This window comes from Phalacrocorax carbo, chromosome 25 (assembly GCF_963921805.1).
Source record: "Phalacrocorax carbo chromosome 25, bPhaCar2.1, whole genome shotgun sequence".
NCBI classification, from domain to species: domain Eukaryota; kingdom Metazoa; phylum Chordata; class Aves; order Suliformes; family Phalacrocoracidae; genus Phalacrocorax; species Phalacrocorax carbo.
The window spans coordinates 1970378-2245080 of record NC_087537.1 but is presented as its reverse complement, the minus strand read 5'-3'; the positions used below and the strand labels follow the sequence as shown (position 1 = coordinate 2245080).

Genomic DNA, 274703 nt, shown 5'->3' with positions numbered 1-274703 from the left:
TACCCGTCACTTACGCCGAGCGTGGCTGGTGACAGACGGCCAGAGCCACAGACGGGAGCTGAGAAACCAGAAACCGGTGAGAAACAGGCGAGGGATGCGGGAGCCAAGGGCGGTCAATAAAGCTGCCTGGAGCCAAGGGATGCTACAGGGCACGCAGCTGTCCCAGGGGCTTTATAAGGCTCTGAATAAGGGGCTGAGGCTCCGCCAGCCTCCATCACCCAGCACAGTGGGGAGCTGGGGTTTCGCACGCCACCCGATGAAACAGCCAGTTGAATGCGACAACCCATTCCCCAGCAGCAGTCTCAAACCTTCCTGCCAACACCACAATCCCCGGCTCGGGGGGCTGCACCCCGCTCCTCACCCAGCCTTCCCAAAAGCCGGTTGCCCGAGGGGAGGTGAGCAGCCACGGGGTTTGCTCTGCCCGCAGCCTCGCACTTGTTAAACCTCTCACTGGCAACCAAGGACACTCACGTCTGCATCAAACTGCTCAGCTCCCAGTCTAATTCTGGCACATCAGACAGTAATTATAGGTACATCACCGGCGCTGACAAGTCTGGAGCGCGTCAGCCCGGCACCTGTCAGCGCGGCGCTGCAAACGCCCCGTGGGGAGCCCAGAGGGGCTGCGTCCTCTCCCACTGCTCCTGGCTCTGTTCTGGGGATCACTCTGTGCTGCCCGGCCCCCAGACACCCCCCGTTACACCGGGGCTCATCCTGCTGCCACCAGCCCCGTCCCTCCTCCAGGCACGGTTCAGAAAGGGGGCTCCATCACCCCTGCGTTTCCACAGCCCCAGACCGTGCTCAGGAGGCTGCTCCGTCATCTGGGGCTTGACACCAGGACTTCACTGGCACTGGGTAAAGGACAGGCATCTGCTACCTGCCCCCAGCATCTAGGAAACGGGTGTCCACGGTCCACACGCTGGTCCTGGCGGTGCCGCCCAGCCACGGGTGCAACGAGCCAGGCCTTTGCCTGGGGTAAATCACCTTGGCTCTGCTTATCGCAGCAGATCAGCCCTGACTTGCATCAGGGAAAGGTACTGGTGCACTTATTTCCATTGCGTTTTTTTTAGTAAAGAATGCAGGAAACCAGAGGTGGGAACGTCCCCAGCTGCCGGCAGGCCAGAGCCGTGGCCGTGCAGCAAGGAAGGGCGAGAGACGATAAGGCTCCAGCCCAGGAGCAGCCTGTGGTTGGGAAGCTCAGACAGCACCAGCGAGGAGGAGGAGGGGGAGGCAGGCTGGCTGTTTGCTGATATTAAAAGCGGGGGGTGGGGGGGGAAGATGCATGTGGGGGGGGAAAAGCAATAATTTTAATTAAAAGGCGAATGACTGCACTGAAAATTGACTTGGAGCACAGAGATATTAAAAAGCCATTGACTCTGTGAATTATTCCTCCCTGGGTTGCTTGACAGAGAAAAGTATTTTAGACACCATGGGCTGGTTTAGGATCCTGACTTGGGGAGCCCTGGCAAGGGGAGAGGTGAGTGGGAACTGCCGAGCAGCAGATGGGGACAGCCCCTTCCCCTGTCCCAGGGGGACACGGTGGCAGCTGGGAGCCCCTGCCCTCTGGTCTGTACGAGCCAGCATCGTCCCTGCCCATAGCTGCTGCCCCTTCACCTGGGAAAGCACCAAGGCGAGCATCCCCACCGTCGGGGCTGCACAGACCTTCCCGTCTCAGCCCCACCACAGACAATCCGTCGCTTCTCCCCGCTCCATCACAGGGCTCAGCTCCAGCCAACGAGTCCCTGTTGCAGCCTGTTTGTTTGCAGTGAGACTCAGGAAGCAAAAGCCAAGCCTCCACAGCGCCGAGACACCGCAAAACCCTCCCTGGCTCCCTCCAGGTTTACCCAGAGCCACGTTGCTGCCGGAACAAGAGATGGAATAAAAGAGCGGTGCTGATTTCCATCGCCGAGCTGCGGGTCTGTCAGCCTAAACAGGTGCTAGCAACCTTTCAGAAGGGGTCAAAACCACCTTTTTTCCACAGTAGACAAGCTCATTAACTGGCATCATTACATGGCTGTGGGATGACCTTATAACTGTCTATATGTTCACATCCGCAAGGATGCGGCTTCTGAGAGCGGGGGCTCTTTAATCTTGTTCAGACAAAGGCGGAACAAGATCTGATAGCTGGAAGCTGAAGCGTCAGAAAGGCAGACAAGAGAAGGCAAATGTGCTGAACGGGGCTGGGGAGAGCCTGTGCCGAGCGGGGTGGCTTCTCCGTCATTTCCCACCTTTGAACCAAGGCACCCTTCTGAAAGGTAAACGCCCGCTCGGCCAGGCGTTACGGTCTTGATGCAGGAGTCACTGCCCAGGCTTTGTGGCCTCTGTCACACGGCTGGCGTCAAACTGGGTGATCAGAAAGGCCTTTTCTGGTCTTGAAAAGACCCCACAGACCCAACAAATCCCACAAATCCTACCCATTACCTTCACGCCGGCCCCTCAGCCTTCCTTGTTGCGCTGGTTTTAGCACCTCCAGGCTCTGCCTGACCCATTCAACCACTTGAATCCCAACAAAGCATCGTTACACTACTTCCCCCCCCCAGTATGCTGAGGTTCAGCATAAGCAGGACCTGCAGCCCTCCCAGGTAGGTGACCACAAACACCAGTCATGGAACTACCAGGGCTGGCTGGGCCCCCGGTCTGGGGAGCCCGCTCCCAGCTCCTGCAAAGAACGACCGAAGTCGTCACCACGAGCGCAGCCTCCAAGCCTTCCTTCCCGCACGGCCTCAAGGAAGCAGCCGTGCAATCTGTTCTCCAGCTGAGGGGCAAGCGTGCACGCTGTTTGGAGCCAGAAACTTAATTGCATGTGTAATTCTGGGACAACAAACGAGCTAGAACAGTGTTCGGTGCCCGGGGCAGATCCCCATATGGATGCATGGCCCGGCCGTGGGCTGCTGTCTTCATCCTGCTTCCCCACTCCCATTTCGGGATAATGTGTTCATTACAACTCAACAAGGCGTTTGCAGGAAATGCAATTAAATTACAGAGCGCTGTTCCAGCACCTTGGTTTTAAACCCAAAGGCTCTCGTGTCGGGAGCCCTGGCACACCCCACGTATTACAAGCTTGATTTCCTCCACCTCCAGGCTGCCCTCCCCGGCACAGCCCTGCCTGTGCTGGGACTCCAGCTGCCTAACAGCCAGCCATGCACAGCCCTTAAGACAGACAGACATGCCTGTGCAGCTCCCCTTGCCTTCAAGCTGGCACTGACGTAGAAAAGCCACCCACCCCAGGGCAGGAGGCCACTAAAATCTCCGATAAATAAGCCTAAAGCAGAAGGAAAAGGGGATGGTGCAGGCTGGTGCCCCCCCAGGGATGTCACACAGCGCCTGCAGCTCTCAGCCCTGGGGAATAGCTACGGGGTGGGCTCTTGGAAAGCTTAGATGTTGTGGTTTTTCTGAAGGCAGTTGGCTTCCTGATCACCTGGACTGGGAATGACCAGTGCTGCTGCTACACTTGGGATTATTTTAGCGGGGAGCTGCTGCCCTGATTATCAGGGCTCTGGTGCGCTTCTCAGCCGCCCCAAAAAGAAATGGCGCAATCTTTGCTGAGACGCGGGAACCGTCTCTGGCAACAGGAACACCCAGCCCATTAAAGGCCAACAGATGCCACAGAAATAAAATCTATTATGACAGACCCAGCAGGGGTTGCTACTGAACAGATTCCACCGCATTTCCCCTCTTACAGCTTTTCTAAACCAGCCGCACTTCCACAGCCAGCTCCCAGATCAGGCACCTGCCTCCCCACCTAACTCAGAGAGCCAGCATCTTCCCATCCTCCTTTGAAAGCTTTCCCCTCCCATTCCCAACAAGGAAAACCCCAAACCTTGCAAGCCTTGGTAGATAGAGCTGGTCCCTCCAGGAGCAACAGTAATGCTTCCAGCTGCAAACGCCATCCCCAACTTCAGAAAAACCCCTCCCTTCCCTGAAAAAAGGGTGGGAGCTGACACCTTAATCAACACAAACCAGAATCCAGGCAGCACCCTCCTATAAACACCCGGGAAAATGAGCTACAGGTGCTGCCCTGACCCACCTCGGCCCCCGCACCTGGGACAGGGTCGGGGAAGAAGCGAACATCAAACATGAAACAAGCAGGGTTGGGAGGAGCACACTGCTGGCCCCCGGCCCCGGTACTGACCTGGAGACTTTAAACAAAGGGAACAGAGTCCTGGCTTCTTCCCTCCTGCAATTCGATCGAGCCCTGGTTAGGGACAGGAAAGGAGGAGATTCATGAATGAACGCGATCCAGGTGGGAAAGTTTGCCGGGGGATGGAGGGGAATAAACAAATAAATCAGAGCAAGCAAACACATAATAAATCTGAAACAAAAGGGCAGCAGCAGAAAGCATCTGAGAATGAAACACGGCGTGGGGAGTGATGGGGAGCCAGGCTGTGCCCCGCCACGGGGGCACGAGAGCGGCAGCCCCCTTCTACCCCACGCCCATAGTGCCGGACACGGTCCCCCCTGCGCACGGGGGCTTTGCTCCCACGAGTAGGGAGGCAAACACACACGCACGGGCAGCAAACGCACCCCAAAACACCCCCCTCTGCAGCTGCTGCGGGCTCTCGCCAAGGGGGCCCTGCCCAGCTCAGCCTCCCAGCCCAAGCACTGGACGCTTGTTGGGAAGAAGAGTTATGGGCAGGGAAGAGCAAGGGAGACTCAGAGTAGATGGGCTTATTGTGGTTTTTTTTCTGGCAAATACTCAGGTGGGTCTTTCTATTGTAAGTGAGGCTGTACAGCGTCGTTGTGCCCCGATTTACGGAGCAGCAAAGCCTCTCCTGGGGAGCTGCCAGCTCCCCACCTGGGCGACGTTGGCTCCAAAATCCCAGCACCCAAAAGCACCTTCCCAGCTGTGGGGCTCCAACCTGCTTGCGGGTACAGGCTGGCGTCACGCCGATGCGCTGCCTGTTATCCACGATGCTGATAACTGAGATGGGTGAGCGTGGGGAGGGGAAAGGCGCTGTACAGGTCTCCCCCTCCCTCTGCCCCACAGGTCCGGACCCCCCGAGCATCCTGCCCGCAGGCGGCTGAGCCCAGGCAGTGCCTGGCTGCTAGCAAAACAGCCCAGAGCTGCTTTGAGCCTTTGTTTTTAGGGACATGGGGTGGTTTTCCCCTCCCCGCTGGAAGCCCGTGTGCCTGGAAGAGCGGGGTGACAAGGGCAGGGGCAGGCAGGGGACAGCCGAGCTGGCAGGACCTCGGCGCCCACAAGGACCTCTTTCTTTGCCAGGGAGCAGGCGAAGCTGCACCCAGCGCCGGGAGGCAGCACAGCTCATCCATCACGCCCACACCCGCGGGACATCTGTCCCCTCGCCCCAAGCCCGGCTCTGCTCCACATGTCAGTCCTTCCATCGTTGCCCTCTGGGTTCAGCCACGGGGCGAGACCAGGCGGCTCGGGGGTGGGGGGGGCTCTGTGGGGCCCCCTTTGCCCAGCAAAGAGGAGGACGAGGAGGGTAGCAGCATGATAAATGCCATTTCTAACCCCTCAATGGCTGCAACCCAAATAAATGGCACTGAAGGACTCGGCAACGCTGCGAACGCCGCTGAAGCTCTGCCGTGCCGTGCTCGGGGTGATCCCAGGGCAGCCGGGGGCTCAGCCAAGCCCCCTTGGCCCTGGTTCTGCAGTGGGTTTTCACGCTCAGACCCAAGCGGGGGGATTTCAGTTGCGATGTGCGGCTCCCCTCTGCCGCCGGGACTGGCTGGGACCGCACGCATCCCTGTGGATCAGGGTGTGGATTCAAAGGCTCACAGTTTGGGAATGGATTTCACGCCCAGAGTGAGTAAATAATCTTAAAGGCATAATGGGAGAGAAACAAGAAGCAGGAAATAAAAGTGGAAAATCCTTCCTAAATGTGCTTTATTCATTTGTTTTGATAATTGCAGTTCAGGTTTAATTATTTATGCCACGTTTTGTAATATGCCGGGAAACACTCCAGAGCAAATTTGCTGCTCTTGGTGGCTGCGGTAGCCGGCAGCCCTCAGCAAGGGCAGGGTGCTCGGCCACGGGTGCCCGGAGGGACCCAGGACCCCAGCCAGCCCTGCCAGCCCACCCGGGCACGGGCAGCGGCGCCCAGAGGCAGGAGACGACCTGCCTGACCTGGCACAAGGGGCGATGCTCCCACTTCCGAAGGTAGATCTTACCTGCAAGAGCATCCTTCCTCTCCCTGGCTTGCAGTGAGACCTGAGTGACAAAACACAGCTTTCCTAGTGGAAATTAGAAAAAGGAGGGGGACAAACATGGCTCCTCTTACACGACACTTTCCATGGAGAAAGGCTGAGCTCTCCAACCTCCTCCTCAGGATTTTCGTGGTGCTGGGGGGAGGAAAAGGCTGGGGGTGTTTGCAGTGGGCAGTGGTGCCCCTGCTGCTGAGCCTCCCAAGCCGAGACCCCGGCAGCAGGTCCTGGCTCCTGGTTTCGGTGTCCGCTTCACCCTACGTGACCTTGGGCCAAGGACTTGCCCTACAAGCACCTTCACTTCCCCACATGTGGAAGGGAGATAATGGACTTGCTTTTACAAAGAGATGGGAATGACAGCTGAAAAGACCTAATTATTATCTGGGGAGCACCACAACCTCCCTGGAGTTATTTTGGCTGAAATACCAAGCCATGGGGTGGCCAAGTGATTCACTCAATGTCCTGCCACATCCTGGGATCGGAGACCCCAGCGGTGCCCAGATCGAAGTCATCCTGCCCCAAGCCTCCTGCACGTGCTGGTTCCCCAAGGCTCAGCAGGAGCAGGGACCTTTATTTGCTTTGGCACCCTCGTGGGAGCCTCGAGGCAGCAGCACGGGTCCCTCTCCAAGAGCTCTAGGGGCCACCCAGCCCTGAGGGAGCTCGCCCGTGGAGAAGATGCTCCTTCACACTGCTGAGCCGGGGCAGCTCACATGGGGTCATCAAAAACGGAGGCACAGACGGAGCTGGGAGCCACGGCGGAGCAGCCCGGCCAAGCCCCGGCTGTGCCAAGGCCCGGGGCAGGCGCAGCGGGGCAGGAGAGGGGCATTGCTTTTGACAGGAGAGGAAGAGGAGGAGGGCAGGGAGAGGGGTGGGGAAGGCGCCATCGCAGTGTCCTTGAGCGTCCTTTAGAGGCTTTGCTTTTCACGCAGTGCAGCGGATGAGGAAGGACTGAAAATCCCAAATTGCTCTCCTCTTTGATTCCCACCACCACAGAGAGAGTTGAAAGAAGCAGCGAAGGCGAGAGCAAGGAGGAGGCGTGTGGGAAGGGAGGAGGGAGAAACAGAGGGGTATGGGGGAAAGGAGATGCTGCCGGTCCCCTTTGCCCTGCCAAGCCCTGGAAATCAGGTCCCCCTCAAGAGGACAAGGGTCCCCAGGAGCCTCCCGAGTTCACCCGGGGCTTGGCAGCTCCGTGTGGCACAGAGGCGAGGCAAGGGCAGAGGACATCCCGAACAGCCGTGCACTGATGCCTTTTTCCCAAAGCACGCCCACACCTCGGCACCACCAAAAAATCCCAAGGGGACACCGTGCCTGAGCTGGCTGCCCACCCCCGAGCGCTCCCAGAAGCGGCTGGAGGGGGAAGGAAAGGCGGCCGGCCAACCCACATGCTCTCAGCCGCGTGCGGCGAGCACAGCCTTCGGCCTCGCCATCATCCCCTGCGGCCCAGCGGGCAGAGGGCAATGCCACGGGCTGGCATGGGGAAGTGAGCTGGCAGGGCTGGAAACACGCAACCACTCCGTGTTTGGTCTGGGCAATGTGTTTTTAATGAGCCATATAATGTTTTTCGAATTATGCTGGAATCATTAATCCTCCTGAAATGAGACAGATTCTGCAGCCCGCAGGCAGCGCCGGGGCTGCCTGTTGCACAGCCGAGCAGGCAGGCGCTGCCTCTGCTCCACCGCTTTCTGCTGGCGGTGGGGCCGCTCAGATGCGACCCCCCCAGAGCCCTGTCCCCCACTTTTACAAGGGACCCGGCGCGGGGGTGGCCGGACCCCCACACCGCAGGCGCTCGGCTGCAGCACGCACGCACGATGGAGTCGGTCAGAGGAGGACCGCGGCTCCCTGCAGCTCTCGCTGCATCTCCTCTCCACTTCACGCTCCTCAGTGATACCCGCTGATCCGAGCTGGATCCGTCCAGCACCAGGCTTGTGCTTCTCCTCACCCCCCCATGAGCCCACCACCCCTCGCAGACACGGGCTGCCGGCCCCCGGTGCTCCCGCGACTGCCAGGCGCTCAGCATCCCTCCCTACTGCAGATGTTCCGCAAGGCACAAAAATGATCTGGGAAGCAAAAAATGATCTGGGAAACAAAAATGATCAGAAACAGCCCCGCAGCACCTGGGAGGAGGTCGTGTCATCCAAACCTCTCTCTCGAAAGCGCCACGGTCTCCCGTGGCCAGGAGCTGCCAGGGTCCAGCGCTGCCCCTCCAGCCCTCCCGGGAGGCAGAGTGCCTCGGGAGGGTCTCATTCACGTGATGGGGAAAGAGGAGCAAGGTGGGCTCTTCGGGCCTCCTCCCAGGGTTCATCTAGCACCAACAAATGGGATGTGGAAGCCAGAAAAAGGCATGTGCCGGCCAAAGCGGGGCAGGAGATGGCCGCAGCGGGCTCAGCCGGCAGCTGCCCCCGTGGAGGTGGACATCCGTGCCTCCAGCCCTCCCTGCGCTTTCCCAGAGATCCAACTCTAGTTGCGGGAGGGAGATGCTGTATTTTTCCATGCACGAAGATCCAAAGTGACACTTTTTCCCTTCTCTTTTCGGAGAGCGAGAGAGCTGCTTCATTAACATAAAACCACTGAGCCAAATAAAAACCCTGAGTGCCGTGACAGCATCCCTCCAAATAACACGGGAGAGGAGAGTTTATTCAGCTCCAGCTCTGCCCTTGCCAAGCGCCATAGCAGCCGCAGAAGGAAAGTCAACTGACAGGTGGTTGTTTCACACCCTATTACTGTGCCATTCAGCTCGGCCGAGCCGCCTCCGAGCCGCTGACAGATGGATGGGATTTCAAGCCCCGGCTCGAGCCGGCAGCGAGCAAGGGGATGCTCGGGAAGAGCAGCGGGCCTTGAGCCCCTTGGCGAGGCTGGGAGAAGGGTTGCCAAGCCCAGATGTTGGGCAGCTGGAGCAGGAACCTTGTTTCCAGGCACCCAAAAATACCAGGTCCCCCAAAATATTGAGATGCTGGTGCACACAGGATCACTAAGGAGCTTCCAGGCAGAGCGGGAGGTGGGCAAGGCAGTGCTACAGTCAGTGCAGGCTGACTACAGGCTTGCAGGATGTGTATGCTTTATGCACACCAATTCTGCAGGAATTTAGCTTCTGAAACATGCCGGCACTTTAGAAACGTGCATAGCCTGTGGTGCCACGCCTGGTATCCAGCTGGAGACCTGTATCAGAGCAAGAGATGGATCCCAGGGCACCCTGGCTGCCCCAGGCACCCGGTGCCGCAGCCCCCAGGCCGGGTCCCTGCACAGCCCTGTCTCCCCTGCACATCATTGGATTCACCTCTCTGTTTTCATCCCTTTCCCCTTCCTCCTGCCCTGCCTGCACCACAGGGCTTGTAAGGGACTGGGAGATCCTACACTAGGCAATGCATCCCCCCAAAATGCCATCCCAGTGCCCCCTCCCTCCTGCCCTCTCCCACAGCAAGCTGCCAGCTCCGTCCCAGCTCAGCCGGCAGCAGGATCCGAGCCTCTGTCGTTCTGCACTTGGTCCCATTTCAGCTCAAAATATCCCATTAAAAAGAAACCACAAAAACAAGACCAGATGCCACAATCACTTTTCAAAACTGTCTCTCTGGGAGTCAAGCTACTGGGCTGAGAGTTACAGCATCCCTTCCCCACCTTGGGTATCTCTGCCTCACATGGGTAATTAAGCCAATTAATAAGAGCCACTGACCATAAAATTTTGATGCCCGTAATCCCAGGGTGCTCACGAGGAAAACACCAGGCACTTTGGGCAAGGGGAGATAGGTGGAAACGCTGGCAGGTCAGGTGCCGAACGCTGTTTCCCATCGTCGCGGCTGCAGGGGAGGGGGGTGACCCACGGTGCTCCGTGGGGCTGCAGCCCCAGAGCGAGAGCTGCAGCTCAGGCAACGGCAGGAGGGTGCCCAGGCTGGCTGCAGGACAGGAGCTGTAAATCTGGGGAGCTCCTGAAACATGGAGGCTTTTAACAGGCTGTAATTGCAATATATAAACTTGAGGTGGAGGGGGTCTGACAACGCCAGCCGAAGCGGCCGTTCACAGGCTTGGCTGGAGCAGAGAAGCACCCGCGGGCGAGGAGGAGCCGTGCCTGGGGACCCCTCGCCTCCACCCACAGCCATGGCCCATCCTTTTTCGACTGTCCCTTTCCAAGGTCTGAGCCCTGAGACAGTGTGGGGTGACCCGAGCAAGGGGCTGTGGGGGTGGGACTGGAAGAGAAGCTGCTCCTTGACTCTCCTCTCCCAGTTCTGCTGCAACACTGGTTCCCAGTTTGGGGGTGGAATGCAGATGCTATTTTTCCCAGCGTGAATCTATTAGCTGTGCTAGAAGCCCAAATGCATCATCTTCTTTCACCCTCCTCCCTTTGCAATCAGAACATTTCAGCATAGGGAGAAAAAAAAAAAAAAACAAACAAACCATAAGTGTTTGTCGTCCCCCCCTTCCTCTTCCTCCCACCCCCACCCAGCCCTCTCCATCAGTCCTTCTGTTGGAGATGAATTTAAAAAAAAAAAAAATTAAAAAAATCTTCATTTACATTTATTCTGAAAGTGGAAACCGTGCAGGGGGAGGGAAAAAATAAAAACAGCTGACAGCAAAGTTTTATTATCCCCATTGGGTGGTGAGGAGCAAATCAGTAATTTTTTAACAAGCATTTAAGCTCCTTTGCCGAGTGCCTCTTTGAGCCTTGGTGCACCTGCAGCCTGGCACAGCCAGGAGGGGGGTTAATGAGGACCTTTGATGGAAAGCAAGCACAGCTGATGGGTGACAGCCCGCGCTCCCCCATCTCGAGCTGAAGATCCTCGCAGTGATGAGCTGGGACGTCCCCAGATCCACATGCATTGCTGCGGCTGCTGGCGATGGAGCCCGCCTGGTGGGTAAGACCCACTCGCATCGACCCATCGCGGGCTCCAGACCTCCCCAGATGACGTTGGCAGGATTGCTCGCTGCTTTTTTGAATCCAATAATTCTGCAAAGCTTGGCCAAGCAGCCTCTACACTCCGCCCCAGGGACCTCAGACCAGGCATCCCACCTAGAGCTGTTTTAATAATAATAATAGTAGTCACAAAACTTGACCGCAGCTGCTGGGAAAGAGCCAACTGAGCAAAGCGCTGGCGATGGAAGAACTTCACAGCCACAGAGCTGGCACAGAAGGGAGTCTCTGTCCTTCCCGTACCTCCCCACCAACTCCCACCCAGCCCCACACCAGCGCTGCCCCTTCCCGAGTGCAGCCCCCCGGGACTGTGGGCGCCGGCCCCCATCACGCCGCTTTGCTGGAGGTCCAGGACCTCCAGGCCAAGAGCTGCAGGGCTGGAGCGAGTGGCAATTTGCGCTTCACAAATTGCAAGAGGTACCAAGCTGGGGATGCTACCCCAGCGCTGGGGGCAGAGCAAAATGCTGGAGAAGCGACTCCCCCCCGAAGCAGGGACTGCAGCACAGCACCCTTCCTCCTCCCCGTTTGCACACTGCAGCTTCCCAGTGCCCAGTTCAAACCCCAACCCGCCGCACCCTCGAGCCTCTCCGAAAGAACCCTCCAGCCTGCAGCATCCCTCTGTTTCCTCCCCAACATGTTTGGAAATAAAATATTCAGAGCAGGAGCCTCAATGGACTCGTCCACGCACACACAGCACCCTGGGGGCACCCGCACCCGCTCGCCTCCTCTTCTGACCCCGAGACGGAGCACAGCCAGCCCAGCCCGGCCCCCTCCCCAGGCACCGAGCCCCGGCTGCGCAGGGATGCTCCCCACAGCCCCAGGCCACGCTCCACGCCGTGGGACATCACTCACACGTGTCCGTGCGTGCCAGGTGTGTCCCTGGGGCGCCGAGGCAGCCACCATGTGCCCCGGCTGGGATCGATGCATGGCAACGAGGAGAATCAATTTCTATAATTAAACCCTGCGCTGCTGGGCTGTACGCCTCCCGCCCTGCACCCCCCCCACAGACGCAGCAGTGGGGTCTTTCAGCCCCACGGCAGTGGCCCGTGGGCACCGCTGCTCCCGGCCGGTGCCGAGGCAGCACCCACATGGGTCCCTGCAGCAGCAAAGGGCACCCAGGGCCTCCCTGCTCCCACGGCAAGGCTTCAGCACGGAGAATTTCCTAGTGGAAAAGAAAGCAGAAGCAGGCACGGGTGGGTGTTTCCCACCAGGCTGGGCCTTCTCTGTGAGGCTGATGCTGTGAGCACCAGGGAAGGAGGGAGAGGGGAGGAGGACAATGTGGGGGGGGACAGACGTGCTCTCCCCACTGGGGTGGAGGTGCCCTGCCAGGATGGAGCAGGTTCATGCCCCGGGCTCACACCCACCCCAACGCAGCAGAGAGGTACCTTTATCCCCCTTTCCCTAAAGGGAAAAAACACGTTTGGGGGGAGCTATGTGGCTTTCCTGTGTGGGGAACCCGGACTGAGCCCGGCACCAAGGCTAACGGCCCCACCAGCGCTAACCCCACCACCTCCCAGTCCAGTGCAATAGCCGTGACGGTTCTCAGCATCGCCCCCCTGGCCAGAGCCACCCAGGCTGCCCCCCACCCTCTCCCATTCCAGCCCACCTCCCCAGGAGGGGGACGAGCATCTCCCAGACCACAAGCAGGACATTCCAGAAAAAAAGAACCGGGCGAGCATCCCTCCCTGCCCAACCTGCTGCGGGGGGAGGGACGGCTCCTGACAAAGACTAAAGCTCCCTTTGCACAAAGACACCAGCCTTTTGGCAGCCCTGCCAGGGCTTGTGGCTCCTCACTTGTTCCCCCCCCGACCCTACAAGCTCCCCCGGGGATGGATCACAGCCCTGGGGGAACAGGGCTCCTGTCAGAGGGAGCACAGAGCCATTTCCACAGGCGTGTGAACACTGGCAGCTTCAGGGGCAGTCTGGTGGGAAATAATTAGCACGTTGGAAATGTATTCCTCATTAAAATGAGGGAAGAGCCACCGCTGGGGCTGGAACAACCGTGTGGCTTCAGGCAGCTTCTCTGGGGCACTGTCATGACCCCAGGCTGGGTTTGCCAGGCGGGAGGGATCCTGCACAGCAGCCCCCGCACCAGCAGCAGTGTGAAAGCCATGGAGCAACCAGAAGGACCAAAAAGCATCTGCACCCCCAGGATCTGGGTGCTGGCAAACCTTGAGCAAGTTTGGGGTCCCTGGGACTGACCCAGCTATAGGGAAGGGCTGAATCCCCTGCCTGATGTCAAGGTAGGGGCCGCCCACACCCTGCACAGACCGGCTGAGCAGACGGACCCCTTCCATCTCCATCCCTAAGCACGAGCTGGCTGGACGTGACCCCCCCTCCCACGCCCTGAGGTGCCTGCGAAGGGGCGCAGCTCCCGAGGGCCCCACGGCTGGTGCCGGGCACGTTCCCAGGGCCAAGCACAGCCAAAGCCAACTTCCCCGGGAGTTGGGTGCCAGCACCCATGCAGCAGCGGCTGGGCGCGGAGGCCAAAGCATCGCCACTCCCCAGCCTGTCTCACCACAACCAGGGCGAAAATGGAGAGAACAAAGAGGGGAGAGGCTGCGGGGCGAAGGCTGGGCACTCCCTGCGGCACGAGCGGACAAAGGGACCCCCACCCACGAGCAGCACAGCCCTGAAACATGTCCCTGTCACCCACCGGGGCTGGCACAGGGCAGGGCAGCGCTGGCGGCCACAGCACACCACGCACACGCGCGCACACCCCCACGCACACCCACCCACCCCTGCTCCTGCGTGCACAGGCGGCACGGGGAGCAGACCCCGCCGTGGCTCTCCTGTACCCCCCCAAATAGATGGGGAGCAGCCGGCCGTGGCACAGGGCAGGGGGAGGGCAGGCAGCCTTTGGAGTTATTTTAAGTTTCCCTCCCCGCCACCTCCCCCCACGCCCAAGCCCAGCCCGGGATGCGCCAGATTTTTTTCCTCCTCCTGCAACGATGCTGAAAATATCTCACAAGGGGTGACCTGCAGCCCCGCGGCTCGTCCTGCCCTTTGTGTCTCAGCAGTGGCTGGGGGGGGGGAGGAAAAAGGGGAGAGAGCAGGTAGGAGAGCAGCCCTCAACCTCCCTCCTCCTCACCCATCTGTCTCCCCAAGCTCACAGAGAAAGAAAATCCAGAGCCCGACAGCATCCAGCCTGGCTTGGTCAGCAAAACATCATGTTTAATGCACAACGCTGCAACAACGAAGCTGAAACAGCCATAGGCACAATAACGGATTTCTTCGAGCATCCCCGATGAGCCCCCGCCCCCAAACACCCCATCGCTCCAGCTCCCCGCGCTGGTGTTTCTAGGACAGCGGCTCTCCAGCTACTTTATCCCTTCGGAGCAAGGCAGCCCCGACAACAAACAACCCCGAGAAGCAGCATCACCGCCAGCGCCGGCTCAGCATCCCCCAGCCCCTCGGTCCCCTGTGCCGGGGGAGGGGGGCACCGCATCCCCGGTGCAAGCAGCCGAGCCCTGCGCACACCCCTCCGGAGCACCACAACCCCACGCACACCCTTCCCGGGTGTCAGCTCACACCCAGCAAACTCCAGCGCCGGGAGCAGCAATTTTTCCCCCACCCCCGGGCATCAGCACCACTGCCTTGGCGACGTGGAGGGAGGAGGAAAAAAAACCACACAAATAAAAAAAATACCTGCTACTTAAGAATGGATGCACATAGTGAGAGTGACATGCCTTGAGAGGGTGTATTCCCCATTTCTGCTCTGCTCGCTCGCTTTCTTTTCTTTCCTTTCTCTCCGCGAGGGGCTCAGGCCCAGCCAACCATGGGAGACGGAGGCAGGAGTGCGAGCGTGCGGGCGCGCGGGTGCGAGCGCGCGCCGGGGTGTGTGCGCGTGGGAGCGCGCAGCTCGGCGATGTACAAAGGAACAAATGGGAAAAACACATTAGCTCATGATAGATTAATGTGCGGGAAGACGGCTCCCCCTCTCCGCTCCCTCTTAAAGGCCCCTACGTTTTATTCGGTGATAGGTGGCTAGCCCAAATGCCAGGAGTAATCGGGGTGGCGTGCGGTTACCACCGTGTGCCATCACCCGCTGACAGCAGGAGAGGCAGCCGGACCCGTGGGGGGATGCACGGGAGAGGCAGCCCCGGACGATGTGCAGGAGGATTGCTCAAAAGACATTATACACCTCGAAAGCAGGCGGCAAAATAACATTTGCACATCTCTTGGGAGAGGGGCGGGGTGGGTGGCGTCCTGCCACGGTCCTGCACGGGCAGCCGTATCGCTTCTGCTGTAAAGGTGAAGCAAAAAGGGCGGTGGGCATGCTGCCAGCAGAGCCGTGACCGTACCTGGCCCTGTGGCACTGGCAGCTCCCAGCCAACGCAGCGACACGGCCTGTCCATCATTCGGCGACCTCCAAATTCCCTACACGAGCAACGAGCACAGACCCTCTGTAGCAGAGCGCCGACGGCATCGGGGCACCCGCGCCGAGGCTCGGTCCCCACCGTGGTGGGGACCCACCCGTGGTCCAGGGGGAGAGCAGCCCCCACAGCGTGCGGGTACACGGAGGTGTCCCGCTGGCACCCCCTTGCCAAGAGAAACAAACCTAAGGCCCACCAGGGAGAAAGGCGAGAGAGAGGGCAGGAAAAAATAAATAAGCAGCCGCTGTGTTTTGCGCAACTTGCCGGGACCATCAAGGAGGGCTTGCAGGGTTTCTCCCCTGCCCTCCGCACCATGCTGTTCCCACCCCCATGGGATGGGGGCTGCGGAGCCGACCAGCACCTCCCCAGTGAGGGGAAGGGGAGGTGGAGGAGACGCCAGCTAATGCCGACCCCCCGCAGCCCCCGCGCTCCCTGCAGCGCTGCATTAGCAGGAGAGCCGCTGCCCAGCGGCACGGGGGAGCGCAGCAACGCCGGCTCCATTAGAGAACATCCGTGGGGCGAAAGCCTTTCCCAGCACCAGCAAAGTGCATCTTGATGGGGCTGACACGCTCCTGATGGCAGGACGCCCCAGTATACGCAGCTGGGGGGGGAACCGGGGCATCCCAGGGCTGGCACGGGCTGTGCACGGGGACGGGGCCCACTGCAACGTGCCGCCTGTCCCTGCTCGGTTGTGAACCCCAGCGGCTTCATCCCACACTCCCAGGCAGCCCCATCGTCTCACAGTGCACCCCATCACCGCATCGTGCTGCGGCGGGAGAGGGGAAGAAGGGGAGCGCTGCCTGCTGGGGGTGCGGGACAGGGGCAGAGAAAAGATGAATGAAAAAAGGGAATGGAAAGAGTTGCTGTTAGACCTGGGGCACTTCAGAGATGTAATAAGAGGTGAAGTGTTTATAACACGGAGTGAAATCCTCTGGTCTGTGTCTCACTGTAGGAAGATTAGAGGAGCTAAAGTTCCCCCGGGCATTAAAAGTCTCTTGCTTAATACCAAATCCTAATCTGCTGCTCCCTGAGAGATGCCACTGGGAAAGTCTGAACCATCCCATGCCGGAGGGGAGCGCAGCTGCACGGAGCCATCCCACACCCAGGCATCTCCCAAACCAAGTGAAATAACCCGCGTGGGACAGATCCTGCCCTCCCCACAGGCTCCGGATTTTCCCACGACAGACCCCACGCTCCCACGCAGGGGGAGATTTCCTTTGTACGGAGCATCAGGTGGGAAATTCAAGGAGAGAGGTGTAAAATTGCTCCCTCCCAGCTGTGGGAGCCACCCAGGCCACCAAGGTGCAGATTAGAGACATTTAGGGGTATCTGGGGTGGACATAAAACTGAGCAGCCAGGACAGGCCAAGACAACGTGACACAAACCCAGCGATGCTGTGACAGCTTACCCGTGCCACCGACGAAGCCCCACGCGTCCGGCACCAGCAAACCCGGCCCTGGCACCAGGGATGGGGCTGCACCGTGGGGTGATGCTGGCTGACAGCTCCCTGACTTCGCAGCTTGCGGAGAGGCAGGGGTTTTGATCACGGCAGATCCAAGTGAGGCGGTGAAACGTCTCTAAACGAGCTGAAATGCGTCTAATCGGCACATCTATTTTCTAACAAGTTACATATTCCCTTCAGAGCTCCAGTCATTTCAAAAACACATTAAGGAGAAATATTTGAAAGCTAAAATGTATTAAACAAGCACTTCATCCTCATCAGCAGAGAGGTTATAGACCTTTACTGGTCTCCTTCCAATAACCTTGCATGCAAGACACCACGAGGCAATCTCCTGTTTTCAAAAACCCATTAAAAACACGGGCACCGGAGGCCGGTCCCGGGGACCAGGCTGGGTTGACACCCCCCACCCCGAGCGCCTTTACAGGGGCAGGACAGGGCGGTCGTGGCCCCCGGGGGCTCCCTAAGAGCAGCCAACACCACGGGCAGGGGGCATAAGCCAACCCCCTCCCAAAATCACGGGAGCGACCTGAAAACATCCAGGGTTTCTTGGAAGAAAGCCGACAAGAGCACAAGGCTATTTATTTCTGTTTTCTGAGGCTTTGCAAAAGGGGAAGGGAGAGGGAAGGTCCTGCAGCCACAAGAGAGAGGGAATTCATTTGAAAAGGACCGCAGATATCATGTACAACCACACGACGCCGGGAGCTGGCTCTTCGGCAAAAGAGCCAACATCTCAGATCCACGCGCGCGCTGTGGGAATGGGATCCCACAGGGGCCGGCTCTTCCCCAAACACCAACCCCACTGCAGAGACCTGCAGCCTTTTTCCTTTCCAATAAAAGAGGGAAAAAGGAAGAAAAGAGGCTCCCAAACCTTCTCCCTCAGCTTGGCTGAAGCCTCGCAGCAACACAGTCGCCATTTCACCCTCGCGCTCCCAAGCCCCCCCAGCCCTGCAGAAGGGGCTCGAGATCCCTTTGCCGCTGGGCTGGACGGGAGGAACATGAAAGCTGAGCCTTGGCTCTCAATTATTTATCAGACATTTCTTTTTTTGTCTGACTTGTCCTAAAAAGTCCTTTGAAGCACCTGCCACAGGATATTTGGGTGCTCCTTGCCTATAATTAGCCCTCCCCATGTACGAAGCCATCCTCATCCTCTCTCCTCTCTCCACGCTGGCCAGGGCAGCTCACACCTCCAGCAGCTGGGAAGGGTTTTGGGGAGCAGGAGCTCCTGCCACCTTGCCCCTGCAAAGGGCCACAGATGCCACCCACAGATGGGTGGGGGTCGGCACCACAGCCTCCCCCTCACCCAGGCCAGCCCAGACCACCCCTGAGGATCTGGTTCCCAAAAGTTTAATAGCATGATGCTAATACAGGATGCTCTTATTAGCCCTACAACATCCCTCCTCTTGGTCTCAGCAAGCTCCCCCAGCAATGAGCTCCCAGCCTATGCAGCCATCAAAAAGGGTTTTTCCTCTTACTGGTCTGACTCTGCCACCCACTCCACTGGGGAGTCACATCCCCCATTAACAGGGTGCTTCACAGCAGGCAAAGCCAACCCAACCAACAGGTTGCCTCCCAACATAGACTCAGCAACAAAAGAGAAAATAAGCCTGAGCTTGGCTGCGCCCCATCCTTAAAAGCCACCGGCTCCACCCAAGGGGAGGAACAGAGTGCCTGGAAGAGGCTGTAAATGGGAGCATTGATACAGGCATCACCCAGGCACCCTGTGCCCTTGCCAGCCTCGGGGGGATTGCTCTGAGGTTGTCCCCGCATCAACGGCGGCTCTCGCTGCTCTGGGTGCAGCAGCTCAGTCCAAAAAAACCACAGCTGTAAGCAGGGACACGTCCCGGCTCCGTGCACACGCCTTCGGTGGGTGTAAGACCATCCACCCCTTGTGCAATCCCTGCTGACCCATCCCAAAAGCAGGAGAGGGGCTGAAATAAGCTTGAGACGTCTCAGGCTCAGCCCTGCCCTCCTGCACCGTCCCTCTCCGCTCGCCGCCTCGCACTGGGAGACTGAAGCGAAGCCCGAGCATCTGAAGCACCAGAGTCTGCCTTGCTCATATTTTTAATATAGCTTCACACGGAGCCATCCCACATACATCTGTCCCCCTCAGCACAGGCTCACAGTCACCCGCGTGCCCAGCCCCTCGCCCACGCTGGCCGCACCGCCACACGTTTCCATTTATAACGCACCCAGTCACGCACAAGCCCTCGCATCTTCATCCCGCAGGCTTGGGGATGTGCCTTTTTCATTCACCCCCTACAGACGCACTCCATCTTCTTCCAAAATCCACCTGGAAAGCTTAAGAAAGCCTTTACGTTCCCTTTAAGCACCATTTGTGTTGCCACCATCCAGCCCCTTTCCTCCTAAAAAAACCACTCTCCGCAGGATCCTTCCAGCAACACCCAGATTTCCCACGCCTGAGCGTCCCCGTTATGGGCAAAGCATAGCAGGACCACACCTATAATACTACAGCCTCTAAATAAGGACCACATTACTCCTCTTCAAAATGTAAAGCCAGGAAAACAGGCACAGAGCAGGGGAAGGGGCTTCGCCAGGTCCCACCGATGCTGGAGCCAGCCCAGGGTGCCTGCTCTGCCCCAGCTGCCTCAGCCCAGGGAAATCTCCCTCTGGGAGTTCAGGGAAAAGGCTGGAGCACTCTAGAAATGAGTTGGACAAGCAAGAAAAGGTACCTACAAGAGGGAAAATATTACAGAACCTGAATAAATTCCCCAGCCTGCCCCACGTAGGGATAAAACTGGGAGGAGCTGCCCGCCCAATTTCACAGTGACTGGCAAGGGCTTAATAACAGTTAAATAATACATGTATTGGCAGATGTTTATAAGCAAAGCCACCACCAGCAAATAGATTTTATTGCCTCAGAAAGGGGCCCTTTGCTGTTTCCATGTCCCTTCCCATCTGGAGCACATGAGGAAGCTGACAGTCCCTCTCGGAGCCTGTCCGCACCTGATTTCCACTGGGAACCAGTCTGCAAAGCTCACTCGCGCTCAGCAAGCTCTGAAGACCCAGCGATCCTCATCCCCCAGCCCTCCTGCAGCAAATCCAGGCATGGGGGGGGGGGGCAACTACCCCATGCTCCACGGAGACGGGTGCTGGGAGGAGGTGACCACCTTGAAGGGGAAGGGTTTGAAATGGTAGAAATTCAAATCCCAGAAGAGAAGAGGTGCCTTGGTGAGGGAGTTCAGACTCTCAGCTTGTTTCTTAGGAAAGGGAAAATAATTCAGCCCTAATGGGGAAACGCAAATCCTGAGGTCTGAGCCAGACCCTCACCCATCCACGGTCACGCTGGGGTTGAGGCTCACCTGCAGCAGCACGTGGGTGTCATTACACAGCTATACCTATCGCTGCACATCTGGATTGTGTCTGAATCCACAGGGACTGACCCAGGTATAGCGACCGCTGTGTATAAACACCCAGCCTTGCCACGCTATTGAAGTCAGCCGGGGGCTGGAGCGAAGCCGCTGGGAGCCGGACCCGGGTCGCGGAGGGGATGCCGCGTCCCGCGTGGCGCGAGGCTCCTGGGGTGACGTGCTCCGGCAGCAGCTCCCTGTTGCTGCCGTTATCCGCTGCTTTCCTCTGGGCATCGGGAAGAGGAAAAAGTCTCCATGGCAACCGAGGACAGATGTGACCACGACTAGTAATGGTGCTCCACAGCCGGGAGGTTTTGGGGCTGAACGAGGCACCCATGTACCAGACACGCTGCAAACTGCCTGCGAGGAGACCTGCCTCCTGTCACCTGTGCGAGGAGTGACCTATAATTGCCCAAATTTTACAGCAGGAACCTGGGCAAGGTCACAGAGGGGAACTGGGGCTGAACCCCCACTCCTAACCCCCAGCCCAGTCTCTGTGGCCCCGCCGGGGTGCTGGGGCTGCCCTCTCCCCCATGGGTTTGACAGGCAGGCTGCGAGGAGGAGGGTGGGATGTGCTGTGAATTACGCCGATTTTTTGCAGGTTGCGGCCAGCTTCCTGGGCTAGCGTTAAAGAGGAGGTGCTATCTTTCATCAGCCGGTAGCCAGGTTTCTCTCCGCAAGTGCTGTGTGGGCAAAGAATTGTTGATGCATAATGTATGGACATCTGAGCAGGAGGGGGATGGAGGGAAGAGGATGAACAAGAAAAGGAGAGGAGCGGAAAAAGAGGTTGAGAGTCAGGTCTCCTCCCTCTTCACCCCAGATTTGGCATTTTTCTCTGCTATGTGTGCATCCTTTGCTGCCTAAAGCCTCGCAAAACTCCCTGCCCTCCTGGGCACTGCTCCACGGGACCTTGGGCCATGCTGAGGGCGGCCCCCAGAGTCTGGCCATTAAATGGGGACAGAGCCCCTGCAGCGCTGCTTCTTGGGGGCTGAGCAGTTGTCAGCTGGTGGCACAGCAGCCCGTGGCCACCGGACAGATCGATATACAGGACAGACCACTCTGCATCCTCCCAAGAGCCGTCCGAGCCTCCCCCTTTCCCACAGAGCCATCCCAGCAGCCACCCTACAGGGGAAGAAAAGCCAGATGCTTTACAAGGTTTGATTTCTTCCTGCAGCTTTAAGAGGATTTTCTCATTAGAAGGAGCAGCTTTGCTGATTGTGAAGATGACCGATATTTCCACTAACCAGGCAAGGAATCCTGCACTGACCCCCATCTGCCATGGCTTGGGGGAAGACAGGCTCAGGGCTCACCACGCTCGGCTGGCTCGATCTGCCTTTATTGCTCAGGGTACCACCAGCCCTGCCTCTTGCAGAGCCCCTGGCAGATGCAGCACAGGAAGCAATAGCAGGGTCTTCCATTGAACAGAGAGAGAAAAACCCCCAAGGCCCCCTGTACCAAGTTGGCCACAGCCTTAAGACGATGTTGGAGATGCAGCAGCAGCCAAGAGGCCAGTGCAGGTGGGAAAACCTGCCCGGGTGATGGTGCAGGACTTCCCCGTGCCTGGGACCTGCTGGCAGAGCCACGCACAAGCCTTGTCCCAGCAAGGACGCGTTAGTACGGACGATGGAAACTACTTTACTTCACCAGTATCTTACTAGTCACCAGAGTTTAGTGAAGGTTGTAGGAAACAGGAGCCATCAGGGAAGCCCGTAGAAGGCTCCCTCCTGCTGTTGGGGTTTCTCCAAAGCCTCAGGGCAGCTCAGGAGAAAGCCAAGGTGTTTGCTGGGAAGTTCAGGAGTGGGACAAGAGAGACAAGTTATCACGGGCTGATCACAGGCAGCCACTGACAGTTAAAAGGGAAAAAGACATGCCAGGGCAAGCAGGGAAAGGTGGTAGAAAGCCATGAGAGCAAAAAAGCAGCAACGGATTTATCTGGGCTTTTTTGGGGGCTGGGAGGAGGAAAGGCAGCAGAGAGGAGCAAAGAGAAGAGCAACACAGCAAAACCACCAGGCCTGAAGAGCCACCTCCCTCCGCAGCAGCACCCAGCATGGGAATGCTTGGGGCAAAATGGTGTTTGTCAAGGCCAAGGGCAGCCCTGCACTGCTGGAGACAGAGGCAGAGTTGATCCCAGCGACAGGCTTTAGAGGGGACTGGGAAGAGTGGAGTTCGGGCAATATTCTGTGCCAGAAAAAAGGGAGGGGGGGGCTGTTAAGATTAAGACACTGTGGAAGGGGAGCACAAGGAGAGAGCTGAGTCACGGCTAACACCTCGCTCACGGGTAAATGCCACAGCCTGAGCAGAGCAGCGCAGTCGGCAGCATCCAGAGAAGAAAGGAAAAAGCGTAGGGTAAAGGACTCAGAGGCAGGGATTAAGTATTATTTACCATGGTTGTGCTTGAGCTGATGGCTAGACAGCCGCCAGGAGACAGCACAGAGGCAATCCTGAGTCATTAGCAGAGATGTAGTGAGTGCTCGCAGACCCTGGCTGCTCCTCCCGGTGCCCCAAAGTGAAAGCATGCGGTGGAGAAAGAATGGCATCAGAGGCGGCAATGACTTGGATTTCTCCAGGTCCTTGCCCTCCTGAAGCAGAATTTTCTCTGCTTCAGGCAAGAGGGTCCTTGGGCTGCCCATAACATCCACAGCACCAGCTCGTTTGTGAGGAGGGGCTGCCCTGGGTGGGAGGATGCGGGCAGAGCCTGTGAATCACGTGCTGCGCAGGGTGGCCACGCCAGGAAAGCTCAGAAGGTGGAAATGTCTAAAAAGAGTGAGTTCAGAGCCTATTTCTGTAGCAGAAGGTACCAGAAATCTGGGTCAGAAGGGATAGGAGACACGTCAGTGGCTTGCTAGATGAGAAAGACAGGTTTCTCCAGACTTGGAGGATGAGCTCTCCAATGCCAGCGGCTCAACCGTGCCCAGCTGCAGAGCTCAGCGTCCCATGGGTGTCCCCAGCTGGGGGTCAGGGACCCCACGGCGTTTCCAGCAACACCCCGCAACAGCAAAGCGCGAACGGAAGAGTTAAGGAGGTTACAGGGATCTGCCTTTTGCATATGGGTTAACAGAGACAGGTCGATTCTGCCCAAAGCCACACGGCCGGTCAATACCAAAGCATGCCTGAAGCCCGTTTTTCGCCGGCGCGGTGCTGCGCTCGCCCCGGGAGGGCGAGGCCACGGGCAGCAGTTCGGGATGACACGCTCCACGGCAATCAATAAGCAACAGGAGCATCGCATGAGGTTTTCTTCTTGCTTCCTACTGACTCAACGATCTGGACTTGGCAATTCAAATATGGTTGATTATCTCTCCTGCCATACAAAAAGAAGGTTTTTTTGGCAACGATTTCTAGAAAACTTGGGTTCGTCCCAGTACAAATGAGGAAAACTTTTGAAAAGTCAAAAAAATACACAGGATGGGAAAAATCTTTTCCTGAAAAGCTGAAGCCAGATGACTGCATCTCTCCTCTTCCCTACGAAGGCAGCAGCATCTTCCTGTGCTCGTGGTACATTCTCCATCTGATTTAGACAGTAAAATACCCTCCTTCCCAACTTCCTTGCCCTGGTCTCCTTCAGCTGGAGAGAAACTCCCTTGAATTTGTAAGAGGACAGCAAGGCAGGCAAAGCCACCTGGGTGGTGAAACCATTTCTAACAGGAATTTCAAGGAGCTGGTGAGCCTTGAGGGCTCCGATAGACTTTTCCCTCCCTTGTTCTCCTGAAATGCAGCAGCAGCTGCCAGCAGACTGTACCTTTAAATCAGAGACAAGCTGATCCCCAGGATAGCAGCTGGAAAGGGCATATCCATAGCTCTGACAGGGATAAGAGCCTCTGCAGTCCCTGGGAATTAGCAAACACAGGCTGACAGAGCGCAGCCTGGAGCCTGCCTAGCTGCAGGTATTGAAGAGGCTGCGAAGATGACGTTCAGCCCCAGGAGCTGGAGGGGAAGCAGAAGAGAAGTCAAACACATGATGCAGAGGGAGCTGCAGAGGACAGGCGAGCTCAGCTCACTCAGCTCCAGGACCGACGTGACACGGCTCGGGCTTGGCTTGGACCACGACCAGGAAGGCGCAGCCTGCGCGGCGGGAAGGGCCCGCTCCTCCCTCCTCCGGAGCTCAGCACCTCGCGCTGGGGAGCATCAGCTGCGAAGGAACAGAGCCAGAAAAGTAAACCAAAACACACCCCAAAAAAACCCGTGTGGGTACACCATAGCAGGGCAGGAGCACAGGTACTCACATGCTCCTGCCCCTGCCCGCTCCTCACGTGCATCTAAGCCCCAAAGGGCTTCCTGGTACGATGCTATTTAGGATAAAAACGCCAATCACATTTCCCTTCAATGTGATCTTATCAGGGTTGGGCTTGCCAGCCAGAGCTAATTAAATCCTGGATGCAGTCGCTGCTTAAATGAAAGTTTGTTTCCTGCAATAGCAAAGCCAAGGATGGAGGCAGCCTGCGCTTTCTTGTATCTAGCAAGAACATCTGCCACAGCCAGCTCACGTTGGTCCTACCTGCTCCACGGCTGCACGCACAGGTCCAGAGAGAGGCCCCCCTTCCCCGAGCCTGCCCAGGCTTCACGTCCCCAGTGTTTGCAAGAGGCAGATAACGTACGCGAGGGGCTGCAGGCAGGAGCCAGCTGCAATTCCCAGGGTGGGAGGTCCTGCCTTTCCTTAGCGTTGAGCCCTGCCCGGGGTTACAAGGTGCATGATGCTACCAGTGGGCACCAGGTCCGCTGCAAGAGCTCAGGGGAGCCCCAGAGCTTCGCACAGCACGTTTTGCGGTTATACTGATGGAGCACAAGGCATCGCAGAAACAACCTGGCTTCCGAAAGCAACGTCCGTCTCAAGGGATTACGGTCCAGCCGCAGCACAAAGTTACCTCGAAGACAGCAGAGGCTGTGCTTGCGTAGCCAGGCGCTCAGGTCAGAGCTGCAAAAGAAACTTTACTTTGACTTCCAGTCCACAGGGGCGGGCAGAAGGCAGCCAGAAAAGGCAGCTCTGACCCCTTATCCTACCCCTGGCCAGGAGGCAAAGCCGCCGGTCAGACACCTTCCAGCAGCTGAGGGACAAAGGAAAACAAGAAAGATAAAGAGGAGATGGGGAACCAGCAAAGCGGCGGGTGTTTCTGGCACGCTGGTCCCCTGCGAAGGCTCGCGGCTCTGCCCAGGAGCCCACGGTGGCTGGGCAGCACGGGGGTATCCCCCAGCTGTGCTCCCAGGCAGCGCCTGGCCTAGTTTCCATGACCCATAAGCAATGGGAGGAAATCGCCCAGACTGCTGTAATGAGTGCTTTATTAGGAGATCTTTACTGCAGGACAGGAATATTAAAGTGTCATTTGAAATCCAGGGATGCTCTGGCGCAGCAATACGCTTTCTCACTTCTGGTTTCCTCCAGCTAATCCCACCTGCTTCTGATGTGGCTTCTGCTTTAAGGAGACTTCAAAAGGCATCAGAGCTTTAAAATGTTGGGGAAACCTCCCTAATCTACCTTCCACATCGCTAAGTCCTCATAGTCCTAAGAAGCCCTCACAGGCATTAACCCAACAGCCAGACTCTATCCCCTTGGTATGGGGAAGAGCATGATACTTTAAAGCTAAGCAGAGAGGATGATCATACAGTTAAAGCACTGACAGAAAACCTGATAGCTGGGGATCTAGTCCCATCTGCCATATGCTTCCTCCAGGACTCTTCATCTCTATTTTTGGGCAATCCATACTTGCCTGCCTCTAAGGGAAGGTGGGTGGCGGGGAGGCTATCACAAGCTGTTGTGCTTTGAGGGACTTTTTTAGCATTCTTATGAGAGCTGGGTACCAATTTGCAGAGTAAATTGGACAGCCTTGTCACTCTAAGCCATGTCCATTCAGTACAGTCTGTGAGCTCTGGCAGCCACAGCCTGGTCTGCTTGGGAGCAGCAGAAGGGGCTGGGGACAAGGGCTGAGGAGCATCCCTGACACATCCAGGGCTGGACACCAAAGGGTTCTGCAGGGCAGAGCAGTGTGTGCGATGCACAGGGCAGGGAGGGGAGAAACCAGGACCTGCCAGACCCTCACAGCTGGGCAGGTTTTGTCTAGCTCCATTCATGTCGGCCTCCAACACCAGGACCTGGCAAGTTGTCCCTAAAAAGCCCAGAGCAAGAAGGAGATGAAAGAAAATAATGTGCTTCTATGCTCTCACCCCTAATTCAACCTGTCTAGAAACCAGCTCTCCAATAAGCCCGTTCAATACCACTTGAGTCCAGAAGATGCAGCAAATAAATCCTACTGTTGGGATGGAAGAGCCCAGCCACGCGAGCGCAGGGGATGCGCGCCGGGCACGGAGGAGGTCGCGTGGAAAGCCTGTCTCACCGTAGGAGGTTTTACACCTGCGCTCGTGGGGGGGTTTTTTTTGGGGGGGGCAACCACCTCACCCACACGGGCACTGCAGCCAGCAACCTGGGCGGCTGGTTGCTTCTCCCTCATCCATCATCCCGCAGGGCCGAAGGCTGTCATTAGCCAAGGAGAAAGGAAGGAGCAAGAGACATCATTGCTCTCACGCATAGGTGCCTTCCCTTTTGCAAACATTGCCAATCAGAGAAGAAAGTGGGATGAAAACAGCTCCCGAGGGAGAGCGGGCAGCTGGAGATGGCAGGAGAGGAGGGAGGAGGCAGGGGGAGGAATCCCGAGATGCCTCGCTACCGAGTTCACGCAGAGTGGAATTGCTGGTAATTTTGTAACAGAAAAACAATTTATGTGAATCTTTGCGGGGGGGAAAAAGGGGAGAAAAAAGGCCTGTCAGCAGGACTGGCGGCAGGAGGGGAGAAGCGATGCCCAGGCACCGGGCACTGAGCGAGGGGCCCCACGACGCTGCCCACGGGCAGGAGAGGAGGTTGGGGCTGGGGGCCAAGCCCGCCCCAGCCCACCACGCCTTTCAGCCCCACAAGCCATCTCCCTGTCCATCAGGCCCTGCAAGGTGAGCAGCCGGGTGCAAAGCAGCTCCACGCCGCTGCCGAAGGTGCTAATAGCTGCCGCAAGTAACTCCAGATCCAGAGGCAATCGCAGACCTCGTTACGGCCAAGGAGCCTGCCAAGTACTTTTTCAGGCTCAGTGGAAGGAAAAATTAAACCCATTCGCTGCATAGAGCGGCTACACACGACAGAAGTTACTGCCTAAACCTTTAGCTGACAAAGCCTGGGTATTTCCCCCAAAGCCAAAGCAGCCATGGGCGCGCTCGCAGAGCCGGGGGCAAGGCTGGATCAACGCCGCCCTCCCAGCCCGGCCAGGATTGCGCTGAGTGGTGTTAAGTCACACAGCCAAGGTCTGCAATAAGTAGAGAAGGTGGTGTTTATTGAGCCCAGAACCCGCCAGAATGACAGATTTAGGGTATTCTGCACAGAAACCAGACCTGTTTGATGGTTGCTCCTGTTGCCCTGGAGACACAACGGGCCTCAGCGTTATTTATGCTTTTTCAATGACCAAGACAGCACCAGGATGATATGGCTCATTGATTTCCCTAATGAAAATCTTGGTGAACCATAATGTCGGACCACAAAATAGTGGTGGATCACATGACCCAAAGAAGAGTCAGTATGAACTGCTGTTACACTCGGATGGATCGAACCCAGGATCTTCCCCACCTGCACGTGGAGCCAGGGAAATAACTGCAACCCACACGAATGAGCTGGCATTCGTCTCCGCTGGTGCCAGGACTGCTGGCATCTGCTAAGCCGCAGCGCTTTCCCGAGTGATTTTTTTTCCCGTTAATGGGCCAAACTGCAGAACCACCAGGAGTTCTCATCCCTCCACCTGATGCTTTGATAAAATGCCTGAAGTACAGGGTATAAAGATCCCAAATCCTGGTAAACCAAGCTCATCACCACAGGGGTGCAGGGAGAAGCGGTGGGGATGCCAACCTCTTAAACATCAATAATTACTATGCCTGAAAAATACACACTTTATACATATATTTAAGAAACCTGGAAGAAGAGAGGGGTGGATGTGGAAAAACTCCAATTTTCCTCTCCCAAATTATCAGCAAACTGCCTCTTGCAAAGCTGACAGTCAGAAACAAAACAGTCATTACACTACAAACCGGTGACAGGAGGGAAGGGATCTGTCAGGCGGGTTTGCGATCAGATAGCGAACATGCGAGTCAGAGCTGCAGCCTAACGAAGAGCAGACCAAGGGGTCAGCATTGGGGAGGAGGGCACCGGGAGCTGGGTGTCTCCGGGGAAGCCACAGGCAGCCGACAGATGCTATGGGACAGTAAAAGCAGGCAGAAAGGAACACAGAAGATGGGGGGAAGTGGGAAAATGGGGTGGGGGAGTTGCTGGGAATGGAGAAATCCTGGGTAAAGCAGGTGAGGAACAAGGCAGCCTTTTTTTCCTCAGGTTTTTCTGAGGCTGAGTGTGCAGCCAGGACAGCAGGTGGAACACGCCTGGCTGGGCAGGACCCCCTGCTTTTTTGGGAGAGGGGCAGCAGCCACAGCAGGCCAGGGCTGCAGAGCAGGGACACAGCCCAGGACCCTGCCAGGTTTGGCAGCAGGGGAGGTATTTGTCCCCGTGAGACACGTCCATCCCTGGCCATCATCAGATGTGCCACGGGGCTCAGTCCCAGGCGATGGGAGGGATTAGGGCGGCAGCAACCAGGCTGGCAAACCCTGCTCTCCGCACTGCGTCATCCTCTGCCGGGAGCCACTACAGAACACCAGCGCGGCACATCCACGCGAGGACACCACGGGTCCTTCAGCACACGGGACCAGCCCCTTTACCAGCAACTCCCGCACCTGGTTACAGGCAGATGTGGCACATCTGTTTGCAGCAGAGAGCCGCCCTCCCTTCAGCAGCTCTACAGTTTCCATAGCTATTGCACGAAGGCACCACCACCTCCCCAAACCTTCCAGGCATCCCTGTGGGAAGCCTGCACAGGTCACAGTGACAGTCACAGCTTCCAGAAAAACAAACAAACAAACAAAAAAAACCCATCCAAACTCTGCTTGCAAGCAGCCCCTCCATGGCTTGGAGCAGATGCTGTTGCAGCTTCACCTGTTGCAGCTGCCTGAGCAAACCCCAGCCCGCAGCGCTGGCACCCATCAAAGGTGGGCAGGCTGATGGCACCGGCGTCTGTTCAGTCCGAATGAGAGGAGACTGAGGGAGACATGATGAAAGTCCTCACAGACATAAAGGGCAGCGGCAGAGGACAGGAATAATCTGTTCTTTGTGTCTGCTGCGGAAAGGACAAGAAATAATGGGCTTAAACTGCAGCAAGGGAGATTTTGACTAGATGGCAAGAAAAACTTTCTAATAATAAGGAGTATTAGAGCCCTGCGACAGACAGCCCAGGGAGGCAGTGGGATCTCCATCACTGGAGGCTTTTAAGAACACGGCAGACAAATATCTGTCAGAAATTATACACGAAGAGTTGATCCTGCCTTGGGGCATGAGATAAATTAAATTACCTTTTAAGGTCCCCTCCAGCTCTCCCTTTCTGTGATTTCTTGTTAGATCTGTCACCAAAGGCTGTATGCCTTTAAGGAGAAAGCATCTCCCTAAGAAAACAAGCACATCTATCGTCAGAAAAGCGCTGTCATTAGCAAAGCTAAGAAGGCCGGTGCACAGAGCCGGGCAGAGGTGAAGGTCCACCGACCCAGGCGCACAGATGCGGGATTGATTGGCTCAAGGAGCCACCGGTCGCCCCGTGTCATGGGGCACCGACTCCCTGCAAAGGTGCCTGGGAGGAGAAACCCTCGACAAAGGCAGGATCCTCAGCGCAGAGGCAAAGGAGCCCTCCTCGGGGAAAGGACCATTAGACTGGCAAAGTATTTCAGGCACGGGGAAAAACTAGTATAAGGCAAGATATTTTTGTTTGCGTGATCACTCTTCAGCACATTTTGGGAGCGTTTGGTTCCCACTGGCTTGAGGAACGCCCCTGCCGAGCTCTGCCCCAGCACGCCAGGAGCATCTAGAGCTACAGATGAGCTCTGCCTATCCCAGGAAACGTACCCAACATGTGGGAAGAGGCTGCCTGGAAACTAGCAGGACTGATTTGCAGCTTTGAGCATCAAATCATGCCAACAGTGACAGGATTTCCCTTCCTTTTCAAAGACGAGCTCTTTCTTCGTGTCAGCTGTTTAGCATAAACTGAACAAGTGAGCCAGACCAGTCTCCTACCTCCTGTAACCTTTATTCCCCACTGAGCTGCTTGTCAGCTCCTTGCTGATCAGGTGCATAACTCTCTCTGGGAGCGTTATCTCATGCAGGGCTGAGGGAAGGGCTCCCTGACCCTCCCCGGGGGGCACGCTCCTCACCCCAGGGCGGCACGGGATGTATCTGCACAGGGTCCAGGTTGGCTGTTTGTTTGGCCATTTCGGAGTGGTTTATGGCCAGGCTGCAGACAGCGGGGCTGCAGCCAGCCCCTCTCGCCTGGCCTGCGGGGGGGGGACCGTGCTGATGGGCTCAGCGCCTTGCCGATGCCGTCATACAATAAATCTGCAGCGTTCTCTGGAGACAGCTATCCAGACACGGGAGAGGTTGGGCACAGCTTCCTGGGAGACCTGCTAACGTGTCTGGAGCCTGATGAGACACCCAGGGAGCCTGGAAGGGAAGGGGGACAGTGACTTCCCTGCAGCCCAGCAGCAGGTCCCTGGCAGAGCTGGCAAGAGACCACTAACTCAGGCACCTCTCTTGACCCAGGCTGGCACAGTGACCTCCTCCTGGGTCTGAGATGGGAGACAAAAAACAGCGCTTAAAAGTAACCTCCACTCTGGCCATGGAAACTCCTGTGTGTCCCTGCCCTAACAAAAGTGGCTGTGTTTTTCCCAAGCACCTCCAGCCTTTATAAGAAGGGGCTGGTGCCTCAGACCAGGCAGGATTCCAGAGCCAGTCCAAGAAATGAACCTACCCAGCACCTTTATGAGTCTCACCAGTTTCTGCCTATTCCAGAAACCTGAAAGACTGGGGATACGTGTATCCTTACACACAGGCATTACTGCAGGGAGCAGCATGTGCACACCAAACTGAAGCATGCAAGCGCACTTGAGTGCTTCCACCAAGCAGCATGTGGACCCTTTGGCACCCACACATGCTCCCAGGTTGTGGGGCTGCTGCTGCTTTGGTCCCGCTGTCTCTGGAGGGTGATGCTGTGAATGAGAATCAAGTGCAGGCAGGGCCATGGGAAGAGGCAGGTACCCAGTCGCCATAGAAACTGGCTGAAGAAGGATGGAGAAGAGGAAGATGGGGTGCAGATCCCTACCACGCTGCTTCCCCAAGCACCATCGGCTTCCCTTGGCTGCGATCCGACAGCCCCCACCAGCTGTGCTGGTTTTGAATCCCACAGCTTGCTGGAACCAGCTCTCCCTGCCCAGGGATGGGGACAAGGCACAAGGGGCATTGAGGGCTTTGCTGCTCCCCGGTGAGTTATTCAGGCCTTGGGGTTCCATCTCTGTAGCAAAGAAAAATGGCCTTCCCCTGCCAGGTTGCTCTGAATACAAATTAATTGATAGTTGCTCGAGATGGATATATGGCAGGGGGTGGCAGCATTGCCCCGGGTGAGCTCTGCCCGACTTCGGGCCGTAAGCGGCATCAGAGGAGTACCCAACTCACAGCCCCAACCTTTTCCTCCCCAGTTATAACTTGAGGTACAGCCAGGACCCAAAACATCCAGCCCAGGCTGGGGTCCGGGGCAGTTCAGTGAGCCTGGGGAAAGGGAACGCAACGAGCGCAGCCCCCGCTCATCCAGAAAGCTCAGTGCATTTCACAAACCCGCACGAGCAAAGCCAGCAGCAGGGTGATGGCCTCATCACTATTTCAAAGGAGGGAAGGGGGTGAGGGATGGGAAGCTCCTGGGGCAGGGGGCATACAGTACTCGACTCCCAGCCTGTTCCCCGCCCCCCCTCAGCTGCCCAGTCTCGGGTATTGCAGCCCTACATATGCAATCAAATCACCGTGACCTACAAATTAGCTTCTAGACCCCCTTTATGCTAAATGGTGTAGGAATACAACAGATTCTGGCAAGACTTCAAATTAAGACTGCCAATTAATGCTCCTCTTGGGGCTAATTAAATATCACTTTCCATAGCACTTTTCCCCTCCCTTAAATACTTTGCCAACTACTTCCAGACCCAGCGCAACGCAACTGCCTGGGGCTGATAGCAGCAGCTGCAGCACGGGGTGGGGGGACCCTCCCTGGCGCCCAGGTGGGCACCTCTGCATCCGTGCACCCTCTCAAGTTCCAACACGGGCTCAAGTGGTTTGATTTTGGAGTGATCAGTGGGTAAATTGGCCTTGCAGAGATTTCAATCAATGGTTCCCTGAAGTCAAGAGCTTGCAGTTCTTTCTACTTGGACTGAAATAACTGAAATGCCTTTAAGGATGTGAATTATACGAGCAGAGAGATGACAGGGAGTGAGGGGTGGCACGTTCTCACCTGTCCAGATCAGCAGCTGACAACAGGTCCCTGTGCTACAGGCTGCTGTGACAAGGCAGCAACGCCTGCAGCTTTAACCCTGCCATGAGCCACACGACCAACACCAGCTTTATCCTCTCCCCAGAGCCTCTCTGACCCAGTTTTGGGGTCCCTGGAAAGCCAAGGGTACACACACCATGCAGCAGGAGGAGACCCTGGGGGACTCACTCCACAGCAGCATCAGCAATTCCTCCCGTGAGGGAGGACAAGACTTGGGAAATCAGAGAAAAACGAAGCTCAGTGAGAACATGGCTGCCCAAAGAGCCTTCCTCCTCGCTCCCAGTGAGAGGCCAAGTGCCGCTGGCAACGCCCAAAACCAGGGAGTTACCGCACCAGAGGAGCGAGCTGCCGGGAGCAGCAGGCTCGCAGGAGGGTCGATAGCCCCAAGTTCCTCAAAACATTTTGCACGTAACAAAATGGAAGCTGACAGAGGAAAGGCTGCGTCTCCGATGGTGCCCAGCCAGCTGAAAAATACTGAAAGTTGGGTTTGCCAAAGATACTAGTATTGCACGTGTCTGCAGACAGCCGAGGGCCGTCACCGGTCCGGTCCCGGCGTTACACCTACGGGCGCTCAGAGCCATCCAGCCTCACGCAAAGCCCGGGAGCTCCAGTGAAGCAGCAGCATCCCCAGCTAAACGCGCTCAACACCCACCTGAGTCTGCAGAAAGCCTGAAACCATCGCTCCACGCAGAGAGAGGTTTGAGGGCTTGGTGTTTTTTAAAGCACATTTTGATTTCAAAAGCTAATGTGCAGAGTTGCTACAAGGAGGCAGAGCCAGAAGTGGGTTGTGGGGGTGCTTCCCTGAACTGCTGCATCATTCCCCAGAGTCCGCTCTGGAAACCAAGCAGCTCCCATGACCTCCAGGCAGGCAGGAGACGGGCACTGGCAGAGGGCAGCGTGTGCAGAAAGCCTCCCTGCCTGCAGCCCTGCAGGCAAATAGAGGGCACAGTCCCCTGAGCTGGCAGCCAGGGCTGCTGCCCAGTGCTAAGTCATGGAAATAAATTTCAAAAGGGTAGAATGGGGGGGGAAGCTAACCAAAAACAACAAAAACAAAAAACCACACAGGAAAAAAAGAAGAAAGAATGAGAGATGAGAAAACATCTCGGCTGGTACAGCCGGCCCCGGAGCCCCAGGAGAGCATCAGCTACTGGGCTTCTCCTCACGTTTCCATAGCAACACAATTTGGTGCTCTTTAGAAAAGCTCACTCCCCCCTCTCCCCCTAGTTAATTTTATTTCGTGTTTTGAAATAAAAGTGGTTGATATGGCTTTTGTCTCAGGAGCCTCATGGCAGGGGGAGAAAAGGGAGGAAATCAGCAGATCTGGCGGGGGTGCAGAGGAGGCAGGGGCACCTGGACCCTCCCCGCTCCCAAAACAGCCATCCTGGAAGAGCAGCTTTGCTGGGTTCATCAAGTGCTCCTGAGCTAAGGCACATTGGGGTGCCTCCCGTGAGCTTCAGGGTGGTCTCCTCCCCTAGAGGCTGGAGATGGGTGCCAGCCCCATCACTCGCTCCCTCACCTTGGGAAACACCCCAGGACCCCAGTTCCCCTCCTGTGAGCCGGATGCCACCGCCCTCCCGTCACCCACCCCGTCCCCCCGCACAGGGCAGGCCCAGCTCTGGCTATGCGGATGCAGCGCTCACCCCCACGCACGCAGATACGAGCTCCCACCCCCAAGGACCCAGCACAACACACCGAGACCAGCCACAATATATTCTGTGCAATGAAAGAACCACGGTGGCTGCAACCCCGAGCCCTCCTGCTCCAAAAATCCTCCCTTTCCCAGGCACACCACGAGGACGGGAGCAGGGCTGGGAGACCCAGAGCCAGCACAGCCAGGTGGTAACAGCCCAGACCACCCCCTTCACCTTTAAAAGAGTATTTCCTACACCAGAAACGTGCGTCGGAGCTGCCCTTCCCCAACACTCGCCCGCAGGACCGGGACCTGCCGAGGCACCGAGCTGTCGCGGGGAAGCACACTGAGCCCGAGGCTGCCGCGCAGCTCCTCGCGAGCATTCGGGCTAATGAACACGAACGCATCTGTTAGTTGCTAACAGTAGGGCTGTTTGGGAATGTTTTGATTAAATATTTTTCATCAAAAATCCCAACTGGTTGAGATTGAATTCGTCTGCCTGAAATAATTGGTGGGGATAAGTTTTCCAGTTAAAGGAAAAGGACTTGGGAGAAATGTGTTGGAATTTTACTTCCTTTAAACTCTAATACATTCTATTTCACTTAATTTACAGGGAAAGAATGTTAAGAGCGATCAAGTCAATGTTTTGAAGTGGTAGGAAGAAAAATGCTTCAGTAACCAGATAGCTCTGTGGATTTTCCACTAGCTTAAAAAAAAACAAAACCAAAAACAACAAACCTTTCATCCCAATAGAGAATGGGAAAACACTTTGAAATCTCAGTCCTCATAGCAAAAAAGCTGCCCACCTCCAGAGAGCACCCCAGTAATGACCATCCAGGGCAGGTCCCAGCTGGACCCCAGCCTCGAGGCTGACCTCCGCCACGGAGCAGGGACCGGCGGCGGCAGGGGAGGCAGCAGCTTCCCAGCCTTCCACCCAGCTCCGGGATGGGGAATGGGGCAGGAGAGAGACCTTTCCTCTGCAGCAGCCCTGACCTCCTGCTCTGCCACCGCCACCCTTGCTGCCAGGGGGGGCAGAGCCACCCCCACCCCAGGGACCAAAAAAAGCCCCTGATCGCCTCATCTCCAGCTCCATGACCCCACGCATTGCCTATGTTGGGAGAACAGAGGATCATCGAATCATTATGGTTGGAAAAGACCTCAAGGATCATCAAGTCCAACCATCAGCCCAACACTGCCATGTCTCCTAAATCATGCCCTGAGGTGCCACATCTACATGTTTTTTGAAACCTCCCCCAGGGACGGTGACTCCCCCACCTCCCTAGGCAGCCTGTGCCAGGGCCTGACCCCTCTGGCAGGGAAGAAATTGTTCCTAACATCCAACCTAAACCTCCCCTGGCCCAGATTGGGGCCGTTTCCCTCGTCCTGTCACTGGTGACTTGGGAGCAGAGACCGACCCCCCCCTCACTCCAGCCCCTCTCAGGCAGCTGCAGAGAGCGAGAAGGGCTCCCCTCAGCCCCCCCTTCTCCAGGCTAAACCCCCCCAGCCCCCCCAGCACACTTGTGCTCCAGACCCTGCCCCAGCTCCATCACCCCTCTCTGGACACACTAAGGATCCTGCCCAGCCCCGCTCCCTTCAGCACTGCAACACCAACGCCTCCCAGCCAAAGCACAAGGGAGAAAATAAGGGGGGGACACCCCATTTCTGGGCAAACACCCCCCCTACCTGCGCGGGCCGCCCCCGGGAGCGGCAGCACCAGCCGCACAGCCCTGCCCGCACTTCCCGGGCAGATATTGCCACCGTGTGGGCAGGGCTCGCAAGCACCAGCTGCAGCAGCTTAGGGGAAATAAAACTCTTAATTAGGTTTATTCCGTGCTTTAAAAAAAAAAAAATAAATCCCCCCCGCCCCGGGCTGAGGCCCCGGGAGGTCGTTGCGGCGGAGGCTCTGCTGAGCGCAGCGCTGGTGCTGCAAGGGCATCGTCACCCCGTGGGTTGTCACCCCACGGGTTCGTGGCTGCTCCTAAGGCAGCCGTGGAGGGTGAGAGAGGAAACAAGTCCATTACCAGGTGGTTTGATTGCACTGCGTGGGGTGCTCGGCCCCCCTGGTTCGTGGGTGGGGAGGGCAGCGGCCAGGCTGAAAGCACCTGAGAGGAAACGGGACAAAGCGGAAAATAAAGAGGTGCTCAAGGTCACGCAGGAGGGGTAGCTCTGCCTGCTGCCTCCCCCTTCCAAGAGACCCCGCAGTGACCCATCTCACCTCTGCTTGCTGGAGCTGGTGTTTCTCCTACACCCACGGGGACCCCACAAGTACCTGTGCCCCGGAGTGGGGTCAGACCCAACACGGAATGCTTTTGCATACAATAAAAGACCGGCTGGCCTGCTGAAAGCACCCTGTGAGTCTGGGTGCTCGTAGCGTGCTGGTAGGCAGCACCCACAGAGCGGGACGCATGTCTTTGGGCCAGAAACCCAGCAAAGTGAGGAGCAAAAGTCAGCCTGGGCATCAGGTTGCTCAGGCTCCTTCATCCCTGAGATTGGGGGGGGGGGGTGTGGATCCATCCAGAAAAGAGAGGTGCTCGGGGACCCCTCTTCCCTCTCCCAAGGAAATGTTGCCAGCCAAGAAACACAGAAAACTGGGAGGCTGTCGGATAGTGGTTGTACGACACGGGCTGCCCCGGAGAATGGCGGCCGTGGTCCCGCCTGGCCTTAAAATCTATGGGAAATTATAAAGAGAGGTCAAATAAAAAGCTGCTGCTACATGAGCAGATGGATTAAGCAGAGTTGGGGGAGATATAGATCTCTCTCTATACATATAAACCTGTGTGTACGTGTGTGTGTGTTCAGATATAGAGTCCCTGCTAAAGCCCCCAAATTGCACGTGGGACTGGGAAGGGACTTCATGCTCCAACTTCATCCGCCTCCATGCCAGAAAACACTCAGGGGATATGACTGCAGGTCTGGGGCTTTGGGGGATAGGGAAATAGTAATAATAGCTTATTTATTTGTTTTTATAGCTTTTTCATTTAATAGCTTGCTTCTTTTATTTTTAAACACAGCACTGAAATGTGCTTGGGGTGGGAGGTGGGCAGCGGCCATCCTCTGAGGAAAGGCAAATGCAAAGGAGGAAAAGGCACGGAGGAAGATGGGGAGGGAAGGGGGAGCATAGGGAAGGGAAGGGGGAGCATGGGGACCACTGGGATAAGGTGTAGAAGCAGTTTGGGGCTCCCTCCGTCAGGGCAGAGGTTGCACCTGAAGGAAACAGCCACGAAACTTGTCCCTGCCAGTGATGGGGGGAACTGGATGCGTCCAAAAGCTGCTGAGAGGGTGCTACAAAAAACCAGTGTTGGGGCACCTGCATCTTCAGGCCCAGCTGCACAGCCTTGGAGAAGAGCTGCACCACCCTCTCAAAAGAAAAGGAAGTCTTGTGCATCCAAAGTGTTTTATGAGCATCGTTTTTATATTGATTTAATTATTTCAACAATAAATTTTCCACCAAAAGAGCTGGAGCGATGCAAATACCAGGGTGGACATGCACAGGCAGAAACCGCAGCGCTGGAGTTGATTCCACCTCCCCGCAGCTGAAAGCCTCTCGGTCAGAGAAACCTCGCGGTGGCCTCCCGGTCCCGGGGGGTTTCGCCCCTGCGCTGTAGCTCCCGCTCGCACACAGGGCTGCGGCGAAGGGAAATTGGGAGCGCGAGCAGCCCCCCGGGCTGTGACCACGGCAGGCATTGGGGTTTGCTCCCCTGCGCTGCTGGGCTGAGCTGGTGGGCGTCCCCACCAACGCCTGCGCGGGACCCAGACCCAGCACCCCTCGCACGAGCTCCTCCAGCCCCTCCGTCACCCCGAGCAGCGGCTTTGCCTTCAGCTAACCGGGCTGCTTTGCTCCGGTACGGCCCCTTTTGCCGGCAGAGCAGCGGCGACAGCAAACTCCAGCAGAGAAGAGGGGCGAAACAATTCTCCAACCACCTCCAGCACCTCGTGGGTGTCCGAGTTTGCAACCAAAAGCAGTAAAAAGGTGCTACAAGGCAGGGATCTGCTGCAGACTTCCCCTGGCTCACAGCCCAGCCCGGCAAAGCGCTGCAGGGCTGCTGCAAACTGGCACGAGGGACCGGTACGAGACGTCGGTGCATAAATGCAAAAGAGCCTGTGTGGGTCCAGAAGCCCAGCCTTGCAAGGACAACTCCACGCTAATGCTTTCGCAATAAATTCGACGGCAGCTTCTTTCTAGCAGGCTTTTGGTAGGCGTTTGACCCAACTCCAGTCAATCTAACATCGTTACACTGCAGTTAATGTCAGTTTGAAAGTGCTTTTATAGCTGAAACACTGCTGTACTTAATGTAAACACCGAGGTTATGAGGATTCTTGCATTGACACGGGAAGGTTGTACTGATTAGCTTAAATCACTGTCATGTGGTATTAGTTAAAAGGATGTAAAAAGCAGCGTCTGAGGCCTTGTCTGCGCTGCAAAGTGGGGCTCGTGGGTGAGGAAGGAAGCGACGGGGCTCCTGCCACCGCTGCGCCCTCAGGGGCCGGGGGTAGGTGCACATACAGTGATAAACGGGGGTGTTTTTGCAGAGGGGACAGGAACGGGTTTGTTATGACGCTGATAAAGAGCACATAGAGAGCAACGCTGCCAACACACCCACGCTGGCACCCCAGGAGCTCCGGCACAGCGACGATGACCCCCCCCCACGCCAGGGAGGTCTCGCAGGTGACACCGGCAAGCCCCGCAGAGCATCCCAGGCCGGATCCTCATCCCGCAGCCCACAGGTCTCCCCGGCCACCCCGCAGCAGGGGACGGGGACGTGGCATCTGTCCAGGCGTGCCCAAGGTCACCGAGGAAAGGCATCGCAAAGCAGAAACACGAGCACGGTGCCTCGGGAGCGCAGCCGCCCCCACACACACCCCGCGGGACCCGTGGCCCATCCCTGCCCCCAGCGAGCGTTTTACATCGAAGGAAAAATCCTCCAGCACAACCAGGGTCTTCGGGCGCCTCGGCTGGGCTTTGGCAGGCAACGGACGATAGGAAACAGGGCCTCGGTGAAGTTTTCCAGTTCATCTGGATGGAGACAGGATCAGACCCGCTGCAGGAACGATCTCCTGTAGGAGACCAGGTCATCAGAGCAATGTGCAAGGGCTGCAACGGGAGGTCGCTGCTCTTTGCTGGCAGGTCCGTGCCTCGCCGGGCACCCTCCGAGGGCGGCGGAGCAGGGTGGGAGCGCTGGAAACCCCCTCCCTGCAGAAAATAAACAAGCAAAATGCATCCCCACCCTCACCGCAAACATCGTCTCACCCCTTCCGCCTGCCGACCCCCAGCACGTCCCCCCCACCTCCCCTCCCGGCCGGGGCATCACCCCAACCCCCACCTTCGCCTTGTCCACTGGGAAAACGCAGCAACATCCTTCCACTGCTGGGGTTGGGGTGGGTTTTGTTTTGGTTTGGGGTTTATTTTTTTTTGAGAACATTTATAAAGATCTCATTGTTGAAAGGAAAAATGGGATCTCCTTTCCTTTTACCTTCCAGGGCAGCCCTAACCCCTCTCCCCTCGTACAAAAACACACAGGAAAGGGGTTTCTTTTCTGCTTGATTAGATTCAAAGGGATCTTTGTCTGGGGGTAGGTAGAGAAAAGCCCTCCCCCACCTCCCTTTTGACCCTCAAGACTCTGTCTGGTTTTGTTTTAAACCAAGAGAGACAGAGCTACACCCTTGGGATGTTATAAATATATATACCGGGAGGATGGGGGGGGTGGCGTCATTCGATTTTCCTGGATGGCAGCTCCAATCCAGCCGACCCCTCATTTCTCCCCCGATTCCTGGAGCACAAGCCAGGCTTTGCCTCCAGATGCACGGGGGTTTCCCAGAAGCAGCCCCCCCCCCAACAGCCTCTTCTCCAGTTGCCATGTTATTTAATTATTCCAAAAGGCTCCTCAAGAAGAAGAAAAGCCATCAGCAGGGTCGGATCAGCACCGGGGGGTCTGTGACCCCCTTGCTCTGGGGGGGGCACTGGGAGGGTCCTGCTGCCTCCTGCCCCAGGGGATCTGCTTCCCCCACGGCCCCGGTACCCCTCACGTGTCCCAAAAGAGATCACAGGTCTCTGCGACAGCACATTATATATATTTATATGCACACGCGGATATACGGGCTCTGGGCGAGTAGCTGAGCACATGCGTGCATACGGATGTGAACACCCATGAAACACAGACAAATGCAGCTGCACAAAATACTACCTAGAAAAAGTTTATAAGGCAGAAAACACACCACAGACTCACCAATACCTTTTTTCCTATGTAGATTTTTCTCACATTTCAAAAATCTAAAAAAAATCTTGTTTGAAAACCACATACCTCTCCTTATCTTTACTGGCAATTAATTTCAAGGAGGGGTGTTCAATTTTGACACGGACTCTAAACATGTTAATATTTGAAGAGGGGAAGAAAAGTATGACATTAATTATTCAGGAATTAGTAGGCATGCTGACAGCACAGCCCAAATGATTTTCTGTCACAAACTGCTATTAATGGATATTTTTTTTTCCTCTTCCACAGAAGTCTTTTACAAAGACTCGGTACCGATGTTTTTCTTGAAAGAATAAGTGCTAAAATGATCGTTGTAATTGTAAGAGCAGTAAGGATAAATAATGAAAATAATGGGAACCAGAACGCACAACAGACGCGAATCTCCCCTGTAATCGCGTGATTAAAAACCTAACGTACCGTACATCGTGGCGGTGCACTGAAACCACCCCTTTGGGGGCCCAACCTGCACCCCGGGTCCTGCGCCCCAAGGACCCGCACCCCAACCTGCACCCCGGGTCCTGCGCCCCAAGGACCCGCACCCCAACCTCCACCCTGGGTCCTGCGCCCCAAGGACCCGCACCCCAACCTGCACCCCAGGGTCCTGCACCCCAGGGACCTGCATCCCGACCTGCACCCTGGGTCCTGCACCCCAGGGAGCCACACCCCAGCCTGCACCCCAGCCTGCACCCCAGGGACCCACACCCCGACCTGCGCCCCAGGGTCCTGCACCCCAGGGACCTGCATCCCGACCTGCACCCCAGGGACCCGCATCCCAACCTGCGCCCCAAGGACCCGCACCCCAACCTGCACCCCGGATCCTGCACCCCAGGGACCCGCATCCTGACCTGCACGCCAGGTGCTCACACCCCAGCCATGCACCCCGACCTACAGCCCAGGGTCCTGCACCCCAGGGACCACATCCTGACCTGCACCCCACATGCTCGCACCCCAGCCATGACCCTGGGGTCACATCCAGCCGTGCACCCCCACCGTGACCCCCATCCCAGGCAGAACCGGCAGGGAGGACACTGCTGGCCAGCCCATTACCAACTGAAAGGGGCTTCTTCCCCACCCCCCCGGGCGGCACAGCTGGATGGGCCACAGCTGGGGGGAGCGCACAGCTGGGGGGAGCACAGCTGGTCCCGCCCCGGGTTCACAGAGTTCAGGCTGCCGAGATTTTAGGGCGAGATAGGGAAAACTGACACCCGGGGAGCCCCCCCCGGCCGGGCCCACAGCCGGCCCTGCAGCCCCCGCCACCTCCTCGGGGAGCCCCTCGGAGGGGGGTTCCGGTGGGGGGGGGGCCGCCAGGTGACACCCTCATTCCAGCCAGCCCAGGGCCGCATCCTGCCCGGCCTTGCTCCCCCGAGGATGCCGCTCGGCAGCCAGCGCTCCCCGGTCGCCTCGTCCTCCCCCAGCTCCCTCGGTGCTGTTTCCTCTTCTCAGTCCTAAAAAAAATAAAAGGGAAATAAGGAAATGGGGGTGTCGCGGCATCACCCTGCCCCCTCACCCCACAGCTCTGCCGGGCCCCCTCCCCACGCAGGACACCTGATGGGTGCTCAGCAGCCACCCTCAAGCGACACCCGGTGTCCCTGGGTCAATGTGGGTGTGCAAAAAGCTTCCATGGATTGAATATTTCCCTTGGGGCACCTTTCAGGGCTGGGAATCCCACCTGGATAAATGCAGGGAAAAAATGGGAATTAGGAAAAAAAAATACAAATATGCAAATGAAGAATGGGAGTTATCTGCAGGGGGGAGGGGGGGAAGGGAGATCCCGATTCTGCAGGACACCTCTGATCCCGCAGGCACCCAGAGGGACACCGTGAGGGCTAGGAGCGGCCCCACCACGCACCAGGGTCCCCAAAACCCCCCCGCTCCCCCCAGGCCCTCCCTGCCCCCTCGGAGGTTCTTCACTTCCACGTGTATTTAGGTATTTCTGCAGGTGGGGTGTATGTGAGCACTGGCCCCACAGGGAGAACGGCGGCAGAGGGGACAAATCCCCAGCACCCACAACTCAGAACAACCCTGTCTCCCAGAAATCCACCCTGGCTCGGGGTTTTCCAGCCTGGAAGCAGCTGGTGAAGGGCTGGGGCGGGGAGATGGCAGCACCGCCGGGTCCTGCCGGCCTCCCCACGCTCCCCCCTGACTTCCAGGGGATGAGCTGGTCCCACACACACTTGGTCCAAGTTTCCTGCTCCCAAAATCCAACCTCAGCAGCTCTGGATTCACCTTTCTCCCTTGTTACCGCTGTTCCTGCCCGTGCAGCGCTGGGAAAAGTAACTCCAGCATCTACGAGGTGCTAAGAATACATAAAATCAGAGCTAAGGATACAAAATTATAAATTTAACAGCAGCATTTTTGTTATTTCCTCCCCCCCCCAAAACCAAAGTCATCTCAGATGAGAAGTTAAAGAACAGTTTGAAAATAATCCTCAATTTAGACCTTTACTGCGAGTCAAGGAGGGCTTTTCCCCCTCTTAGAGACCACAGAGAGCCACCCACGGGCCTCGATGCTCCGGACCCAGCGCTCCGCTCAGGGACGACTGATTTCAGAGCCCCTCCGATGGGTCCCTCGCCTTTCGAGGACGTCCCGCTCACATGCAGGGTCCCAAGTTTCCTACGCAACGTCTTCAGTTATTTTTGGGGGGGTGGGGGGTTTAACCACTGTAACGAATGGTTAATTACAAGCAGTCGCCCGGGTGGTTGCTGGTATTTCCAGCTGATTAAAGGGCTGGATGAGCCCAGTGTGTAAAACTGTAGGGAAAAAATGGAATTTAAGGTAAATGCCCCGAGCGTGCAGGGCCCCCACGTGCAGAGGGGCCGGATCCTCCCGGGGAGAGGGGCTGGATCTGGGCACGCCATGGAGCAATTGGGGTGAAACGGGTAAGACGGGTCGGAGGGCCAGCACTGCCCTGACCCACACACACACACAGCTCCTGGGACCCCCAAACCCCTCCTGGGGGAGCAGCCCCTGAATGGGGGAGACCCCCGGGGGTCACCCCAGTGCTTTGTGGACCTCCTGGGTCTGTGCCATTCGCTGGGCAAGGGGCCGCGAGCTGTGCCAAAACCAGGATTTCATGGCATTTTTGTGGCCCTGCTGGCCCGGGAAGGGGAGCGGGGGCTGCCCCGGCCCCAGAACCTCCTTTTTCTGACAAAGGAGAGGCAAAATCCTCCCCCCCGGTTTTGGGGAGGGGGTGGAAAGATGAGCACAGTTTCCCATATGGCCTCATTTAGGGTAATTTCTTTCAATTGCTAAAAGCATAAACTCCACCTATTGAGCCCGTAGATTTATATGGAACAGCTGAAGGATCCTCCAAAGCGCTTTGTGGGCTGGCCGGGAGTGCTGGGCTCCCACCTTCCAGAAAGGTTGGTGGGGAATTTCAGGAGTTTTTTGTGGCTTGGCTTTGTTTTTTGTTTTTTTTGTTTTAAAAAAAGCAAGCAAACTAATTTTTTTCCCTTTTTTTTCCTTTTTTTTTAAAAAAAAGGGAGATATTGATAACATGGGAGTTAGAAAGAGCCTCATAACTCACAATAAACCCTTGTCCATTCTCTTCTATTGACTACATGTAAACATGGTAAATGAAAGGCCTTTAGTGACACTTAATCCCTCACCCCCCTTCCCCGCTTCGCCCCCCCCCGCCCCCAGCCCAGCCTGCCCTGGGAGGGGGTTACGCTGCTTTTTTCCTCACAGCTTGCTGTTTTACCGAGCCCCTCCTCTGCTATCTAATTTATCATTAACACCCTGACACTAAACTAAATAAATGCAGCGGCTTCCCTCGGCTCCCCCCACACCTTTCTCCGGGGCTCCAAATCCCAAAACTCCCCCCGCCTTTAGGCATGAACCAGCCGCAAATCTATGGGTTGGGGGGGGCTCGGAGCACCCCCGGCAGGTCCCGTGCTGGTCCCTGCAGATAATTAACGTCATTATTAAATTACCTTCTTTAAAAGATAATAATAATAATAGCAGGGTCATTTGGCTGCGATTAGAGCCGGGGCGGTCTCGCCGGGGTCGCGGCTCGGGCTGCTCCCAGGGCTTTGCCTCTCGAAATTTTAAATGTTTTTAAATGGGAGTCATTTTTGACTTGGATTCCTTTCCTCCCTGCCAGAAAGGAAGAGGGGGGAGGAAAAAAAAAAAAAGAATAAAAAGCTGCAAGTACGTTTCAAGCGCCGCATTCCTCCTTTGCGGATCGATATTCTCGTGTAATTTGGATTTCGGTGGTTTTTTGAAGGGCGGAGGGGGTTTTTACCTGGCCTCCCGCAGAAGCAAGGTCGTCGGATGATTTTGTGGTGATCGAATAATACCCAGTTATTAATCACGACTAATGAGGTCCTGACGGAGGGGGGTGCGTTTCGTTTCTCTTTCCATTTTTCTCGGTTTGGAGAGATAATCTTTCTGGCTGTGAAAGAGCCGGGGAAATGCTCCCCAGGTCAGGATTCCAACCTTCCCAACTCGTATCCGAAATAACAGATTTTAGGCCCATTTCAACACACCTCACAGATAAAAACCGCTTCTAGTCTGTGGGTCGCTCCTTCTGGTCTACGTTGGGTTTTGTGTTTGGACCTGGTTCTACCGATGCTGCTCCAACGGGATCTTCCAGGCTTTGGCCGTGTTTTGCTTTGGCAGAGATTTAAAAATATATCTGAAGTGCTCCTTCCATAAGGGGCACCAACTCCTGCGGCCCTCAAAATAGAAACACATGTTTGGGCAACAGTCTCTGGCCTACAAATTAGAGGGAAGGAGCTATTGATTTCTGATTAAATGTGGAGGAAAAAGGTTTCATTTGGGCAAAAATTTGCCCACAGAAACACTCGGCCCCCCCCCCCCGCCCCAAAGCAGGCGAGCACACGCGTGCACACGCAGCCGCGCGCTCGCACACGCCACGGGCGCACGCGTGGGGCGCGGCGGGTTGTAGCCGCGCGGAGCCGAAGGAGGCGGCCGCCAACACGCGGGGACGCGGGAGGGTGCCAGGCCCGCGGGTGGGTGCGAGCGGGGGCGCGTGCTTTCCCAGCCGCGTGAATAAACCCGCGCGGCCAGATGTGCGCGGCCGCAGCTGGGCATAAACCAGCTCCTCCGTGGGTGCGCGCGCACGGGGCCTGGGTGTACAAACGCATGAAACCCCACCGCCACCACCAAAGCGAGCACCCACACCTCCCACCCGCGTGGGTGCACAGCAGCCAGCCCACCCCCACCCACCCCCCCCAGCACGCACCCGGAAAAAAGGGCCGAATATCAGCCGGTTCTGTTAAAAAAAAAAAACAAGGTATTTATTTCTCAGCCTAGATTCCATATTGCACGCAGGAATTAACACTTTCATCGTCATATACTTACAACAACTTCAAATAAATAAAGATACAGTAAATCTAAACAGAAAATCCCAATACATGGCTGGAAAAGGCTCTTTCCTCCCCTGGGTGGTTATTTTTAAACGCGTGTTTTAGGCCGGGGCGTGGGGGAGAGGCAGCATCGGCCGCTGGATGTGCCCGGCCGGGGGAAATAACTCCCCTCCCCATCCACAGCACCCCCCAAAAATAAATTATCCCTGGGCAGAAGCATCCCTGGATCCGGGGGGGTCCAGCAGAGAAACACCCATGAAATGACCGACATTTTTAAACCCACGGGATGGGAATTTTGAATCCAGCAACGCAAAGAGAGAGCAAAGGTCCCTGAAACCCCCAGCCCCAAAATAAACCCTTACAAACCGTGATTACAAAGCACCACACCGTATCCAAGCTGAGATTTTTTTTTTTTCCTGAGTCTGAAGCAGGCTGCATTTTTAAAAGCAGCACCCTTTCATAAAAGTTTTCTTTCTTTATTTTTATTTTACAAGATACTTTCGGTTTTCTCCTACCTAAACAAATATTTTTATGGAAGAAAAAAAAAAACCAAACAAAAAAAAAATCCCAAAACAAAACAGTTTTTGCTTCTTTTGCACCCGTTTGGAAATAAAGCAACGTCACTCCCGTCATTATAAAGGTGCCTTTCTATCCTTTACGCTGTCCTGGCGATGCGAGTTGATCTTTTTGCTCAAAACCAGAACTAGTTTGTATCCCTCGAACCGCTCCCTCCTCCCGGCTCATTGTGTCCCGCAGAGGTATTGCTCCTTCCGACCAACTACTGCTTGGGTTTGCTCATTTTTTAAGTCCAAAACAGGCTATTTCAGATATCAGTTTGGGGTTCCCTGGCTTTTTTATTTTTAATTTTTATTTCTTTTCAATTTACTTTCCATGCATCGCCACCCCCCTCCAACCTTTTACTGGGGAAGGAAGTTCATAGTCTCTATTTTTTGGGTCGCTTAATTTCCTTGAAACATGTTTAAAAACAAATGGGGGGAAGATTATTATCATTATTATTATTTTTTGCTGTGAACGGGGTGGTTCAGCTGCTTGAGGAGCCGTCCAAGGTGTGTTTGCGTGGGAAGTTTTGAGGTATTTTATATTGTATTCACAGCCCTGCTCCGAGCCCCGCGCATTATATACAGATACCTACACCTACGCACGCCCATACGCCCGTGTGCGAGCAGGGGAATATATAGGGGCGTATAACGCCTGCGTGTGCGCGCACACACCGCCTCTCCACAGCCGTGTTTTCCACACACCCACACGGACAAACGCGTATATACACACAGCGATAACCAGCCGTGGAGCCGCACACGCGGAGGCGCCCGCCTGCCCACCCACCCCACGCACGCACTTCCCGAGGTGATTATATCCCTTAGAAAATATTCCTGAGTTATTTGGCTGTTCCTGCCCGCGGCAGACGGAGCTGCGGAGTCTGGGGTTTGCTGCTTTTTTTCTTTCTTTCTTTCTTTTATTTTTTTTTTTTTAATATATATATATATTTTTAGCATTCATTCCCAGCGCGGATCTCGGGTGGGGGTTTTTCTGCCCGGTCTCCGTGGGCGCTTTGTGCGGCCCGGGCTCTCTCCCATCCCACCAACCCGCCCGCAGTTTATTTTAAATTTAATATTTTTTTTTTCCTAGAAAATACACTGTTGTGTTGGTTTGGTTGTTTTTTTTTTTAACCCGATCCGGATTTGGGAAAGTCGCGGGCAGAGAGAGAACGATCGTGCTCCGCGTTCGGCAATTCCACGGCAAACGGGCACGTTTCCCGACCCCACGCGTGTTCCCTTCCCTCCCCCCCGGCTGTGCCCTGGGGGTGCCCCCCGTGAGGGGGGGGGGAGGCTGAGGGGAGCAGGGGGGGCCAAAAAACCCCACCCCACCCCGTTTGCGTGACTCCCGGAGCCAGCGGTGCGAGGCGAACTCCCCCAAATCGGCTTTTCTCTCTCCAACCCACTCGCGGGGTTTGGGGGGGGGGGGGGTTGGTAACCACGGATATAAAACCTGAATATTTCGGAGACCGAAGAAACCCCCCCCCCTTTTTTTTTGCTCGGCGTGGGAGGAACGGGAGGTGGGGTGAAGTAAACAAAAAAACCCCAAACCGCAGTAAACCAAAAAACCCGCTAAAAACCCAAGTAAAACAAACATTGCTTTTAGCAACAATTCGCCACCTCCAAGAAAAACAGGGCTTAACAGAGACAAAATACGCTTGACCTTAGAAATGTCTCTTTTTTTTACCCACTGATGGAATTAAACAAAAATAAAACCCAAAACGGGCCGTGCCAGATCTGAATATTTTCTTCTGCGTTCCGCGATGATTCTCCTTTCCCTCCCCTTTCCCTCCCCTTTCCCCGGGGAGCAAAGGACACTGCGAAGGGATTTTATTTTTTGGCGGGAGGGGGAACCCCAATTTTTGGCGAACTGTGGAGGAAAAATAGAACCCCTGAGCGGGCCCTGCGTGATCCCCGGCCGTGGGCTGCAAAGGTTTTCTGTTGCAAAGAAGGGGGAGAAAAAGAAACACCCACACACACCCCAGGAAAAAAAATCCAACCCACATCAGCTTTGATTTGCCCAACGTTTCCAAACCAGGGCGGACTTCAGAGAGCCCGTCGGGCTTTGATGCCAAAGCGGGGTGGAAATCACATCAGAAATAGTCAAAAGAGCCAGTTACAAAGCCACTGGTTTGCAAGAAAAGTTAAACTGGGATATGATTTCCTCTGCAGAGGAGAGAGACATTCCCTCCGCATTCTTCCCCGCATTCCACTCCGGAGCTCGGGAGAGATCAAATTGTCCATCTGTACCCTATTGCTAATGCTCCTGGATCCGATTTCTGGTGCCCGTAAAGCTTTTACAGGCCTGCTACCTTTGGGCTATCGGAGTTAGGGTTATTAGCCAGCAAACAACTCACTTTTTTCTCCTTTTTTTTTTTTTTTTCTTTTAATATACATGCAGCAGTTTCAAATAACTTCCTCTCAAAGCCTCCTGTTTTCTTTTAGCGAACAGAATTTCCTGGTCTTTTTAAAGTTGGGGGTTTCTTCCTGTCTCTTAAGTAGACAGAAAACATTACATCGCTATTAATATAGTTATTTGGAATAGCTGCTCCCAATTTCGCCGGGCTCGACTCGCCCCGAAAAGGAGTGTTTATGCTGCATGACATCATTGTTTCTCTCTGCGTGTGATTATTAGGAGTTTAATCCAATGCATTTATGGAGGAAAAGGGAGAAATTAGATCTATTTTTTTTTTCCTTTATTTTTTTGTTCTTTTCCTCGGGTTTTTGGTGCGGGGCGGGGGCCGGGGCGAGCCCCCTCCCTCCCTGCGGGTGCGCGGTTCATCCCAAATCCCTTCGCTGGGAAGAACCCCCGGCGTTTCCCCGCGGGGCGGGTGGGGGAAGGCGGCCGCCTAGGCTTGAGCGCCTCTTTTAGCTTAAACTCATCGCGAAACCAACGTCGGACCCTGGCACATACACGGGCAGACACACACCCTCCCTTCCACGGCCAGACCGGTGACCCCCACCTCTCCGTGTCCCCCCTCCCCTCGCAGGCGCTCACACACTCACTCGCACACCCTCCCCCCCCTCCCCGAAACGCTCCCGCACCCCCGGGACCCCGCACGGCTCCTCCGGGCATCCCCCCTCCCTCCCCTCCCCGGGGACCCCCGGCCCGGGCGGTGCCGGGGCTCGGCGGGACGGAGGGACCCGCTGCCCCCTGTGTGTGCCCCCCCCACCGGCCCCACCGCCCCCCAGGACCCCCCTCCCGCCCCCCCTGCAGCTCTCATCTGTTGCGTGTAAACCTTTCCTCCGGGCCGTCCGCTGTCCTTAGAGATCCTCCAAGCTATAGCCCCGGAATTTGAGGCTGGGGGGCACGGGGATGGCGTTGCCCCCCAGGTGCCAGCTCCACAGCGGGTGAGTTTTGGAGAGGGCCCAGGAGTTTTTGACCCCCAGGGAAGAGGCAGGACACAGGTCCCCATCTTCCCCCACGACCAGGGAGGGAATACAGGGGAAGTTGCCCATGAGGCTGAAGGAATTCCGAGGCGGGGTTGGCCCGGCGCTGCCGAGGCGTTTGCAATGAGTGTTTCCCTTCTTGGCATTCCTCCTTTGAGTCTTTTGTGGCCTCCCTTTAGAGGAGCTCTGTTGCCTTTCTGCCTCAGCGCCTCTGGCAAGGCGTCTGCGCTTGGCATTCCTTTCCGAGCCATTGCCTTTCAAAGCTTTGTTTGACAAGGTGCTGGGGCTCTCTGCTCTTTTGGAGCCGGGGGATTTGAGCTCCGCAGCTTTACAGGGCTCCGTCCTCCCTCCGTGCCGCAAACTTTTCCCGTCCAGGTTGAACCCTTTGGCGTAACACCACAGCTTGGATTGCCGGATCAGCCGGTCAAAGTGCTCCCGCCGGGGCTCCCCCGCTTCCCCGGGGGGGGCCGGCCCGAGGCTCCCCCCCAGCTCCTGCGCCGGGGGCTGCGGGGCCGGGCCCGGCTCTTGGGAAGGCGCTCGCCCGCCTAAAGCTCCGCTTTGCCTCTCCGCCTGGTCACTGGGGCCTAACGAGGCTCTATTGTTCGAGGCATCTTTGTGCAAATCCTTCCCTTTGGCGCAGGGCTCCGCGTCCCCAAAGCCTCCCTCCTTTTGTTGCGGAACCCCCCCAGGGGTGCTGCTCGGGGAGGGAGGGGGGGAGGAGGAGGAGGAGAAGGAGGAGGAGGAGGAAGGGGAGGCCTCCTGCTTTGCGTACAGCTCCGGCAGCGGCTGGGCCCCCGAGCCCGGGGCTGGAGCCGGGCTCAAACTTTCCAAAGTTGATGCTCGCAAAGTCCTAGCCCAGAGCTGCTGCGAGAGGAAGAGGAGGTCGGGGTCGGGGCGCAGGGCTTTGCCCACGCTCGGGGGGGGCTCGGCGGGGCGCTCCTCGCCGAGGGGCTCCCGGGGGGGCTGCGGCTGGAAGCGGGGCAGAGCCGCCTGCCTGTACCGGGTGCTCTGCACCGAGTCCCCGCTGCACAGCGAGCTGCTCTCCGACTCCGAGGAGCTGCCTTCCTCGCTGCTGCACGAGGTGTCCCCTTCCTCCTCCTCCTCTTCCTCCTCTTCCTCCTCCTCCGACGAGTCGCTGGAGGTGGCGGGGCTGGACCCGCCGAAGTCCAGGCTGGAATCCGAGTCGCTGGAGTAGCCGGCGGAGGTGCCCTGTCGCTTGGAGCCGGGGAAGACGGAGGAGCGGCCTTTCCTGGGGGCCGCGGGCCCCTTCTCGGCCGGGAAGAGCCCCTTGGCGCAGCAGGGACCCCGCTTGCGCCGGCCCGGGGGGGCGAGCGCAGCCGCCTGCGCGGCGGGATGCGCGGCCGCCGGGTGCAGCAAGGCCAGGTCGCGGGGGTACCCGGCCAGCACCCCGGCGAAAAACCCTCCCCGAGCAGCCAGCCCGCAAGCCCTCCGACCCCGGGGGGGTTTCTGGAAGGCGGGGAAGGCCCTGTGGAAGGGCTGCGGCAGCAGCGCGGCCGGCGCCGAGCGCGGCTTGGGGAAGGCGGGGGGCAGCTTGGGGCGGCCGGGGGCGGCGGGGGCGCAGCAGCCGCCGGCTCTGCAGGGCGGCACCAGCTGGGGCCGGGGGCAGGGGAAGAGCTCCCCCGGGCCCGGCAGCAGCAGCTGCTCCCTCCTCTTGCTCTTCCTTTTCCTCTTCCTCCTGCGGGGGCTGAGGCTCTTGCAGGAGGTGCAGAGAGCCTCCAGGTCCGCCTTGGAGATGAGGGAGCATTTCACCGCGCGGGTGGGCACCGAGTTGATGGCTTTGAGGGTCCGGAGCTCTTTGAGATCGCAGCGTCGGCTCTTGATCTTTAAGGTTTCCATCTTCTTGCTGATGGTGGTCCTGGGGATATCCTTAAACAGGTCGCTGAGGACCTGGGCCAAAGCAAACATCTGGGTGCCATTGATCTGTAAGTATCCCAAGTTTATCCCTTCGATTTCTTGATAGCCGGCATGAAAATCCCCCGGCCTGGCTTCCCCATTGTAATCCATGGTGGCTGGAACAATTCCGAAGGTCCCTTCGCAGGTCAGGAACATTTTGCAAGGAGCATTTACTTTGTCTCTTTCAAAGGGGGCATTGAAAATAAGGACATATTTGTTTCCACTCCCTGATCACACACATCCCTACCCCTCCGGAGAGGGGGGGAAGGGGGAGGGGAGGAAAAAAAAGGGAAAAAAAAAAAAAAGCCAAAGCAGTCGATCTCCCTTTCAAACGCTCCAGTCAATGGTTTGCAACATCTTCCAAACACCCGGTTCCTCCGCCTGTACCGGGGCTTGACTCCTCGTCTTCCCCCTCCCCAGCAAAAAAAAAAAAAACAGAAAGAAAAATAAAGAAGTCAAACATCTCGCATCCTCCGGGCTCCCCCCGGCCAGCTCCCACCCCGCGGCCGCGCACCCCACCTTCCACTTCAAAAATAATCTCTTTTTTTCTTTTTTTTTTTTTTTGGGGGGGGGGGGGATCAACAAGCACAGCTCCCCCCCCCTTTTGCTGTGCAAAGCCACTGAGATGCTTAAGCAAACAAAGCTACCGACAAGGGGAGGGGGGCGGAAAAATGGGAGCGGAGGGGGGGGTCCGGGCGGCGGGGGGAGCCCCGGGGCTCCGTGCGGCTCCCACCTTCCCCGGGCTCCGCACTCGCGGCCCCGCCGCCGCGGACGGTATATTCTAGGGAACACCCCACCGAGCCCTCCCCGCCACCCGCCAGCTGATTGGGCACTCCGGCCTTGTGATGTCATAAAAACCCCAACATTTCACACGCACACCCCCGCGCAAAACCTCATAAACCCCTGGGCGGGCCGCGCAGCACCGCGCAGCTCCGCGCAGCTCCGCTCCCGGGCGTGCCCGCGCCTCCGCCGCCCCCAGACCCGGGCGCACACAATAGCGGCAGCTTCGGGGGGTGGTTGGGGGTTTGGGTTGTTTTTTTTTTCCCTTAAAAAGAAAAATTAAAAATTCCAAATTACGCTGTGTTTTCGGGGTGATGGCAGCGCGGGCGCCTCCGCTTTGTTTCCGCGGTTTAGGGGTTTGTTTGTTGTTTTTTTTTTTCCACGTTTTAAAAGAGGTCGCTGCGCCTTCCCAAATCGCCCGGATTCCTCTGGGATGGGTGTGTGTACGTATATATCTAATAAAGCGTGAAAGATACGACTCTAAGCGAGTTGTTCGGAACGATTGACTCCGCAACAATTCATCCTTCAACCCGGAGCGGAATGCTGCTTAATTGCCAGTTACTGTATTTATTATCTGGAATGAGCTGGAGCGCGGGAGCAACAATAACATCGGCATATATGTGCAAATAAAAGCAATGCAAAGATATTTTATATTCCTTTTTTTACTCACACACGTTCTTTATTCACTTCGTATCTTTTTCTTCCAAACTCTTTCTTAAAAAAAAAAGAAGAAAAAAAAAAAAAAGAAAAATTCTTTCGCGTGCCTTTGCGCTGCTTAACTTTATTTCAAACTTTGAAGTCCCAGGATTTCTTCGGCATTTGGTAGCTCGCTCCTGCCTTACGAACCAGGCGGTGTTTTCCCAAAAGCAGGGCTGCAGATTTCTCTTTCCAAGGGGGGGGGGGGGGGGGGGGGGAGGGGGGGGAGGGAAATAATAAAAAAAAAAAATAGAAAAGCAAGCCCCAGCCCCTCACCCAGCCCCGAGCTCCATTGTCCCGTCCCCTCTAATTCTTTATAAACCTGAAGCTACTTGAGCGAAGTGAGTGGAGCCGCGGAGGCTGGACCGAGGGATTTTAACTCTCTGCTCAGGAGGCTAATTTTGGGGAAACAGTTACCTCGGAAACCTTTCTGGGGGAAGGGAGGCTGCGGCTCCGCAGCGCAGGCTGCTCCCTTTCAAGCTTCGTCTGTCTCCCACATGAAAAGTTGCTTTTACTCTTCCTCTGCCTTTTCTTTTTTCTTCTTTTTTTTTTTTTTGTGTGTGGTTCGAATGGCAAAATCTGAGTAATTTGATAATAATAATTTGTTAAACTCTATGTACAATCAACCACAAACGATCCCGATTTAGAAACAATCCCGGAGGAGGAGGAGGAGGAGGAGGAGGAGGAGGAGGAGGAGGAGGAAGCGCATTCCTGAGTATGTGTGTAAAAAAAAAATTTAAAATAACTCCAACATTGCCTTTAATTCGGGAGCTGAGATCACCTGATTTGCTTTTACCTTCTCGCCGGCTGATGAGAGGGGAGCCTCCCGATGCCCACCTCGGGAGGAATCGCTGCCAGGGTGTTCCCCCCGCCCCCCCCCAGCACCCATGGGCGCCACCACCACCACCACCACCTCAAACGCTGGGCCTTGCTGCGGCGAGAAAATACCCCTTTTTTCCAGATCTGGCCGTATGAAACCACCACATTTCGCCCTGGTTTTCCACAGGCAAGAGTTTCCTGTGAGTAAAGGTCTGCCGGCCAACACAAACACCAAATTCCTCTTTGTTTGGGCAGAGGGGAGGGGGAAGAGTTTGCATCGCGATGGACGGAGAGCGGCCGGTTCGGGGATCCTGCAGCTTGTTGCAGCGGCTGCCGGCGGGGCTCGGCTGCGAGGGACCACAAAAAGTCCTGTTTGCAGCCAGCCTGGAGTTTCCCTTCGCAAATATAAGGGAGATCCTGGGTATTTTTCTTTCCACATAAAGCCAGAGCCATTTTACCTATAGGCTGAGCTTTGCTCCGTGCCAGACGGGAGGAGGGGAGCGTGGGGTGGAGGGAAGGAGCTGGCAGGGACTATCCCTGTCCGATGGGGCTGAGGGGGGGGTGGTGGTAAAGAAAAATATAAGTTCCAGCAACGCAATAAACTGTTCCCGATTGTTTGTGGGGCTTTAGAGAGGACCCGGAGCCCCCCGATCGCCGGCCGGGAGGAAACAGGGCTCCGAAGCCGCGCAAAGGCGAATGTATGGAAACGTCATTTCCCAGTAAATCTCTGTCAATAGGAACAAAAATAGGCAATATTTTGGCTGTGGATAAAGTTCAATATGTGTGTGCGTGCGTCGACGCCTCTATCCCGACGCAGACAGCTCGACGTGGGACATACAGACGCTTTGCAACCCCCTATATACATGTATTTTTATATCTAGTGATAGCTATACGTATATAGCCCTACAGCGGTGGGCAGGGTGCTCGCCGCCGGGGCGGCAGTTCCTAAGCAAACGGGGTTTAGCAGCACCGTAAGTGCCCGGTGTTTCTGCTCTAGGCGCCCTCGCTGCCCCCGCCGTGGGTGCCCCACGGCACGCGTGGTGCTGGGCATGGCGTCCCCCGGCCATACGGCACCTTCGCCCCTCAACGTATACACGGGTGGGACGAAACGAGGGGTATTTTACACTTTTTTATTGCGAGGGGGGCTGCGGGGCCTGGTGTGGGAATGGCCACGGGAATGGGCTGCTCCGTGGGTCCCAGGCGAGGGCTGGGGATGAGGGGGGGCTGTGCTGGGGGTCGGGGGGGCTGCACCGACCCCCAGAGGTGCTGCTTCGGGAAATGGGTGCAGCCGGGAGACCTGGCGGCGCGCGCGTTCGCGTGGGATTTGCGTGGTCCGATATTCGTGTATTATTTACTTATTTGTGTGTATATTGGCATAGCTGCACCTCAGCCCAGCTCCTGCTCCCCAGGGCGGTGGGGGGTTCCAATCCCCCCTCCCCCCCACGGGTGCACAGCACAATAACCCGCGGATCCCCGCGGTCATCTCCCCCCCCGTGAAGCATCCCCGGGAGATTTCTCCCCCCTACCCGTCAGGGCTGGTTCTTTCTGCAGGAAGCAATAAAAGTTATCAGGTTATGGGGGTATCCCCATTTCCAGGGGGTCCAGGGGGGGCAGGACCCCCACCCCCACCCCTCTCCCCACGCTGGGGCAGCGGAGGAGGGGGGTGAGATCAAAGGGGGGGGGGGGGCTCCTCGGGTTTGCTTACTCCGGTAAAACGATCCCCACGCACCTCCCCGAGTGGGGTCGGGTTTAGAGAAGGTGCGTTTCTGCCTGATGCGGAAGTGCCCCGGCACACGGCGGGGGCCACTGGGGGGGGAGGAGGAGGAGGAGGAGGAGGAGGAGGAGGAGGAGGAGGAGGAAGATCCACGTGCGTCTGCTCCGGGCAGAGCGCCGGCCAGGGGTCGGCTCCGCACCTGCCTCCCTCCCGGAGGAGGAGGATGGATCCCCGGGATCGATCCGCAATCTCGGGCAGGGACAGAGCAGGAACCGCTGCCAACCCACCCCCACCCCCACCCCCTGGCCACGCAGCAGCGTGGATCCCCCCCTCCGGCTGTGGCTTCCCACGTTGGTTTCTCTGTGCCTTATTTTCTATTTGACCTGGTGCAAGGGCATTAAAGTGTGGGGGAGGAAAATAAAAAGAAAAATAAACCCTGAACACCCCCAAAAGCTTTGGTTTGCGCCGTTTGGGAAGAAGCTTTAGGGCTTGGGGCTCCTCTGCGCAGGTCATGCACGGTGTGTGCAAGGATGGGGTGAGGGGGAGCTGGTTTTGCTCTGACAGCTCAAAATCTCACTTGTGGCTCTCCCAAGTTCAACATTCTTCGTGGAGAGCATGTGACAGGGGGGATCCGGGCGAAAAAGCAGGTGGCAGCAGGAAAAGAGGAGAGATGCTGCGGGTGGGAGCCGGGGTGAGGGCAGGGAGTGAGCAGGGAGGAATTCGCAGAGCAGCTGGTGCCTCGGCAGGATGCATCAGGTTTACCAGGAAAAAAAAAGTGATTAGAAATTAATATTGGCCCAACTGAATGATTTCAGTTGCAAGGTTTCGGTTTATTGTCTTTCTTTCCTGGGTTGGAACAAATCCCAGCTCATCAGGCAACAAAACCAATGCCGAGATTGCTCCACACCGAGGGTCAGCAAGGGACAGCCTGGCCGTGCCCCACACAGGGCAGATACCCCTCGGTAGATGCTCCCACAGCTGGTCCCACCTAGAAACCTACGTGGAGAGGCTGTGATTTCCCGCTTTCCCACTGCTTGCTGGGGCAGGGCAGGCCTAGCGCTCCCACTGGGAGACTCGGGCCCTCGGGGAGGGGGGTGGAAAAGCCCTTTGGCTCTGATACGAGGGGTGTTTTCAAGGAAAATATTGAAATTCCGATTATTTTTTTAAATTTCAAACAGTTTGTGAAAGACCTGCAGCAGCCCACGGCGCCTGGGGGAGCTGAGCGCAGCCCAGCGCCAGGCCCTGCTTAAAACCCCCAATATTTTGATCAGAGGCAGTTACTCCTGACAGGTACTTAAGCTGTCCGGGATGAAAATATTTCTACAAATCCCTTGGTGCTGTGGCTTTTTAAACATCTCTGCTACATCTTACAGGCTACAGGAGCTGGAGAAGCAGACCCAAACCCCACCGACCTGGCCCGCAGGACAGACAGACGGACAGGCCAGAGCCAGCCTAGAGGAAAAAAATGCCTCCTTCATTTTGGGGTGGTGGGTGGCTTCGGGAGGGCTCTCCCTGCTCCATGACCCACCTTTATGCTGCCAGCAGCCAGGGACTGGTAAAATGCTCTTATATGCTCTCAGGGACAGGGATATTCCCTCTCAATCACATGGGATGGGCTTAATTTTCAGGATTTCTCACTTATTTTTCAGGATTCCTTGCTTATTTTTCATAATTTCCCTTGCTTTTCAGGATTTCCCTCTCATTTTTCAGGATTTCCCTCTTATTTTTCAGGATTTCCCTCTTATTTTTCAGGATTTCCCACTTATTTTTTCAGGATTTCTCACTTATTTTTTCAGGATTTCTCACTTATTTTTTCAGGATTTCCCTCTTTTTTTTCAGGATTTCTCTCCTTTCTTCTCCACGAGCATTTTGTGAACAATATTCAGCAAAACCACCAAAAGACGCCTCTCCATTCTCAACCTAAACTTTGAGCACATTGCATCACTGATCAGAAATACCTTAATAAATCCTACTCCTCCTAAAATAATACTTGAATGTGTCTATTTATTGATTTTCATATTTATAAGAGGCTTCTGGAAAAGCAGGGGCTGAGGAGAACAGCGGAGCTGCGCGGGGCCGGTGTCCCTGCGCACCGGGTTGGGATAATTCGTGTTATTAGTAGATGTTTGGTTCTTTGGGGATTTTTTTTTCTTTAGGTCCTACCCCTGTGCAAACAACAGCAGTATTTAGTGACAATTGATAAAGATGCAAATCCCGTTCCCCTCTCTTTTGTTTCAAAATACAAAGACAGAAAAGTGGGGTTAGTTGGAAAATAGGCTCGGCTTGCCGGGCTGCAGGCTGGGGCCATCCCTGCTGCTGCTGTTGTTCCCTTTTCCTCCTCATAAAATTACACGGGTTTTGGGGGGGGGGAAAGGCGCAAAAAAAAAAAACCCCAAACCAAAATAAAACCAACCAACCAAAAAATCAAAACCGTGCAATCTGATGGAAACCGCAGGGTTTGAGCTACGGGAGCGGCCTAGGAAGAGCGAGCGATTGCATCAGACCAAATGGTGCCGCTCAGACCACGTTTAAAAGGTTTTGAGCCTTGCTCAGAGTAGAACCGAGAGGTTTAAGGCAAAGCTGGGGCAGGTCCCGGGGAGCTGATGCTGAAGGGAGGGAGAAACGAGTGGTTCTTTTTTAATCAGCTGAGTTGTGTTTGCTCCGAGAGCTCCTTCGCCTGGTTTTACTGGGGTGGGAGGAGGGTCCCAGTTCAGGGAATTAAAAACGCGCCCATCCTTCCACTGACTCCGAACAGCCCAGGGTCGCTCGCCCAAACTTTCTGCCTTATTTCTAGCTTTCTTAATAAACAGCCTTTCACCATCCTCTAACAAAGAAACCACATTTTCTAGAGAGCAGCTGAAGGGAATTATACAGTAATAAACACTGCCGATTGGGGAAAAAAAATGTTTGTTTGTTTTCCTAAGCAAATGCAGCTAAATACTTCCAAGAGGGTTTTTCTCCTGGAGAAATCCTCGCAAAGAGGCTGGGAGGAGGGTCCTGGTGAACCCAGCAACTTGGAGGGGTGCGAAGGGAGGCTGGAAAGGGAGAACCTCCATTTTCCTGCTGTCTCTTTTCCCCCCGATTATTTAAAAGAATATTTCTGTGGCGACTGAGAGAAGCCTGTGTCTCTAAAACAAACAACAGGCAAATAAAAAAAAAAACCAAAACAACAGACTTCTAAGAAATGGGAAAACCGAGTTTGTAGATGGAAGATTTTGTGCCTCAATCTTAAAGCCAGCAGAGAATCTGCATTATTCTTCTGTCGCCTTTTGATGTTTCCCATATTACATCGTGATTTGGTTGTTTTCCCTCTTACTCCTTTCATATGGGAACAACTACTAATAAAAAAAAGATTTGCAGATTAGTAAATGATAAGCCCAGAACATTTTCTCTTTAACAAATTTCATCAGAAGAAATCTTAATTTGTGGGTTTGGGTTTTTTTTTTTCCCCCTTTAAATCTAGCCCAGCTAAACCAGGGAAAGTCTCTGATTATGTCTAACCCATTGATTTCCTACTAACGTAGGATTTTGTTCATTAGTTCAGTTTAGAATTAAAAGGATGATGGAAGATATTTTTGCTGCTAAGATCAGCTTAAACCAAAATGCTTCCTGCTCATCCAGTAAGCGCTGGTATCAGTAAAAATTAAAGGCGATGCAAAAAAGCCACAATCTTTCGATCTTTTTATAAGGCAGAGAACGGTCTTGGATGTTGCCTCTTCCCTCGAAGAACATTTTATATTCTTTGGGAAACATTTATCAATTCTTATTTAAATTGCACTCATACCTACAACACTTATTCCTTAACTTTTAAGTGTTATATTTAAAGCAATTATGATTTAAAACTCCTCGGCGACAAATAACCTCGGAGTGGTTTTAAGCTCTGTAAAGCTTCACGTTGTCAAACTTTAAAAGGGAAAAACTTTTCCTTCTTTTTTTTTTTTACCTTTTACAAAGTATTTCTCCTGCCTGTTATTGATTGACAAGTTTATTATTATTATGAATGGATTCTCCCATTTCCCAGTCCTCTTCAAGGCCTGATGTGGATTGAGAGCCTGACCAGTTGCTTATTGACCCATGATGGCTATACAATGACCCTGCTGCCCCCAGCCTGACCCTGGGACCCCCGAAGGACCCAGCCCAACAGAACAGGGCTCAGATATGCAAAGTTGGAGCTTTATGGGGTTTGGGGAGGGGGAGATTGCAAAGTGGGCGAGGGTTTCATTAACAAAAATGTGTTTATTGTAAATAAAAAAGGCGAAGGGGCTGTTTAAAGGAATGCGTCCTAAAGGATCGCCGCTACCTTCTGGATGGGGAAGGCTGGAAGCCTTGGAGCCCTTTTTTATACCAACACACGCCTAATTGGTGACAATAAAAGGAGAAAGGCTGATGCTGGCTCTGCTGCCTTTCCCGGTGATACTCAGTAAGCAATGCTCGGTTTGCAGAAGGTACTGAGTTTGCTCAGGCCACCAGCAGCAGCGTCCTGGAGGGGGGAATCCAGGGAAACCCCCGTGGAAAGGCCCACTCAGGCTGCAGCTGCCTCCCCGTCCCTCCCCAGGAGCATCCCTGCGTGCGGGTGGCCGCCGGAATGGGAAGCCGAACCCTCAGTTTGAGCTGAGCTCTGGTGCTCGCGCAGCGAGGGCGAGCAAGGCCTTTAGAAACGCGATCGGTGGGATGAATGAAATACAAAAGGTTAGAGTGGGATTCAGCATTAATATGCACCTTTTTTACCCACTAAGTGAGGAAATGAAGGGGAAAGACATCCCCTCCTACCCCTGAAACACAGCCCTGCTGCTTCGTCACTGTACAGGGCTTGCGGGTGAGCTAATAATTATTTATGGGAGGTGAGAGGCCGTATGTGGCCCAGAAAGCATATGTTTTGTGAAACAGCATTTCGCTCCATTTCAGAGAGTAAGGGGATCTTGCTCCCCACCCTCACTCCCTCATTTAATGGAGATACAGTTGTTTAAATAATTTCCCTCTTCCCCAAAACAAATGCAGGAGAATGAAAGCTCATTTTTTATCCTAATTGATGGATCGCCGAGGACAAGCCTTTGAAGAAAACGGCTGTCAGCAGTGGGAGATACCCGAGCATCTGGGTTAGATAGGTATAAAGCAAAGAGCAACCTGCATTCTTTGCGAGGCTGGATGCTCTCAGATTATAAACTACGGCGATCGCTTTTGATTTCACCATAAAAAAAACAACAGCAGCAGCAGCAGCAGCAGTGAGTTGTTCCGACACTCTCAAAACATCTGGACTGTAAAGTTTGCCGGTTTCTGGCAACAGCAACAACAATAATAATAATAATAAAAAATATCTCGCCCTTCGGGCAGATCCCCCAGGTTTCGCCAGGGTTTGGGCTCGACCCGGCCGAGCTGTTTGTCCTTCTGCACGACAGATGATGTCCGTTTCTGTGCACATCCCGAGCACCTCCGTGGCGGTGGATGCAGGGGCTATAACGCACCAGAGCTCTGCGGGTCTGGAGAGAAAAATAAAAACCTCTTGCACTTTCTAATCGCGGTGCCCGGGCACCTAAAGGCGAGAAACAGCAGGACCGGGGGATTCGCTCGGTGTTTGAATAGCCTGAGATGTGATTTAAGTCGTGGCTTGTCGGGGTGATTCGCACGAAACCTGGGGTACAGGAGTACAGAGCCACCTCAAACCCTCAGGGGGCACAAGGAGCCCTGCGCCGAAGTGGCTGCGTGTCCTTGCACGCCCTGCGTGGCACCGGCAGCTCTGTGCACACGCGGACACACGGACACACGGACAGAGGTCCCCATGCACAGCACGACCCGGGCAGGAGCTGCTCTACCTGCTCTTGTGCTAGGTTAAACCCGGGAATCAGGGATGAAAAAAAAAAATGTTATTGAAGGGTTGAGAACTGTTCCCGAGCGCTTTCAGCTCAAAAGCCCGTGTGCAGGGGAGGAGGTTCCATCTGTCCGTCTGAATTTAATTTTATAATTGTTTTTTTTTTAACACCGCGGTATCTCCCAGCCGCCAAACGCCGAGACCGAAGGGGAGAGGACGGCACCGAGCTGGGAAACGGTAACACAGAAAATATGTTCGTTTCACTCCAAAATGGATATTTCGGCTTCAGCTCCACTTTCTAGGAATCGCCTGGCAGGGACGCCCCGCTCCGTGGGGAAGGGACGGGAGAGCTTGTGGCTGTCCGTCCGTCCGTCCGTCCCAAAGGCAGCCGCCTTTGCCTCGGGGGCGGCGGGGGTGGGGGGCGGGGGGTGTCTCCCGTCCCCAAATTGAGGTGAGACAAAGAGGTGCCTTTGGGGAGCGGCTGCGGGGCGGCTCGCGGGTTGTCATCTAAACAGCGACGTCCCCGAGGGAGCAGACACGGGCGTGGGGGGACACGGGCACCGGGACGGGGGGAGATACGGGCACCGGGACGGGGGGGAGGCACACGGGCACCGGGACGGGGGGAGATACGGGCACCGGGACGGGGGAGACACCGGGCACCGGGACGGGGGGGAGGCACACGGGCACCGGGACGGGGGGAGATACGGGCACCGGGACGGGGGAGACACCGGGCACCGGGACGGGGGGAGATACGGGCACCGGGACGGGGGGAGATACGGGCACCGGGACGGGGGGGAGGCACACGGGCACCGGGACGGGGGGAGATACGGGCACCGGGACGGGGGGGAGGCACACGGGCACCGGGACGGGGGGAGATACGGGCACCGGGACGGGGGGGAGGCACACGGGCACCGGGACGGGGGTCACACCATGCACCGTCTTCGCCCCGGCGGTGCCCGTCGGGGAGAGCGGCGATCGCTACCGAGCGACGCGGGGTGAGCGGGGCAGCGGCGGGGCCGGTGGGTACCGCGGCGGGGGCTGAGAGCGGGATGGGGGGGGGGGGCAAAGCCGGGGGGGGGGGGCTTCATCCTGGGGTGCCCGGCAGCCGGGAGCTGCTGCTGTAGCCGGGGCGCCCCCGGACCCCGCTCTGCCGCGGCTACTCGCCTCCTGCCGCTGAACTGTCCCTTTGGTGCTTGTCAGAAGGACCTACAAAATTCCCCCCACCCCCCCGGTTGCTCTGAATACCCCGTGCAGGAGGGTGCTGGCCGCGGGGCTCCGGGTGCCCCCTCCGCTGCCGTCTCCCACCCCTCGGGGAGCCCCTTCCCACGCCCGCACCTCTCGGCACCGGCTCCCGAGCTCAGCCTCGCCGGCAATTTTCCCCTTTGCCTCCGGCGATGCACTTATAAATAAAATAAAATAAAAATAAATAGAATAAAACAGAGGGGCCTCTGGGCTGCCCCTTCCCCGGGGCGGCCTGTGCCCCCGGCTGCCCGCGGGGCCGTGTTTGCTTTGGGGTGGGACGTTGCGGGGTGGGACGTTGCGGTGCCGCCGGTTTGTTTCCACGCCGCTGCCGGGCTCCGGGAACCGCGTACCCCGGGGGATGCGGCCGTGCCCCCAGCAGAGCCCGGGCATCCTCTTGCACCCCGTTTTTTCCCGGGGGGATCCGGGCTGGAGGGACGCATGCTGCGGGGAGCCTCAGCCCCGAGCGTCTTCCTGAGGAAGAGCAAGGTCCCAGCGCGGTTCTTCTCTGCTAAACCCGCACATTCCCGGGAGAAGCTCCGGCTCCCGGGATGGAGAGAGACCGGGATGGAGCAGGACCAGGATCGGACACACCGCGGACCCGAGCAGAGCGTGGATGGAGGGAGGGATGGAGGGAGGTAGGCGTGGGTGGGTTGGCGGGAGAAATGGTCGAGGAATAGTTCAGCCTCTCGCGGTCATTCCCATTTCTGAAAGGTTTCACACCTCCGGAAAAGCCGACACATGCCCTAGAGCGGGGCCCAGCCGTGAGCCCCCACCCCCTGGCCCCCTCCCGTCCCGGCCCCGTCCTTGCCCGCTGCCCCGGGGGCGCGGCCGGAGGGTGCGGGCTGGGGGGGCTGGGGCTCGCCGGGCCCCGGGCTCATCCCCCCGGGGCAGCCGGGGTATGGGGGGGTGTATTTTGGGGGGAGGGGGTGCTCGGCCCGGCGGGGAAAGGCGAGATGCTGGCGCCCCCCGGAGGTCTCCCACCGCCAGCCCGGCCGCAGGGCACGCCTTTGGGGGAAAAAAGGGCATTTTTCGGCTTTGCCCAGCAGAGGTCCCCGGCTGCCTTCGCACGAGCAGCCGACTGCCCGCACCCCCCCCGGCAGCGCCCTCATTCCCCCCACGACCCCCGGGGCACCCGCTCAGCCTCCCCACCCCGGCCCCGAGCATCACGTCCCGCCGGCCCCAGGCTCTTGGGACTCCGTGGGGCTGGTACAGACCACCCCTCTCCCCCAGCCCCGGGAGGGCTGCTTCTCCTCCACGGGCTTCAGCGGCAAATCTCCCCCTTTGCCCGGCAGAAATAAAAGCTCCTCGCACGGGAGAGAGCAGGAGCGGAGGGAAAATCCCGTCCCCCGGCACACTTCGAGCAGGGCTGTGTTACCCTCTCCTGCACGCCCGGGCACCCAGCAGGCAGCCTGCCTTCCCACAGATCGCTGGGAGATGATTTGCCTCAAGTGGGCAGCAAAATTCAGGGCATGGACCTGGAAATACACCCGCGGGGTTGGGTTGATGCTGTTAAAAGCAATGCAGGGGAAAACGCGCCCGCCTCAGCACCACGATTCCCCTGCAGAAAAGGGCCTGTAGGGAAAAGCACCACTAAAACCTGCCACGTCAGAGCTGACACTTAGAAAAATCACGTTAGCCCAGCTCTTTCTGCCTCCCAAAATGACACAGTTCTGTAAAACGAGTCTCACTTTCAATTTCAGGTCTTCTCACTATTTTTGTAATCCCGCTGTCAGTGAGCCAAAACAGAGCGAAAGAAAGAAGAACAGAGCAGGTTTGCCTATATTAGGAAATTACTCTAAATATACCACTGTGTTTGTGCAAACCTCTCATGTAGACCCGCTACTACTTCGTACTGCGCCTATGACAGATTATTTTAATTTAGCGGTTAACCGGATGGAATTATAATAATGTGAGTCTTAACTAAAGCTGGACTTAGTGCACCCAAATAGGTTTTGCACCTGTGGAATTCCTCAGCACAGCACCGCCCATCCACAGACTCGCTCCAAAGCGCCTGGGGATGGCCTTGCCCTCCAAGAGCTTTATGCGCCGGTTTTTGATACTTTTAGAAATTATTCCCGTTCCCAGGTCTCTCAAGAGCAAAAATATCTGAGCATCGAGACAGATAGATGTGAATCACAGCTAAACTGATTTATTCCAAATATTACTCATGAATTAGGCTGATGCTTTTTTTGGTCCCTCGGCTCTCTCTCTATTTTGGGGGTAATTCTCAAGGACGTCAGAATTTGGCCATCTTTTATTTTCCAGGGGACAAGCCATGACTCACCAGTGACTAAGTAACAGGTTACAGCCTCGAAATTTCTGATGAGTAATAGGGCGTGCAAGAAGATCTAACCCCTTCTGTAAGTCACGGAATAGACACACGAGGCTCCTCACAGCCAGGCAGATCGGCAGAGACCTTGATAAATCACCAAAATTGGCACTGAGGAAACAGTTGCTTCCTCTGACAAATAATTAGGGAATTTATAGTAAACAGGCATCTCAGAACGGTCCATGCAAATCTCCCAAGAGCTGTGAGGAAGGGCTAAAGCTCTGGTTGTGTTTTATTTTCCATCCTTGCAGCTCTTACTAAGAACCAGAGCTACTCTCCGGCTGATAAATGTGTGAAGAGCAGCCTGCAGCTGCCTCAGCCCCCATGGGCCTGCAGCCACCCTGCCCCACACCCAGCACCCGCTGGCCCCAGCCCCACCAGCCCTGTGGGGCTTTCGGGGGGCTCAAAGGGTGTTGTAGGTTTGGAGTTTTGAGAGATTATAGAATCCTAGGCTAGTGTGGGTTGGAAGGGACCTCTAAAGGCCGTCCAGTCCAACCCCCTGCCATGAGCAGGGACATCTTCAACCAAGTCACTCGGAGCCCCGTCCAGCCTGGCCTGGGATGTTTCCAGGGACGGGGCACCGACCACCTCTCGGGGCAACCTGGGCCAGGGTTCCAGCACCCTCAGCGTAAAACATTTCTTCCTTAGATCTACTCTAAATCTCCCCTCTTTTAATTTAAAACCATCACCCCTTGGCCTGTTGCTACAGGCCCTGCTGAGAAGCCTGTTCCCATCCTTCCTACAGCCCCCCTTTAAGCCCTGGGAGGCCGCAATAAGGTCTCCCCGCAGCTTTCTCTTCCCCAGGCTGCACAACCCCAGCTCTCCCAGCACGGCCTCGTAGCAGAGGGGCTCCAGCCCTCGGAGCATTTCTGTGCCCCCTCTGGCCCCGCTCCAACAGCCCCGTGTCTGTCCCGTGCTGAGGAGCCCCGCGCTGGGCGCGGCGCTGCAGGGGGGTCTCACAGAGCGGGGCAGAGGGGCAGGACCCCCTCCCTCGCCCTGCTGCCCGCACCGCTGGGGATGCAGCCCAGGGCACGCGTGGATTTCTGGGCTGTGAGGGCACATTGTTGGCCCGTGTCCACCAGTAACCCCAGGTCCTTCTCGCCAGGGCTGCCCTCAGTGGGTAGGTGATGGGTAGGTGTGGATGGAGGGATGGATGAAGGGCGGGATGGGGGATGGCTGCAGGGAGGGATGGAGGGATGGATGAAGGGCGGGATGGGGGATGGCTGCAGGGATGGCTGCAGGGTGGGATGGAGGGACAGACATACTCCAAGGAGGTGCATCACCTCTGCTGTCTGTGGGGTGGGCGAGGGGCAGCACAGGGTCACCTGCACTCAGGGCCGCCCGGTCCCAGCCTGGGGCTGCCCTTGGCTCCCTTCGCAGCCCCCCACTTCCTGCGCAGCCCCCGGGAGCGTGATGCCACCTCCGCAGCCTGCGCACCCTCGGCCCCGGCGCTGCGCGGGGGCAGGATGTCGTTGCCTGAACCTCAGCGCTGCAGCTCGCAACCAAAAAAGCCACCGATCGTTTCCTGTCGATATTCACGGGGCTTTCTGAGCCCTGGCAGTTCCCAGGCCCGCAGGCCCGGTTATGGTCTGGGTTGGGACCCGGGAACTGGGCACCAGGCAGCTCCACTGCCAAGCCCCGGCACCGGAACCGGGGGTCCCGGCAGCCCCCACGAGCCTGCAGCCCCCAGCACATCCCCTGGGCTGTCGGTGAAGTTTTTTTTTCAGGAATCTCAGGGAGCAGGGTGGGATTTGGGTGAGAGCTGACAGCCCTCCCCAGCCCTGGGTGCTCTGTGGTGAAAGGTGTGTGGCAGCAGCGGAGCTTGTGCAGCTTCGTGTGTGACCTTTCCTGCAGAGCTCTGTAATGAATTCTGTTGCGTACTGGAAACCAGCTTGAGAAATCATTAAATACATATATAAAAAAGTATATATATAGGTAATTTGGGAGGAAGGGAGGAGAAAGCCTGACCCTGTGCAGGTTTAGCACCCTGGACCAGTGTCAGCTTGGCAGCGGGGAGGTGAGGGATGGTGGCCTTCTCCCACCAGCTGCCCCACGCCTTGCCATGCCGTGGATCTGCCCAGTTCGGGGTGTTTTCAGCCCTGGGAGGATAGCTTCGGCCTGGAACAGCGACTTGGTTTTGCACAGTCGCTGCAGAGTTGTTACCTTCAGGCTTTTACCTCAGGTTTCCTGTCTTAAAGGCTGTTTCCGATAGCGTAGCCAAGAACTGAACACTCAATTGCAAGCTAAGCTGATGCAATGCTCTAAACCAATACAAGGGCGTCAGAGCAGAGCGTTTAATTAAACTGGTTTGTAAACCAATTAAATGAGAGCAACTGGTGGGTTTAGGCAAAGCTTCAATTACTGCCAAGTATTTTTTAAAGGCCCTAAAAATGCAGGAATGTGAGGAAAAAGTCCCAAGGCACAAAAGGAAACAGGTGCCTAACTCCCATTAAAAAAAGAGATCTGTTTGTGATTATTAATCCCCCCTTTCACATCGGGACCTAGGCTGAAGAGTCAGGGCCTGAGTCTACGAAGTGCCTAACACTGCCATGCCAAAGCGCCCCTGGAAAGGTGGAATGCTCTCAGAAGCCTTGGTCCTGCTCCGTGCACATCAGCAGAGGTTGGGGCACACCGAGAGATGGGAGCAGCTCCAAAGCTTGTTCTGGTTTTAAAGCCAGGGCATCTGTTTCCGTTCCTAAGAATGAACTTGAAAGCCTAAGTACGGGCTCCTTAAAAATACTCTTGGTTTCTGGACACAGACCACATCACTTATTGCTCTGGTAATTGTTGTGTACTTTCACTGCCTGATGTAAATAATAATAATAATAAAATAATATGACACTAATAAGTCCTTGGTTCTGCTTTCCCATAGGGAATTAGCCTAATTGGTCTCTTGAAGTTCCTTCCAAAGCAATGTTTATGTGATTTTATGACTATCCCATTAGGTTTGTTAAAGTGGACTTGTTTTAGAGATGTTCCTCAACTCCACGGTCTGTAGCACATTCTCTCTTTTGCAGGAAGACGTGAATAAACAGCTAAACCACTTTAAATACGTGACCCAGAAGAATCGCTGGCGCCCCAGTGGGAGAGGACAGTAAGGTAAGTGGGCTGGAAAGCGCTCGTAAATACAATGTGTCACGAAAGTGTGGGAGTTTCGGCTTTTAGGGCGAAGAAGCAGAGCGAGTCTAACAAACCCTTCAAAATATTTCCACTCATAAGAGAGTAATTTAGTACCGAAAGCAAATTCGTCATCTGCCTGGACAATGACCTGCTATATTAATCAATTTTACTGTTCTGAACACATCAAAACCATGAAGACAAATATGATCCGCTGTCTCGTTTGATTTAAGCTGCTGGAGGGGAAAAAAAAGGCATAGAAGATCTTTCAATTGCTATTTTTTTCCTTTATAAGTCGTTAATGGCACTGTTTCCTTTCAAAGTTGTTAATGACATCATTGTTTCCTTTCAAAGTCCTTAATGACATTGTTTAATGAATAATAACTTGCACTTATGCGGTGCTTTTTCAGACAAACAATCCCAAAGCGCTCTGCAGTAGGGAATTGGTCAGACAAAGAGGGAAAATGAGGCACAAAAGGAGGAAGTGACTTGTCCAAGGCCAGAAAGTTACTGATGAAGCAAAGCTGGGCGTGAGGGTGTTTGGCTCTTGGCTTTCTTCACTCTCTGAATCTTTCCGTGGGTGTTTGTGCGTTAGCAATGCGGCATTTAGCCCGTAACGGAGCCAGCACAAAGTAACCCCTCTAATAAACTACAAGCGCCCACTCAACAGTCCGTTCCAAAGGCTGATTGTTCCTTTTCCTTTCACAAATATCTTCCCTAAACAGGGTTGTTTCTTACAAAAAGATACCTCGGTGAAATCCGTTCTGTGAGGATGTGAGCACGGCAGAAAAAAGACAAAAAGCATGGGGTTTTTTGGGAGGTGCGGTTAATGAGGAGCAGGGGCAAAGGTCTCACTTTCCCTCCCTTGGGAACGACACGCTGCGGAGGCGGCCGAAGCTCCTGCTTAAACACGGCCTTTGCCTTGGCAGGTCACAGTCCAGGCTCCCAGCTCTCGGTCCTGCAGGGTACGAGAAGCCTTTGCAGACCTCAGTGGGATTTTTTCCTTGTCTGACGATGGGAAAAAGAGAGTTAAGAGGCCCTGTATGCTGTAGGAAAATGTGCACCGCAGTGCTGACTGATGGCATCGAGGTTTCCCCACCTCTGGTGTAGAGAAATATCGAGATACTGATCCCTTGTCCCTACCGGCCTGTGAATATGGACTTTTTGCTGCTAGATAATAAAATCAGTTTTTGGTGGAGGGAAAGGGAAAAAGCTTATGTCCTTCATAAACCCACCACAAAGGTAGAAAAGTCCAGAACTATTGGGTTAACAGCATTATATGAGGGAGAGGCAAAAAATAAACTTGGGTAAAGTTTTGCGTATATCACTGCATCACATCTGATCACTTACCACTACCATTGCCACCACCATCCTCACCTTTGTTCCTCTTACAATTACTGTTACTTATGACGGTAGAACGTGCAGAGACTCATGATGGTACCTGAGCACCACCAAGCCCCTACCGATCCTGGAACAGCGCAGAAGGTGTCGTAAGATGGCAATTCCCTCCTCGAAAGTCTAATAATCCAAACAGAAACACAAAATAATTTACCTAACGTCTTGCAAGAGGTCAGCGGCAGAGCTGGAGCCCATCTTTCCAGATCTGCAGAGGAATTCTCTGCCAGAGATGATTCACCTCTCCAAGGAGGGACACTTGTTGGCCTTGAAATTTGATGACTAGCATAATCTTTCCCAATGTTTTGAGACACTGCCGTATCCAAAACGAAGGATACAGGGAAAAACATCACGCGCGAAGCTCTAAAGAAAGGTAAATTACATTACTTTGTTTAACCGACGTGCATAAATAACGTGTGTAGTCTTCTCGCTGTGCGTTTGTAGAGAGAGGAAGGAGCTAATCAAATACGCATCGGTGAGAAGGATGAAAAGTTTGGTCTAGAATGAGAAAACAACTTTCTAAAAGAGATATGGTTTGGAGAGTTCTCCAGTTATGTCAGGTTCTCCCTGGTGGCTGCTGCTAACAGAGGATAAGGCTTCGCTGCTGCTATCTGTGGAACTGATCCCACAGTTCCGACTGAGAGATTTATACTTTAGAGTAGCGGTTCTTGCTAGCGACGGAAGGAATTTGGCTGCCTAGGGAGGATTACTACTCTTATCTGCACAATTGTCTCTTCCTCCAACCTGCCCGAGAGGAATGAGATAAAATCTGATAGAGTGAACAGGTTCCTTAAACGGGCACAGATTTGCCTGCCCACAGATAGGCAAGTGTTAGCCCTCCTTGGACCCCGATGACTTACAGTCCTTACTCATGATAATCTCAAGTGACAACTTCCCCACAAATGAAGGAAGAGAGTGTCTTCATTCCCAGGAGAAGCTGTTGGAAAAGGCTGGGATGCAGCGCAGAGAGGCAATCCATCACTGCAAGCCATTAAGTACGTGCATCCCGGTGTTTCCTTGCATCGACCCTTTGTGTAAGCTAGGCCAGAAGCGCTTCTCTGCTATACATCAGGCTTTAAATTTCCTAAGAGCACATGGAGCTATCATAAGAAAGATAAATTTTCTTGCCTTTTTTTTTCCTGTTCTTTTCTTTAGCATAGGATGTATGTATTTTATAGATAAAATAGCTGAAGTATGAATGATCTGGAAAATGCAATGATATGGCCTTATGCCCTAGTAAGAGTATTATATTTATTATATCCCAAGAATTTCCATGTCAGGCACTTAGATGATAATTAAGTTTATGTTATTTTAAAATACTGACCAAGTAAATGCAAAGGATCCCCCTGAAAATGAAAGATCATCTGTAACAAAGACTCTGCAGACAGAGATAAGGTTAAGAGCTCTGTTCATGATGTATGAGCCCGTGGAGAAGCCGGTTCCCTCATCCACAGTTTTCTAGACATAGGAGTAAACGGCTAAGTTTAGTAACAACTAACTCTGTAACTCTGGTTTCGACTGAGATACACAAGGATAGCGGTTCCCATGATCGGTACGTATCACTTTAGTTTTGCCTGCTTCCTACATGCGGCCACATTTTTAAAACCCTGCCTGCTCAAATAACCAATGACCGATACAAACGGAGCATCTCCGTGTCTCAGCTTTCACGGTTGTAACTTTCCCCCAAATTTTTCTCAAGAAACCATCGTGCCCTTTCCTCTCTGGCCGAGCCTTTCCTCACCACAGGGATTACTTATGTAAATTGGAACTTAATCCCCTAAAGGCAAATTTGCAGTTCAAGTCCAAGTGTCTGCTAGCGTGGCCAACTGGAAGCAAGACCGTCAGGGGATGGCGGATGTTTAGCATTTTATCCCGTAGTCTAAGACAATCTTAAACAGCAAGGATCTCCTTCAGGTTACAAAGGGAACCAGCCAGATTTTCCCCCTTTTCTTTTAAACTGGTTCATAACACAATAGATAAAAGGAAAAAAAAAAAAAAAAAGAAAAGGAAAAAAAAGAGGGGGAGAGGAGGGGAAACCCTCCCAGAAAAGTGAGCTAAGGCTGAGTGAATTTCCAGCAATGTGGTGAACGTATTGTCTGCCCCTGTGACTCTCAAAGGAATGTAATAAAAGGAAGACAGCAACCCAGCAGGCAGCTTCTCAGGGAGCCGTCTGCCTTCCAGCCCCTTGATGTAACGCTTGAACAGGTGCAATATAAAGGATGCTAAACTGGTGATTATTAGGGCTGTTGGAATGGGTTTCCTCTCTGCTCTCGGATGAGAAGATTTTCTTTTAAAGAAACTACGTGGTGGGATATGCCGACCTTTCAAAGACTACCTGTCGCAAGGGAAAGACTTTGAGCAAGAGGGTCGCCAGGCTGAGACACGATGACGCTGTTTCTGGTCTTATTTAAGCTGCTGCAGATCAGGGATAGTTCCCGTGGAGTCACTGCTGCGATGCGCTTGCAGGCAGGAGAACACAGCTGCTGTTCCAGGGAGGGCATCCTTCTGCAGAAACACGGCTGGCTTTGAAGACCAACTTCCGAGTAAAGATACGGCCTCCTGGCTACTCACACGCATGCCAGCATCTGAAAACAATTTTAAGTGTCTCTTCCTGGAAGCAGAGAGAACAGCTTGTGATATTTTTTTTTCTTGATGTTTCCTTCACTGCCACAACCACCTCTCTTCAGCGCTCCCAACCCATAAAGACTAGGGAAAAAAGATTTCAGGTAGCTCAGCGATTCCAGGAACCCTGTATATTCCCGAGCCAGACTCAGTACTCTGTCCTTTTGATCTCATTTACAACCCTTCTTTTTTAAAACATCAAGGAATTACAGGACCAGAATTGACGAGTAATGCGAATCAGGCGCCTTTATATGCACCTTTTAATTGAAGTTCCTGTACACCCGTGCTCCATCAGCCCTTCAAAAAGCCCCGCTATAACAGATCTAGGTGGTATAGCAGCTTAAGAGGATGTCTTTTTCTTTATCAATGCAGGCAAAAAATCATCCACTGTTACATTTTCTACTGTTTCTTTGCCCAGTCGGGCACCAGGTGCTTCCTTTTCTTCACGAGGACGGTGCAGTCGCTGGGTGAGGACCTACACCAGAGACCATGAGACCTGGGCTCTGGTCCCTCAGAGCTGCTCCGCGTCCTCAGGCAGCTGATTCCAGGTAGAGCTGGAGCCGTAGGAACGCGTTACATGAATCCTTTGGGCTCCTCCTAGGCCTCTCGTCTAAGATTCCATTATTTTTGTGCTCTGCGCTGGGTTTTTCCTCATTTCTCCTTGTCTCTTCTGGATGGTGTGTCCAAGGCAAGGACTGTTTCTCATGATATACCAGGGGTCTCATGGCACCGTGCGTGTGGGCTTACGCGACCTGCAGCTGCAATCCCATACAGCACTGCTCACTATACCTTAGGATTATTTCTTTTCCCTCGTTTCCAGCTGGTTTCTGACGCTTGTCCTGCCGGGCATTAACCTCCAAGGGGGCCTTTTTCTCCTTGCAAAGGTAACAAAACAGGTGCCAACGGGTTAAAAGCTCCCCCAGAAAGAAGGAGCCTCCGAGAGCAGGACAGGCGGTGGCGCTCGCGGAGCCCCGATCTGTCAGAGAGGAATTGCAGAGATAATAGGATTTGCGGAACGGTCCCAACTCATCACTCCGGAGCGATCCATGTTGACTGGCTCGGGCACGCATCCAGCGGTTTGCACACACGGGTGCACACTCGAATTCCTGCTCGGTTTGCTCGGGGAGGGGGCTGTGGGGGGGTGGTGTGGGGGGGAGGAAGGAACAAGGACATAAAGAAGCGACATTAAAGCGGCTGGAAGGCGGGGGTGGGTGGGTTTAAAACCCGAATTAATCGCACACGCACAGAGGCACGCAGAGAAATACACCCGACCCAGCCAGCCTGCAATCCCTGAACCGCAAATTTTACAGGAGCGTGCGGGCGGCGCAGCCATGATTGTATAGGCGGGGGGGGTGGGTGGGTGCGTTGCGTGTGTGTCCGTGTGTGTGCGTGTCCGTGTGTCCGTGCGTGTGCATGGGCGCGGGCCGAGCGTGCGGGGCGCGGGCGGGCGCGGGGCGGGGGCGCTCCCGGGTCCCGGCCCCCGGCCCCGCGGCCCCCCCCGAGCCCCGCCCGGCTCCGCGCCGCCGCCGCGCCACCGCCACGGGGGGTCGGGCACCCCGCGCCCCTCGTGGGGCGGCCGTGTGAAAGGCAGGCTGCGAGCGGAGGGGGGGGAGCGGCGGCGGAGGAGGAGGAGGGAGGAGGAGGAGGAGGAGGAGGAGGAGTGTGTGCGTAGAGGGAGGCGGGGGGGGAAGGAAACCCTCATGGAAGTATGAAGGAGATGGTGGGAGGCTGCTGTGTCTGTTCTGATGAGCGGGGCTGGGCGGAGAACCCGCTGGTGTACTGCGACGGGCACGGCTGCAATGTGGCGGTGCACCAAGGTAAGGCACCGGCCCGGCCCCGCCGCCGCCACCGGGGCACCGGGGAGCCGCCGCACCCCCCTACCCACCCCCCACCCCCTCCCCTCCGCCGCCGGGCGCCCCCGGGGAGGCCGGGGAGGGGGGTGCGGGGGCGGCGGGTGTTGGGGGGGGGGCTTTGTTTTATGCCTATTGTTCAAAATAACGGTGTCGCCGCTGGCCTGGCTCGGCGGAGGAGGCGGGGGGGGGGGACGCGGGGTGCCGGGGGCGAGGGGGGGAGCGGAGTTGGCCATCAGCTGCCCCCCCCCCGGGGGGGGTATGCACCTCCCGGGGTGGGGGGGACACCTCGTTACCGGGAGCCGGCAGGGACGGCCGGCCGCTTCCTTCCGCGGGGATGGCGGGGGGGGGTGTGTGTCGCTCGGGGTACCCTCCCCCTCGCCCCGGTGATCCGGGAAGGGCGGGCTGCCGAGCCCCGGGCCCGGAGGAGGGCAGCGGCGGGCTGGGAAGAGCCGCAGCCGCCCCCGGGGGTCCGGTGCCCTCGGCCCCGGGTACCCCCCCCCTCCCCGGGCTGCCTCCTCCAAGGGCAGGGAGGAAGGCAACCCTTCTCCTCCCAGAGATATGGGCTATTTGCATTTTAAATGACTTGGAGCAACGCCCCTAACGCACGGTATCGGACCGGAAAGTTTGTCCTCGGGTCTCCGAACAACAACAACAACAAAAATAATTAAAATAAATGTGTTTGCTTTCGTTCAAATCCAGCAGAAAGGCATGGTGATTATCCTGGTTGGTTTGTTTTGAATAACACGAAGGTTTCTGGTCTCATCTGGCATGTCTGTTTTTCCATCTATTATTATCCTATCCATCTACCAGCACATCTCCAGCCTCTTCCTGTATAATCTCTCCCTCGGTGTCTTGATGCACGCTCCCGCCTCCAGCTGCGAATGTGTCCTGCTCTGCCTCTGCCCGCTGTCAGGCGCAGGTCTCTGGGTCTGTAGGTTCGGCTTTCTTTTGCTTTTCGTACGTTTGGCGTACCCCGTGCTCATGCTTTAGGAAGAAGTCGCTTACAACCAGGTGACTAAAGAGGAGTTTAAATGAGGAAGTGAGGATCGCAGGGGATTTTCTCTTCTTTCTGAAGCGATGCTTGGGTGTCTCCTGTCATCGGGCAGGTTCTCCGGGGTGCCTCTGAGTGACCCGGCAGGACGAGGGTCTCTCTGGAAGGACACTTCTTTCTGTTTTAATTTTGCTGGTGTAAGTCTTCCATTCTTCCTGTTATTTATCAAACCACACGCTAGACTTCATCGCTCTCTTTTTTTTGGAAGAAGATAAAGGGCATTGGCATCCTTATGCCCGCTCCCGAGATTAATATAAACGCTTCGGTTCGCTGGCCAGAACAGTTTTAAATGCACAAGAACGGTTTTGAACGTGCAATGCTTCGATTCCTTTTGGGTGGCTGTTTCTAGGCCCGCACAGGTACGGAGGCTGGATGCGTTCGCTGCGGCGGCGGGGAGGCGCGTAGCGTTGTTTTGGTGGAGTCGGAACGAGTTAGAGAAGTCTCAGAGAGGGCACCGCTTGTGTGTTTGGAAAACACAACGCTCTGTTTAGGTCTCGTAAGAGTCCTTCAGGATATCATCATTCATGAGGAGCGTAGCAGCGCGTAGTGGATGTTCTTCAACCCTCTTTTTTTCAAGCCTGCTCGCAAACCTAGCAGTAGTGTGGTGTTTTGGGAGGCTTTTATTTCTTAAATAGAAACAAACCACTGTAGGGGATCATCTGGGTCATCTAGTCTCATTCCTGCAATCACACGCTGGGTTTGGTATCTCTTTGAACTGCTCGAATATCCGCAAAACCAAAGTTACCTTCTGAAATGATTGTACAGTTAAATAAAAAACCCTGAATTTTTTTTTTTTAAACTTACGGCTACGCATTAGGGCTGTTTTTAAAATATCGGTACCATTTCTGTGGCAATGGTTAGAAATCTTATCCTTCCAGTAAAAAATTAAAAGTGTTAACAAACCCAGCTGACTGGAAATGAAGACTCCCATAAGATAGCTAAGAACGCTTACAAATCCTATTTTCAGCCCTGCCTTACTTATGTTCTGCATTGTTCCTTGTTTTCTTCCTTGTTTTCTTCCCTTTTGAAGCAGTGGGCACAGAAGCTCACGCTGGCTCCGGCTGAGTGCTTGCTTTTGGCCCTAAGCCCACAGCTAAAGATGGACCCAAGGCAGGCTCCTCGGTCATTGCTTTCATGTAGTTTCTATTTTCTTACGTGTACGCCTTGGCTCATCCTGCAGTCAGCTCTTTCAGTTTAACTCTACGATTGCGTTTGTTTTCCTGGCTGATGTGGGATAATAGGCATTAGAGAGATGGAGGGAACCTATTGCGGGTCGTGTCCGGCCCATCCCCCAGGGAACATCGCAGGATTGCTTCCAGCAGGATATTTTCAGATGCTTTGTCCAACCTAGTTTCAAATGTCTCAAGTGACTGGAATGCCATTCCAACCGCCAGCTCACATTTGAAGATGGAATAAGGAAGATATAATTTGTTCTATCCTAGGAGACTCCTCTACGCTCGCCCAAGATGCATAGCCTTACTTCTTACCACTACCTTTACTGTCCTCTGTTGCTTTAAACCCACCTGCGTGGTGGCTAAGAGCCCTTTCAGGGTCAGAAATGCTTCCTTCGGGACTCACAAAGACTGTCCGTGGACGGTTAGAGGCAGAAGGCCTCCGAAGAAGATGAACAGTCTTCCAGCAACGTTGTCCCATCAGAGAAGGGAGCTAATTTTAAAGAAGTGGGAGCTACAGCTTGCAGAGGGAGACCCTGAGAGCATGAGTAGTGACGCAGAAAGCACAAGAGACATGTGGTATAGGTGCATGAAAACAGCAGTTGTGTTGGATTATCAGCTGGAGACTTGTGTTAATACAGAACCTGTTCCCAGCAGTAGTTCTAAAAAGCCTAGAGGTCAGCGATCGTGGAAGCATGCTGCGAAAGGCTGCTGCTGGATGTGACTTACAGGCTTGAGGGTGTGCAGGATAAACGGGAGCTTTGCTTGGTGTCTGAATTCTCGCTGAGGCGACTTCCTCCGTGATGCTGAGATTTTATCTTAGTCCTAATGATGGTTAAGGTGCCTCATAGCCATCCGTTTCAGAATGTTTTATTCAGATCACTGGTGACTCTTGAAAAGTCAGAGGGGTGAGAAATTGCTCCATTTGTGTGCTAGACCAGAATTAGACACCGTTTTTGAAGAACTCCGTCCCCACTTACCACAGATTTTCGTAGGAATTTTTCATACTGGGCATGAGCTTATTTGAAAACTTGAATAAATGTGTAACACCGGACTTCTTGCAAAAGGCTGTCTGCTGTTGCTGGATGTGGAAACTAGAAAGGGGAATAAAGTGCTGCGTGGATGTCATTTTTGGTTTTGTCACCCATCTCTGCCTGATAACAGCTCTGACAAACTTTTATATACACCTTAGAAATTGAACAGTTGATTTAAAGATGGTCTAATGAACTCTCTTTGCTTTTCTTCCAGCTTGCTATGGAATTGTCCAGGTTCCTACCGGACCCTGGTTCTGTCGGAAATGTGAATCTCAAGAGAGAGCCGCCAGGGTGGTGAGTACGAAGCACGCTTGTACTTACACTAACTAGGTTCATTCGATGCCCCTCGTGTCTCCGCTGGAAGCAGTCTGGTCCCATGGCAAGAGCGTCAGAGCCTGGCGTTTCAGCACTACTGTGACTGTACTCCCAGCTCTGCCTGTAGCCTCCTATACCTTGTTTATACAACATGAAGAACTGCATCAAACAATTTTATGCAATGCTAGTAGCTGTTTTGATGAAAATGCTGCTGGAGGTGCTTTTAAGCAAGTTCTCAATGACAAAATTTTTGAGTCTAGAGACCTCAGTCTTCTAAAAAATAATGGTGTTCTTCTAAAAGGTGGTTTCCTCGCTGCTTTTTCTGCTCAGCTCCTCAGGAAGTTTTGGAGTGGAGGCAAGTTGGCATCACCTGAGGTGCTGCTGTACTGTCAGAGTTATCCTGCTGACTGACAGCATGGATTGGCATTCGTATCTCGCAGCAACAGTCTCCTGCGTCAAGTCTTCTGAGTTTGTAGAACAGCAGAGAAAATGACAGGAAGCTGGATGAGGGTTTAGTTTCTGTCAAAGTAGCAATTTAGCAGTATAGAACACTTTACAAATGTTCTTAATTAATTCTGGCATTTCCCGGTGAGGCAGGAAAGTGGAAACAGTCAGGCCAGGACTGCCTCTTAGGCCTGTCTATGTGGCAAAGTTAAACTAGGCTGTGAGTTTATAGCACACCAGCTACTCGGCAGTAACTTCCCATGTGAGCCCTTATCAGATATGGCTGCACCAACCAACTGCCGAGGCGCTGGGGTGTAAATCTTTAACATGTTAGTTATGCCATGGATGCTGCTTTTGCCGTACAGTAAATCCAAGAGAGCTTCCCCCTTTCGCTTCCTTAAAGGTGGATTTAAATTAAATTTTGGCTTTCCTTAAATACAGAAGGCCTTAGTCAGCACAGACAACATGTATTAATGCCTGCGCTGCTTTCTGAACTGGTTTAGCTAAACCTTTTCTAAAGTACACACCTAGCGAAGCTGATGTAGGTGACCTCTGAATCTGCGGATCTGTGCAGGCCTGAGCAAATAGCGTGCTCCCTCTCAGCTGGGCTCTCCGCTTGCTGCAGTACAAAAGTTTAATCTGTTTCACAGATGGGCGAAGAACTTGGCAAAGATGAGCAAATGGGGGAGTTAGGTATCTGTACCATGCTTTCTACATTGCATTAACTCATTCCTCATTGAAGTGGGAGTGTAAACAAGAGCAGACTTTCAGACCTGAGCCCTTTTCCCATTGTAAGATGCTGCTTTTATGTGCACTGCAGTAAAGAAGATCAAATGTGCCTTTGAATGGTTTTACATCCTGCAGATAGTTTCATAGCAAAGAAAGGAATTTGGATTTCATGGGCCTCCTTCCCCCTGCTCTCCCAACCGTGCAGGCAGAGAGAAGCTCTCCAGCATTAGCTACAGTTCAGTGTAAGCTGTAGTAATACATGTACACACAGGTCCTCCTCACCTGTGCTCATTGCAAAGACTGTAACTTTTCACTTGCACGTTATACACTTCAAACTGCCTCCAAGGTATCAAGAAAACAATAACCCTGCAGGTGGCTCCTTATTTAACTCGTCCTCGGTGAAATCTGTTAGACAATGCGTGGTGGGCTTCAGTCATGCCATTCAGTCCTGTGGCATTCAGCCCTGCTACTATAATAACTGAACAGCGATAATCTTCCTTCCTAAGCAGAGCTGGGGATGATTTCCTATCTAAATCCCTCACCTTTTCAGTTATACACCAGCAGTCATAGCAACAGACACGCAGATGGGTAAATACTTAAAAAGAATCTAGTTCTTTGATGTAGAGAACAGTGTGATCAGAGTAAGGGAAATGAGTCAGGTCTTACGAGATCTGTGCATGGCTCTGTTAGTAACATGCTTTGAATCTGCGCTCCGTGGTCCAGCGAGGCTGGAGGGTGTGGCTCTTCCACTGCCCTGGGGTTTCACTGCACCTCCCTGCTCCTGCCTTTCTCCTGCTGTAAAAGGGGCATTATCAGCCTGCGGGCGCTGCCTTGAGGATCTCGAACGAGAGGTGCTGCTCTTTGAGCGCTAAATAAACTCACAACAGCAGCAGGGTGATATTCATATTTCTTTCGTAATGACTGTGTGGCAAACTCCTCTGAAAAACAACAATGTTTTTCCTCCCACATCTGCCTTCACAGAAGAATCTTAGAACAGTTTACAAGCTTTGTCCATAACAAACATATTTATTAGCTAAATATTGATACTTCTGCTTTGAAAAAGATACGGAGGCACGGAGAACATTGCACTCCTTTGTGAGTTTTTTAAAACATAGGTCTCCTTATTTCTGTATCTCTGCTTTGGAGAGATGGACTCCATTCCCCGCTCCAGCTTTAGAAAGAGAGCTCGGAGCCCTAACTTCAGTCGGCAGGTGTAGTCGCCCAGCGGTAGATCCCGGAGTTAGAAGTCCCGGGGGGTCAGGAGCTCTAGCCTTACGCATCACAACCTGGTTTAAATCAGCCAAGCTCTGCTCTTTTCCCAGAGTTGAAATAAAAACCCTGGAGACTGCCTTGGCCTATGCAGGTTGAATAAAAGGAAGAGGTACCGCTAATCCCTGCTCATAACCCCTCCTCAGATGCTCAGGTCCCTAAAGGATGCGGTGGATGCTGTTGTGCCTACAGTAAGCAACTGAAAGCCCATCCACTTTGTAATCAAATTGTCTAGGAAGCCCGGTGAGCTGCAATGGCCAGAGGGCACTCATGTGAGGGATCATGTGAAGGCTTTAGCTGTCATTTCGAGGCAGGGCTATTAAAAGTCTTGTGTGGGGCCGATGGAGCTGTTAACCCCTCTTGTTACAATCAGAGCTTTGCTAATCGCGTGGTGGGAGAGCCGCTTTGATCTGAGGGGTGGAGGGGAGAGCGGAGGGACCTTTTCAAGTGCAAATTTCTTATTACAGTGTCTCAGTTAACCCAGTTCTTTTTCTGTCTTGGGTCTGCCGGGCTTTCCATAGTAATTGTGAGAGCAGCTCTCCAGCCCCCTGGCAGCCTGGACCTAACCAAGAGCAGTGAGAAACACCTCCTGTGGTCATCTGTCCGTATTTCAAACTAAGTTGCAGGGAAAGCGAGACGGGCTGCACTGGTCCGTGTCCCTCCACCTCTTATTTATATGTTATCGCAGAGATTTTGCGCTTGCTAAGGGTGCCTGTCTGATAGGCCCTACGCTTAACTCCCACGAAAGTGTGGGAGGATCAGGCTGAACCTCCCTGCTGCCCATAGCATTGCAATCCTATTTATTGTGCCTGTCTGTCTGGGAGGTAAAGCTTCAGCAGAGGAAATCTTGAGCTTGCTTGAGGAAAACCACCTTTGTGGAAGTTCCTCAGGGACTACTCGGTTGCAGAGGCTTTTGCTGGTGGCCAGTTATTGCTCAGTATGTTGGTGTTTTTCGGGGTGTGGAGCACCTGCCCCATTTGCTCGCCAGAGCCAAGCGATCACGGCAAAGCGCAGGCAGGTGAGAGCACACTCACAGCGGCACAGCCCGCTGTCTTGCTTTGACACCAGGCATCTCATTTCAAAACTTTCTGATGAAGCACATTTTTTCACAGAGAAATAGGGTTTATTTTGTTGTTTTGTTTTGGTTTTTTTAACAAATCGGATGTTTCCACTAGGGAAGGAAAAGGGTTGCACCTTGCAGGTTTTTGGCCTTTTTTTGAAGTCAAATAAAACAAAAAGCACATAGAAATTTTTCCCTGAGTGATGCCATGAGAAGACAACGACTGCTTTTGGGCAGCTCAGCCTGGGAGGAGCCCTCCGGGCTGGGACCGTGTTCCCCCATGCGTGGCAACGCGCCCTGAAACCACCCCAGCTCCCGCCAACGCTTCAGAAGGGCGTTATGGCTGGGGGAGAGCCCTCGTGGCGATGGGCCGATGTGGAGGCCGATGACAGCCGGGCAGGGCTGAAATTAGTGAGAGACGGAAAACGAGCGCAGGGCCTCGCTGTCCGCTCTGAGGCGAGGAATGGCGCCGAGGGCCCTGGCGCTGGGTTTCCCCGGCTCTCGCCATCCCACCGGGCTGGATCCTCCCCGTCCCCTCGCTGGGTGTGCATGGTGGGGGGTGAGGTCTGTCCCCACCCTGGTCATGAGGGAGACCCTTCGATGGGTTTGGGGCTGCTGCTGGCCTTGGAGGCCTCCCTGCCCTGGGGGCCTGGCGTGAGGGGACATCTCCTGAGCTGAGGGGGCTCGTCTCCAGCCACGCCATGGCTGCTGGCCCCCGGTGGAGGAGACAGCATGTCTCCCCCTCATGGTTTTCCCCAAAAGCAGCCATTAGTGACTGGGCACGGAGAGGGGCACAGGGTCGCTTCTGTCCCTCACAGCCTGTCATGGCGCCGGGCCTGCAGCCTCCCGCCCAGCATGGCAGCGCTGAGGGAGCCTCCTCCACCTTCACAGGAGGCAAGGGCTCTCCGGCGCCGACGGTCCCCTCATGCCTTCCCCGTCCCATGTCAGCCCTCCCTGGGGCTGGGTTTGGGGGGAAGCAGGTTGCCCACCCGCCAGTCCCAGCCATTGCCCCCCACGCTCCATCAGCAAAAATGTCACAACAGCCTCACCCACCTCGCATGAGACTGGAAAAAATATCACAAGAGAAAGAGAGAAGGAAGGAAAGAGGCAAAGATAGATAATGGCTTCTTTTTATTTGCCTTCTGCTCTCTGAGTCATGGTTTTCAGTTTTACTCCCCAACCGCAAAGACTAAAACTTTTTTTTTTTAAAAAGCCCCGTGAAAGTCAAGGTTCACTTGTAGCCCCGTGGCTCTTGGGGTGAGGCTTTAAATACACCCCCATCAGACAGGACGATATCGAGCTGTGTCAGAGTATCGTTTTGCACCCAAACTGCTCTCAGCCCTTCTTCCACTTCCTCTCTTTGAAAGCAGCCCCATCTTTCATAATGTATTGTAAATGAATCATCTCTTTTCTGGCCCTGCGCCCCTGGGAGTTAGATTAAACTTGTTGTTTCTGCTTAATTTCAAGAGATGTGAACTGTGTCCCCACAAAGATGGAGCCCTGAAACGGACCGACAACGGAGGTGAGTACCTCTGCGCGGAGCTGGGTGTGTCGTGCAGAGCCTGTAGGGACTCGGCAGCTCTCCCGGGCACAAAACAATTCATTTCTGAGCCTATGTCACCAGAAAGGGAAGGCTGGAGGCTCCAGAGGAATGAGAACACTGCCTTTTTCTTACAAAACTTCACTTTCTGAAGCCTCCACGGCAAGAAGACCTTTACCTGGGGGGAGAACCTGCCTGACCTCTGGCTGGCATCGAAGCACAGCCCCTGAAATGTGTCGTTTCTTGAGTTTAACCTCATAGGAATCAGTGCATGATCTGGCATTGTTTGCAGAAATGTGGAAGTTGGCAGAGTTATTTGCTGCACGCTTGCACAGCAGTGGTGTGATCCTCAGGTTAAGAGACCCTCAGCCTTGTGTCCCCGTCTGAGAGCAGGGACCGGGATGCAGTAAAGATGTTTTTCTCTGCAGGACTTATTGGCTCATCACTGATGCTTCTCAGCCCCTGATACTGTGAAGTACTGTGGAGCCTGATTTCAGTTGTCAGAGCTTGTAGCTATTGATGCTGCTGGCTCTATAGATCAAACTTAATTTTTCTCAAAACCTTATTTTTCAGAAAGGCTTCTCTGCCTACGTGCCACTTACCTTTATACACAAAGAGTTAAATTAGGCAGGGAGGTCTTTATTCTGAAGGATCCCATATTTAGAGAAGAAGCCCTAAGTCCAGGATATTTTGTAGAAGCATCTGCTAGAGCTGGTCAGAAGTGCCAAGAGCCTTAGTGCAACAGCACAAGTATCCTGTTGTTTTATAATAACATAGCATCTTCTTCCAAACATGTTGTTACATGGTTAGGTCAGGTCTGTGTAGACTGGCATAAGAAGTGTTACAACCATGTTGCTGTACAGAATTATATAGCCCAAGTACTTACAGTGCTCTATGATTCTGTAATCATGGAGTTTGGTTCCACCTACCCAGGTGAATCCATTCTAATACTAGCTAAATCCTTCCAGTGTCATAGCCATACCAGTATGGATCAGCCCTCAAAGGCTCCTGACCTTCAAACTTTCTCAGTTCTGTCCTGACCAGATGGAATTTCAACTTACACATCCGATTTGGGAAGTGTCTTGGTGGATTTAGATTTTAATCTAACTTGGCTTGCTGAAAAAGAGCCTTCTTTAGCCATTAGTAACAGCCAATAAAGAGAGCTTTGTTTTCAGTGGCATGGGACTACATGTTAAACCTGTCCTATCAGCATCATTTACTGCTTGGATGCTTTTCCTGGGTTTGGCCAGGTCTTCAACTCTGGGTCTCAAGTCCTGAGAGGGTGCTTTTAAGAACAATGAGCGTTGTACATTTCTGTTCCCAAAGAAATCTCTGCTTTCTTATTTAATCTGGAGGTGGTACCCATCTATCTTTTACCCAAAAAGGATTTTATTCCTAACCAAGTTACAACAAGCAGTATTTCAAATCTAACATCTACCTTAAGTTGGCTCCCTTCCTACACTCTCTTCCTTCTGTCCCTCCCATGCTTGTCTGTAGCCCTGTCTGAGTTTCAGACTTTTCTGGGTTGCCCCTTGTGAATCTCCTCTCTCTGTCTTGTTTGCTTCCCCAGGGTGGGCCCACGTCGTCTGTGCTTTGTACATCCCAGAGGTGCAGTTTGCCAACGTGCTCACCATGGAGCCAATTGTCCTGCAGTATGTACCCCACGACCGCTTCAACAAGGTAAGGCCAACTCTTCCTCCTGCTGCCCCAAGTGTACTTACCCCGCCTTGGTTTTTTGGGATCATCTTATTCTGCCACATCTCCTGTCTGATTTATTTTAATTTCCAGGTACTCAGATTCCTTTAAAAACAACTGACAAAGTAAACCCCCATTCCTGCAAATAACTTTTTCTTCCTCCATTTCTCTCTTCCCCAACTCCCTGCAACTTGAGCAATCTCCGCCTTGGAGTTGCATGTTGGTTACTCTACGTTTTGATCAGACGCGGTTGGCATTTGGGGAGAAAAAGAAGGTGCGTGAGTTTTGTGCATGCCACTGAGAAATAACCCAGAGCTGTTGTCACAGGAGGGAGATCACTGGACACAGTTACGAGTTCTTGAAGGCTTTGCCGCCTGGTGAACCATGGAGAGTGAAGCAGACCCTTTGCCTGCCTCTTTGAGTGAGCACTTTTCCTTTTTTTTCTTATTTTGCAGACCTGCTACATCTGTGAAGAGCAGGGCAGGGAGAGCAAAGCAGCCTCTGGAGCGTGCATGGCCTGTAACCGACACGGCTGCCGGCAAGCTTTCCATGTCACCTGGTGAGTGCCCCAAGAACAGCCCCAGCTGTTGGCTTTGCTGCTATGGCTTTGAGGCCACTCCAAACAGGTGGTGTAGGGAGTTGGGCTAATCACCCTGGGTTTATTTTGTGCAAGGGGTATCTCATCCTTGCTCAGTTTGAGAGGGGAACTTCCCCAGGAAGGCTGAAGTTTCACCAGTGAGCCTTTCCTGCTGAGAACCAAGGCTGGGGATTTCCCTAAGACTGTGTGGAATCCAAGAAGAGAAAAGATGAGTCACAACCCAGGAATGTTCCTTCTCCAGCAGACCACATGCAAGAGTATCATCTAGATGGTATGATTTTAAGGGCTGATATCCTCATGTACCCTCCCAGCCTGAAAACAACGTTGCCTATCAGCAGAACAGGGAGATTCGCAGCTTTCCGTGGATTCCTTGCTCATGATATGTCTTTTGTTGGAATAGTTACTGGTCTCCCAGGCCTCCCTTAAGAAAAACAAAAATTGCAAGACAATCTGGAAGAAAAGTACCAACAATTTTGAAGATCTTAATATGAATTAAGAATAGTCTGAACTCCCCTCCTCCCCCCTTGCATACCATTTCCCAGGCAGAACAGGAAACTTCAAGAGCCTGCCTGGGTATCCTGAATTATTCCTTGCCCTTTGATGGGGTATGTGGTCTGTCTGTGGGCAATATGCTTTATCCTCCTCCTAATTGCGTGTATTTCAGTGCCCAGATGGCTGGCCTCTTATGTGAAGAGGAAGTCCTAGAAGTTGACAATGTCAAATATTGTGGCTACTGCAAGTACCACTTCAACAAAATGGTGAGTTTCTTTGTTCCTGCGATAGAGGGTTTTTTTGTCATGTATAAGGCATCACCTTCATCCTAGATCATATGTGTGCTCAGAGCAGTAAGAAATGCCAAGAACACATAAACAAGGTTTGCAGCCTGCTTCCCTTTTCAGCCGTTCAGTCAGAATCACTTAGGAGTAAAGAGTAATTTATATTTTGCATTTCTACAGCATCTTTAAAGATGCCATAAAATCCATTTTCAAAACTAGGAGTTGAATTCTCCCCATCTGTTTTGGCTTCCCTGACCCGCTCTGTATGGCTGAAAGGTAAGTCCCAAGAAAGGAGGGTGTAACAGAGAACAGCCAGAACTTCTGCCTGAGGACAGAGACAGCCCAGAAGAGACTTGGAGCCATTCACTATTTGAGGGATATTTGGGGCAAAGGACTTCCCCCTATTAATTACAGTACCAAGAGGAACCCTTTTCCTGTTCTGCATAATTAGTAGACACCTGCTGTCCCCCCTCCGGCAGAAAGGAAACTTGATCCCCTCACTACAGCTTTATGTCTCCGTGGCTCCTTTGTTGCTGGCCTTTCCCACTTTCCTTCCTGCTTATCAGTGCTGTCACATACAGTGACTGACGCCTTGAGCTTCCCCTCAAAGTCAAACTGGAGGACGCCTTCCCTGCCCTTCAGGTACCCTCAGTATCTGACACGAGGGTAGCCCTGTATCAAGTTTACTGATGCTGAGATGGATAGCAGGGCTTGTGCTAGTGCCTGGAGTCTGAGAAGTGTCTTACACACACGCCCCTGTGCCCCGCTCAAGTCTGAAACCTGGACACTGCTGTTCAGGAGGACCGGCTTCTCTAAGCAACATTGCTGCTACCATTGATCTTGTTTACAGAATCATCTCGCAGCAGCTGCACCTTTCTTCTTACAAGTGTCCGTGTGCATGGGCCACCAAGAACCAAAGATCTGGGGCGTTAGATCTATGTGCTGTTCGTAAAACCGCTAATAGGGTATCCACTGTGGTCCCCGTGTTAGGAACCAGACTGGACACCTGGTACAAACAGAATTTGGTCCTGCGTGTGGTAGAAAAGCCATTTACTGTAACATTGCACAGTGTAACAGTGAAAGCTGGACTCTATAACACTGTTTCCTCTCTCCCTTTTTCCACCTGTCTCCACCTCCTCTCCCGGTCCCCACTTACCTCAGAAGACCTCACGTCACTCTGGAGGTAGCTCCTTCATTGCTGGAAGAAGGAGTCGATCCACATCCCCTGCTCAAGAGAAGCATGTGTCCCACCACGAAAGGCCAAAGAAGGTAAGATCCGCACGGAGTTTGTCAATCCAGAGAGGCAGAGTCGTGTGGGATGGAGGTGAGAAGGGGAAGAGTGTGCAGAGAGCACCGATGGCTCCTCGGATGAGCCCTGAGTCTGTAAAGAGTATCACAGTTGGAGATCTGAATAGTGGCTGCGTTTCTAAACAGGCCTCGAGAAACGTGTATGCAAACAGAGCAGCAAGGCATGGGGAACGAGAGGCCAAGTTCGCCTGTTCAGATTATGCCAGAGGGGTCCTGGCAGAACATGCCTATGAAACATGCCACTTTCCCCTTTCTGTCTTGTGGCAAGTCCACTTTGAGGATGACATTGTGCTATGGTTTCCAGCTACTGAGTTGATCTGTGTGGAAGTAGTTTGGGCTGTGATTTTAAATGCAGCAGCTTGAGAACAGAAAATTGGAGGTCGTCGTCCTCAGATCCCAGAGTCCAAGTCTTGAAGGACAAAAAGGTCAGTAACCTGCGTTGTGGCCAGCAGGTTAGTTGTGGGTGAGAACAATAATTAGTATAAACTAGATAGTGTTTTCTTAGTTAGATTAAGCAGTCACAGGGGTTCCACGTGCCTCAAGTCTATCTGTGAAAATAGGTTATCTTCGTTAAACGATTATTTAGAAGCACGTTGCACGCCCAATCTGACTGGTACGAGAGTTATTTATTTAACTCTGCTGGTTAAGACGTGCTCATCAAAACTGCTGCAGTGTTACAGGACATGTTAACAGCGCACCAAGGTTCATAATTAACCAGCTGACTCACGTGACAAATGCTCATATTTCAAGGAAAAGCAATAGTGAACGTGTAAGGCAGACTCCCAGCAGACTCCTGGGTTCTGACAGGGGTGCAGATTGCGGTGTGGAAGGGTCTGTGTCAAAAGAAATGAGGAGGCCGGAGGGTTGTGAGGTATTTGTTATTTGTTACAATAAAAAGCCCTAAAAGGCAGGACATGTGGTTCTTATAGGGTTCAGGCTCTAAGGCAGGTGGCAGCAGAATAAGAAATCTTCCTTACTCCTTGATACAGCTTCTGCAATATCAAGAATCCATAACGTAGTACTGCCACCTTCCTTCACACCCAGTCTGTCCAAAGCAGCGGGGTAGGATCTCAAGCAGAAATAACTTGTACAGGGGTACGGTCAGTATGGTCAGATAGTTTTTGATATTTTCTGGGCCATATCCTGGTTTTTGTTAGCAGAAATCCAGAATTACTCTACCAAGGAACCTCTGGATATATTCCACTGTAGTCAAAAGCCAAATTCACCTTGTTGTATAAACACAATCGGTGAGACCCCTGCAAATCGCAGCGTGAATCTTTTAAGTCTTGTTGTAGATGTCTGGCTGTTTACTTCTTTTGTTGTTTGTTTTTGTCTTGTTGCAGTAGGCATCCTCACAGTGCGTAAATGATTTGGTAATGATAGTGACCCACATCCAGAAGCAGCCCGATGGCACTCCGGTGGGTTATGTGGCCTAAGTCTGATGGATCTCAGCCAGTCTCCAGGGGACAAGGGCATCCAGGCTTTCAAAAGCAGTACAGCCATCAGTTAATACTGACTGACACCTTCCTGGCATGCCCAGCTGAGAGTCCATAAATTCTGTGGGCAGGAAAGCCATCTCCTTCTTTATTTACAGAGGTTATCCCGCAATATCCAGTTTGAAACACTGCCCACCATGTCCTTTACGTGTTTGGGAAGCTTGCCCAAACCGTACCTGATACATGGGCAAACAAGGCAAGCCTCGCTTACAAAGTGGTGCCTTCCCTGCTGCCGACACCAAGTCAGTAAATTTCCTGCTGCCGACGAGGCTAAAGCGTGTGGGGAGTATTTACTCCTCTTGTGTGCTCAGCTGCTGCGAGGAGAGGAGGAGGAGGTGGGAGGGAGAAAGAGGATCTGTGCTATGGACGGGGACGGGGAGCGAGCGCTTGGCACAAGGTGAACGGCTGTACTGGAACGTGCTATTTTTAGTCAACAAGCGGGCAGAGGGGGTGGGGGAGAGGGCAGGGTCGGGGTGATTGACGGCGGCTTTGGAGAGCTCAGCTGTAATTATAACTGACAGACTGTGCCAGTCCGAGGCTGGGGACTGGCCGAGGGTTTCTATATTTGCACAGCTTCTGGTGGCGGGGGTGGGAGCACAGTCACGTGCCTGGCAGGTAGGAGCAGGGGAGGTGCTGCTTCCCAGCTTTGGTTGGAAAGCAGGTCAGCGCCAGGGGGAGAGCGAAAACAGGAGGAATATGGATCTATTTATAGGCTTCTCAGTGGCGCTTGCCACTATTGTTAGCCTCTGGGTTCCTCACAAGCGTGCAGAGACTCCGTCTCGCTGCTGCCTCACCACTCTCCCCTCCTGATGGCTCGTCGGGTTTGCGAGCAGCAGATCCGATGGAGGCCTCTTCCAGGGCTGGGGTTGCGTGGCAGGGCCGCAGCGCGAGTGCAAAATCAACTCCTTCCACTTAGAGAGGGGGAGTCAGCACGGAAAGGGGGACGGGGTGTGCAAAGCAGCTCAGACGAGGGTGAGGAAGGCACTCTTGGCTCCCAGGGTAGTTTACAGGTCTGGGACTGGTTATGAAGTGCAGGGAGAAAGGACTGGGTGCGAGGCGTTTCAAAGCCTCAGAGACCTTTCAAAGGGGTACCCAAAGAGAGGGTTGAACCATTAGTTCCCGCATAGTTTTGGAGTACGTGACTAGCAGTGCATGATCTAATTGCACATGTTTCAGGGAACTGGGTGTGCTGCTGTGCTGACCTGAAGTAGAACAGCTTTTTCTTGAGCCTGTCCAGCTGTGCAGCCGGCTGGTCCCATCCTCCCCGAGCTGGAGGCATTGCAGGGGAGCTGATCACTCAGCGGCAGACCAAAGCGCCTGTGTGAGTCCCCGGGCTGCAGGTGCTCATGTCTCTCCGCTCCAGAAGGAGCCCAGTGCCTGACAGCTCCTTCCAGTGCAGGGCTGTGGCTATTTACTTAGGCTTTACAGGGGAAAACTCTGGCTGAGTTAAAGACTAAGTGAAGGGCACAGGATTTAACCCAGTGGCTTCAGTAAGACAGCAAAGACTCAGGACTTGGGATTTGGACTCCTAAGCCCTGCTGTAAAACAGTTCAGCATTTGTGAAGAGTCTTGTTCTCTGCGGAACAAGGGACAATTGTGACGTGGGACTAAAAGCCAGCGTTGGCATCCCCCGCCTCTTGCAGGCACAAATGATACCAGCCCAGGCATTTCCTTCTGTGCTGGCCTAAAAACGGGAAAGCTCCAGGCTTTGGGTTTTCCTCAGAACATACCAGGCCTTAGCAAAACCAGCCCCGCTTATTTCTTTGGGGTTGGTATTGCAGTGTGTGTGCTCTACACTGTGGGAGCCTTTGTAGGGTTTGTTTGTTTTTAAAAAAAGAAAGAAAAAAAGAAAGGAAGAAAACAATAGCTAAATACCAAGAAAATGCTGGATGACGCACAGGGGTTGAATGAAGTACAGATGTTCTGTCACCTATATTGTCTGCTTGAAACGCACAGAAAAAAATTGCCATGCTCACTGGAATGAAATTTGTCACACCAGGAGCAGATGGGAGCACATGCACTACAACATTTTTAGGCATATTCCTCACGGAGGGAGGCACTCGTCCAGCGTTATCCTTAGTGAACACCTGGATCATGGGAAAGCAAAATCATGGGGCTTTTAATTTGGATGTGGGACGTTGCTATGAGAGGAACGGTCCCTGCCCAGTGACATAGGAAAGAGAGGCAGGCACTTGGAGCAAATAAACCCACCTGCAGTTGTTCCTTGGGTCTGGGGACGAAGCCAGTTCTCCACAACCGTAACACACCTTTAGCTCCTGAACCCCTTCCCTAGCCACAGCTGGGGGGTACTTTATGGGGGTACAGGGACTGTCTGTCTCCCTTATCCCTTTAGCACCAGGCAGAGCTGTGCACGAGCCCCCAGTCCCACGGCGTCTGAGCAGATGCACGGCAGAGCCTGCCTCCCCGCTGCCATTGCCTGGCTGTCTAGACCTGATGCCAGTGGAGGAAATGAGCCAAGGACCCGACCTGGCAGATTCAGCACACTGGAGAAGTTGTACTGAGCTGAAATCTAAACCCAGTGGGTCTGTGAGGGGCTTTGTGTTTGCATTCGAGTTGGTGCCGCAGGTCTGCCTCTTGGAGTTTTGTGTCCACACCGGCACCAAAGGGAAAAGTGGACCTTTTTTTCAAGCGGGTGGCGGGTGGCTGCTTGCAAGACCAGCACAGCTTTTTGGGGAAGGAGTACTGAATCTAAATTGACTCTGATCTAGCTATAGTGACCTTGTTTTATAGCATCCTTGACCAGCTTTCTGTGGCCTCTTGTTACATGGGTGTTTAACAGCCCCCAGCAGATCCTTCCATTAGCAGGGGGTGCAGCAATAATATCCGAGCTTGCAAAGCCCAGCGAGGGCTGGCCGTGAGTCCTTGTGTAAAACCTTTTGTACACTCAGAGCGTGTCTCAAGGCAAACCCGCAAAACCGCCGGCACAGCCTTGGTGCAAGCGAGGTTGGAGACAGGGGCTCGGTATCCCTCTGCCTGCTGCTGCCTTCCTCCTCGCTGCGGCTGCCATGGCTGCAGCCCAGAGCCAGGCCTCCTCCTCCGGGTGAGGGAGTTCAGAGAGCCTGGGAAAGAGGGAGGGAGCAGCAAAGCCCGCTTGGCTCTTCCCAGCTCTTCCCTCCCTCCTTCCCCTGCCCAATGTACTTTTAATGATCCAATTGCTGGTGTCCAGCAGATTAGAAGAGGGGGCTCAGGGAAGGGGAGACAGCGGTGGGGGGAGCAAGAGGAGCTGTGCACAACCCTTTTTGGCAGTGAGAGATCCTGTTTGGTTCCTCCTGCACTGGGGAGCTCGAAGGGAGATTGTGTCGCCGGCACGCCCCCCCGATGCAGCCGCGCTCCCCCCGCCGCAGGCCTGGCCTGCTCCATGCCCACATGCCAAGCCCCAGCTGCTCAGTCCTGCATGGGAAGAGTTTGTTTTCCATGAAGTTCGTTGCTGGGGACAGGTTCACGTTCCCTGCAGACTGCAGCTCGCCCAGCCAGCCAGCCCGCCGCAGGGAGCGCCGAGCGGCTGCAAGGTAGGGCTTGGCTTTTGCTTGCAATGATGGGATAGGGGTGTTGAATGGTTTCCTGCTCTCACAGTGCATCCTCCCTCCCTCCTCCTCCTCCCCTGACTTCTGCATCATGGCACAGCCAGGCAGGTCTCTGTGGGCAGGCTGGGCTGTGGCAGCAGCTGCGCTCTCTGTATAGTTTCCTGGAAGGAGGGTTTGCAGAGGAGAGTGCCTGTGTGCCAGGGAGATGAAGTGCTGGACACAGAAAAGCCAGGTGGGGAGAGGGCACTTGAGAGGTAGGGGAGAGTGCTGCTTCCCCCCCAACCCTGTCCCCTTGCTCTCCCCTCCCTTTGCGCCCTGCGGCTCTTGCAGGAAGCATTTGGAGCCTTCCTGTTCCTGGAGAGAACCCACACATTTAAAACCCTCTGGTGCAAGCTGGGGAACGCCCTGGGTTGTCTGAGGGCCTGTCAACACAGGCAAGATAGCCAGGAGTGACTGATGGTCTCAGTGCCGTGGTCTCTGCGGGCAGCCAAAGTAACCTTCCTACCAGTGCCTTGGTCTGGGGGCAGCCTGGCCCGTCTGCGGAGCGCCCGTGGGGTAACAGAGTTTTTGTCCTGCCCGTTTAACACAGGGCACTGCATTTGTCCAGTAATAGTGAAGAAGATGTCAGATCCTTTTGCCCTTCTGAGCACCCAAAAGTATCAGAGAGTAACTGCAGGGTGGGAGATGGGTGCTACTGGGTATGCAAAGGCAGTGGGCACGCCAGCTCTGCAAAGCTTTAGGGCTGCTGGCTGCAGCCCAGACAGCTCCTGGGTACGTGGGTCTGTGGGTTTCCGCTCTGCCCGAGCAGGAGTGACACAGAGAGCCTAGAGAGGAGGTGGTGTGGGAGAGGGAGAAGTGCCTGGTAAGAGCAAGGTGTGCCTGTGGGCACGGCCTGGGGCTGCCTGCAGGGGCACCCAGCAGAAGTGCTGCTGAGCTCCTCGCCAGGCTGTGGTGGTTCTGGTTTCAATGCAGTCCTTTGAGCAAAGCACGAAGGCTGGTCTCTGTGGGACAGATTTTTCTAAATACTTCTGAGTGCAGTAGCTCAGCACGTGTGGTCGGGGGGCAGATCTTCAAAAGAGCTCAATACCTAGCATTTAGCTTTCTGGAAAACCTGATGATTTATTCAAGCACCTAAATGGGAGCTGAGGCATTCCATAAGTCTGGTCCCTGTCGTGCAGGCTGGGTTCTTGCTGAATATATGCATATGTACGCACTCCTACCTAGAACCAGGGGGCTGCTCAGTCAGCTGTTATAAACTCTGCTCTGCCGACAGCAAGGGAGATTTCTCAGGCAGGAGACGGCCAGGATTTTGAAGCTGGAGGATGTGAGTTTGGTGGTTGCCATCACAATGAAACTGTGGGAGGTTTTATGGTTCGCTGTGGCGACAGTCAGGACATTTCTGGTTTTCCTCTCGCCTGTGCACGTGTGTATGTGCATGTATGTAGGTGTGTAGGTTCGTTGTCATTAGCCAAAATGGCTTGACGCTGCCTTGTCTCATCTTGACCATGATACGTGAAATTAAATCATTACTGTGCTGTCTCGCTGGCGTTTGCAGCGGTTTATCTTATTGCCTCCTGTTGCAACTTCGTGATTGAAATGCATTTGGGATTCGGGGTCTGAAAATGAGAGAATAAGCTTTGTGGTATTCAGAAAGTTTAAGGACCAGGATTTGCGCAGTTATTTGGCAAAAAGTATTGTAATGAGGTGCCTGGCTCCTGTTTTCCATTTCTGGCTTCCGTGAGTGGCACTGGCAGCACCTGCAAGTAGGCGAGCGTGTGTGCAGGTGGGGTGGGGATCCCTGACTTTTCTTTCTGAATTTTTGGATGACTTTCTGTGAAATCTTAGCAAGTTCTTTCATCCCTTGTGCCCAGCTTTCCCTATTTGTAAAATGAGATGTAGATATTAAAAACCTCTCTTCAGGCCATAGGAACTCTCTGCTGTGTGCTATTAAGTGAGCGCAAATTGTCACTACTACTGCAGTAACGAACGCTGATGTGCGCGTGGTCTGTGACAAGCTGCTTAACTAACTGGGCCACAGTTTCCCCATCTTCCTGTCCTAGAAGACCCATGAGACTTAGGCAGAGTTTATAGCACAAGAAGCCCCCAGGTATTTAAAACATTGAGTAAAGATTTAATTTTAGTTTGTCTTTCAGCACTTAGTCTGTAGAAATCACATTTTCAAGCTTTCCTTGTTCACTGCCAAAGCTGGAAATGTCTATTAAAGAAAGGGAAGAAAAGAAAACAGAGATTCTGGTAAAATACTGTAGCTCTAGGAATGGAGGCTTTAACAGATATGCCAAACGCCAGGAGTCTTGCCATAAAATGATGAATATTGGCAGCGTTAGTCAGGCACTCAGCAAGTGCAGCAAAGTTTTAGGTTGGATTTGCCTCCTTTTTTTTCACCAGCTCATCCCAGTGAAAGCTTCCGTGGCAGGTTTACACTGGCAGGGTCACTGGTGGCTGCAGCATGGGCCTCCTTTTTGAGTGCACTGAAAATTCAGCCAAACCCACACCGGAAGGTGCTGATTTCTGGAGCACTTCTGCTTCACCTCTGCTTTATTTCATGCCTGCCTTCTCCAGCCTTTTCCTCCTGCCCTCTCCCTCCTCCAGCCCCCCATGTTTTTTTACCCCATTTAGTGTGTCGTTTCCTAAGCTTATTACACTCTCTTCTCTCCCTCCCAAAAACACACAGTGGAGCTCACGTATTTGCTGCAGTTGCATCTTCCCCTGACAGCATCCCGTCTTTGGCATGTGCTGGCAGCTGTAGCCTCAGGGCTTTGCCTGCATGAGGAAGCAGTCAGCATCTTTCTGGAGAGCCAATGAATTTCGATGCGCCTCTTCTGTTCTGAACGCACCGTCGGTCCAAATGGACGACTTCAGCTTCTAGAATAAAACACCCATGTGAGGGATTTGTACCAGAATAGGCATCCTTTCCCACAAAAAGCTCTCGGAGACAAGATGATGACTTTTTGGAAGTCCTGCATCTCCTGCGTGTGTTCATCTGACAGCAGGTCTCTTGGTCCACACACCAGTGACCACACTGGGAAGTTCAGAACTCAACACAAAGGTTTCTGCAGCTTCAGTGAAGAAGGCCACATCTTTAGCTGACATCGGGAGCAGGGAAAAGCTCCTGTAGTCAGCCGAGCGCGTTCCCGTGGGAGTGCACAGCTGAGGAAGACAGGGAGGAAGCAGGAGCGTGTGATGGAGCATGCTCTTCTGTCCATCCTTCCTGTATGCCAGCTGGCCTGGGCATCCTCAAGCCTCACTGACTTGAGGTCACACAGGGCTACGTTCTCAGTCCTTTCGCTGAAAACATCTCAGCTTTAGCATAAACATCCAGCTAGCACTATAGAAGAATAGCCTCCTCGGTTACAGTCCGTTCCTCAAGAGAATGTAAAATCAGAGCAGGCAGGACTCAGTGTTTCTCAGGCCATGATTTTTCCTTGCTTTGCAATTTGAAGAATCCCATTTTTCTTGGGTTTTAGTGCGGGGGGGGGAAAAACAGGATGAAGAAATCAAACTAAATGGTCTGTCTCCTGTTAGCAGAGATGGACCCAGACCAGCTGTCTCAGTTGGGAGGGGAGATGTGGGGGATCGGTAGGTTAGGCTCAAGCCTAGGTTCTGAGCTCTCCACTGACTGATCTCTTCCCGTGTGCACGTGCAACACGTGCTGAAATCAAGATTCTCCCATTGTCTGTACAGGGTGGATCTGAGAAACCCTTGAAGAGGTTAGAGAGCGAGGGTAAGGGGGCACAGAGTCCCTTTGGGGAAATAGCAAGAGGAAAGCTCAGGTTTCTTGAAATCAGCCAGAGCTTGTTACGTCCTTCCCTATCATCTTACCATAAACTGATTTGGGGGCTTCTGTTGGTATTCTGCATTCCAGATGTTGGCTGCAGCTGGGCAGAGATAGTGGGGCGCTCCCAGCCAGAAGCTGGGATGTGGGGGAAGGGATACTGGGCTTGTGCAGTTGGGTGGAGAAGGAAAAAGGAATATGAATGTATGGTTGTAAATCCACCCCTACACACCCTCCTTTCTTTTCCCTTACAACTGTTATACTCAGCAGAAGAAAAGTTAGCCTTCCAGTACTCTCTGATTTCTTTTGCAGAGTCGGAAGGACAAAGAAAGACCTAAACAGAAGCACAAAAAACGTCCGGAGTCTCCCACCAGCCTTACCCCATCCTCGGTGCCCGTCGCTACAGAGAAGGTACCGAACCCACAGGGTGTGAGTGTGTGAATGCAGGGTGGGGAGGGAGGGCAGGGGGAAACCATCAACACTGGCTTTCTTAGGAAGTGGGGAGGAGGGGGCAGAAAAGCAGGGAAAGGGCTTTGGTCCATTTATTTTGATTCCCAATTCATCATGTTCTCGCTTTCTCTGCCTGACTCCCCACCTCGACGCCCACCTTGGGAATTTAACACAGCAGCTGTCTTGATTTCTGTCAGCACTGACGACACAATCATGGAGCTAAACTCCCAAGTGATTGAGCTGTAAGTGCCAGCCTGTTTTGCAGCAGATGTTCAGATTTGAAGCTCTCGCGGAATAGATAAATATCCATGCTTTGGCCTTTTCTGCTGCCACATTGTAAACAGCTCAGGCAGGTGGATGAGCAAGGCAAGGCTTGTGGGAGGTGCGATCCTTTATTAGACAAACTGATGTAGCTGAGGGGAAGAAAAGCCAGACAATCTTAGGAGCACATGAGAGCTTTAAAGTGCATAACAGAGGTAGCTTTTCTGTATGAGACAATGGGCGGCTGGTTTCTATTTAGTTCCTCCATTTCAGGAAAATTCAGGCGGAGGGGCGCAGTGTGGTGACCTGTTTTGCTCCTGAGGTGTAGAGACATTCCAGTTTCCTGCTGGGAAGATGTTGCTTGTGTGGGTTTGTCTTCTCGGTGCCCAGGGCTGGTGGGGCACAGTCAGGGTGTCAGTGTATTTTTGCTGTTCACTGCTGAAATTGTGCTGCTAACAGACTCTTGCACCTGGCTGTAAATCAGGATAGCCCTGAGCTTCCTGTGATTCGTGCCAGCCCCAAACCAGTAAAGCAGAACAGACACAGCGAACTTGCCTCGAGCTTGCATGCAGCAAGGTGAAGGCCAAGTTTGCAGTTGCTCAGGGTGAGGGAACAAGTGAGGTTACTCCAGCGCCTGGAGCTTTCAGACTTGTGCTCTCCTCTCTGTAGTGGGAATGTAAATTAATGCAACTCCTTAGCAGGGGTGTTCTGGTGTAAGTAGGAGTAAGGCCAAGCCCCTGCTAGAACAAATAAACAACATGGCCCAGGAACGTCCTTTAGTGCACATAAACGCTACTTAGAAAGGCTTGGGTGTCCTCTACATGGCAGGACTGCCTTGTGAAGATGAAAATTCACAGGCTAGCAGTGTCTGCATATGTGACGAGCACTGCAGGGGCAATCTGGAAGAGCGAAAGCTCCTGCCAGTCAGCACGGGGTTGCTTTGGGTTCAGATTGAGGAGGATTTTCTGTGTTCTGTGTTAGGCCAAGCCTGGAAGCAGGGAGTAGACATAGGTCAGAGCTGAAATGGCAAAGCTGGTCTCCTCGTTCCCAGGCTGAGAGAAGCAGAAAGTTACAGCAGGACAGAGTGGAGGAACAGCTTCTGAGCTGCAGTCACTCTTGATTTACCTGTGCTCATGTTAACGCAGCTCAGCTCTGGCTTTTGGGAACAGCAGATTCACCCAGTTAACAGAGCTGTCAGGAACTGATGGCCTAAGAAGATTATTTTCAAGCTGAACTGAAATCCAAAACCTGACTCTTGGCCAGCTAGAGCGGCTGTTAGACAATTACCCACTGTCTCCTCCAAAGCCCTCCCAGACCTTTATAAATAAGGAGGGAAGGGTGCAATTCAGTTTTACAGGCAGCTTTCAACTCTTTGTAAGCTAAAATTCAGGAGATCCTAATTACTGTAGCTGTACTTGAATGACAGGGTTTTAGTGTTTCCCTAGGGAGTTGTTATTAATCCTCGTAACAGAGAGTGTATTTCCCTTGCTTTTTTGTGCCTAGATCCCAAAGTATTGTTCATACTCTGTTACCAAAGGTACTCACTCCAGATCAAATGTAAGAGCAGCTCAGCAGCCTGCTACAACCCTGCACAAACCCCTCAGGGGGTGGTTGTATGAGGCTTTGTGAATAGTTACACCCGTGTAACACTGCACAGGTTAGACTAATGTAAAACCCTGAGACACATTAATGTAGCATGTCCAAACAGGTTTTCTTCTTAGAAGCCAAAACCATCTTTTGTCCTTTCTGGGTCTTAGATTAGTACAGCTCATCCCAGCAGAGTGTGCTGGGGAGTGGGCAGGGTAGACGCAGCAAACCAAAAGCTGATGTTTGTGGTGTGACTAGGCAGAAGAGCATTGCTAGTCCCTGCTGTGTCATGGTTAGAGTCTGAAGAGAGCTGGGGTCTTTTCCTCTCCTTAGCACTTGCATGATCTTGGGCAAATAATTTATCACCGCCACAGTCTTCTCCAAGTTACCCAATGAACCAGAGCATAAACTCCCCAGGGATAATCCCTGCAGGTAACGCAGCCCCCAGTCTTTCATGGGTGAGAAAGACTCAGCTGGGTGAGAGCAGATCTCAGTGACCTGCAGCAGTGAGGGCAGATGGCCGTGTCCAGGCTCCTGGGAGAAGGACACTGGCCCGAGCAGCTGTGCGGAGCCGTGGGAGGCTGGTGCAGCCCTTGATGTCCGCGCCAGACCCATGCTGCCAGCTCGCCACACTGCTCGCACCATAGCCAAAGTGGCACTGCATACAGCGAGTCCCAGGCCCCCGTCCTGGTGCGCAGGCTGTGCTGGAGCAGGGGTGCACTGGAGGCACTGAGCATTGCCAGGGTTTTGGAGCCAGCAATGAGGAGCAGGAGCATCAGCCAGACGAATCAGCAGAAGGGCGCTGGCACCGCTTGCTCCTTGGGCACCGGGACTGCGGGCAGACTGTAGTGTGGCACCAGCCACCAGTCCATGGAGAGGTGTTACTGGTACCTGAGGCCAGGCTCCAGTCTGCTCCCCGTTTGCTCAGCCTAAAGGGAGCCTGGGGCAACAGACATCTGAGCCCAAGTATCTCCTATTGCTACCAAAGTCTGTTGAAACCTTCAGCAGTCCTTTAATAATGGATTTTCAGAGCTATGTAGAAAATCAGTAGGACTTTTCAAGGTACTTCAGGTTAGGCTGACAGCAGTGGAACTGTGTTTCGTTGCTTTGGAGGAACAGTGGTATATCCCACTTCCTTGTTCGCTCAGGCAGTCTGGCCTCTGGGTTCACATTTCTCTTTAATTTTGCAATCCAGATTTATTTTTCAGTTCCAATTTTCACCTAATATGTCGTCCACCCTGTGCTCCCCTCTTGAACCATTTAGTTATGAAGAAGATCCTTTGATGTGGTTTCAGTCTTCCTCTTGAAATCAAACGTGCTAGACCTCTGACTTCTGCCAGATTTTTGAGCATCTCACTGAGTGCTTCCCTGCGTTTTCTAGGAATCTAAATACCATTACTACCTGACACTTGGACTCCACCAAGCCTCCCTTTCCTGTCTGTGCAGTGACAAGCTCTTACTGCGTCACTCTGGTTTGGGGGAAAAACATACTGAAAACACAGCGGTGGCCTCAGCTCTCATCTACACCGGAAAGTGAAACTAGGGTGTGAATTCACGGCATGCAAACAAGTCTTCATAACACTTCTGAGCTCTCCTCCTGCCTCTGAGAAGTGTCTTTGGGCAATGCGATTTTCATCGCTCTCAAAGAGGGGCAGGAGACCTTGCTCATGGGGCACGGGAGTGCCCCTTCCAGAGAGCACGCAGAGCAGCTGCCCTGCTGAAAAAGTGGTGCTCCCGGGCTTTTGGATGGATTGGGGGGGATTGTAGAGAGTGAATTTTTGCTGGATCTAGGCTCTCATTGTCATGCTGGCTACTTGTATCTCCTGCAGACTTTTTGGGGAGTGAGAAGGAGGCAGAAAACATCCCCTCTGGGTAATAGTTTGTGGCTGTAATAGTTTCTGGCTGTTTTCACACTGTCTATCCAAAAATGCCAAAATGCTGCCAACTAGCAACGCTTTTGAACAGCCTTGTTGGAAAGATGGTGTTCATGGAGCAGGCCTGGGGCAGAGGAGGGTTTCTCGCCAGAGGAGGAGCAATGAGTCTCACCAGTAAGTCTTGGCAGCCAGGGCTGCTCTGTCTCTGCAGTCTCACACTGCCAGACAAATTCAGGAGGCAGTTTCTGTGCCCTGGATCTCTCCGTGTAGCTGGTGCCTGGTGCTGGGATCGGGGTTCGTGAGCAGCCAAACAGCAAGCAGCGTGCCTCTCCCCTCCCCCTGTAAATGCCCCTGGGGAGCCGTCCTGCCGCTCTGTCTTGCACTTGCAGTAAATCTGCAGGGTTGCAAGCCACCCCAGCTGCCTTCTGCCAGCTGCAGACATCACGATCACTTGTTGACACACACTCACACATGCTACGTGTTTTGGGCTGCAACATCTGGCTTGCTCTGGGTTTTGCAATCTAAGCTGTGGATGCCAAGGCCTCCCCACACCCACCCTCTCCCGGTCAGGTGCTGGAGAGGGAGCACAGCAGGGCGAAGAGAGCTCGATTGCAGATGCCACCGGAGGCAGGGAGACTTTCCAGGTTTCCCACTGTTATTTGAGCTCTCGGCATCTACCCAGGACTGGCCTGGAGCTGACAGATCCTGGGAACCTCTGCACTGCGCCTGGCTCAGGCAAATTCACAGTCGCTGTGATGGGGTAGGGGTTTGTGGGGGAGGGCTGATGATTACCCCTGCTAATAGAAGCATGTCTCAGCACGGATATTTGCAGTAAGAACCCCTGAGCCTTTTAGCACCCCTTGTGCTGACATGAGCGGGAATTTGCTAGTGACATCAGGGACTTAAAAATACAGTCTTCAGCCTGACTCTGTCTCCTATCCCCCTACAAAGAGCAGCAGCAGCACAGTGCTGTTCACAGACCTCGAGGTTGAGAGGAAGGACATGGTGAAGGTTGCGAGTGGCTCAGACAGAGGGCCGTAGCTTGTGCAAGCGTTTTGGCCGAGGCTTCCTGCTGGGGACTCGCCTGACCTCTACCTGGTGATCCAGCGTGGAAAGGCAGCCGATGCTTACAGCCTGCCTGGGTGGCTGCTTCAGCACATCGCCCGGTGGTGCGTGGGCTGGAGGAGCTCCTGCTCTCGTCGCGTTGTTCCTCGTTCATGTCCTCCCTGCTTCCTCTCACCAGTAGTTTAATCCAGGGCAAAGCCGCTCTGTGTTTCCAATGCGGCGCCAGCCTCCCCTACCCCTTCTCTATTTCATCAGTGGTTCCCTCTAGGAGCTCATCCCGCCAATCAGGAGGCAAAGAGATGCTCTTCTGATTTTCCATAAATAAATTAATGAATGAAGAGCTTGGGTGCTGCACAGTGTCACAGAGAGGCCAGGAAACAGGTACGGTCCCTCGGGGGACAGCGAGTGCCGGGGGGAGGAGGTGCCTGCATGCCTGCGCTTGGGTGCCCTCGTGACTTCGTCTCACTTCTCCCAGCCCCCCCCCCCGGGTTGAGGCAGGAGTTTCCCCGTCAGACTGTCACGTCCAGCTGGGGCAGCAGGTTTATTCTGGTGACATTTTTCATTTGGTTGCTTTAAATAGACCTTCAAAATGTAGTTGCTGCCTCATTTTGAGAGAGCTCTCATTTCCTCACTTCTTCCCTATTTTTTTTCCCCCTGCAGCATGCCCTTCCCCCCCACACACACCTGTTTGCAACACACGAAACATTGATGTTTCTGCACACACGCACATGGATTTCCATGCTGGAGAAAGCCGATGATCCGGAGATTGAGACCTCTGTTTATGCACAAGGCGAGCAGCAGGCACGCAGGTTTCCCCTGTCCTGCTCCCTCTAGGCAGCAGCCCCGAGCTGGAGAATCTCCTTCGTTAGGGAGGCGATGGGATTGCAGCCCTCGTTACTGTTATTAATATTGGCATTATGGTAGCAGACACCCCCCCTTCAGATGAAGGCCGTGTTGTGCTTGGCTGTCCACGTGTGTCTCCTGGAAGGCTCCGCTGCCACACAGAGCTTGCAGGCTCCACGGAGCAAAGTGGGAAAGAACTAGAGGCACAGAGAAGGGAAGTGATTTAGTGTGGTTTCAGTTTCCCTCTCTCTGCTTCTTGGCTGCAATGCTTGGGTCCTTGCCCCAAATTCAGGCTCTCTGGAACGGCTGCTAGCGAAGGGCCCTTTGTGATGAGGAGGGCTTGGGGAAGTACTGTAGAGATCTGTCTGCCGTGACTTGTTTGGCAAACAATATCTAGGATAGTGTTTGGCAGGGGGTGGGAAAATCCTGCCTCCAAAATCTCTGGGAGTCTCTCAGGGAGGTCTGTGAGGTCAGATCAGCCCTACAGGTGAGTGTCTGTCCGTTCACCACCTTCAGCTGAGCCAGCTCAGCCTCTCTTACCCTCTTTTTTTTTTTTTTTTTGCCTTTAATTTTACAATTAAGATTTATTTCCCAGCTCAGATTTCCCCCTTCCACCCTGCACTAATTCATTACTTGCCCTGCACTCCCTTCCTGACACTCTGGATTTAGAACATGTCTTCTCATGTGGTTTCCCCCTGCCCTTCTGTGGCCTCGTGCACCTTGTGCGGAGCTCCAAAGAGGTGAATTTATGGGGGGGAAATTCGGGGCTTTGCGTTTCTGCTGAGACATGAGCCATCTCGTTCCTGCGACTTCGTGAGCAGTATCAGGACTTCCCACAGCCCCCAGACACTGCTCTCCTTTCCCTCCCCAGGCAGATGTGGAAAGTCGGAAAGATTTTCATGCTCCCTCTGAGCTCATAAATCAAGAAGGCTTAATCTCCTACATCCAGGAGTCTGTGATGAGAAAATACAGATTCCCCCTCCTCTCCCCCCTAATTTCCACCACTCCCTTCCTCCTGTCTTTCATATTCCCAGCACATCTGGTGTGTGTTAGGCTGCCAGCTGTTGCATTGTGCAGAGTGATTAAACCATGTGGGAGGAATGGGGAAAGATTTTTATCTGGGCATTCATGAGTCTGCATTACAAGCCCTTTTTTCTTTAGCTCTCCCCAAGAAGAGGTCATCTGGAGTCAGGGATAGTGGAATGTAAGAAAGGTATCGTGCTTCTCTGTGTCCTCCTTGTAGATACAAGTAAGAAATAAAAGATGTTTGCGCTAACGTACAGGTGTTATACTTTGGGCTGTAGCCGTCACGTTAGAACTATATCTGTAATATTGAGTGGTTGCAGTAATATCTTCCAAGAAGTGATCTTTGAACACTGCTCGCTTGGCTTTGAAGTGACTTGAAGGTGAAGGTTTCATATCCTAGCGTGGGTGCCCCGGGGGATCTGGTTTTCGGTTCATTCCACTCTCCCCCTGCTGAACTCCCACACTTCTCTCTCTCATCCCAAGCTTCTGGATTTCGTAGCATCTGGCCAGCCTCTTCACCCCCCTTGCTTCCCTGTCTCCTGCAGGCTTAAATGGGGTTTGGATAGCATCTGTTGCTGCATGCTCTGATGCTGCTCTAACAATGTCACTGTGAAATATTTACTGCAATAGATTTGGAAAGCCCTGGGCTGTCAGTGGAGGTGCTTCGGTGGGTGCTTTAGGGAAACTCCCATCTCAGCACAAGGACGAGCAAGTTCCCCCAGGTGGAATGACCTTGCTGAGAACAGCACACCTGAGAGATGCAGCTGAAATACATGTTTGAATCACAGCCAAAATTCAGATTTTATTTGGGCTGAATAACCCTCTAAGGTACTCCCCTCTGCTGATGATGTGGGGAATCTCTGATGTCTGTGTCCTTATTGTCAGTGCCCTGTTTAATTTCCTGCGGTTAGTTGGGATGAGTGTAATCCCTAGGAGTATAAAGCCTGGTGCCACCAAGCAGCAGTAAAGGGGAATGTTGCTTTTTCTCTCCTGAGTAACATGACCTGACCATCACTTTGTGGGCACAGGGGTAATGACTTCTCTTAAGGGGAAATTGGTAAAAAGAGCCCCCGCTGTGGCCACATCTGGCCTGAGTGAGTCACCTCTGTGTTTGCTGCTGCCAGGGCTCCACCAGCCACCATGAGGGGAGCAAAGAGACCTCGGAGGTCGGCAGGTCGGAGGTGAAAGGCAAGAAGTCCTCAAGCCATGGCAGCAGCCACAAGGGAAAAAAGACGGGAAGTGGGAAAAGCTCAGTTGGCTTCAGCTCAGCTTCATCCAGCGGGACCTTCCAGCCTGCAGGTAAGGGGTGAAGGAGAAGCAAGAGAGGAAGAGAGAATGGGGGTGATGTTTTGCTTTGCCCCTCTTTGATATCTCTGTGCCTGCAAAGGTACCCATTCACCAGCTAGTGCTGGGAAACTTTGCTGATGGCTATTTTTTTAACCCCTTGAAGAGAAAGGGAAAAGTCTTATTGCTACTAACTCCGTGCACAGAGGGAAGAAGTGAGTCAGATGAGTGTTACAGCTTCCCTCCCATGCAGGCCTGCTGCACTGCAAGGAAAATCAGATCCAGATGTCTGAGCGGGGGGAGGAGGGAAGGGATACTGTGCACAGGCAATATGGGCAGCACCTGCCCTCTCCTCCGTAGGTGGTACTGTCTGCAGCAGTGTTTTAAGGAGTACTAGTGGAGAGACCTGAGCCAAAACCCGATATCGAGGCTCCCCCGAGCTTTGAGTCAAAGCCTTGCAGGGCTCCCATCTGCTCTGACCTTGCTCAGCTCTTTTTTGAGCTGTTGTCGCAACGGCTGCCGTGTTTCATCTCCTGGCACCCTAATCGGGGCTGGAGGGACAGTGCTGATGCAGGGCCTGGGGGAACAGAGAAGTGCACGTTTGGATGGGATGAAACTGCTGGCGTGTACCTCTTGTGCTTGCTGGAGAGCGTCAGAGCAGCGGGGTGGGGGGGAGCAGGGCTGGAAGGTAACAAAGGTGTCCTTCAGCTCAGTAACTAGGCTGGGCCAGAGGACCTGCATTGTGACCATGCTCCTGTTGCCTTAGGGGCTGAGTTACTGCCACCATGAGCCTTCCTGTATCTGCTTCCCCTCTGCTTCCCCCAGGTACCTCCTGCAGCAACTTGCAGTGCTCCCAGGACTTTGTGACATTTCCCAAGCTTGAGCAGGACGACGAGAAGTACCGGAAGCCGGTCTCTTCCTCTTCTTCTTCCCACTGCTCCCCTCTGTATGAAGGCCAGAAGGGGGACATCTTCGAGCAGAAGGTGATCTTCTCAGGCTTTGGATCCATCATGCGCTTCTCCACCTCTGCGGTGAGCCAGCAGAGAGGCCGTGATGCTTCCCCTGTGGACTACAAAGCCTCAAACCCCGTCAGCGGCCCTTCGGTGGGGAGCAGCGGGACCAGTGGTAGCAGCAGCAGCCACAAGCGCATGCCATCCCTCAGTATGGAGGAGGGAGAAGTGCTGAAGGAAAAGAAGCACAAGGGTAGCAAGAAGAACAAACATGGGCCTGGCAGGCCGAAAGGGGGCAAAAGCAAAGAGATTTTGGGTGCCCAGCTGGCTGGGTCCACGTCCACTTCCTCGTCACCCTTCTCCGGAGGCTCTCTTGTTAGCTCCAGCATTGGCAACTCTTCCCGGTCCTTCAGCCACACGGGGAATCTGCCCAGCCTCAGCATGGAGTCCCCGCTGCTGGGTTCAGGTATGTTTCCCCTTAGGGCTCCAGGTGTGCACGGTTCCTCCCAGCCCTGCTGTCTTTTTCCTCACATTTGGCTGGTGTCTGGACCTGCCTGCGCAGAGTCCAGTCCCTTTAATTCAGTCCCAGGAGCTACAAAAAACCACATCTGGGCCTCCCCTTTCCATTTTGGCCTTCATCCTAGAATCTCCTCCAGGACAGCTTCTCTACCGTTGGAGCTGGGCTGCAGACCTGAGCTGGGGGGCATTTCAAACCCTTTTTGCTCAAGTGCTGGAAAACTTGAGCTAGCCAGAGCTTAATTTCCAGAGCGATAGAGAGGGATATTCACAGGCCAAACCGGAACAACCACAGTCTGACCCCAAATGAGGGACTCTCATAAGTGGTTCAAGTTTAACCCCTCTTTTAAAAGCAAAACCTCTCATCCTGGTCTTACCACATCGACATAGGGTTGGGAGACTGGCGCACCATTAACTCTGCTGAGAGGCTTACAGCCGTTCCCAGCCTCACTCCCCTTCGCTGGCCTGGCAGGGATGAGGGCAGCCAGGACACGTGGCAGGAAGGGGTTAAGGCAGCAGGCAGAGGAGGGGCCTGCTGCTCAGGGCTGAGGTTTGACACTGTTCTGGCAGCAGAACTTGTCATCGGTCTATTGTGGGTTGTTTGCAGATGCTCCAATTTAGGTCAGATTGCAAGGGGGGGGAGGAGGTACAATTTTGTTGTGTGTGCCTGGGAGCCCTGGCCCATTTGCACTGCCTGAGAGGGGAGAGGAGCTGCAAGAATTGATGCAAATTCCATAATCATAACCCTAGGCCAATTTTGTTTTTTGCCTCCCCCTAGAACAACAAAGGGATGTTTCAAAGAGGAGGAGGAGGCTGCCAGGCCCCGCTCTCCTGCCTGCTTGTTCTCCCATTCTTCTCTTGCGGAGAGAAGTTGGCAGGGCTCTGAAGGACCCGGCTTTGGGCACTGCCTCTGCCGCACGCCTGAGCCAAGGGGAAGTCAGACGGGTCCCCTCGCTCGGCAGCAGCTCTCTCCTCACCCTTTCTTCCTCATTTATCTGTCTGTGCCCCACCGTGGTCCCTGGGCATCACGGAAGGGGACAGATTAGCTCAGCAAGAGTGTGGTCTCTTGACTAGCACGGGCAGCGGAGAGTGGGACTCTCCGAGTCCACTGCCCACTTCTGCCGCTGACTTGTGCCTTCGGTGAGTCACTTTATGGTGTGATTTCTCTGATGGATTGTATCGGGGTGCAGGGAGCAAACAAGAGGGGGGCAGGGGCAAGGCTGGAATATTGTGTGATATCTTTTGATAGACGGATTGTGGGCTTTGACCACCCTTGCTGCATGCCAGGCCGTGAGATGCTCAAGTGCATGTTACACTTGGTCTTGTGCGTTGGTGCCACCCTTCCTTTCTGAGGTCAAGCCCTGCAGAAAACCAGCTGCTTCCAGGCCAGCGGAGGGGAGCGGAGGGGAGCAGAGGGGAGCGTGGCTCTCTAACACGTCTCCTCCCCTTGCAGGGATCTACACCAGTAACAAGGACCCTATTTCCCACGGGGGCGGAGTGCTCCGAGCTGTGTGCAGTACACCCCTCTCTTCCAGCCTGCTGGCACACCAGGGTACGTCGTCTCTCCCACAGCTCAACCGGTCTCCCTTTGCTAGCACCATCCCAGCTTCCTCCTCCTCGGTCTCCACCACGCAGGTAAGAACACCAGGACCAGGAGAGGGACTGTAGTTCAGGAGAGCATTGGACAGAGCAGTCACTGGCAGAGCAGGGCCAGTCTGTGGGCACAGAGGAGTTGCTTTTTCCACTTGGGAACAGCTACTCTTCCTTCAGTTTGGAGGAGAGCTGCCAACTGCAGCTTCCCTTAGAGTCAGAAGAAGGATACAGGCAGCTTTGCATCACAGCCCAATCAGCCTGTTGCGGGGTGGGAGGAATTGCAACCTGAAAGGATGCATTGCTTTCCACTGACTGTGAGGGGAGCACAGACAGCGCTCAGGTAGCGGAGGCCTGGCTGTCGGCACGTGCTGTGCCCTGTGCTGCTCGTCCCCTGCTGCTCGGCTGGATCCTGCCACCAGTGCCAGCCCTGCCTTCACCCTGCGGCACAGATAACGTGGTGGGAGGGCTCGTACGTCCCAGCTGGGTGGGCTGTGCATGTGCCAGGAGACAGAGCCTTGTCCTGTGTTGGGAGCTCACTGTGAAAGGTGTTTTACATGGAGGAGAGAGTTAGTTTTACAGCCTCAGTGTTAACATGGCTCATTCAGACCTCTTGGCTCTGAGACGGGGCTGGGAAGATTTCAACTGTCTAGCGAGACTTCCAAGGAGATATTTTTAACGCTCGCTCTCATGACCAAGTTGGGCTCAAGAGTCGGGAGGAGATGGAATAATGTTACTGCGTTTTTGAGAAGTAATTTCTCTCTCTCTCCCTCCTTGTTTTGCCATGTAGGTGTTCTCGCTGGCAGGTTCAACATTCAGCCTCCCTTCCTCACATATTTTTGGAAGCCCCCTCACATCTGGGCTATCAATCAACCCACTCTTAAATCAGTCGGAAAGCAGCCGGGCAGGTACGTGAATCAGAAGGTATGTGAGTTTGGACTTCCAAAGGGGTCTCCCTGGAAGAGTCGAGACAACTGCATCCATAGTTCTCCAGCTGCCCTCCCTGCTTGCTCCCGTCCCACGCGTGTGAGAGCCAGGGGCTAGGAGAGAGGGACAGTGGCTTTTTCCCCAGGGCAGGGGGTGCTTGTGTTAGCCTTAAGTGCTCGCCCGCAGTCCTGCAAAAGCTATCTGCTGGCGTGTCCACCGGATTATGTGTGTCCCTGGACATATGCTAGAAAAGTGCAAGAATGTAAGTCCTTCCCTACAGAAATTTGTTGTCTTTTTACGCACTAAAGCTGTGCAAACCTCTTGAAAAATACTTTTGCTTGCTCAAAATAAGTTAAAAGATTTTGTTGGGGTTTTGTTTTCTGTTTGGTTTTGGTTTTTTGTTTTTAAATGAGCGCTATCTCACACTCTTAATTTTCATCTTCCATTTCTGTTTTGAGTTACTTTCTGCCCTTCCCCTTTGGCTTTGTCATGAATGCAACAAAATCCACTGTTTTCAACTTCCAAACGTGAAAGTGCCAACCCTGAATTACTTAAAACTGCTCATTTTTTCCCACCAAGGCAAATCCATTTTTCTTGGAAAATTGCCTGGTTAATAAACAGGAAACTTGAAGCATCGTAAGATTTTTTTTTTGTTTGTTTGGTTGGTTGGTTTTTTTCTTCCCATAACAGAGTGGGCCTGATTTTTGTTTTGCACCAGTAGTTAAACAAAAGCACCCTCCTGATTTTCAGATGTTGCAGTTAGTGGTGCAACTGTCTCGTGCTCCCCTAGCCCAGAAACGTTGGCAGCTCAGCATGCTGGATGCTGAACTCCTGCGAGGTAACACTCTGCCCAGCGTCACGCTGAGCGACCCGCACTTTAAAGCTCACAGTCCTCGTTAGAGGTGGCTCTGAGGTCTCCGGATGATCCCACACCAGCGTGCCCTTATTTGCCTTAACAAGCGTGCATGCCTGCATGTAAAGCATGAGTGAACACGTATGCTTACTTGTGACCTTCGCAAGCCCGTGGAAGGTGCCCGCCTGTGTCTCCGTGTGTCACTGGCAGCGTTTTGTGTCGTGCCCCGCCGGCGGCGTGCACCTGCCTGAGTGCAACAGGAAGGTAACGGCGCAGCTGACCTCAGCGGGAGTCGGGGCCGTTGCATGGGAGCTGTGAGTCAGGAGTGATTCAGTTACCTGGAATTAAGGAAAGAATGGGATGATTCAAAGAGATATTTTTCCCTCACGGCGATCGACAAGAGAGAGATGACCCGCTGCCACTTCCCCTTTGCTGTTATTTTGGCAAGGTGCTGACAGGAGAAGGAAGCGAGTCAACTGTCAGGAATAGCCCTGTGGTTCAGGCACAACACGGAGGCTCGGCAGTCTGGGTTCTGTTCCAGCCCTGCGGCTGCTAATGAGTGAATCATGCAGGCAAAATCCAACATACAGAGCGCTCAAAAAAGGTCTGATCCTTAGTTTCCATTTCCAAGATTGTTCTTTTTGTTTGACTGGGATCTTAGAAGCTTCGGGACATGTTTCTTCCAGTTCCAGGCAGCCTTCAGAACAGCTCCTGGCTCTTGTCGTGTTTAAGGTTTGTCCATCGCTATCTCCTCCTGCTGGAGCTAGTGACCCAGAGGCTCTTAAGCCAAATTCACTTTTTTTTCCAGGGGGATTAATTAACATACATTAAGCCTCCTGTGTGGGGCCATTTTCACTTAAAAGTGTGGTGACTGCTTTAATCCTGTGTTGTTAACAGGGCGGTTGTGAAGTTTTAAGTAATCCTGCCTTGTCTTTAATTCAGATTACCCTTCCTGAGCGTGCCTGTGTAGAGATATCCTGCGGAGATGTAGCTTTCATTGCAGTAATATTTGAGCTCGTTGCAGTTTTAATGCGATGTAGGGAAATGGCGTTACCCTGTCTTACAGATGGAGGAACTGAGAAACTGTTGTCACTGATGCAGGTTGATACAAGGGTGCCTTTGGCAGTACAAAAAGTCTGATTCTTATCTTCCCACTCCCTTAGCTACTGTCTAGTTCTTCCTCCCACGGCTTGTCCTGGATCCTGCCTCATTACGATGACAGGCCAAATATATTTATCTTCTGTAGTTGTCTTCGAGCCTCTTTTTCATACTTGCTGCTTTGGAAAGTGCTGTCTCTGTGTGATAACTCAGTCATCCGCCCATTCTGTAGACAACAGGGTGGTGTTGGCCAGGAGATAATTGAATATGGAGGCTGGTACTGTTTCAGAAAACCGGAATCGTGTGTGTGTGTGTGTGTGTGTGTGTGCGCACAACCTCCCTGGGCTGCAAGCAAACAACGTGACAGTAACAGGCAGGCAGGCAGAGCTTAGCTGAATGTTTATTTGGTTGCAAGTGAAAACTGTTGTGGCAAAGCCGCACGCGGTGGGCTGTGGATATTTTTCAAAGGGTTTAGGTGGTCCTCGAATGGAAATGATACTGAGAAGCGCTGCCGTGGTCCGACTGTTCCCAGCCTTCTGGTGGCTGATCCTGGGTTGGAGGATTTAGGAAGATTTCATGCCTTGTGGTGCCCACAAAATGAATTTGTCTCCATGTGATGCCTTATGCTGGGAGACTGCTGTTGACTGGCAACTGCTGGTCACCTCCAGAAAGCGGTGGCTTCTCCCCAGAAGGGTGGGCCAGTTGTAACTGATGGCCAGGAGGACATTCCCATGGGGATGAAGGAAGGAGCGAGGATCCCACTCATACCTGTCTGTAAGAGCTGCTGAACAACAGCTGCGTTTGCTTGTTCTCAGCAGTAGAATATACTGCCAATAACTAATGCCCTGCTCAGGGCATTACACTGTAAATCACAGTGTTCCCTGCAGGAGACTTCCTGGATTCTTGCACATAAGAAACGTCTCTTATTGTGTGAAGAAGAGGAGGGGCGAGTCGGCCAGCTGGTGCAGGCTGTACTCACAACATCTGACACGTCCCAGGGCGAAGGGAACGCGTGTTTATGGGGCTGGCAGGCTCTGGGGATGGAAAGCAAATGGCAGATAAATATACTTCACTTCTTGATTTCCCTTTGGGTGGGAGATACCCTGCACATGTGCACATGCACAGTGGTTCCGTCCCCAGCACTGCGGTGTCCCAGCTCCCTGGGACGGAGGGGTGGCTATGGGGGTAGCTTCTGGGCGCCGAAGGAGCCCTTTGGAAAGGAGCTGAGCATCTGGAAACCTTGGAGGACCCCAGCTGAGTTTTGGGAAAGGATCCGGGAGGCTGCAGTAGCACTTAGGAGAGCTGAGCGAGGCTTTGCGCAGCACTGATTCATCCTTGCAGGCTCAGCAAAGCAAGTGGCCGCTTTTACGGCTAAAGGAGCAGCTTCTTTCCGCTCATCCCGGCGGCTCTGCGCGGCTGGGGAGGGAAGCGGGCTGGGGCAGCCCAGCTCCCCGCGGCCCCGGGCTTGCACCGCCCGGGCGGTTTGGCTCTTGCCATTAGAAGGGGGGTGGGGGGGTGGATGGGTGTCGCGTCGGTGACCTTCGCAGGGTGACACCAAGCCCCCCCCCGGTCCCGGGGTGACACGCAGCCCCTCCCCCGGCGGGCGGGGCCGTTATGCAACGCCGGGGCCCGGCGCTGCTCGGTGCTCCCATCTAGCGGGGAGCGGCCCCGCCGCCCGCCGCCGGCGGAGCCGCGCACCTGCGGGGCCGGCCGCCGCTGAACGCCGCGCCTCTCTGTCCCCCTCCCCACGCAGAGCCTGACCTGGAAGACTGCAGTTTTGGCTGCCGAGGGACGTCGCCCCAGGAGAGTCTCTCTTCCATGTGAGTGTCCTTCAGGAGTCCTCCCCTGCCGCCGGGCACCGGGGTGCCTCCGCATCCGCACGGCCGTACCCCGGGGAGCCGCGGGATGACACAGCAAGGACAGGGAAAGAGGCTGGGGGAAGTAGAGGCAGCGCCTTCCCTCCTCCTTGGGGCTGCGGGTGGGATGGGAGGGGAGGAGGAGGCAGGTTTGCTTTTCCAATCCGAGCCGGAGGGCAATCCTGAAGTGGAGCTGAAGAGACTGAGGCTGGGAGGGATGCGGCCGCTCCCAGCGTGCGGCAGAGGAGATGTGGGGAAAAAGGAGCAAAGGAGTGCAGGTGCAGCTTAGGGAAGCATCCCTGACATCTCGCCAACCCTTCCCCAGGTCCCCCATCAGCAGCCTGCCGACCCTCTTCGACCAGACAGTGTCCTGTAGCAGCAGTGGGCAGCTGGAGAATGTTCCCCAGGCTACCCCAAACATCGAGCAGCTCCTGGAGAAGCAGGGCAATGGGGAAGCCGGCGTAAACAGTGAGTCACTCGGGGTATGGGCTGTGGGAGGAGAGGTCCTTGTGCATGGTTGTGGGGGAGCCAGCTGGGATTTTTGCCCACAGGCAAAGGAGCTGGGTAGGGGACAAAGCACTGGTCTGTGCCGTGGGGAGTAGCTGGCAGTGGGACTGTGGTCTGGGGCCAGTCTCCTCCCCCAGTGTGGTCTAATTGTGGTACCTCCTGTGGATCCCCTTGTCCTCTTTCCTCCGTCCCCTGTTCTCTCCCCGACCCTGTCCCCCTTCCCCGCTTCCGTTCCCTGCAGTTGTAGAAATGCTCAAAGCCCTGCACTCGCTGCAGAAGGAGAACCAGCGGCTCCAGGAGCAGATCATGACGCTGACGGCCAAGAAGGAGCGTTTGCAGCTCCTCAACGTCCAGCTCTCTGTCCCTTTCCCCGTGGTGACCAGCAGCAACGGTCCAGGCAGCCAGGCCCAGTACATCCTGCCTCCTAATGGTGAGGGGACTGGTGGGATGCATTACCCTGTGCCCTTCCATAGTGGTGCCCTGGCGTGGGGAGGAGGGGGTTGCGGTGGGGAGGATCTGACCCATTTATCCCTCTGTAGCCACTGCCACTGTGCACTGTCCCTTGCTATTGCTGTGGCAACGTCAGGCACCACCCCTGACTCTGCATCCCCACTTCTCTCCTCCATACAGTCTGCAACAACGACTCCTTGAGCATCAGCAAGAGCCCCCCATGCAAGAACAGCTTTGGGATTGAGAACTCACTCTCCACTTCGTCTGAGGTACACTGGCACCACATCCGCCAGCCAGCTGGGGAAGGGACTCAGGGAGGGAACAGAGCAGTGCAGTCCCGGTACTCTGACTTGATATCCAGCTCATAAAGCCTCATAGTCCAGGCCCAGAAATCAGGTTCCTTTCTCTGGAGCGCCCGTTCTTCAGTTCATCTCAGTGCTGAGGGTCGGAGTAGAGTAGCTGAGGCTGGGAGCATGAGGCGAGGATGCTTCTAGGTTACTCTGGCCGCACTTCTAGAGATCCAGCAAAGCATATCTTGAGTTCTGGGACGCCTCTGAGCATACACCTGCACTTGCACTCACAGCCCCCCTTCCCACCTCCAGCTCCTGCCCAAAGTACCCTTGGAGCTGAGCTGAACTTTCACAAGCTGCCCCAGTCCGATGCTCTTATGTCCGTTTCTCCCCCAGGACCCTCATTCAGGTTGCCCCAGCAGGAGCAGCTCTTCCCTGTCCTTCCACAGCACTCCTCCGCCCCTGCCCATGCTGCAGCAGAGTCCTGCCTCGCTACCCCTGCCCGGGGTGCAGCAGGTGAATGGCCTGGCCAGGGTGGCAGGCAGCGGGCTGGGGGGAGGCACCACTGCCAGCCACAGCCTCTCCACGGTGCCCATGGTGGACGGCCTGATGGGGACCCTGGCAGGAGGCCAGCAGATGCCCATCAACGGGATCCTGGGGAATCTGAACGGAGCTCAGGCCGCCCAGCCTCCGAGCGCGCTGACGCAGGCGAGCGGGCCTCCGACCTTGCAGCTCTCCACCAGCCTGAGCAGGTGAGGATGGGGAGCTCGCGGGGACAGCCCTGCCCTCTCCAGCAGAAGCTTAGCACCGGGAGGGAGGGAGGGAGGCCCTGTGTATGCAGGACCAAGACGGGCTGCGCTGACATTCCCTGCCCTGCTCCCCTTGCAGCATGCCCAGCCTGAGTCCCCTGACAGAGCAGCAGCGGCACGTCTTGCACCAACACGAACAGCAGCTCCAGCAGCTTCAGCAGCTCCTGACTTCCCAGCCGCTTAATCCGGTAAGTGTGCCTGCTGGCACCTTTTATCTGATGAGCTCTTTAATGGGAAAGCCTCCGAGCAGAGAGAAAAACTTAGGGCTCCCTCCTTCACATGAATCCCCTGCCCACAGGGCTGCAAGAATCACGTGCCTTTTCCTTGGCTCTGGGCTGCTGTGGGTGGAGTGAGGAGAAAAGCTTTAGGCAGGAAGGTGCGGCACCTCCTGGAGGGAGGGAGATGGGGATTTGAACTTTTTCAGTGCAAAGGCAAAAATTTAATCTGGGTTTCCCACATCCTGAGGGTGTGAGACCGTGGTAACGCTAAGCCACCGTAACATCAGGAGTCCTGTTATCTCCTCCAGCCATCTTTGAATGCAAATCGTGTCTGTTCCTGCTGCCAGGAGCACACTGGTCTCTAGGCTTGCAGATGTTCTGAGGCCCGAAGAGGAACTGGCCTGAGGACACTATTTGAGTTTAGAAGGAGATAAGCACCAAATTCCGTAGTCCTGAGGCAGGTGAGCCATGTCTGGGCACATTGACATGGAGCACTGGAGATGCCAGGGGGACTGTGTAGGTGGCTGAGGACTTCGGGGTCAGAAGAAGGATCAGGCAGCTGTGTTGAGGATCTTGGCTCTCTGCCTGCACCCTCTTGGGTAAAACAGCAGCCCCGTGCCAGGCTGTTGTGGGAATGGCTGCACCGATAGATGGTAAACAAGCTGCTGAGTGTGTAAGAACCGCATTCGCTTGCCCTGCAGAAACCTCTGTGGTGTCCCTCCCCTGCGGTGGAGTTGCACGGGAGTGCTAACAGTTCCCGTCAATGAAGCTGTGCTCGTTTATATCTCCCATGAACTTGGCCCGTTGCTTTGGATAGATTTCTGGGTCAGGCTATTTATAACCCGGGAAAAGCAAATTTCAAAGGGCTTCTCTTTACAGCAGCTGATGTCACCGTGTCATCAGCTGCATCCCTGTGGGTACGGGAACAATGTCAGCTCTCAGCCTGCCGCATTGGTCGATGGTTGCTATAGCGATTTCCGCAGTTTGGTTGGATTCGAGGGCGTCCCTCTGGGCGCAGGTGAGCGTGGCCCTCATCCCCCCTGCCGGGTTCGGTTCACCTGCACCGACCCTGTGGGTCAGGGCTGTGAAGAGGGATGGGCTGGGGAAGGAAATTAGCAGCCAATCTGAAACTCAGGATAGTGACTGCCACAGGCTTAAAATCCATGGGTCGATGGATTGGGAAGAGCTGAATAGATTTGTGTGCCTGCAGGTGTTTTAGGGAAGGTTAGCTAATCCTACGCTTCAGGAAACAATGGGATTGGAAAGGTCATAAGCACAGGCTGTTAATGAACACAAGACGGACTGTTCCCCTCTCTACCTGTAGAGATGTGTTCAAGGGGACTTTCTCCCTGTCCCCAGTAGCATTGCCTGGGATGGAGTGTGCTCATGTGGCTCCTGGCTCCGTTGTATTAGGCGTCACCTCTTCCGTAGCCCTTTGTCCCTCCTTTGACTTCTCTTCCTCACCCTTCCCTACAGGAGCAGCAGGCCCTGGTGTTCCAGATGATGCAGCAAATCCAGCAGAAGAGGGAGCTGCAGCGGCTGCAGATGACGAGCTCGTCCCAGCTGTCCATGACCAGCCTCCTGGCAGCCACCTCCGCCCCCCTGCACTCCAGCACCAGCGCCCTGATGACCTCGGCCCCTCAGCCGCCCCCCAGCAGCAGCTCCCTCCTGGCCTCCCTCTCCCCCCAGCAGCTCAACCCTAGCAATGCCCTCCTGGCCCCCCAGGCCACCCCACCGCTCAGCACTCCTGGGAACAGCCTCCTGGCTTCGGGGACAGGCATCCCACCCGTCCTTACAGCACAGACTAACCCGTTTCTCAACCTGCAGGCTGATGGCAACACCGCGAAAGGAACGGTGCGTATGCTGCTAGCACTACCCTAACCCCACCGAGCTCGTGGTGCTAGGCGCTGTACAGACCCGGGGAGAGACAGTCTGCGCTACAGTTAACTTGGGGGAGCAAGGGCACTGCTTAGGCAACAGAGCCAGCGTGCTCCACTGGCTTTGCTGCGTCCCTGACTAGCCAGTGTCACGTCCTGATCCTACCTCCGAGGACTTCTGTAGGGCCCAGACAGGGTCGTGGGTAGGCACAGAGGCTCCCAAGGCGCCCTTCCATGCAGACACGCCCCAGACCCGCTGCAGAAGCAAAGCAGTGACAGGCTGTAGATTTGTCTCCGTTAACCCTAAGACTCGGATGGGACAATGTGCCCCTGGCAGCGCTGGCCCTATTGGAGCCTCGTGATGAAATACGAAGGTGACCACATGTTGAAACCCAGGGTTTAGAAGGAATCTTGCACCCAAGAGGAGAGGTTGTGGAGAGGTTTACAGCCTCTCTTTAAAGCAGCCTTGTACTGGAACACCAGTGTCTAGGGACTGATGGTGTGATACTTTCATCTCTCCTCCATCCCTCCCCTGGCCTGTAGCTGTACCCGAAGGTCCAGTCCTGGTTGGAGACATTTAGGAGCCAAAGGCCAGGGTCGAGGGGGCCAGTTCAGCCTGAACTGGGCAGAGGGGAAACCTGGGGATCCCGTGTCTCCCTTGATCTCGGAGGAGCCTGAGAGGTCGCGGTGAGCAGGGCCAGGTCTGCAGCACAGCAGGGCTCTCTGCTTCTGCCCCCTCGTGTTGCTGCCCGTCCAGTACTGATACCTGTCTCCTCTGCGTCTCTTTTTCTGTTTGTTTTTTAAAGAGCATGAATGAAAAGGGAGCTCCTCTTACCCAGGACAAGGGCTAAGCTCCCCCCTCACCCCGAACAAACCAGCAGCCAACTCCTCTCAGCCAGGGGAATGTGGCTTTCCAGTCAACTTTGATACTGTTAGAGCAATGAGCACAAGGCTTCCAAGAAGCATTTCCTGCCGCTGGGCAATGCCAAGAGGTGCTTTGGAAGACAGTACGTCTCTGACCAAGCCCTGGTATCGGGAGGAGCGAAGGTGGGGGGCTGCCGGCCGCCCTGGTCCGTGCCACACATGCTCAAAGTGAAGCTGTGTTTCCACGCAGAGTGGAGGAGGGAGTTAACACCAGATGCCTGCCAGTCTCCTCCCTGCCGTGAGTGCGAGCGTGTGTTCACGTGTGTGTAGCCCCCAAGGCAAGGCACTAGAAACCATCGAGCATCCTCGGCCAAGACCTTGGCGGAGGGAGGCCCCTCTGCTGAGGACGCCTTTCTGCACGGTGCAGAGGAACCTGGCAGTGCCCGCGGAGGCAGCACTGGATGTGACACAGCTGGGGAAGCGGGACCTGTTGGCAGTGCCTGCGTGGTCTGCTTCGCCCAGATGGGGAGGTTAAGAAGAAGTTCTGTAGCTGTGATTTCTCACCTGCTTTTCATCTGCTGGGCTCTTAGGATGCTCTTCTCTCTATAGCCGTCATAGGAAGCCCCGACACCTCAGCTGGATCCAAACCCAGCCTGAAAAGACACGAGCGGTGGAGCGATGGGTAAGGACTGGTGCTTGGGGAGGAGGTGAAAAGCCACCTACTTCTTTAGAGGACATTGCCACATCTGCTCTACCAGCTGCTGTCGGTTCGGTGCTGTACTTGTCACGTGAAAAGCACACTCCTGCTCCTTGTGCCGTCTCTCTCTTTCCTTCCAAGATTTCCAAAGGCTAAAATTTCACCTTGCAAAAGGGGCTGTAGCCAGTATGACCCCCGTCGTAGCCAACTTCAGAAGGTGCATTTGAACCTGGCAGATGTTTCACAGGCCTAAGCTGGGAGATAGAAATGTGTGTGGGGAAGAGAGAGTCCCAAATCCGGTACCTGTTCTTTCTTACCCACCGCAAATCGCTCCAGTTTGGCAAAAACACGTTCTTCCACCAGTCTTGGGCACTTCAGAAAAGGGATCTCCAAGCAATGGGACAGTTACCAGTCTCCTGAGCTAGGACATCAGACCCTTCGTTGTTCTCCACCTTTTGACCTTAACTCCGCCTCGCAGCCTGGAACCTCGGCAAAGAAACCGGCTTCCTCTGAGCGTGGATGCGATGGGTTGATTGAAGGACAGGTGGGGCCGCTCTGGAGGAAGGGGAGCACCTACGTCAAACGTACAAATGCCCCTTCTTTTCCACGTCCCCTGGTTAAATCCAGATCTCCTGGGGGCAGGCGGGAAGACTCCAGCTAATAGAAACTCTGAGGGTCTTAAAAAAAAAATTGTCAGACCTTCAGACCTTAATGGATATTTTTCAGCACATTCCCACTGCCCCTAACTAGTTTGCACTATTCAAATTTGTCAGCAGTGGGTCTGTGCTGATAGTACTAGAAAAGTTTGTTATAGGCAAAACTCATCTGCTAAATATCTTTCTTCCTTTTTATTTTATTTTATTTCTTATTTCTTTTTTTTTGGGGGGGGGGGGTTGTTTGGAAGATTGTCACCATAATGGTTGAATAAGGCTAAAAGGAGAGAAAATACCTTTCTGATCTCAGCCTCCAGTTCTGTGAACTGGGCAGAACACTGCTGTCTGCTCAGAAATATATATATATTATATATATATAATTTTTTTTTTATAAAGAAAAGCTAATGTTTTAACAAGGTTAAGAAGCTATTGGAAAGATGGAGATGGCAGCTATAAGTGAAAATGCAGGAAAAAAAAAGGTCTCCCTTCTCGCGGTCTCCGCAGCTCAGCCCTAGAGAGGAGCACTGACCCGCGGCTCTCGCTGGCGCGCTCCCAGTCCCCCGCAAGCCACTGGCTGAGCCGTGCCGCCCTCCATCCCCTGGTGCTTGCAAAATGTGAATTAGATCTTTTCAATTGCAAATGGTTTGACTCTTAGTTTTGGCTCCCTGGCCCCAAAATTGCTCTGGCACGACTGTGTGCTCGCACTTTTTTAAAACTCCGGTTCCCCCCCCTCCCCCCCGCGAGCAGAGGTGCCTCCCAAACCCCCACGGCTCGGAGACCCTCTGCTCGGAGCCACTTCTGCGGCGGGGGCCTCGCCTTGCTGCTCCCGCCGTGCGCGAGGAGCCTTGGGCTTGGCAGCAACAGGCGGAACGGCTGTTCCAGGGCTACCGTGCTGAACTCGGCCCTGAGGCGCCCTGTGCGTGCGGGCGGTGGCTGCGTACGCGTGAAGGCTGTACCCGGCAGCCTTCGGCGAGCGACGGCTCCTTCGGGTTCCTTAGCGCTGGTTTGGGTCGGCAAGGCGAGGGGCAGAAGCGCCGGGGGTAAAACAGTGGCTGTTAAACGTGCAGATGTGGCCTCTGCCGGCTGCTTGCCCAGCTGTGTTTGTCGGGGGCTTGGTTTTTATTTTATTTTTTACTTTTTTTTTTTTTTTACTCTTAAGGTCCCACATTTGCGTTACCGCCTGTCTTGCTGTCATGCTGACCATCAGCACAGCCTTCAGACCTATTCGTAACCACGAGGGTCCGCCATTGCACCCAGAGTTGGGCAAATTCTTCCAAAATTTAACCACGTTTCACACCCTGGAATTAGAAACGAGCCAGGACCAGGAAGAGAGGCGATGGGAAGGAGGGAAGGCTGGCTAGCATCTCCCCCTGGGGTAGCGAGCCGTGGTACAACACGCGTGGCCTCCCGGGACAACCAAAAGCCTTGTTCTGGTCAGTGGTTCGGCGTCCAAATCCCTGGGCAGGGACAGGAAACTTGCAGGAGGTGGGCGAGAGGCACTTAGAGGTGAGCTTGCAGTCAGGAGGCCGAACCGCGCTGTCCGGGGCTCCGCACTGCTACTGGGACCATACCTGGGAGCCCACGCGTCAGAAGGGGTCGGAAATAAAGGACTGAATTCAAGGAATGGGTTTTGGAGGCAGGGTGGCTGTTAAAAGCAGGCAGGGCTGAGCTCCGCGGTGCCCCCAGCTCTCTGCTGGCCGTGCCGTTGAGGTGTGGCGGTGGCGGGACGAGCACGAAGCCTCCCCGCTCTCTGGGGCTGGGGGGGACACGAGGCTGGAGAGGCCGAGCCGGGGAAGAGACATATAGCACTTAGAGGTTTCTCTGACATCTTCCAAAGGCACCCGGTCCCTTTGAGGTGTCCTCCTTGTCTGATCGCCTCAACCTGTCGCAGAGCCCAAGGTCCCTTTGGCAGGTTGAGGGGAGAAGAAGGGGGCACTGCTGGAAGGTCGACATTAAACATTTGTATCTCTGTGAAAAAGAGGGAGAGCAGGGGAAAGACAGAAAAATAAAAGCTAAAGATTATCTGTGTTTCAGTTGCACTGGGGTACGTTTCTTTACCCGTTTTGATGCTAATGTCTCATTTAGTATGTTGCATGTGTCTTTTTTTTTTTGTTTTGATTTGTTTTTTTATTAAATAAAAGAGAAAAATGTGTATATTTTTGGCAATTTAAGGTAATGTAGCTAAGATATATTTTTTTCACGCTGCTTGACTGTTCTTTATTATAATAAATAATATTAATATTAATACCAGAGACTTTTTTCATACAGCTAAGGTTTCAAAGTTGAAACGGGAGTAGGGCCTGTGTGATTAATGCCCTGCGGATGTGCCCAGGCCCTGCTGCCCCGCAGCGGCGCGCTTGGCGCTGCCCTGAGCAAGCGCTGCTCTCGAGGAGGCAGGAGCGAGGCCCGGGGAGGCTGCTCAGCCTGGCTCCTTCCCGGCTTTGCGCCTCGGGAGACCAGGGCGAGGGAGGAGCAGTGGGTGGTTGGGCATTAGCAAAAAGATTCCCCCCCCCCAGCAGGACAGCGGTAACCCGCGGGAGCCGGAGAGGCGCCCGAAACCAAACCCTCTGACCTCGTAGGCTTTCCAGCTGGCTCCTCAGCCCTCCCCGCTCCCAAGGGTTTGTTCCTCCTGAGCACCAAGGGCAGGGCCTCGTGCTGGCCCTGCTCGGCTCTGCTGTTCCCGCAAGCAGCCCTGCAGAGCTGGGTGATGAGGTCTCTTCAAAGCAGGGTTTGGCTAGACGTCCTGCTCTTGAGAAAACCGGCGCCCGCTCTCCAGCGCTCAGCCCTTAGGTCTGCCTTGGCTCTTCAGCGGGTCACGCTTCAGAGCTGCGTGCTTTCCTGTCTCGCAGCCCGCAGGCTCCGCGGTTCTGCCTTCTCCTCCTGCTCTTAGATCAGCAGCGGGTTTTATTGACCTTTTGCTTTTCCCCAGCCACGTGTCCCATCGGCGAGGTGGAGCCTGCTTGCCTTCGGGGTTCACGGGGCTCCTTTAAAAGGCCCGGGAGTTGTTGTCCCCCGGCAGCTGAGCCTTCTGCAGCGCTTTTCTCTCCCTTACTGACCGGCAGTCAGCATTGCCACCCGCAGCGGGGAACTGGAGGGCGAAGAATTTGCCCAGGTTTCTCCAGACAGCCCAAGAGCTGTCAGGAAGGGAGCGCACAGGGAACTGGAGACGCAGGAGTTGATACATGTATCTTTAAGAGTGGTTTTGTCCGTTCAAAGGGTCATCCAGAGGAAGCAGAGTTTGGCGTGCGAAGGCTGGTCTCGTCATCAAATGCTCTGGGTCATCGTAGGAAATGTTCAGCTCTTTTTTTTTTTGGAGGGAAAAGGAGATTTGTTGCCTGGTTCTGAGGGCTCGGAGGCTCCCCGCAGCAGCTGGTAGCTGCAAAGCCTCTTCTGCGCCTGTTAGCGGTTATTGCCGGGGTGCGGGCTGGGAGGGAAAGGCAGGGGATGCTTGTGGAGCACCAGGGTCACGGAGCCAGTTCTGCTGTGTCTCTTGGAGCCCTCAAACGTGAAAAAGAAGCTGAACATTTCCACAGAGTTGTGTTGGCTTGTTCCTGGCACGGTTCTCCTCTTCCCACTGCTTGGCTCTCGGTAGCGTTTCTCTTCCTGGTTTGCGTGGATGGGGACTGGGGAGGCAGGAGAGGAAGGTGCTGAGCAACGGTCAGTGGTTTTGTGCCCGACGAGCAGGTCGTGGCATCTTCTTGGCCCAGGATAATGGGATAAACGCATCCATAGCAGGCGCATGAGAGGTGGCTGGCTGAGCAATCCTCCGCGGAGCCCCTCTCCCCCACAAGCCCTAGATCCTACACGCTCCGCTCCAGGTCTCTCCCAGCGGGTCACCAGCATCACCTGGACGTAGCTCTTGCATGAACAGGGGCTCCCTGAGCGCCGGCACCCGCTGCGCTCCGCAAACCCCTGCTGTTCTCTCGGCCTCCGCGCTGGCACACGGGCTCTAGCCGCGAGCTGGCTGCCCCAGCGGGACGCCGCTGGTTCGGGCTCCGGCACCCTCCCTGCGGACTGCGCCGATGCAGATGGCTCGAGCCCCTTGGCTCCGTACCAAAGACAATATAGACATAGATGAGGTCTTCTCACGCGCGCAGTGGAAGGCTCCAGAGGAGACATACCAAGCAGATGGTGTCATGCTCTTCGGGGTGAAATGTTCACTCTAGTTGGCAGAGTGAGAGGTGACCGTGTCTGCAGCGAGCAGGGATCCAGCCCGCTGCGGTGGTGGAGCGGGTCCCTCGGGAGCTCAGAACAGGCTGCAGTTGTTTGCCATGACCGGCGGATTGGCTCTAGGGCACAGAAGCTTTCCTGCTGCAGAGGGGAGCCGGAGAAAGGGACATCTGCCCGGGGGGGCTTCTCTGCTGCTGCAAGCCCACCCCTTGGTCTAAAATGTCCCCGAGACCTCTCCGAAGGTCAGCGTAGGCTTGCGCCAGGGCCCCGCTGTACACACAGCAGCGCCAGTCGCTCCGAAAGCCTTTCAGCTTAACAGCCTGGTTTGTTTGTACACCGCCCTCCAGCGCGCATCGCCCCGTCCAGCCCCGCTAAGGGCTTTGCTCTGCTTTGTCTTTGCCGCTAAGGACACCCGCAGCATCCGTCAGGGTCCAGCCGGGACGGGCCGAGTGGGCAGCCCCGCGCCCAAAGTGGGTTTTCAAGGGCTCTCTTCCAGCCCAGCCCCTCCGCCAGAGCTGGCAGCTCGTGCTGCCCTGTTATTTACTGTTGCCCTTGGTATATGCTGTGCTGTGCGGTTTCCTAAGCCCACATAAGTAAAAATAATCAAGTGCCTGTGATCAAAAAAGCCTTGAGGCAAGGAGTTGAATGGGTCCCCAGTGCCTCTCCTGTGTGCATTTAGTCTATGAAATGGAGTTGTCATAAAGGCTGTGGATGTCACCTTCGCAGCAAAGGGTGAAATAGCAATAATTTTAATCGTGACTTTGCAGCAGCAGGTCTGAAACTGCAATCCAGAGGCATCCTCTCTCCTCCCGTTCTCCGGCGGGGGAAGCAGAGGCACAGAGAGGAGGAATTTGCTCAGGGGCCAGGTCTCCTGCGCTTTGCTCTTCCCTCGCCCCTGCCCTGAAGAAGGGAGCCTGACTCTGTGGTACCCCGCGGCGGGAAGCGTGGGCTCCTGGGTGTCCCCCCCGGCTTCAGTCCTGCAGGGAAGCCTCCTGGGACCACGGGCTGCAGCGACAGCCCAGGAGCTTGTAAGTTTGTGCAGCTGCCGGCCCTTCTGGTCCTTCGAGCAGTGCGAAAACGGGTACAGCCCGGCTCGGGCTGGGACTCGGGGCCTGTCAGGGCAATCGCTGCTGTGTGGGGCAGCGAGGGCAGGTGGAGCCTTTCCTTTAGCTCCGTGTGTTTTGTGTGAGGCCCCTCAGCACAATAAAATCCCCTCCCAACCCGCTGCTGCCCGCCTCGGGACGCCAGAACCCGGGCACCGCTGCGGTGGGAGCTGCGGAGGGCAGACGGGGTTGGCAAGGATTTTTTTTTGGCTGGTGAGATATTTGGCGGGGATGTGCCCAGAGGGACGGTCTGGGTCGGGCTCGGCCGAATCTCACGCCCGCATTTACCCCTTCCCTCCCTGGTGTAGGTGGTGGAGCTGCTCTGGCGGGCTCTTGGCCACAAACGCACTGCTCAAGCTGGAGTAACGTCTGGCCTGACGGAGGGAGGGAAGCTTTCTGTGGGTGTTTTTCTTTGATATTTCAAAAATTATCAGAATTTGAAGCAATTGGTTTGTGCTACTGATGTTTATAAAAGTAGGAATATTGAAAAACTGTTTAGTTAGCAATTATCATTTTTAACTATGAAAAGACATCAGTGTCCGGCCCGGCAGCGCCGGTCTGTGTCTGTGCTCCAAATTACGTGTGACGTCGCAGCTGGAGGGTAAAGTGCAGAAAACCCCTCCAGGGCCCGGTTTGTATTTTTAATTTAAGCAGCCAACACAAAGTTTTAGCGCCTGCCGGGGCTGTCGGGAGCCTCCGCTGACGGCCACCCGTGGCTGTAGCCGCTGCAAGACGCTGTAACCAAACAGTACTTGCAGACCTGAAAGCCGCGGCGAGCAGGAGGGTCTGTGATCCGGGTTACGGGGGGGGTCGAACGGAGCCATCGGCTGCAGACACACCCCTGCGTAGCCACGGCCAGGCGTGACCCTGCCCCTTGGTAGCTCTTTGGTCCTGCTGCTTAGGAAAGCAGGGAAGATGCGAGGACAGCCCCTGCCCAGGTGCTCAGCCTGGGTTTCAGGGGGATTTAAGCACAGCCTCAGAGTTAGGCGGGCTCCCCGCGGCGGAGCCAGGCTCAAGTGGGCCAAAGAGGCCCGTGGAAAAGGGCTGAGCATGAAAAGAGAGCGGGGAGAGAAGCGGCAAGTTGCAAATACAAGAACATAAACATATAAGCAGATATTTGTATGGTTGGTTTGGTGGTTTTTTTTCCTAAAAAAGCTTTTTATTTGAAAACGACACAGGCAGATTTGTAGCCGGGAAAGTACGTGCTTTCTTACATATTTGTACCACTGGGCGCGTGTCGGCATCTTCTGCGCTCGCTGCGGGAGGCTCGCTTTCCGTCTTCATTTCTTCCTAAGGACAGAATCCCATTCAGGTGCTAAGGGCAGCAGGGTGCCTTAGAAACGGCTCCTGTTTACCTTTCTCTGTCTTCAGCGGGAAGGGAAGTCCACGAGCCTCATTTTCTCCCCGTTGCGTGTAACGCAAAGAACATCTTTGTACCATTAACGTCTTTGTACGACTGAGGAATTGTCCCTTGTTCTTTTTATTAAAAGAATGTTTTCCAAAAAATAAAAAGTAGGCTTAAAAAGATCTGCCTCCGTGTCTGCTCATTATCCCGGCGTTTCTGGACGGGCGCCGACGCGCGGCCTGTGCCTCGGAGGAGCGGGGTCACTCAGCGCAGCAGCTCCCCGGCAACTTGCAGACCACCGGTAATCCGGCAAGGCCAACCCACGGCCAGCAGCTGGGCTGCGGAGCGATATTAAACAGAGAATTTACAACCTCCTCGGTTAAAAACGTGCAGAGGTGGGTGTTTGGATGTCTCCAAGTACTGCTGTAAGCTCAAGCGCTGAACCTGAGGCTCGAGGTTTGGGAGTTGCTGCCCCGAGGGGATTTTTCTACCCCTGTGCTGGGGAAGAGCCCTTGGGGCCGGGGGGCTTCAGAAAGGAAGATAAAGTGGCCTTGGGTCGGACGTTGGGCTCAGACCCTCGCTCCCATCGCACCGGGAACCCGCGACGGTGGGCGCTGGCCGTGGGCATCCCCCCCACCGGACACGCGGTGGCCAGGGGCCGTGACCCCCGGGGCCGTGGGGGGATCCTGCCCGTGGGGCCGAGCGCTCCCCCCGCGGCGGGCAGCCACCTGCAGCGCTAAATCACTTCAGCTGCCAAAAAAGCTCATTTTTCCCAGTAGTGAAATGTTTATAAAGGGGGGAGCGGGGGGGTGGGTCCAAATCTTTGGTGCTTAAAAGGTGAATTTCCAGGGAAGTGGCGGAGCCCAATTTTGGGGAGCAGAGGGACCCCCGCGGGGGGGGCGCAGCTCCACGGAGGGGGCCGGGGCGAACCCCCCAAACCCTGCGGGGCGGGGGGCGAGATGGGGGAGCGGCACCAAGGGGCTCCGCACGTCCGAGCCCGGTTTGATGGGGACGGTGGAAGGGACCGGCCACCCCGGGTCGGGAGGGGGTCGGTGCAAGGGAGGGCTGCGCTGCAAGGGGCTGGGACTGGGGGGGGGGCTGCCAGGCTCCGTGCAAGGGGGAACCTTTCTGCAGCGAGCAGCCGAGCTCCCGCCGAGCCCGGCCGCCCCGGCTCTTCCGGCGGCGGCGGGAGGAGGAGCCGCTGCCGGGGAAGGTGACCCGGCGGCGGGCGGGCGGGGGGCCATGGTGCTGCCGAGACCGGCTGCGCTCGTGACACTGATGAGAGCCGCGGGGGCCGGCGGGCGGCGGCGGGGGTGGGGTGTCCGGGACCCCCCGGGGCTTTCGCACATCCCTTCGCTCCCGTCCGCCCCCCCGGCGCGGCGCCGCTCGGCCCCCCCGCAGCCGGCCATCGCCGCCAAGCAGCCCTTCCCGGTGGAGCTGAAGGCGGGGAAGAAATACGCGTGGTGCGCCTGCGGGCACAGCAAGAGCCAGGTCGGGCCGGGGACCGGGGGGGCTCCGGCCCCCCCAGCCGCCATGCGCGGGGCTGCGCCCGGGGCTGGAGCGGGACCGGCCCCACGGGGACCCCCCCACCCCCCGTCCGGGGAGGGCGGGGGGCGTTGGGGGGAGGAGGGGCCGTCACTCTCCGGGGTGCACCCACAGCACCCCAATTCCCGGGGGATGCGCTGGGCCACGGACGGGGGGGGGGGGGGCGGAGAGCAGCAGAGGGGGGATGGAGGGATGGCGGTCCCCCCGCTTCGTGCCCAGAGCAGGGGCCAACAGCGCAGCCCCCAGGTCAGCCGGGCACCCCCAAATCCTCACTTTCACCCCCTCCCCATTTGCTTTGCAGCCCTTCTGCGACGGCACCCACAAGAAAGCGACCCCGGGGATCTCCCCGCTACGCTTCACCCCGGAGGAGGACAAGACGGCCTGGCTCTGTGGGTGCAAGCGCACCCGCTCCCCCCCGTACTGCGACGGCACCCACAAGGAGGAGGCCGTGCAGGGCGCCCAGCTCTCGGCACAGCCCTGACACCGCCGCACCCCGCGGGGACGGAGCCCACGGAGCTCCGGACACTGGCATGTTCAGCCCTCTCGGGCACCTGAGGAGATGCTCAGCTCCCACCCCAATTAACCCTAATCACTGAGCCCTGAGGGCTCCCACCAGCTGCAGAAAACCAGCCTCACCCCACCATGGGGGCAGCAATTTTGCCTTCAGCCCCGCTGGGGCCCTGCCAGGGATAAGGAAGGCTCAGCAGTGGCCGGGGAAAAAAATAATCCACTGGATAAGGGGACTTTGAGGAGCGGTTCTGCGTTGGCAGAGCTGCGGGTGCCCGTGGGGACGCGGGACGGAGGCACCCGCGCAGCTGCATCCGTACAGCAGGCGAAGGGAAGGACAGTCTGCAGCATTTATTACATTTACAAAGCTGTATAGTTATACAAATGTTTAACCAATAACGATATATGAATATCAGAATATATTACAAGACATTAAAACGTCGTACAGGATGCAAACATACAGAGCAATTTGGTTTGTACCATATAGGAAAAACAAAACAAAACAACCCCCCAAGAGCCCCACACAAACCCCAGACCGAGGCACTTCAGCTGCCTCCCTCAGTCCATCGTGGCCTATTTACAAGGAGAAAAGGGGTGTTAAAGTCGAGACAAATGGAGCCCCCCGACACACTTCGAGCCCCTCGTCCAGCCCCAGCCTGGGGATGGGGAAGGGGGAACCAAACGGGGCCCCGCAGGGACCCTTCCCAGGCCCCATCCCCGGCGCCCGGAGGGCAGCGGAGCCTGGGGCTGTGCTGTAGCGAAGGTGCGGCTGTCGAGTGCGTGGTGGGGGTGCGGTACTTCAAACGAATAATTTAAAAAAAAAAAAAATATATAAAAATTACAATAACAACATCCCAAGTTTCCTGACCTTTGGAGTCGGGCTGTTCCTACAATTCCCGTGCCGCTTTCCTTTGGTTCTCACCGTGCCGTCGCGGGCGGCCGCAGCCGCAGCCTGACCGTCGGGTGCCGTCCGGGTGCTGCAGGCACTTGCTTTTTTATTTTTTTTGTCATTTGTCCCCCTCCCCAGAAAGGGATGGAGAGAAACCCCCGGGGTTGGCGCTCCCCGGGGCTCGTGTGCTTTTTTCTTTTGTCAATGTAGAGAGTTGGTCCCTTCCCCAGCGCGCGCGGGCGGCCGGTGCCGCTCTGCTCCAGCCCGAAACACGGCAGCACCTTCCCACGCTCGCCCCTCACCGAAGCCTCCTGGCTAAAGGCACTGTAGTCTTATTTTTTTATTTTATTTTTTTAAAAACCCAATGTGGGGGCGGGAGGAGAGGGCGGGAAGGACAGGGCGGGGTGGGGGGGAGGAAAAAACGACAAAAATAAATGCTCTGAAACGTGACATTGAAGCCATGGAGGCGAGCGGGGAGCCGGCGGCGGGGTGAGGGGGGACCCGCACCCCCCCGACCGGGAGCTGCACCCACCACGCGCTCGGGCAGGACGGCGGCATTTGAAGCCCCTGGGTCCCACGCGGGCTCACCCAGCGCTGCCGAAGCGGACCCCAATGGTTTAGATGCCCCCCAGCCAAAAACTGGCGGTGTCCGGAGCCGTCGGCAGCCAGCACTGCCCGTCTGCCCCGGGGAGGCGGCAGCTCCCTTAGGAAGGAAAAACCAGTGTTCAGCGGGGCTTGTGCTCCTACGCCCCGTACGGCTGGTCCTTCGCGCTGAGTTGCAAGCACGGGGTTTTTTAAGTGTGTGTGTGGGGGGGATAAAAAGAACCTACTTACTGTGCACAAAGGGAAGCGTCTGTGTGAGGCTTCGCTAGGTCAGAGCCTGAAACACCGTCCAGAGACCGCAGAGGGAAAGCAAAAATAGAAACAGAACCGTGCACGGCAAGGGAAAGCTGGGGGGGGGGGGGGGGGGCAACGCCAGCGAGCGATGCTCGATGCCAACAAACGGGCCGCTGGTCCCCGCGGGCCACAGGCACCACGTTACCAAACCTGGTGCCAAAAGAACCCCAAATAAAACATAAAAAAGGCAAAAAAAACCAAAACAAAACCAAACCCCAGGGCACGGCAGGGCTGGAGGGGGGCATTTTTTTGGCTTCTGTGCTTGGCCCTTACCTGTGCAGCCGGGAGTCCCCGCTCACGCCCCCGTCTCGCTCTGAGCAGGCGCGAGGGGAGAGGGATGGGGAGGAGAGGGAAGAGTGTTAAGAGAAAAGGAGCAAGGAAGGCAGCAGCACCTGCGTGGCTCCCAGCTCCGGCATGCAGCTTACATAAGTTAAAATAAACGAAGAAACAAACAAACAAAACCCCAAATCATTTAAAAATATTCAACCACATTTATGTGTCTTATTTGCGTTTTAAATTAATCTGGTCAATCAATAGAAAATAAGTATGTATAATTTTTTTTTTCTCCCTATGTACACATATATATTTATATATGTATATATATAATATATATAGATATATAAAACCCAGCCAGGAGTCCCTGTTTCGGCCTTGCTTAGGTCAAGGCGGAGGCCGTGCTGCCATTGACAGTCGTTTTGCGGCACCGGCTGGTGGCGGGCGGCAGCGGGTGGCAGTTCGAGGTGCCGTTGAGCGCGGGGCCGGTGCCGGCGGGGCCGCTGCCGGCGGTGGAGCTGGGCGAGCCGTGGGACGGGGTGCCGGGGCTGGGCAGGGAGGAGGAGGTGGCGGGCAGCGTGGCGGGGCTGTGGGCTTTGTCGCTGACCGACTCGCACTCGGAGGCGCCGCTGGTGTTGATGCACTCGGAGGTGGCCGGCTGGGACAGCTTGAGCCGCTTGCAGGCGGGTTGGACGCGGTATTTCAGCGGCAGGGGCCCGTTCTGCGAGCGGGAGAGGGGCAGACGATGGCACCCGGCTCCCCGCGGCAGCCCCGGCGTGCACCGCGTCACCGGCCGCCCGTGCTGGCACGAGGCCGGCTGCCGGCCACCAGCCCTCCCGCCTGCCCTGGAGAAAGGGGAAAAAAGCACGTGCAGCCCCCGCAGCCTCCTGAAAATCACACCTGGAGCAAACACCTTTATAAGCAGGGGGCATCCGGGGTTTACTTGTTGAAGCCCTCCAATTTTCAAGCTTATCAATTAATATTTTCAATTCTTAAATTATTCAATTCTTAATTTTTTCCATTTTTAAGTCCTTCAGTTTTTAAGTTTTTCCATTTTTAAGCTTTTTTATGCCTTTAGCCTTCCCCTAAAGGACTGCTTTCCCAAGCATTTCTCCAAGACAAGCCCCAGCACCGGTGCCCACGGTGTGGAAGGCAGCAGCTCCGCTTACCCTCCTCCAGGGATAGATGTAGGCGATGTCCATCAGGGTGTAATACTCCTTCAGGGGCTCATCTTCGTAGAGGACTTCCACCTGCCGCAGGGGACAGCGTCAGTCCCCCGGCACGGGAACAGAGGCACCGCCAGCCCCCCCCCAGAGCTGCTCTTGGGGCTCTGCCATCCCCGAGTGCCTCTCCCAGAGCCGGGGGCTGCCGGGGCGCCGGCACCGCCCTTGCCAGAAGCCGGAGCAAGCTCACAGTTCACACGCAACGCGCCGTAAGGGGCGGCTCCTGCCCCCAGCGCCCACCCGCTGATGCAAAGCCCGGGATGCTGCCGCCGTGTTTGGGAGCTGGAAAAGCGGGGGACGCAGCATGGGGCGGCCCCTCCGAGCCCACCAGGCGCCGGGCAGCGCGCGGAGCCCGGGCACACGCTCACCTTGTACTTGCTGGGAACGTCCATCTTGTTGCGGAGGAACTTGGCCAGGTGCATGACGGTCATCGCGGCGGGACAGCGCAGGAACCGCACCCCGTTCTTCTGGGGACACAGCGGGAGGGGGCCAGGGGGAGAGGCGTTGCTGAGAGTCCGCCGTGCAATTAATGGGCAGTCCCCACCTCCTTCAGCAGGCGGTCTGGGGTGCCCTCCTGCCCCCCCCCGCCAAACCCCAAAAGCCCAGGAGGCAGCTGGACATGGAGCTCTCCGTGCCGTGAGTCCCACCACACTCACCTTCTCCTTCTCCAGGTCCCCGTTCTCAACAGCCCCTTTCTTCTCTTCTCTGGGGGGAGGAAAGCAAACACAGGACAAAGTTTATGAAGGAATAAAAAGGCGGAGAGGAAAAATAACCCACTAGAAGGGCTTTCCGTGGAGGGGCTACAAGAGGAACCATCCAGCAACTTTTCAGCCAAGCTCTGGGTCCACCGCCCCAGCCCACGCCGCTGCGTTGCCAATCCAGCACGCTGCAGCCACTGCCCAGGCTGCCGCCTTCGCTGCCTCCCTCTGAACCGCTGCTCCGGCCGCCGGTGACGTCCTCGGAGGCCACCACCGGCCCCAGCGACGTGGCAGCCCTTGGGCTCTGCCCTGAGCCTTCCCCTGCCTGCACGGGGAGCGGTGATGCAGGGACCCCGCTGCCATAACAAGCACCCAGAGGGGATGCAGGATGGGGGACCAGGGCAGATGGGTTTTGGGCGCTCCTCTCTCCACTCAAGCACGCCGGGAGATGCTGAGCCCCGAGCAGGGCCTGAGCCAGCCATCACCACTTGGCATCTCAGCTCCGTCTCCCAGGTGGGCAGAGAGGGCGAGAGTTTATTCACAACCCCCAGAAACCCCAGCAGCAGCCAGAAAAAAGATACCTGGACCCCTCATAAAACTCTATGGACAGGCTGACGATCTCGTCATCCGTCAGGTTCCCCTTGTCCTGCTCGGAGACTTCCCCGCGATCTTCGTTGGACCCGTTGGGAACTGCGGGAGCAGAGGGAGGGAGAGGCTGAGGCGTTGCGGGGGGCACGGCCGGGGCGAGGGGGCGGCCCCGGGGCTGACACTCACCCTCTGCCATGGGGTATGCGGCGTAGAAGTCGCGCCGCCTCTTCATCTCATCTGCAGGAGAAGGGAGGAGGAAGGTGAGGGGGAGAAAAACCAAATCACACCAAGGGGGAGATGGGTGCAAAGAGAAGGGAGCGAGAGGAAGCCCCGGATCGCCGAGCGCCTGCTCCCCGCCGGCGGCTCAAGCACGAGCTGCCCGGTGCAGACGGACCCGTAGGAGAGCAGTGGCTTTAGCAAGAGTAATCAAATCGTACCAGTAAAACCCTCGGAGCGGCTGCAAATCCGCTGCTGTGAGAATGCCTTTACGGCGGCTCGACTGTCCTCAGCCTTTCCACACCTGCAGACCCCCACACTTTTTTCCCCGAGGACGCGCAGGCACGTGGAGAGCAAATCCGCGGCTCCTGCTCCCAGCTTTGCTTTCCGTGGCTCCCCCCAGCAGCAGCCCCCGGGGCTGCCGGAGCGCGGGATGGGCACCATCCGGACGGACCCATCCCTCTCCGTTCACACCATGCATTTTCCTGCTGTCCCCATCACACGGGCAGGGGCGCCGTGGGCAGCGCGAAATCCGGGGGACCAGTTTCACTGGTGGGTGGGAGTGAGTCGCAAACAACCCCAAACCCACACAGTTATAACTGTCCATGGCTGTACCTTTGAAAAGCCCCGGGACCAGTTTGTACACTATGTCCTGTAGGGTTTTGTCTGACCTGGGGGAAAAAAGAAACGGGAAAAGAGAGAGAAATCAGCTGGATGGGAGCGGCTCGGCTTCCCCGGGCTGCCGAAAGCTGCCCTGCACCACGCGTGCCGCGGCCAGCCCAAACGCTGCCTCTCCCCATCTCCCTGCCGGGAGCACAGGGCCCCGGCTCCCCGTCCCACGGCGATGCCGCAACCCCGTCTCGCGGGCAAACCCGTCCGCCCGCGCGCTCACCGCAAAGGGTTAACTCTGGGAAAAGAAAGCAAAACGTTTCAAAAATCCTTGTAATCGCTAGGGAGGATGGCAGCAGGATTTGGGGGCCCGGATGCCTTGCAGTAGTCAAAACGATCACAAAAACACACCAAGAACTTACAAAAAAAAGAATTCTAAGATCGGCAAATGTTTCTGCAGGTTTTAATTTGCATCTAATTTTATTTTTGGACTCGGCCGCAGTTCAGGGCTCAGGCTTTGGTTTCCCTCTGTTAAGGACGGCAGGACGGCGTCCGCTGTCGGGCTGTTACACAGGAAAGCAAATGAAAAGATGTTCCCTAAAATGTGAACATCTCAAGGGAGGATCTTCTAAAGCACTCGAGGAACTGGGGAAGCTCAAGTCCCATCCTCAGCACAGAGCCAGGAGCGGGATTTTGCTGGGAGGCTTGGGCTCGGGACCCTGCAGGCACAGTTTAAAAGCAGCAGCTCAGCCAAATAAATAAATAAAAAAATCTCAAAAACAAAGCAGGAGCAGTGGGGCTGGTGAAAAGTAAATTATATCTGCAATTCTTTCCATTTTAATAATAAGGCCTTTATTTTAAAGAAAAACAAATGACCGTACCCTATATTATTTTTAGCCTAGCCGTGGCTTTCATCCCTAATGCCTCGGTGATGTCACTCTGGTTCACGAGGCCCCGCTGCGATTTTATTTATAATACATACCCCGAGAATTTGCTTTATAATTTACAGCAAGCTAATGAAAAAGCAACCTCAGCCACTTGATTGGCAGCTTAATTACCAGCCCGTCGCTGCTCTCGCAATGAGTCAACCCCATTCAGCCCAGCACGGTGGCGCTGGGTGGGGACCGGGGTGCCACGGGGAATGCGGTGGCCCCGCACGGGAGCCCCCTCAGCGCCGCGCAGCATCACGCCCGGGGCGCGGGTGTCTCGGCGCTGCCGCGGCACCGGTTTGGGGAGCGAAGGGGAAAGCAAGCCCCCTTGTCGGTGCAGAGAATTTTCTGTGGCACCACGCCTGGATCAGGCCCCTGTCACCTGCAGCAGCGCCTCTGCCCACGTGTGCCCCGTATTTTCCCCGCTGGGACCGAAGGGGATGCGAAAGCACCGCGCCGCCGTGACAGCCGGGGCTCAGGGACGCCGGCACAGCGCTGTTGGCGTGCGTGGTGCCCGTCTGCGGCACGGGCGGCTGTGTATCCGTCTCTGCACGCAGGCAGGGATGTTTCGGCGAGGGAGCCGTGGGAGCTGGAGTGTAAATATTTCATAGTGAACCAGAAAAAAAAAAAAAAAAGAGGGCGGAAAAAGTGTTACTACAGAAACGGGTTTACATGGAAGAGGCTAAAAAAAAGGAGAGGGGAAAAAAAAAAAGGCGAGTGATGTATTGCAGCCTTTCATGGTTTCTATGCCAACCACCTGCAGAGCCAATTCCACAAGTGACGGGACGTGTCTGGCTTTCCCCAGCCAGACACGGGGCCGGCGCGAAGCCACCGCCACCGGGGCCGGGCTCCCTTTCACCTGCGTCACTGTGAGCCCACCCCGGTGCATCCCCCGAGGGACACGGCACCGTCCCCACGGCGGACAGAGCAGGGAGTTAGAAAGCACAGGCGGTCCCAGGTTAAACTGTGCCCGGTGGGGCTGCGGGGACGGACGGATGGACGTCTGTGGTCCAGGATGCCCAGGGACAGGTGCGGAGCAGCCTGTGCTCTGGGTGACACGTGCCCCAGCCTCCTCCTGCTGCCACAGAGGAGGTGTCCCTGCGTCCTGTCCCCTCCATGGTGGCAGTTCCCACTGTCCCTGTTCCCCTTCCACCTGGAGAGCACCCCGAGCCCCCACTGCTGTGGAGTGCGGGGTCGGGAGCAGAGAGGACTCATGCTGCAAGAGGCGCAATGGTCCCTGCTCGGCTGCACCACCACGCTGCTGGCCGCAGAGCCCTGCTCCCCAGCCCGGGGTGCTCAGGGCTGCACCCCAGAGCGGGCACCGGCTGCAGCGATACGGGGCCGGGGCCCGGTGCCACGCAGGGACCCAGGGTGCAGGGTCACCCCGAAGCTCACCTGATGCTGAGGAGGGGTCTGGTTTTGTGCACTTGGACATCACACATGGGGCAGTATTTGTTCGTCTCCAGGTAGCGAACGATGCAGGTTTTGCAGACTGTGGGGAAAGACTCAGTGTGAGCAGACGGATGGACAGACGAGGGGGCAGAACCTGGTGAAGCACCCCGTACCCCCAGACCGGCTCAGGGCTGGGACCCCTGCTCGCCCACCGCGGTCCAGCCCCATCCATGCAGCACGGGACCGACCCTGCAGCTCCATACGGCAGCAATGTGGGATGCGGGATGGGTTCGGGCACTGCGGGAGGGTCTCAGTGTGGCACGGCCACCCTTCCCGGGGCTCGGGGCACCCCTGGGGGCAGCGTGGCCCCGGCCAGGGGCCCGGGACACTCACAGGAGTGCAGACACTCCACGATGGTGGTGGCGTCTATGAAGTAGCCGCCGCACAAGGCACACATCAGGTGGGGGTTGAGCTCGGTGATCTTTATCCTGGTGGTCCTGTGCATTTTGGAGCAGCGCTGCGGCAGATCCTCCCTGCAGGGAAACACCCGGGGCCACCCTTAACAGCCGCTTCGTGCCAAGGACGGGATCTGTGGGACCCACTTCACCCTTTAACAAATAAATGCAGGGCAAGGTGGGGGTGCCTGGTGCTCCCCCGATGTGCCATGCATGGCCCTGGGAGCACCGGGGCAGCCCCAGCACCCTGCCAGCCCCGGGGGCGCACAAGCAGCACCCACACACCTCCCCACGCAGCCCCCTGCCCTGGGAATGGCCCAGCTCCCACTGCCTCGTGTTCACATCTTCCTGGGGGTCCCAAGTGGGTCCCAACATGCCGAGACACCTCTGAGAGGGGATGAATCACCCGTTAGCCAGCCCCTTGCCTGCAGCTCCCGAGGCTGCGCGCGCGCGCACACACACACACACACACACACACAAAGTGTATTTTTGTTTTGTTCGATGGAAAAGGCATTTTCAGCCACCGCCTCGCGGTTTCTATAGAAACTCCCGGGTCCGGCGCTGGCCACCTGCCCGCGGCCAGGAGCACCCAGGAGCACCCGCAGCACCTGCGTGGGTGGGTGGGCATGGCCGGGTGGGCACACGGGGCACATGGGCAGCATCCCCTGGCGCCGGGCGCAGACGCGGGGGAATCGCTGCCCGCCTGCTCCGGCACTTTCACATTTCCAATGGGAGACGGCGGAGCCGGAGCCCGAAATTGCTGCAGTTTTATTGTTTCCATGGCAACCCCGATACTTGGAGAGGAGCCAGAATATTATTACAACCATCCGAGGCGAGGGGGAGAGAGGAGAAGAAACCCTGGGCTTGTGTAAATGAGCGTGGGCGCGATGGCAGTGCCAGGGTGCGCCGACGGCAACACCCGTACGCACCCACACCCACACACAGGGAGACACACACACGTGTCTGTGTGTACACACATACTACACGTACACGCACGTAACCCCTATACGCACACAGGCAGAGGTACACACGCGCACACCTGCACCCCTGCGGTACAGGCACCCGCACAGGGTCAGGCATGGAGCGGTTGTCACCGGCTGCCTGACACGGGGCCAGGCCCTTCGCAGACACCCGACAGCCAGACAACAGCCGAGACAACCACCGAAGGCACAACGGCCGCGGTGCGGGCGCCGCGACTGGGCGAGGAACAGGGTGAACCCCGCACCCAGGGAGCAGACGGGGCGCACACGCGTGTGCGTGTGTGCAAGGCGGCTGTTTTTGTGTGCGGGTGTGCAGGGGTGTGCACTCGGGGCTGTGCATGGAGCGGTGCGTACGGGTGTGTTTGTGCAACACTGGGGCCGTGCCAGGCACCTCTCCTGGGGAAGCCGCCCCGCGATCCCGCTCCCTCCCTGCGGGGCTTCTCCCAGGCTCCAGCCTGGGTCTCTCATCTCATTCTGTCGCGGCAAAGTCCCCGGAGGCGGGTGTGTGGGGATGGGGACACCATGGGGATTGGGACACCGCGGGGATGGGGACACCACGGGGATGGGGACACCGCGGGGATGGGGACACCGTGGGGATGGGGACAGAGGAGCTGCAGGGATGGGGACACCATAGGGATGGGGACACCATGGGGATGGGGACACCGCGGGGATGGGAACAGAGGAGCTGCAGGGATGGGGACACCATAGGGATGGGGACACCATGGGGATGGGGACACCGCGGGGATGGGGACACCGTGGGGATGGGGACACCGCGGGGATGGGGACACCGCGGGGATGGGGACACCATGGGGATGGGGACAGAGGAGCTGCAGGGATGGGGACACCATAGGGATGGGGACACTATGGGCATGGGAACACTATGGGGATATGGACATGACAGGGATGGGGACACCACAGGGATGAGGACGGAGGAGCTGTGGGGATGGGGACACCATGGGGATGGGGACGCCACAGGGATGGGGATGGAGGAGCTGTGGGGATGGGGACACAACAGGGATGGAGACACCACGGGGATGGGGATGGAGGTGCCGCAGGGATGAAGATTACATGAATTTGGGGACCAGGAGGACACCCCTGTGCAGGAGGGGCAGGGGCCAAGCTGAGCCCCAGGGTCTCCTTGCAGAGAGGGGTCTGGGGGGCACCAGGGTGTTTAGGAAGCCCCAGGCCCCCTCCCCAGGCTCAGCTCTCACCCCGGGCCTCCCCGGGCAGGCACACCGGGGTGCCCTGCACCTTGCTGCCCCCGCACAGGTGCCCTCAGCCCTCCGCAGCCCACGGGCGATGGGGGGCCGCTGCCAGGCTCCCCCCGGCCGGGAGAATACTGGGGGGGAAGGGTTGGTTCCCAGCCCCGGGCTCCCCCACCGGGGGACCGGGCAGCTCCGCCGGGCACCAGCTGCCCACGCCGGGCAGCAGAACCCACGGCTGTATTTTGGGTGGATTTTGCTGCTTTCGGTGCTCGCAGCCGCCAATGGCGGCCCGGGTCTCCGCGGGAGGGGGGGAGCCTGAGCCACCGGCGCAAACCGGTTCTAATAAACCGGGTGATAACAACCGCGATTTCCTGCCGCGGGGGCGAACAAAGCCCCGGACCCCCCCGGACCCGGAGCCGGCTGCAGCACCGGCCACGCCGGAGCCCTCGGGGCCGCCCCGTCCCGCTAGCGGCTCCCGCTGCCCCGGTCCCGCCGCCCGCAACCGGCTCCCCGCACCCCAGGCCCGGCCCCGACTTTCGGGGTCTTTTGTCTGCGTGGGCGGTGGCCCGGTACGGTACCCACTCCCTCCCCACCCCCCACCCCCACCGGAGCAGGCACGGGTGGGGAAGGACGTTTCAAAGTCACCGGTAACTTGGACCCGACCGGCCGCCCCCTCCCCGTGGGACGCACCGGCGGCGGCGAGCCCGGGGGACGGGCAATAAAGCGGGTGGGCTCCCCCCACAGCGCCCGCCGGCCACGGACCCCCACGCACCGGGAACACGACAAAAAGGCGCCGGAGCGTGAACCCCGGCAGCGCCCGCCGCCCCGACGGGACCCCCCGGCTCTGCCGGGCTGCGGGACGCGGGCACCGGCCGCTGCCGCGGAGCGAGACGGCGGGAAGGGGGGAGGAAACGCCGCGGGGAGGGCACGGACACGCGTGTCCACGCACCCGTGCGCGCGCAAGGACACACACACACACACCCCCACCCCCCCCCACCCGTCCCCGCGGCGGGACGCGGCAGCGCGCGGTGCGTGACAGGCGCACGGACACGGACACGCCGTGGGCACGGACACGCCGTGGGCACGGACACGCGTGACCCCGCGCTGCGGCCCCGGGGGTGCCCGGCTGCAGCCCTGCGGGCCCGCCCGCCCCGCCGCCGCGGGCAACTCCCGCTTCAGGGTGGGCTTTTTTTTGGGGGGGGGGAGCCGGGGACACGGGCGATTTGAGGCCGGGGGTGGGGCAGCCCCGGCGGACCGGGGGCGCTCCCGCTGCCCCCCAGCCCTTTGTACTCGGGGCCAGCTGACAGCCCGCCCCGGGGCCCGGCCCGGCCCCTCCGCCCGCCCCGGGGGGGGCTCCCGCCGCGTCCCCCCCCCCCGCCGGCCGTACCGCACTGCCCCGCTCCGCGCCGGGCCCGGGGAGAGGGGGGGTGGGAACCGGGGCTGTCATGACTCCGCACCCCCTCTCCGGGAGGGTGCGGGGGGGTCACGGCAGCCCCACCGGGACGGGAGCGGAGCCGCGGCACAAAGCGGGGGGAGGCGGCGGCCATCGGCCATCTTGCACGGGGAGAGAAAAGGGCGCGGGGGGGGGAGGGGGGGGCCCGGCGGCGGGGCCCGGCGGGGCGGGGGGCGGCGGGGGGGGGGCGGCCGCGTCCCTACCTGGTGGCGGCGGCAGCGGCGGCCCCGCGGCCGCCCCTCCGCTCCCGCGGCTCGGCTCGGCTCGGCTCGGCGCGGCGCTGCGGCCGCGGCCCTTTTTTTCCTCTCGCTTTTTTTTTTTTCTTTTCTTTTTTTTTTTTCCCTCCTTCCTCCTCCTTTTTTTTTTTTTATTTTTTTTCCTCCTTTTTTTTTTTTAATTTTTTTCCCTCCTCCAGCCGCCGCCAGGCCCCGCCCCGCCTCACGTGACCTCATTCCTTTGGGGTGTTGCGGAGGAGGGGAGTGAGGGGCCGAGATTGGGGCCCCCCCACCCCCGCCGCCCCGCCCCATCGGGACACGGCCCCCCCATCCATGGGGACAACTCCGCGACGGTGCCCCGGTGCTGCTGCCGCCCCCCACCCGCCGGCCGCTACCCCCCCGTTCTCGTTGATCTCTAAAAGCCCTAAAAACCGCTGGAATAGGCCCAAAATCCGAGCCGAGCCGCTCCTCGCTCCCGGGTCCCCGGTGCCCCCCATCACCGCGGCGCTGCTCGGGTGGTTCCCCGGGTCCCCCGCCCAGCGCTGGGGCCATTTTCGGTCCCAAATAGGGGGAATTTCCACCCGCGAGACGACGCGGGGCATCCCGGACCCGCGGGACCTTCCCCGGGCCCTTCGGGCGGGGGCCGGTGCCTGCCGGTGCTCGGCGGGACCCGCGGCGGGGGGGGGGGAGCAAAGGGGAGGGGAAAAAAGGAAGAGAAATAGCGGGAAATTACAGAAAAGGGGAAATATGGAAAAGGAGGGAAGAAAAGGGGGGGAAGAAAGGAATAGGAGGAAAGGAAAAAAGGAAGGAAAGGAAAAAGGAAGATAAAAAGGGAAGGAGAGGGGGTAACGGAAAAAGCGGGAAAGAAAAAAAGAGGGGGAAAGGGAAAGGAGAGCGGAGCGGGCGGGCGCACGGCGCCGTTTTCCCCCGCGGGGCCGGTCCCGCTCGGGGGCGGGGGGGGGCACCGTGCGGGAGCTCCCGGGGATTCGGAGCGTTGCGGGCAGCCGGAGCGTCCACGCGTGTCAGCGCCCCCGCTCACTCCCGACGCCCCCCCAGGCGGCCCCGCTGTCCCAGGCGTGCCCGCGGCTCCCGCGTGGGTCCGGCCCGGGCTCGGTGCGACCGGCGGCGCTCCGGTACCGCCGGTGTACCGGCTACTCGGCGGGGCGCTGCGCCCACGCGTGGATCCCCTCGGCCCACACTGTTGCGGCCGTGTGATTAATTCTCCGCCCCGCCCGGTGTCCCGGTGCCATTCGGTGCTGATGTCCCAGTGCCAGTGCCGGTGCCAGTGTCCTGGTGTCCAGGTGCTATTGCCGGTGGCCGGTACCAGTGCCCATTACCAGTGTTCTGGTGTCCCGGTGCCGATGTCCAGGTGCCATTGCCGGTGCTCGGTGCCAGTGCTGGTGCCCGTGCCCAGTGCCATGCCCGGTGCCCGGTGCCCCGGTGTCCCAGTGCCATGCCCGGTGTGCCGGTGCTTGTGTCCTGGTTCCATGCCCGGTGCCCGGTGCCATTGCCGGTGCCCGGTGCCGATGTTCCGGTGCCATGCCCGGTGTCCCGGTGCTGGTGTCCCGCTGCCATGCCCGGTGCCCGGCGCCCCACGGGCGCTCCCGGGATGCTCCGGCTGAGTGCGGCGGACGCGGCGTTGCCGCCCAGCGCGGTCTCTGTGGCGCAATCGGTTAGCGCGTTCGGCTGTTAACCGAAAGGTTGGTGGTTCGAGCCCACCCAGGGACGGTGCGGCACCTTTTTCATCTCCGTTTTCCCTTTTCCCCCTCCTTTTTTCTAGGGCCAGTCCCAGGGTGCAGCCGAGGACGGACACGGCGAGGGGGCGGCGGGCGGGGGTGGCTCATCCCGGGCCCCCGCGGGACGGGAAGGGTGATTTTCCATTACGCAAAGAGCTGTGCAGGGGCTTGGTGGGACGTTCCCCGCTCCCTGGGAGTGGTCCTCGCCCTCCGGACCGCACTGGGCTGGACGGGGAGAAGGTGTGAACGGGCGGGATGTGGTCCTGGTGCTCCCCGTGGGCTCCCAGCTCTCTCCAAGGCGCTGGGCAAGGGGGAAACCAGCCCCCTGGTGTGAATAAAACCATTTCTGCTCAGCCTGCGGCCCCCTCTATGCCGCGGTTTCTCCCATTAGCAAAAGGACATGTTGGGACATTAAAATTGGAGTGGAGACTGTTTCCATCCAGAGCCCATACTTTGCCTTAAAAATAAGCTGAAGGGGGTCCAAAATCTGCATCACGGAAGTTTCCTTCTCTTACAAAGTCTTGTAAAATCTATTTATATTCCCCACTTGCCCTGAATTTAGTTTCATACCAGAAATAACGAAGTTAATGTTTTAACGCAGGGCATAAAGCCGTGCCAGGAAGATCCCTCTTGTTTCAAAAGCCCAGAGCCACAAAACGCTCCCGCGGCTGAGCCCAGCGGTGCCAAGGCTGCGGGAAGAGCCGGGGCTCTCCGGGCCAGGGCCAGGGATTGCTGCCACCTTCCCAATCCCAGAGCACGAGCCCGATGCGAAAGCGAAGCGAGAAGCGGTGCCCAGCGGGGATCGCCTCCCCGCTGCCACCCGAGACAGCCAGCGCTGCCAAAATCTGCCACGGCGCTATTCCCGCCTGGCTCCGCTGCTCCGTCTGCCCCCGGCGCGTGGGGTGGCCCTGCCGGACAGAACGCGGCCTCTTACTTCACGCCTTCAAGAACACTTTTATAATGGAAAACTCTTTAAAAATACAGCTGCCCCAGGCTGGGCTGCGCCTCCAGAGCTCGGTCCCGGGGCGGATGAACAGCCCCGGCATGGGCCAGAGGTTTTCATTGAAACCAGGCGGCCTGAGCTGTTGTGCATTTGAGAGCGTTCCCAAACACATGGATCTCTTTCCCTTTGGCACAACATCACTCCCCTAAATGAAACATTTAATCCTGTCTCCTCCAGGAGAGGGGAGAGCTGGTGAGCGGGGATGGCGATGGAAATCCAATTCTCTGCAGAGCACAAATCTTCCTTTCAATTGCTCCCTGAATAAAAAATACCCTCGCAGACACTTGCCGGGCCCCTTCCCCTCCCCGAGAAATGCCGTGACTCGCTGCTTTAGTCATTTCACAGAGTCACTTCAGCATTCCAGCACTTTCCAAAGCGATATTTTTCTTTCCCCTGAGAAGACCCGCTGGCCCCAGCCCTGCAGGGCGAGTTTATGGTTTTGCCCCTGGGTTCCGGAGGTGTAAAAGCAAAGAGGCCTGACCCACACACTAGGGCTCCACACGGTCGGGTGAAGCGGGGTGGGTTTCCTGGAGTTTCTAGTTCAATTCAGCCAGGTTTGGCCAATTTTTCCCAGTGTGCGACAGGAGGTGCCAGGGCTGCGTAGGGCCAAGCTGGGGGAGGTACGGCCGGGCAGGTCCCAGCCTGGGCACCCCGCGGTGATCCCGGCCTTGCCATGGGCACGGGGGGAATGGGCACGTGGGGCCTGCATGGGGCAGGGACGGGGGCTGCAGCCTCAGGGACCCCGAAGGGCCGCTGACTGATGGGATGGCTGCACCCCCTACACCGCCCTGCCACCTCTGCAGTGCCCTGTGTGTGTCCCCAGCTGTGCCACATGCCCATGGGCACCTCCAGCTGTGCCACACGCCCATGGGCACATCCAGCTGTGCCATGCCCTGTGTCCTTCCAGCTGTGCAACGCAACCATGGGCACAGCCAGCTGTGCCATGACCTGTGTATCCTTCCAGCTGTGCTACGCAACCATGGGCACATCCAGCTGTGCTGCGCCCTGCGCGTCCTTCCAGCTGCGCCACGACCCTGCGTGCCCATCCAGCTGCGGCCCCCGATGGATCCAGCTGTGCAGCCCCGCCTCCGGCTGCGCCCCGCCCGCCCGGTCCTCCGCCGTCCCGGCATGCACCGCTCGCTGTGACTCGTCATTTTTCCCCCCCTCCCGTGACGGGGAGAACCAACCAGCTCCGCCCCTCCGCGGGCCGAACCACCAATAGCGAGCGGCGGTTCGGCCGGGAGACAGCGGCGGCCGCCAATGGGGAGAGGCGGGAGGCGGGAGCAGCGGCGCGGCGGGGCTGTGTGCGGTGCGGACGGAGCAGCGGTGCGGAGCCTGGCGGTGTCTGTGCGGCCGGCGCCATGGTGAGGGGACGGGACGGGACGGGACGGGACGGGACGGGACGGGACGGCCCGGGGGAGGGAGCCGCGCCCGGCAGGACGAGGCCCGCGGGGGCCCGGGCCGCGCGGGGGAGGCGGGTGGGCTGGAGGCCTTGCCCCTCGCCGCCGCGGTGAGCCCCCGTGGGCTTTCCCTCAGCCCGGGCCGTGGCGGGCGGGGGGCGGCGGCCCCCAGCAATTAAAGCCGAAACCGCGAGGGAGAGCGGTGATGGCTTCTTTCCCCCCACACGCAGCCCCCGGGGTGGCGGTGGCTGGGGGCGCTGGGACAGAGGGTACCCCGGGTGCAGGTGTATCCCGGGTTCAGGGGGTACCCCGGGTGCAGGTGTATCCCGGGTGCAGGGGGTACCCCTTCAGCCTTGCCAAGGAACCATCGCACCCCAAACCTTATCCCCGGTGGTACCTGCTGCCCTTCTCTCTTCCAGTCTATTATGTCCTATAACGGCGGGGCCGTAATGGCCATGAAGGGGAAGAACTGCGTGGCCATCGCTGCGGACCGGCGGTTTGGCATTCAAGGGCAGATGGTGACCACAGATTTCCAGAAGATTTTCCCTATGGGACAAAGACTGTATATTGGATTGGCAGGATTGGCCACGGACGTGCAGACGGTGTAAGTGAGGCTCCTGCCCGCCCGTGCGTCCCTATACTGAGTCTCTAAGAGACATAGTTACAATAAATACTATGTGGCAGCTTATGCTGAGCATAAACGTCTTTGCTTATTCGCGGGGGAGGGTAATAGCTGGGTGCCAGCGCTCCTTTTCTTGGTCTCCCTTTACTGGGAGCTTTTAAAATGAAACTGCACGTGATTTAAGATCACGACTACTACGAGTTAATAACTTCAGGTATAAAAGGAGCTGCATCTGGACTACCTACCTGCCTCGGGCATGTGTCAGGAGCTGGTGTCTGTCAGCGTGCAGTGGAACAGTTCAGACCGGGGTGAAGATGAAAGAAAAAGGAACCTGATTATGTTTTAATGCTCATTCTCATCTCTTGCAGTGCCCAGAGACTGAAGTTCAGGCTGAATCTCTACGAGCTGAAGGAAGGCAGGCAAATCAAACCTCAGACTTTTATGAGTATGGTTTCCAACCTGCTCTATGAGAGACGGTAACTGTCAAACAGCGGAGTTGCTGTTTACATGTCCGTGAAAGCTGTGGTTGTTGGAGTTCGTCTGATTCTAGGGAGGTGGGAGGCTGAGGAGGGCTCCTGTAAAGACTACTCGTGGTACAGCACAAGGAGACTTTAGCGACAATGTTATCTTCAGCCTCCTCGTGAAAGAATACTGAGTATTGTTAAAACAATGCTGTAGCAGCACAAGTCTGTTCTGTTTGCCATGCTAAAACCATGGCAGGACGCTTCTGGGTTAACCCAAAAGGTCCCCCACCAAAAGCATCTGTGGGATGTTTCCCTTGCGTGAATATCTGTGGGATGTGGAACTGCGTCGAGGTGGCCAGACTGCTCGATGCCATGTTGTTCTTCACAGGTTTGGGCCTTACTACACAGAACCAGTCATTGCCGGGCTGGACCCCGTAACACACGAACCATTCATCTGCAGTCTAGACCTGATCGGCTGCCCGATGATAACCGATGACTTTGTGGTCAGCGGCACCTGCTCCGAGCAGATGTACGGCATGTGCGAGTCCCTCTGGGAGCCCGACATGGTGAGTGAGGTGGCCAGGCTCAGCTCTGAGCCTTGGATGCAGCCTCCTGCTGATCACTGGAGAACCCGAGATACGCGGGTTGGATGGAAAACTCGGTCCTTTGGTACTTCCCGAAGGAGCTCAGGAGAACAAAGAGGCTGTAGCGTGCAGGAAAAAAATCTTGCAGCATCTTGGATGATACTTTGGGTTTTGAACCAAATACCATGACTCAGCATTCAATTTTTACACCAACTAAAATAGCTTCTGTTCTTCAGGAACCCGATCACCTCTTCGAAACAATCTCGCAGGCCATGTTGAACGCGGTGGACAGAGATGCCATATCTGGAATGGGCGTGGTAGTACACATAATGTAAGCGCTGCTCTCTTCCCCTATGGAACAGAGGTAGAATTTAACAAGCTGTGTGTTAAAGTCAGCAAAAGCATTGGCTTCCAGGGTATCCCTAATCCTGCTCCCTTCCAGCAGCATCCTTAGTAATGTTTTGTCCCTTTTAAAGTGTTTTATTCCTCGTGGCTGCTCTCTTGCAGTCTGTGGCTGTTGTTAGAACTGCAGGAGCCACGGGCAATCAGTCCTAGAGTTAGACACTTGCTGCATAGGGATTCTCTGGCTGCATTCCCATCGGAATTGAGGAGGGTGACTCCTCACATGCGGGTAGTGCTGGCCAAGAGGATGCTTTTTGCCACAGCTGGGTGCGACATTAACTTCCAGACTGCGATCAGACTGACTTGTGAGGCAGCTTATTCTGCTCGTGGTGCCGTCTCCCTGCAGTATCCCAGGCACTGCAGCTTACTGAGCCTACTGGAGCTCCCCTGGGGTGAAGGGGCAGGACAGTGGGGTTTGCTGGGTTGTAACGGCCACCTTCAAGCTCAGATGATCCTGCCTGCCCTAGCAAACAAACTACCTATGCACGCTGCAACTTCCTCACAAAGGGACAAGCTGTAGGTAGGTATTAAATGCATATTTGCTAACAGTCTTCTCTCTTTTCCCCTCTAGTGAAAAAGATAAGATCACCACCAGGACCCTGAAAGCTCGCATGGACTAGCCCAGCGCATCTGCTCATGTCTGTCACGTCCCAGCCTGCTTGGACCTTTTTTAAAATAAAACTCTCTACTGTAGCGAACTTTCCTTTTCTTGAGTCTGAACGCTAGGATTAAGTTCTCATCTCTAAAGCTACCAGAAGGAGCTTGGGTTTTACATGGCAGCAGAGCTAATCCCTCAGTACACCCATACCTGTGAGTGCCCGCGCTTCACCTGCGCCCCGGGGCCTCGGCAGTGTCTCTCATACAGTGTGGCTGTATTAACTTTCCCTGTCAAACCTAATTTGTTCTCGTGTCCGAGACTTGGTACTTGGTAAAACCAGTCCTTACTTAAATCCCCCAATTTTACAGGCACATATAAAGACTTTTCCAGTTGTGGTTAATGTAGGACTTAAAACGACCACATACCTCATGGAGTAACAGTTGATCGTTGGCGCACTTTAAAAGAGGACAGCAGTAAGGAACAGATGTACACAAAGTTTTAATTTTATTTTTCTCTGGTTGGAGACTCATCTTGTAACATGCATGCATTTCAAAACAGTAACAGTGTCTCAAACTGCTCCTAGCAAACAGACAAGCACAGAGGACTTAAATTCCTATTTAAAAAACAGCAGTGAAAAAAACCTAGAATGCTTTTTTTTTTAAAGTTTTAGATTAAACTTAATTTATTCACATTTTTTTCAGTTGCACTGATTAGCCCTGCCCACCCTTGTGACCTGTGCGTAACACGCTCACCGGACACAACTCGATCCAGCTGCTTTTCGCGTTGTGCAGCTGAACAAAGACCAGCACAACTTCTGAGTGGCAAAAACTGAAACCACTAAAAATGGGTGTCCAGCAGTTGGTTCCCCGAGCTTTGCCATCACTATCACACAAGAATTCATTTCAAAGAGCAAGGAAAATCAGCGGTGGCTAATACGGATACTGGAGAATGGCTCTGCAGAAGTAGGGGAAGCTGACAGGTGAACCTGAAATGGGGCACCAAGACACAGCCGGGGAGAGAACGGCTGTTTAGTTTTTGGGGCTGTTCTAAGGACGATCCGTCTCAGATCGGTTACGCACTGTTGCAAACCAAGTTTAGGACACAGACACTGACTTCTGAAAGGTTTGTACCACTTCGAGGTTAAACACTTTGACCTCTGTGCAGCTGGAAGGGAGGCATCTACGCAGACCGCATAGTAGCCGCAGGCCTGGGAGGCAGCCGTCCGCGGAGGCTAAGACAACCCCTACCAAACGCCACCCGTAACTACGACACAACCTTGCCCTGCGCCCTTCGTGGGCTAAGGGGCAAGACGTCCCCACGGAAGGTAGCCGTGGCGGTGCTCTGGAGGGGAAAGCAGGAGTCTCTTCCCAGAAAAGGAACGAAGACTCAAGTGTTTTAGTGTTCTTGCTGCTGATAATCCAGTTCAAAACTAGGATTCCTGGATGTGGGAGTACAGCCTCATTTACGCAGGAAATCTGGAGTCACCTACTACCCCAGAAGTTCTCCCTGTGATACATTTCACGATCGTTGCTTTTATAATTAAAACCAGGTCAATCAGAGGCGTGTATGAGACCGGGGGGAAGGATCCCACCGCTCCCTGCTGTGAGAAGTGAACTCCTGCTGACATTCTTACATATAGCAAATACCAGCCCCTCTTCCTCGCGCTGACACCAAAGGTGACACCACGGGCGGGTGCTGCCCGGTACCTCCAGAACACGTGGGTCCTATTAAAGGGTGACCCAACATGTTCTTGAGTGGTTTTTATTGCACTATTGGGGCAGAACAGCACCCACACTGCGACTCCGCGCTCTGCCTTCCCTCTCCCGCTCTCATTTACGCTGTAGGAGCTATTTCAACGGGAAAGAGGTAAGTTCTAGCTTCAAAGCAGTTTTTAGTTCTTAAAGTTTGACAGATTAGGTCCGTGTTCAGAAAGAGAGACACCCTCGGTACCGGCAGCACGATGGATCCTGCAGCTCGCTTCTCACACAAACTCACCCTGCCTTCGGGCACTGGAGACAATGCACACTATTTTTTTTTTTCCTTTTTCTTTTTGAAACTCCAGTTGACCAAAGAATTGCACTGCAATTTCTTGAAAAACCCTGCACTCTGACCCAGATCTGAGTGATCCGTCTGTCTACTGCAACTCTTTTGGCCGAGGGTGGTTTTCAGTCAAATGCACTTCAGTGTAAAGTGTTCCGCAGGGTACACGCTACAGACAGAAATATCTACATTCAGCAAACTAGAACTAAATTCACACCAGAAACAGACAACAAACTAGCACAAGCAGTTGTAAAAGCAGAATTGAAAGGGCTGGGTTTTCCTTTTAAATACTTGAGTTAAAAAAAGTGACCTAAAACAAGATTTAAAAAACAAAACAAAACCAACAAAAACAAAAGAAAAAAGTCCCTTTTAAAAACAAATCAAATATTTGCAGCTTCACTTCTTATTCTGGTAATAAAAATACTGTCTAGAAACAAAAATTAGCATTTTTAACGTAATGCTACCTCTCAAAATGTAAACAATATACAAAATGCTTATGTTAAAGTTACATACCTGGGTAATACATCATTAAGAGGGAAAACCGCATTTAGTTACTTTAATACACACAGTATGGCAACTTGACAGAAGTGGCAGAACTGGGGAAGTGCTGAAGTGAACAGAGTTTATGGGGCTTCTCAAACCGCTTGAGCCAGAGACAGCCAATTTAATTCTAGCAGGAGTTTCTTCGGAGTGGAATAAGAAAATACAGTTAACTCCTCTTAAGCCCTTCGTCTCCTGACTTCTGTGAAGATTGCTGCAGGAACTAACCGCGTATGAATTTCACTCCTGTTCATGAAATTCAGTGAATGAGACTGTTGCTCCTAGTTATGCACATTTCTTTCTTCTACCTTCTTTGGGTTGTTTGTTTTGTAGTGTCTCACTGCAGGATGCCTGCAGTTCACTAATTTCCTCCTCTCCTCCTCCCCCCTTTTTCTCTTTTCTAAATACACTATTTAAAGAGAAACACTTTAAAAGGTACAAGCTCATTTCCCAAAAGGAGAATGGCAAACTTACCAGGCCAAAGTTGCGATTCAATGCAGATTTTTAAAACTGTCAGGAATAAAAAGCGATTGGTATTTAATTTCTAATCGATAGTAAACTTAAGTGCTTATTGTTTAAGAGAAAAGCAACCAATATAATGCCCACAAAACTAAGCTGATGATACCCTCTAAGTCCTCCCTTTTGAAAAGTATTCTCATAGCTGCATTTCTTTTGTGGCTTTTCCAGCTACACACCTTAAGACACGAGACTCTTCAGCCTCCCAGACAACGGTGTGTTAGCCCCCACATCACGCAGAACAGGGACTGGACTACAGTCCCTATTCCCCTACACAGAAGAAATTTGTCCCATGACAAAGGGAATGACCCATGAATGAATAAAAAGATTAATATCCCATTATGACCCCTAATATTCATTTTTGATTTCTTAAAGACTCTATTTACAGTGCACTCTTATGGGCTGAAAGTTTAGCCCCTTTTTGTCCCCTTCAAAGTTGAGACCTGTGGGATTCACATCACGAATGTGGGTATGAACATAAAAAAAACCCCAAGCCCACATTCAGAATCCAGACCAGAGCTAGCGTTAGTCTAGGGAAATTACCAGGATGTGATGAGCACCAGTTATCTCTCAAAAGGACCAAATTCCACACAGCAAACTGTAGCACGCGTTACAGCACAGGACAGACATTCGAAACAGCTTATTCCCGAAACAAAGGCATATGTGAAAACAGTTTCAAGGCAGATAAGCAACATGTTTCAACCGCAAGAGGTTTGTTCGAAACGCTAAATCCTGCTTAGAAAGGAAAAGAAAATTAAAAAAAAAAAAAAGAACCAAAAGATCTGTAACTGTTGTGCAGCAGAGCTAACGAAAGCCAAAGCAAGTCTGACAAGCTTGGCTGTGAAAAATATTACAAGCATTCTGGAGACAAAACAGGACGTTATTCAGTCACGCAAATCAGTTCCAATTCCTTAGGGGGGGAAAATAATCTGGCGCAAGTGTTCAAATATTTCCACTCCTCGACTGTCGCTCTAGAGAGGGGTATGGAGCAGAGAAGAGTAAAAACAACCACAGCTCAAGTCCCGAGTCCTCTTGAGCAGTGGAACTTGCTCCACAGTCACAGCTCCCAGCACTCCCCACTGGTAGCGAGTCCAGCTCCTTCGTGTGCAAGTCACATTGCCATTTGCAAAATAAACCAACTATCCAAAGAACCTCTGCCAGGAAACAAATTCAAGTACCTGTTGCAGATCGGGCAAGTAAGGAAGACTGAACGTTAGCTAGATTAACACTGGCAGAACCGCGATGGGAAGCTGTAATCTAAGAGACACGGCAATTCCTGACTGAGGTGCGACAGGGAAACGTTCCAGATAGTCAAATGCTATCCCATATCTACAGGTACAAAACGCCTTTTTTGTTTTTCTCTTTTATGAAATCTTCAGAGCTGGCCAATTTAAAGCACAATGGGTCCGAGCACGTTATTATCTGAGGTTGTTCAATGCCTCTACTACTTCTCACACTGTCTTTTTTTTTAGGTTCTAGGAGTTACACCTTTTTAAGCGATCATCTTTGGTAGATGTTCATTTCCCTCGTCTTTCTTGTAAATCAAGTGCAGTTACAAAAAAAGTTTTTGTTACTTAAATTAACCAAAAATATAAAGTGTCCCAGTCTGAATTTACCTAAAGTTCAGCGAACTCCTCCTTATCAGAGTAATATTTTCCATCCTTGAAATGGCGAGCTATTTTCCTTCCAATTCCTACCAGGAGGGAAATAAAAGGGCTTGAATGTCTTTCTGGTAAAGACAGTCCAATAAAAAAAAAAAATAGTAGTAGTTTGTGGAATCAGGCACTGCTTCACTCCCACTGAATGTGATTTAGAGCGACCCCTTTTATACAGTGCCACGTATAATATCCCTATGGGATTCTCTTGATCAGAGAGGAGAAAATGTCATTAGAAAGAGCAGTGCTGAAACAATGCACTTTTGTTGTTTTAAAAAGCCCTCAAATCTATGTCTGGGCACTTCTGTAACATAAAAACCCACTTTTCCACCTGGGTCAAGTGGACTGTTGGAGGGTGCACCTAGAATTAGTTTTCTCTTAAGTCACACAGTGCCACACACTCACCCTTGCACACACACACACACACACACACACACGCACACCCCACATGCTGCTACAGTGTCTGTTTTAGTGTCACAGGCTGCATTCTCTGTTTGGAAGTAGCCCCTCTTCTCTTCATTTCTCGCTGAAGGCTGACGATGACTATGTCAGGATATTGGAGATAAATTCATTGAAGCGTTTAGAGTACTGCTCTGGATTCACGGTGGAGATCTCTGCCCCAGCCTGCAAGGCAGAGAGGAGAGAGAAGTCACAACACCCTCCTCGAAGGGCAGACCCTGCGGCACTGCAAAGGGGAGGAGGGAGGGCAGCAGGGAGCTGTCAGCACAGCCTGTCTCTGCCGGGAAAGAGCCGTAACAGCTTGCAAGTTCTAGGAAAAAACAACATCCAGAGAGGTCTAGAGGGATCCCCAAGGAAACTGATTTTAGCTCCAGCTGGATTTTCTGCAGACCACTGAGTCAAAGCGCTGGATTTGTTCCCTCATGGTTTGGAGGAGATTTGAAAGGAGCATGAAAAACTCTATGTCCCACTAACCTGGGCTGTTTTTCAAGCTCTTTTAGGAAGTTCAGGACTGCTGCCAGGGAACAGGACTGGCCCCAGGAAGGGGGCAGGGTACTACGTCCCCCTGCAGCCAGTCCATTCCTGCTCTGTGAGGCTGTTGGTGCCACACCAGGGAAACCAGGCACCTCCCAAACTGGGATGTAAATGCAACTCATCTCCAACCAACCAGAAGGAAAGTCTTTCCAAGACAGTCTGAGGAGACAGTAAGTGAGGGAAGAGCTGTTCTTAGGCACAGGATCACTGGAGAATTTCCATACTGGCAGAAAAATCAGTGTCAGGAGACATCACACATACGCACGCAGGCATGCAGGCAAAGCAGAAGCCCCAAAGCCCATCCTCCCTGCGGGTGGCAGGCTGCTTACCCCATGTTTCACTGTTTTGGCAGCATGTGCAGCTTTCTTCTTCGCATCGTATGGCGTAAGAATGTCTATAATGGCCATGAAGTACACTTCCTTCTTGGGGGCACCTAGCAAGGCAAGAGAGTCGCTAGCACACCCTGAGCTGTGAGCAAAGCCCAGCTGCACGCCCCTCCTTAAGAAATACATGGCAGATCTGCTTTGATGCAACTAGCAGAGAAAGCAAGGCAGCTGGAGGCTGCAGAAGGGCAGAGAAGAATGACTGGGAACAGCACACCGGAGGCCCACGCGCTCTCTGAACACACCACTGCTCTCCAAGCATCACTTCTACCCATTCCAACTTGCACCATCCACAACAAGGGGCTGCACAGCCACGGTGAGACACTTGGCAGGGTCTCTCTCTCCCTGTGGACACTCCTCCCACTCCATCTAGCCCAGCCAGACCACGGGACACCTCTGCCCTCCAGCCCTTCTTCAGGGCAATATTCCACGATACTCACTTTCGTGGCTTTTCATGGCGTAGACATCAACGGAAGGATCGAACTCTCCGGGCCCAAAGAAGCGAGGGTAGTTGAGGAGATTGCCAGGGCTGTCAGGGGGTGTGCCATAGGAGGAAATGGGGTTGCCTCCGAGGCCATCGTTCTCACACTCCTCATCCTCTGCCCGATCCTCCACTTCCATCTCTTCCTGCTCCGCTCGGTCAACATCGTGGATCCCAACCAGCAAGCTGTAGTCCATAATCTTCAGCTGGGCTAAAAACTGGGAGAAAGAGATGAGTGAGAACAACAGCAACCACGTGGGATCCAAAATCCTCAGTCCTACACTGCCAGTAGCTCCCTGAATAGAAAGGGTGTAGTGAGAGCTAAACCCTTATTAGACTCCAGAGAATCTACACGAGCTCATATGCCCACCGCTGTCAGCATAACCCTGGCTGTAATTGCTTGGCTGATGCAGGAATGACTTGCTTTCCAATCACTGCTGCACCCCTTCAGCCAGAGACCACAGCGAGGATCCAGTTATGGGAGACAGAGTAAAAGCTGACCCCCAGGAAACCCTACCTCCACGTCCCGCTTCAGCTTTTCAAGGAAGTTCTTTTTACTCTCTTCTCCAACATGCAGCTTTTGACCCTCATTCAAGAAGTCATTGTCCTTGAACGTTGGTAGATCCTTGGCCTGCAACAAAAAGCCTGTGTCAAATTCTCCAAAGCCCTGCTTCCTGGGGGAGGGCTGGTCCTGACCCATTAGCAACATGTTGATTGCACAGAGGCTCTGCTGGAGCGTGGGGTTACACCAGCATCTTCTGCCTGTTTGTAAGGTGAAGTGGCTCATCCTGTCCACTAAGTATGAAAATGGCATCAGGCAGAGCACAGCATTTGTCCATGAATCCATGTACTAAGCAGTACCTAGGGGGAAACTGAAGGGAGACGCAGAGAAAACCCAACTTTAAAGACCGCAGGGAAGGCGTGCTGCAGGCTGAAAGCTTGACAGCTGGGCTCCAGCCAGCGATGGTCCAACCAGCTCCCAGAATAGAAAAAAGAAACACATTTTGTTGACTTCAGACTGGGGGAAGGGGTGAGGGCTTGAAAAATGACAATATTTCTCTCCCTGAAGACTTGAGGAAAAAATTAAAACCACTGCTTTTTGAGGAATCTGCTTTCAGAGGAATCTGCTTTCAGCAGGCCCTGAGGATTTCTCAGGGATATGGAAGAACACACAACCCCTTTCTGCAACTGGGAATTATATTATTTTGTTCTTAGAAAGACATACGAGCGTGTGGTGGCTTTATATAGATCTACTATGAACGGTCTGAGACAAACTGCATAAGCAGAAAAACTAGAGAGTAAACAGCCCGCAAGCCAGAGACACTTGGGCACGATGAAGCTGCGCCTTGACACCAGAGTGTTTGGTGTGAACGGGAGTTCCTTGGCTCATGCCAGAGATCTATTTTTAGGGCAGGCAGGACTAAACTTACTCTGCGGCCCCAAACCTGAAAATCCCACGTGCACAACATGCGGTACCATGAGTGACTGAGTGACTGCTGTGATGTTAACAGCACCTTTCGTGCAGCATCACAGCCGAAGTTTTGCAGAGGCAGGATTCTTAGTCGTAAGTTCCCCTAATGGCACCAGAAACTAATCTTACAAACACGCTGAGATACGCCAAGAATCTGAGAGGAGCTGCTCTGGTTTATAAAAGCACCTGTTGCAAAAGCTAACTGCTGACCTGATGCGGTTTGGAAGACAGGGAGCGCTACAAAGAAATCCTTCCATAAAGACCCCATTGCACTAACGTGGATTTTGGTACTTGTGGGATTGTCCCCCGAGAAGTTCCCCCCACTCCTGGTAGTGTCAACATAAGAGAGCAGGGCAGGACAGCACCAGATCTGCACCATCTCTTCCTGAGCAGTTACTGGGCACAGCCTGGAAGGTGGGATACAAACAGGTTATCACCCAGGGCCCCTTTAATATCCCCTGCTCAATACCCCTTTGGAAAGGGAAATCAGTTGAATCCCATCTGCCTCCAACCACGAGGAGGAAGGAAAGGCTGGCCAGGAACAGTCCATACCTTCTCTTTATCGCTTGCTTCCCTGGATACTGTTGAGCCCTGATAAAAGAAAAAAAGAAAAGAGCGTTGCTGCACTGTGTGTCATATTCCCAAAGAATTCATTGACACCACTTAATTCCTCCATGCAGAAAAGTAACGAGAGTAGTTTTAAAATCAGTGCTCGACCCCTTTCTCATGCCTGAGATAGACTTGCAGATCTCCCTGGTGTTGGTAGACCCCACTCGGGATGGGGGAATGGAACAACATTTGAGCCTTAAGTGAAGCCCCATCCAGAGCCCCCAAAACCTAATCCCCTGAACAAAAAGCAAAGCCCAGGACCTTGTCAAGCACGTGTTACAATGACCAACTCTCACCCTCCTGGAAAAGGAGCTCTCAGCTCCACAACTGCCCTCCAAACGCTCACCTTCAGGTCATATTTCCGGTGCACCGTCAGCCTGTGACTAAATACGTTTCTGGTAACCACCATGTAGGTTTCCACTCCGTCCACGGTGAGCCGGTACATGCCAAGGAACTGGGGCAGGAGGGTGTTCCCATGACACTCCACTATGAACTGGAGGAGAGCGGGGAAGGGAAGGGCAGAGAAAGACAGTACGGTCACACAAAACCGATTTCCAACAGAACACAAGCTCAGCGAGAAGCTGATAGCTAAGCCTCCAGTTCCAGCCATCTGACACTGACGTGAAAGGAAAGGAGGCTTGCAAACGGCTCCTAGGGTCTCAAGAAAAGCAAGTCAGGGCATTGTAAGAATCTTCCAGCCCTGAGCTGAGACAGAGCATCCCATTGTGTGCACAACCAGCCTGCGCTAACAGGCTAGGTGTGCGTGTCCATCGCTCGGTCTCAGCAGGGCAAGTCTGCTGTTGGCACAGGCTAACTTCATGTCTTGTGGTTATGTGAACGTATCTGAAAGCGAAGAGCTGAGGGACTGGCAGATAATATGGACCGGGCTAGAACATTTCCAGCTGTCCCACTTTGCCCTGCCCTTCCCTGCTGCACGTAACTGTCTCCCCCCCGTCCCTCTGGAAAGTCTGATTCAAAGGACTGAATTAGGAGCGTGTTTACAGATCTCAGGTACCAGCAACCCATAATTCACGGATGTAAGGAACAGGGTGAGCTGTGAAGGGGCTCAGCGCTGTGAAGGAGGAGGCAGCTGTGCCATAGCTGGCTCTCAGATGCTACGGAACACAGTTTTCTTTTGCAAAAGCTATTTGCAAGCTCTGCAGGTTGCACACTGAATCCAAGCTCCAGTTGCCCAGCAAATCACAAGATGCTCCCCGAAGTGTTTGCCACCCCCTCCCAGGGTTCCAGACTCACCGTACCTGATGGTACTTCTTTAAGATGTTGTGCATCTCTGCTACGTCCTCGCTCGACACTGCCTTAATGACAAACCTCCTGTCGTAGGTGGTGAGGAACCGGGCCCCACATCGGCCCTGGCTGTCACTGTTCACTGGGGCGCTTCGTGTCACCGAGTTCTGAGGGAACCAGAACAAAAAAGTGGGGAGGAGAGGCAGGAGCTGCCACCTCCCTGGAGGAGAAAGAAGAGCTGTCTTGGAAGGCAGATGAGACATGAGACATGGGTGACCAAGCTCTGGAACAAAAGACATCCCAGAGACTTTGTGCTCCACCTTCATAACCGTGACAGTGTCCTGGCCGAGCTTCGGAGCACACTTGCAAACACACTCCAGTCGTGACCGTTAATAAGCAAGCATCCTTGAGCGTTCAGCACTACTGAGGTTAACCCAGTCGTTTAGAAGGCAGGACGTGGAGTTTAGAGCTTTCATCTGGGCCTTCTATTTGTTTATCTGTTTTACTCCAACACTTGGCATGCGTTTTTGAAAATGGTTTTTACTAATGGGTTATTAAGGAGGTAGAATACACAGACTGAGATTTCTTAGCATTTCCTCCTGGAAATTTAAGAACTGTCAGGATGTTTCCAACATTTAAGGAAAACCAGAACTAAATGGATGAAACGGCCTGCCTTCTTTTCCACCAGCAGGCAGTCTAAACTGGCAAAAGTCTCATTGTTTGGGAATTCTTTACAGGTCACCCTGAAACCAAAAGCCACCCTCAGCCTCTGCTGTTCTTACAATTGGACGAAAAAGATTGAGTATAAATAGCTTGGTTGTTCTTCCGACAACCAGCAGCATCAGTCTTTATATCCCTGTCTCCACCCTTAGCAACGAAACATTGCAGCTTCTTTTCATACTTGCAGCACGATTGGAAAACCCCATGCAAACTGCAGAGCAAGTATCTACCACGTTCCCTGAGCCACAACGTGAGCTCTTTGTTCTGATCCTTCTCCCCAGGTAGGGGCCTGCTGGGAGCCTCATCCCACTGTTACAGCCACTGCTCTTCACACCTTCCAGACTAACCCAGTCAGGTCACCAGTCCCCTGCTTGTCTCCTCCAGGGCTTCTCAGCAACTGCCTTCCAGTTCCACCACTCCAGTCACCAGGGTCTGTTCAGAAGCCATTTTGTCAACCAACAGTATAGGCTCTCACTAGTATTTCCTTGCCCCTGGTGCAAGCACATGGGGAGAGTTGTGCTCTGAAACACAGGGGTACCGACACCTGGATAGTGGTCTTTAGCTCAAGGTAGATGTGGCTTTTAGGATCTCAGGGCTGGACAATGTGTTTCATGATGTGTTTTTTTAGCTGCCAGCTACACTGTTCTCTCCTTCCCTCAGCTCTCTGAAAGCAGACAGCAGAGGGAGCCTGCTCTTCTGCAGATGCAGACACGCAGGCAAGCAGAGCCTGCTGCGAAAGAGGGATTTACCCTGTCACACTGCAAGTGAGCCGAGAGGTTTCCTTTCAGAATGAAGCATTTAAAGCTTTTAAAACTTTAATGAAGCAGGGGAAAAACTCTACTCCTGCCAACGGCTTTAGAAACTGTCAGGAAAATACAGGCATACAAAAAAAAGACCCTCTCGCTTCTTGCTGACATTTGCAAATGAGTCTGTGCTACACAGTTTAATCACCCCTCACCTCAAAACCACAGAGCTTTTCTTCTAGAGGAGATGGGAAGCAGAAATCATGACCACATATGGACATTACCAAATTCATAGCCCTTAGGTTTACTTCATTCCCTTCCTGTCACTCCCACCTCTTCCACAGTTCGGGTGTTATATTTAGCATCCTGGCTCGATTCCCACTCAAGCCATCACACTTTATCCACCTGAATTTAGCTCAATGAATGTTTTTTGCTTTCTGTTCTAGCTGGACACTTTTAAAGAGCCAAACTGCTCTACCCCAGAGATGGGAGAAGTAATCCTTCAGAGCAACAGGTAAAGCAAAAATGATAAACAAGGTATTGAGAATGAACAAGGTTGTGGGTGCTTCTGTGAAAGTTACTTCACATGGTTCTCATCATTTCTTAAAAGAAACTGAGAAAATTTTTTCTGAAATATACTATAGCGGATGGACCAGGAGAAAAAAATTAGGACTTCACTGCATGCAAGCACTGCATGCAAGGTATGGAGGAAACCAGCACACAAAGTAACTCCCTGGTACAGCCAGCCCCAGGGGCAGGGTGCTGCTGGCCACACAGCCTCCTCGAGAGCCAGACACAGCCTGGCATGAACTACTGTCAACAGACCATGAGGCAATGGTACTGCTTCTCCTGGCAAAACGCCATTGCTGCCTAGAGAACAGGCCTGACGGTGAGAGGGGAAAAAATAAAATTAATAATCTATCAGGCATGTGCTCAAAAAAAGCATAGACTGAGCAGCCATGTCCTGAAAATAGAAGAGATCTTCCATCACAAGCAGAAGAGGTCTGTGCACGCAACCTACGAGGCGCTGAGCACACACAGGCACAAAGAACGGCACCTGCCTCCTAACGCTGGGCTCGGCTCTATCTCCCTCAGCAGACGGGCAGCCACCCAGACCAGCGCCGCGACAGGCAGCCACGAGGCAGCAGCCAGCATTCACCATTCCTCCTGGGGATGGCTAGCCCCTTGCAGAAGAAAAGCGAAGACGACTGTCAGTTCTGTTCAAAAAACGTGTCTCACTTTGAGCAAACACCCTCAGAGTGCCCAGAATGCCTGAGAACAGGCGGCAGAGTAGGATGGGCCCTGGCAGCCAGGAGAGAGGCAACTGAGACACAGTAACACGGAGAAGCAAAAAGCCTCAAACACAGATCCCGGTATCCTCAGAGGTCACCCTGTCTCACAGAGGGAGCAGTGTGCTCCCCGCTTGGTCTGGGAACAAGGGGCAGAGGATGGGACGCAGGTGCTACACATCTGCTCCTGGCCCCTTACCATATGAGACCAGCAACCGGATCAGGCAGATCCAGTGTCTCACCAGTGCCATGAGCCATGCAGCTGGAGTAAGAAAACAGATCACTTAATTATATTAACCTTGAAACGGGGGAGATCAGGCGGTAATCTAGATATAACCACGCAGAATTTTGACACGCTTGGGGCAGGTACATACACAGATGTGTGTGTGGGCACACACACACGCTACCAGAAGGAAGCAGTTTGGTGGGATTAGCAACAGCTCTGCTCCCATCTCCTCTCCCCACAACACAGGCAGAAAGGAGCATGGCTGGGCTTGTATGTGAAGCAAAGAAAGGAGAAAGCAAGAAGCTTGCACCACTCACCCACTGCTCCAGCACTAACGTGCCACTCTGGGCCGGCAGATTCCAGTGAGTATTTTAGTTGAAGCCCTCGACCAGTCAGTGCTGGCACACTGCCAGCCTTTATCAAGTGCAGCGGCGTGCCAAAGATACCGGGTTTAATTACCTAACACTTGGCCTGCTAAAAGCCACCCAGTTATCAAAGCCACCCTCTTTTTCTGCACTGGCTTTTCCCTCATTTAAGAGGTCTCTAAGCAGCCTGCTCCTACACACCTCCTGCGTGCGTAAGACTAAAAGCTGTGTGTGGAAGAGTGGCCCTGCTGTAGCAGTAAGAGTTGCGACATCCTTCACTGGATTGAAGCCCAGTGGTATTAACACAAGAAAATGTCTCTTCCCTCCCAGGCAAGTCTGAGCCTCTGGCCTTAGGGAACACGTCCCAGAGCAGCAGCCACCTTGATAAACCCAATTCAACAGCACCGATGCTTGGCACATGCACTTGGTTAAAGCAGCGCCCAAATCTGTAAAAACACGACAGACTCATTTTCCTTGCAGATGTTCTGCACTAGATCATTGTTATCCTCAGGCTCCCGCCTGTCTGCAACCATCTGCCGCCTCTTATTTTATGCCTAGACTGTGAGCGCTCTGGAGCAGGGACCATCTTTTCATTCTGCAATTGCCCAGTGCCTGGCACAGCAACATCTACTCCATTGCTGGGCGCCCTTAGGGTTATGGTTAAACCATCCAAACCAGGATTATAAGCCCATAAAAACTGACCACACAGGAAGGTTTCTCTGCCAGCTTGGTTACTCTGTCCTAGAGAAAGGTGTTAGGAGGGCAGGGAGAGAAGAGACGGTACCTGGTAGTCTTGATCGTCAATCCCAAATCTTTCTCGGAGGTTTCGGAACACCAGTGGACAATACTCCTTAAATTTAAAGCGACTTGGCAAGTTCTCCCTAGGGCAAAGCAGAAAAGATATTCTTGTGCAATGATCAGCTTATGAAATCAAACTCAGCTCTTCTCCCACTTCACTGCTAACCCCCCAGGATATCCAAGCCCCCTCTGACCTACGAGGGCTCTGTTCTGCAAGTATTTACCCTCATCAGGGCAGCTTGTTTCTCTGGATGCCTACAAAAGTCAGCTGTTCATAGAAATGTTTGCAGGATCCAGCTTTTGACTAACAGGCCCTTTGGATGAGGATGTCTCTCTTACAGAACAATCTCCCCTGTCACAAGCACAGATTTGACAGAATAATTTCTCGCTTTCCTCCTCCTTTGTTGCTTTGTTCCGTTCAGTAACACAGCTGCCCCCTGCAACACACTGTTACTGTTTAAGATGAAAAGCTGGAGGAAAGGGGGGGGGCCCTCTGATTTCAGATCAGATCAGATCACTCGTGCGTCAAAAGAAAGGTCAACACAAGACAAACCATCTCACCCAGAACACAAAGGAGAGGGGGTGAATCAGCTCCAGTCTGGCATGTTCCAGACCAGTCCCAACCATTACAGAGCAAGCTTGGCTGCCAGGCCTCGCCAGCCAGGAACGGGGCCACCCCAGACCACAGTACAGTGGACATCAGACAATGTTCCCCATCGCTGAGGGATGCTGCATCTACTCCCTACCACAGCTCTTATTCTGCCCAGTGGGAAGAAGCAGAGAGGATGCTCCTGCTTGGACACAGTGGGAGATTTTGTCAGCTCATTCTCAATGAGAATCCTTTGCACCGATACGTGGGAAACTAAAATCTATGTAGGAGAAGAGGGAAGAGCAGATACTGCAAATTGTAGGTGCCAGAGAAGACAAACTTTTGAATCACACTCCCACTCTCAAAAGCTGATCCCTGTGAAACTTAGCGAAAATGAAGCATTAAGCAGGGAGCGCTGCAGCCCTGCACACACAGCGCCGGGGGGGAGAACGCAGCTCTGAGCACCAGTTCCAAACACGGCTTTAAAAGGGCTTCCAAAAATTGATCTTTTGGGAAAAAGAGAAGGGGGTAACTCCATAAAAACCCCATGGGCCAGGGAACAGTCTCAAAGAGGCAGGGAACCTAACAGGTCACAGAGAGCAAACTCCTGCCCTCTCCTCCATGGTCTTGGGATTTGGGTTCTGCTGGTCAGGACAGGACACAGCAGGAGTCAAGAGACAATCCTGCACCAGTTTTGTGCATAACTGTTGTGGTTTAACCCAGCAGGCAGCTAAACACCACAGAGCTGTGCGCTCACTTCTCCCCCTCAGTGGGATGGGGGAGACAATCGCGGGGGGGAAGTAAAATACGTGGGCTGAGATAAAGACAGTTTAATAGGACAGAAAAGGAAGGGAAAATAATAATAAAGATAAAAGAATACACAAAATAAGTGATGCACAATGCAATTGCTCCCTGACGAATGCCCAGCCAGTTCCCAGGCAGCAGTCGCCACCCCCCAGCCAACTCCCCCATTCATATACTGGGCATGATGTCGTACGGTATGGAATATCCCTTTGCAGCTGCCCTGGCTGTGCCCCCTCCCAGCTGCTCGCTGGCAGGGCATGAGAAGCTGAAAAGTCCTTGACTAGGGTAAGCACTACTTAGCAACAACTAAAACATCAGTGCGTTACCAACATTATTCTCATACTAAATCCAAAACACAGCCCCACATCAGCTACTAGGAAGAAAATTAACTCTATCCCAGCCAAAACCAGGACAATAACTGAGATGTGCAGCAAACTCCAGCCCCAGGACTCTGGACAAGTTACACTCTATGAACTCTAAAACATGAATTGTCTTCCACCCAGTCCAGTGAATATCTACGTGTAACTAGCTTTGGTTTTAAGTAGTGCCACTCCTGAGCCTGGCCTTACCAGACTTCTTGTCACTCAAAGGATACAAACCAAACCACCAGACAGCCTCTCAGTGGCAGACTGACCCCCGCCATGTCCTGCTGAGTGGTCTGGGCAGGGCACAGACTCGGACACCCGTCCAGCCCAGCCAGATCCTCTTGGCATGACAACAGGAAACAAACCAAAAGGCCTTTGCCATGCCATTTGCCCCCACAGCAAAGAGCTCTAATTATAGAGACAAACAATTTGGGAAGCACCTACTTACTTGTTGAATAGATGATTGTCCACCTTAATCTTACTGTAGGCTTTAAAGTCATCAGGCATTAACATAACAGGGACAGGAACATTGCTGAGTTCGTTGATCTAAAAGAGAAAGGAAACGGAGACTCAAACCCCAAGTTCCACTGCCCGCAGTTACCGTCAATGGACTTAGGGGGATGCCAAACACCCCAGAAGCTGCTTTTGAAGCAATAAAACCCATTAGACTTCCAGAGCGCCTTGCTGTGCTGAAGCAACCTGGAGAACACCAAGGTTACAAGCCACAGAAGCATCTCATTCAATGATGCGGCGAATACTCCTGAGCCAGCCTCGGCTCTTTCATCTGTTCACCTTCCACTGATCACCCGAGATACAGCTCAGAATTGAGACCAGCCTACAGACCAAGAAATAGCAGATTTTATGTTTTAAATAAATCACCTTTGCCTTTGTTTAGGAAATGTTGGATCAGCCAGTTTCTTAGCTAGTTCTCACTGTTACAAATCACAGATGACCAAAGTCTTCAACGTGGCCAGGCAGAACAGCCTCTGGGAAGCTTTGGTGCAGCATACCACAGCTCCCCTATGGATGCTGTTTCTATGCTTGCTGACTCTTGTTGCTCTTATCCCTCCTTCTCTAAAGGGATGAGTCACTCCACTAGATTGTTTTTGCTCCTCAGTCATGTGTGGCAGCCACAGGGATACAGGGAAGCAGAAGAATGAACGTTCAGCTACTATTGTACAGACAGGCTCATGCTACAGCACCCAGCAGCGAAAGCATCAATAGTAAAAAACAAAAAATCCACTTCTGGACTATATCTGGATGCCCTGCTCCAGACAAGCCCGTGCGCTGACAAGGATGTGCCAGCGTTCAAGAGCAGGTCAAGAGGCAGCACGTTTCTGAGCCGCCTCTTCTGAGGACGGCCCCAGTGACATTCATTCACAGGAATCACGTAAGGCCCATCTAGTTGAGCTACTCTTAACATGCTGGATTTAGGAAGCAGTTTCATTACAACTCCATTCCCATAATTACTGTGCCAAGCAGGTAATGCTGGAGAGAAGCAGACAACACTGGCAACAGCAGGGTTTGGCTAGGAGTCAGGCCTGGGGTCTGTTCCCAGCACCAAAACCTTATGCAGGCCAAGCGACTTCCAGCACGCTTGGAAAGCACACAGCACTTCCCGGCTGACTGGGAACAGGGTCCAAGCCATCAGCCTAAGGAAATGGACTCCAGTTCTGGGATTCCCCGCTCCTTGAGTGCAAGAGGACACACAATACTGTCCAAATAGCTGCTGCCACATCTCCGAGGAGGAGGCGGAGATGAAAGGAGGCATACGGGAGCCATTCTGCAGCAAGATCTGAGGCACAGTTCAACTCTGCACGGACCAAGGCAGCCCCAGTTCCGGAGATGTGCCGTGAGCTGTCTAATTATATGAGCAAGCCTTTGATGAGGTATGTATTTTTCACATCCTTTCTCCATCATTACCAATGAAAAAACAGACCAGATTTAACAAACGTCAGACTGGAAAGAAAGACACATACACACTGCAAAGAGAAAAGATGACTATTTTCAGAGACAGTCATCCCACACAACAGATAAGCGGAAAGTAAACCGGCCGCCGCTCCGTTAAGAGCGGAGATGGTGCTCTTCAAAGCCCTCCCCTGTATTTACTTTACAGCAGCACCAAGGAGCATTAAGCACTCCCATGAAGTGCTTTGGGATGTATGAGAATGCTGCACAGATGAACAAATAAATAATGTCATACGCCTCCCATCACTTGTAATCACAACGGAGCAGGGAGGCCAATACCCCCCGGCTTAAGCTAAAGGCTCAATCCTGCACTGAGCCGCTCCTCCAGCTGCAGCTAGAACAGAGGAAAGGCAAGAGGAGCGCAGGTGGGGAAGGGATCTCCCAGATCCTGGTGTCCAGCCTCCAGCTACTGCAGGGAGCTGGATCAGACAGCCCCGTGCAGTGATTTCCCCTCAGGGTGAAGAAGGGGAAGAGAAAGCAGCTAATTCTGTATCAAGAAAGAGGCGCTGCCGCCAGCCACTAATTATTGCTGTCTAACAGGAGGGGAAACCCGACAGCACAGCTCCTTAGACATGCCTGTTCTCAGCCCTCTTCTCGGCGGTGGGTAAGGCATAAACAAGCTATTATCAGCTTGTTCCAGAGCAGAGGAAGGGTGCTGATGGCTGAGAGGGAACAGCGATTTGGAGATTGTCTCCTCCCCACCAGAAATTCAGACACAAATGCTAGCAAAGTGAGATGTCAAGACGTCTCTGCATGTCCTCATTTCTGCCAAAGCAGAAACCTCAAAGCAAATGTTGTACCTGTTGCAAGTCTCCTGACTGGCAGAAATGGTGCGCCAGGATACCTCATCTCATTTAAAAGATTCCCCCACTCTTCCCAAGATACAACAGCCTGACAACAGCGAAAAAAATCCCCCCTGCGGAAGCCATTCCCCCCTTCCAGCTGCGTACAGCAGAGCTTTCTGGATGCTTCAGGATTCCAGCTCTGGAGGAGATGGGAAGAAGGAAGGGATTTGGGCTGGGGACTGGAATTGCTGCCAAAGAGCTGAACTGGCCATTTCTAGTCCCAGCACTGACAGCCTGCCCTCCACCACACAAGGCAGCTCATGGTCAGATGGCTACAGGGCCTTTGCTCCTGACACCAGTCTGAAAGCAAACATGGGTTTGGTTAGGGTTTTTTTTTTAATTTGGTTGGTTTTTGTGTTGTTTTGTTTGTTTTTTAAGCAAGAGGGATGTGTACTGGCTGCTCCCACCGTAACTCCCATGCTTGACACCTTCCTCAGGATCCTAAAGGGAAAGGAATGAGAAGTCCCCACACTGTGCTGGAAAAGGGATACCCCAAACTCTCCCTTCCCATAGTACAATCCTCAGCACCCAGTATCCCTTCCTAAGGGTTATCAGGCCAGGTCCTGCAGCATGGTGCCAAGTGAAACCCTAGAAGACCTTGCCCAAACGAAAGCAGCGGACAGCACCACTCTACGGGGATCCTCTCCTGTGCTTATCATGGTGGAATCTGAGCAGCCTCTGAGAGCAACGTGACTAACGCTTGGCACATGTTTGCTCTCTCGCCTTCTCCCCAGGGAGAGGCGTGTAGCAGGAGATTATATATAGCAGAGTGCGCGTCTCTGTGTATTTATGCTACAGAAGGCAAGGTCACAGCAAGGTGCATAGCAATGAGGTGCCCAGCAACCAAAGGCTCCCGAGGAGCCCGTTCCCATGGGTCTGAGCCGCCTGTCTCCCACAGAGATGTCACCCAGCTGTAGGAAGTTTGCCTGTACCTGGAGCTTTGGAGATCTCTGGGGCTGGTGCTGGCCATGAGGTGGGCAGCGAGATCCTGGGCTTGGTTCTTTGTTCTGGAAAAGGCAGCTGCAGAGAGCAGAGGTGCAGGCAGCGCCGCAGTCACACACCTCGGTCCCTCACCGCAGGGGTCACGGGCTATTTTGAGAAGCACGGCAACTGCGAAGAGCAGGTCCATGCTGTATAGCAGCCTGCACCTGGGGTATTTCCACATCTCCACTACAAAGGCTTTAGAGGTCCCCAAAGTGGAAAAAGTTAAGAACAGCTAATTCAGAATACAAGCTCTTCAAGCCAGGGATCTGCCTCCAGACCCAGCATGATGCTCGTTTTCTGTAAGTCATCCAGCTTTTTAGACCTAATCTGCCTTTGAATCCCCTTGAAAATAAGCCCAAGTTTTTGCACAGTCCTCTTATGCCAGGAGTTTTCTATTCCCCCAGTGGGTATAAAACAGACAACCTGACAGGGACCAGTCCAGGCTGAAAGCACCATTAAGAAGTGCATTTTACCACTGCCACCTGCATTTTGCAGAAAGACACAAGACACTGGTCCTGCCCCTCCGCAGGCCCCAGACAATGTGAATGGCACATGCCCATCAGCCTCACAAAAGACTCAGACACGCACCAGGCTCAGAGAATCTCAGTGGAGCTCAGAGGATTTAAAAAACAAGACAGATTTTAGACAAACCAATTGACATTTTCACTAGGCAACAGCAGGGGCACTAAGAAAGAGATGCTTCACATTTCTCTGCTGGTTTCACCATATTCTGAGAACAAAGGAGCAATTTCCCGAGCAAGGCAAGCAGCCCGGTGTGTCCGGAGGTCACCCCAGCAAGGAGAGAGGTAGGGCAGCAGGCTGCCCAGTGTGTCAGAACAGCCACGATCCCAGCCAGAGCCCTGGAGGGAAAGGAAGGCTGGTGCCACTGGAGGAGGGACCAGGGCTTGGGGCAACAGCAGCAGGGGACGGAGAGAAGACCCTCATCTCTCCAAAGCTGCAACTGCTGCCCTCCTCCTCTATTTGCCCGGCAGCCGGAGGAACAGCAAGCTCAGCCCCGCTGTTTCTCCAGCTTCCCAGCCAGCAGCTTCCCCCTTCCCCCCGCAGGAGTGGCCAGGCCCTTCAGCCTCAGTCAGCAGAATTCAGTTTTGCCTACGCCGCTCGGAAGTCTACAGCCACCCCTGGCCTTAAAGTGCTGGAAAAATACCACCTCCCCTCTGTCCGTTCAGCTTGTATTTCCTGGTCACTTGAATTCTTGAGCAACCAGTCAGCACGATTCTGGGTTTATCTGTAGTTGATAATTTGCCTTCCCCACCAAAGCCAATTCCCTTTTCAATAAAAGACACATCAATATTCTGTGTCATTCAGGGACAGCTGTTAGAACGAATGGGCCAGGCATAAATTTGTTTCAAAACCTGACTGTAGCCTCAAAGTGGTAATTATCATTAGTAAATTGATGGGAAAATGCAGTTTGTTTACTAACAAGATCCAGATGATGGAGTGTGTGAGTCTACTCTCTAGGATTCTTTACAACAGGAATTTGCTCAGGAAAATAAAAATACTTTGTTCCTCTCAAACCCTTTCAATCAGGCATCTCAAAGTACTTTGTAAGCGTTAGTTAAACTTTATAATACTCCAGGGAAGCAGGTAAAAGACACATACCAAAATTGCTTTAACTAGCATGGAGACAAACCCACATCTGCAGCAAAACTTTGCTACAGCTTAACACAGCAACTGGGTAACGGTCTGAGGAAAAAAATACTGTTTTCCATGAATTAGAGCATGATTAATCATTATCCAAGCTCACAAAACCCCCATGCAATGCTATGGAAGCATGAATCTTGGAGTCAATAATTTCTGTCGGTGCTCTAGGGACACCAGCATGCCATAAGAGGAAAAAAAAAAGCATTCCCTAGTGACAGCGAACCCACCTCTTCCTGAACAAAAGTACTCTGGAGCCTGCTGGAAAGCACTCCCATGTCCTGCCAGAGCTGCAGCGCAACGCTGCGCCACAGGCAGAGGAATCAGTCAGTGCTACCCTGCTGCCCCGCCAACGCAGGGCAGCCTGTCACCCATCGCGTCACCCTCAGGACCACTGGAAAGCATCCATCCTCCCAGTGCACTTGCAGGTAGGCAGAGCTATCGCTTCCCTTGGTTCAGATAAGAGCTGAGGAATGGAAAGGTTAAACGACCTACCCACGGCCACACGAGTTGGTGGCAGAGCAAGCAACTAAGCCCCATCTTCTTCACTGAACTAACCAGGAAAATCTTTTCTTTCCATACCCCGGGAAGGAAACGGGCTCCTGGAATCTATTTTAACAGGAGGACCCAGGATAAGAAAGTTCAGAGCCACCGGCCTCGATGGTTGACACGGGCTATCATGGCCATCGCCATATGCTGCTCTCTCCAGAGGTCAATTAGAGCCACAGCAGACAGCGAGTGCTGGAAAGCACAAGCACACGCTCTTTACCCTGTGCCAGTACCAATTTATAGGACTTCAACATTTGATATGTGGCAGATGCTGCTCTGGCTAGAATTAACATGGTAACACCAAAAACAACACTGCAGAGAAGGCAGAAGCGTGCTGCACATCCCAATTTCACTATTTCACTTGAATACTAAATAGCTGTGTTTTGTACTGGCTGGCACCACTCCTAAAGGTCCTCGGAGATCGGCTGGTGCTCCAGCCAGTATCAGAGCCTCTGGAGCGCAGGAGGCTGCCTCGGGCAAGATCCACACAGCCAACAGAAGAGATCTACCTATTTCAACAAAAATGGGGTTTGTTTATGGCTACCCCTTACCCCTGCCAACATCCACAGAACTCCAGGGATCGTCCTCCAGTTGATGAACTGCCACCATGAGAAGCATCATCACGGCCTGTATGAACTCGACCCTTCATTTAACGAACAGAAACAAGAGTCACCTCTCCAACAACCCCGAAACTCACCAGGATCCCAGTGCCTTGTATACTCAGCACCTTACAACCGTTTCTATGGTTTCCAGAGCATCACACAACACTGCTGTGTTCATCTTGCTGTTCGGTGCGAGATGGCTTCTCCCTTCCAGAACCATCACCGCTTTTCCTCTGCCGCTGGCAAGCTCCCATGTACGGGGAACTCCAGCCAGGGCACGGAGAACGTGCGTGGAGCAACATGCACATAACCAACACTGAGGAGCTGCATCTCCTCTTCCAATGCCATGACAACAGCAGTCGCAAGCAAAGCTTCCCCAGGAACCATCTCCACGTTTGCCAAGTTTTACATCACCTTACAGAAAACTCAAAAATCAAGGGTGAGCCTCTGTGACTCCACCTTCCCCTCTTATCTGCACGAGTCCTCCCCTCCCCTCCATGGTTTTCTAGTTCAAAATTTAGCTGTCGGACTAATACCGCCCACGTTTGGCCCTGCTTACACCAGCCACAGCCCCACCCCGATCCCGATTCACTCGGTTTAAACGCTCTCTGGGACCACTAGGACAGCCAAGACCCAGCTCACTATTTAAACAGAAATGCTTAGGACTGGTGTTCCAGAAACCAGTTCCTGTTCTTGGTGTGCTAACATCATTGCTCCTGATCCTCTCCAGACCCATCGCTGCCTGTATTCACACCAGCTGCTAACAAGCTTGTTTAAACACAAGGCAGGGCCGAACTGTTGCCAGACTCAGTTAATGGACCTAAGGGAATTTCTTCAGTCAACAGAAATGGTGGATTGCATAAAATGGTGGTTTGTTTGATTTGTCCATGAAAAAGTTCATCTCTAAGGCAAGCATTTTTGACACAATCTTGCAGGCACAGCCTCATGGTTTGTGCTGATAGCAGTTTTCTCCCCCTCCTACTGCAGGGATGTCAGGACAGGGCTCCACAGACATGGGATTCATCCCTTGTGGCAAAACTGTGGTTCAGAAACCAAATATCGAACAACGCCCCAAAAGATTTGTATCAAAGACTGAAGATACTCCTGAAAATATGCCTAAACTGTCCAGACCCATCCGCTGGAAGCACATAAGCAATTCCACTTCCTATACAACCAGGGCACCAACATCATCGCCCAAACACAGACCGGGAGAAGCAGCTGCTCATGTGTTGAGTAACCAAAGCCACCTGAGCTCGCAGCCTGCTCTGCAGCCTGGCTGCACCAGCCACCAGCCCTCCGAGGCACTCACAAGGCTCACCCAAATGCAGACAGAGATTGGTGGCAGGGAGGTGGAGGAAAATGAGCTAGCAAGAATTTGTTGGGAAATCCTGGATGCCTGTCCAAGGGTGAGGAGGTCGCAGCTGAGATTTTCTAATCCCCTTCCCAGCCCCTCAGGATACCATCCTCCCTTCTGGCAGCATTTTCTTCATAATTTGCATCCAATATAGTCTCATGACCAGCTTAGCGTTCACACAGAACTGTCAGCTCGCCTTCCTCCCTTTGACTAAATATTTCATAGCCAAGTGCTCCAAAAGTTATATTGTCCTGATCCAGTGGCTAAAAAAGCTGCCGGATTCCTACAACCCAGACAACTACAAAAGAAAAAGACTAATTGCCACCAAGTAACAACTGTCCCCAAGAGGCCACAAATGAAACTCAGAAGAATCCCACCAATTTCAATTTCTTCAGGCCTCCTAATAGCGCTGCTGATCAAAGCCTGATTAAATTCATTATCCTGCTTCCTGGGCAAGGCTCTGGGCAGCAAGGCTGGGAACATCCTTTGCCTCAGAAATACAGCACCGTGTTGAACTACATTTGGAAGCTTTCACTCCATCACCAGGCAAGCTAGAAATACAATTCTAATTTTGAGTGTGTGTTATTTGTTCCTACAAAAGTTAAACCTAAATCCCTTTCACTCTCTAGGAAACATCCATTAATCCACTGCAGAAATAGATGCCTGAGCCCTGAAAGCATGTTAATTTAGGAAGGGATGAGGTTTCTGAATTCTTTGACCACCTGAATATTCTCCCAGAACAGCAGCCAGAGAGCAGAGGCAAATCTATTCCAGTACGAGATTTGTGCCTGCCATCACAGACGAGGGAGAAGTTTCAAGAGAAAAATATAAAGATGGTCTTAGGAACCTCCAAAGGAGGCGGATCAAAGAGCTGAGCCTTCAGTGATGTTTCCGAGGGACCTTCTCCCAGCTCCCTCCTAAGACTCGTGCCAACCCAGGGAAACCAAGGCTGAGAGTCTGGAGGATGTACGTGGCCTGAGTTCTGGTAGCTGAACCCTGAAGTCAGAGGGAGAGAAGGCGAGACAGATGGGGCCAAAAAGACCCTTTTGTATTTCAGGATGGAGGAGAGACACACATATAGTTCTCCTCACACAGCCAACTGAGGAACGGGATTGTCACAGTGCGCGGTGGGTCGTGACACGTGGGCGTCCCCTCACCATTACCGGGGTGCATATAGGGACTGCCTGAGCAAGGAAGGCTGGGGTTGTGACAGGGGACAGCGCTGTGGGTGTCAAATGAGTGTCCTCAGGGCCTCCGGTGCCAGAGAGGGGGTGTGCCAGGGCTACACAAAGGGACGCAAACCAAAATGGCATTACCCACCCCCTGCCCAGTCTGGGGAAAGAGAAGGGAGGGTGCTGGGGAAGGGGACGCAGGCAGAGGGCGGGTGGAGGGGGCAGGCACGCTCCGGCAAAGAGAAGCTGGAAAGGCTGAAGCCACCCGGGCTTGAGGAAGATGATGTCTGGGAGGGACCCCCGCAATGCCGGGAGATGGGGATGCTCTGGGGAAGGAGCCCCGACCCCAGGGGAAAGGCACCGCCAGGGACAGGGACACCGGCGGGCAGGAGCAGACCCCACGGAGACCCTCCTGCCAGGGTGGGCAGCCCCCGGGCCGGGAGCGGGTCCGACACCGGGGCGCCCTGGGAGCGGGAGTCCAGGGACGGCCCCGGATTAGGGAAGGGGTGCCGGAGGGAGGGAGGGCTGCGATTTAGGGGGACCGAGCCTGATCCGGAGAGCGACGGCCTTGGTCGGGGGGAGGGGAGGGGGGGCGGGAAAAGGCCCTGTCTGAGGGAGAGGGGAAGGGCCCGATCCGGGGAAGGGGCGCTTGTTGAGAAGGGCCCGATCCAGGACGGTAGGGGCTCACTGAGGGGAAGAGCCCGATCCTAGGGGGGGTGGGCGCTCGCTGAGGGAAAGGGCCCGATCTTGGGGGGGGTGGGCGCTCGCTGAGGGAAAGGGCCCGATCCTGGGGGGGGGGGTAGGGGCTCGCTGAGGAGAAGGGCCCGATCCGGGGGGCGTGGGCCGCTCTCTGAGAGGAAAGGCCCGCTACCGGGGGGGGGGGGGGGAGTACGAGGGCCCCGACCCAGGGGGAGGAGGGCCGCGGCTGAGGGGGCGGGAGGGCCCGCGGGGGGCCGCGCTCACCGTGTGGTTGGCGCCCCACATGAGGACGCTGAGCAGCGGCTCCGAGGCCCGGAAAAGCTTCACCTTCTGGCACACGAAGTGTTTCTTCTTAGTCTTGGTTTTGCTGGCGCTGAGGGCCGAGCCCAGCGCCGCCCCGACGCCCCCCGTCGACGAGCCCCCCGCGCAGTTCGAGGCCATTGCGGACTCGGACCGGCACCGGGAGCCGGACCGAACCCCCTCCCGCGGGCTCCCCCCTACCAGCGCCTCCGCATGGTTCCGCCCGGTCCGGCACACGCCCCCCCCTCCCCCGGTGGTACCACCCGCTCCTGTCAGCCCCCGCCCGTTGGTCCGGCCCGGCCCGTTAGCTTCCCTCTCGCCGTCCCCCCCCGTCGCTGCCGCAGTGGTTCCGTCCCCGCCTCCCCCCACCCCGCCCCCGCGGTGGTTCGCTCCGCCGCGGCCGGCCGAGCCCGCTCCGGCCCCGCTGCGAGGAGGCGCCAAGATGGCGGAGGGCTGAGGGGGCGGGGAGCGGGCGGTACCATGGCCTCGCCGAGGAGGAGGAGCCTCGGACGCTCGGGAGCGCGGCCCTGGCCGCTGCCCCTCCCCGGCTCAACCCGCGGCGGGAACGAGAGGAAGCGCCGGGCGGCTCGGGGTGAGAGAGGGAACCTCGAAAAGGGTTGGACAGAAGGAGAGGGGAGAGGGGAAAAAAGCGTCCTTCCCTCCTCCTCTTCCCGGAGATGGTCTCGCCCAGTTGGGGTGATGCGCCCGCCCACGCCACGCCCCCTTCTGAAGGGGCCAATAAGCAGCAAGGCGACTGGAATTATGAATGGGCTGCTACACACGTCACAGGCCGCCGTTTAAAGAGCGCGGAAAGGGGCCCCCCGTGGCGGCGGCACCGGCGGCACCGCGGCCGGGCCCTGCGGGGCTGGAGCGAGTCAGACGCTCGGGGGAGGCCGCAAAGGGGCTGCTGCGGCCTGTCACAGCCTCCCGGGGCCTCCCAAAGCCTTCCCTCGAACCGCGAGGTTTACCCCTGCCCCAAAAGCCACAAAGAACGTTGAAAAATGACAATAAAGTTTCTTAATTAAAAAAAAAACAACCATAAAGATCTACGCTGCTGTACATATACACATTACTTACATTGCAAAATCCCAGAGAAATATGTGCTGTATCAGCTACGCTCTGCTCATTTCCTTTCCCTTCGAAGCAGCTCCCCGCGGGTCAAACACCGCTCAAATCCGCGAGCAGTTAAATAACGGCTGCAGGTATTTTGCAGGCTCATCTACATCGCACTCCAAACCCACACCTGAAATGGTGAAATCGAGCAGGATTCTCTCTGCCACTCATGTAGCCTTACAGAATTCCAGGAAATTAACTCGCATGTGAATTTGTTCTGCTCTGATTTTAAGGACTAACAAAAATAGGTCTTTTGCTCTATCATATAAACAGCTTGGACAATCTGCCCAATGTAGAAAGCAGTTATCACCCGGCATAATCTGGCAATAACAATATATAGCAATTATACCAGTCAAAGTGGAGAGAGAAGGAAAGGATCTGGCAATACATTAAAAATAGAATACAAGGGCTCACAAGTTCTCCAGCAAAGGTTTGCTCGCAAGGTCACACTCATTACAAACGCATTCGCGATGCCAGAAGTCCGGAACACGATGTGGGCTGCAGCCCAGAAATCCAGCACCTCTGTGGGAGGCGGTAACGGTTCCTGTAGCGAGCAGCGAGCCTGTGCTGGAGGCCTCTCACCTTTGGGAGTAAGCGTCCGTTTAAATTCTGCGCAGGAGCAGAGAGAGAACAAGTTTCACCTCTGCATAAAGTTTTTTTCCAAGGCAGCAGGAGTTCTCTGAAGAGAGTGGATGTTGCGTTTCACCCGATCTTCTAGGGTGGAAGTAGACGCACTCTCAAGTTTTAAGCGACTGCAGAAAATCGAACCAAAGAAAGATATTAGAATCTCTTTCCAAACATTACACCATTTCTAGCCGGATTCACCATCCTCAAGTCATCTACCTCAATGAATCCCACTTAGAAAACAACAAATTATTTCCTATTGAAGTCTGCACTGGAAGAACCGAATACCTTTTTGTTTGGCTTGTAACAGGTCAGTGCTTAGAAATATACTTTCAGTAGCTCTCAAGTCTCCTCCATCTTCCAAATATAACTAACCATTAATTACAGATGCATCTGTCACAGGGGACTTGGTTGCTTTCTGTGAAGCAAACAAGGGAACAGCAACGTGTTCCTGAACAGCGGGCAGCAGTCCGCTGGGAGCCCGAATGCCGGGGCTCATGCTGTAAACGACTACAAGGAGAGAGAAAGGATCCTTGTGACCACTCGCTCTCTTTTACTACTCCAGATCACGCTGCTGTGCTCTTCTGAACAACCTCCTCGTGCCCATCTCCCTCTTCAAACAACATGCCAATAAACACAAAGTTCATTAGCTCAACCAGTTGCATCTGCACCGGGCAACACACAAAAATCTCTCTCCAAAAGAGATTTTGCTCATGGAGAACTTCTATTGTGATTTTAAGCCACCCTTGTGTGATCCCAGCTCTGGGCATCTTCAGGAACTAAGTACACGTTCTCCTCTGATTGATTTATGAGAATGGGGAATACTCCGCTGCAACTCCAAAACACATAACGCTGCCATAGGATCTTTATTCCACACCGCTGCACCTTCTGCAGAGCCTTGTGCCACTCCAATTTCCTTTGCCTGCCACATGCACGAGGGACTGTAAGTTACCACCTGTGTTTAGACATGGTCTTATTCCTTGCTGAGCACAGGTTTCAGTCCCACAAGCTCTTGGCACACAGACTCCCAGTAGACTTGCAGGCCTAGAACTGTTGCAAGCTCCTAAAAACAGAGGACTTTTTAATACCTGCCTGTAAAACACCACTAGGCCTTTCTACAGGATGGCAAAAAATAACTTTTTGCCGATGATCACCCGTTTCTGAGTCTGACTCCCAGGGCCATCACAGAAATAGCTGTCTTTCGGGTTAAGAAGAGAATTTGAGAACAGTCGATGTCACTAGTTCTATCATACATGATATTGGGTACATAAGATACGAATCTTATACCACAATCTGAAAGATCTCAAGCATGTTGCCGTCACTCACTCCTCAGAAGCTGTGGCCTATATTTCCCTGGAATGAAAAAGTAGATAATAAGAGACACTCACTTGAAGAACTTCCCATCGCGGGAGTCGAGTTTCTCCAGTTCTCGCTCCAGCTCCTCCTCCCTTCGGTGTTTCCTGAGGTTGGTTGCTCTCTCCTCTTCTCGCCACTTGGCATTTTCCATCATTTCCTGGCGTTTACGCTCTAGTTCCTCTGGAGAGATCTTTCTATTTGTGTAGAAAAACACCACTGCTGTGAATCAACAGCACGCTGGGCCCTACCCCCCCTCTTGCCTTCCATTCTTTTAGATGATTTACAATCCCCAAAATTAGGGGTGTTTCAACATGGTTTTTTCTTTGGTAGCCAATCAGCAAAGCTTGTAAGCAAACGTCTAGATGTTCTGCTTTACCATGCCCCTAGCAAGGGTCTTTCTCCCTCTTTTCAGCCTTCTTGTTTTTAATTGACTGGTAAGATGATGCTGTCAAGGTCACATTTTGCTGATGAGAGTGAAACAGAATGCTTCTAATTAACGGCCCATAGGCCGAAGACTGACTTCACATTGCTCCCTTGCACAGTGATGCAAGACACATGGAGAACCAGCAACCACATGAATTGGTCGGGGAAGCTGCCCAAGGTGTTAACTAACCATCAAGCATCAAACTGAGCTCTTTAGGACTCTCCATCCGACTTTCTGGACGTCTAATCCAATCTATTTTAGTTAAGAGGATAAAATCTGGTTCACAGATTACACCCAGCTGTTTCACAATCATCAGGGCAAAAGCACAGGGACAAGATCTTGCTTACCTTGTATAACCCGGAGCATGCTGTCGTCGATAGCTCTTTTTAGGGGAAGGGCTTCTAGCTCTCCCTTTCTCCTCCCGATTGTTATGCCTGTAACCCAGAAATATCCGTATTAGGGCAGATGAAAGTACATTATTCACACCTCTAAACTTCCCCTGAGTTTTTGGTATACATTCTGAAACCAAGACGTCTCCTGTAACTGCAGGACTGTCACCTGTCCGCTTTGAAAACAAGTTCTCATGACTCAATATGCTGTAAATCTCCATCTATTTTTACTCAGTTTTAATTATTTCATCAGCAAACAGTAAGTATCCGGTACTTGCCTTTATCAGCATTTAGTAAAGATAATTCAACAATTATAAGTACCTTTTAAAGAGAATCGGTGGCCCAAATAAAGTCCAGTCACAAGCAATACCCACCTAAAGGGTGTACCTAGAGAGGGGGTGTCCCAAAGGCAGAGTGCAATTGCAGACAGCACGTCCCCGCCAGGAGCTAACCCGGGTGCTTCTGCACTCTTGCACAACTCCTGCCATTACACCCAGAACTGAAATAATGTGGCCAGAACACTAAAGCTGTAGAATAAGAGGGATTTTGATTCTAGAGACTCCTCCCACCAGCATTCCCACATATACATTATCCAGGTTAGCCACACTCACTGTTTACTGTGTCTAGAAGGAGATCTTGACCCCCTGCATCCAGACTGTTCTGAATTCTTCTTGCTAGAGCGTCTCTGAGGGGAGCGGGACTGGCTCCTGGACCTGGAGCGATCCCGGTGCTTGTGGGGGGCCCTCTCCTGGCCAGCGGCTGGAGAGCTCCGAGACCTGTGGCTCTGGTCAGAGTCTCTAACCTGGGATTTAAGAAGCGTCTTTAAGGAGAGACGTCTTGCAAGAGCACAACAATGTAAGGCCACAAAGGAGACCTCAGGCTAGGCTAAGTGCAGGAAGGTGTGTACATTGTGGTTTGCGCTTGCTTATCCCACTTCCTAGGTGGTTATTAACATCCGTGTCTAAAAAGATTATTTCTGCATCACATTCAGTAAATTAAACTGCCGAGACAGTCAAGCAGAGCGTCTAAACAGATGTGTGACTCTGAAGAGAAACTGAATAAAACTTAACTTGGATTCAGAGCAGACAAAAGCCCTACCAGGGCCTGAACAACTTTAGTTTTAAGGCTTAGGCGGCTCCAAACTGCACGTGAGCTTCATTATATCACGCCCCCCTCATAATCCTCTTTTAGCCTGTGAAGCAGTCTTGCAACAAACTGCCAGAACTCTCACTCTTCCCTAACTCAGGGCACTTGCTACTGAAAGAGCTGTGTGAAACACACACACGTACTTGTAAGCCATATCCTGGGACTTTGGAAGAAGCAGATTTCCAGGAGTAGCTGTTCGTCCTCCTCTGAGACCTAAAGTGAAAACAACAGTACTTGTGAAGCAGATGAAATTCAAGAATATGGTATTTTTTAATGTTAAAATGTCACAAAATAAAATTAGTGATGCAAAAACAATGAAGTAACATAAAGAGTTATTTAGGCAAATCAAGAGCATTAATTAGAAAGAAAAAAGTCAGAAAGAACTAGAAAAAGACAAGAAAAACAAATTAACCAGGAGACATGGTGTTTTTACTACAAAAACTCACAACATACTTATTTTTGCTTCGTTCCTCATCACTGCTGTCACTTTCACTGCTAGAACTGCGATGCCGGTGTTTCTTGTGCTTCTTCTTCTTCTCTTTCTTCTTCTTCTTCTCTCTCTTATCTAAACTGTTTTGCAGCTGTAAAGCAAGAGACCATTTCATTAGTAATAATTACTTTTCTACACTTGGGCAGTCGGAATCACAAAGCAAAGTGAGAGAGTTCTCTGTGGAAAGGCTCCTGGGACAAAACCTAAAGCATTTAACAAGGTCCTCGCTCAAAACTGAAGAACTTAATGGAGTCTTCCCTAGTGTCAGATTGGTATTAGTGCATGTGAAATCCATGCCTGCAAACTCTCTGTAGTACTAAATCAACAATTAATCACTAGCTGGGGGGTGGGGGGAGGGAAGAAAAAGAAAAAAAGCACACCAGAACAGCAAGAAGAGTAAAATAATGCTGAACTTCAAAGGAAGATAAATTAATTCCTGCTGAGAGACTGATACAGAACCTTTTTCTACTACATCAGGATTAAAGAAAGCTGAATTTATCCTGTTTTTCTATGAAGAGTTAGGATACAGAACTCAGCTCCTTACCCTAAACGACACTAATTTTGACCTATGATCCTCTCCTTGGTTCAGTGTATTCTGTGCTTTGAGTCTGTAAAGGAGACCTGAGATATACACCTACCAATTCTTTGATCTTCTTCATTTTAACAGGATTATTCAAAACTTCTCTCTTCTTTTCCTCCTCCTTCTTTCTAAAGCAGAAAGAAAGAACAGTATTTTCAAACAACTGAAAAGATCATATTTTCATGAAAGACACCGACCAAGTGCAAGCTCTAAAAAAACATATAAAGCAGGAAAACAGCCAGGTTTTGTACATTCAGCAAAACAGATCCAGCTAAGGAGGAGCCTGCCCTTTTTTTCTCTACTTAAGAGTGCAACTAGCAGGGTAAACAAAAATCTGTTCCGTTACCATCAATCTGCCTACAATGGTAATAAATGCGTGAACTCTCAGAGCAGATATACCCACATACATTTAAAGGGTGAGCTAAGCTGGCAGAGACGAATCAATGTGGGATAACCGTCTTTGCATTTATATGCATTTACCAACTCACAGCTAGATGATCTACAGGATGATCACCAGCTCGTTCAGGTGACAAAATCTTAGATTTGAAATCAAGTTAGCAAAATTATCCAAAAGCGGCAAATTCACTCAAATACTTTACTCAACTTTTTGCTGCTGGGTGTAGAACACACAACCAAATTCTACTAGTCAGGTAAGTGGCTGGTGACCTCTCTGTGGCCAGGACTGCCACCGACAGCCTACAGCTCACAAAAAGGCAGGCATTCCTTTGAGGAACAGATACAATAGCAGCCTTTTAAGATAAATAAGACAGCTCTTAACAAGTTGCTAATACTGTGCTTTACCTCTTCTACAACTACTGTTAGCTCCACATTTAGTACCTTATCATGAAAAGAGGATCCTCCCGGATTTTGTTTGCCATATCTAGGACAGAATTGGCACCCGTCTTGGCAAAAATGGAGCCTGGGAGAAGTCCTGTCTCGTTGGAACAGCCTGCATCCTTGTCTTCTGTCTTCTCAAAGACGTATTTGTCCACAGGGCGACCCATAAGATACTCCTCTCTGTTCACCATGCCTCCAGGACCCTGGTACATCCACTCCAGCTTCTCTTCTCTTTTTCTATAGCAAGAAAAACCATATTATTTATTCTTCTTGCAATTCTAAATTTACATTTTAAGGCACTGGCTTATAAGCATGAGCGCAAACATTTTATCATCTGAAACACAAAACCGACGGCGCTCTCAGGTACACCGAGAGCACCTGTATCACAGCACTTGCCCCCAGAGGACTGCGAGGGCTGGTAACCACCGGTCCGGAGGGCACCAGCCCCCCCTCACCTGACGGTGCCCATGTCCTCAGCGTATCGCTGCATCTCCTCACGCGCTCGCTCCTCCTGCAGCTCCCGCTGCAGCTCCTCGATCTTCTTCCTTTCGGCCTCATGTTTCTGCTCGGCTTTCCACACCTTCTCCACATTGCGCAGGGTCTGGGGGTGCCAGCTCTTCTTCAGGTTCTGCGGGAGTGGAGACACCGGACCGGGACCGTTAGCAAAGCGACGCCGACCCCCGCCCGCGGCTCCCCACACGCCGACCCCCGCCGGTGGCCGCGGGGAGGGGCCCGCTCACAGCCGCGCTGCCCCGCAGCCCTCCCGCCCCGCAAAACGGCTCACGCTTCTCCGCAACCCGCCGAGACCCGCTCGGACCGACGGCCCCGCTGCCGGGGGCGCCCAACGGCCGCAGGCCCCGCCGAACCCGCGCGGCCCGGGCCCGCCGACCGCCCGAGCCGGTGCCCGCAGCCCCGGGGCCGGCTCTCGGCCCCTCCCGCCCCCGGTCCCTCCTCACCAGATCGCCGCCCCCCATGGCGGCTGTCGGGCGAGCTCTTCCCCCGCGACTACCGGGGCTGCGCGTGCGTCATCACCCCGCGTCGCCGGCTGCCCGGGCGGCGCCTGGTCGTCGCGTGTCAGAGACGTCACTTCCGCCGCGGCGCTGAGGGGAGCTCAGAAGATGGCGGGCGGGAGAAAGGACAGAGGAGAAGGCTGATGTACTCAACTTTTGCCTCAGTCTTCATTGGTAACGTCTCTCCTCACCGCTCCCGGGACGATGGAGCACAAGATGGGGGCGGGGTAAAGCCCCTCCCACTGTCTGTAAAGGACGATCAGGTTCGTGACCACCTGAGGAACCTGGACATACACAAGTCTACGGGTCCTGACGAGATGCATCCCAGGGTCCTGAGAGAATTGACTGTTGTAGTTCCAAAGCCACTTTCCATAATATTTGAAACATCATGGCAGTCGGGTGAAGTCCCTGGGGACTGGAAGAAGGGAAACAGTGTGCCCATCTTTAAAAAGGGTGGAAAGGAGGACACGGGGAACTCCCCACCCATCAGCCTCACATCTGCCTGGGAAGATCATGGAACAGATCCTCCTAGAAGCTATGCTAAGGCACATGGAGGACAGGGGGGTGATCTGAGGCAGCCAGCATGGCTTCACCCAGGGCCAGTCCAGCCTGACCAACCTAGTGGCCTTCTATGATGGAGTGACTGCATCAGTGGACAAGGGAAGAGCCACAGATGTCATCTGTCTGGACTTCTGTAAGGCCTTTGACACGGTCCCCCACAGCATCCTTCTCTCTAAGGGATATACAGATTTGACAGGTGGACTGTTCGGTGGATAAGGAATTGGTTGGATGGTGGCATCTAGAGGGTTGTGGTCAATGGCTCGATGGCCAGATGGTGACAAGTGTTGTCCCACAGGGGTCCATACTGGGACCAGTGCTGTTTAACATTTTCATCAATGGCTTAGTGGGATTGTGCGCACTCTCAGCAAGTTTGCAGACGACACCAAGCTAAGTGGGGCACTTGACATGCCAGAACGACGGGATGTCAGCCAGAGGGACCTGGACAAGCTGGACAGGTGGGCCTGTGAGAACCTCATGAGGTTTAACAATGCCAAATGCAAGGTCCTGCACCTGGGTTGGGGCAACCCCCAGTATCAACATGGGATGGAGGGATGGAGAGCAGCTCTGTGGAGGACTTGGGTGTACTGGTGAATGAAAAGCTGGACATGAGCTAACAGTGTGCACTGGCAGCTCAGAAGGCCAGCCATATCCTGGCCTGCATCCCCAGCAGCGGGGGCAGCAGGGCAAGGGAGGGGGTTCTGCCCCTCTGCTCCACTCTGGTGAGACGCCCCTGCAGTGCTGCATTCGGCTCTGGGCTCCTCAGCACGGGACAGACATGGGCTTGTTGGAGCAGGGCCAGAGGAGGCCACAAAAATGGTCTGAGGGCTGGAGCCCCTCTGCTATGAGGACAGACTGAGAGAGCTGGGGTTGTTCAGCTTGGAGAAAAGAAGTCTCCAGGGAAATCTTATTGCAGCTTTTCAGTACTTAAAAAGGGACTATAGGAAGGATGGAGACAATCTTTTAGCAAGGCCTGTTGTGACACAACAAGGGATAATGGCTTTAAACTAAAGGAGTGTAGATTTAGACTGGATAGAAGGAAACATTTTTTACAATGAGGGTGGTAAAGCCCTGGCACAGGTTGCCCAGAGAGGTTGTGGAGGCCCCATCCAAAGAAACATTCAAGGCCAGGTTGGACGGGGCTCTGAGCAACCTGATCTAGTTAAAGACATCCCTGCTTAATGCAGGGGGTTGGACTAGATGACCTCTAAAGGTCTCTTCCAACCCAAACCGTTCTATGGTTCTATGAAAGAGAAGAGTGAAAGCGGCAGCGTGAGCTCCCTGGGGAGAGGGGCGGGTTGAACGGTGCGCGGGGCTCCCCTGTCCCCGCAGGTGCGGCATCCCGAGCGCCACCAGCCCCGTGAGGGCAGGGCGCGGTCTCGCTGTGAGCGGGCCCGCAGGTTGGTTTCATTGCAGTCCCGCACCGGTGGCCGGGTCCCCGAGGGGTGCAACCGCAAACGTCCCCGAGCAAAAACTCTCCTGTGCAGTTCCACAGTCGCCTCGTGCTGCCAAATGCCCTCCCCGACAGCACCACACCAGGGACGCAGCTGCGGCACAGAGCAGCCACCTGCCAGCACAAAGATCGGTGCTTCCAGCCCCAGGGGCTGCTGATGTCATGCAGCAAACCAGCCACAGGCTGCTTTGCCAATCACAGCCCCAGCGCCCTCCGGAGAACGTGGCAGCACAGATCCCTGCTTCTAGACAGGCATCACACACATTGCTGACTGTTTACGTTAGCAGCAATTACTCAAACATGAGGAGAAACCAGAGCAGCAGCACCCCTGTTGAGCCAGCCTAGTTGTGCCTACCTGCAGCAGCCAGGAGAGGGAGGGGAATAATGTCAGCAAAGTCTGATTTCCTGCTTGTCAAATGATCATCAGGTGATTTCTGAGACCTCAGAGGGCTCAGATACTCTCTCCAGTCTGTCTGGGGAGATTCTGACAGAAGAAAGGGTGAAAAAGGAGCTAAGGAGGGGGCACCTGGAGTTGAACCAGGGACCTCTTGATCTGCAGTCAAATGCTCTACCACTGAGCTATACCCCCTTGCATGAACAACTTTCACAAGGACTTTTTAAAAAAAATTATTTCAAAAGAGAAACAGGTGTTTATGTCCACTGGTGGATTCCTTTACTTCACACACCCCTCTGCACCTTGATGTGCCTGCCAACAGGTGCATGTGGAGATAAATATGATATATACTAGAGAGAACAAAGAGCAGGGACAAGCACACACAGGCACTCAGCAGTGCCTCACACACGGCACAACCCCTGCACTGTCCCAACAGTCAGGGCCTCACAGCCGGAGTAACACAGCTCAGGAAGCAGCCGTCACTGCACGGCACAGGCTCAGCAGGCCCAAGGACGTCTCTCTGTCTTCTTTCTGTGAACAAAAAAATGGCAAAAGGAAAATGGAAGAAGGAAGAGAAAAGAGGGGGCACCTGGAGTTGAACCAGGGACCTCTTGATCTGCAGTCAAATGCTCTACCACTGAGCTATACCCCCTGCGTTAGCACTCTTACAAGGAGCAATAAAAAATATAGCGCGTTTGTTATGTCCTCTGGTTCAGTTGTGCTCTGTGACAGCAACCGCTTCTGCATGCTAATGTACAAGCAAAGCTCTGTACAATAAGTTCCTGCAGACAAATACACACAGACGGCATCTAATTACGCACACAAACTGGATCCCCAGCAGTCTCCTCATCAATAAAAACAGCTACTCCTTGGGCCAGGCAACAAACACCATGTCTCTGCTGCGTCAATGATGCAGCTATTGATTTTTCACAGGACATGTTCAGCTGAGTGCTCTGTCCCTTGAATATCGAAGCTCAGAGACCTGCCTTCTGCACACAGCTGAAGCACAGCAGAGCTGAAGCTGAGGAATGCTCCTGTCATGGTTAAACCCCAGCCAGTTGCTCAGCCCCACACAGCTGCTCATTCACTGTCCCAGCAGGAAGGGGGAGAGAATCGAAGGTAAAAGTCAGGAGACTCATGGGTTCAGATGAAGACAGCTAAAGAGGTGAGAGCAGCCCATTGCAAGCAAAGCAAAACACAGAATTCCTTCTCTCCTTCCCACAGGCAGGCAGGTGTTCAGCCATCCCCAGGAAAGCAGGGCTCCATCATGCCTAACTGTGACTTGGGAAGACAAGCACCATCTCTCACAACATCCCGTTCCTCCTCCTTCCTCCCCCAGCTCTATAAGCTGAGCATGATGCCATATGGTGCGGGAAGTCCCCTGGGATTGCTGGGGGCAGCTGTCCCAGCCATGTTGCCCTCCCAGCTCCATGTACCCCCACAGAGCCAGGCTGTGGGGTGGGGTTAGAGGCAGCAAAGGCCTTGGCTCTGTGCAAGCCCTGCTCAGCAGGAACAAAAACATCCCTGGGTTATTAATGCTGTGTCCATCACAAACCCAAAGCACAACCCCACAGCAGCCTCTGTGGAGAAAGTTAACTCCATCCCAGCCAAAAGCAGCCCAGCCCCTCCTATATTTTCCTGGAAAAGGAGAACCCAAAGGGGGCACCTGGAGTTGAACCAGGGACCTCTTGATCTGCAGTCAAATGCTCTACCACTGAGCTATACCCCCTTGGCACAGCACCCGCACAAGCACGTTTTAAAAATATTTCTAGATTTCTGTGTCCACCACATAGACTCCCTTCCTTCACAGCCTCCCTCTGCCTCGTAATGCACTGAAAAGCAGGCACAGAGAACTAAGAGCAGAGACGGGCACATGCAGGCACTCAGCAGTGCCTCACACACTGCACAACCCCTGCACTGTCCCAGCAGTCACGTCCTCACAGCCCGAATAATGCAGCTCAGGAAGCAGCTGTCACTGCACAGCAAAGTCTCACCAGGCCCAAGGACATCTCCTCATCTTCTTTCTGTGACAAGAGGTAGCAAAAGGAAGGTGGAAGGAAGAAAAAAGAGGGGGCACCTGGAGTTGAACCAGGGACCTCTTGATCTGCAGTCAAATGCTCTACCACTGAGCTATACCCCCTGCATTAGCACTCCTACAAGGAGCGTAAAAAAAGGTCAATATATAGCTCAGTTTTTATGTCCACTGGTTCTGTTGTGCTCTATGACAGCAACCTCTTCTCCATGCTATTGTACAAGCAGAACTCCGCACAGAAAGTTCCTCAAGAAAAATACACGCAGACGGCATCTAATTACGCACACAAACTGGATCCCCAGCAGTCTCCTCATCAATAAAAACAGCTACTTCTTGGGCCAGGCAACAAACACCATGACTTTGCTGCGCCACTGCAGCAAAGACTTTGGCTCTGTGCAAGCCCTGCCCAGCAGGAACAAAAACATCCCTGGGTTATCAACGCTGTGTCCATCACAAACCCAAAGCACAGCCCCACAGCAGCCTCTGTGGAGAAAGTTAACTCCATCCCAGCCAAAAGCAGCCCAGCCCCTCCTATATTTTCCTGGAAAAGGAGAACCTAAAGGGGGCACCTGGAGTTGAACCAGGGACCTCTTGATCTGCAGTCAAATGCTCTACCACTGAGCTATACCCCCTTGGCACAGCACCCGCACAAGCACATTTTAAAAATATTTCTAGATTTCTGTGTCCACCACTTAGACTCCCTTCCTTCACAGCCTCCCTCTGCCTCGTAATGCACTGAAAGGTACACACAGAAAATTAGAGAATGAAGAGCAGAGGCGGGCACATGCAGGCACTCAGCAGTGCCTCACACACTGCACAACCCCTGCACTGTCCCAACAGTCACGTCCTCACAGCCCGAATAATGCAGCTCAGGAAGCAGCCGTCACTGCACAGCAAAGTCTCACCAGGCCCAAGGACATATCCCTGTCTTCTGTCTGTGACAAAGGGTGGCAAAAGGAAGGTGGAAAGAGAAGAAAAGAGGGGGCACCTGGAGTTGAACCAGGGACCTCTTGATCTGCAGTCAAATGCTCTACCACTGAGCTATACCCCCTACCTGCAAAACACCTGCCCAGAAGGAACTTTTGTGCTATTCACTGCCACAGCAAAGTTCTGAAATTTCATGCCACAAGAATCAGTAGCTCTTTCAGGGAATGCTCACCTCTTGCCTCCCCCAAACACCACACTGATCGTCCTCTTCTCTTGTAGGAAGCTCCTCCTCGGCCTCTCCACAGCACAACATCAGAGGATGCAGCCCACAGAGACTTTAGGGTAACAGCACTCCAAGGGAGACCTCCAAATCCTGGGATAAAAAGGGGAAGGGGGCACCTGGAGTTGAACCAGGGACCTCTTGATCTGCAGTCAAATGCTCTACCACTGAGCTATACCCCCTTGGCACAGCACCCGCACAAGCACGTTTTAAAAATATTTCTAGATTTCTGTGTCCACCACTTAGACTCCCTTCCTTCACAGCCTCCCTCTGCCTCGTAATGCACTGAAAGGTACGCACAGAGAACTAAGAGCAGAGACGGGCACATGCAGGCACTCAGCAGTGCCTCACACACTGCACAACCCCTGCACTGTCCCAGCAGTCACGTCCTCACAGCCCGAATAATGCAGCTCAGGAAGCAGCTGTCACTGCACAGCAAAGTCTCACCAGGCCCAAGGACATCTCCCCGTCTTCTTTCTTTGACAAAAGGTAGCAAAAGGAAGGTGGAAGGAAGAAAAAAGAGGGGGCACCTGGAGTTGAACCAGGGACCTCTTGATCTGCAGTCAAATGCTCTACCACTGAGCTATACCCCCTGCCCACACAGCTCTCCACGCACCAGCAAAACCCTTTTCTTCCAACCTACCTCCTTCCCCAGTCTCTGGCCTGTCCCTGCCACACAGGGCCAATCCAGGTACACGACTTGCCCAGCTCAAATGCAAGAGCAGCAAAGACCTTGAGGCCCTGCGCTCCAGCACAGGGGACAGACACTGCCCCTCTGCTTCACTAACCGGGGCACCTGGGCCCAGCTCCTGCCTAGCCGTACCTCTCTTCCCTCTCCGAGCTGCCCTCGCTTCTCTGAGAGTAGGCTGTCACTTGACACAGCAGCTGCCTTGGAGTCTTGGACATCTTCCACGGGCTTAGGAGCTCCAGCTGTAACGTGAACAAGAATACTTTGGAGAGGAAGCTGTGCTGAACTTCTGAGGTACCTTGCTGGTGAAAACACACCCCAAAATGCCAAGAAAAGGAAGATTGAAGGGGGCACCCGGATTTGAACCGGGGACCTCTTGATCTGCAGTCAAATGCTCTACCCCTGAGCCATACCCCCACCTGGGCCAAAGGGCCAGCTACGGCTCCCTGTGCCCAGGAACCAGCCTGCTCTGCTGCATTCCACCACCTGCGCTCACCGCACCTGCGCCGCTGCCTCCCACGCACAACAGGCCTCCCAGCACCCCTCCTGTACCTCGCACTCCACCCCACGTCTCTCAGCTGCCTCCTGGGAACAACCTCATGCCATCCCACTTCTCCTTCTCTAAAACACAACATCATCCACAATAAATAACAAGGCTTTGAAACACAGACTTCAAAACACCCCGGAAGCCACTTGCCTCCACCTCTCCCTGCTCTCGGGGTGCGCCCAGCCCGCAGGGACCACACCAGCCTCCCAGAGGCACAGCCTGCTGCAACACCTCCCTCCCACCCTGCCACAGCCTCTCTCTTCCCCAGCTGGCTGCCCACGGGCAGGGACAGGGAGAACAAACCCCCAAAGCCTTTTGTCCAACTCCCGTGCCACGGCCCACCTCAGAAAAGGCCTTCCTGACTGAAAAATCCAGCACAAGCTGTTAGAAGAGATCCAGGGAGAACACCTTTATTTTGGTGGCGGTTCCTTACTCAGCAGCAGGTCTCTGCGTCTCTCCCCAGGTCTGAGAAACAGCTCCTTCGTCACCACTGGACCGCAAAGTTGGCCTCTGCTCAGACAGACAGATGTTGACCTCAGCCGCAGGTCTGGAGCGCTGCAGCGGCAGCCAGAGCGCCCGTTCTACCCTGCCGGGGCTCCCAGGCCTGCTGGCGAGAAGCCACGACCGCTCACCTGCTCCGTGGAACGGCCTGTAGAAAAGAGAGCTGCCCTCAGTGCCTCCAAGTCCTTTTTTCGACTTCCCCCTCCACGGCTGCCGCCAGCGCACAGCTCCCGACTGCCCAGCAGGAATGTCTGGGAGACAACTCTCAGGCCACCCTATTCTGGAGATTCACATTGGATTAGGCCAAACGGCTCATTCAAAACATCCAGATTCATTTTTCTGTGACTGTTTCTCAAGCAAAGCGTTTGACTCCAGACAACCCCACCTGACGAGCTGTGAAAAGGCCACGTACCTGCACCTCCCAAAGTCCTGTTGTGGCACCTCTGTTCCACCTCACAGCTATGTTATGAATCCACTATCCAGCCCTCCCGCTGCATCCATGACCACAGTCCTGCAAGAAAGAGAGGAAGAACAAACATCGTGGACTGAAACAGGCTTCACTCACGGGGCTAAGAGTAATGACGCTGGAGCTGCAGGAATAGGGCCTGTTTTTGAGAAGAGGCAGATTTTTGTGGCCCGGGGAAACTGTTGCCTTCTGCAGTGATTTGGCACAGGCCTCTATAGAGAAATAAGCCTGAAAGCTGCTTCTTTATTACTCGCGTGCCCAGCAGTGCATGTCCTGGTTCCCCACCTGCATCTTCAGCAGCAGAAAAGGAGGAAGCAAAGACAATGTGGAGACAGGAATCATTAGATCTTGCAGGACAACTATGCTTTATAACCCCTGGTACATCCACTCCAACTTCTCTTTCTCCAATGCAAACAAGAGCGTTTTATTTTCTATTACAGGCATCTAAAGCATTACAGTGCTTCAGGCACCAGCTGAGGAAGGTGAGAAATGCCAAAGGTGCATTTCCATATTCATGGAGACATTTTGGTGTCAGACACGCTCAACTCTTAACCCCAGGCAAGGGAACTTCTTTCTTGACATGAAGTCATGCGTCAGAAGCCACAGAAAAACCCAGCTGATATTTAACTTAATGAAAGAGAGGAAGGAAGAAATTAGAAGCCTCTTCTCCATGAGCAGTAGCACGTGCCAACCACCTAACAACAGCTACAGCCCGTTACTAGCAGTGACCTGACAAAGCCCCAGACAAATTCAAAGAAAGCCTCCCTCCGCACAGCCTCCTCCGGACAGAGGAAAGCAACAAGTCTGTGACACAACCCCCCGCCTCGGAGGCCCCGGGAGCCCCCGCAGCCCCTCACCGGAGGCTGCCCGTGCCCTCGGCCCAGCGCTGCGCCTCCTCACCGCTCGCTCCTCCGTCTCCTCCCGCTCGGAGCGGGGCTTCTGCTCGGCTTTCCGCCCCTTCTCCACATTGCGCAGGGTCTGGGGGTGCCAGCTCCTCTTCAGGTTCTGCGGGAGCGGGGGCACCGGACCGGGACCGTTAGCAAAGCGACGCCGACCCCCGCCGGTGGCCGCGGGGAGGGGCCCGCTCACAGCCGCGCTGCCCCGCAGCCCTCCCGCCCCGCAAAACGGCTCACGCTTCTCCGCAACCCGCCGAGACCCGCTCGGACCGACGGCCCCGCTGCCGGGGGCGCCCAACGGCCGCAGGCCCCGCCGAACCCGCGCGGCCCGGGCCCGCCGACCGCCCGAGCCGGTGCCCGCAGCCCCGGGGCCGGCTCTCGGCCCCTCCCGCCCCCGGTCCCTCCTCACCAGATCGCCGCCCCCCATGGCGGCTGTCGGGCGAGCTCTTCCCCCGCGGCTACCGGGGCTGCACGTGCGTCATCACCCCGCGTCGCCTGTCGCACGGGCGGTGCCTGGTCGTCGCGTGTCAGAGACGTCACTTCCGCCGCGGCGCTGAAGGGAGCTCAGAAGATGGCGGGCGGAGGCGACGGGGCGGAGCGGACCAGGGCATGGCGGGCCCCGCGGCGCCTCCCGCTGCGCTCGGCGGGTAGAAGGGGAAGAGTGAAAGCGGCAGCGTGAGCTCCTTGGGGAGAGCGGCGGGTTGAACGGTGCGCGGGGCTCCCCTGTCCCCGCAGGTGCGGCATCCCGAGCGCCACCAGCCCCGTGAGGGCAGGGCGCGGTCTCGCTGTGAGCGGGCCCGCAGGTTGGTTTCATTGCAGTCCCGCACCGGTGGCCGGGTCCCCGAGGGGTGGCAACCGCAAACGTCCCCGAGCAAAAGCTTCCCCCGTCCGGTTCCTCAATCCCCGCAGGTTTAGGACCATAGAATGTACTTGAGTGTGAAGGGTCATCGAGTCCAACTCCTGTCCCTGCACAGCCTCAAATTCACACCACATCTCTGAGGCTTTGTCCAAGTGAGGCTTGAATCGTGCAAGGCTCAACCTTATGACTGCCTGTCTGGAGAGCCTGTTCCAGGCTTCTTCACCCTCTGGAAGAACAACTTTTTCCTAATATCCAACCTAAACCTCCCCTGGCACATCTTCCTTCCGTTCTTTCAGGGGAGACTAGCACTTGTACTGCTTCCTCTTGTAAGGAAGCTGCAGACAGCAATGAGGTCTGCCCTAAGCCTCTTCTTGTCCAGGGTGAACAGACCTACTGCTGCTCCTCATATGGTTTGTCCTCTAAACCCTTCAACTAATTTGTGGCCCTCCACTAGGCACTCCCAGCACTGCACGTGGCACTTGAAGAGAGGCCGCACATTAGCAGAATGAAGTTCTGTTGCTGTTGCCTCTGGTGGCAGCCTGGGGCCAGAACCAGTGACTTCCCAGTTCCCCAGCCGGCACAGTCCCCCTGAGCCACCTCTTCTCACCAACACCCTCCCCGACAGCACCACACCAGGGACGCAGCTGCGGCACAGAGCAGCCACCTGCCAGCACAAAGATCGGTGCTTCCAGCCCCAGGGGCTGCTGATGTCATGCAGCAAACCAGCCACAGGCTGCTTTGCCAATCACAGCCCCAGCGCCCTCCGGAGAACGTGGCAGCACAGATCCCTGCTTCTAGACAGGCATCACACACATTGCTGACTGTTTACGTTAGCAGCAATTACTCAAACATGAGGAGAAACCAGAGCAGCAGCACCCCTGTTGAGCCAGCCTAGTTGTGCCTACCTGCAGCAGCCAGGAGAGGGAGGGGAATAATGTCAGCAAAGTCTGATTTCCTGCTTGTCAAATGATCATCAAGTGATTTCTGAGACCTCAGAGGGCTCAGATACTCTCTCCAGTCTGTCTGGGGAGATTCTGACAGAAGAAAGGGTGAAAAAGGAGCTAAGGAGGGGGCACCTGGAGTTGAACCAGGGACCTCTTGATCTGCAGTCAAATGCTCTACCACTGAGCTATACCCCCTTGCATGAACAACTTTCACAAGGACTTTTTAAAAAAAATTATTTCAAAAGAGAAACAGGTGTTTATGTCCACTGGTGGATTCCTTTACTTCACACACCCCTCTGCACCTTGATGTGCCTGCCAACAGGTGCATGTGGAGATAAATATGATATATACTAGAGAGAACAAAGAGCAGGGACAAGCACACACAGGCACTCAGCAGTGCCTCACACACGGCACAACCCCTGCACTGTCCCAACAGTCAGGGCCTCACAGCCGGAGTAACACAGCTCAGGAAGCAGCCGTCACTGCACGGCACAGGCTCAGCAGGCCCAAGGACGTCTCTCTGTCTTCTTTCTGTGAACAAAAAAATGGCAAAAGGAAAATGGAAGAAGGAAGAGAAAAGAGGGGGCACCTGGAGTTGAACCAGGGACCTCTTGATCTGCAGTCAAATGCTCTACCACTGAGCTATACCCCCTGCATTAGCACTCTTACAAGGAGCAATAAAAAATATAGCGCGTTTGTTATGTCCTCTGGTTCAGTTGTGCTCTGTGACAGCAACCGCTTCTGCATGCTAATGTACAAGCAAAGCTCTGTACAATAAGTTCCTGCAGACAAATCTGGAGACAAATACACACAGACGGCATCTAATTACGCACACAAACTGGATCCCCAGCAGTCTCCTCATCAATAAAAACAGCTACTTCTTGGGCCAGGCAACAAACACCATGACTTTGCTGCGCCACTGCAGCAAAGACTTTGGCTCTGTGCAAGCCCTGCCCAGCAGGAACAAAAACATCCCTGGGTTATCAATGCTGTGTCCATCACAAACCCAAAGCACAGCCCCACAGCAGCCTCTGTGGAGAAAGTTAACTCCATCCCAGCCAAAAGCAGCCCAGCCCCTCCTATATTTTCCTGGAAAAGGAGAACCTAAAGGGGGCACCTGGAGTTGAACCAGGGACCTCTTGATCTGCAGTCAAATGCTCTACCACTGAGCTATACCCCCTTGGCACAGCACCCGCACAAGCACGTTTTAAAAATATTTCTAGATTTCTCTGTCCACCACATAGACTCCCTTCCTTCACAGCCTCCCTCTGCCTCGTAATGCACTGAAAAGCAGGCACAGAGAATGAAGAGCAGAGGCGGGCACATGCAGGCACTCAGCAGTGCCTCACACACTGCACAACCCCTGCACTGTCCCAGCAGTCACGTCCTCACAGCCCGAATAATGCAGCTCAGGAAGCAGCTGTCACTGCACAGCAAAGTCTCACCAGGCCCAAGGACATCTCCCCGTCTTCTTTCTTTGACAAAAGGTAGCAAGAGGAAGGTGGAGAAAAGAGGGGGCACCTGGAGTTGAACCAGGGACCTCTTGATCTGCAGTCAAATGCTCTACCACTGAGCTATACCCCCTGCCCACACAGCTCTCCACGCACCAGCAAAACCCTTTTCTTCCAACCTGCCTCCTTCCCCAGTCTCTGGCCTGTCCCTGCCACACAGGGCCAATGCAGGCACACGACTTGCCCGGCTCACAGCACCTGACTTGGAGTCTTGAACATCCTCAACAGGCTTTGGAGCTCCAGCTGTAAAATGAATACTTTGCAGAAGAAGCTGTGCTGCACTTCTGAGGTAACTTGTCAGTAAAAACACCCCCCAAAATGCCAAAAAAGGGAAGATTTAAAGGGGGCACCCGGATTTGAACCGGGGACCTCTTGATCTGCAGTCAAATGCTCTACCACTGAGCTATACCCCCTACCTGCAAAACACCTGCCTAGGAGGAACCTCCCTCCTAATCACTGCCACAGTAAAGTTCTGAGAATTAATCCCACAGCAAAAAGCAGCTCTTCAGGGAACGCTCACCTTTGCCTCCCAAACACCACACTTATCGTCCCCTTCTCTTGTGGGAAGCTCCTTCTCGGCCTCTCCGCAGCACGCCATCAAACAGAGGATGCAGCCCACAGAGACTTTAGGGCAACAGCACTCCAAGTGAGAGCTCCAAAACAAATTCTTCTGGGATAAAAAGAAGGAACAGGGAGGGGGCACCCGGATTTGAACCGGGGACCTCTTGATCTGCAGTCAAATGCTCTACCCCTGAGCCATACCCCCACCTGGGCCAAAGGGCCAGCTACGGCTCCCTGTGCCCAGGAACCAGCCTGCTCTGCTGCATTCCACCACCTGCGCTCACCGCACCTGCGCCGCTGCCTCCCACGCACAACAGGCCTCCCAGCACCCCTCCTGTACCTCGCACTCCACCCCACGTCTCTCAGCTGCCTCCTGGGAACAACCTCATGCCATCCCACTTCTCCTTCTCTAAAACACAACATCATCCACAATAAATAACAAGGCTTTGAAACACAGACTTCAAAACACCCCGGAAGCCACTCGCCTCCACCTCTCCCTGCTCTCGGGGTGCGCCCAGCCCGCAGGGACCACACCAGCCTCCCAGAGGCACAGCCTGCTGCAACACCTCCCTCCCACCCTGCCACAGCCTCTCTCTTCCCCAGCTGGCTGCCCACGGGCAGGGACAGGGAGAACAAACCCCCAAAGCCTTTTGTCCAACTCCCGTGCCACGGCCCACCTCGGAAAAGGCCTTCCCGATTCAAAAATCCAGCACAAGCTGTTAGAAGAGATCCAGGGAGAACACCTTTATTTTGGTGGCGGTTCCTTACTCAGCAGCAGGTCTCTGCGTCTCTCCCCAGGTCTGAGAAACAGCTCCTTCGTCACCACTGGACCGCAAAGTTGGCCTCTGCTCAGACGGACAGACATCAACCTCAGCCGCAGGTCTGGAGCGCTGCAGCGGCAGCCAGAGCGCCCATTCTACCCTGCCGGGGCTCCCAGGCCTGCTGGCGAGAAGCCACGACCGCTCACCTGCTCCGTGGAACGGCCTGTAGAAAAGAGAGCTGCCCTCAGTGCCTCCAAGTCCTTTTTGACTTCCCCCTCCCCGGCTGCTGCCAGTGCACAGCTCCCGACTGCCCAGCAGGAATGTCTGGGAGACAACTCTCAGGCCACCCTATTCTGGAGATTCACATTGGATTAGGCCAAACAGCTGTTTAAAAAAAACAATACTGCAAGATCCTGGTGTTCTTGTCCATCGTTACTTATGTTTGTGCTACAAAATCTGAGGCTTTGCTCCCTTCCCCACCCTCCTTCCTCTGCTCTAACCTGCCTGCACAGAAAACATCGGCAATAGCACGGAAGTATCTCAGAGCCTGTAAGGGAGAGGTGAGGTGTGCTGTGGGAACGCTAAGCACCCCGGCAGACGGAGCTGAGCCCAACCACAGCCGGGCCTGCCCGAGGTACCTGTCGCAGCCAGCCCCAAGACCCCGTCAGGGGGAGCAGCCCCCCATTACCTGGGCTGAGCCCAGGTGTCACAGGGCACCAGGGCCATGATATCCAGGACAAAGTGCCCCCTATTTTCACCTGCGAGCCCAGGTACAAGGCAGCCTACCTACCCTGCCAGTGACCCTTGCTCAGGGGGGCAAGAAAACCACCCGACCTGCAGTTCACATCCAAATACATTCCTTTCTCTGCTCCAGCCAGAGAGGAAGACCAGGAGAATCACAAGCAACTTGACATAGCACAAGCTTTTGCGGACATACCTTCCAGCTCTGATCCTGAAGCCTTTCAGCTGATCGCGACAGTTCAGGTCACCCCTTCTATCTGCAATTAACACTCCATGATCTCGAGGGCTGTTTCACCACGGAGGCAGGGTTTGGAGGCACATGCTTCAGCCACCACCTCAGCCAGCAGCAGTGAGCTCTATGTGCCCTTGCACATCTTCAGCAAGGTCTAACAAACATCCTTCAGAGCTCGCTGTCCTGAAGGAACTCCCCAGCTCACGTACAGATGGGTTTCAGGCAGCGTTTCCCACACACACGCACACAGAATCAGACCAGTATCTCTGTAAAATCGCCCATTCTGGAAGAAAATTCCAGACCTATGATTTCAGGAGTCCCTGTACGGAGGCTTTTGCAGAAGGGCTTTCACAGACGCCTCCCAGTTCTACCCGAGCGTACCTAAATTGGGTCAGTTCAGTCAGTATTGCTAATATTTAAGTCATTCCGGTGCAACCCCCTTCCAGTTGTTTTCCAGTAACACAGGAACCTGCCTGAAAAAGAGATTTATCATCGGATATTGAAACTCCAAATCCCATTTTCCTGCCAAAGTATACACCTGCACAAGGAGCTCCCTAAAAAGGTTTCCCAGAACTAAGTCCCTCGTGATAACATTGTCCTGCTCAGCACAGGAGGGCGCTTTGGCAAGAAAGACACCACTTATTTGGTTCAAGGACTTTTATTTTATCTCTACGAAGATGAAGGCGTTTATGCAATGCTTCCTGCATTGGAGGCTATCCTGGGCCACAGATCTGCACACTCCTTAGCCACGGGGCCTGTGATTGCAGAGCCTGGAGGAGAGAGAGAGACGACAGCGCGTTAGAGGACCGAGGAGACACGGAGGTGGTTCACGGGAACGGTTTGCATGAACGCTCGCTCAGCCCGACCGCGCTCTCCTCAGTCCGAGGAGCATCGGGGTCCTTCCACCCAGGAGAGCACAGCCCTCAAAGCAGAATTGTCAACCTACCACCCCTGTGTTCCGCCAGCACAACAGGATTCTTGTCCCTACCTTTCATTTCACCTTTGTTATTTACTATCACTCCTGCATTGTCTTCAAAATAGAGAAACACCCCGTCTTTTCTCCTGTACGATTTCCGCTGCCGAATAACCACTGCTGGGTGGACTGCGGAGAGAAAGAAGCAGCTCGGTATCGCAAGCGTCACTTTAAGCGCACAGTTCGGCAACAGACACACCAAAGCAACTGTTCTGCTGCAGCGTTTAACTCGATGCATGCGTTTGGGGCTTTTTTGCACCCCGTATTTGCAGTGTTTTGCTAAGAGAAGCTATAGTTTATCATCAATAGTACATTTGAAACTGACTGTTTAACGGCTGTATCTACGCTTGGACAATTCAGCATTTTACCACTTCCCCACCTTTATTTCTATATTTCTATTTTTTTATATACTATCAATTCACAGACAATATCCAGCATGAACTCCTCCCTCCCCCTCCAGAGCAGCTGCCAAACCCATTCCAAGGCAAGATGTCACACCACTGATTGAAATAAACAGCACGAGCTGCCACTTCACCCAAAAGCGGTGCCTTTGCTCTGCCCTTCCACGACAGCTCGCCGAGCCACTGCGTGCAGACCCAACGAGTGCTTTTTGGAAGGGTGGAGGCAACGCTCCAGATTCAGAGCTCGCCTTCCAGGTCGGTCTGAGGGAGGAACTGGCCTCCCCTTCAACGAGCAGCCTGCCCCTCCAGCCCTCGAGGGAGGGAAGCTGCAGCACGGGCTGGCTCTCGGTAGGTTGGTGCGGCGGGACTCCCCACTCCTCTCCACACTCACCCTTCTTCCTCAGCTCCGGCTTGCCCTTCTTGACGGTAGCCATCACCATGTCGCCCACACCAGCCGCCGGCAACCTGTTCAGGCGCCCCTTGATCCCCTTCACGGAGATGATGTACAGGTTCTTGGCACCTACGGAGAGAAGCGCCGCGTTAACCGGGCTGCTCAGGAAGACGGTTCCCTTGTCAAATCACCGACTGAAGCGAACAGCACAGGCTGCCGTTTCACCCAGGAGTGATATTTCTGCTCTCTCCTTCCACGACATCTCATCGGGCCACAAGCGCAGACCCACCAAGAGCTTTTCAGAAGGAAAACTGGTTTTTACCAACTGGTTTAACAGCTGCTTGCCCTCCGCGTTACAGCAGCCGCCTCCTCCCCGCTGGCCTCCCTCCCCCAGCTCGCAGGCGCGGGCACGGCTGCCCCACGCTCACCTGTGTTGTCCGCGCAGTTGATCACGGCTCCCACCGGGAGACCCAGGGAGATGCGGAACTTCGCGCCGGAGGAACCGCCGCGTCCTGCGGGTCGAAAAAAAGGTTAAAACCCCGACGACGGAGCACAGCGGGGCTCCAGCCAGGGGGGCGGCGGCCCGGCATCCCGGAGGCGGCCTGCGCCTCCCCGGGAGGGGGTTACCGGCCTCCGCTCCCAGCCGGACCCGGACGCCGCTCCCCGAGCCGCAGCTCCGCCAGCCCCCGCCCGAGCCGGGACCCGCGCGCCCCCCACCCCGCAACACCACCAGACAGCGGATGGAGCCGGATACCCACGCCCTCCGTCCCTCCCGCCTCACCTCGCTTCGACATCTTGGCGCCGGAAGAGGGGGAGGCGCGCGGGGCACGCCGGGATATGGCATCGCCCCGCCCCTCGCGCGTCGCCGGACGTCACGTGGCGAAGCCGACTCGGGGGAAGTCACGTGGCGCTGGCGGCGGCGGGGTGGCGTCCCCGCAGCGCCCCCTAGAGGCGGGGGGGGGGGGCGACACCCCCCCGGTACCGGCAGCACCGGGAGGGCCTGGGGGCCCCGCAGGTCTGTGTGTGTGTCCCCCTCCCACCCCCGCTCCCTGCGTGTGCCGCGGAGCGGCCCGGGGGGTGCGCCGCGGTCACGGGGGAGCCTTTCGGGCCGGTCCCCGGCGGAAGTAATTTTGGGGCGAAAAATCTTTCTTTTTAGGTTTTTTTGATTTCGGGGAATGGGAGAGAAGAAGGGAGAGAAAAAAAAGGGGGACAAAGTAAAACGAGGGGGCACCCGGATTTGAACCGGGGACCTCTTGATCTGCAGTCAAATGCTCTACCACTGAGCTATACCCCCGCCCGCCCGTGATCGCGCTCCGCGCCGCCTTCCCGCGCCGCCGCTGTTCCCCCCCCGCACGGCCGGGAGCGCCCCGAGGAGACCGCGGGCCTCGCTCCCCCCTGCCCGGTGCCACTCGCACCGCGGGAACTGCGGGAACGCGCTCCCGGAGCCGCCGAGCGCGAGGGCGCGGTGGCCCGCGTGGCTCCGTCCCGGCGGGGGCTTCGGGGAGCGCCGAGGCGAGGAGCCCCGCGCAGAGGTTGGGGCACTGAGAGCGGTAGCGGAGAAGTGGGAGAAAGCGCGGGAACGAGTTATTTTCCAAACTGCTTAAAAATATTTGCAGGGAGCCCATTTATGGCCAGGATCCGGATCCACGGCTCCTGCCGGGAGCAGCCGGAGCAGGAGAGCGGCCGCGGCATGCTGCACCACTCGCCGTGCTCCCGACAGCGAGAAATACATAAATACATTTTTTCTGCGTTTATCAGAAGGAATTGCCGTGGTCTGGGCTTTGCCTCCACACGAATTTTTCAGCCCTAGGGATTCTGCAAATTCTAGTGTAATTTAACCACAACATGAGAGAGATTTTGCCTAGTGGCAATAAGTGATTTTTTATTTACTCGGCGATTGCCTAACTCTAATTTCAGGAGGAAAAGCACAAGTGATATACTCGTAATATTTCATCTACCGGGTGCTCTGAGCGCTCCACCTCGTCCTCTGACCGCTCTGCATAGAACTAAGGAAGCATCCTGACAGCTTGAAAGCAAATAACGGCAAATATAGGTTTAAGGTAACAACTCCAGAAAGCGAAGGAGCATCCTGTCGTTTCATGGCTATAAAAGCAAACACTAACAGTAAACGCCTGGCCTGTAGCTAATAAGAGACGAGCACCGAAGCGTCGTCTGGCGTAACGACGCAAACGTATCGCACCGCTGTGCAACCTCTTCGCGCGGGGTCCCGGGACGTCAGCTCGCACCCGCCGCCCGCACGAAGTCCTTGGGGAGGAGCGCGCCGGCCACGCTGCGGCGTCAGCCCCATGGGGGCTCAGAGCCCGGTGCTTCGGACACCAGACTTGTCGAATCGAAGAATGTCCTGAGCCTGAAGGGACCTGTGGGGATCATGGAGTCCAACTCCCATCCCTGCGCAGGACAGCCCCAAATTCACACCGTGTGCCTGGGGGATGATGCAGCTCGTGAAAAGAAAGAAAGAGAAATTAAAACTGCAGCTGGAGCCGGGCCTCGGCAGAGCGGTGCCCTCGGCTGCCCCGGGAAGCAGCAGCAGCCGCTTCGCTGCCTGCAGGGGCGAGGCTGACCCGCTGGTGCGCACCCAAAGCGGCTGGGTGACGAAGAGCCTCCCTCACCCAGCAGCATCTCCCGAGCCAAGAGAGGAAAAACCACCCACAACATTCTGAAGAGCTGGATAAGCAGAAAAACGCGTCTTATTTTAAGCTGCGATGGGCCAGGAAAGGGTGGGAGGCTGGTTCGGGGGGCTGGGAAGCGTTGGGCGAGGTGATCAGAAAGGGAAGGAGTGGGCGCCTTTGTGAGGAGATCAGATAAGCTGCTTTTAAAACGAAGGAAGCCAATTTTAAGCCGCATCCTGAAATGAATAAGGGGGAAGAGAGCCGAGCGCGGCCTCGTTTGATGTGGGTGTGCTTTATTAAAGCCTGCCTGCAAATAGCGATTGCCGAGGCTGCTTCTTTTCTAACAGGCTCGGGGAATGAAGGTGTCGTTATCTCCTGATAGAAATTGAATTAATGTTCTTACTGAGGCTTTTGTAACGTAATAACCTCATCGACCGGAGTCAACGCTGCCCACCTGACGCGCTGCACGTCACTGTGGAAGGGCCATCCTGCACACGCATCCTGCAAACCGCGTTACCCCACGGGCCTTGCAGAGGTCGAGACGCTTCTGCTCGTGTTCGTTTCGATGCGTTTCAATAAAATTCTGCTAAAAATGTAAACCTGGTTGGGAATTGGATTTGGTAACGGCCTGCCAAGCGCAGACCTAGAGAAGAGGGTGCTCCTTCTCGCCCACGCGGGTCTCCAGCCTGCTTTGGTGGATTGTTTCCCATTTAAAAAAAATCAGTTGTTATTTCTCGCAGCTCTGTTTTCCACCTTGAGGTGACTCGATGATGGAGCCCGACGGCCTGCAGGGAGGGAAAAGAGAGCTGGTCTGATGGAGAGCGGCTGAGGGGGCTGGGGGGGTTTAGCCTGGAGAAGGGGAGGCTGCGGGGAGCCCTTCTCGCTCTCTGCAGCTGCCTGAGAGGGGCTGGAGTGAGGGGGGGGCTGGTCTCTGCTCCCAAGTCACCAGTGACAGGGCGAGAGGGAACGGCCTCAGGCTGCGTCAGGGGAGGTTTAGGTTGGATGTGAGGGAAATGCCTTCCCTGCCAGAGGGGTCAGGCCCTGGCACAGGCTGCCCAGGGAGGTGGGGGAGTCACCGTCCCTGGGGGGCTCAAACACCGTGTAGCCGTGGGACTTGAGGACATGGTTTAGGAGGCCTGGGGGTGTCGGGTCGGCGGTTGGGCTCAGTGATCTTAGAGGCCTTTTCCAACCTTAATGATTCTGTGATTCTAAAAGTGCTTTCCTCACCCTGCCCTAACGTGAGGGGGGCTGTTATGGGGCTTTCCGGCTGCATCACTCAAAATTATAAGGTGAAATCACGCGTGGGGGGGAAAAAAAAAAAAACCAACTTAATAATAAGCAGCCTTGAGGGGGCACCCGGATTTGAACCAGGGACCTCTTGATCTGCAGTCAAATGCTCTACCACTGAGCTATACCCCCGCCTACCGAAACCGCTGCCGGGCGCTCGCTTAACTGCGGCCCCACGCGTGCGTAGCCCCCGGCCCGCGCGTGGACGCCGCGCATGCGCGGCGTCCACGCGCGGGCCGGGGGCTACGCACGCTTGCAAGACTCCACGCGCCACCACGGAACGGGAGGGGAAGGAAAAAGGAGGGGGTGGGTCCTCGAACGCGCCCGCCCACGCCGCCATTGGCGCAGCGGGGGGGGGGGGGTGGGGTGTACGTGTGCGTGCGCGCGCGCGTGGGTGGGCGCCACGCCCCCGCGCGCCCCCGGGGCCCCGCCCCCTTCCCCCCCTCCACCCCCCCCCCCCCCCTCCTCCTCCTCCTCCCCCCCCCCCCCTCCGCCTATTTAGGGTCGTGGCAGCGCGGGCGGAGGCCCAGAAGCAACGGCGCCGGGTGGGAGCGGAGCACGAGTGGCAGCCATGAACCCCAACTGCGCCCGCTGCGGCAAGATCGTTTACCCCACGGAGAAAGTGAACTGCCTGGACAAGGTGAGCGCCACGCTGGTGGGGTGGGGGGAGTCCCCCGTGGGGTGCGTCGTCGGGGTCTGTGGGGGTGCACCCCTCCCTCCCACCGTGGGATATCCCCACGCTGCCCGCCCCATCTTAGGAGCCTGGGGGTTCTTTTGCTGTCCCGTGGGATCGGCACCCACGCTCCTTCCAGCCCTTGGAGGTGGCACCTCCCCGAGCGGCGCCGGGGGTCGCGGGTGGGAGCCCGCGGCAGCGTCCGGGGCTTTTCCTTATATATATATATATATCTCATTAAAAGCAGCCCCAGCGGCGCGGGGAGCCGGAGCCGGGCGCCTGCGGAGGCCGATGCAAAGCAACAGTTAACGCTTCCCCTGGAGCCGCGAACCCCATCTGGTTTGCATTAACCGAGCTCTTTTTTTCCTCCTCTTCCATCCCAATTGATACTTCTCTTTTCCAGAATTCAATCTTTACAGTTTGCGCTGCCTGCCTTAACGTGGTGCGCAAGTGCTTTGAGGGTCTCTCTTCTTTTTTTTTTTTTTAAGTGTTTTCCCATCAAAAACACCCCTCCGAGGCCGCCCGGCCCCGGCAGCGCCGTCCGTGGGAGGAGGCGGTGGTTCCTTCCCCCCCCGCCGTGGGGTTCGCCCCTGAACTGCCCCCTCCTGGGGGGGCTGAGCCGCTCCCCAACCCCCCCCTTCCAGGCTTCTGGGACAACCAGTTTTTAGGGACTAAAAAAAGTAACTCGAAGAATGCGTGGATCCCGGCGGCGGCATTCCTGAGCTTCGGCAGACCCTGTTGCTCGCATTTTTAACAGATGATGTTTCTTCCTTAAGCTGGGCCTGGCCCGAAGCTGAACCATCCGCCCCGTGTCCCAGGGCCCGTCCTGGCTGCTGGGAGCCGTGAAGTGGCTCCGTCTGTTGGAGCCCGTGCTGGCCTCCAGCAGCTGCCGGGTGTCCCAGTGGTGGGTAACTGGAAGGGAACAGGGGCGACGACCCTCTGCTTCCTCCTGCGCAGCCACTGTCTGGGTTTTGTTCTACTTCTGCGCTGGCAGTTGCGTGTTGCCGTCAGGGCACGACCGATGCGCATCCCGAGACGGCGTATTCTAGCTGTTTGGGAGCGGGCAGGCAGCTGCCATCATCGTCTTGTGCTTCTAGGGGTCTTACTAGCTTTCTCCTGCTACGAATCATTGCATGCTCAGCCTTGCAACACAGCACGCCCCTCAGCAAATGGCTCCCCTCCCGCTAACTCCCCCTGTGTTAATTTTTCCTGGGGTTTCTGCCTGGTGAGGTGGCAGCTGGAAGGGGCTTCCCGCAAAAGTGCAAGATAAGCGCGGTGTTATTAGAGTGGCTGCTGCCCTGTTTTTGCTCTACACCCTGCCAAAGTCGAAAGGGCAGCCCTGGTGTTGTTTGCATAAGCGCTGCTAGGGCTGAAATTGAACCACAGGCAGCAATAACGAAGGGCTTCTGGGAGGAGACGTGTGCGTGTTGCTGCCTTTAAGCTTCCAGTGCCTGTGCTGGTGTGTTGACGAGCAGATGTGGTTGGTTTTCTCCTGGTAGTGAAATCGGGAAAGTCCATTTCCCTTCTGAGATTTACGGCAAATGAGGAAAACTTGCAGTTTCATCAGGCTCTACAAAGGCAGAGAGAAGTGAGACTGCCTGCTGCCAGCTCCGACGTGGGTGAAACAGAGTTCTGCCTCTTGACTTTTCACTTTGTCACCTTGCAAAAGGCAGATGCCTTTCTCGGGCTTGGGGAAATGGGTGGCGTTCCCTTCCCCCATGCCTACCCGCCAGCCCTCCAGATAAGGTGCTCGGTGATGTGGCTGGCTTCCGCTGTGGAAGTGACATCTCCGCTGCCCGTTGCTGGAGCGGCTGTCAGAGGTTGGTGGTTGCAGCTGCAACTGCTGAACCCACGTAAAGCTGATGTCGGGTGACTTTTTCTAAAATGAGTAGACGTTAGGATTAGCTGTTACCGTGCCTTAAACCCGATCAAGGATTTGCCTTCAGCCCAAGGAGTCTCTCCTTTTGTCTTCTAACCCTTGAGCCTCAAGCGATGCTCGCTCCCAGGTGCGGAGCGGTGGCGTTGCTTGGAGGAGGGATGCTGCGTGGCCGTAGCACGAGCTGTAAACGGTTACACCGACACGGAGCGTGGCTGTGAGCTCTCTCCCCAGATCTAGTCTGCTGTGAGTGGCAGAGTTGCCTGAAGGGCTCCATCTCCGAGAGCAGCCTGCCTGGACCGCGGCCAGCGTGCTTCTCGTAAAGTACGGCCTGCTGGGACGTGGGGTGAGCTGCGCCGTGCGGTCGTACCTGGGATCACCTCCAGATGTTCAGAGCTTTTCAAACTTGGAATTGGAAAGCACAGGCGTTAATGCTTCTCTAAAAACCTATTTGAAGCTTGTCCTCTTTCTCTGCGGCCGTGCTGGAGGATGAGCAGCAGCGTTACGGGAAGCCTACATAATTGCTGTTCCCCTGTGTCAATTCTGCGTTGCAGCCCTCCTTTTAGTGCTAGCTTAGATCTGTGGATCAGGCCTTAATATTGCCAGTGGTAAGACGAAGTCGAGGGGCAGCAAGACCTAGAGATAGGGGTGGTGCTCTCTGGGTAGCTCGGCTGCCTGCTCAGGCTGCAGGGAGCCCTTTGTAAGAGCCGCAGGACAGGAACACCTCTGCTGAACAAAGCTTAATGCAAACTGAGGCAAGATTAAGCAGTAATTGCTCTCTGGCTGGGGGTAAAGGCCGCCTGAGCGCATCGCTGCTGTGCTTATTGTGGAGGCTGCCGCGGGCAGGGGGGACAGCTGGCCTTGCCAGATACTCCTTGGCTCTCGGGAGCCTGGGTATTCCTTGGAGGAAGAGGCTCTGAAGTCATGTTGGCTGTCGGTTCATCTCTACATATTTATAGTGGCATCTCTGGTATTTGTGCGCAGCTATTGCAGCGCTGTGAATGGCTGACGAGCTTGGAGAGGTCTGTTAATTACCCCTAATGTGGCAGTAGCTCAACGAAAGGCTGTGACTTTCAAGATGCCTGAAGAACTCGGGACTCAACTGTTGATGGGTCTGTCCTTAGAGTCTGAAAGCAGGGAGCGGGGGAAAAATAATCCTGTGGAGGCTGGATGTGAACGAGGGTGTTGGTACAGAGCGGCTCGTGGTGCAGAAAGAAGCCCCCACTTGTTGTTAGCTGCAAGCTCCGGAGGAACTTGTTTAACTAGAGGAAAAGAATAAATATGTTGCTCTGAGCAACTGAAACGAGGCATTGTCCTTCTGGGCTGAGTCAGTCTTGTAGAGCAGCGGAGGTGTTTGTGCACCGGGGTGTGGTACCTGCGGGAAGGTGGCACAAGGGCTTAGGCTTGGCTTCTGCTGCCTCCTTGCAGGAACACAGGCTGAGCCAGTAGTTGCAGTGGTGGAAATGACTCTTTAAAAGCTTAAGGGTGGAAATCATAGTAACAACTGCCAGCTGTTCTCCCTGGGTTTGCTCACTGCATAGTAAGTGTGTGCCTGGCTCCGAGTCCCGGGTGTCACACTGCGGGCTTGCTGGCTGTAATCCACTTGGTATTAGGAGCTGCTAATGTGGCTTTTTGCTTGTTCTTTCCCTGCTTTTGCTGGGTGGTTTGTGCAGGGAGGGCAGCCCCAGGGCAGGACTGCCTTACCTCCAGTGAGTAAAGGCATTGCTTCGAGTGAGTAAAGATGCTGCTACAGGCAGTGCTTTCCTTGTTGCACCTCTCCAGCTTGGCTCCTGCCTGCGGGCTCAGCTTTTGGCGGGGCCGGGGGAGTCACGCCGGACCCCTCCGGCCCTGATGGCTGTGGCTGCCAGAGGAAGGGCGAAGTCTGGTCACCAGGCGACTGGCAGGGCATCGGCCTTGGTCTGCGTGGGGTGGCATTGCAGAATTGCTTGGTCTGAGCTGTTCTCATGGGGCTCCCTCCAGCCTAGAAAACTGCTTGGGCCAGTTAAATGCCAAGTGGAAGTAATTTCTTTGAGTAGCCCTAAAAATTTAATTAACTCCAAGGAGGTGTTTTAGGTGTTGCAACCCATAATGTAGGGTCATGATCTGAATCTGGTTAAAAGGAGAGCTGTGCTGCTGTACGGCTGTGCTCAGGGGACAGACCTCAGGTGTGGGGTGGGCTCAGCTTGAGGCTGCCGATGCATCCTCTCACCCACAGCTCCTGCAAAAACTACCTTCCCCGGAACATCAGGCTAGTGGATCCCCTTCCTTGTTGCTGTCTCCCCAGCCCTGCCCCCTGTTAGGATGCAGCACTGGCAAGAACGGTCATAGCTCTTGACAGCCCCACTGTGGGGAGGGGAAGGCTGAGGAGTGATTGGGGTGACCCGGCACCCTCTGGGGCCGTAGGTCTGTGAGGCTGGGGATTAGCTGGTTACCTGACAGAAGGGCGGTATCTGTGGTGAGGACCTTTGGGCCATCTGTGTTGGACTGTCTGCTTTTCATGAGAACCTTTTCTCTTTGTTTCCTTGGCTCGGCTGCGTGCGGCCTCACCTGACCTGCTCTTCTGGCTATCTCTTGGCTAACACCAGCAGAAAAACCTAAAGCAGCAACTGTGAAGCCTGCAAATGACAGCTGTCAGCTCTGACAGTCTCCCTGCTCGCTGGGGTTTATGTTGTGCCTCCTTTGTAGTAAGATGCTTCTCCTATCCTGTGTTTGGCCGAGCCAAATGAATCCCTGGCCTGGAGATAAGGAAGCAAGATGCTGCTATGATGCAAGTCACAAGTGTTGCTGCCCTGTTGAGAGAAGATGCGTTGGGAGGGTTGGAGGGGTGGGATTTACTTGTGTCCTAAACTAGCAAGACTATTGTCTGTCCTCTAGGTTTTGCAGGGGTCACGGATGCTATCGCTGACATCTCTAGGCTGGAGGAGCTGCTGCGTTTGAGTTGTGCAATTCTAGTGGGACGTGGCCCTATTTTGCAAGTCACTTGTGTTAATGATTCTCTTGTCTCTGTTTCCAGTTCTGGCATAAAGCATGTTTCCACTGCGAGACCTGCAAGATGACCCTAAACATGAAAAACTACAAGGGCTACGAGAAGAAGCCGTATTGCAATGCGTAAGTCTCCGCTACCTGCTCTAGTCGCTGCTGAGAAAGCGTTGGGCCTGGGACATGCTGCAGGATTTGCTGGACCCTCCTCCCTCCTAAGCACTGGGCCTCACCACCTGAAATGGGTTGTGGGGAACCCTGACCTCTGCAGAAACTCTCTCCCTGTGCTGCTCTGCAGCATTTTCTGGGAGTGCATGTGAAGCCCTGGCCGAAGGGGCCGCACGTGCCAATTAATGCCAGTATTAAAACAGTGTTTCCCAGGCTTAAATGCCAGCTGATGGCCACGGCTCCAGTTCCAGCTTGGGCAGGCAAAAGATGAATAGAATTCATATACAGGCAGGCATTTACATGGAGCTGATCTTAATCTGTATCCCCTTAGAGAAGGAGAAATATGAAAGGTGTTTATACCACCCCAACCGAATGCAGGTGTCTGGGGAGAGGAGAGATGCCCGTTTGTGCGGGGGGAGCGGGGCGTGCGAAACAGCCAGGGACACCGGTGCCACTGCGGCCGGTGCTCCGATGGGCTCGCGGCCAAGGGCGCTCGCCCGAAGCTGCCAGCACTTGCCCTGGATGTTGTGAAGCTAAAACACAGCTTGAACGCAGGATCCTTCTGAGCAGCGTGGGAGAGGTGGTGGCAGAGCAGGGTACAGCTCCCCGTACTGCACCCCAGTTTGCTTTCCTGCATCTTTCAGGCTGTTTCTGAGTGGTGGTCGTCCGCTGGCTCCCATTTTTCTTAGCAAGAAGGACCCTTAATTGCAACCCTATGCTGTTGCACAATGAGCTCTAGTCCCTGCTCAGCCCAAAGGGAAGCACTGAGCTCTGCTACCCGACGCGCTTCTGTCTATAAAGCAGCTTTGCAATAAGGCTTTTGTAGCTGCTTCTTGTACGTTAACAGTTCTTCAAAGGAAAATGAGATAACAATGCTACTTAGCACTTGTGTAGCGTGGTCCATTCACAGAGTGCTTTAAAAGCATTAATCCTGACAACATCCTTGTAAGATGGGTATTACCCTATTAACGCCTAAGGCAAGTAGGAAGGAGGAGCAGTAAGACTGTCAGCCATGTGGTACCTTAGCAAAAACCTCCCACTTCTGTAGCTCTCTTGTATGTTGGTTATTGCTGGTATCAGGTGTTGATGATGGCCTTGGGCAAGTCCCAGTGAAAACCTCTTGAACTTGTAGCATTCAAGTCTGGGCTGGTAATGGTGGTGTCTTGGGACCTCACCTGAAATGCCGGGTGGCAACTGCGTGAAAAGTAGCAAATAACTCTTTGGCTGTTCAGCTGTATGGGGGCCAGCAGCATGATTAGAGCTCCAGCTTCTGAGCTGAAGCTGGGAATTCCCTGGAACTTCCAGGGGGAACTGATGAGAGGGACACTTGTCCTTGGACTGTGCAAGCCTTGTCCTTACAGTGATGGTGGTCCTGCCAGCCTGGGATCTGTGAGCTTGAGACCTTGGTTTGCAGAGACCTGCAGGAGATAAGACCCCTGAGCTCTTTGTGTCCTGAACCAGAGCTTTCTTCTCTGGATGCCAGCTCTGGCAGAGCGCCCTGCCTGGCCTGCAGCGCTGGTCCCTGGTGCTTCTGCCCCTGGTGCTTCTGCCCCTGCCTGTAGGGATGGGCCTGGGGTCCTGTTCGTGTGCTCTCTCCCTCCAGGCTGCTGGAAGGGAAGTGGGATAATAATGGGAAATTCCTGAGATTCCAAGGAGTCTGCGCAACCTCCATCCATCTCAGCCCCCTCTGCTGAGAGCTCCCTTTGATGCTGGCTGGCTGTCTTAACCCTTTAACAGCCTCCCTGAAGAGGCAGCTGCCTGTATTGCCTCTACCCCAGGGTGGCCCTGGATGTTCAAACTGTGCACTGAAACCTGCATTAAATGCTTTGTTCTTCCTACCTTGCCTGGCTGTGCCTTAAAGGGAGGTGAGAGCAGCTGACAACCCCTGGCATGTGAGGCTTTGCCTGTGGCAGCTGCCAGCCCCTTCCTTGCCAGGGCGGAGGCTGTGCAGTTGCTGTGGCAGTGCCCAGGTGTGGGGCGACGGGAAGCTGGAGCCGGAGGACGTGGGTTTGGTTCCTTCTCAGCTGGTGCCCCTGGAGTGGTCTAGGGAGGACAAAGCGGCCAGGCGAGGTGAGTGTCTGGCAAAGGACAGCCCAGAAGGAGCTCACCCTTCCTGAACGGCTTTTGCTGATGTTGGAGTTGAGGGGCGACATCATCTATCACCTGAGGAGGGGGTGGAAAAGCAACATTTATCCTGGCAGGGAAGAGGCTGCTTTTCTGAACTTGCCTTAGCACAGGGTCTCCTCTGTTTGAGCCGTGGCCTTCTGCCAAATTCCTGAGTTTTTCTTCAAGAGAGCAGGAGGAAGAGGGCTGGGCTTCCTCTCTATCTGACATTACCCTAGCAATAAATCTGCCTGAAGCCTTTCAAGAAGGTGGCTGGTTAACTCTGCCCTCTACCCTCCCGAGCCCATCAGCGTCAGGAACTTGCTTGGTGGCAGACACAACCATCTCCACCCTCCTGGCCGTTCCCCTTCTGCCTTCAGCTTGGGACTGGGGTGACCGGTTGTTCACTGGAAGCAGCATTCAAGGCTGGGCTTATCTCTTTACATGGGCACTTAGAACTAAAAGAGGTAGGAGTGGAGGAAGTAGATACCCAGGTGAAGTTTGAGGCTTCTGCAAATGAAGGGTGGGGGAGAGCTGGGCTGCACAGGACAGGCAAGCCTGCATGTGAGTTCAAGGGGACCAGCTGCTCCCAAATATGCATTATATACATAGGCTTTAATTTCTTGCTGAGCTGAAGGGATAACAGCTCTGTGCTGAGGCTGGGGGACCGGGGCCGTGAGTCCCAAACGGAGGTGGTACCTGCAGCCCCAGGGCTCCGGTCCCCTCCCTCCAGCCAGCCCTGGTGACTGGCAGCTCTGCGTTGCTTCAGCGGTGGCTCAGTGTGCCACAAATCTGTGCCTTGCAAATCCTGTCTGAGAGTTCAAAGCTCTGTGTGTGCACTGGGGTGTTGGCGGCTTCACAGACATCCCCGGGCAGTGCTGCTCTTGAAATGCAGAGGAGCTCGCGTACGCCTGGGTGTGAGGTGGGAGAAGGAGCAGTATCCTGGGCAGGAGGCTCCTTTTCTGCCTCCTGTCTTGGCTACAAGGTCGTTCTGCTCATCTCCCTTGAGGACATCTAGATAAGACCTGAGCCTAGGCTTACCTCGGAGCTGTGGGTTTGCCTGAATTCGTGCTGATGTGCAAGCGATTGCCTTGTTGGCTGTATCTCTGCTCAGAATGCCCCGCTCTGGCTGCGTGCACATCCCCTGTGCTGGCATCCCGCCGCTGGAGCACGGCTGAGCAGAGGGGCTGCCTCCGCCGCCTGCACACCCCACAGCGCTGGGTTTTTTTCCTTTTATTTCCTTGCTGCTGCAGGCTAGCTGGCAGGAAGTTAATGGCCTACTTGCTCCGCAGTCCCTCCTCCCCCACCAAGGAGAGGCAGCCTGGCCTGACAGCGCAGCATCCTTTGTTTGAACGTGCGTGGGGAGGTGGTGCTGCCCACCGAGACCCTTTGCTGTCGCCCTGGCTCAGGCTGCCCTGCCAGCGCAGGGCACGACAAATCGCTGTGCTCTTGCATCTCCGCATCCCCCGTGCTAAACTGCATTTTTTCCCCCCCTCTCAAAAAGGGGCTAAAGGCGAAGTGAGACTGCCAAAAATACATTAGGTAGGTGTGTCGGCAGGGTCCCCGCTCTCTCCATCTGCCGTGCTTGCATGCCTTCAGCTTTCCTTCAAGGAGTTGACTTTCTTTGCAGAGAAACCGCACCCGGCGCGGCGGCGGCGTGTGTGCCGGCTGCGTCCCGGGGGATCGGGGATCGCAGGGCTGACATTCCTCTTCACTGAGTCAGGGCCAGCGGCTTCCGCCTCGGCAGCCGCCCTGCCCGGCTTACCTAGACCGAGCACCTAGGGTGACTGGGGCACCTCTGATGCCTGGTGATGACCCGAAGAACCCCCCTGGCAGATTTCTCACGGCTAAGATCCTTGCCTTTCCATGCAGAACAAGCGGTCTTGATACCTCTGGGCTAACTCCTTGCTTGGAAAAAGTTAGCGAGTGGCTCTGAGCCTCTACGAAGGAGCCAATGATCTGTTCTTGGCATTCCTTTCCGCTCCATCTGGTAGCAGCCTACTGCATTAATAAAGTGATCTTCCAAGTTGGGGTGGGGGTGGGCAGGAAGGGAAAGAGGAACAACTGTGTTGCCGGGACAGAGTCTGGGTGTTTATCCCATGCTTTATTTGTGCTGAGTTTCTGGATAAGAACTGCCTTTCTGTCTTGGTGCGCACACTTTGCGTGCCGTGGAGCTCTGAACAGACGCTGCTTTTTTTGTCTTGCTGTAAATGAAAGCTGGCCTCCCCATATGCTGCTGTGGGAGGGAGGCTTTGGGGAGCTGGGGGGTACAGGGTGCTTCTGTTTCACCTCTGCTGTGTTTGGGGAGGGGCTCGCCGATGCACCTCCTGTGGGGGAGAGGAGATACGATATATGGGAAAGCTCTCGTGAGTAATGCCATGATTAATGGTTGGAAGGCTGCAAATGTTAGTGAATCCGCTTTGGGGTGGAGCCTCTGGTTTCTGAAGTGTTTGGGGATGACTTACTCCGAGTCCTGTCTGTGTACCGTGGACGTCTCAGCTGACACTATTCCTCTGGAAATCCAAAATCCTTCTCCGGGGCTCTGCTCCCCTCCCTCCAGCCCATCCACGGCTGTTACCGCCTCTCTGAGGCTGGAGGTCGGTTTAAGCCAGTGGTGCCCCAGTGTGCGCAAGGCAAAGCGTTTGTGGGTGAAGCCTCTGCGGAGGGGGCGAGGGCAAACCCCACCGTGACTCTTCGCAGGTAACGCCTCACCCTGGGTGGCTGTGTTGCTCCTTCCTGGTAGCCCCAGGCGTTCTCCACCCGCCTGGCAGATGTTTCCCCACTGCCCCTGGAGTTAGGCGGCAGAAAACACGTGCTCCTGCTTCAGGTGTTTGGTGCCTGCTTATTGTTAAAGACTAAACCATCTCACTGTAGCAAAGCAGATGGTAAGTGAGCCTTGTTCTCCGAGGAACGCTATCCCCGTAGTCAGGGTGTGCCGCATCGGTGGGCGAGGGTCCTCCTGCTGTCTCTGTCCTGCCGTGCACGGGAAAACCGAGCCGGCGTCCCCGCTCCTGCCCCTGGGCTGGCGGGCAGCAGCATGGCTCGCCCTGCGCGGGTGGGTTTGCGGGTTCAGGCAGAGCTCCGGGGCCTGGCAGCTGCCTGCAGCCCTGCCCTGGAGGGGGGGAGGGACAGCAGCCACGCAGCGTCCCCGGAGCCAGGAGCGCAGGGTTTGGGCTGAGCCCGCAGCGAGGGCTGCCCAGCGCTGACCTTGCTGCGGGGGGACAGGCTGCAGATGAATGTTGACTTTCCTAAACTTGCTTATCCGTGTCTGGGGCCAAAGAACCTTGTGGAAAAACCCAGCGCCGTTGCGATGCTCGCGCTGTTCCCATAAACAGTAGCGGGGGGAGGATGGGACAGGCAGTGCTCTGTGTTGGGGGCTCAGTGATGGGAGGGGGGAGCAGCGGGACGAGCAGAGCCCTTTCCAGAAGTGAATTCTGGCTTCACAGCTTGGCAGCCCCTGTTCTCCTGCCTTCACTTGAAACTTTTCCATTATGGATTAGAGCAGGTTTGTGAAAACAGGCTGGTTTTGACTCAGGCAGCTCTGCAACACCCTCGGTAAGTGCTGGCAGAGCCTTTGGGGATGGGGGTGAGTTGGATGCTGCCTGTGCTCACGGGGAGCAGAGCTGGCTGAGCAAAACCCTGCTCCCTGCTGCTGTCCCATGCCAGGACAGCCATGCTAGAGCCGGTGGCAACGGGTTTTGCTTGTCCTGCCTCCTCCAGCGCTGCGCTAGCCTGGCACCAGTACACCGGGTGGGCACTGGGAGGGTCTTTGAGAAATAGTATCCTACAAAGTTGCGCTCCGAGCTGCGTTATGCAAAGCCATTTTTGAGGCAGGCTGAGAGCAGATGCTGGGAGATGGCAGCAGCTGCACACGTGGAGGGCTGGACCAGCCATTTTGGCAGCTTCTCCCCGAAAACCCCGGGAGGAACTGAAGTTTTTCTCTGCAGCCTGCTCTTTTAGAGTAGGATGTTTGCAAGCCTTCAGCAAAGCAGTGTGGTGCTGCTTTTATTATTAAAAAAAAAAACAGTTTATTTTTTATTATGCTTGTCCCCAAGAATCACAGCTCTTTGAAAGGCAGGATGTGAACTTGGGTGCCTTTTGGCAGAGCAGAGCCTATTACTTCCTTTGTTTAACTCCTCTTTTCCGAAACCCTGATACAGCTGCACAAAGGTGACCGTCACCTCTGGGAGGTGCAGGATTGCGCGCGAGGAAGAGATGGTGCATTTGCATCCCGTGCTGAAGCCTGTGCTGCTGTTTGCTGGACAAGTCTGCCAAAATCACTTGCTTAAAGCAGCCTGTATTGAACATAAGCAACACTTGGAGCTAGAGAGGCTCAGTTATCTCACGCATGATTTATGGTGTAAACTAGTCTTGCTGGAGGAACAGATAAGGGTTTGAGTCACGCTGAAGCTGCCGAGTCTGGGTCCGGTGCCTTCAGACCCCCGTCAGTTTGCTTTTTTGTAGAACAGCTGGAGGGTGCCATGATGCACTTAAATGAGTTTTTACAGATGTGTCCCACCAGCCTCTTGACTGGAGAGGTTTAACTCTGTTTCCAGCTTGTGTGAAGCTCCAAAGGCAGAAGTTGGAAGTGCTGCCACTTAACTTGGCTCCCTGGTAAGGCAGCTCTCGGGGGCAAACGCTGCTTTTTAGGGCAGGTCTGGGATGTGATGGGGTGCAAGTGCTTGGAGGGTTGCACTGATCTGGAGGCGAGATCACTGGCGAACCCTTTACGCTGCCGCTCTGGGACTGAAAATACCGCCCGGGTGTCTGACTTGCGGGTCACAAGGAAACTGGCACCGAGGAGCCGGTATGGGGCTGTTTCTGGTTGGTGTATGGGAAGGAGGGGGTCTGTGTTTGCTTTCTAATGTCCCTTCTGGAGGAGCTTCCTACCTTAGCCTTGCCTTTGGTCGCAGGATGGCTTCTCAAGTGAACCGGGTGAGCTCTTTCTGCTGCGGCTGGGCGAGGGGGTCTGTAGTGATGCTGGGGGAAAAGGCAGAGCTGCTCGGGGAAGGGCTGAGAGAGGCACAGAGCAGGCAGACCATTACCCACAGGAACCCTGTGACTCACTGCTAACAGTGGGGTAAACCTTCAGCTGCCTCAGAATTGCTGTATTCAAGCAACTCCTAATGCGGGAGCCAGACGGGTTCGGTCTGGCCAGAGGAGACTCGATTGACCTGATTTAACAATGCAACAAAAAATGCCTTGTCTCTGGTGGCTGTGGCTGGACCGGCGCAGCCTCGCCGGGGTATCTTGCCAAGGGCTCGTACGCAGGGTCCTGCTGCGGGCCATAAAGCTCCTCTTTTTGGAGGAGGAACTGTGCGCCCTGGGTTTCTGAGGGTGGTGACCAGCCGCCCCCTCGGTGGATGGCACCTGCGTGGCCGGAGGTGTTGCTGTGATGCAGAAAGCAAATGGTTTGGGACTGTGGTTTGGGGTTGGGGCGGGGGGCAGACGCCGCATGCCGAGCTGGGGGCTGGCTGTGCCTGCACAGGGCAGGCGACCTCTGGAAAGTGGGGCTGTCCCTGCTATCACTGTGCTCCTCCCCTCCTTAGCTGGCTCTTCAATTACTTCTGCAGCGTGTGAAATCTGGGGTGGCTTTTCCTGGCATCTCTCCTGCTGGGTGTAATCACCCGAGGTCCTGCCGAGCTGCAGATTAAAAGGGGTATTTTTCTGCCAGCCCTGAGCGAGGATGCGACGCTGGCACACGCCGCCCCGAGCCTTCGCTCCATCACGTGTCCCCCTGCCCCACATACTCGCGTGCCGCTTCGCTTAATCTGACAGCAGCCCCCTGCGGCGGGGGTCGGGCGGGGGGAGGGATCCCCTGTCACCCATTCGTTAAACTCCAGTCAGGCAGAGGACGGATGCCAGCGGTGTCTGCGAGGAGAGACCCTGAAGTGCGAGGCCGATCCACTGGCCGTCTGGCGGCTCTGCCGCTGAGACCAGCAGGCTCCTCTCCATCGGTTGTTGTTAAAATACTCCGCGCCCGCCTGGCTGATGGAGCAGCCTTAGGGATGCCGAGGGCTCGATGTGCGTTGCCCCGGCGCGGGCTCTGCACCACTCCTGCTCTGCAGCCGCCGGCTCAGCTGCCACAGCCGCAGAGCACCAGGCGGTCCCCGAGACCCACCGAAACTTGGCCCCTTTCCTGCTTCACCTTCTTATATCCCTGTACCCTCAGGCAGGGAAAACACCGTGATGCTCCTACCAAAACGAGCAAAGCGTCTGGATCCTGGTGCGGCGTTAGCCAGGAGCAGGAACCAGGGGCACCTCGCTACAGGGAGCTTGCATGGGGGTTTTTTCCATGGCTCCCATTTATTCTTGAGAGGTTACTGGTTTTGCTTGAATAGCTATTACTTAGCAGCAGACTTTACACAAATGTCACATCTCAGGGTGCGTGGGACTAATTATTTCCTTGCAGTTTGTCAGAAGAGGGATGGTTTGAAGGAGCTTCCCCCCATTTGTCTTCTCAGCCGCTTGTGCCTGAAGCCTGGAGGGTTTTTCTAATGGCCCTTCAAGGCTTCATCTTCCCTTAAAGTGCCTTTTATTCCCTGCATGGTTCTCTACCTGTTGCCTGAACTTAGGGAACAAGTGTTTCTGCAGCAGAGGGAGGGAGTGAAGGGCATCAGGGCAGGTGTGCACGTGTTACGGGAGCGTACGTGAGTGTGATGCTGGCAGGGGACCTGCTGGCAGTGGCCAGGTGAGCTCCTGCAGCGCGATCCCTTCTGCAGCTGCCAGGAGAAAGCCTCCTCCTCCATGGACTTTGGGCTCAGCGCTGCATGGAGGGTGCTGTGGTGGGCACCCAAATTCCTGCTGGCTCCAGTTTTGGAAGCCTTTGGCTCTGGTCCCTGTTGGTGCAGGTGGCTGTGCGGTAATTGCACGGGTGGATTTGGTCTGTGTTGCTCATGCTTCTTCTGAAAGAGTTGGGCAGGTTGAGCAATAAACACCCTCCCCCTTCCCTGTTCCCCAGCCAAGACCTATTTATGGTGATGGCTGGGGGAGGGCAGCGAGGACCCACAGCTCTGCTCCTTCCTTGGCTTTGACTGTGAGAAGGGGGAGAACTGGGTCTGCTCCACCACGAGACCACCCCGTGCGAGGAGGGATGAGCCCATCTCCGCTGCAGATCCCACAGACGCCCTGTTCCCACGCACACGCTGCCTCCCGCGCTCCCAACCCAAGGCAATTCACTCACTGCTTTCTCATTAAGATTTAATTTATTGCTGACGATGACTGTGGCTGATTCTCATGCATAGGAGATGGTTTTCCCCTCTCCGGTGTGTGGCAGGGATCCGGGCGTCTGTGTCTGTACTGGCTGGGCAGGGGGAAGGCTGGCGTCAGCAGCGGGGGGCTGTCGCTGCTCCTGCATCGGGAACCCCTGGCCTTAAATTCCCCAAGGACTGAAATGCCTCTTCTTAATCAGGCAGATCCCACGAGCTGGGGAGAAAAGCGATGCCTACTCTCAGGGGAAAACACTCAACTTGTACATTTCTTCCTACACCTAGCACAGACAGATTACTCCTGCCTGCTAACAACAGTCTGTAGGGGCTCAAGGCTGAGTAAAAAGCTGCCTCAAATTTCCTCAAAACCTAACAAACGGAAACCTGATTCTAACTTAGTCTGTGGCTATCTCTTCCTCTCCCTCACCAGGCTGCGGCTGTAGCAGGGCGCAGCCTGCTGTGGGTACGGTGTTCCTGTAAATGCAAGAAGCAGGGCTGGTAGCTGTCTTCCAGATTATTTGTATTTTTTTTTCTCCCCTACATCCATGGCTTTTTGGTTTCTGAGCTCCATGGGGATGAATGTCTCCGTTTCCAGCCCTCTCAGTGACTGGGGCTTCCCTCCTCCCTGCATCCGGAGGCTGCTGCTGGGGACTCGTCTTCTCCCAAGCGTTTATTAGCATGCCCAGGGCATGGGATGCGGTTGCCATGGCAATGGGATGATTTCAGCTCGCAGCACCAGCAGATAGTACGGGAGCTCCTGGGCCGTGGCTGAGCCGTAAATGCAGCTCTGGATGATGGTGTGCACAACTTAAAAATGACGTTTGCCCTTCACGGGAGCAGTAGGTCGCATCGTGTGGCTTTCCGGCCGGCCTGGGGGCTGCGTGCAGCCCTCCGTCCCTGTGCCCTTCAGGGGATGGGGCTGCTGAAGTTGGGGGTCACTGTAAAAGCTGCTGCTGAGCAGCAGGAAAAACCTGCTGGATTTGCGAAGGCCCTGGGCAGTGGTGATGGCTCTTGGCTCTCCTCGTAGGACTGGGAGAGAGGTCCATTCCCACCCTCACGGCAGGTCTGGGGCCGGTCTGCATAGTCTGTTGCCTTCCAGACCTGGTCTGCAAATGGAGCATGAGAGATCTGGGAGGGCATTGGGGTTTTGAGCTGCTTGTACTTAAAAGGTGGCTTTGTTTTCTTTGACCATGAGTCAGGCAGTGAATTCCAAGAAACTCAGGAAAGGGCTCCAGGATGCGAGTGGTAACTCGGGTAAAACAAGAGACAAGTCTCAGGACTGTCTTCTCGTGCCCCTGGAAGCCGAGGTAGTGCACTTACTGGATTAGCACTGGTGTGAGCTGAGCCTCGGCTCCCCCAGCAGCTGCCTCATGCACCTGGGTTTGGGCAGCAGAGTGCCCACCTCCCGCTGGTGGTGCTTGCTCCGGGCTCTGCCCAGCAGATACCGGGGCCCGCAGCTGTAATGCGTGCTGCCCCTTTGGGAGGAAGGGGAAGGAGCCGCCCCCGCAAGTGGTCGAGGTGCAGCACCCCTTGAGCAAGGGCTGTTAAATGCAGCCTCCTTTGATGTGTGCTGCCTTGGCCACCGAAGCTTATGGGCTACGGAGAAAGGGGTTTGTCACCTCTGATAACATTGAGGGAAGCGGCCCCTTTTGTCATCCCTTCAACGTACGAATGCGTTAACCCAGCAATAGTGTGATTGCAGCAGCGTTACAGGAGCAATCTGTGCTAACCAGAGGCCAACCCAGGCCAATGTCATTTAGACCGACCCCTCCCCAGCCGGCCCCCAGGCTGTTCATCTCTGCTGGCAGCAGACGGCAGCTGGTGTGGATTTGGGCCCAAGGTGTCTTACACTGTTTTGCTGCTTCTGAAGCGTCACTGGCTGGTGCAGCTCCACGGCAAAGGCTCAGCTGCTGCTGAAGTGCCTGGTGGGGAGGTGGGTCAGGATAGCACCCACCCAGGCACCCACGCTCCAGTGGCACTGGCTGTCTGGAGACTGGGAACTGTGGCCAAAAATGCCCAGAGCGCTTAAATGAATGGCAAACCCATGCCCAGCTCTGTGGTGTGGTGTCCACCTGGTGTCCGTTGTTCCCGGTGAGCGCAGGACCCTCCTGGAGAATCAGATTTTAGCATTACTGGAGTCTTAACACAGGAATTTCTCTGCAGCAAACAGCAGGCAGTAGCTTGGTGAAATATCTGCCTTGATATTGTACCCCAGTGTGAAGCCTTGACATACCAGTGCCCAAAGGTGGTGGGGAAGGGAGCCTGAACACACAGTATTATATCCTCTCTAATCAGATTAGTCTAAACAGAGATTAAACTATATCCTTCGAGCAGTTGGTGATCTGTTGTTTGTCTAAAACTGATTCTTGTCCTTTTTGATCTTATTGCTGGATGTTTGGGGGGGCTGCGGAGGGTTAATTTGGGCTTTTCTGGTGTGGGTACGGCTGTCCCCTCTCTGCTCCGCTGTGTGCTGGTGAAAGATGAGGGCTGGCTGGGGTCTGACGGCCCGTGCCCATCAGATGCTCACGGGATGGCTGCTTTCTGACGGGCAGCGTGTGTCACATCCTCCTGGGGCCCTGGTGTTGCCTCCCACTTCCCGTAAAGCACCAGGCAGCTGGGATGGTGGTGGTGAGGGGCTGTGGCAGCAGGTGATGTCCAGCAGGGTGAGACCTGGAGCAGGGAGGTGGTGGGGTTTTTGGGGGGCCGGGGTGGGGAGGTTCCCCTGCCATGCTGAGCACTGCAGGGCTGGGGAGGGAAGCACGCAGCGAGCTGCTGCTTGCTGAGTTGTCTTTTCCCCTTTCTGCGAACCACATCTGCATTGTTTGGTTTCTCTGTGTGTGGGGGGGGTTCTCTTTATTTTTTCAGCGAGGCTGAGGCAGCTATTTTTATTCTTGAGTTTCCTGCATTGCTGCTTTACTGAGGTACGTGCTGCTCTTGCAGGTCTGTGGTTGTCTGTCTGTTGCTGTCCTGCTCCAGCAGTGCTTCTCTAAAGCAGCAGCTCTTGACCAGGCTCCTCCGCAGGCAGCTGGCTTTCTGCTCATTTACCCTCGTCTGACCACACTTCAATTAGCCTTGGGCAGAGGTGCTAATGCCGGTTCTGTAAATAGATAATTGCTAATGCTGGCGCATACAAGCTTCCAAAGCATAGCCCTGGGGCTTCGTAAGACCCATTTCATGTGGTCTGGGAAGGGACAGGAGCTGCAGCCACCCCGTAGCCCTCGGGTAAGAGCTTGGTTCAGCCACCAGTTGGGCTACGTGGATGGAGACGTGGGAACTGGAGGCTGCACAGTCTGAGTTGTAGCCCTGAACCTGGGGTCAGCGTTGTGCTCAAAGCCTGCAGATCCCCAAGAGTGAGACCTCCCAGCCATCCTCTGCGAGGAGCTGCAGCCGGTTTGCAGTGGACTGCTTAGCCCCGCTCGTCGTCTTCAAGAGCCACTACAGTGAGAGGACAGTCGGGGACTGTCTGGCTCCGCAAGAATATTTATCCAGGCTCTTGCATGTATTCGAAAGTGAAATTGAGCCGCAGCATGACGTGCTGCGGGGCTGCCCGGATGCCACGCGCGTTCAGCGTGAAGCAGGGTGGTGCTGTCGCTGCGCCTCCCACCTGCCCTCCTGTGCTAGGCAGGAACTTTCCTAAAATCCTGCAATCTTTCTGCTGTTGAATTTGGGAGTCTTGCTTTAATTCTTGTGGAAGAGAAACCTCTGACCTTTCAAAAGGCAGTTTTCCCATCCTTGCTCTCTATCTGCAGTATAAACCTGAAGTGCTGCCGTGGGATCTCTGGTTTCTTTGCCATCCCATGAGAGCAGTTACCATCTGTTCAGCATCAGATTTCCTCTCTGGGCATTTCCTGGGGGGTGTTGTGAAGGCAAAGCCCTCCGTGCACGGCGGCCAGTGCTGAGCAGTCTGGAAACATTCCTTTTGCAAACAGTTTCCCCTGCACCACTGGTATAGTCCTCCAGACAGGGCGAGGCTGGCTGCCAGGACCGCATCTGGCCATGGGCGAGAGCGGCCTCTGGTGCGGGACGTCGCTGACCCCAGGCGAAGGACCAGCACCGGCACCTGAGCGGTGAAGCACCGAGGTGTCGGGACTGACCCTGCCGCTTCTTAGCGGCACGAAGGACTAGCAATAGCTGCTGTCGGGGCCTGGTGAAGCCCAGCTGGAGGTGTTTGCACGCTGAACCTCCTGTTACGGCAGCGGTTCGCCTCTTGCTGTTTTCCGCGTCTCCTGGAGGTGGGAACGGCCACGTGAGGTTCACCTGTCTGCTTGGGAGAGGCTTGTGGCAGCCTCCAGCTTTAGGATTAAGTATTTACCTGAGTTCTTCTAACTGTTAATTCATATTATCTACAGCAAAGGCTTTCAGAAACTGCTATACAGCCCTTCAGAACAAGAGCTGCTGGCTTGTAGCCAGACCACGACAGGTCTCCTGCTTTAGGCTCCCCTTGCAGGCGTGTCCTAAGGATTCACTAAGCATGTTGAGCTGGCGCACATAAACAGCGCAGCCTCTGCCCCAAGACGGCCGCGGTTACGCCGATATGGTCTGTGTCAGGGTCGTGATGTTCTGCAGGACAAGGAAACCGTGACGTGAGGCTTGTGTGGCTGAGACCTCAGTAAAATGAGCGAGTAGAACTACCCTGCTTCCTTCTGACCCTTCGCAGCTGGAACAGTGATCCGGGCTCGGTCGTAAAGCAGAGCATTAGCAGCTTTTACTTGGAGTAATGTCACCCTGAGGACTGTTTAATGAAAACCTGAAGATGTGTTAAGGTCTCTCCAGAAATCAGGCATAAACCTTGAATGGCTTTGTCCCCTGGGGAAAAAATCCTCTCCTTCCCCTTTTTTGATAAAACTGAAGTTAATATATTGAGACTGGGAGAGAAGCCAGTGAGAAATGTCTGCTGGGGAGGGTGTCAGGCGCGGGTGGGCGTGCGCAGTGAGAAACACCATCATCCCAAATGGCTACCGCTAAACCTGCACGTTGATGTGACGCAGCCCTGGTTGCGCCGCGGCCGCCGCTCACCGCCGCGCTCCGGGGCCGGCCCGCGGCGCCTGGACCCCCTGGTACCTCCAGGGGGCTGCTGGTCGTGGGTTGGATGGGAGAGGGCAGCGAGCGTGGTCGTGGCCCGTAGGAACGCAGTGACTGACGATCTCCCTTCTCTCCCCAGACACTACCCGAAGCAGTCCTTCACCATGGTGGCAGACACTCCCGAGAACCTGCGCCTAAAGCAGCAGAGCGAGCTTCAGAGCCAGGTGAGCGCGCGAGCCGAGCCTCGCAGGGAGCCGCCGTGCTTTGCCCCGGTGCTTTCCTACGCCCTTGCGCAAAGGAGGGAGAGGCGGGTTTGGGGTTGCGGGTCCCTCTTCTCAGGTCTCACCCGCCTCAGCTCTGTCTGCTCTTCTCTTCATCCGTGCCTGCTGTGACCTCCCGGAGGTGGGAAGGGTCCAGCAGATGGTCGGCCGTGCTCTTGCACCAGTTTATCTTTTCCCTGCTCCCATCCAGCAGCGTAATTGGGTGAAATGGCAAGCGGCCGCAGCCGGACAGGCCTTGACTCTCTAGGCAAGTATTTCAGGTAAACCTGAATCTTGTAGGGCTTGAAATCTCTGGCAAGCAGAAATACACAGATAGAAGGGATAACGACTGGCACAGATAAGGATTTCTTTCTCTAGTGGGAAGAGAAGAGCCTGTTTGAGAAGGGTGTTGTCCAGACATGTCCTGTTTTATACCCTGAAGGTGTACCTGGATCAGCAAAGTCCCCAGCCTTGATGCGCGGCTGTGGGCTGGGCTCTCGCACAGGTATCCCCTGACGATGCAGTGGGAGCTGCTTGGCTCTTGGTCCCTGGTTTCCTTCTCTTACCCCAAAACACTGAGAACAGAATTGCGAGCATCAATTTTGCAGAGAAACAGCTGGAAGGGCGAGGTTAGCAGAGAAACGGGCAGCTTTGGTGGGTGGCCCTCCTTCGTGGGACTTTGCTCTGCTGAGAGGCTGCATTGAAGTGCCTTGAGACGATGCCCTGAACCATTGCCGTGAGCTTGGATGCTGCAGAACTGCGGGCGTGTGCTCAGAGTACGCTGCGCTGGGAGAAAATGCATCCAGCGGCAATTTTGGCTTGAGTCAGCGTCTTGCAGGAGAACACAGGATGTGGCAACTCTCCTGGGAATCTATTTAATTTCTTTTTCCCTTTGAAAAGGGGCAAAAAGACTGCCCGGAGTGCTGTCAGCAAGGCGCCGTGGCGCAGCTCGGCGCTGTAGCGGTGTCGGTGCTGGGCAGAGGGAGGGCAGCTCAGGGTTTGCTGTCGTGTTTTCAGGGTGCGCAGTCACTTCTTGGGACCAGCGCGCTCCTCTCCTCTCCCTGCCGAGCTGTGAAGGATGCTGTGACCTCCCTTCCTTCTCTTTCCTGTTAGCCTGAGAGTGCCAGGAGCTGAAAAGCAGATGCTTTGAGGAGGAGGGGGAAGGTCGGGACCCTCACCTGTTAGCAGATAGAGCTGGCGGTGCCCGTGCAGCCAGCATCGAGTTTTGAAACCTCGCCTGTTGTAAGGTCTCTTCCTTAGAGCATGTTGCCCAACAGCTCTCTGGCTTGCACAAGCACAGCTTGGCTCAAGCTTAGAGCTAGAGCTCAGCCTGGGGCTGGCTTTGTGCTTCGTGGAGCCGTTTAGGGGACACAGTTGCTTTTCCATGGTAACAATTGAGATAATGCTGTACCGAGCGGTCTGGAGTCTCCAGCACTGTTCTTACAATGAATTCAGGCTCTTCATTAGTTGTTGCTTATTAAAGGAGACCCTGGGGATGGAGTGTGCTCTGCTGCCTGGGCTTTTCTGTAGCTGGTTGGGACTTTCAGCTCCTTGGCGGTGTGCGGGAGGTGGCTGGAGGCGAAGCCAGCTGCCTTGCAGGGGATGGGGTGCCTTTATTCTTTTGAGCCTGCACCTCCAGAAGTTGGTCACCACAGCTCAAACGCCAGCAAGACCTCCGTCCCTGGGATGCAAGCAGCTGTGCCCAGCTCCTGGTGGTCTTCTGGACGTTGGGGGCTGGAGCTGGGATAGCACAGAGCTGTAAGAGCCTCTTGGTTGCATGTGAACGTGTCAGAAGAGGGGCTGGGGTGCAGGCAGGGTCTTCCAGTCTGCCAGGCACCAGCAGCTCACCTTTTCAGTGCTGGTTTTGCACTAGGACGAGCTGCCAAGTAGGACTTCTCTGAGTGGGGGGGAGAAGAGGCTGCTGGGGGGTGCTGGCTGTTCAGGTGCTGGCAGAGCCCCTGCAAGAGGGTCTGGGGAGGGATGCAGGAGTGGTGGGAGGGAGGTGGCACAGCTGAACCAGGTGGAAACTGCCAGGCTGAAGTGCCCAGAGCCCTGGAGAGGATAGATCCCAAACACACTTCAGATAAGATCTTAATTCCTCTCTGCCTTTGTTCTGCCTACAAAGGGAGTCTCCTATTTTCCAAGTGCCAAACACTTGCATTTCTTGAAGGACTCCAGCTGAAACACTAGCAGCTGCTCTGGCTTATTGGCAATCCCTTCTTACTAATTGCAGGAGCTGAACAAACGCCTGGGGACAGGAATAGGTCACTTTAGCCCTTCCAGAGCAGGCAGAAGGGTTTGCAGTCTTGCAAATTAACTGGGTGAACCGGAGCTGTTAGCTGAGACAGGGAAGGCTTGTGGAGAAGGGCTCCGCACTACAGTTTGCCAGTTCAGGTGCCACCTAAAAAGTGCCTCCTGGCTGGCACTGCGGGGACAGGCAGAGCTCTGTACATGGGTCAAGTAGGAAAATCTCTTGTGGAGCAAGATCAGGGTTATGTGAGCGGTTGCATCTTGCCTTCAAGCCTGCTTTTCCAGCCTAACTCAGCTGTGGGCAAGCCTTTGGTCCTCAGTGTGAGGCTTCCCCAAGTGCGTGTCCCTCTGGAGAAGCTGTGGCTGGGAAGAGCTGGGAGCTGCAGGAGAAGAACTGCTGGATCTGTGTCCTCTGCAAGGAGGGCCAGGGATTTCAAAGTGGGGAAGGGTCGTTCCCTGGTGATGGGAGTGGTGCTCCTCAGCATTTTTGCTTGTTGGTTTGAAGCAGAGCCCCTGTGGGGCTGGAGAGCTGCTGTCCTCATGGATGACCCTGAGGAGGCTGATCCTATGTTTCTTCCTGCTAAAAATACTCTCCCTGTCCACCCTGGTGTGGCTGGAAAAGCCAGTTGTTCAGCAGAGGGTGGGGATGGGGCAGCTGCGTGCCGAGCCGGAGCGGTTTCATGTCGTTCCCGATACCTCTGCTATTTGTGTCTGCTGAGAGGGCGTCTTCTCTCCCGGTCACTGGTAGGCGCTGGATAATGGTGCCTTGTAGGGCTAAATGAGTCTCCAAAGTGACAGCTCTGACACCTTCAGCCTTCCCTTACAGCCCACGTGTGGCAAGAAAATTGCAGGTTCCCATCCTGTGGCTCTTCTTTCGAACTCTGAAAATGGATGTTTTTTGGGGCGCAGTCCTTCCTGCCGGAGGGCGGAGGCTCCCGTGGCGTGGGAGGCAGGTACCTGCCTCCTGTCCCTTCTGCAGCCCCCGTCCCCTCGGGGAGCTGCTGCCAGCGGCGCCGAGGATGTGGCCGCAAGCAGGGTTTAATGTGCTTGAGCTGAGACCTGCGAGGGGCTGGAATGTGTGAAGAGCCGTCCTCCAGCTCCCTTTGGGTAATGCATGAGTTATTGCCGTCCTTATCATGGAGGGCACAATTCCTTTGGGGAAACTAATTGCGGATCCCATTTCATTATGACAATTACGGGCTGAGGTGTGGATAGGGCGCTGTCTGCATCGCTCTGCTCTCTAATGCAGTGTGTGGATGAAAGGCAGCTACGAGCCAGAGCGACGGGAGCGGGAATGTGGGTTGGCAGCTGTGGCAGGAGTGGCGGCTCCCCGCAGCCCCTTGCACGGCACTGAGCTGGTTCCCAGCAGCGCTCACGTGCCCTGTGAACGTGCGGCGGGACGTACCGAACCGTGCATTTCTGTCCCTCCTTATCACCCAGGGTCACCTGCACTCGAGTTTCCAAGGGAGCAGGATGCCGGGAGCGTGGCTGGAGCAAGGATTCGTGGCTCTCCAAGGGCAGCCTGTGCCGCAAGTGGGACTCCTCCAGTGCGGGGGGTCGCAGGTCACCGCTCCCCACCCAGCGCTGCCTGCCAGACTCCTGCCTGCACAACCCGGTGCCCATATAAGGGCAGGGAGAAGCTGAAAAGCGCCTTGTCTGAATGCTTCCTCCCTCCTTTCCGGCCTCCTCGCTCAGCCCTGGCGATGGCCGCAGCCTCCTGGGATGCGGCTGCTCCTGTGCCAAAGCCAGGAAGGGCCGTGGATCCTGTTAAATAGCAACTGCCCTGTGCTGAGCATGGGGACAGTGTCTGCCTGGTCGCCTCCCTTGCTTCCTCCCAGCATCTCTCCGATGCTCATGTTGGGCTCTGATTTCCACGGCCAGGTGTGCTGGGGTGCAGGAACCCCAGCTAGCTGGGAGCCCCAGCCTCGGACACGGGTTTCAGGTTAGACCTGCCCCCAGGTAGCAGCATCTCCCCCCATGACTCCTGGATCGGGGTCCCCCTGCAGTCAGGCATCGCTGTACAGCTGATTTTTAGGGCCAAGTTCCTGTATCCTGAAAGTTAGAGGTGTGAAAAAACAAGGATGATGGAGGCGGGGTGGGAGTTAGGAGGGTAAAAATGTGGAACTTATCAAAGGAACTGCTTAGCCTTGTGATTAGCTCCTCGCTTGGTGACTCTGTCTTTCTTGCTTGGATTTCTTCAGAGCTCATCCAGTGGTGCATTTGCAGCCGGTGCTGGAGCCTGTTCCCTGGGGCTGGCTGAGCAGGAGGCTGCGGGATAAACCCTCTTCCTGCAAGCACAGCGGTGGGGCCAGCTTCCCGTGCCCAGGCTGTGGAGCTCTGAAGGAGAACAGCCTTTATTGACAGCAGAGCAGATAAAGGGCGAACACAGCCTGTTGCTGCAGCTGAGCAAACTGGGGCTGGTGCTTTGCAGGGCAGCTCGTGGGGCTGACTCACCCCCTCCTGATCCCCTGTCTGGGTGTGTGTCATAGGTTTTGTGTTGCAGCTCTGTTCATATTTGGTTCCTTGTACCCGATGGTTAACACCTCGAGGCTCCCCCTTCCGAATGGGTGATGTTCAAGATACATTCTTTAACTGAGCTAGCAAAAGTTTGGTGTTTTTTCCCTCTCCCTCTTATTGCTTCAAGCAAAAGGAGACTTCTGCCTTGAAATTGGTCTTTCGTGTTCTTCTGATGTCCTTTGGCTTCTTGGTTGATTTAATATCCTCCCAGGGTAGACTCTGCAGCCTGGTTCATTAAGCCTATGCTTTCTAATGTCACAGTAGAGGTTGAAATCTAACATGACTCATAGATCAAACCATGTATCCAAGAGTTTCTGTGCTGCCACCCTCCACCCCATGGCTGTGAAGAAGGGGTAGGGGCTCTGACAGGCTTTCAGAGCTTGCATCTCTCCTGGCTTGCAGGATAGGAGAAGGAGATGATGTGTTTGCAAGCAGAGCACCGAGCTCTGGGTTCTCTGCGCCACTAACCCACGCAGCCAGCGGTGAGCCCCTGCCAGCGCCCGTTGCAGAGCTGGTGCCTGGCATCCCCTCTGGCTCCAGGCAAATCCCTCTGAGCCGTGGGCACCGTGGCCCCTGAGCCAGCACGGCCTCCTGGCGGGGCCGGCTGAGGGGTGGGATGCACAGAGCCGGCCTGAGCCTGCATCCCCTGCGCAAATTGGAAACGGCGTGTCTCATTTTCCCCTGGAAATCTCTTATTTCCCGTGTCATTCTGGACCAAATTGGGGGCAGGACCTGCTCCATGGTCTGCTGCATGCCTGCAGCCCTGGCTGGCTCCAGCGCTGGAGGGGTCTCACCTGGGCATACCAGTGTGGCCCAGATGCTGCTGCCCCTGCCAGGTCCTGCGCTGGAGCCAGGCAAGGCCATGGGAGAGCCCAGATGGCAGCAGAGGTGTGTCTTGGCTTCTCCAGAAGATATTATAAAATGTTTGGCAGCCTTTCCTGAAAGGTGTTTCCAGGCCCAGCTGGACGCGCCGTCTGGATGGGAGGCAAATATGTGAGGTCTGAAGGAGTGTCTCTGTAGGAGTGTGTGTTGGGGAGAAATCAGCGTTATCCTGCCTCCCCCGCCACGCTGCTGGTTCTCCGAGCTTTATCTTGGCACGGCACGTGAGTGCGGCACTGATTTGCAAGCACGGCCCTCGTCCTGCAAGGTCTTTCTTTGTGGGGCCAGCCCAGCTTCCCGACGGTCCGTCTGGCAGGCTGCCGTCCGGCTGCAGGACGGGAAGGGTTACGGGAAGCTGCCTGTGCTGGCCAGACATGCTGGTGTCTGGCCCCTGTGCTTGGGTGAGTGTTTCCCCGCTTGGGGAGCGATGCATCGGCTGCTCTCCCATCCTGCTCGGTGTCTCCCACCACCGGCACCTCTGCCCGCAGCCTCCCACCGGCCGGAGGGGGTGAGCATCGGCCCCACCTTGCACGCACAGAGCCAGGCTGCTGCCTCTGTCCGTGCCGCTTGCACGGGGCCCAGAGGTTTAATCTGCTTGCGTGAGAGTCAGGGGTGACCTTTTCATTTTAGTGACAGCATAAAACTGTCCGCAGCGCATAAGGCAAGCTCTGGGGAGGTGAATTCCTGGGCAGGGCAGCTTTGGCTGCATGTTTGTAAGCTGCACCAGGACATGACCAAGCCCCTTGAGGCTCTTTCCTCCCCAAATAGGCAGAGGCAGCTCCTGACCGCCATCGGTGCGGGGCCAGATCCTTGCCGAGAGGGTGGAGGAGGTCAGGGTATCTCTCTGCACATCTGCTTCCCCACCTCATGAAAATGGGGTGTCTTTCTGGCTGCTCAGATCTGAAAGTCAGCAAAGCCGCTGTGTCGGGGTGGGCCAGGCAGCTGGGCACAGTTTCCTTCCCTGTTGGAGCCATCAAGTCAGCGGTTGGGCTTCGGCTTTTGCAGAAGCTGTTTCTGGGTCACTTGGGTGGGAGCAGCGGTCCTGCGCAGAGCGGGGCCAGCTGGGACCGGGACCAGCAACCCCCAGAGCCGAGGCTGCCGAGGGCTGGGGAGCACATCTGGGCTGTGGCTGTGGGCTGGGTTAGCTCCCTCCTGGGAGAGCTGGAAAGCCCAGTTCTAAAGAAGAAAGGGAAAAAAAAAAAAAGAAAAAAGAAAAAGCAAAGAAAACGGGACTTTTCAGCTCCTGGGTGTGATGGGAAGGGATGCTGATGTCAGTGTCTGGCAAACAGAAATGAGGATACTTGTGTTTTGCCAGCCTCCGCCCGCCACGCTCTGGTTTCGTTATGGTCTTCCAGGGCGTACTCCTTCCCAGAGGTGGCTAAACGTCCCCTGCCATGGAAACGCTCTCCTACGGGTGTAGCTCAAACTCCTTGGGGCTCTCGAGCAGGCAGCTTTCCGCGGGTCAGCTGCTGCGTGCTACGTGACTTGGGGACACTGGTAGCCCACAGGAAACTCAAAGTAAGTCCGAGTTACCCCTGCTGAAAGAGAAACAAGATCAGCAGATGCATAGGAAGCTGTTTGTGTGTTTCAGCTCTTGGCAACGCCCCATTTTGTTATTATCGGATACATCGGGGGGTCTCCCAAGCAAGGCAGAGGCCCTGTTAGAAAGCTGTTGCATCTCATGAAGCACATGGGTCTAAATCTGATTTTTTTTCTTGCTTGTTCCCAGATTCGCTACAAGGAGGAGTTTGAGAAGAACAAGGGGAAGGGCTTCAGCGTGGTGGCTGACACCCCAGAGCTGCAGAGAATCAAAAAGACTCAGGATCAGATCAGCAACGTGAGTAGCTTCTAATCTCTGCGTGTGATATTGCTGTGACCTTCCTCCCGCCGGAGGAGGCTGGGGGGGCTCTGCCCGAGCGGCCCCGTGCTCTGACGGCTGCGAACAAGCATGCGAGGCTGCAGCATCTTGAAAGCCTGGCGGTGTTAATTCTCCAGCCTGTTTGCCTGGGCAGCCCGTGACCCTCTTGCACCTCTCCTGGCTCCTCCGTGCTGGCAGGTGCTGCGGCCGGATCCAGAGGGGAATCGGAGTCCTTTGCTTCTCCCGATGTCCTCAAGTCCGTGTTGATTGCGAGAGGCAGGGAGGGGAGCAGCAGGGAGCGGCATTCGGCAGGGGCAGATGTGGACCAGGGGCAGTCCCATCCATCCCTGGTTGTCACCATAAACCATAGTGTGGGTGGTACCGCGGGGTCCGGGCTCTCTGAGGCCGGGCCCGCGCTGCTCCCCCGGAGGGACTCCGGTCCCTCCTGCGCTCTCTGGTTTGTGCTTGTGCGTGGAAGCCCTGGCCAAAGGCACACCTCTTCCTCCTGTCCCTCTGCAGCTGTGACTGTCCCTCTGCCAGGCTCCGCTTGCCTTGACCCCTCCTCTGACTCCTGCAAAGCCCTTTCCAGCCATCCGGCTGTCGGGAGTGTTTGCTGCAGCTGCTGCTGCTGTTGGTTTGTTCTGAGGCTGCATGCAGTCCCCAGGGTCCCACCACCTGCCGACACCAGCCCCAAGGGTAGGACGAGCCATGTCATCCGCTTCCCTACCTACAGCGCACAGCTCGCGGCGGCCGCTGCAGCAGAGCAGCCTTGCAGGGAGCTCCTCAAGCTCCCTTGGCCATGCACAGCTTCCCTCCTGCCTCGGTGCTGAGATGGAGGGGTTCCTGGGGGCTGTGCACAGCAGCACCTCTGTCCTCCCTTGACCTTCTGGAAGGGGAGCTCTGTCCTGTACCTGCAAGAGGCCCGGTTCTTCCAATTCTGAAAATTATATTAAAACCATGCCCAAGTTCAGCAGCAGCTGGCCTGGCAGCTTGTGCTTCACCCAGCAGCCTCTGTCCGTGTCCGGGTGCTGTGGTGCGGTACGTGGCAGACGTGGACGTCTGTGTGTTGTTGCCATGGTGAAGGAGGAGGATGCACGCTTGCACGTATAGCTGCAGCACTGGGTGCGGCAAACACGGGGTATATCGGCCCCCTGCCCAAACCCAACCCTGCGCTCCCAGGCGTCGCGGCGCAGGAGCCCGCGGCAGCCTCTGCCTTCAGCAGAATGCAGGGAGTTAATTAACCTTTAGCCACTAGTGAAAGTCGTGCGTGTTCCTGATCGAACACCCAGGAGCTGTTGTGAAACACTGGCTACTCCCTGACCAGCAAACCCACCCCCTGGAGCGCAGCTTTGCATGAGAAAACTCTTGGGCAGCTTCAAAAAAAACTCAGCAGACAGCTTCTGTGAGCTTCTCCCAGCTCTGAGCTCTGCAGTGCCCTGAGCTGGTCTCGCTAGCTGAGCCCTGGGCAGTGCTGCGGGGAGAAAAACCCATGCTCTGGGGTGCTGTGGGGGCGTGAGCCAGAGCCCCTGCAGCCGAGGCGAGGGGAGACGTGGTGAAAGCCTGTCCCGGAGCTTTTCCATCCTTGAGCATCCCTACCTTGGGGACAAAGCCCCTGGCTTAGGAGCTGCTGTTTGCTTCCCTGGGGTGTCCAGGGGATGAGGGTCTGGGCTTGCAGGAATGCAGGGAGAGGGAGGACCGTGCCTGTGCCGCAGTGGGAGCTCTCACACACGCAGGAGCTCACACGCATACACAAACACGAGAATGCCCAGCAGGGCGGGAGGAGGTTGTTTATTCCCTCCTCTTCTGATGCCATTGTGCAGTTCTCTGGCAAGTACTGATCTCTCCCTGGGAGCTGCGGGATGTTATCTGCACACCAAACCCCAGGACAGCGAGGGCTGGGGAAGGCCTCCTGCTTGGGAAATGGACCTGGCTGGAAGATTTTTCCCTGGGGCAGCTTCTCAGCAGGGTCTGAGCTGGCAGGAGATGAGCCCAGCTTCCCTGCCATAGAGCAGGGCTGTGGTCTTTGTTACAGAAAGCACCACTCTTTTGAGAGAATCTGTGGAGGTTTGGGGGTGTTAAATAACGCAGCAGAGAGATGAGACCGGCCTGTGTCCCTCTGCTTGACCCCATTCACCTTCCCTTGGCCACGGGAGCAGTTTTCAGCAGCTTCCCCATGGGCATCTGGCTGCCAGCCTGGGGTTGCAGTGACCCATTTAATAGAGATGCAGAAACCGCCCCACTCCCTGCAGAAAGCCCGGCTCAGCAGGCAGCGTTTCGCTCCCGAGGGTGCAGCTGGGCAAGCACACGGGCAGCAAAGGGGCCTGCCCGGCATGGCAGTGCTCCCTGGGGTGCGAACGCCTCCGCAGCACAGAGGTGCCCCAAACCACTCTTGGTGGGGGGTGCCGATACGGTCCTGCACATGGGGAAACCCTCCTGGCAATGGAGTTGTGCGAAGCCCCGAGCCTCTGATGGCCGGGAAATGCTGTCCTGAGGCTGTCCCTGCTCAGGCTCCCCGCAGCGGTGGAGAGCAGGGTGCTCCCCTCCGGGTGTTCTCCCTCCCAGGAGGGTGGCTCTGCTCCAGGCTCTGCCTCCTGCTTGTGCCGAGAGCCAGCTCTAGTGCCCTTCAGTAAATAACTGTTTAACCAGCAGGCAAATGGGCTCCAGGTGCTTTCCGATGGCAGTACATTCATTAAGACAAGTGGCTATTAATTTTTACACCCAGGCGGTTGGGTTAACCCTTCCCTCCTGCCCCCCTCTCTGTGCTGGCTGCGGGGAAAGGCTCAGTCCGATGCAGCTGGTGTGTTTGGTGGTATCTGCTTTGAGTCTCCTGCAATGAAAAACCCCAAAGCCCTCGCGCTTCAGTTAAAGAGAAATCCAGGGGTAGATGTTGGAGCGGTGCTTCCATGTCGCCCGCTGTACCCAGCCGTGCGCCGGGGAGCTGCACACCAAGCTCACTGCGTGCAGGGGGAACTTCCTAAAGGTGCTTTTGCTCTGCACTCCTGCAGCCTGCGGGCTTGGGAGCCTGGTCTTGAATCTCACCCACGCCTGGAAAAAATTGCATATCCCACCCATAGGACACTTAAACCTCCTCCTTTCTGTGCCACAAACGGCTCTGAGCAAGTCCCTGGGGAGATGGGTGGGGAAGAAGCCGCTGGGACCGCTGGGGAGGCTGTGAGATGGCTAATGCTGAGTCCTCGGTGGCAAAAAGGAACCGCCTGGGCTGAGGTGAAGGACGTTGCTGGTGCTGAAGGGCTGCAGGAGCTGCTGCTATTGCTGGGGGTCCGGGCTCAGCCTCGTGGCCAGCGCTGACAGAGCTCTCCCAGCTGTGCTCTGACCTCTCCTTCCTCTCCTGTTGCTGTAGATTAAATATCACGAAGAGTTCGAGAGGAGCAGGATGGGCCCGAGTCCCAGCGAGGGCGCTGAGCTGGAGCGCAGGAACTCCCAGGAGAGCACCAACTACCGGAGACCCGCAGAGCAGCAGCATCAGCCATCTCATCACGTCCAACCCAGCAACCCAGGTAAGGCGGGGGGCTGCGGGCATTGCAGCCTGCCACAGCGCGTGGCACTGCGCTTGCTGGGGCAGCAGCCGGCTTTTCTTTGCGAAGAGCTTTGCTGCGTCCCCCATGTCCCAGCACCAGCTCCAGCTAATGGACCCATCATCCCCCCCCAGGCTACCAGCAGCAGCAGCCGTCATCTCAGTCCTACGGCTACAAGGAGCCCGCGGCACCAGCCTCCACACAGCGCAATGCTCCTTCTGGAGGGGGGGTGAGTACAGCCCAAGGGCTCACGGCGCCCACCTCGACACCAGCCCCTGGTTTCCACCCCTCAAGGGTTAGGGTTTGCTGCACTTGCTCCCCACCCCTGCGCAGGGGAAGAGCTGTTTTGAAGGGGTTGGTGGGTGTAATGCTGGGTGCCTGGCTGCTGCTTGCCACAGCTATAGCTGGCCCCAGCATCCCTGTGCAGTGCCCGGTGAGAACCTTCTGGATCCAGCACAGCTCTTGCATGGGGCTCGGTGCGGCTCCTTGCCCCGGGATGCTCCCGTGGATGGCAGCTCTGCCCATCTGGGGCAGGGCACGGGAAGCGTCCGTGCCTGCTGACCCCTCTCTCCCCACAGAAGCGTTTCCGCGCCGTCTACGATTACAACGCGGCTGATGAAGACGAGGTCTCCTTCCAGGATGGCGACACCATCATCAACGTGCAGCAGATCGATGACGGATGGATGTACGGCACGGTGGAGCGCACGGGTGACACGGGCATGCTCCCCGCCAACTACGTGGAGGCCATCTGAGCCGCGGGAGGGGTCGGGGTGCGTGGCTGACAGCCAAGCCCCCAGCCCGCGCCGGCCCCCGTGTGTGTGTGTGTGCGTCTCTCTCTCTGCCCCAGCATCCCTTATCCCGTGTGCTCTGCCATTGCCCGCCAGAGCCGTGTCCTGACATCTCGGTTACTCTGTGTTTCTGCAGCCGCCTCCGGTTTCTCTTGCCAATTTAGCTTTGTTCTAGCTCTGTCGGGACTGAGGGACTGTCTGTAAGGGATGTTGGGGGCTTGAGAGACCAAATCGCCGCAGCTTTCCTTCTCCTTCCGTCTCCCTCCTCTCTAGCCCTCCCGGGCACTCTGGCATTTCCTGGCCGGGGGAAGCAGCCGGAGTCACCGGGAACCTAGCAAAGGGAGGAGGAGACTGTCTGTTAGGACCAAATTCCCCCTGCTCCGGTGGGGACGGGCAGTGGGGCAGCGATGTCTGCGCGGAGGAGGTGAGGGATGCTTGTCCCAGGGGCTGGGCTGGCAGCCTCCACCCAGCACCACCCTGGCTCCTCCCGTTGCTTCTCCTGGCTCCTCTGTGCAGCGTTTCATTCAGTCTTCGCTCCCTTCAGTCATCAAAACAGAAAAACATTCGCAGTTCAAATCTTAAACAAAATCTTTCTCCTCGGGATTCAGAGCGGCTGCTCTGGACAGCCCTGGAGCGGCTCTTGCTTCTGCCTTGGGCTCTGGCTGCCTTGTTCTGCCTCCCCGATCCCTCTGGGGCTGAGCCGGGGCTGTGCTGGTGCAGGTAAAGGAGTAGCAGCCGCAGCCTTGCTTTGCTGGAAGCTGTTGCTCCCACTCGAGGGCTGGAGACGGGCCGGGATCCCCAGTTCTCTGCGCTGGGGGGATGCACTGCAACACCGAGACCTCACGTCCCCCCTGCAGCCCTGGCTTTCTCTCTTTGGGCCAGGGTCTGGGGGTCCCCTGGGCCCCGTGTGCCGGGGCAGCCTCTTCCTCTCTTAGTAGTGGTTGCTCCTCAAATTCACCCAGAATATTCCTGCTTTTTTTTCTTGCTGCTGCTGGGCTTTTGGAACCCTCCTGAGCCCTCCACTCACTGGGTAGATGGTCTGGAGAGACCCGTCCCTGTGCCTCTTCTGAGCCACGTGTGAAAGATCCTCCCTCTCTGGCACTGCGCTGGGGACCGTCCTGGGTGATTGTCCCCTCCGGCAGCTCGGTCTCGAGTGGCAGAGACTGGGGTTTGGCACCCCGAGCCACCCTGCACCTCTTGTTGGTCCCCAGCGGTGGTGGCTTTTGGGGCCACCGCTGACTTGGGATCACATCATGGACCAAAATCTCAAAGCACATCCCTGTCGCCTTCTCTTTTGGGCTCCGAAGGTCCTGGAGCTGGACAGGGGCAGGTATAACTGGAAGCGTGTGCAGGGAGGGCAGGAGTGGGACGCTCTTCTCACAGCTCAGAGAAGCTGGACATGGGGAGCGGTGCTGCCTTCGTGCTGCCTCTGGTGCTCCCGCTGCCCCCTGCCCGCTCGCAGCCCCGGCTCGGCCCGGACCAAAGAGACTGGGCGGCCGGAGGAGACCGTCCCCGTGCCCGGCTGTCTGGGGTTTTGGCTGCGCTGCACCGCAGGGCCAGGGTGCTTCCGAGGGGAAGCTGCCTCCTTTGCTACTCCCAAAGGAAAAGAGGGAATCTAGGGACCAAAGCGGCTGAGTTGACACATTCCTTGGCTCTCTTGGGGGACACATCGTTGGGGACCGTCTCACGGAGGGGGAGAGCTCCCACGGCCTCGCGCTTGCAGTCGCCTTTCTCCAAGCACGTGGGGCTGCAGGGCTGGTTTGTGGATGGTGCCGGGGTTGGAGTGACCGGAGTCAGGGGCTGCTGGGGGCGAGGGGGTTCGTGGCAGGGCAGAGACCCGCCAGGAGGACGTGAGCCGCGGAGAGGGGAGTGTTTTGCTCCTGGCTTGCTCCCCAGCCCGTTGCAATGGGAAAGGGGGGAGTGATGGGGACTCCTGGCACTGTCATCACCTTGGGGTGAAAGTGGGACCCCAGAAGCAGCCAGATGGGCTTTATGGGATCGAATCCCAGTTGGTGCTAAAGCAAGCGAGCACAAGAGCAGGGGAGAGGGGGCAGCTGGGCAGGGGGGAGTCTGTCTCCCTGCTAATCCTCTTCTTAATCACGTTCTTGTCTGGGACTAGGGGGGACTCTCAATGTGAATAAACAGTTTTTTAATGGACCAAACGACACAGGCAATTACGTTTTGGTATACAAACATTTTTTTAATGCTACCTTGAAACCATTGTCCTAATTCTCCTCTCCCATGCCCTGCTCCTCCTCCCCTGCTGTGGGAAACAAATCTCTTACTGCTTGATTTCTGCCTTTTCTCTCGACTTATGCACTTTTTTGCCTTTTTTCATAGCTGAAAAGCACCTAAACCTGTATTTAAAATAAATAAATAAATAAAATAGTAAAAAAAAAATTAAAAGCTAAATTGTTTCTCATCACATGTAAAATAGACCTCGTCCATCCCAGCTTCCCCAGTTGCGTCTCAGTGCTGAGCTTAGAACGTGTTTTCTTCCGGATCCGTCGCTTGATTGGGGTTTGTCCTTGTGTACTCCTTCCCGTCGGGTTGAGCACCCACCAATAAAAAACCGCTATTGGTCTTTTTAACTGAACCGTCGAATGGAACAAACCAACCAATTCTCTTCCCAGTTTACTCGAGTTAAAAATAAAAGTATAATTTTTACCTGCCGATTGTGCTGGGTTTGATTGTGGTCATGTTTCTGGCTGTTTTCCTGCTCCCTTGGGTGGGGATCTCGGGTCTGGGGGAGGCTGCTGGAACTGGGGTCCTCACCTCTGCCTGGCTCCCCTGGGAGTGGGGAACGCCGGCAGCCCTGGGAGCCGGCCTGGGGTGCAGCTTCTTGCCTCGTCCCTTGCTCTCGGCATCCCTTGAAGCGTTCGGAGCCCTGCTGCAGCGTGTCCAGCTGATGTGCTGCAGCCGCCGGGTACCACGGAGCCCTGGCAGATCAGCCTCGAAATTCAGCCGTGACGAACGTTGGAGAAACCTTCGCAGAGAGCGGGGCGGAGGCGCAGGCGATGCCTCCCTGCCTGCTGTCCCGCTTCAGGGTCTTGCCGTCAGAGGCTCAACGCCAGTTACAGCGTGGGTGTGGGATGTGCTGGGTTTGGGTGTGCTGGTGGCTGCTCCAGAGCCAACGCACCCAGGGAAGCGGTCAGCTTTGCGTGGGCAGCGTAGCAAGGGCACCAGGTCCCAGCCTCACCCGACCTCTCCAGGAACGCAGCAGCACGACAGCTCGGTCCTCCCACCCCCAGCCAGCCCCTGTGCTCCGAGAGCAGCTGGCGACGGCTGAGCGTGGCTGCTGCAGCCTCTCAGGGTGGGATTTTCAGCAACTACAGTGTTCAGCAGTGGGAAAAGAAAATCTTAAAGGTGTGTGGTGAAGGATGGTATTTGCGTCAACAGCACTAGTCAAAAAAGATGAAAATAGAAATGCTCCATGGCTGTTACTGCTCGCTCAAATCTGTATTGCTTTAAACAGTACTGAGGCAGGTGGTGTGACGCTGAAAGCAAAGGGTGCTGCGGTACCCCAGGAGCACGAGGCTCTGAAAGGTGAGAGTTCATGGCCAAAGTTCATTCGCGCTTCTTTCCCCATAGGGTGGGCCCTTTCCCAGGTGCAAACAGAGGGTCACATCACCGTAAGCACCCCCATAAACCAGACAGCAGTTTGGGGGGGAAGAAGCAGGGGCAAAGCGACCCTCCCGCAGGCGGACGGTGCCTCCTGGGAGCCCCGCTCGCAGGTCTGGGCTGAGCGAGCGCTCCTCCGCCCGTGCGAGGCTGAAGCCCGATCTGACCGCCTCTGTTTATCCCTTTATTTTCCGCCTGGTGGAAAGCGGCTCCGTCAGCTCCGGCATCATCTCTCCATCCTGAGCAGAGCGAGCCGTGCTCTGGCTGGGAGGGGAGGACGCAGCGGCTGCCTGGCGAGCGGCGCGGCGGCTCTCTGCCGAGCATCCCCTTTCCACGCTGCGGGGAGCCCGGCACCCCCTGCCCCACCAGCTCCTCGCCCACCATGCTGGATATTTTCATCCTGATGTTTTTTGCCATCATCGGCCTGGTGATCCTCTCCTACATCATTTACATGCTCTAGAACGATGCTGGGGAAGATGCGGCTCAGCATCAGCCTTGCAATTGAAGCGCCGTCCAGGTGAGCCGGCCGCTCCTCGTCCCACCAGGTTTTAATTTCTGGGAAGAAACGTGTCCGGGGAGTGGGGGGGAGAGGGGATACTTTTGTGGTTTAATGCTGTTGTCTTTGGCTGCCGCTCCCTCTGGCTGGCCGAGGCAGCCGGGCTGACAGCACCAGCGCAGCTGTTTCCTGCTCAGGGCTGGAAGGAGGGCACCAGAGTTTATTTTATAAATCAGGCCACTCGCCCGCTCAGACGTGCACCGGCTATTGTGCGGCTGCTGGGCTCTCCCCGCTGGGTTTATTGGGCCCCTTCCCCTTTGGAAAAGCTGCTCTTCGCAGCACGAACTTGTGGCTTTTGTTTCCATGAGGGAGAGGAATGAAACAGCTTAGGGGAGAAGCAAGAAGGGATCCTGGTTGCATCAGTTTAAAGGAGGCAAAGGGGGGGTCCGAGGCCTCTGCCCCCCCGTGCGGGGCGAAGCGGGGCTGCTGCCGCCGCCTGTGCTTGCACACGCTGCCAGTCCCGCCCGTCACCACCTCTGGGGCTGCCGCAGCTCTCGGGCCCAGCTCAGACAAACATCTCCTTTCTCTTCCACAGCTGCCGCCTGGTCCGTCTCCCTCGGAGCCTTCTGGAAAAGCGTTAACCCTCTGCGAACAAACGGCTGCCCGATGCGGAGCGAGGAGCCGCGCGGGGTCGGCGCCGGCGTTGCGGAGGGGGCCGAGCGGGGCGAAGGGGGGAAATGGGGTGGCAGGGGCGAGGGCAGCGAGGTGAGGGGAGATGCGGGTTCTTCCCGCTGACACACGTGACATCTCGGGAGGATGCGACGGCTCCTGCCCCCGCCCGCATGGCTCAGCCCCTTGGGATGAGCGCTTCCGAGGTCGGGTGTTTGGGTTTAATTTTAGAAAAGCGTTTATATTTTTAATGAAAAATGTTCAAGGAAATGAAATAAAGAGGAATGACAGCACGAATATGTCTGTTGGCGTTGGCTCTGCGGAAATGCATCCCTGTGCATCGACTGCAGGGCCGGGGCACACACGGCTCCAGGAGCAAACCCGGTGTCCATGGAGAGATGCAGGGCACACCGCGAGCCCCGAGAAGGATGAGAGGTTGGCAAACCATGCCGAGCCCCCGCTGCGTCCCCCGGCACAAGGGGCAGCTGCTGCTTCAGGCTCTCCCCAGCGCGGACAGTGCCAAGCCATGGCTTACCCTCACTCAGGTCCCCTCCCCAGTGTCCAGGGAAGCTCCGGGAGCTCTCAGTTCATCTCAGCGTAGGAAAAGGAACATTTTTAATATGATGGAAATTTCTGTGGGATGGAAAGAACATTTCAGAGCTTAATTTCTCCCAGCTTGGAGAGGACTGGGAAGGTATCTGGGGCATCAGGAGAATTTTTCCTGTCCTTTTATGAAGCCCCGCGTGGATCCCTGCCCTTACGTGCTCAGTCACGTGCAATGCTGTTTTCAGACTGAAAGTTTCATCCTCCTAGAAGACAAAACTTTCATACACCTGGTGTCTCCCAGGTTGTCTTTTTTTAAGCAATAAACACCTGAAATATCTGTAATGCGAAAAGCTGCTCATGTCCCATTAGTTAACCATGGCAAGGGTCACACGGGTGGGCGCGAGAGAACAGGAGCCGGGGAGCGCAGGGGCTGTGCAGGCACTGCCGGGGTACGCTGGAATGGGTCGATAAGGCTTTCAGAAGATGGTGTTTACAGAAAGAAGAGGGATTTCAGAGTCTGGGAACACTGGATGCAGTTAGTGCTGCCAGCTGAACACTTACCACTGCAATTTCCTGTTAGTAGAACTCCTGAGAGAAACACAAAGTTGGTGACTTTGCCCCCGTGGTGTGTTCCCAGTGCTCCAGCCTCAGCCCGAGCCACTGGGGCAGTCCCTCATCGCCGGGCCCTGGAGATGCAGAAAAGCTTCTCCTCACTCCATCACCAAATATAGTCGAAAATCAGAAACTTGAAATATTCTGGGAGGAATTTCTTCAAGCATAAGTCATGTTCTCAGTAACCTTCGTGAGTCCGTATCTGATGTCAACATCTGCAGTGATTAAGAGAGAATGAGTAACGAGGAATGCGTGGAATGGAAACTCAGCTGAGTGTGAAACCAGGAACAATCATTTTCTCTTACTCGGAGCGTGCCTTTCCTCTCAGAGGGCCTTACAAACCCATCAGCTATGCATAACGATCCCGTCCTCCGGGCCCCGATTCAGCCAGCTCCGCGCTGGAAGGTGAAGTGACCCAGCCCAGCAGCTGAGGACTGCGAAGGGATTGAAACCGCCAGGCAGGAGGGGTGTTTGCAGACAGACAAACGGCCGCAGCGGACAGGGGTAGCTCTTTAGCAGTTGGGATACGGTGCTCTGCACCTGATTGCGGTCGGCGTGCAGCCCTGGTCTGAAAAGGGCTACGCTGGCACAGGGGGAATTTTGCTTCTCAGCCTGGGAGGGGTTTATCGACTCCCCATGGCAGCAGTTAAAATTTGGCAGCAGAAGAAAAAGCACCGTTTTCCCAAGTATCGCTGTCCCAGCACCTCCAGCGCACGGTGCTGCCCAGGGGCTCCCCACCTGGACACCATTAGCCCAGCGGTGGTTAATGGCGAGAGCCGACCAGACGGTGGTATTGGAAAACGAGGCTGCAAGGCTGGTGTCATTTTCCAGTTCAAGCAAAACGGGTTTGGGAAGCGCCTCTTTGGTGGCTTTGAGCATTGATCCCTTGAGGAGGAAAGTCCTCGCCTGGTGGAAACACTGTTGTACGTACGAACGCTGCAAAAACTAGCCCCGATGACTTGCTGAGCTATTGGGTGTGTGAGAAAAAAGAGCAGTTAATAATAATTAATAATGCCATCAATATTTCACAGTTGGCAGCCGCCCAAAGCTTGCATTCCTGGAGGATCCGCTGCGAGAGCGGGCCAGCGCCGGCAGAGCTGACATTTCATCTCTGCCGACTGCTGCCAGTGAATCAAAGAACGCACTTTTCCCGCGTGGCTGCGCTCACATAATGGCATCCCTTGCGACGGGCTGTCGTTCCTTGCCGCTGGGTCCCGGGAGATGAGACAGGCACTGGCAGAGAACCCGCACCGGCCCTGCGGGGCTTTGTGCCACGGCACAGCGAAGCAGCGTTACGCACCAGCAGTGCAACGGGCTGAGACGGTGCCGTGGGTCAAGTCTCCGCTCCGTTATTCTGGATTCCACCTGTGGAGGTCGTTTATTGGTAGCGATTCCTGCATATAAAGGGAGGGGACGGCGAACGATCTGGGCTGTAGCGTTCCGCCTCAGCGGCTTCTCGGCCGCGTCTCCCTGTCACCGTAACACGGCAAGTCTGTTTTCTCCTCGTATTTTTGAGTTCATTAGTGATCAGTTCGGAGGCATTCCATTCACTCACTAGATTTCAGCCAAAGACCGTTGCGTTTTCCTTACTTCAGAAATAATAGTTGCAGCACATTTGTAGTATCGCAGCGTGCTTTTAAATATAACCTTCAAAGAGCGAGAAAAAAGGGATGTTAGAAGCAGACACTCCTCTAGGGAAGGTTTCACCTCTGCCACCTACCGGCACGCTGCAAAGACCCTCAGCAAATTTATAGCCTGTATCCACTCTTTAAAGTAGTCAAATCCCATCTGTAATTGTATATTCAACAACTGTCACAAGAATTTTTAACGCGCAGACTTCCAAGCAAATCATTACAGAGCTGTTGTCAGCTCATTACTGATGAAATCAAGTGGGGGCAGCTGCGATGAATTGGTACCATTTAGCTGTTTCCAGCAGCTGGAGAGCGGCTTTCAAAGCTGAAGGTGGGTCCCTGCAGCTAAAATCTGGTCCTGAAGGAACACGAAAGCATTTGGAAAGTGATTCAGGTGGAGGAGGAGGGTATTTAATAAAGTGAAGATAACAGCCACCTTGTAAACAATGCGCAGTAAAGTAAGTGCTTTTTATTACGCATTACATGTTTTTGTTTTGAAGGCAAGATAGCAGAAAATCAAAACCTTTTATAAGTAGCAAACACTTATATACTCTAATGAAACAGTGATCTTGGCCTACGTGCATTTAACATGTGTCTTCAACTTAGCTCGGGCTTATAAAGGCAAATATGATTCAACAGTTCAGCTATTACACTGGGCAGGGAGAGGGATTTGAAGTTTCTCCTGCTTGGTGGTTAAAGGCACCTGTAGTTTTGGGGGAAGAGCAGTTAAGTTGCTTTCAGGAATCGCCTCTTTCTGCTAAAACTGAGCATTCGGTCTACAGAGCATTTCTGTCGCAGAACGCAGGGGCTGGCGAGAGAGACCCTGGCAAACTGGAGAAGTGTAGCTGTGCTCCTCTAACTACGCCTGCCTCTTCCTCCTCCGATTCCCAAGAGAAAACAAAATTAAAAGATCAAAATGTTTTCGGTTCTGAACTAGGATAACATTCTTCAATTTGTGTATGCACATCAAATATGAAAACCATGTCATTTTTATTGTGTATGCAAACATACACAGTGGGAAAAGAATGCAGTTTATGTTCCCAAACCAGAGGCCCTCAGCCTGCTTCCTCAGCGCGTCCTAACGCAGCCTCAGAGGAGCGAAACGCGCAGACGCTTAGAGGTCCCCCAGTACGTTCCATGAGCTCATTCGGCTGGGCTGACGCATACGTCATGAGCTTCTCCCACAGCTACTCCAGCTCTTACTGGGATGGAAATTTAAGAGATAATTGGACACTGCTTTAGAAATGTTTAAAAGGAAAACAAAAAATCCAGCAGGAGTAGAGCAAAAGTCTGTAAAATTCAGAGCATCAAATGGTATTGCTGGTGCTTCTCATGGTCAGGTACAGGATTTCCTTATGGAAGTTCGCTTGTGCATTTACAAGGTGAAACAAATTCAAAAAGCTGCTGTCCTCTTCATCACGGTCCCCTACCGGGGGAAAGAAAAACGTTTGAAAATGATTAGTGAAATTAAAATACTTCTTTGAAGATAAATCTTTACTCCTTCAGTGTTTTCAGGAGAGGCTGAATCAGCAGCCTCTGCTTAGATTTATGAGGCACCAGCTCCTGCACCTGATGGCAGGACAGCTGTGAAATAACACAGGAGACTCTCTCCAAAATTCCTTTGCCAGCTTGTCCAAAGACGGACAAGAACAATTGTGCGTTAAGACAAAAATCTGTCCTAACTAAGCTTGCCATCATAATCAGTCCTGAGGTTGTATCAAGGCTGACAGGCTGTGGACAGGGAGCAACTGCAGCCTGTTGAGTTGAACAGGCTGGCTGGCAGCTGCTCGGAGCTGCGCTTCGGACGCAGCCCGAAAGGACCTCAGGCCTAATGCTCTGGTGGGACGCATTGCAAAAGCCTGTCGGTTCCCCCATCCATGGCGCTAGGAATCTCTTAGACAAGAAAGACCAGTTAAAATACACGCCCCTCCCAATTGTGGCGCTTGATTCATTGTTTTATGTTACCAAAAAACCTCAGGCTCCCCAGTATTGTTCTGCCTGGGGAGGGAGGGAGGAAGGACGGGCCGTGATGCCGCGCTAACCACGCTGCCTCGCTCAGTGCCAGCTCCTGATTAAGGAGCTCGTCCGGCTCGCAGACCCGCAGGCTTACCGGACAGCACTGCCTGCAGCATGTCCATGACCAGGTGAGCAAAGGCATTCTCCACACACTGCAGGAAGTTGTTTCTCTCCCCTGGAGTGCTGAAAACTTTGCAGACCTTCTGCATCATTTTTACTGTCCAGTCCATGCAGTACAGGTCCTTCTCACAGACCTGGCATATACAGGAAATATTAGAAATATGTCTTTTATGACGAGTACGACGCTATAAAAGGCAAGATTAAATCTTAGAGTTAACTATTGATTCTAATGGATCAATTCTAATGGCCTGGAAAGTCAGGGTTTGTTATGAGGGCACTGAGGTTCTTATCGTCAGCACACTAAGGGAGGAACTTCCCTCAACGTTTTGTTAGCGGTACTTCTCCTCGAGGCCAGGCTCGCTACCTTGCAGAGGTGTGCTGGGCAGGGACCGGGCGGTGGGAGGGCACCGAGTCTCTTGCTGGACTTAGTCCTGGTTTGTAGGAGGAGATGGGAAACAGCTTTCAAGGCTGAGAAAGCAAATCTGGGGGTAGAGAGACAAAAGGCCCCAGCCGGCTCTGTTCGGTAGTACTCACCAAAGCCAGGAAGACCATGAGCCTGGCTAACTCCACGGCTCTTCCGTTCACAGCTTTACTGGCCATGAAAGTGAAGCAGATGTTGTTTCCACTCAGAATAAGAAGCCGAGCATTGTTTTCCATGAGCCACTCCCGGGGAACCACTTTGTAATAGAATAGAGAGAATTTTAGTGATCTTTGAACAAGAAGAAAGGAGTGCCCCCAAAAACTGTTCTGGAAGATGTGAATTTACGAATTGTTGGCTTTGAAAGCTAACCAGAATTTGTGAGGGGTTGCCCTCTGGAATGCAGTTGCAGCAATGAAGTCATGTAAGGAATTCCTACCAGCAATAGTTAGAGCTCTCCACAACAGCTCCCGTGACGTAATCTCACCCAAAAGCACCTTTCAATGTAGCTGCTAACATTGCTCAGCAGAATTTTGGCTTGAACAAACATCATGTTTTCAGCTTACGCAGCTTGGACGACGTTTCTTTAATAATGGCTGGACAAGACTTGACTTTTAAAGGTCTGCATGGATTCTTAAAATATTTCACAATGGGAAACGACAGCCGGAATTTGTAAGCAGTGCTGGGTCTCTCTCATCCCCAGCTACTGCCTGGCTTCCAAGCGTAATGACTTTTACAGCAGCGGTGGCGTAACTGAAAGGAATATTACGGTTTCCCAAGGCACCTGCATGTCTGGAACACACTTATTGCCAGATTTGGAGGACACAAGCATATAATCCTACGGATTAATGATAAAGGCAAAAGCATACCTGACAGCTCATCCACGAGACTGATCACATCATCTGCTGTCCATTCTCTAGCTTCTGTATCATACAGCAGTTTAATTGCATCTGCTAGACCTTTCAGACTGGTCTCATCTGTTGGTCCTTCTATCATTTTCTGCCAAACCACGTGTCCTGAGCAATATATTAATCACAATAGTTATCAAGCGACAAAGTGATTTTTTTTTTTTTAAAACAAGGAAGGTGCTAAAGTGGGCCTTAGAGCGGAGTCAGGGGAGGGACTTCGGGTAACACAACTCAGTCTTTGTGACAGTGAGACTTTTTTCCCCTCTGTCGTTTCAGTAGGGACAGAGGTGTCACAGACTCCCAGGTTGGAAGGAACTTCAAGGATCATCTCTGGTCCAACCTTTTGTGGGAAAAGCACGTTCTTGCTTGGTAGTTGCAGCAAGGATCAAAGGGCGATTTAAAGAAACCCAAGTCTGAGAATTAAGTGAGAAAGCATGCTTTTCTTCAGGGCAACAGGTGCTTCTTTGAGGCGCATTCGAGCTAACTCTACCCAAAGCAGGGGAGAAGAGAGGAACAGAGGTGCAACTTCTTAGCTTGAATTGTAACTATTTCTAGATACATAGGGATGTCTATATACATACACACACACATATCATTTATATGTTTCATATATGTCAGTGAGGTCTGGTTAAGCGCAACAATTTTTTCTAGGCAATACGATTACTTTTTATTTTACATAAAGCTTGGGTTCAGAACCGCTGTGTCCTGCAAGGAAATCTCATTCACAAGGAACAAACTTTGAAAATTAACCCCCCCAAACTACTCGCCATCGAGAGAGGACACTGGCCCAAAGATGATATACAGCAGGCGGGCTTGATTGACCATGGGCCACGGCTTTAAAATACGACTCAGCCAAAATGCAGAATCACTTCGATGGATCCAGTGGTTCAACAAGACACTACGACAGTATAACCTTATCCGCAGCTCTAGCTTTCGGGCACTTCCTAGGGTAAAAGAATGGAGATGTTATAAATCCATTAAGCCTCGCACAATACAGATGATCACTTTTTTTTTTAATAGGAAGAGAAAGAAGTATTTTCTTAAAGCTGCCCAAGAACATCTAGGGGGATTTAATTAAATTCTCAGCTGTTACTTCCTGAGTCTGGCTCTTTTGGGTACGTTGCACTACTTCAGGCCATAGGATCTACCGATGCACCCCCTGGTACATTTCTGCAGCAACTCGTGCATGTCTTCAAGGGCTCTCAGCTATGCTTTTTGGTTTCTGGGTTTTGGCATCAGTAAGTGGAAGTAGGAGGAAGCGTGTATCTGGCTGCATATAAAGCGTTCCCCAGAAATACTGGTTCTGAGCTGGGTAATGTGAGAATTTCTTGAGACGCGTGTGCCACGTCACCGTTGTGTTTCAGAAGCATTAAAACTAACTTTTTCACTGCCTTCCTTTATTTCTGTGTTGGTTCCTTTCCCATCGATCTCACTGGCATCGGTGCACAGTAGGAAAGGTTCGAGTCCACGTTACTGTTTAAGTATACTCACAATTTACACATTGGTTTGATAATGGAATGATTAAAAAAACCCTAAACGCCTCTCAAGACAACTCTCTTCACTACAGGATATATGTCAAAGACAAAAGCACTTATCTTTGCTTTTGGTGAAGAAAAAAATAGCTGTATTCCTCTATAGGAAGGCCAAGGATTTGCTTTGGAATGCCCACTTTCTGTGTAATACTGGAGCTGACAATGTCAGGAGAGTCAGGAAAGGATTGGTGCTACAAGGCTTAGCTGAGCTGAAACAGTCTCAGTTCGAGCCGTGTTTTGTTTGCAGTAATCAAGATCTATTTTTCTGACTCCTCCACGATAGCGCGGTTTGGTTTCGTAGGACTTTTGTCTGCTTTGACGATTACCTGGTTTGTTGCTGACAACTGTCTGTACTTTACGGGGTAAATTGCTCAGCTCGCAGAGGAAGTTAAAAACCCGGTGACACTCTAGTTCATCCCAGCCTGCTGTTAGGATCTGAAGATTGCAAAAGAAAGGGGGTAGAAATGAATAGGCGGAGCCATGGATTTAGATCACAATGCCATTTCTCACGTTAGATAAATACAATCTGTCCTGCAACTTATCAGAAGAACAGAGAGGGAGGGTGTTGTACCTGGAGTGCGGTGCCTGCACAGCATCTCCCTGATGAGCGCAGGGAAACCACTACCTGCCACAGAGGTGCTGTACGTTACGGCAGAGGTTGTACCTAAGCTTAGCGCAGCCCAGAATCAAAAGCTGCTAATGGCGTTCTGCATTCAGGGCCGAGATCTTATTTTTGAACCTTACGTGGAAAAGTACACAAAGGTATTCGCTACAGAGACAAATGTCCCAGCACAAGTAATCACCTGTAACTCTTAACCATGGAGAGTCACTTCTTTTTTTGTATTATCAAAAACTTTAATGCCCCGTACGTATACAGTACCTGTACGTACAAGTTTCTAAGACTTCAGTGCATTTAAAATGTGCTCAAAATGCCTGTGATTTACTCTCCAGCAAAGCCTCCATTATGGCAATTCCAACACTTCACAATCAAACATCTCAAGTGGTGTTAAAAAGGCCCTACCCTTAGCGTTTTACTGCGTATTTGCAGTCACGGTAGCCATTACAGTAACTAAGCTGTGGATTGCTGGACTAATTCATTTGACACTGATTTTTTTTTTAATTAATTTTAAGCTACCCCAAGCTAACAACAGGATTCTGGCATATGATGTGTACAGCCATTTACTTTTAAACTATGCCTTTCCTGCTCTTGATTTGTGAATTTGAAGCCATGTCATAAAATGCTCCCCTTCCCCCATGTCGTCTTAGATAATAAATTGCTGATCAAAATCCAGACCGGTGGTGGTGAAATCCAGACCAAGGAATTCTCAAGAGTCAGATCAGCAACTTTAGCAACCAGAAAGGAAATCCAGAGAACTGTGTGAATAAATACCTTCCCCCTACCCCCCAAGGATCAAACCCATCTTATACTTCTAAATAGCTTGCAAAAACACAGATTGATTTAGAAAATACCTTAATTTTCTTTTTTATTTGTGATACTTGCCTTCTCTCCACAAAGATACTGTACCTGCAAAAATACCCCATAGCACTGTAATCCTAAACAACGCAAAGGACTTGGACAACCATTAAGTTTAAAACAGGAAACCTGCAAAAGCAAAACACTAGTAATTTACCTTAGCTGATCGTAAGCTAACCCCCGTGACTGAAAATTCACTGTACTACATGTGTACATCAGTACTGACTAGAGAGATTCGGAAGGATTCCCTTCCCTTATCGCAGAAGGAAACAAATTATAGCACCTACGTTACGGCTTAGCTTTACATTCAAAACTGGGGTCAAACGAGTGTGCAAAAGGAAGATAAGAAGAGTGACCCTGTTTTCAGGAGAGCAAAATTTCTGTGAAGAGCTGTGCCCTTCCACTGTAAAATTTCTAGTAGTTCACACACTGAAGCAGAGTTGAAACCTGCTGATCTTGGAATATGAAATCTCAGTAGAGCAGCCTTGTGTTCGATACGCTGGCTTAGGTGTCTCTATTATTATTAAAAAGAGACTGATTTCAAATCAATGAATCCATTACACAGTAGTAATAAACTCCAGCAAAGGGACCGTAAAAGGCATAATTCAACTAGCAATTGCTTAGAGGAACGGTATTGTAAGCGAAAGGGACAATTGGAAACGCTAGTGAGGGGAATGTGAGCTTACCTCCGAGAGAATCTTGTGTATATACTTTAGCCTGTCCTTCGTAGGCAGGAGAAGCGTGCATCTTTTTAGCAACAATCCTGTGAACAAAGCGAATATGTACACGACTGTGAGCATACATACGTGGCGCATACATCGCCGAGTTAGCTTAAGCACGCACATCGCAGGCATGCACGCGCCAGGGAGAAAAAGCTGCTGCTGCGAGGCAAAGAGAGCAGCACGGAGTAGAAATCTGTGCTTTGGGGAAGGGACGTACGCTTTTGTAGCGGGGACATCTTTTACTAAAGAAATGTTGTCAGGGAGCACCCAGGCTTCCTGCGCCATAACTTGTTTATCATGTTGTTTTAAAGTCCCTGTTAGCCGCAGTCGGAGCCCTATTAAGCTCCCTATATTGGTTTTAGAATGACAGCTGTTAAAAATATTGGAAATAGATGTTACTTGTTGCACCTCTTTTAACAGCACCCCGGGGAACACTGGTTTTCCCCTTACATCATGGAAAGCCGAGCTTCCAACGTTTTTTCAAGATAGCCACACGCTCTAAAAAGAAAACATTCTAAGCTGTGTTAATGTAAAACATAGCTAAGAGGTAAAATTATTTTCCTATACAGGACCGAAATGGTATGTGTTTAGGATGTCAAAGTCTGGAGTTCATTATAGTGTGGAACAGCTGTTTGTTAAGCAGCATTTTTTTCTACACTACTGAGAGAAAATGGGTTAACGGCTTGCTCTTCAAAAACCCTTACCAGAATAAAGCATGTGTATCTTGTTTGTTAATTAATCAAGAAATCCACAGAAAAGCGTGTACTTTTTGGGGCGGGGCGGGGAGGAAAGAAGGAAACTTCTTTCTGAATTGTCAGTCTCCCCAAAATACCCGACTTCTCTAATATCAAAAAGTACTTTATGCATTTACCGTGGTTCTAAATCGACTCTTTCCTTATTTAGAAGCGTGTTAGCATTCCTATGCGACAGACAGAATTTATTCATCAGCCTAGGACACGGTCCAAAGCTCAGCCAAGTAAATTTTCTCTTGACTAGACTAGACACTGGAGAGAGGGCCCCGGGGAATAGCTGACACTGTTAAGACGGCGGAGCTGCGAGTCAGAATACAGCCATCAGGGTGGGGAAAAATTATGTTGAGTAAAAAAGGTTGAGCAGAGGGCCCTGCTCCTGGTTTCGTACGGCAACCTGCCCCGTGCGCAAGGACAGCGCCGCGGCCGTTTATAACTCCAGTCCGCTTTAAACAATCACTGAAATTCTGTCCCCGTTACAAGTACTGGAAGATTTTACCATGGACTTGAGCGGAGCCAGACCCCTCTGGGTTTAAGTGAGATTTATGTGATGTGTAGGCCCTGCTCAGGCTCGCTGAACGAGAACAGTTTTTTCCCATTGAGTCCAGCCTTTCCTGCTGTAAATATTGATTTTGCAACCAACCTCTTAACAAAAACGTTCTCTTGAGCCTTCCACTGATGACACAGATATTGCCAGTGGTCTTTACATTTTTAAGATGTCGTGGTTTTATTACTAGGCCTGCTCTAGCAACGGGCTCACACCTACATTTAAATAACAAGTTGCCGTTTTGTACGTGGTCACTACGAAGCCCAAACTAATTTTGATTGTTTTTTTTCTTTTTCTAAGGATTGTAGGGTTTCACACGTCATTTTAAAAATAAAACACTAAGATTATTTTAAGATACCTCAAAACCCACATGGGTTGATTACAGAAGGAGGTCTTTGGTATAAACGACTTTAACAGCATTCCTTTACCTTGTTTATGCTTGATTTTATGTTAGTTGAAACCATACTTAAAATTCTGCATCTAACCATGGCAACATTTTATTTCTTTGACAAATAAACAATTTTTTTTTTAATCAGCTAGGTAACGGTAAATTGACATGGATGAAATTAGGACTTAATTTAATTTGCTTCTCTGATAGAAGAACACTGATAGTGGGTGGGTGAAGAAAATTTTCAGTGTTCAAGACGCATGAGAAGAAACGCTTCATTTCAGAGTGAGAGGCTGAATGACTTAGAGTCAATGTGTTTTAAAGATTAACAGAAAAGTTAAAAAGCAAACCGGTTTGAATTTAAGGATGTACAGCGCTCCTCGTTACCATCGAACCCAGGCTACTTTGATCTAGATTTCTCTTACTGTATGCCAAAAGAGGTCTGAGCAGCTGAAAGAAGGAACAAGTGAATCACCAGAAAGGGTTGGGCTAGCAGGCAGGATACCGCGACAGCAAAAGTGCCGGCACTTTCACATTGCCCTTAAGCCAGGAGTGAGAGGAAAATGTGTTCTTCAGGCCCATTTCAGTCTTCGAACTCCGATAGGAAGCTGCCAAGGAGAATGCTAGTTGCTGACAACTGTGATAACATTTTTGTGATGAGCTTTTCTAAGAAGCGGAATGTGATCTGCAATACATCTCAAGTAGCTTATCGAGCAGGCTTTCTGATGGCAACTGTTGTCGGTCACTTTAGAGTTAGGCTGGGTTTAAGTGCTGCAGCTACATTTCCCAGACTGAGGAATGCGAGCAACTCCAGAGTGATACATGAAGGCAGTCTGAACAGCCAAATTCCTTCGGCTAGTGTGGGGCCTGGGAGCCTTGGTTTCTGCAGCAGTTTCCAGTGGTGGTGTCCAAACAAACTAAATTTGGAAACACCTACTACTGAGAACTGATCCTCTGCCCAAGCCCTGCTTGCCATTTAATATGAAAAAATAAACACAGAGGAGGCAGAACATACATTATTTTTTCCATAACTAAGAGGTTTTGGAATAATTTCAGGTAATTCCTCCCACGTCCCCCGCCACTTGATGCTATTTGAGTGGGCTATTTGGCATGGGGAGGAACTTCACTTTCAGAGGGAGCTGTGCAAATGATTTGGGCCATATCCTCAGCGTTTTACCGATCAATGTGTACAACAGAAGAAACCTTTTAACTGAGTTTAGTTCTCCTCTAATTGTTACCATTTGCATTAAAAGATCACCTAGAGATTTGTAGTGCTCTAAAATATAGGATCCTTCTCTCCTGCCAGGTGGCTCAAGGTTATGGAAGTCTTGCAGCAAAAGCCTTCGGTTTCCTGATGGGGTTGAGATGTAATTAATAAGGCGGTTGCTGATGGTTTTCGACACCATGCTCAGCATGCTGATATCCTTCACTGAAAAAGCAAACCCCAGTACACTTGTAACTTTTTACGGCAAGAAAAATGCTGATTACTAGTCAATAACTTTATCTTACTTCAAAACAGGCTAAGAAAGAAGATTTACAAATGAAACAAAATTCAATTACTGTTTATTGCCTTTGCCAACAAACTGTAATAATTAGAAATGGCTAGATCTAAGGAATACTTTTCACACATAATAAGCAAAAAAGCACTTCAAATAGTTTGTAATTATCATTTAAATTTTGGTCATTTGGTTCTTCATACATAAAAGCTGACAACTCACAGAATAAGTCACATGAAATTACTCCAACTAGCTAAAAGGTAAAACATTTTAAAAAATAATTGCTCTTTCTAAATGGAAATCTTTTGTGGTAATTTTCAGATATTGGAAGTAATACCTTTCTTCTGAGATTCTCACCTGAGAGATAATTCAATACCATTTGAAAGATCTCTAACGGAAGTGTTTTAAAATATCCGAGTGCTGACAGGGACTGGGGATCCGTGTCCAAGGTGTTGCAGCGCTGTCTGGAACAACGGTTACTGCGCCTGTATTTCTGGTTAGGAATCAAGGTGTAGCTGGTCCCTGCCGTGGATGTCATTGTTCTGTTAGTCCCATAAATTTAACCTGGGGAGAAAATATGTAAGTCCTATTTTCAGAGGAGGAAAATACTATACCCAAAACTAGGCCAAGAGGAAAACCCTCTGTTGTAGACACAGCGATGGAGTGTGAAAATCTCATCTGCGTAGGATAAATTGTTGTTTGAATTTAGTGCAATGACATGCGATTTACTAAAAATTTTTCTAATTTCATGTCTCAGAGAATGGTGTGTTCAGCTGACCTTAGAGGAGGAAAAGATAAAAGCACTGGGGGACATCGTATGAGCGGGACATCGGGAAGCTAGGAAAATAGTTCTAAAAGGAAACTCTTGAGGAAGCATATGTGATGGTACAAGCTACAGTAATTAACAACAATCTTTTACCTTGTTACACTAATTATTCAACAGTATATAAAAAGTTATAGGGATGTTTTGAAAGGTTGTCACATTACTTGATTCCTTTAGAGTGATAACTACTTTTATTCTTGCATATGACCAAAAAAAAAAGATGAAAAATAACAAAGCGATGCTTCAAACCATTTTTCCTGCAGCATTTAAGTTGATACATGGCTTAATTTCAAATAATGACCGTACGTGTGATATACACATAAATGATACAGGATGGAAAAAAACCAGCAACTCGGGCTTTCCCAAAATCATGAGGGTCTGAAAATAATGAGCTTTAAAAGAAATCAATAAATATATTCTTCTGGCTTGCCTTCTGGTTGGGCACGCTTCACATTGTCAGGCAACAACGAGTTAGTGACTCCCTACCTCTTAAAATTGTGGGTTTTGTTTTTTTTTTTTAACTGAGATTTTTCACACCATTTCTCGATTCCAGCAGCTGAGGCTTCAGGGAAATTGCCAAAAAGAATGAGTGCTGCAGTATAATTACAAGAGCTGGCAGCACTGGTAGTAACATAACTGGAGCCTGTCCAAGCTGCAGTGCAACATCCCAGTTACCATCAGTGGGAAATACGCTCAGAGAATAGACCTCATTGTTTCAAAGATTAAAAATTTACAAAAATTACAGAAAACAAGTTCCAAACATCCTTCATATTTATTACGAAAGCGCACAAGCCAGACCTCTCTAATAGGCCACTGAGCAAAATTACCACATCCACAATGGAAGCACTGTTTGTACCGACAACTGAAAGAATATGGGGCTTTTCGTTAAAAGTGTTACAAAGGGGTTTGGCTGACTTGTGCTTGTGTGCTGGACCGGGTTTGCATTGTACGTTTAAGGAAGTTATATTTCACCTTCACCGGGACCATCTTTAATTTAGGTATGGTATAACTCTAGCCAGCTAAAGAAGCTTGTAGTTTAAACTTTCACAAGGCTCATGAACAAATGTAGCTGCTCCTAAAATTAGTGTTTCAATAGGCTTTTACGTTGCTCAGGCAAGAGACAGAAATCTGATGTAACACCTTTCAGAGTGATCAAGGAACCACCTACAGATAAACATATGGTTATATGAAAAAATGTTTACCTTCTAAAAGCGAAGAAAGCAAAGTCTGAAGTCAGTGGGAATTTTACACACACAACTGTGGATTCAAGCCAACTTAAATTCCTTGTGTACAATATACACAGCAGCCTCACTCCTGTTTATATATACGTATCTTATATGTATTTCTGATTCATACTTTAGAAATAAAGTTGCAATCCTATGATACTTTATTTTCCTGCCCTGCTTCCTTTACTGTCTTTAGCAGGACTGTACTGTAAGGATTTATGGCACTTTTATGTGTTTTTTGAAATTCTTACCTTGGGTCTGCAATTGTGTTATATGGAAGAAAAAAATACGTCGCCACAAGGGAGGTTTTCAGAAGTACTCAGCCAATTCCAGTCTGTTTCTGTTCAACTTGATTGAAGTTAAACTGACTACCACTATTTTAATTTAGAGCAGAGCTAGATAAAATGAATGTAAATAAAAATGAGTACAAGCAGTGAGTTTTGAAGCCAAAGCTTAGAGACTTTACTGAAAGCTCCCATTTGCTTCCTCTTGGACTTAACGTGTTTTTTATTTCTTAGGGAGTTCAGCCAGAGCGGGGCAATGGTCTGTGCAACTCCATCTGCTGCTGGGATATCACTTGTTTAGAGAACTGCTTAATCCAGACCGGAAAATTGAAAGGTAAATGTTAAATATTTAACAAGCTAAACTCATAATATTAGCCAAGAAGGGTCATCTTATTTGTTGCTATAAACTAATTTGTTTACAAGGCAAAAAGCATCAACTTTCAACACACTCTAGAATTTCTTGTCCTTAAGCAGTCGCTAAACTCCTGCTAATGGATGCACTTTTGTCCTGATATTCCTCTGAGCCCTGTGTTAGCATTTGGCAAACATTTCTTGCAAAAGGTTGTTTACTTTGGAGATTGGTTTGGAACATTTCCATTTCCCTGCCTGGTCACAAAGAGCATAAAATGAATCACTTCAAATATTAACTCGACAGAGGTTTTTTCCTTTTTTTTTTTTTTATAAATTTGCTCTCTTTCCTTGTCGGTGCAAATAAAAATGTATGAGTTCAAGTGAGGGATGACAAACCTTAGAGCAGCGAGTGTAGCTATGAAGTCATGTTTGTACTTGTTACCCCCTGGCCTACACCAACAGTTTACAAAAACACATATTTTTATTTATGCTGAAGGCTCTCCACCAGATTGGTGGTACAAACCAGTCCTGTAAGCATCTAAATTGGTGAATAATCATGAGTAGAAAGCACAGCTCAGGGAATCCTGACCCTGCTGCTGATGGCGACTGGGATCTCTGTTGTGAGGAAAGGCTGGTTCGGGCTCGTCCCTTCGGGGTCTGGTTGGGGGGGAACGCCAGCACCTCCTTTTTTTCCTCAGTCCAGGCTGGGTTCGCTCCTCAGACTGCAGGATTTGAGGGAGTGGGTTGTATTTGGCCTTTTACCTGCACTTTTGGGTCAGATTTAGCCGAGATATGACCTTTAGGCCAAACGACTCACTACTCACTAGGCCGCGTTCTCCTCTGCCCCCTACAGCACCTCTCCCCTGCCAAAATCTGGGCTAGGGGGCTGAAAACGGGGACCTGCGCCCCCAAAACTACACACAGGTAATAGAGAAGATCTTGTGGTCGATGCCTATTTACAGACAACACCATATGAGCTCTTTTTTACCTCAGGGAAATTCCCTCCCTACAAACAACCCCCCCAGGCACAGAGCAGGCCAGGCTGCCTCTGAGGGGAGCAGCTGGGGAATGGGGCATGCGGGGCGAGCGGGCCCCACTGCCTCTGGTGAGCACCACACCCCGTGTCCCTGGGGGACAAAATAAAAAGAAAAAACTATTTTTAAAACATATTATTTAAAATTAATTTTTAAAAAGCGTTATTTCAGTCAAATCTACCTACCAGGGTTTAGGAGGAGGGAGGTCTGGGGATAGTAATGTAGACAGGTGCACACAGGCAGGCACACCTGTGTTTGTGTTTTTTGCTCAGGAGCAGAAATGTTTGCAAACACAGAAACAAAAATAGATCAGTTTCAGGGCAGTGGTTGTGAAGGAGGATGGTGGTTGTGATGGGGGCCGATGGCATCCACATATGTGTTGGAGGGAAGAATCATAGAATCATTAAGGTTGGAAAAGACCTCTAAGATCAAGTCCAACCGCCAACCCAGCACCCCCAGGGCCTCCTGAACCATGTCCCCAAGTGCCACGACTACGTTGTTTGAACACCCCCAGGGATGGTGACTCCCCCACCTCTCTGGGCATCCTGTTCCAACGCCTGACCACTCTGACAGTGAAGACATTTTTCCTAATATCCAATCTAAAAGAAATTACTGTAGGCAAGTGTTTTATTCCAGTAGTTTGATTTGTGCTAATTTGTTTTCCCGCCTTTTCGCCGGCTGCCCCTTTCAGTGCGGGGGAGGGGGTGATGGGAAGGGAGGGCCTGGCGCACGGCTTTCCCGCCCTCTTTCCCCCGCCTTCCTCATGAATATTTAATCATCTCCCCGCCCCCCGTGACGTCCGCCGGCGGGGGAAGCGCGGCCCTGCCTCCCCGGAGCCCGACGTGGCCCCACCCCCTCATGAATAATTAACGAGGCGGCCGTTGGGCCTCCATTTCAGGGCTGCGCGGCGGCGGGGGCGGCTCCCGCCGGGGGTTGGGGGGGGGGCGAGGTGGGATGCCGGGGCTCCCGCCGGCAGGGGTTGGGGGGGCGAGGTGGGATGCCGGGGCTCCCGCCGGCAGGGGTTGGGGGGGCGAGGTGGGATGCCGGGGCTCCCGCCGGGGGTTGGGGGGGGGGCGAGGTGGGATGCCGGGGCTCCCGCCGGCAGGGGTTGGGGGGGCGAGGTGGGATGCCGGGGCTCCCGCCGGGGGTTGGGGGGGGCGAGGTGGGATGCCGGGGCTCCCGCCGGGGGTTGGGGGGGGCGAGGTGGGATGCCGGGGCTCCCGCCGGGGGTTGGGGGGGGCGAGGTGGGATGCCGGGGCTCCCGCCGGCAGGGGTTGGGGGGGGCGAGGTGGGATGCCGGGGCTCCCGCCGGGGGTTGGGGGGGGGGCGAGGTGGGATGCCGGGGCTCCCGCCGGCAGGGGTTGGGGGGGCGAGGTGGGATGCCGGGGCTCCCGCCGGGGGTTGGGGGGGGGGCGAGGTGGGATGCCGGGGCTCCCGCCGGGGGTTGGGGGGGGGGGGGGGGGGCGCGAGGTAGGATGCCGGGGCTCCCGCCGGGGGTTGGGGGGGGGGCGAGGTGGGATGCCGGGGCTCCCGCCGGGGGTTGGGGGGGGGGCCGGGGCTCCCGCCGGGGGTTGGGGGGGGGGCGAGGTGGGATGCCGGGGCTCCCGCCGGGGGTTGGGGGGGGGAGGGCGAGGTGGGATGCCGGGGCTCCCGCCGGGGGTTGGGGGGGGGGCCGGGGCTCCCGCCGGGGGTTGGGGGGGGGCGAGGTGGGATGCCGGGGCTCCCGCCGGGGGTTGGGGGGGGGGCCGGGGCTCCCGCCGGGGGTTGGGGGGGGGCGAGGTGGGATGCCGGGGCTCCCGGGGTCGCCATGCTCCGGCCGTGGGAGCACGTCCCGCTGTGGGGTACCCCGGGGAGCATCGCTCCGGGCTGCTCGCAGCCGGGCACCCACGCAGCTGCAGGTGGGCTCTGTAGGGTGCTGCCCTGAGCCAGTCTCGGTGCACCCGCCGGCCTGCGTTGGAGCACAAACCCCCGCGTCCTGCAAAGTTGTTCCTGTCCAAAACCAGGCCCACCAAACCCCGTCTTCAGCATGCTGAGGCGAGCCGTGACCCCGAGCGCCGGCGGCGGGCCCCGGCGTTGGCGTCGGAGCAGAAGCTGGCCGCGTAGCCCCGCACGGCTCCCGCAACGCGGTGCCGTGGGACGTGCTAACGCGGGCCGTGAAGCCTGCCCGCAGCTCACGCGGCAAAGGCGCCGCAGCGCTAAGGCAGCGTGCCGGGACATACGTCTCGGAGCAAAGCTGTAGCGTTGTAAACCAAAAACGTGGTGCAAGGGCAGCGGCAAACGTCGTTAGCCGAGGCTAACCGTAAAATACTGTAACATAGCGTCGTTCCGTGGCGCTGGGATCTCGGGAAAACCACGGCAAGCTGCCGTTCTTCGTTAGAGCAGCCAGCAGTTCGTATTCACTAACAAAGTGGTTTTTAAAATAACTATTCCTTTTTAAAAATTCTGCTCCCGAAGTAGCTGACTGTAAATAACTACTTCTCTCAGGGATGGTAACCGAGCCCCACCAGAGAGGATCTCTCGCTGCTCCGAAGGCAGTTCCCATACGATGGCAGCAGAGGGCTGCAGCTGGTTCGAAGGACTTTTCCCCAGTAGGTTTTTTTTCCCTGAAGACAGTCGTTTGTTTTTTTTCTTTCTGGAACTTTATTGAAGAACTTCCCTCAGCGAAACTGAAATAGTAACAAAACAAAAATCAACCCCGCATATAAATGATACGGCGGCGCCTGATAACTGCTGCTTAAATTAATGACGCGAGTGGGAATGCCGTGACGATGTAACCATGCTTGCAGTGTTTTTGCTGAAAAGGTAAATTAGACAATTGTGCAAAAATAATGTGCCTCCGGGGCATTTCTGCGTAGTCGGACTGTACACTTGAGCAGCACCAGCTAGGCAGAGCCTAAAGACTTACCTTCTCCTTTTTCCGTCTGGGGGACAGCTAGCAGCGCCTGGCTCAATGTCTCTTCGTGCAGTTGCTTTCTGCCCCGGTAAATCCTCCTGTTGCACGCTGTAAGGTATCGTTCTCCTCCTCCCCGTCGCCGTTTTGCTGGTTTGCACCTCTGCGTCCCACCACAGAAGAGTTGCATTTCAGGAATGCCAGAATAAAGAATTTCGGATCTGCCGTACTTGTTCATTTAAGGCAATATTGATGTTTCTAGTAGTTACCGTTGCTTGGGGAGAGAACATAATAAAATGGGGCCTATATGGCGTATCCTTCGGGTGCGGCTTTCTGGGGCCTGACAGTGGGTTAAGGGTTTCCCGAGTCTGAAGCTACGTCCAGGCCCCCGTGTTTAATATGCAGCAGCGGAGCTACATAAACACATTTAACTACGCAGTGATTGGCATAATTAACGGCAGCAAGAGTGACACCCGAGTCCTGCAATTTAATTGCGTTCTGGGGTAAAAGTATTATCTTGTGTTTGTTTTAAATTGGTTGAATGAGTCACCAGGGCTGTTGGTTTGGGGTTTTTTTGTTTCGTTCGAGGCTCTGTAATCCAGCCAATGTTTGTAAACTGTTTTGAGATGACAGGATGAAAGCTAATAAGAATAAAAGTACAATCGAGTTGTTATAAACTGCGGTGATGGTTCTGCTAGAGTGCTAACTGCTTATTCTATGCGTGAGTGGCCTTGTCTTGTGTACCCAATTTATCTCTGCCCTGCCTACACCGAACGTGTGAGCAGCGTTTTGTAACTCTGGTAAAAATACCGGTTGTGTCTGTGGTGCTCTGCTGCTGTCAGCGGCAGAGGCGGTGGCGACGTCTAAATGACAAGAGCGGGACTGCGACGGAGCCAGCTTCTCAAATACCTGGCATTTAGGCCAAAGACCGTTGCTAGTGAGATTTTTCCACGTTAGGCATCTCAAACCCATGGGAGGCTAGGAGGTAGCCCTAAACACGCTGAAGCTGTGTTCAAGCATGTCACTGAAGTCCTCCGCAACAGCCGTGTGGGCAAGATCTAAATCTTCCGTGCTATTAAACCAGCACAGTTTTCAGTCGTCATTTCATTAATCGTGTGCATGACTTTCAGGCAAAACACGGGAGAGCCCTGCGACAGGAGCAGCGCCTGTATTTAAATGTAGAGCCAGGTGCAAATAGGAATAAGAGTGGTTAGATAGGGGTACCCTCACAGAAAAGCGAGGAAGCTTTTGTGCATCGGCGTGGGGAACTGAGGAGCCCCCGGAGGCCCCTTCCAGCCCGAATGATCCCAGGGTCAGGCAAGGGGCTTTGCAGCCTGTCGTGCCTGGGCAGATTGCATCTGCTTTTGCACGGGAAGGATTGTGTCTCGCTCCCCTCCGTCCCGCTCAAGCGAGCCTGTTCCATTTTCGGCCCTGGGGGCAGGAGGCGTGTGCCCCGCCAGTACGTTCAGCCTCCCAAAACCGGCCTTAAATATTTCTTATTTAAGGTGTTCTTTTTGCCTTTATTTTAGAATATGCATTCTTCACGTCTTTAGATGTTCCCCACCGCCCCAAGGACTAGACGTAAATAACTAGAAAGCTACTGAGCGGCGGGCAGAACGCTGGCATTCTTTTGAAGTTTCTTGAATTGAGCTGGGGCATTAAAAGAAAACACCAAATGTGGCGGGAGGCAAAAGAGAATGCTGGAAAAATTGCACCACTAGGCCCAGCACTAAGAACAACAACATCTAGTGCACTATAAACATTACAAAATGGAAATAATAATAAGAATAATAAACTGCAGAAGAAAGACGTAACGCTTCCAAGCATTTGTGTCACTTCGTACGCAGCCTTAGGAGTAAAATTTCTTCAGTACTTACTGTTTAAATGAAATTTTTCCTCGTTTGCCAAATGTTTATCCTCTCCCGAGGTTTCACTGAAACTCTGAGATGTTATTAAGGAGCTTAGATGCAGCCTTTAATTTATACTTGAAGAAAGCAGTTTAAGGCTTGTTGCAAAATGATAAAAGTAGGCAATTAGCGGGGGATTGTTGGCTCATCCAGCCCGGGCTCTGCTGCGCACCGTGCGCAGCGTAGGGGCAGGGATCCCTGCAGCCGACGTCCTGGCGCGGCCCGGGGAAACGGTTTGATCCGCCGAGAAGCTGATCAGAAGTTTGATAACGCAAAGTCCGGTTTTCATGTGGCTTGCGGAACCGTACAGCGATACGGATGAGATGCAGCTGGAGGAATTAAAAAGAAAAATAAAAGAAAATGGAAAATTGAGCAAAAAATAGGTAAACGGGGAAAAGTAAGAGGTAACCGCTCGATACATTCCATGTGCTGAAGGGCTGAGACCGATCCGTGGCCTGGCTGCTCTCATCCTCACTGCGGTTCCGTGATGCTGCATCGTCCGTGGCCTCACCGCAATATCAAAACAAGCGTCCCGTTGAAACTCAGGACTGCAGAAACCCATGGCAGGACCTTTGCTAACACACAGAATTTCCAGATGTCCCCATTCCTCGCAGGACCACGAGCGTCTTGGTGAGGGGCGTGTGGGGCAGAAGCGGATTTAATGCCAGGATTTGCCATTCTCTCCTTGCCTTTTCCACCTCGTTTTGGCCAGTGATCACAGCGGAGGCCTTCTGCCGTGCCTTTCAACCAAGGATCTTGCGTGCATTAAATCTCAGAGGTGCGTAACATGCCCTGTGGAGGAGGTAAGCCTTATCCGAACGCGCTGAAGCAGGGGGGAGCTGAGGGGCTTCCTCAAGGTTGTTTGCAAGGTACCGCAGGCAGAATCCGGAGTCCTGACTCTTGCTTCCTGCTCTGACGGTGGCATTAAATGTTTGGACGGAGGAAGTGTAAGACCGAAAGAGGCAAGGAAGCGGGTGGATGAGGTGGATGCAAAGGTGGTATGGGTTTGCGCCCTGTGGATGTGGTTCATCCGTCATCAGATATTAAAGCTTCACCTCCCGTGAGTCTCATTCCTCTGCAGTTGCCAAACCCTAGCTGAGGATCTGGCCTTTAGGTTTTTCCAGTCTGCTCCTTCCTTATAAATATTCCTGATATTTTTCCTGCCCACAACTTTTCTCCATCTTCCAGTTTTGCAGAGAAATAGAGACCAGCACAAAAAAAGAAGTGGATTACTAAGAATTCATTAGCATCTCAAATCAAGTTCCTCTGGTTTTTTGAAGAGCTGAGCAAACCTGTCAGAGTCTAACTGGTGCTGTTTCCTTTCTGCTTCTTTTTAAGATGCAATGTTCAGCCCTAAACAGATGGGAACCTGTCAGCACAACATGGAGATAATTACCCGTTGGAGCCATGGGAAGCTTCGTAACAGATAGGAAGTTATTGCAGCCAGTGCCTCTCTGCTTTATGATCTTATCAGTTTTCTTAGGCTGAGCATATTGGTAGGCCCTATAATTCCTTGGAAGAAACACCAAGAAAAACCTCCTTTCCACAGGGAGGCAAATCCTCTTCAAAGTTGCCGGGCGACTCTGCAGAAGCCAGGGCGGCTGTCCTGCCCGGGGAGGGAAAATAGTCCGGTCTGCAACAGAGGCAGGGAAATATCAAGAAAGCGGGATAAAAAGGACTAGCATAAATGTTAAAGAAGTTAACCTGATGATTGCTTCGAGCTTGCCTGACTCCTCACTGCCGCGCGTTGAGCAGCCCCGTGCCCCCAGTGCCAAAGCTTGTGGCACAGGCTGTTCCTTGGAGACTCGCGTACAAACGTGCGCGTCTCTCGCTGTCAGACACCTCCAGGCGTCGCTTACTCGCTTTGCCAACGGCGGGAGCTGTCACAGATCTTCGCTTCTTTGTGGACAGTCAGGCACGTCGAGTCGTCCCCCCCTCCGTCAGCCAGCGGTGGGGGAAGGGGTGAAGGAGTTCAGAGGGTCTCACCGCGGGTTTTCTTATTATTCCGTAGGTCTGCCGGCTGGCGGAGGTAACAACCCTGCGGCAAAGCGGGGTCGTCGAAATAACCCGCAAGAGCAGGCACCAGGAAGCCAGGAGGTGCTTGCACACAGCACGAAACCCACTATTGTTCTTAAAAGAGTGGCAAACCCGCTCTTTTCAGTACTTAAAAAAACCCCAGCTATAAAAGGCTTTCTTTTTTCTTTATCACAGCAATCCTGAAATTTTATTAGTTACGTGTTTTGTGCGGAGGAAAAGGGCTTTACGTGCACTCTGCCAGCACATGCTGAAGTTTCTGTCGGGTTTTAAAAAAAGTAACAAAACCACCTGTCAATTTGTATAACTTTAGTTCAAACTGAGGAGGGAATCAACAAAATTTAGCTCCGTTTTCCTACGAAAAAGGAAAATTGCTGCCTGCTCTGACCTACTTGCTAAACAACCAGGATTTGTTGTGTAAAAAAGAAGAGAGGAGAAAAATAAACCCCAGCCTTCAGAAAATTTTCAGTATGTGAATTGGGCTCACAGGTCCTTCCTCATCCTTTTGTGAGGAGAAAATTGTGGGAGGAGACGAAGGTTATTGCAGAGATCCTCTCGTGGTAGCTGAATGGGAACGTGCAGGTGTTTTTGGCTTCCTTAGATCCAGCCTGGTAGTCGAGCCTTTTCTGGGAGCTGCGCTAATCATTATCACGCTACAGGACGCCACCCTGTAATCTTCCCCTATCTTCTCTTTGAGAGGGTAGCGCGGAGCTTGAGATAGCGATTTGTGGTGGCAGAAACCTCGCTTGAGCCGTCCGACACCCGGCTGGCAGAAGCAAGGGTGGAAAGTACCTCCGCAGGGGCTGGTGAGGCCGGCGGCAGCCTCCGGGTGTCGGCGGCACCGTTGCTGCAATTTTAGCGTAGCCTTTGGATGAGTAATTTTATAATTCAGGCTGATTAAGGGATGAAAAGAGCACTACCTGCCCGAAATACCAATAGCCCTTGCTGCAGGCGCCCGCCGAATTCTGTCCTGGTGAGCACCCAGCGGGTTCGGCCGCAGGTGGTGCCGGTGTTTAAGGCAGGGGTTTAAGGGGTTTAAGGCAGGGGTTATCTCTTCGTGGAGGCCCGGTGACGGGGAGGCCGATGCGGCCTCCCGGGAGAGGTGGACGAGCAGCCGCCAAGGCCGACAGCCGGTGTGTCACAGCCAGGGAACGGTGCGTTTGTGCGGACACGCTTCCCTTTGCCGAATGCAACAGCAAAAAAGAAATCTGTTTCTCACATCCACGGGCCAGAAATGTGTTTTGATGCAAACTCATAAAATCGTCTCACAAAAATAATTCAAAACCCCCGCTACGACAATCAGCTCCGTGGCTTCCCCCACACCTGTTCCAGGACTCGCAGGAGCCCCGCTCTGGGCGAGCGCTGCTGGCCCGCGCCCCCGCCGTGGCGCGCGGGAGCTTTATGTGTTCTGGTCAGACAGGTCGAGTACAGCAGCCCCCGTTCCTCGTCGCCAAAGCCGACTCGAGAAGATTTCTCAATTCTTTGGCTGAGCGCAAGAGATGGAAGAAACAGCTTCTGAGCTGGACATGTGTACGACACTTGCAGTCACCGTAGCAAGTAATTCCACCCCGCCTCGAAAACACCTTTCCCCTGAGCATCTGTAGGGATCTTACAGATATTAGCGCATTTACAATTTGTTTGTGAGGAAGGAAATTAGTCCCATCCTTCCTCCCTAGGTGAGGCAACCCAAGGCATAAAGACATCCAATATAAAACCAGGCGAGGACTTCAGGAGCCCCAGTTCCCCGCTCCCAGTCGCCACCAAAGCTTAATTCCACAGCACTTGTAAAATGCCGATTCAGAGCTGTGCATCTACTTGAGATTTTATTCCACCACCCACAGGCCCTTTTGTAGCAATCTGCTCCCTACTTGCTTTCAGTCCTATTAATTATGGTTCAGCATGCTGTTGTCCCTGAGGTTGCAGTTGCGTTTCCAGGGTATAAACCCTTGTTTATTTACATAATGGCTAAAGTATCCCCCTCCCCCCCGCTTCTGGGATGTTGTTTCCTATGAAAACTATTTGTTCAGGAGAGCTGACATTTTTGCACATTTCTATATTATAAAGTATTTGCTTGTGTGTGTATATATATATAAAAATATATATATTCTAATTTTATATCTGCTATATCTCTGCTCAGAAAAATAGAACAAGGCATTGGGAGAGTAGAATTCTTTTATCGTGTTTAAATTAACTTATAGCTGCTTGTATCGTGTTCGCACAGTTTCTCCCAACCTGGCGAAGACTCCTGGGGACGAGGGGGGAGTGGGGCGCGAGGGGCCTGGGCAGGCGAAAGGGAAAGTGAGAACAAGCCGACGTATTACTTCTTTTTCCAATATTGCAACAGGGTCATGGCCATTGAAAGGAGGTACAAAAAAGGGTGACATTCGCTTCAGAAGGGCAGCAGGGACAAAGTTATGCTTAGGAAATGATGCATTCAGCAACGCGAGCAGAATCAGGGCCAAGAAGAGTACTGCACATACATGCTGTGAAAGAGCCCCGGGCTGGAGGTTACAAATTAAACAGCCACAGGCAAAACACGGTTTTATTGTTCACGTATTAGAGACGAGCAGCTGAGATATCAGGAGCTGCTTTTATTAGCGTAGACCTGCATCTCCTGGGCCACCACCCCGTACGCTAACTACAGCGTGGCCCTGCAGACATCCTCCTACCTCGGTATGTCGCTAGCGAGGCTCGTACTTTCCTCTTGTAGGGGACGGAATTGCTCCAATTTCTGCGCTGCCGCGGGTGTTTCTGCGTGGTACGGCAGTTTGCAAGGTGAGGGCATGGAAAGGGCTACGGGCAAGCCCTTGCTCTGGCTCTGCCCTTATCAGCTACTCAAGGTGTAACACGCAGGGAAGCAGGGCTAGCGAAGCTCCCACGGGAATCAGTCTCTTGATATCGTGGTTAATTGCAAGACGGGCCTTTTCCTACAGTGCATCGTCTTTCAGTTGCTGCATCCTTCTGCTTTGTTCATCCTTTTCATGTACAATAGCGAAGGAAGCCTAAATCTGGAGGTGCTACCCAGAGGTCTCAGATAACGACCTTCAAAGTGATTCACATTTCTGAAATAATTTGGTGCTAGTGCAGAGATCAAAGCGCTAAACCTGACTGCTGTCAAACAGTCAGCTGGGCCAAGCAAACTTCATGGTTCAAGCTGAGAGGTCTGGAGAAAAAAAATCTGAATAAAATGAGCAGAATAAAACGAGATAAAAATTATAGTCTGGATTCAAACCTCAATTACATCAGTTTTTATCCTAGATGTGTCCTGGGAACACCTCCTGGTAATGATGTGTTATTACTAAGACAGAAAAGGATGACTTTAAAAAAAAAAAATATCCTTGTATCCTTATAGCATCAGTTAAAAGGATACAAGATGAAAATAATTCCCATCCTGCTTAGAAGCTCACATAACATGACCAATAATCCTTTGCGTGGTTTATTTTGAAAACAAAGCAGTCCAAAAGGAAGATTTTTTTTTAATATTAAGACTGTATACCATGCAGATAATCCATAGTAAATACATTGCATTAAAAGACAGTTAAAGTGCCTTTAGTCCCTCAAAATAGTCCAACTGTGCTGTAAATTCAAGTATGTGGAAAGTAGGCCTTTAGTTATTAAGAGAGTATTTTTTGATCTGGGTCCTGCTCCCACTGATGTCAAAAATAGAGGGGGTTAGCCCCCAACTTCCACAGGAGCAGAACCACCCTGGCGTTGGTCTCCGATACACCCTGCGCTGTGTTTTCCCCAACAGCTGAACGCAGACAAGGGGCCAAGGAGCAGAGACGCGGTGTCATTTTCTGCCTGATGGCAGGCAGCTGCCTTACGCCCCAACGCCACGCTCAGCAGCGGCCACAGGCTGCCAGGGCGCAGTGCTTACACAGACAAACGAGGAGCAGTAGCAGTTGTTTGTGGTTTGCGTCCTCTTTTGACCAGCTGAGCAACGGACTGAGCACAGCTAACAGCCCCAGCCCATTTTATAGCTATAAAATACACAGGTCAATACAGAGGTACGTTACGCAGTCTGCTTTGAAGCAAGCCCAAACGCTGGGTTCATCAGAATCCAGAGGAAAACCTCAGGATGCGGCTAGAGAAGCCACGTGATTTAAAGCAAAATCAAACTCTCTTGATGTCGTAGGCGCCATCACCGCGTTCTTGCTTTGGCACTCGAGACTACCAAGATTAACCGGCATCTTGAAGTCGGAGTTACACAGATAAGAAAGGAGTATTGATCCTGATGCGTCTGACCTGCTGCAGCCAGCGTTGGACTCGAGCTCAGACCCTCCTGTTCCCTTCAACACCAGAACAGTACATGTTGGTGGTAAAGGCATTTTCCTCTTTCTTCTAGGCATCGGCAACATTACCCTTGGGCTTTCTGGAATGTAACAGACAACCTCTTCTCTTCCACTACAAAGCCATGTGCAAAGAATATTCAGAAAAGATCGCTCCCTGCTGACTCGCGACCTTCCCAGGTGTAAACCCCAAGTGCCCAGAGCTGGACCTCCTGTCGAAAGGTAGGGCAGAGGATTTTTTTTCTCCTTCTTGCGACACAGCATCCAAGGGCCTTGCTCCTCCAGGCGAGCCCGTGGGAGACGCTGGCTGCATCCAAACCTTCAGCGTAGAGCCCGCGCAGGAGAGTGGGCAGTAACTTCTCCCTCTTCTCCACCACAAGGTCTTGGAGATGATGAATTGGAGCTGTTAACGCTCTACCTGACAATACCCCGAACCACATTGCTCACTAGAAGGTGACCAAACATCTGTTGCGCAGCTGCAGAATACAGAATTAGCCTGGTTCGGTTTGTGTCTTTCCTTAGAGGAAAAAGAAAACAAGCCTTTTCGACTCCAGGCGCTCAGAACGTGGCGTCTGCCCTGCAGGAGGGGTGTTTCACGTATCTCAGCCGTTTCTGTGCTATGGCACCTGGATGTTGTTATTCTCCACCTGAGCATCTGATCCTCCTCTGAATCCTTCTAAGGTCCTGCCTGCAGTAACGCACCAGTGATTTATACAGCTCAATTGCGCTCTGTTAAAAACCTCTTTTTCTTTCAAATTCACAGCATTTCAGAACTCTCGGATGTTACCTAGCGTTTCTAGGGGCTGTAGGGAAGAGGAGCACCCAAAATCCTGCTATTATTTTGTATGCATGTTAAGAAAAACAGTAAAAACAAGGCTATTACTTGAAAAGAGTTAAATCCAGAGAAAATTCCTTACCAGCTCATAACCATTTCAAAGGAGATCAGATCCTGGGCAAAAACTAGATGACAGAATCCCTTTGAATTCTTTCTACTTCAGGGAAACAGGGAAAAAAAACAACCTTGCAGTTGAAAGCTTTATTTGGGGATAAAGTTTATCTTCAAAATATGTCTAAAGAGAGGCTGTCTGGGCCGTAACAACTTGGCACGTCTCAATCTGACTTACCCTGTCTGAGCATTTTGGTGCCTTTATGCTGTAATAAGATGCAGCAAAAGTCTCCCTCGTGGCTATGTATGAGAAAGGATAATCTGGGGTCTAAATGCCACAAAGCATCCATATTTATCTTTAATGGCTATATAAATTCAGCAGATGAGAAGGAAAACATTAATTAGACAGACCCTGCCTTTGGCAGTAATCACCATCAGTGACAGCTGAACCAGCCAGTGGATAAAATATGCACTAAACATGATTATCAGAATAAATAACTGAGGATCAAGAGAAAATTTAAAAAAAAAAAAAAAGCCCCATACAACTAACACCTTTTTGGTGGGGGAAGGAAAACTTTACCTTACACTGGACTTTGGACTCTCTTGGTTTTTTTATACAAGCTTTCCTCAGTTTAACTCGGTATCCTCAGCTTAGGGCCCAATCCTGCAGCTGGTGTCTGAGGAAGTCAGGTGGAGTATTTCTGCAGATTAGTCTTGAATTCTGATTGCACAGAAGGAGTAGAAAACCCTGAGAGGTCTAGTGCCGAAGCCCTTAGTGAGGGCCAGATTCTGGAATATACATACAAATCCAGACCAGGGGCCTATCACAGATGTAACAGAAATTTAAAAAAATAGAAGAAATTCCACTGACTTGAGTAGACTCTAAAAACTATGATGTTAACACGGCAATTTTTAGATTTTCAGCGGTGTCAAGGCATGTATGCCTTCACTCCTTATTTATGTGAAATGCCCACGAATGAGCTTGGATTTACATCAGGATTTAGCCCGTGGGAGGACACTGCTTTGCTAGTGCTCCGTCCCCACCCTCCTCCGACAAAACCTCCTCTGTCCCTGCTGGATTAGTGGCTGTGCCACACGGACGTATTTTGAAGGAATCTAAGACTTTTTTTCCATACTCTGTCTCCTCTGGGGGTAAGGGTCAGAGTTAGTAATTCAGCAAACTAATTGGATGCCAAAAAGTGCATCAGAGCCACTGGCTCACAAACACCCTGAAGGTGACTCCTCCGCAGGGTTTTGCCCTTAGAACAGATCGCGTTTCCCTTTCTCTGGAGCAGGGGGGTGGAAGCTGTTGCTTTGAAGGGAGAGGAAGGCAGGGAGTTGAAGCCATGGTGGTGGAAGACCAACTGCAGTATGGAAAGACAAGGGCACAAGGCTTCTCAGCCACAAAGACAAAATTAAACGTTGCCCAGCCCAAAAGAAGGTGAAGGGGAGAGCGGAGAAAGGGGCAGAGCCGGGGGAGAGCAGATGGGAGAGGGGAGGTGAGCCCCGGAGAGCCACCCGTACCTCTCCTGGGCCACCACCAGCACCTACCCCAACCACCCAGCCTCTCCCTGGAGAGGGGAAGGGCAACCAGCACGACTTTCCTGCGTGCAGGCAAAGCCAGCGTGCAGCAAAACTCAACCCTTTTGCTGTCCCCAGGAGCCGGCTGCTTGAGGCAACTGCGTATTTTGCCTGTACCGAGATTTGCCTCCCTCTTTGCTGCCCCAGTTAAGACTCCTGGTGGAGGAGGGCAGAGGTCAGCCACACACAGCGGGGGAAAAAAAACCCAGCCCCAAAACAAAAAACCCATGCCAAAGCAAAACTATGGACTGCGCTTTTTTCTGCCACCACATGCAGGGCTTCGGTGCTGGGCCGAGTCCAACGTCGCAGCCGACGGCCAGGCTCTGCTGTCCCGCGAGGAATCCGGGCGAGTCCCGGCCCCACATCGCCCTGACTCATTCTTTTCAAATGCTCCATTGGGTCTTTTTCCTCTACTTGCTGTTTCTTTTCCAAGAGGGGAAAGATTTGGCAATAGAATAACAGAGGACTCCAACAAAGACACGCGGGAGGTTCGTGGTGCAGGGGGGGAAGCGCTCAGCACTGTTCTGCTTCGACAAAGCCCTCCTTCTCCTGGCTGGCCGGCTCCACCTCCGCGTACGTTGCATGGTTGGTGTGATTTCGGAATTTCATGGCAGGCCAGTGATGTGGCCTTCGCTGTGGACAGAAACAAAGACCCGTCAGAAGCATCCAAGCCTGCAGGGAAATTGGAAACTCGGTCCTGAAACAAAAACAATGCTGACTTTGTGGAAGTTTGACTTTTTTATTAATAAAAACGAATTTTTAAACATCGCGGTATGCTTTAGAGAGTTCATTACAATGCACCGATCTCACTGAGCTGACCCACTAATAAGGTTAAAATGGGGAGCGGGGAGGAAATGGGAATTTTAAGGGAGGTCTCACATCAGCCTCAGAACAAGGGCGGCCTGTGCGGCCAAGGACGGCCACAGGCTTCCTCTGCGACCACATACACGTCGGCTCTGCGTCCCCTCTCAAAGCAAAACAGGGACGAGTGCGTTGCCCCTTCTCAGCCGGGTGACGCTAAACGCATCAAACATTGCCGCGTGCTCAGGTACTGACCTGGCAAAGGCCACGTGGCTCAGTTCTCTGAAGCCTGTCTCTGCAAAGAGGACAGATGGAGGAACGACAAGTGCTCTAGGAAAAAGCCAGCGAGCGATAAGGAGAGGCTGAGGGCTAAGTGTTGCTCGCTCCCTCCGCAGCAGCTCCTATGCCAGGATCCAGCCCACTGCTGACTGCCTCGGGATCCGACACCAAGCGGTCTTCTGGCTTTTAACAGCAGATGGAGATGGTTGGACCCCCTATCTTCCTGAGAATTAAAATCTTCCTTTTAGAGCATTCACGCCACCCCTTACACAGTAGCTGATGGCACGACATCTATCAGCAAAGGCTGACAATTTTAGTCGACAAAAATCCAGCTGGGCACTTCAAAAGGCAGCGACCCCAACGCTGCCGTAGCTCCAACCGAGCCCTCCAACCAGGCTGCGTGTCGACTGCTCGTGCAAGCAGGTGGCAGAGCCTAACGTCGCATGGGGGGGGAAAAAAAGGCAATGTGTGAAAGGGAGCGCGTGAAAGGGAGCAAAATAAACCAGTGTGGGAGGGAGAGAGAGCCTAAGTTTAAAACATTATCAACTGGAGGTTGGGAGATTAGCTGTGACTGTAGGACCATGGAAGAAACTCGGCTGCGAACTCTGTCAAAGTTCCTCTCTCCTCGTCTCTTTGCTCCCTGCTCTCCTCTAGAAGGTCAGGGTTTGTGTTGAGAGCAGAGGAAGAGACAACCGGGCAGGGATAAGGTTCTCCACTCACCTCGATGAAGAACAGGGCGGCGTTTGAGGTGGGGTGGCTGTTGATGTAAATTCCAGCAAGGATAATAGCTGCAATGAGCAACACGGCCAGGACGATCCCCACGATAGTACCTGGGTGAATCGGGGCGCCTGCTTTCTTGGAAGGAAGGCCGCTTCCCATGCCTGCAAGAAAGGGTTCAGCTGAGCCTTGAACGGCAAAGGCAAGGACGGAAACAAAAAGCAAGGCAAGACCTTTCAGAGCTCGACTGAGCAGCTTAACCTGCTACTGTCAGACTCAGCAAGAGGGGAAGACGCACCAGCGCGCTGTCTGAGCTCCGGCATCCCTTTCGGATGACAGCAGTAGCTGGTTTGAAAGCAGATTAAACCACCACCATGCAGCGACCCCGCCGCCAATCCATATTCTTCATATATTGGCTGCTTGCTCTGACGGAAAGCCATTAGCCATATGCTGAGTGGGGTCCTCGCTGCGTCTTACCCACAGCCCTCCAGCTTGCCCTCGGTCCTCGGCTATGAATATGCAATTGCACAGAGCTACGGAGGGGTTATGCGGCACGTATTAACAGTGACATTGCCAGCCATTTGGGGAGCAATTTGGCTGAAGCTGGGAAGATCGTGCATTTCAAAGGCCCCACGCCTGCAAAGGAACCGATCCCGCACCCAGTTTACCCAGTTTAGCTTCCCCGAGCTGCTTTCGGGTAAGAGGGATGGGCTCGTGGTTTGCATGCAGCTGCAGTTCTTGCAAACCCACATCGGGCAAAGAGGGCTCGGAGCCTTCCTATACGCTGAAACTAGTGAGAGCAGTACAGCAACAGTTCGGTTCCCTGCCCTTGGGGCTGCTGAATAAACTCAGCCTGAGAAAGGATTCACAGGAACAGAGCTGAAAAAAGGCAGCGCTGGGCTAAGGACACTTAAATTTGGATTTTACACTGCTCTTTGGCACAGATGGGGAAACGCAGAAGAAAAAAAAAAAAAAGGACTTTGTGTCTATGCAAAAACTGCAAAGAACTAGAATTAGACGGAAAGAGAAAACGCATCGTCTTAGTTTGCACAGCAGGACTAAGCGGGAAGAGCAGACAAGCAGCGTCGGGGTAAAACAGACTGGTCCCGACTCTCACTTTTCACTGACTGAAACGGTATTAAATCAGGGTAAGGACAACAGGAATCTTATCTTGATTACACCCCTCCAATCTCAGTTTCATCTGTCCACGCCGCTGCCTGATCGCAGCTCCCCGGTGCATTTGATTTCAGCGTAACACGTTTTCACTTGGAACGACCGCGAGCCGGCAGAGAGATTAAGGGCTCACCTTCACTTCCTGCATACTGATTGAGCTTCGTATCATCTAAAAAGAAAACAAAGGCAAAAAAAGAATAAAGTTGGGAGCCTTCTATGATATTCTGCATGCTTCCCACCCGCTTTCACCCCTCTGCAACGGGGCCACTGGCGGACCACAGCGCTTGCGCAGCATTTAGGTGGCCAGTGACAGCCTTAAACCTCTGAGTTTGGTGGAAGAGGAAGGCACCCAGAAAGCAACAATAGTGAAAGCATGTGGCTTATGGTTCGTTGTCTTCCTTCGCAAAGGTGGCACCTGGAGCACAAACGTCTGAGGAAACCAGTCTTTAAATCCACTCATTGTGCAAAGCAGAGCAATGAGGGACCGCTGGACGGGGCCCCAGCCCCTGTGGGTGTCTGTGGTCAGACTATGGCATTTGCAGCAATACGAAGCTCACACATCCCGACCAAATCAATGAGATGTTACGCTGTAGACGTCTTCCATGGGGGCCCAAAAGCCAACTCCCTTCTTCTTCATCTCGTTCTGGAAGAACCAGACTGTGTGGTCCAAGGCTTTATGTCTTGATGGTCTGCACATCACCACCCTCGCGAGGCCAGCTGAAATCCTGACCCGGAGTTCTTACTGCTTGGCGTACGCGCTCGCTAGCTGCAGCGCTGCCGCGTGGCCGGCGGCTCGGACACGTCCACAGACATCTCCGTGAGCAGAGCCAGCGAGCTGGGCTGGCCGGGGAGCGCGGCACAGGGGTGGGTCTACTCCTCTGCTTTGCTCGTTCCTCTGCTGAGCTTCCCCAGATAAAGTTCGCTGCCTGATGCAGCTGGCTGTTTGTTTCCTTCCAAGATTACAAATTAACTTCATGCTTGACTATGTCACAGAAAGCCTCTTGTTCTTCTTCCAAGAATTGGCGATGAGTTGGAAAATAATCTCAGTGGTGGTGTTACACTCCCCCTTCCTTTAATTGCTCCTTTCAAAGTCAACTCTGTCAGCCAGGCGCGCTCTTCCTCCCCCCAACTCCTTCCCATCGCTGAAGGACAATTACTAATGTTCCTTTCTATTTATTCTAATTAGCAGTTTGCGTTAGGGACTATTAAGCAGCAAAATTGAAGTGATACCTGCCGCTAGGATCTGAGGAGCCAGCCCTGCGTTAATAGGATTATCAAGCTTCAGAACATGGGTGTCTCGAGGGAAACTCGGGTCCTCATGTGGAGCTTCCCTATGCTGGAACGAACACCGGTCCCGAGCAGAGGACAATCACAAGCCTGCGTTATATTCTTGCCAGGCTGAGAGTACTGGCGGCCCCGAGCCACCAGCTGGGACCAAGCACGTTAAAAGCATGAGCCCCTATATACGGTATTAACCTCTGTGATGGTGCTGGGGAGCCCGTCCACCAGGAACTAGCTGCTCGTTGACCTTCACAAAGGCGTATGAAGGCTGCGACGCAGCTGTAAAACTCTTCCCACCGGAGGGTTTCGTCTCTCCCCACGCCACATCACACCGCGTCTCACCGCTTAGGCTGCCCTTCCTTCTCCTTCCCACTGCCTCCTGAACCCACCCCTGCCCTTGTGCTTCAAAGAGAGGTTCGTTATTGTATTTGTTTGGTTATTAATTGGCTTTAGGAGGCATCGCAGCGGAAGCGCCGAGGATGGGGTGTCCCTGCCGCAGCTGGTCACCCCGCCTGCCCCTACCTTCTGTAGTGAGGCTGTCAATGAAGAGCGAGGACGGGGAGGTGGTGACATCCTCCTCCAGCGGTGAGAAAGAGCCATCAGGAGGTGCTGAATAGCGGTCACCTTCTGCTAAATCCTCGCAGGTCTTCTCGTCTGACTGGAAAGAAAATGAAGAACAGCTACTTTTCCTAGCTCTCTTCCAGCAGGAGTGCCAGGGAGCCAGTGGCGAGGACTGTGCTTCCCCGGCTTCGGGCAGCCGAGCCCTTGGGGTTCAAACACTGGAGTGGAGGCAGAGGACATGGCCCAGAAGTGCCAGAAGTATGGCGGGGGGTGGGGTGACCTGGAGGTTGGGGAAGAGGAGGAAAAGTTTGGGATCCACTTAAGTAGGACAAATGACAACGATCTGGCAAGGTCCTATGGTCTGACCTTCTTGCATCACTGGGTGACCCTACGTAGGTCCTGTGCCCTCCCCTTCCCTTGCTCAACTCTCTTGGTTAACAGGGAACAAAGCTGAGTTTTCAGTGGGGAACAAAAAAAAAAAGAAACCAACAAAAAAAAAACCCCAAAGCAGAAACAGATGTTTTGTTAGAGCTGATCTTTCTGAGACAAAGAAACTAGTTCATCCAATGTGGAGATAATTGTGCTAACAAGGACAAAAAGAAAAAAAAAAATCGCAAGGGCTAATTTCTTCATGCTTGAGAGTGAGTAAGCGTCATGCTTCAGAAAGTGAAGAAAAAAATATCCCAGTGTACTCAAATTGCACCGTTTGGTAACTTCTGGAGGTCTCTGCGTCCTTACTGAACACCCAGCGCCGGGCAGCACAGAAACAAGACGGCAGCAAGGCAAAGACAGGGTTAGACGGACCACCTTCTAGCTACTCCGCTAGAGGCATCCCCTGTTACGTGGCTCGGTGGTCCCGCTGTGACGGGAAAGGGGTAGCTGAAGGGATACGCGGGCTGCTCCAGACCAGCGCGGGCCAAGCGGAGCCGAGAGTGAATTTTTTGAGCTGGGATACGACCCTTGCTTTTTCTGTAGGTGAGCATCACTCCTAGCAGAGGACCTAAGAGAAGCGCTCCTTCTCTCAGTCTCACCGTCTGGCCGCAGCCGTAGGACAGCCACTCCTCACGGTACCGGTCAAAGCCGCTGGAACATCTGCGGAGAAAAGCAGTATGAAGCCGTGGCAGAGGAATTCCTGCGGGGCACAGCACCAGCGATGCTCCCTTGCCCGCTCTCCGTGGGCGGCACTGCTAACGATTTCTAAGCTGCCTAAGAGTCCCAAAGGCTGCCCCGATGGGCGCTGTGTACGGACACTTGGACAAACAACTATCTGAGGACTGGAACGATTATATACAAGTTGGTCTCCAAAGACATGGGGTTTCCAGTACAGCTGTGCTGGAAGGACCCAAATGTTCCTCTTCACAGAGGAGAAAAAGGGAGAACTAGGAAAAAATATATAGACTGAGTCTGAATTTCCATTCCCCGGACTCTGTGCCAGAGCAAGGCCGTGATCTCCATGAGGTTTTTTTTTTTCCCCAGCAACATCTGCACAGGAAAAACACATTAAAGAAATTACAAACGGCATCGGGGCAAACACCAGCTAGAGAACTCTCTACAGAAACAGAGGGAATGAAACAGCACTCTGACCTTTGGAAAGTCTCTGGGGACTACCAAAATACGAATCAGGGGTTCAGCTCATACAAGCACTACTTTACCCAACTACCAACCGCTAAAAGAGAAGCCACAAAACTTCAGGTCCTGCTGAGTCACTGAGGTCTTTGCTTGAAGTGCAGTTCCTGTAACGATTACGGGCTCAGCAAAAGCAAAAATACAAACTCCACAGTCCAGAAGAGAGCTGAGAGGACTCTGGGGTTACATTTATTTTTATAATAAATAAATTAGATTAAACTCAGGGGTTAAATCACTGAGCTGGACTCAGGATACAAGTTCAAGCCCTGGAAGCCACCCTACCAACTTCCTTGGGAAAGCTCATGTTGGCTTTGCAAAACCAACCCGGTGGAAAGCCGGCAAGATAGCGGTAGGCTTGCTCCAGCCTGCGGCTTCCGCCACGCGTGCCGTCTGTACCTTCCACCTGCAACCGAGCGCTTCAGGCGCGCGCTGCCGATACGCAGCCACGGCTGCAGGGAGCGCGGCTGTTGGCCAACACACCCAGGCGCCACCCGACTGTACGTGGCAAGAGGAAACACCAGCAACAGCGACTTGGGTTTCGGAAGGTCGGGTTTGCAAACGCCATGGATTTGGAATAAGCAGAATGACGAAGTCCTTGAACCCTGGGGTTTCAGCTCAGACAAGATCCAGTCTAAGCCACTGTATCCTGGGCTCGGTTTTGCTACCAAAGCCACATCTGGTTTCACACATCTCTCTCAGCTGCGAAAACATAATATTCTCTGATCTGAAGCCACCACTGAGCAACTGCCATTGAAAAATGACGTTCCCCTGGCTCGGGCTGTATTCCAGCCCACTGACAGGCAGCGATCTGTAGGGTCGCTTTGCTGATGTCTCAGATCTTTCCCCGTCCCAGCTGCCCCGCTCACACCTTGCTGACACTGGTGTGTGTAAGGAAAGGGTGCACGTCTCGAATGTAGCGAGAGAAGGGCTACAGA

General features: G+C 54.1%; 11 protein-coding genes, 2 long non-coding RNA genes and 20 other non-coding genes across 47 annotated transcripts in view; 7 read left to right on the top strand and 26 right to left on the bottom strand.

The window, feature by feature from the left end:
- Nucleotides 1–49661: 49661 nt before the first annotated feature.
- Nucleotides 49662–52944, bottom strand: EPOP (elongin BC and polycomb repressive complex 2 associated protein). The gene has a single exon (XM_064473087.1). The coding sequence runs from the start codon at nucleotides 51907–51909 to the stop codon at nucleotides 49714–49716; it is 2196 nt and encodes a 731-aa protein (XP_064329157.1). The 5' UTR covers nucleotides 51910–52944; the 3' UTR covers nucleotides 49662–49713.
- A 20320-nt stretch (nucleotides 52945–73264) lies between these two features.
- Nucleotides 73265–120648, top strand: MLLT6 (MLLT6, PHD finger containing). Of its 6 annotated transcripts, none has more exons than XM_064473447.1 (20): nucleotides 73265–73363; nucleotides 77598–77677; nucleotides 82668–82722; nucleotides 84311–84420; nucleotides 84891–84994; nucleotides 85698–85791; nucleotides 86971–87078; nucleotides 96264–96362; nucleotides 104182–104356; nucleotides 105167–105757; nucleotides 107261–107442; nucleotides 108188–108305; nucleotides 112029–112095; nucleotides 112457–112599; nucleotides 112880–113068; nucleotides 113269–113357; nucleotides 113775–114130; nucleotides 114267–114375; nucleotides 115882–116259; nucleotides 117089–120648. In XM_064473447.1, the coding sequence occupies exons 4-20, from the start codon at nucleotides 84373–84375 to the stop codon at nucleotides 117131–117133; spliced, it is 2895 nt and encodes a 964-aa protein (XP_064329517.1). In that variant the 5' UTR covers nucleotides 73265–73363; nucleotides 77598–77677; nucleotides 82668–82722; nucleotides 84311–84372; the 3' UTR covers nucleotides 117134–120648. The 6 variants fall into 6 exon arrangements, with proteins under 6 accessions (XP_064329517.1, XP_064329516.1, XP_064329513.1 ...); XM_064473446.1 differs by having other exon boundaries at nucleotides 73288–73386; XM_064473443.1 differs by lacking the exon at nucleotides 73265–73363 and adding an exon at nucleotides 73944–74090 and having other exon boundaries at nucleotides 86974–87078.
- A 5624-nt stretch (nucleotides 120649–126272) lies between these two features.
- CISD3 (CDGSH iron sulfur domain 3) lies at nucleotides 126273–127626 on the top strand. The gene is made up of 2 exons (XM_064473454.1): nucleotides 126273–126605; nucleotides 126961–127626. Exons 1-2 carry the CDS (start codon nucleotides 126357–126359, stop codon nucleotides 127138–127140), a joined length of 429 nt encoding a protein of 142 aa, XP_064329524.1. The 5' UTR covers nucleotides 126273–126356; the 3' UTR covers nucleotides 127141–127626.
- Nucleotides 127503–139435, bottom strand: PCGF2 (polycomb group ring finger 2). Of its 5 annotated transcripts, XM_064473450.1 has the most exons (11): nucleotides 139177–139435; nucleotides 135621–135722; nucleotides 135274–135413; nucleotides 134884–134980; nucleotides 132566–132621; nucleotides 131921–131971; nucleotides 131728–131836; nucleotides 131105–131153; nucleotides 130817–130915; nucleotides 130395–130475; nucleotides 127503–129946 (listed from the first exon to the last, which is right to left on the bottom strand). In XM_064473450.1, exons 3-11 carry the CDS (start codon nucleotides 135383–135385, stop codon nucleotides 129608–129610), a joined length of 993 nt encoding a protein of 330 aa, XP_064329520.1. In that variant the 5' UTR covers nucleotides 135386–135413; nucleotides 135621–135722; nucleotides 139177–139435; the 3' UTR covers nucleotides 127503–129607. The 5 variants fall into 5 exon arrangements, with proteins under 5 accessions (XP_064329520.1, XP_064329522.1, XP_064329519.1 ...); XM_064473452.1 differs by lacking the exon at nucleotides 135621–135722 and having other exon boundaries at nucleotides 130817–130912; XM_064473449.1 differs by lacking the exon at nucleotides 135621–135722 and having other exon boundaries at nucleotides 139177–139433.
- Nucleotides 139436–140842: 1407 nt separating this feature from the next.
- Nucleotides 140843–140916, top strand: TRNAN-GUU (transfer RNA asparagine (anticodon GUU)). Its single transcript has one exon. It is a non-coding gene; the product is annotated as a tRNA-Asn (tRNA).
- Nucleotides 140917–143052: 2136 nt separating this feature from the next.
- PSMB3 (proteasome 20S subunit beta 3) lies at nucleotides 143053–146097 on the top strand. Its single transcript, XM_064473142.1, has 6 exons — nucleotides 143053–143291; nucleotides 143747–143931; nucleotides 144318–144425; nucleotides 144802–144979; nucleotides 145234–145328; nucleotides 145971–146097. The coding sequence occupies exons 1-6, from the start codon at nucleotides 143289–143291 to the stop codon at nucleotides 146017–146019; spliced, it is 618 nt and encodes a 205-aa protein (XP_064329212.1). The 5' UTR covers nucleotides 143053–143288; the 3' UTR covers nucleotides 146020–146097.
- Nucleotides 146098–146482: 385 nt separating this feature from the next.
- PIP4K2B (phosphatidylinositol-5-phosphate 4-kinase type 2 beta) lies at nucleotides 146483–172177 on the bottom strand. 5 transcript variants are annotated; one of them, XR_010376284.1, is made up of 12 exons: nucleotides 171926–172174; nucleotides 162278–162375; nucleotides 160058–160154; nucleotides 155945–156097; nucleotides 155032–155178; nucleotides 154629–154667; nucleotides 153123–153236; nucleotides 152565–152823; nucleotides 152071–152174; nucleotides 150710–151372; nucleotides 149052–149087; nucleotides 146483–146576 (listed from the first exon to the last, which is right to left on the bottom strand). XR_010376284.1 is itself a non-coding variant. In XM_064473139.1 (10 exons), exons 1-10 carry the CDS (start codon nucleotides 172100–172102, stop codon nucleotides 151292–151294), a joined length of 1269 nt encoding a protein of 422 aa, XP_064329209.1. In that variant the 5' UTR covers nucleotides 172103–172174; the 3' UTR covers nucleotides 146483–151291. The 5 variants fall into 5 exon arrangements, 1 of the variants encoding a protein (XP_064329209.1); XR_010376282.1 differs by having other exon boundaries at nucleotides 149052–151372; XR_010376283.1 differs by having other exon boundaries at nucleotides 146483–149087.
- Nucleotides 172178–172959: 782 nt separating this feature from the next.
- CWC25 (CWC25 spliceosome associated protein homolog) lies at nucleotides 172960–189181 on the bottom strand. 2 transcript variants are annotated; one of them, XM_064473141.1, is made up of 10 exons: nucleotides 189082–189181; nucleotides 179376–179548; nucleotides 178921–179157; nucleotides 178142–178211; nucleotides 177467–177594; nucleotides 177157–177226; nucleotides 176479–176669; nucleotides 175826–175912; nucleotides 175087–175248; nucleotides 172960–173826 (listed from the first exon to the last, which is right to left on the bottom strand). In XM_064473141.1, the coding sequence occupies exons 1-10, from the start codon at nucleotides 189097–189099 to the stop codon at nucleotides 173712–173714; spliced, it is 1251 nt and encodes a 416-aa protein (XP_064329211.1). In that variant the 5' UTR covers nucleotides 189100–189181; the 3' UTR covers nucleotides 172960–173711. The 2 variants fall into 2 exon arrangements, with proteins under 2 accessions (XP_064329211.1, XP_064329210.1); XM_064473140.1 differs by lacking the exon at nucleotides 189082–189181 and adding an exon at nucleotides 179877–180024.
- Nucleotides 182459–182530, bottom strand: TRNAC-GCA (transfer RNA cysteine (anticodon GCA)). The gene has a single exon. It is a non-coding gene; the product is annotated as a tRNA-Cys (tRNA).
- Nucleotides 182916–182987, bottom strand: TRNAC-GCA (transfer RNA cysteine (anticodon GCA)). The gene has a single exon. It is a non-coding gene; the product is annotated as a tRNA-Cys (tRNA).
- On the bottom strand, nucleotides 183993–184064 carry TRNAC-GCA (transfer RNA cysteine (anticodon GCA)). The gene has a single exon. It is a non-coding gene; the product is annotated as a tRNA-Cys (tRNA).
- Nucleotides 184404–184475, bottom strand: TRNAC-GCA (transfer RNA cysteine (anticodon GCA)). Its single transcript has one exon. It is a non-coding gene; the product is annotated as a tRNA-Cys (tRNA).
- On the bottom strand, nucleotides 184928–184999 carry TRNAC-GCA (transfer RNA cysteine (anticodon GCA)). Its single transcript has one exon. It is a non-coding gene; the product is annotated as a tRNA-Cys (tRNA).
- On the bottom strand, nucleotides 185347–185418 carry TRNAC-GCA (transfer RNA cysteine (anticodon GCA)). Its single transcript has one exon. It is a non-coding gene; the product is annotated as a tRNA-Cys (tRNA).
- Nucleotides 185685–185756, bottom strand: TRNAC-GCA (transfer RNA cysteine (anticodon GCA)). Its single transcript has one exon. It is a non-coding gene; the product is annotated as a tRNA-Cys (tRNA).
- Nucleotides 186096–186167, bottom strand: TRNAC-GCA (transfer RNA cysteine (anticodon GCA)). The gene has a single exon. It is a non-coding gene; the product is annotated as a tRNA-Cys (tRNA).
- On the bottom strand, nucleotides 186608–186679 carry TRNAC-GCA (transfer RNA cysteine (anticodon GCA)). Its single transcript has one exon. It is a non-coding gene; the product is annotated as a tRNA-Cys (tRNA).
- Nucleotides 189182–189206: 25 nt separating the features above from the next.
- LOC135317232 (uncharacterized) lies at nucleotides 189207–193725 on the top strand. Its single transcript, XR_010376285.1, has 2 exons — nucleotides 189207–189407; nucleotides 193346–193725. It is a non-coding gene; the product is annotated as an uncharacterized LOC135317232 (long non-coding RNA).
- TRNAC-GCA (transfer RNA cysteine (anticodon GCA)) lies at nucleotides 190599–190670 on the bottom strand. Its single transcript has one exon. It is a non-coding gene; the product is annotated as a tRNA-Cys (tRNA).
- On the bottom strand, nucleotides 191056–191127 carry TRNAC-GCA (transfer RNA cysteine (anticodon GCA)). The gene has a single exon. It is a non-coding gene; the product is annotated as a tRNA-Cys (tRNA).
- Nucleotides 191584–191655, bottom strand: TRNAC-GCA (transfer RNA cysteine (anticodon GCA)). Its single transcript has one exon. It is a non-coding gene; the product is annotated as a tRNA-Cys (tRNA).
- Nucleotides 191988–192059, bottom strand: TRNAC-GCA (transfer RNA cysteine (anticodon GCA)). Its single transcript has one exon. It is a non-coding gene; the product is annotated as a tRNA-Cys (tRNA).
- TRNAC-GCA (transfer RNA cysteine (anticodon GCA)) lies at nucleotides 192328–192399 on the bottom strand. Its single transcript has one exon. It is a non-coding gene; the product is annotated as a tRNA-Cys (tRNA).
- On the bottom strand, nucleotides 192681–192752 carry TRNAC-GCA (transfer RNA cysteine (anticodon GCA)). Its single transcript has one exon. It is a non-coding gene; the product is annotated as a tRNA-Cys (tRNA).
- A 1195-nt stretch (nucleotides 193726–194920) lies between the features above and the next one.
- On the bottom strand, nucleotides 194921–196931 carry RPL23 (ribosomal protein L23). Its single transcript, XM_064473143.1, has 5 exons — nucleotides 196828–196931; nucleotides 196475–196558; nucleotides 196047–196175; nucleotides 195270–195383; nucleotides 194921–195051 (listed from the first exon to the last, which is right to left on the bottom strand). The coding sequence occupies exons 1-5, from the start codon at nucleotides 196838–196840 to the stop codon at nucleotides 194969–194971; spliced, it is 423 nt and encodes a 140-aa protein (XP_064329213.1). The 5' UTR covers nucleotides 196841–196931; the 3' UTR covers nucleotides 194921–194968.
- Nucleotides 195742–195874, bottom strand: LOC135317408 (small nucleolar RNA SNORA21). Its single transcript, XR_010376339.1, has one exon. It is a non-coding gene; the product is annotated as a small nucleolar RNA SNORA21 (small nucleolar RNA).
- LOC135317409 (small nucleolar RNA SNORA21) lies at nucleotides 196224–196355 on the bottom strand. The gene has a single exon (XR_010376340.1). It is a non-coding gene; the product is annotated as a small nucleolar RNA SNORA21 (small nucleolar RNA).
- A 337-nt stretch (nucleotides 196932–197268) lies between the features above and the next one.
- TRNAC-GCA (transfer RNA cysteine (anticodon GCA)) lies at nucleotides 197269–197340 on the bottom strand. The gene has a single exon. It is a non-coding gene; the product is annotated as a tRNA-Cys (tRNA).
- A 2683-nt stretch (nucleotides 197341–200023) lies between these two features.
- TRNAC-GCA (transfer RNA cysteine (anticodon GCA)) lies at nucleotides 200024–200095 on the bottom strand. The gene has a single exon. It is a non-coding gene; the product is annotated as a tRNA-Cys (tRNA).
- Nucleotides 200096–200472: 377 nt separating this feature from the next.
- Nucleotides 200473–234753, top strand: LASP1 (LIM and SH3 protein 1). The gene is made up of 7 exons (XM_064473490.1): nucleotides 200473–200603; nucleotides 205526–205620; nucleotides 220132–220216; nucleotides 227628–227735; nucleotides 231118–231274; nucleotides 231427–231521; nucleotides 231871–234753. Exons 1-7 carry the CDS (start codon nucleotides 200535–200537, stop codon nucleotides 232042–232044), a joined length of 783 nt encoding a protein of 260 aa, XP_064329560.1. The 5' UTR covers nucleotides 200473–200534; the 3' UTR covers nucleotides 232045–234753.
- A 274-nt stretch (nucleotides 234754–235027) lies between these two features.
- On the top strand, nucleotides 235028–237163 carry LOC135317348 (uncharacterized). Its single transcript, XR_010376330.1, has 2 exons — nucleotides 235028–236218; nucleotides 236793–237163. It is a non-coding gene; the product is annotated as an uncharacterized LOC135317348 (long non-coding RNA).
- Nucleotides 237164–240922: 3759 nt separating this feature from the next.
- FBXO47 (F-box protein 47) lies at nucleotides 240923–250580 on the bottom strand. Its single transcript, XM_009512057.2, has 10 exons — nucleotides 250383–250580; nucleotides 249788–249958; nucleotides 246810–246886; nucleotides 246175–246252; nucleotides 244976–245084; nucleotides 243885–244061; nucleotides 243079–243225; nucleotides 242326–242468; nucleotides 241766–241925; nucleotides 240923–241081 (listed from the first exon to the last, which is right to left on the bottom strand). The coding sequence occupies exons 1-10, from the start codon at nucleotides 250561–250563 to the stop codon at nucleotides 240963–240965; spliced, it is 1362 nt and encodes a 453-aa protein (XP_009510352.1). The 5' UTR covers nucleotides 250564–250580; the 3' UTR covers nucleotides 240923–240962.
- A 15502-nt stretch (nucleotides 250581–266082) lies between these two features.
- The window catches only part of PLXDC1 (plexin domain containing 1), a 20753-nt gene continuing 12132 nt past the window's right edge, over nucleotides 266083–274703 (bottom strand). Inside the window, exons 10-14 of the mRNA XM_064473587.1 lie at nucleotides 273174–273234; nucleotides 272104–272239; nucleotides 270434–270469; nucleotides 269131–269291; nucleotides 266083–267963 (exon numbers count right to left, since the gene is read on the bottom strand). Of these exons, the coding sequence (XP_064329657.1) occupies nucleotides 267844–267963; nucleotides 269131–269291; nucleotides 270434–270469; nucleotides 272104–272239; nucleotides 273174–273234 (514 nt within the window). The 3' untranslated portion in view covers nucleotides 266083–267843. The remainder of the gene's footprint in view (nucleotides 267964–269130; nucleotides 269292–270433; nucleotides 270470–272103; nucleotides 272240–273173; nucleotides 273235–274703) is intronic.

Coding starts and splice junctions, on each gene's coding strand:
- CISD3 (XM_064473454.1), top strand. CDS start 126,357: ATGGTGCTGCCGAGACCGGCTGCGCTCGTGACACTGATGAGAGCCGCG. Junction 126,606..126,960: donor GCGGGCACAGCAAGAGCCAG/GTCGGGCCGGGG, acceptor TTTGCTTTGCAG/CCCTTCTGCGACGGCACCCA.
- PCGF2 (XM_064473450.1), bottom strand. CDS start 135,385: ATGCACAGGACCACCAGGATAAAGATCACCGAGCTCAACCCCCACCTG. Junction 130,916..131,104: donor GGGACCTGGAGAAGGAGAAG/GTGAGTGTGGTG, acceptor CTGTGTCCCCAG/AAGAACGGGGTGCGGTTCCT. Junction 130,476..130,816: donor ACGTTCCCAGCAAGTACAAG/GTGAGCGTGTGC, acceptor CCCCTGCGGCAG/GTGGAAGTCCTCTACGAAGA.
- FBXO47 (XM_009512057.2), bottom strand. CDS start 250,563: ATGACATCCACGGCAGGGACCAGCTACACCTTGATTCCTAACCAGAAA. Junction 245,085..246,174: donor GCTATGGGGTATTTTTGCAG/GTACAGTATCTT, acceptor TGCAATCTTCAG/ATCCTAACAGCAGGCTGGGA. Junction 242,469..243,078: donor TCTCGTGGATGAGCTGTCAG/GTATGCTTTTGC, acceptor TCTATTACAAAG/TGGTTCCCCGGGAGTGGCTC.
- PSMB3 (XM_064473142.1), top strand. Junction 143,932..144,317: donor GCCACGGACGTGCAGACGGT/GTAAGTGAGGCT, acceptor CATCTCTTGCAG/TGCCCAGAGACTGAAGTTCA. Junction 144,980..145,233: donor CCCTCTGGGAGCCCGACATG/GTGAGTGAGGTG, acceptor TCTGTTCTTCAG/GAACCCGATCACCTCTTCGA.
- EPOP (XM_064473087.1), bottom strand. CDS start 51,909: ATGTTCCTGACCTGCGAAGGGACCTTCGGAATTGTTCCAGCCACCATG.
- PIP4K2B (XM_064473139.1), bottom strand. CDS start 172,102: ATGGCCTCGAACTGCGCGGGGGGCTCGTCGACGGGGGGCGTCGGGGCG. Junction 160,155..162,277: donor GACAATCATCTATTCAACAA/GTAAGTAGGTGC, acceptor GCTTTGCCCTAG/GGAGAACTTGCCAAGTCGCT. Junction 154,668..155,031: donor ACCGGAAATATGACCTGAAG/GTGAGCGTTTGG, acceptor TTCTTTTATCAG/GGCTCAACAGTATCCAGGGA.
- MLLT6 (XM_064473442.1), top strand. CDS start 73,982: ATGAAGGAGATGGTGGGAGGCTGCTGTGTCTGTTCTGATGAGCGGGGC. Junction 96,363..104,181: donor TGCCCGTCGCTACAGAGAAG/GTACCGAACCCA, acceptor TGCTGCTGCCAG/GGCTCCACCAGCCACCATGA. Junction 105,758..107,260: donor GTCCCCGCTGCTGGGTTCAG/GTATGTTTCCCC, acceptor CTCCCCTTGCAG/GGATCTACACCAGTAACAAG.
- CWC25 (XM_064473141.1), bottom strand. Junction 175,249..175,825: donor CATGCTCCGGGTTATACAAG/GTAAGCAAGATC, acceptor CTACACAAATAG/AAAGATCTCTCCAGAGGAAC. Junction 173,827..175,086: donor CGCGATGGGAAGTTCTTCAA/GTGAGTGTCTCT, acceptor GATTTTCTGCAG/TCGCTTAAAACTTGAGAGTG.
- LASP1 (XM_064473490.1), top strand. CDS start 200,535: ATGAACCCCAACTGCGCCCGCTGCGGCAAGATCGTTTACCCCACGGAG. Junction 205,621..220,131: donor AAGAAGCCGTATTGCAATGC/GTAAGTCTCCGC, acceptor TTCTCTCCCCAG/ACACTACCCGAAGCAGTCCT. Junction 231,275..231,426: donor CGTCCAACCCAGCAACCCAG/GTAAGGCGGGGG, acceptor ATCCCCCCCCAG/GCTACCAGCAGCAGCAGCCG.
- RPL23 (XM_064473143.1), bottom strand. Junction 196,176..196,474: donor CAACTGCGCGGACAACACAG/GTGAGCGTGGGG, acceptor TTCTCTCCGTAG/GTGCCAAGAACCTGTACATC. Junction 195,384..196,046: donor GCCGGAGCTGAGGAAGAAGG/GTGAGTGTGGAG, acceptor TTCTCTCCGCAG/TCCACCCAGCAGTGGTTATT.